Source organism: Sceloporus occidentalis, unplaced genomic scaffold (assembly GCF_023333645.1).
Source record: "Sceloporus occidentalis isolate IW3139 unplaced genomic scaffold, rSceOcc1.0.p SCAF_5, whole genome shotgun sequence".
Classification (NCBI taxonomy): domain Eukaryota; kingdom Metazoa; phylum Chordata; class Lepidosauria; order Squamata; family Phrynosomatidae; genus Sceloporus; species Sceloporus occidentalis.
The window spans coordinates 40,034,126-40,322,483 of NW_028316985.1; the positions used below are offsets into that span (position 1 = coordinate 40,034,126).

Sequence of the window (288,358 nt, forward strand, 5' to 3'; positions counted from 1 at the left end):
CTTGGAATCATAACCAACATGTTTAGGATTAGGGCGTCTCTCTCAAACACACATTTACTCTCCTTCATTAATACACAAAACACAGGCATACAATTTACTTTTCTCTTTTTAAAAAAGCCTTGCTTCTCATGCAATACATCATCATTCCATTTTATGACTCCTCGGCTTTCAAGACACCATATGGGCAGGAAATAATAGTGTGAGATTCAGCTTAGAACTATGCATACCATTTATCTTGAGGAAAATAATGGGAAACAGATATTTCAGTGGGAGGGGAAACTGGGAACATTAAAACAGAGAGACATATTGTAAAAGCAGATGTTAACTCCACGAGGTGCAGCGGTGTGATTGTTATGCAGCTACATTCATATTTAAAGCCCTATGCTTACTCCATTGTCCATCCTATTCTTTGATCAGAACAAACACTGGACATTTGTGAACAATCCAGTTCCTAGGTTGGTCAAACTACCAAAGTTTAACAGAGCCCATGAGGAAAGGGCCCAGGGCAACTGGACTGAGATGGAGACAACTAGATTCTTGAAATGGTGACAAAGATATAGAGATGTTTATTTGCCCTCATCTGCTGTGAATTGGGATCCCAGTCCTGCAGTGATGGTTGGTGATGTCCATGGCATTAGGGTGTTAAATCCACTCTGAATTTAGACTGAACTTGAAAGGAGACATCTAGGGTTCTGAATCCAAACAGGCTTAGCACCTTGAATATTTGCTTGAAAATTCAGGCATATACTCAGAACAGATTCATCACCCATGTGAGATGGAAGCCATTGGCCATTGCCACTGAAGAGAGATCTCCCTTAATTTCTCAATTTTTAGGTAATACAGAACTTGCAAGTTTCTAAGTTTCTACAGTTTGGCAAACTGGAAGCTCTCATTTTCACAAGGCATGCAATGGACATTTCTTATGATAGTTACAAGGCAGGAAGGACCGGTACAGACTGGTGCCATAGTACGTCATGAAGACGTGCTAGGGTTGCCTCGGGGCTTCTCTTACAGATGCCCCACAACCCTAGCACATCTTCCATATGTCAAAAAGGTGGTGCCCTGTACAGACAGGTGCTGCCATTTTGACACAACAGACGCCTAGCGTCCGCACGTCGTGGCGCCATAATGATGTCGCGAGTGTGCCATTGACACACTGCAGCATAATTATGGTGCCACGAAAAGAACCCGCTTTTCATGGGTTCTTTTTGCTCCCCGAGGAAGCCGCACGGTTTGTCCACTGCGGCTTCCTCGCAGAGCAAATCAGGGTGCAAGCAGACCACCCTTTTTGGGCAGTCTGTACCGAGCCAAAGTTAAGTTATAACATAGGGTAATCTCTCAACAGCTGCAGATTTTAATCTATTGATCAGTATGCCCCAGGGTTGGCCTTATGCTTAGAAGCTGGTATCTGTAATATCAGCAAAGTGGTGAATCCACTTTGGGTTTTAGTATGAACTTTAAAAGAAATATCCCAAGTGCTGAACGTGCTTGGGAAACAGGATCGGTGTCTTGGACAGCTTCTTTAAAGGTTAGTTTAAAAACCCAGAGCAAATTCAGCATCCCACTGTGTTCCATCCTCCACTGCCTTAGACAACGTGAAGCAGATGCTTCAGGTCGCAGATGCCCTATGAAATAGGGAACAAAGGGAGTTATGGAATCATAAAATTAGAATAGACCACAAGGGCCACCCAGTCCAACACCCTGCCATGCAGAGAAGTGCAGTAGGGTCTCACCATCTGTGGGCTTGCCATCCATGGATCTCAGCATCCACTGAAGGGAAGCCCTGATGTTTTCAATGGAAGCGTGTGCATGCGGCCACACTAGCAGCTGCACACATATCATGCTGCCATTGGAGACAATGTTTTTTTCTTATCCACCATCCAGCTTCAGTTTATAAACCTCCAAAGAAGGAGACTCCACCACTCATCAAAGCAGCATGTTCATGTCAAATAGTCATTACTGTCAGGATGTTCTTCCTAATGTTTAGGTGGAATATCTTTTTCTGTAATTTGAATCCATTGCTCCTAGTTTCTGGAGCTGGAGAAAACAAGCCTGTGCCATTCTCAATATGACATTCCTTCAAATATTTAAACATGGATATCATACCAGCTCTTAACTTTCTCTTCCCATGCTAAACATGCTCAGCAACCTAAGTCACTCCTCATAGGGCATGCTTTCCCGACCATTTTGATCATGCTCCTCTGGAGATGCTACCGCTTGTCAACATCCTTCTTGAACTGTGTTCCCAGAACTGAACACAACATACATGTACATATGTATACATATGAGGAAAGCCCATGTCCTTGATTTATTCAATCTACTGAATTTGAGGCAGGAGTTGTAAAGATTTCACATCTTTAACTGAACTCAATAGGAAAGGAAAATCAGGAAGAGAAAGGAAAACAGCTCAGTGGTGGAAAGAGGAAAGAATGTAGGAGGCCTAGAAAGAGGAGAGAGAGTTCAATAACCACAGAAGATGAGTGGATAAAGCAAGCAAAGTGGGATCAGAAGGGGGGAATTGATTGTGGGCCATGATAAGGTTGCTGGCAGTGCAGCTGTTCCTTTAAAAGTTGCACAGAATAGGGATTGCATCAGTTGTGGTTTGTATTGCCAGTGCTGAATTGTGACACTTCAAAAAAAAAAAAAAAAACCCTCAAAAGGGTGAAACGAATCCTAGAAGCAAGGTGATGGAGGGTGATTTGGTTGCCGTGGGTGGTGTCCATTTGTTGTTTTACTTAATAGGTTTGCCTTTGCTTGTGGCTTCCAGCTTTAAATACAGCAGGTAGTCCCTTAGCTAGATGACTAACTTTTCTGTTGACTGAAGTCTTATGGGACTTGAGACGACTAAGAGAGAAAGGCAGGGCAGGCCTAGATTGGGAACACCTAAGGTAGCTACATACTTGAGATACTTTTCCACTCCCCTTTGGGCCATAAACAATGGGGACTCCTCCTGACGTTTCAGGTAATACAACTCCTTCTACCACCCACCCCCTTGCCTTGATCATTCACAGCCATGCTATGAGGAAAGGAGGCTTCGTAGGAGTCATTCTCCTGAGAGTTTCTGCATGGGTATTCTAAGCACAGCCTTACAGCTCACCTTCCCCAACCCCAATTCTAAGTATGAAAACTCTGCAACCATATTTTGAAATGGAAATTAAATACATTATGGAAATCTGTCCTGCTTTAGTAATTTTATATACCTGTCTGTAGGATCAGATCCACACTCAGCCATGGAGACACCACAACAGGTCTGGGCAGACTCTTATTAAACCCTGAAGAAATGCAGTATAGAGTGAAAATAATGCTAAGTACAGAGCTTATTTAGGGACATAGGGGTTGTATAGCACACACACAGCCCAATCCTACCTGCATATACTCAAAATCAAGTTGTACTGTGTACAATTATGCATCTGGGTATTAAAATCCTATGTACAAGATTATGGGCTGGATCTAGAGCAGGGTGAGAATTCAGATGTTGATGGATTGCAAGTCCCAGCAGTCCTAGCCAGTACTGTCAATGATAAAGAATGCTGGGAGTTGCAGTTCAATGATATCTGTTTCCCCACCTTTGATTTAGATGTAGGTACATGTAACTGGGCTGGCAGAAGCAGACTTCACCATCCATTCCTCCCCAGAGCATCCTCTTCAACTTCCATGAAAATATTACTTGGGAGGCAGGGGGAGAGGAAACCTGCTAACTGTGCTAAATTGTGTTTTAGCTGGAAATTCCACCAAAAAAGTGTCTCAGGGATTAAAACTCCCAGAATCCCCTAATTAATATGGTCAGTGTCTTTTTAAAATGTTGAGATCTACAAATGAAATGAGTATTCACACAGTTTTAGGGGACCTCATCCCCCCCCCACACACACACTTTACACCAGAGCTGAGAATCATGCAGCTCTATGTTGTTCAACTGCAACTCCCAGCAGCCCTAACAAACATAACCAAGGGTGAGATACACTGGGAACTGCAGTCTATAATTTCAGGATACCACATGATTTCTATCCCTGCTCCACACTGAACTCAGTTGGGTTCCCCAATCTCCTACCATTTACAATTTGCAGGGAGTAAAATGTCTTGGCACAACCCTGAGGGTCAGTATAAGGCAACTTCATATAAACCCCTAAACATATTTTATTATTTCTGAGGGGGGAGGGAGGTTAGAAGAGGAAAAAGGAAAGAGATTATTGGCAGAAGTTCTATGCTTGGTTAACCACACTGAATGTTTTCAAAAGGGGGAGGAGAATGAATTTTCATTGCCCATATGTAAAAAATCAAGTACAAATCTGTAGTGGTATTTACTTATTCAATGGTGCCTCCATACTAGTAGATTCTTTACACAAACCTCTCGAGATGACTGTCAGTCCTTGAGATCTCTTTACCACAAGTTATGCATGGAGCTATATTAAAAGGGGGGAAAGTGTATGCAAAACACAGCTGTTGCTGCCAAACTCCATTTCAGCTGTATCCAGTGATGAACTTTTGTGTTTCTCCATCAGGCATCTCAGGAGAACTATCAGGATGTAAGATGGAATCAAAAGCCCTGATTATGGGGAGGCTGAACTTCCTGAAAGTGAAATCCCTTTCTTTTTATCCACTACTTGACAAGGGCCCATCCCAGGCTAAATTGCTTGAGGCTGGATTTCTGATAGCTGATGTGTAATTTAAAATACTACCATGCACACAGGGGGAATATTATTTTAAATACAGCTCACGCCCTGAATGGCTTCAAACAAGTGGTTCAGTTTTTCCCTTGGCTACTTGTTGCTAGTTCTCTGTGTCTTTGCCTCTCTGCCCATCCCCACCCTATTGGAGACTACTCCCCCCCCCCTCACTAGACACTTCTAGACAGGGCGTTCTTGGCTCCTTATCCATAAGCCTAGATCAGGAGCAGAAAATCTCCACATCTGGAGGTCATTTGCATCTGGAGCATCTCTTCTGGCATTCCTCCCTTTGAAATCTGGTCTACCGAACAGCCATGTAAATACAGTTTTTGACCACCGGGTGTGGCTAAAGATAATACTTCATGAAGGAGGTGTTGTTAAATATTGCCTGCCACAGAACTGAAAAAGGAAGAATGGAATCCAAATGTTGCACAAGCAGAAACAGAGGACAAAGCTTGGAAAAGCTACTTCTTGGAAAGAAAAAAAGCAGGCTTGTTGGTTGGGGAAATTCTGAGAGTCATAGTCCTGAAAAAGTAACTTCTGTACACTCAAGAGTGGGATTTCTGCAGGGAGATTTCCAATGAATTCGGTGTTCCTTGTTTTCATCAGTGAATCCTTTTATGTTTTTTTCAAAGAGCTAGCCATGTTAGTCTGTTTCAGCAAGAAAACCAAAGAGAGAGAAAGAGAGAGAGAGAGAGAGGAGAATCTGGCTGCACCTTTGAGACCAGCTTATTTATTTTAGTATAGTCTGCCCTCCACATTGATAGTGCTGACATTTGCAGATTTGTTTATTTGTGGGTTTAACAGTTTCTCTCTATTTATCACACTAGGGGGCAAACAGGATTTAAACAAGAGTTAAACTAGAAAAAAACAGGAAATACCATGTGATAAAAACCATGAATTTCCTGGTTTTCTCTAGTTTAACTCTTGTTTAAATCCTGTTTGCCCTCTAGTGTGATAAAGCAGCTAGGACTCTCTAGGTCATCCAGCATGACTCTTTGGGAAGTTGACCACAGAATCACTCTGGATGACCTAGGAGTTTATCAGACAAGGGAAATTGGAAGTATAATCCAATGGCACTCTGAACACAATCATGGGGCTTCACATTATTGCGTGATAAGCTACCACATGCAATTTCAGGCAATGGGAAGTCAGTCCGAATGCAATCATGGGTTTTCACATTATTGCGTGATAGACTATCACACGCAAATCCGGGCAATGGCATGCTATTTTCAGGCAATGGGAAGCCAGTTCGAATGCAATTCAAATTCATGTAAATTTGCTGAACTAGCAAATTCACATGAATGCATTCTGGCCCCACTTTCTTTTCATTCGAAATTAAGAGAAATTCCTCACGTGTGATAAACTCCCTAGAAATTCATAGGAAAAACACTTCTGACATCATGTGTAGGTCTTCCAACATGATTTTATGAACAACTTTTGATGGATGTTGACCACAGAATTGGTCTGGAGGGCCCAGTTATTCCTAGAGTTCTGTTCTCTCAGGTAAAAAAAAAATAGTTTTTTTATTTGTATTTTTCCACTTTCCCAGAGGTCCTGTGACCCTAATGCCAGTGAATGTAAAGGTCCCACTGTATAGGCTTTTGTGGCTATCTATCCACTTCTTCAGATGCATGTGCAAAGATTCTTCAGCCTCCCTCCCCTCTCTTTAATGTTATTGTGTCTCTGGAGGGCATTCTTTTGGATTTACGTGCTATGAGCTTTATGAAGCCACTCATGATCTTTAACATGGTTTTGGACATTGGGGAGGTAACCTTTCATAGTCTGATCCACAAATGACAATTTTATCATGAAGAAGGGAAGAAGCTGGAAAGTTATGGGTGGCCTGCAGCCACCTCCATGTTCCCTGGATTGGGGACACAGCAACCACACACTGTGGCCCCAATCTGGCCTTTCCAGGGCGCAAAAAGGAGCCACTTTTTGTGGCTCCTTTTTGCACCGTGGAAAAGGCATGATAGCCATGCCACCATGGCTTTAAGGTGCTCCTTTGGCACTGTATCATACGGATGCAGTGCCAGAGGAGCGCCATGACACTGCATGCCGTGTGGAGAGGCCATGATATCATGCCACTCTGGGGTCAGAGTCAAGGCGTGCATCACCCTGACTTCACCCTCAGGGCAGCCTTTGCAGTCGCTATGCACAGCCCCTTCATGACCCAAAGCACGATCCCTACCATTGCTCAGTTTTGGATGCCATCTGCATATCATAATATTCGTTCTTCTTCAAAGTAACTTTCTATGCTCTGAAAATAGGAAGCAACACTCAGTTCCACCAAGGGAAAAGAACACAAGAATCTTTGTTTCTTTCAAGGGAATTGATTAGTTGAAGAATATTTTTTCCTGCTACATGAGACACAACCATTTGCAACAAGATCACAAGAATGTAAAGGCGTGTTTTACATTCCTACGACATCCAAGTTGGCAAGAGGAGCAGCAGCCAGTGGGTGTGATTTTCAGCCAGGGTGGATAATCTTTTTCAGAGAGCGAGTGTTTGCCTTAAATGTGATATGAGACACAGCAACCATGAAGTGAATGCTTCTAAACAATACTAATGAAAATGCTTTCAAAATTCAGAGCTTGGAAAAGTTAATACTTTCAACCACAGCTCCTAAAATCCAGTGTCTTTGCTGGCTGGGAAATACAGGGAACTGTAGTCTAAAAAAGCAACTTTTACAAACTCTGACTTAGAGGAAGCAGGACAGCATGCATGGCACATACACTCAGTGGTGCTTCCCACTTTAGTGGGGCAGTGAGTTCTGAGTTTCAGTCTGAACTTCAAAGGAAGTCTCCAAAGAAGTTAACCTTTTTTGAAGACAGGGTTCTTGACACTTAGGAAAGCTCTTTAATGGTCAGTCTAATCTGGAGCAGATTCAGTGCCCCAGCTCAGTTGGTGTCAGCTCTTTTGCATCTGCTGCCTAAGGTAGTGGTTTTATTCTGCCTGATGAGAAGGCCACCTTGAATATTTTTAGTTTTTGTGAAAATTTATCAGTTTGTTGTTTTGTTTTGATTTTTGCATTAGTGTGAAAGGATGACACCACAGCCTTTTTGTTTGTTTGTTGTCTTTTTGTTCAGTGTGAGGACTATCATTGTAATTGCCATTTTCCCTTGGAAAACTTGATCAAGAAGAAAGATAGCCAGTCTGTGCTGTATGTCCTTTAGGGAAAAGATCACGTCAGTTCTGTGGCTTGTGTGGAAATAAGTATGACATGGATGCCAAAAGATACCCCCCATTTGTGGCTAATTTTCTTCTCCACTATAACTTTGCTAACCTGATGAAACACATGTCCACACCGTATGCAACCAGAAATAAAATCTGTGTCTTACATTGTTTTTCTGTTTGCCTTTGTTAGCATACCCTACATACACACCCCTGTGCTGGATATGGGGTTTTCATAATTAATACCTAGTGTTGGAAATGCTTTTGGGGAGGTCTTGAAGACCTGTGGAAACTAGATATGGGAGTCATGTTGACCTAAGGACATGCGGGAGACCTGGACAGTACTAAAATAAATGTTGAATCAGTTTGCTGATCAACTCCAGCCCACCTACCCCCAGCTATTCGCACTTCCTCTCACAATGGAGACTGAGTGAGTCCCATCGCAAAACACCTCACCCCATGCTGTGTTGCTATCCACCATTCCTGTCCAACTACCCAAGGGTTGTTTCAAATCTTGTAAATGTTTCGTCACTCCAGAGCTAAAGCCATTACTTATTCCAGAGTCCTTTTCTTTTGCCAATTTCATGGGGAAACAATCAAAGCTTGTTACATCATGAGAAAGCCTCAAGTACTCCTTGAGGCTATAAAATTGGTGGGGTACAGACCACCAGAAAGAAGTGGCTGGTGGCCGCCTCTCTTTTTTGCATAACCGCGCTACAGCATCCAAATTGCACAGCAGAGCTACGCAGAAACAAAAGGACCTCTAAAAGGTGGCTCCTTTTAGCGCTGCCGCAAACTGCCTGCAGTGGCGTGAGGACGTCGCTGCTGCACACGACCATCTGGAAGGCGCACGGCAATTACGTCACAGCTGTGCGCGCCGTGTATATGGCGCCGCACAGCTATGACATCCTGGCAACGTCCTAGGATTGTGGGGCGTCTGGAAACAGCGCCCCAAGGCAACCCTAGCACATCTCCAGGATGTGCTAAAGGGCCTGTATGTACAGGGCCATTGCCACCTTACTCACAGTTTGCTCACAGACCCCGTGTGCACAAAGGGTCCCTCTCAGTCACAATATCACCCTCAAATGCTGTTTGAGCCACCCTTCATCTTCCATGGACCCGTCACTTCAGGACTGGTGATTATCAACCCTTCTAATACCTGATTCGCACTATCCAACCTTTCACATTTTTCTTTCTGGTAGCCTTGCACTGGTTTTGTATGTTTGTGTGCACCTTTGCACATTTCTAAATAAAACTCTCTTATTCATTGGAACCTATGGCGGGTTACATACCGCCATTTGGGATGTCCTCAGGACGTCCCAGTTTAAAAAGGGGGCATCTCTTCTAGACGCCCCTACTCCTGTTACGGACTCTGTCCGTAACAAATGGCGGCGGCCGTTCCACACAGCCGCCGCCATCTTGATGTAACGGACGCTCTGCGTCCGCACGTTGCGCCCCGGAAATGACACCGCGAGTGCGCAACTAGCGCCTCACGGCGTCTCTTCCGTGGAGCAAGAAGGAGCGCAATTTTCGCGCTCCTTCTTGGAAGTGTCCGGGAACCGCGCCGTTTGGCTGCTGCGGTTCCTGGACGCTGCAACCGGCAGCGGCACGAGATGGCCCCTTCTGGGCCGTCTGTAACGCGCCTGAGTTTGTCTGCAGTTAGTACTGGTATACACAGATGAAAAGATTGCAGGCCTCCTTTTGAGTTAATGATTCTCCCAACATTCTAAGGAGATGCTGAAAGTACTGCTGGCCCTCCCATTTCCCCCCACGTTTTAGGGTAACACCTTCCTGAAAAGTGCAGGAAATCAACCAGATGGTGCACATTTTCCAATATACAGTGGCTAGTTGCAAAGTTTAGGAACATTACTTCTTTGGACTATAATATCCCTGATCCCCCAGCCAGTGTAGCCACCACCCATGCTGACTGGGGGATTCTAGAAGTTGTAGTCAAAAGATAATATCACCAAGCTCACTTGAAGGAGGGACAAGTTTTACCAGACAAATGTCTTAGAGCAGAAATTGGATATGTATGGCCCTTCTAATGCCATGGGACTGAAGCTCCCAGTGCTCCTCACCTTGTCTATGCTAGCTGTGGCTGCTGGGTGTTGCAATAAAACACCATTTGCGGGGTTGTACACAGCCCACCCTTATTTTAGAGATTCACACCTCACTATATGTATGTGACAAAGTCTTGCACAGATGACAGCAACTTTCTTACCGTGTGCTACATTTTTGGGGTAGCAGTAGGCAAGAGGAAGACAGATGCACCTTTTGAAATAAATCATATCAAATAAAACAAACAGAGAACTTGGGTCAGCTGAAACGTTACCCAGCCTTCTTGCAATTATTTTCACCTGCCACATTTACATGTATGATGAATGAAAGACAAGAGACATATGATAGGTTTGCAAGCAGGCTGGGACAGAAACTTACCTCCAGCACTCTGCTTCTTTCCTGAACCATATGTCTTTGAGCTTTCAGACCTGCCATTGGGAATTATACTTTTTGAATCATCCTCCTCCATCACATGCCTGTTTTGAGGAATGCAGGACTATGACACCACTTTCTGCATGTAAGTTATTTACTTGCCATTAAAAAACATTTATCCCAAACCAAAATCTTGATAATGAACATTAAATGACAACTTGTGAAACTTACAGTTTAGGGCTAATCTACACTAGAGGCAAAAGTCTGGATGGATTTCTGCCCCTTCAGCTGCCCCAGAACCATCCCACCTATCTTTTTCTCAATAGGGACATTGTGTACACTATCTGAATGACCCTGTGGAGTTTTCTGGGTTCACCGCCACTGCTCCCACCACTGCCTTTCAAGGCTAGGAAAGATCCTGGCAGGTACCACCATTTAAGGTCTGGGTCAATTTCTGGCCTAAATGTTGACTTTTTTTCCCCTTCTCCTCCCTCACCTGTGCAGCTTCCACTGGCATGCTTGTCAGCTCTCTGAGGCAAACAAGGCACCCAGCATATGATCTGGGCACCTTGAATGACCTTAAAAGCAAGTAAGAGTGAATCACACACCCTCATCCCCAGAAAACCCAGCAATAGGGTTGCCTTAGAGTCACCCTAAGTCAGAAATGACTTCAAGGCACACAACAACAACATTTCTGCCGGCCCAGTAGTCCCTTTCACACTAGAGAGAAACACTAATTCCATAGGGGAACCACAATAAACAATGCTTGGAAAATTTGCACTTTTTCTGCTTTTAAACATTTCTGCCCTGCCCATTGGGCTGCACAGTTCTCTCCTCCACCCCAGTTTTCAATGGCTTTTTTAAATAGCCGGTGTAGAGCAGGTAAGAGGCATTTCAGATCACACACTGTAAAAAGAAAGCTGTGTGTTCCTCAGAGGATTAAATGCATCATTTGCCACTGTTGCTGTTAATCCACTCTGGTATTCCTCATTTGCTCCAGGGGTCACCAGGGTGTGCTTCTGTTGGTACTAGTGAAGAGGGAAAGAAGGGTGTGGTGCAGGCAAATACCTAGGCTTCTTGCACAACCGAAGAATGTATTTCAGCAACAGTAACCCTCTCCGGATCAACCTGCCTAGGTAATAATCATACTGACAGAGCAAATAGTCAAAGGTGCTCTCACAGATAAGAGCTGGTACAATAAATCCCCAGGCTTTCCATGCTTGATTTGAACTTCCAAGACTCCTTGCTAGCTGGCACAACATACCTCTTGAGCTTGATGATTTGCCAACGGGAAGAAATCCTTTAACAAGTAGGCACAGCCAGTGGTTTTCAAAGAAAAAGGTGCTGGAATTGGGGGGAAATCACCAATGGAATATTAGGCTAAAAATTAAGGGAAGATGCATCATTATGAACTGGTGTCAATCTGCCACTTTGGGAAACAAGAGTCCAGATAAATTTTCCACTGATTTTTCCACTAATGTACACATGAGAGAAAGAGAACAAGAGAGAGAGAGAGAGAGATCACACTCTGTGCTAAAGTAATAGAGGGGCCATTTCAACATTTCACTTCACATGTGCAAAAATGTCATCCCAAACTAAAATGGGCATCCTTTGAAAAATTTTACAGCCCCATTGTAAGGCAGGATGAAGAAGCTGCCTTGGGCAGCTGTTCTTATCTGTCATGAAAGGACACAAAATAGTTTAATGAATTACTATTTTGTTTTTATAGCCTATGGCGGGTTACAAACCACCATTTTGTACGTATTCACTATGCATTAGAGTTAGGAAGGGGCGGTGCTTCCGCACCCCCCTAAACCTAGTACGTAGTGAATACGTACAATATGGCGGCAGCCGTTCGATACGGCTGCCGCCATATTGACGTAGTGGACGCTGTGCATCCACACGTCGCATGGCGCTTATGATGTTGCGAGTGCGCCATTGGCGCCTTGCAGCGTCATAACTGCACCGCAGGAAGAAGCTCCATTTTGGAGCTTCTTTTTTGCTCCGCATGGGAGTCACGCAGTTTGGCTGCTGTGGCTCCCTCGTGGAGCAAACAGCAGCACCGGCAGACCGCCGCAAAGCGGCGGTCTGTAACACACCAATGTGTTTGTTGGGTTTTATTGGGCAAAATATCTTGGGCTGGCACTATGCCTTTTACAAAGGGATTCTGCACAGCCCTTACATCTTCCATTTAGGTTCTGTATGCAACCTTTCCAGGTGTACAGTTTTGGTACACATTTATTCATAGTCTCTCTCTTACACTTGGTGCTCAAACAAAGATCCTTCAACCACAATAAACTCTGATCTCTGAATAAAATATGGAATATCATGTTTTACCTCAGTCTTTCTCAAGCTTTCTTCTATGTGCCAGGGATCAGTATTCCATATACATTCATTGTTTAAAGATGAGCAGTGAGATAAATTTTAACAGTACTGTTTGTCTTATTCTGGGCTTGGCAAGGCTCATAGTATCTGGGAGGAAACTGAACCCTTTTATGCCTGGAGGTTTACTCACTGTTCTCAAACTCTGTTCCTTCTTTCAGAAGTGAACGTCAATAAAGGGACAGGCCTGTGATTCTAAAACCTAATGTGACTCCTCCTCTTCTCTGTAGAGACCAGGCAGAGGCTACTGCTTCTAATGGATGTTCTCAGCACCAAAAGCTACCTTGGGAAGCTTTTCTCCTTTAAGTCAGCATCCAACAGCTTTTAGTAGATTTGTTTAAGAAAGATAGGCCCAGAATAGACCACCACTTTGCAGTGGCCTGGGGCCAAAATTAGGGTTCAGGAGAATGGAGCAGCCGCATGCTCCCGAATCCTAGTGTGCAGCGGCAGCCCCATCATGGCAGCCTCCCATCTACACAGGGCCGCCATGATGATGCAAGCATGGCACAGCATCCACACATCATGGCACCATGCTTGCGTCATCAATGTGCCACAATGCACCAATGGCGCACTCATGATGTCTGCCACACGTGCCAAAAAGAACCCACTTTTAGCAGGTTCTTTTTGGTGCAGAGGAACACCGTATGGTTTGGCTGCTACAGCATCCCTCAGCAGCAAAAACGGGCACCTCCAGCCTTCCCATTCAGGGTGGTCTGTCGAGCCTCATAAATATCCAATGCAATGCATCAGACATTTGCTGTTTGCTCTTCCATGCTTTGTGTGTGTACTTGTCAGGGGGTAAAGTCTCTTTCTTTGGAGGTTTTTAAACAGAGGCTGGATGGCCATCTGTGCTTTGATTATGAGTTTCTGCATGGCAGAGGGTTGGACTAAATGGCCCTTGTGGTCTCTTCCAACTCTATCACTCTGGCGCGTTACAGACCGCCCCTTTGGGGCTGCCTGTAGGTGCTCCTTTCCCCGCCAGATCAGGGCCTCAGCTGCCAGAACGGCAGTCTTTGGGGCCCCGATCTGCCGCTTTCCAGGTTGCGTGGAAGCGGCAAAAGGACGCTTCCCCGTGGCCTGGAAAGGGGTGTCCTTGGGGCTTGAAGCCCCAAGGACACCCAACGGCGGCGGAGAGGAGGAAGGGGCCGCTCGGCCCCTTTCTCCCTTGCGTCGCTGGCGCAGCCATCTAAAGGCTGCGCCAGGAATGCAAATCGTGGAAGGAGCTCCATTTCAGAGCTCCTTCTAGCACCATGGAAAGGGTGCTCTATGCGCCCTCGCGCAGTGCAAAGACATCACGTCCACACCGCCCCGTTTGGAGGCAGCGCAAGTTTGACATCATAATGGCAGCCCCCGTGTGGAACGGGCGCTGCCATTTTGTACGTCCTGGGGACATATTAAGGTTAGGTGCATGCGTGAGGCACGCACTTTCCCTAACCCTAGTACATCCCCAGGACGTACTTTATGCCCGTCTGTAATGGGCCTCTATATGATTCTTTGATTCTATGACAGCAGGAACTAACATGCATCTCTAGTGCTCCCATGTTCTTGTATAAATAAATGTTGTCACTCTGTCCTGGAACTCCTCTGTTTGGAGAAGCAGGAAGTCTAATAGTCAAATATATTGTTATAAGGTAACAATTGTTAGAGTTCTGCCAGTTAGCACCTTTGTTATGGAAGCTGCAAAGTAGTGATAGTGAGGACTCCAGAGACTACAATAGGACCAGGAGGACTAAGCAATGGCAAGAGATGTGAAAACCAACATGATGTAGTAGTTTGAGCATTGGACTGTGATTCTGGAGACCAGGGTTTGAATCCCAGCTCAGCCATAGAAACCCACTGGGTGACCTTGGGCAAATCACACTCTCTCAGTCTTGGATGGCAATGGCAAACCCCCTCTGAAGAAACCCCATAATAGGTTCACCTTATGGTCACTGTATGTCCAAAATAACTTGAAGGCACACAACAGCCAAAGAGATGTGAGGAGAGAGCCATTGTATGCATGTATTATAATAAAAATACTTAGGTCATTCCCTACACCAAGAAATCTCAGGACAGCATGGATGCAATAAAAGCAATTTAACCAATTTAAAATTGTTTAAAAGAATAAGAAAAATAATCTAAATAGATTAAAAGCATATTTTTAAAAAATTAGAAAGGTAAAATGAGGCAATAACATTTATGACAAGTTGACAAATTCAAACAGTTTAAGATAATTTAAAACCATTCCCATGTGCAGCTTTGGGTGAAATCAATTAGGCCCCAAAAGCTTTAATGAAAAGGTGTGACTTTCCTTAGGAGATTATCACACCAGGGCCAATTCAGCAATAATTGCAGTAATAAAAACAAAAAGGAATAGTAGCGTTATACTCCTCAATAGTTTCACACACTCTTGCTTTTGCGCAATTCAGAAACTTAAAAGCCAAAGAATAGCATGATTGCTTTTTGCACATACTTGTGAATGAATCATTAGTATATTGGCATTGATCATTTTGTGTATGCATCCTTACCTCCTGCAGTCCCTTTAAACCTGGGTTGCTTCCTGCAGTCCCTTTGAAGTTTAAAGATCCCAGGTTGCTTGTTTATTACAATTCTTTTTTAAATGTGCTAAACATGTTGTAAACATGCTGCATCTCAAAAATGAGCTTCACAAAAATTGTCTTTTTCTTTTGCTTTAACAAACCTCCACCTCCATTTCCCTCCCCCTCATCTTTATTTCCCCCTCCCCAGCCAAATGGAAAGGAAGTCAAGGCAGTGGCAGAAAATATAGGAGGAAAGACTATAACTAAAAGAGACATTGTAACAAATTGTAATGTTGCAACAATAAAGGCATTTAAAAGTGAAAGTGAACAGTCCCTAAAGATCTCAGCTTGCTTCCTGTGCTCCCTTTAAATTTTAAAGATGCCAGGTTGCTTCCTGCAGCCCATTTAAATTTTAAAGATGATGATGATGATGATGATGATGATGATGATGATGATGATGATGATGATGATGATGATTTATATCCTGCCTTTCTCCCAGTACAGGGACTGAAGGTGGCTTACAAATCTAAAACAGTCCACATTAAAACACAATAAAACATGCAAAATAGAAGTTTAAAAAACAATTAAACAATTCAAACAATTAAAAACATTACATTATTAAAATTTAAAGTTTAAATTTTTTAAAAACAAAAACAAAACAGCATCCCGGGCATGCGAAAGCCTGGTGGCATGGAAACGTCTTTACCAGCCGCCAAAAGGATAGCAGGGATAGAGCCATCCTGGCCTCCCTAGATCTCACATTGCTTTTTCAGTAACATGAATGAAACATGATTAGCTTTCACACATTGCCAACCGTGCTTCAATGACACTAATCAGAAGCCATTCATAGGAATTCCCCATGAACGGTTTGTTGCTTGAGCATTGCTGGTTATTCCTGGGAGAAGTCTCAATTGAGCTCAACATCATCTGAAAATCTTCCATGCAATCGTGCTATTATCCCAGCATTTTGATTGTTCCTTCCCCCCTTTCTCCCCATGAGATAATCTCCTTAGCACTGGAATTGCACTGGTGCTAATCAGGCTTCTAAGCGGAGGGGATTACACTACTGTGGGGCCACAGCATAGAAGTCCCTCTCCCACATGTTCCCACATCTTCTATTACCTTCACTGGTGGGACATAGAGAAGGGAGTCTCCAGCAGACCTCAGTCCTTGGGCAGGTGTACATAGGAAGAGATGCACTTTGAGAGAAAAATCCATGTCTCCCCTCATCCCACCTCCTTTAACTAGGGATGATGTCCTCAGGCTTTGTATGTAAAAAAGACAGGATGGAGAAAGAGAGAAACAGATGGTCAGTGGGCTTTCTTCGGGAAGCAGAGCTGGGAAATTTTACTTTTTTGGCTCACTTCCAGCTCACTAGCTATCTTTGTTGCAGCAAAACTGGCAAAGAAGTCTTCTGAGTCCAAAGGGTTGAATGATTATATGCAGAAACAAAAACAATAAAACAATAGAAACAATTGCCTGCCATCATTCCTTTAATCACCTTTCTGTCAGCCTTGATGCTTCTCATTTGTAACATTCCCTTCTATGGAGTTTTGATTCTGGAGGCCCCCACAGATGAGGGAAAATGCAGGAGCTCAAGTCCATATTAGTCAATGTCTGGTGATGTGCACATACCCATATCAGTGTGCCCATGAGTATGCACCAACATTGGGTAATAAGGGGTGGAGTGATCTGCAAAAGCTCCAATAACTAGTCTGCCAACATAGTGGGCCCACTGTAATTGCCTTTGCTCCAATTTTTGTGTCCCTTTGGTGTTCATTTATAAAGTTGATTTACAGTTTATCTGCAGTAATTCCAATGTGGATTAGTTCATGACCCAACTCTTGTTTGTTGTTATGTGCTTCCAGGTTGTCTCTACTTTGTGACAACCTTCTCAGAGGCCTTTCTTGCCAAACATTTCTTCACAGAGGGTTTGCCACTGCTTTTCTCTAGGGCTAAGAGAATGTGACATGCCCACAGTCACTCCGTGGTTTTCCACTGCTGAACAGAGATTCAAACCCAGGTCTCCCAAAGTCCTAGCCCAACACTCAAACCACCAAACCATGCTGGCTATGACTGCTCTGGAGTTGATGTGTTACAGCAGACCAGAGGTGGAGAAAATTTGACTATCCAGATATTTTGGACTTCAGCTCCCAGAATCCCAAGCTGGCATGGCCAGTGGTAAGAGATTCTGGGAGTGGTAGTCCAAAATATCTGTAGAGCCAAATGTCCTCCCCCTTCTGCATTAGACAATTGGTTCTGCTCCCTTAACCAATCTTGTGCATCTAGTGGCCCTATCTATCCTATTCTCTACTCTGCCACTGATTTGCACCCAGTTCTGGTTGCTGGACTTTAGGGGTACAGTAAAAACCAACCAACCAAACAAACAAACAAAAAACCACAAGCAGAGCCTACAGGCTTTGTGCCTGCTATACATAAAATGAAGGGATGTAAACAGAAAAGCTTGATATATATCTTAGTTCTTGTAGCTTCGTGTCCAGAAACCAAGAAATAATATTTTGTGGGGACAGCAGTTACAGTCTACCCTTACCGGAGTGGGGGGGGGGCATTTCCAGCTCATAAACCTCCAGCTTCTCCCATCCATCTTGTCCTTTGTTGTATTTTAGATACAAGTCATAAAAATGCAGTATCTGTTCCTGGAGAGTACAGTATGGAAACTTCTGGGAATTAAAGCTGCAACTGCTATCTCCATGGAAGAAATTGAAGCAAGCAACCATTTCATGACATGAGAATGGCTGCTTCACATGTGAGTCCATTATCTTAGTGCTGAATATGGCAGAAACCAGTTGGGTGTGATGACAATCCTTTGCTGAGCAAATGGGAACAATAAACAAAGATTATCAGAAGTCTTCATTTACTTTTTCCCAGGCTCTTAACACTAAGGGAATTTGGAAGAGACTGGGACTGGAACAGCATGGGAAGAAGGAATTTCCCTTTGGAAAAAATTGCTTGTGACAAAGGGGGGAAAAGATGATTACATCAGGAATGCTGCATTATGGACTGGCAAGGCTTGAGCCAGAAAGAGACACAAGGGTGGAAGGGAAGTTTTATTAATATGTGGAGAGAGACAAAGGCACATGGGATCTCTTCAAATGAATAGGTTAGTTCAAGGTAAGAGGCGAAGAGAGTCCTTGAGCTGAAGTGGGCAATTATCACATGGTGTGGCAAAGAAACATCAGCAAGCATCTCTTACAGATTGCATCTAAAATCACTGGTTGCACTTCCTGAGTTTGAAAATCAGGCCTGAGCCCTGGTTTGTTCTGACAAATGAACTCATGAAATCTGATGAATACAATATTTGCTACAAATATTCATTTTCAGTGTCTTTGAGAGCTGTTAACAGGAGTCACAGGCTTTGTGCACAAGATGGCTCTCAGCCACAGCTTGGAAATGTTACTTTTGGTACTCCAGTGCTCAGAATCTTTCACCCACTAGCCAAGATGGCCTGGGAGATTCTGGGAATTGTAGTCCAAGGAGCAAACTTTCCATAGCTCTGGGATTTCCAAAAACAAACACTCTCCAAGGGTCCAATAATCTGTATCTGTGGCTGAAAATAGAAGCCCTAAGAGACCCATCTTCTCAAAAGCCTGACAGCCCACACCCTAATAAGAATTATGGAGTCCATTATGGAAGTGACAAAAATGATTTTCTGAAGTGCAGTTTTAAAACCATGTTGAGCTTCCAAACATGACGAAAGAGCTGGCTAGATCCAGGATAAAAATGAAATAATTTTCTCTAGATACAAATTTAAAGCATTCACCAGCAGCAAAGTATTTGACCAGCTGCCTGAGAGGAAATAGCATGCTCCAATTATCCCCAAGTGCACTATGTAGCTTATGAAATGGGAACCTGATTGTCTAAATAACATGTCAATACTGCTGCTAATGCTAATGAAAATAATAACAATAATTTCTGTAGCACTCTTTAAAAGTCTTCAAATTTGTGGTTTTTCTCAGCAACCTTGTGTGATAGGCCACTGCATTCCCCACTCAGTGATGTGGCTCTAGGACAGTTCTTTAATGTCTACAAAGAAATGGCAACAGAACTGCCTTAAGTAACCGCAGGCCACATTAGACCTGACAGAAAATGTATTTTAATTCTTAATTCTTTTCTCCTCTGGAGTGATCCTGAGAAAAAATCCCTTCCCTAAATCTGTTTATTTGGGTTTTTTGTTGGACAGGTAATGCATACCTGCTTTGCAAGAGGATAGACTGAAGTGGGCAAGTTAGATACTCATGTGTGAAGCTGAAGGCTTTCATGGCTGGCATCCATAGTTTTTTGTGGCTTTTTCAGGCCATGTGGCCATGTTCTAGAAGAGTTTCTTCCTGATGTTTTGTCAGCATCTGTGGCTGGCATCTTCAGAGAATGCTTGCCTGGAAAAAGTTGGGTATATATATATACTGTATGAGCCTTGGAATGCAGGAGTGATTTGCATGTGTATTGTTCTGTTGCTGATGGCAGGCCTCAGGCTGGGAGTCTAATGCAAAAGAGGATTAGTGTCTGCTAACTGGTGATCATTATCTGCTGGGAAAGCCCCTGACTCTGAGTGGTTTCCCATTTGCATTTGCTGAGTTCTCATTTTGCTATTCTTCAGGACTGGTAGCCAATTAGCAGACACGAATCCTCTTTTGCATTAGCCTTCCAGCCTGAGGCCTGCCATCAGCAACACACAAACAAGGACAAGCTGCAACGGTTTGCTTTTGCCTGAGCCTATTGGGAAGGGCAAGATTCTGCCCCCTCTTTTTCTCTCCCTGCTGCTGTTCAGACTACTTTTGCATTTTGAATGCAGTATGTTCAGAGGAGGTTTGCCATTGCCTTCCCCTGAGGCTGAAAACATGTGATTTGTATCCCCCAGTGGGCCATAGACTTAGAGAATCTGTCTCCCTAAGAAATGAATTAGGTAATCAAGACAGTTCTTTAATCAAAAACATGGAACTCTGACTAAGGTGTATTCTAACACTATAATTAATAGTGTGCCATGCTCAAAATGGATTAGATGTATATTCAGACTTAAAATACAGAAATTAAAAGGTCTACTCATAATTGTATTAGGGTGCAAAGGACAGATTACATTACAACCAAAGACCTCTTTTTGCTTGGCCAAGAATCCTTATGAAACTTTAATAGGAAGAACCACATACATAACTGAATACACTGCTGGTGCTTCTCTCAGTTTAAACCCTCTAGTACCGATCTCTGAACAATAATATTCTTCTGAAATTATCATGTACAGTGGACCCTTGTTATACGTTGGGGTTTGGTTCCAAGATCCCCCATGTATAACAAAATCTGTGTATGCTCCAGTCCCATTAAATATAATGACATAGCAAAATTGTCTCCCTTTACAGAAAATGGAAAATCAAGGTTTGCTATTTGAAATTCATACTTTTGTTGAACATTTTAAAACTGTGTATGCTTGAATCCGTGTATAAAAAATCCATCTATAAGAAGGGCCAACTGTATTTGCCTGAAATCGTGTCATATTTATAAGCATTGCCTTTTTTTAAAAAGACTTGGCTTTGAACAAGAAAATATTTCAAATATTTGCATAACTGAAATGAAAGCTCTTCTCTGAAGCTCAGAAAGCCCGCCCAGCCTGTCCTTCATATTTACATTGCATCTCAGCATGTCAGCGTTTGTTATGACTGAGTGATGTCTTTATTTCTTGTCACAACTATAACATTCCTAAATACATTGCATTTCTCCTGCTGATTATCAAGCAAGTCACAGACCTATTAAACAGCCACTTATAATGAAATCTTCCATGCAGATGTATGTAGCATTTCAACCAACCTTTCCAGTTTTGTTCAATACAATAACTGACTGCACAACATCACAGTTCTCTATAATGTTTCCTTCTGCCCAGCCACACCCTCCTGCTTTTCAGATTTCTGTTCATTCTTCTGAGGCCTTTTTCCCCTCCCTTTTTCTTTATGCCATTGCTAGTTCTTGAAAACATGCCTCAAGAATAAGATCCAACCTGGTTGGTTCATGTAATTCTTCTTTCCAGAGAAATAGTTTTGTTGGAATAGATTTACTAAGCAGCACTGCAGAGGACAACAGAGACACTCGACTACTGTTAAGCAAAGATGCTTTCTCCTTTATGCATTTGCTTTCGGTCCCTTTTGGACTCCACAATTATAGCACTATGATTCCACTTTAACTGCCATGGCAACATCCTGTGGAATTTAGATGCTTAGCCATACAGATTTCTACAGCCTCATATAACTCAAGTTCTAGGGAGTTTATCACACTAGGGCTAACTTCAGCATTAAAGAGAGAATAAAGTGCATTTAAAGCATCCCACAAATAAAGTGAAAATGGTGAGTACAATGTGCCTGCATCATACATGGGCGTGCTTTACATGGCTTTCAGCATATGATGAAAGCCACGTGGGGAGGAAGGGATGGTGCATCCCATAGAGAGTAATGGGGCATGCGTGCACCCATGGCATGCGCGCACTGCCACACTGCCGTGCCACCGTGCTGCCGCATGCACAAGCCCCATTCATTTAAATGGGGCTCGAGCATGCATGGAATTTGCTTTCTCTGGGGGAGTCCAGAACGGATCCCCTGCATAAAGCAAGGGCGCACTGTAATTGTGTGAATGATTATCACATGCAATTGCACAAATAAAGTGATATCGGAAATGCATTGTTGCTGAAATCCTGAAAGAAAAAAGATGCACGTTAATGCTTCTTTGGCCTGAGACAGATGGGCAAGAAGTACCATCCTCGGGCCAAAATTAGGGTTTGCGAGTGCACAGCAACCGCACGCTCCCAAACCCTAATACAGAGCGGTGGCATGGGGGGCCACCATGATGATGCAAGCGTTGTGCCACATCAATATGTCAGGGCACCGTGCTTGCATCATTGACGCAATGCAGTGCACTGATGGTGCACTGATGGTGGCACCCATGCATACCCAAAAGAACCTGCAGGTCTTTTTGGAGTGGAGGGAGCCAACGCAGTTTGGCTGCTGCGGGCTCCCTCTGGAGAAAAAACGGGTAGCTCCAGACCGCCCTTTTGGGGCAGTCTGTCGAGCCCCTTCATGACCACTTTAATGGCAGGTTTTGTGCCACATCATGTGAAATGGTCTCGTGTAATTATGTGATTTTTCTGTGATATTCATGGGATAAACTCCCGATCTTCTTCATGTGATACATCTGTAGGATTCCACAGTATGCAGGCATGCCAGTTAAAGAGCAATCATTTGTTACAGTTAAGTACTGTGCTAGTACCTTTCTCCATGCACACAAAGATGTGCAGAGAAAGCAGTCTGGCAGGCAAGGATTGGTTTCTTCCTTACCTGATTCTCACCTTCTTTCAGGTAAATATTGGTGCTGATTGCCAGTGAAGTAGGCACTTTCCATCAGTCACCTACAGCCAAAGAACATAACACTTGCAAAATGCCTTCTAAGTTCTCCCTCTCATTGACCAGTATGAGACTATTGTTGATATAGGTCTAGCTACTCTGTTAACTTTCCCAGTGTAATTTAAGACAAGCCAGTATGGCTGGTTTAGAATTTATTCACAATAGTGTCTAATCTTTTATTACGAATTTAATTAAAACAACCCCTACTATTGGAGTTATTGAAGTTGTTGCCTCAGATGGCAGTTAGTTGCTGAGAGGTAGCAAAAAGATGTTGAAGAGACTCATGGTCCAGAATCAAACTGTTTTTTTGTTTTGTTCTGTGCATTGAATGGGAGGAGTGCCATCTTTCTTCATCTCAGACAGCAAAATGTGACCTCAGTATGCTTTCTAAATTGGACGATTGGGCTGAATTGCTTGCCTGCTTATACATCAGGGCTTGTTATTTCTACATTGTTTAGACCTCTTGGAAGTTGCATTTGCCAAGTGAATTAAGAAATGAAAGATTGACCAGGCACTGGAGACTAGGACTTAGCTGCCTAGCTAACTATCCCAAAGAATGAACCATGGCAGCCAGACAAAACTTGCTGAGCTAAAGGGTGGTAAAGACAGAGAGCAGGTAATGGCAACGAGAAAAGGGGGAGGGAGAGGAATGAAAAGATCAATATTGTATGCCAAGCCTGATGGGCTGACAGTGGACATGGCAATCACCACAATCATGACAAAGGCCATCATTCCAATATTGCTTGATAGTGACAATAGGGTTTTTACTTATTTTCTCCTCCACCCCCCTCCTAACATCACTGTTCTCATCATTATTTTGATTTATACCCTACCCTTCTCCCAGCATTGGACCAGGACTCAAGATGGCTAGGAAAGTCAAGTACAGCTGCATGGTATGCAGAATATGTTTTTCCTTACCAGTTTATCTTGTGTTTAGCATACTTTGTTTTATGGTTGGTCATTAAAAGGTAAAATAGGCTTGATTTGCAAGTCTACTTGCTATAGTGGGTAACACTGAAGAAATCCTCTTGTGGGAGGGAAAGCAGATTAATGAATACACATTTTCCTCAATGTTTGATTTGACTAGAACATGGCCACATAGCCTGAAAAACCCACAAAAAACTATGGATGCCAGCCATGAAAGCCTTCGACTTCACCTTTGATTTGACTATTTGTCAAATACTGCCTTCTTTTGTATGCCTCTAAGATCCTAATATTCATCTAACAAGTTGCCTATTCTCTGTTATCTACTCCAGCATTCTTTTTCTCCACTCTCACTCCTTCTCCCCCCTCCTAATTCAATATGTGCATTTTCACAAGAAACTGAAAGCTACAACTGCAAGTTTCAGTCCTGCAACACCCACTAGCATGCTTCTCTCTGATGGGAAGTGTTTAACTGGTAGAATTTGTAGCCACAATTACTAGACATCCTCCATTAATAGTTGAAGGATGTCTAGTAATGGTGGCTACTTTAATTTTGGTCTTAATTTCCTTCTTTTACCAGTATTCTAGAAACAAAGGGGCTACAAGGGAATGTCTCAGTTACATTCCATAATGGCTAGACTTCTAAAGCTGCTGTTTTTGGAAGACTACTGACAAAAGGGGCATGCTTTTGCTCAGACTGGAAGCAGTCAGGGTGTTTTGGCTTATGGATGCAATTAAGGGCCAAGCTAACTTCCTGTAACACTTTTATTTTATTTTATTTATCTTTCTCCTTTCTCCAAGCATAGGGCCCAAGCCAGCTCACAAAACAGCTAAAACAAGATCAACTACAGCTATCAACTTTTGAACAATTTGGGGTGATCATAACAAGTCACATCTGTCAGCTTGTCAAGGTGTATATGGGCTCTCTATAGGCATTTGAATGGCTGTTGTGCGGAATTGGATCCAGAACTAAACAGGACTTTCACCTGATCCAGCAGAACTGTTTTCATGCCTATTTGAATATAAAGATTTTTGCCTGCTGACCATGCTGTGAAAGCCTTTTTCTGCTGATTTCTGCATATAAGATTTCTATTGAAGCAGAGATGGACATTGTCCAGTTGTTCTAGCATTTCATCCCATTAGCTATACTGGCTAGGGCTGCTGGGATTGGCAGTCCAACAACATCTATATGGAGTGCCAACTCCCTCCCTCATGTTAAAGGGTAACTAGGAGGCCTAGGTGAAATTTTTTCCCAGTTGAAAACACTGAACATATTGTATGTCAAGGGTGGGGTAGGCTGCTAAGATCCTTCCCATACAGCACACACCCTACATACTGTCACCTTACAGATATGTTCTTCTAAAGGGCACCACCTGGAATTAACATATTGCAAATCAGAACTTTACCTGTAATGTGTGTTAGTTTGGGGTAGGTACAACAAGGACATAAGAATGCTATTTTTGTGAAATAATATAACAATCTATAACATCATTACATTTTAGTGTAACTAATATTTACTCTGGGAGGATAATCATTACATTACATTACATTACATTACTTTTACACTCCTTTACATTACTTTTAACATGTTGGAAGTTATTGGGACACACCTATATGTATACACACCTATACTCACTAAGTGCTAATATGCATGCAACTCTATAGAATTAAGGTTCCTGGCATCCATTTAGTGAGTTATGATGGCATAAATTCAACCTATGACATACATTATGAGGACATAAGACCATATTTTTGGTTGTTTTGGAGGTCACAATTCTGTTCTGACTGTACAGTGACCAAAAGCCACTGTTTCATTATGGTTGTTGTCCAGCGTTTGCCTTGCCAATATCATTATTATGCTTGAGATATCTTCAACTCTTATATTTCCCAACATATTTTCTTGTATGGTGTTTGAAAGAAAGGGGGGGGGGGGGACAGACAAGCAAAAAAGTAATGTTTATTATTTATTTTTAAAGTAACAACAGTATCATGTTATTAACAAAAATAACTTTCCAAACTGTGCTAAAGGGCTCACGGTGTTCCTCTTTATAGCAGAACTGAATTTGCAGTCCCATCCCATGTACACACAAACAAGACGGGATGCCACCTGGACAGAAATACAAGCAAAACATAAAACATTGGCTGGTTGCAAGTCTCTCCTTTTCTCCTGTCTCCTTTTGTTGCAACCTATTCCAACTTCTTTCTCAGCTTAATATTTCCCAGAAAATCTGCACAATAGTTGTGATATAAACCACACCTGGAACAAATCAGGTATTGCCCTCTCTTGGTGTAGGATATGATTGTTTGCATAAGCAACAGAATAGCAAAGTAGCTGCTGCAGGATGTTCACCTAAAGATAGCTCTCCCAAATCTCAGGTTTGTTCACCTTGGCAGGGTCCCAGAGAGCCTGCTAGCCACTCCACTTTGTTTACTTTATGAAACACATAATAACTGTCCAACTTTGTTTATCCAAAGTGATTGCTACAATGCTCAGTGCAGTTATCACCCACATTTTCACATGCTCTCTCATGCACAGCCCAGCTTCTTGTAGAATCTGGTGCCTTGAGAAGAACCAGGGAGCCTGTTCTGAGGGCTTAGAGTAAAATCTATGGCTGTGGCTTTGCTCTTCTCAAACACAACATGGGTTCAAAACACAGTGCAGAAATAATCCAGTTTGAGACCACTTTAACTGTCCTGACTCAATGCTAGGGAATCCTGAAAGTTGTAGCTTATTGTGGCCCCAGAGCTCTCTGACAGAAAAGGCTAAATGTCTCACAAAACTACAGTTCCTAGAATTCCCTAGCAATGAACCAGGGCAGTTAAAGCAGTCTCAAACTGGATTATTTCTGCACTGTGTTTTGGACCAATACTGGGGAGACATAGTGAATGTTTTCTCTTTTTTATTAATTTTTATTAAGGCTTTTCAACATACAATGAAATCTCACATAAAAGTAATAACTAAGAAAGAAAAGAAAAAAATGGAAGAGAATAGACTAGTAAAGCAAAGACAGAAAATAGAAAGAAGATAGGGAAATTTACAGTGACTTCAACTTTCTTTTCAACAGCTGAAATCTATAATCTATGATGTAATGTAATACTGTCCCACTATATTGCACATTCTTCAGCTCACCCTAACCCTAACCCTAACCTTATACCATATTAGTTTTCAAAACCAATAATTATCAAATCTTTTTTTTGTTTGTTTCTTCAAATAGTCTACAAAAGCTCCCCAATGTTTTTTAAAAGCCTGTACTGATTTTTCTCTAATCAAAGTTGATCATAAATTTCTGCTAGTTCATTGAGTTTTAATAGCCATTCTTCCACCAAGGGCGTTGATGATTTTTTTTCCAAATCTGACCATACAACTATCTTGCCACAATAAGCATGTACTGCAGAAGTCTTCCCTGGCTCCTCTGCAAATGTTGCTCCATAAATCGCAAAAGAAACAATTCTTGTTTTAGCTGTACGTTAGACTTTAATATCCTCTGAATCAAAGTATCTATTTGGACCTAACTTTTTTTTTCTTTTTTCTTTTTGGCCTTCTCACAAGTCCACTACATGTGATAAAATCTTGCTATTGGTATTTGAAGCTCCTTTATACATTCTAGACAACTTTCCTGCTGTCATGTACCAATGATACATCATTTTATAAAAGTTATCTTTAAGACTGTAATGCAATGTAAATTGTAGCCCCTTGAATCACATCATTTCCCAATCATTCATTTGAATATTATAGCCTAAATGTCTAGCCCATTTTATTATACAATAAATTTTACACAGTTTATACATTTTACCAATCACATTTTCATCACCTGTACTATAGTTTAAATTTTGATTTATTTTTTTCAAAATCAAAATTCTTTTTAGCCATCTTAAAACTTTCATACAACTGAAAATATGAAAACCATTGAAAGCCATACCACTCCACCATCAGAGTCTCCTTCATCTTCATTATACATTCTTCTTGGTAATAACGTATCTTGGCAGTTAACCATTTTTTTTCCATCTAATGTTTCTCTTTGATAAAAGGCCTCTTGTGTTGGCATTTTTGGGCACACTGTTGGCTTGTATCTATTCCATATTATCAGTAAGGCATATCACAAATAGTGATTATTAAAATCTACATTTACTTTTACTTTATTGTACCACAACATTCATGCCACTCAAACCTCAGTTTGTGCCTTTCCAAATCTAGTAATCATTTATTTCTCAACACCATCCATTCCTTCAATCATACCAAACAGCAGGCAGCAAAATACAATTTCAAATTCAGGTCCACCTCTTTGCTTTACATCTTGCATCTTGAGAAATTCTAAGTTTAACTCTTTTTTTCCATATAAACTTACATATGTCCCTCTGTTATTGCTTAAATGACACATTTGTTGTCAAAACCAGTATTGTCTTCCTGTTGAATGTTTTCTGTACAATTACTGAAGCCACACAAGTCCTGCTTTAAAAAAATAAAATGGTCATGTTCCTGTTCAAATCTCTGTAACATTTAGAGCAGGAGGATACAGTTAATGCTTTTTCCAATTGGAGCTGCAACTAATAGGTGATCCAGCAATAATCATTTAGCAATTGAATAGTTGAAGTAACCAAGTCTGGTACCTTCCTTTTTGCTAACCCCAGCCCCTCTCATTTTATGTAATGACTTCTGTCTTTTAAGATTTGATTTTGTGATTCATACCAAATCTCCTAATGACTAACAACAAAGTCATTCCTGAATTATAAATGCTGCTGTCCCATGCATGTTTATGGAGAGTGAGAAGAAAGACCCTCAGTTTTATTTTCATTGCAAGTCACAGAATACCACCAATATTTTTGTTCCAAGTTCTGCATTGCAATCAAGATTATTCTGTTTTTTTGCCTAGACAAAAATTCATGTGCAGCTGGGCAGAACTTGCCCTAATATATGATTTTGGGTAGACTTGTCCTAATATATGCAGTGTTCACACATTTTAAAAAATGTATTCCCCCCCTCCGCCCACAGTGTGCACATTAATGCATTTACTTGTGTATACCATGGGTCCTTGGTATCCGCTGGGGTTTGGTTCAAGAACCCCCCCCTCCATGGATACCAAAATCTGTGGATGCTCAAATCCCATCAAACATAGTGGCATAGTAAAATAGTGTCTCTTATATAAAATGGCAAAATCAAGGTTTGCTTTTTGGAATATAGTGTCTTGATCAAGGGGAGTATCTAGACACTCTATTCTGCTCTAGTCAGGCCCCACCTGGAATGTTGTGTCCAGTTCTGGGCACCACAATTTAAAAAGGATGTTGAGAAACTGGAGGGTGTCCAAAGGAGGATGACCAAAATGGTGATGGGTCTGGAAACCATGTCCTATGAGGAACGACTTAGGGAGCTAGGGATATTTAGTCTGGAGTAGAGAAGGTTAAGAGGTGATATGATAGCTCTGTTTAAATACTTGAAGGGATGTCTTATTGAGGAGGGAACAAGCTTGTTTTCTGCTACTCCAGAGACTAGGATCATAGAGCAGTGGAATGAAACTACAGGAAAAGAGAGTCCACCTCATCTTTGGAGGAACTTTCTGACAGTAAGGGGTTTTCAACAGCGGAACACTCTTCCTCAGAGTGTAGTGGAGTCTCCTTCCTCAGAGGTCTTTAAACAGAGGCTGGATGGCCATCTGTCAGGGATGCTTTGACTGAGAGTTCCTGCATGGCAGGGGGTTGGACTGGATGGCCCTTGTGGACTCTTCCAACTCTATGTTTCTATGATTTACAATCCAATGGATCTGTGGATAAAAATCTGTGGATATGGAGGGCTGACTGTAATTTGGAGAGAAAGAAAGAAATAAAGAAAGAATCACTTCCTTTTTGTTGTTGTTGAAGTTTAAAAAAAAACAGATGGATTCAATTAGACTGTTAGACAGAAAACCTCCTTTTAAAAAGATACCTTAGTTAACACATAAATAAACAAGCAAATAAACCATCTCTGCCCCCAAATAATTATGCATAAGACTGCCTGCATCTTAAACTGATGGCTGCTTGACTGCTTTCAACAATTTCTTTGGAGTCTGACTCCCACCTAATGGCTGAACTGGGAGAATCTACTTTGCTAACCTTGTAAAGGCCTTGGCATGCAACGAGAGAACAGTGCTACAAATGAGTATATATTCCAGTCACCATACCTGACGCTTTTTTAAAAAAAAAGGGTAAGACATATTTGGGAAGCTAAGAAGCATGTGCATAAAACAAGTGGCAGGAATTCACTATCACAGTGATAGATGCATATCCTAGAGTTACACATCCATAACTGATTCATATTCGTGGTCCCTATGTATTCATGATCTTGGCATTATTGCCATAAGTGTACGTTTCATCCAAATGCTGCTTTATTGGACAGGAGTTGCTGTGAGTGGTAGAGATCTGTTCTCCTGTTGATCAGGGTGCAGCATAGTGACATTCATCCTCCCACCAGCTCTCTCCACTGTGAGGGGGAATTGTGACAAGGATTCTGATTGTTGCACTGGAGAGTACTAAAGGGAGGGAGAGGGAAATGTCAGGATGCTGTACCCTGATCAACAGGAGAACATATCTCCATCCTCACAGCAGCTGCTGCCTGGTAAAGCAGGATTTGGGCAGGCCTTGTGTCACAGATTAACCACAGTCCAAAATACAGTGCAGAAATAATTCAATCTGAAACCACTTTGACTGTCCTGGCTCAATGCTAGGGAATTCTGGGAACTGTAGTTTTGTGAGACATTTAGTCGTCTTTGTCAGAGAGCTCTGGTGCCACAACAAACTACAATTCCCAGGATTTCCCTAGCACTGAGCCAGGGCAATTAAAGTGGTCTCAAACTGGATTATTTCTGTAGTGTGCTTTGGACCTAAGTAGCTGATCTAGCATCTCAGCCAATAGTTTGCCAACATATACAACTACAGGAAAAATAGCATTAAATTTTTTCAGATCATAGGCCCGTTACAGACAGGCTCTTGAGGCGCCCCCATCACGTGCTAGGGGTTGGCCGGGGACCTAGCGTCCACACCGGCCTCACTCCAGCACATGATGGGGGTGTAATAATGGCGGTGCCCTATACACACAGGCACCGCCATTATTACGTGTCGTACGCATAGCGTCCGCACGTCGCGCAGTGCTTATGACAGTGCAAGTGTGCCATTGGCGCCTTGCGGTGTCATAACCACGCCACGGGAAGAAGCGCCATTTGGGGGCTTCTTTTTTGCTCTGCGTGGGAGCCGCGCAGTTTGACTGCTACAGCTCCCTCGCGGAGCAACAAGCAGCACCGGCAGACCGCCGCTTTTAGGAGGTCTGTAACGCGCCATAGTCATAGTGGAATGGCAAACCTTTTTTTTTCTTGTCAACTGGCAATGTCAACCAAAATTTCCATCTAATTCCTGGTTTTAGGTTTTTCTTGTTCCATCTAGGAATCCATTTCATTGGTGATATAGTTGACATGACTGAGATCAGAAGAAACTATGGCGCGTTACAGACCGCCCAGAAGGAGCAGTCTCACGCTGCTGCTGGTTGCTGCGTCCGGGAACCACAGCATCCAAACCACGCGGTTCCCGGACGCAGCAAAGAAGAAGTGCCGAAATGGTGCTTCTTCCTCCATCCCGGATGAGATGCCACGAGGCGCTACTCGCGCACTCGCGGCATCACATCCGGTGCACGATGTGCGGATGCTATGCATCTAGCATGTAAAGATGGTGGCGCCCGTGTGTATAGGGCACCGCCATCTTTACGCCGTCGTCACATGCTAGGGGTGAGGCCGGTGTGGACGCTAGGTCCTCGGCCAACCCCTAGCACGTGACGGGGGTGCCGGAAGAGCCCGCCTGTAATGGGCCTATATTTCTTAGATGAATGAGATTTTAAGTATTTGGGTACCTAGTGCTGTTGATGATGATGATGCTGTTGTTTCAATGAAAAACAGTTAGAGGAAACCTTTTTCTAAGGGTCTTTGAAGTCAGTTGATATCTTACCTTTGTTGAACAGGCCACATTAATCAAAAAGTTCTGCATACCTTTAAGATAGAATTTATTTAAGCTCAACATGAGTTTGTACACTGCCTACACATTTGGACATTGGCACAGGTTCACTGAACTCTCCTTCATCTGACCTTTATCCTATGGGAAGGCATTAGCACAAGCATTTTATTTTGATACAAACACTCAGGTCAGGAAATGAATGTTCTGGGGCAGCACCCTGCCCCACACATTGGTAGCAAAATACCTCCATTGTTCACTGCAGAGAAACTGCTTCAAAGTAGGAAAAAGTTTGAGTGTTTGCATAAACTTTAGTAATCTTGAATAATAGGTTGAAGCCTCACAACAATCTTAGAGACAAACACATGCTCCCTTGCCCATGGCAAGCGGTGGATCAATTACATCAGGGGTAGGCAACCCTTTTGAGCCGGGGGCCGGGTTGCTGTCCCTCAGACAACTGGGGGGCCGGAGCCAAAAAATAAATAATTCAATAATTTTTTAAAAATTAAATAAATAAATAAACCGGGACAAATGTAGGACAAAATTTTCAAATGGAGGGCACTTTTAAAATGAAAAATGGAGGACACGCGAAAAAATTTGCTGATTTTTTTAAAAAGTTAAGATAAATGCATGTTTCTGAGGCTTCTATAGACAATTGCCCCACCGTGCCCCTCGCACGAGACGCCAAAGGCCCCGGCGGCAATCGGTGGCAGAACCAGGCTGGGGCCGGTCCCAAGGCCTCGCTGGGCCGCATCCGGCCCGCGGGCCGCAGGTTGCCTACCCCTGAATTACATAATGAAACACATTACTGTAGTAACCTCCATCCCACTCACTAGCACAGTGTGATAAACTATGGGCTGGATAGTCCTCTTGGGCACATACATGAAAACAGCAATAGCAGTAACACAGCAAAGCTGTCTATCTCATTTTCACAGCTCTGCAACAGTGCTTCTACACTTTCCCTTTACAGGTCCTCTTGGCTCATATCTTTCTGTTCTAATGACATGTGGTGTGAGAAGTATTTCCACCTAGAGTTTAATTTGTGCTCATTCACCCCAAAGTATCCCTTGAGCATTTACAGAGAGCACATACTTCATATATAAAGTTGCCAGGTCAGGGCTATCCCAGGTCCTGAGATTTCATGGTCAATAACTGAGACCTAGAGATGATCTCCTGTAATGTCATACAGAGTGGACCCTGATGATCTTAAAGGTTGGCTGTACAAGAAGCGATTCCTGATAATCTTGTGAGCCACCTTGAGTCCCTTTCTGGGAGAAATATAGTATGGAAATGAAATAAATTAATAACTAATGACATAAAGCATCAGCTTCATAGTTGCACACGGTATGTCATTCAACTAAAAACATTAATATGTGAGGAAGATACACGCACTTTTCAAGAAAATGGCCTCATCCTGAGATTCTTTCTCCTCACCAAAGGAGAGGACAGGTTGAGATGTGAAAACCTTATGAAGTACCCACTCGTATTCCTACAATCACTGATACATCTCATGCAGAACAAATTTTGTTACCAGCTAAATGTTTTTCATTTTTCAGGTGCATTATACATTTCTAGAAAGGCTGATGACACTTTGATCATACCAGCTGCAGGAAATGGCCAGAGGGAAATGTGTACTGCTTAATATTTGCTATTTTGGAACTGGACAAAGGATTGGAAGCATGATGTTCTGGGCCCATTCACTCTTGCTTGCAACACAGTTTCCAAAACAAGAGCTGTGTGGTAATAGTGTTACCCCAGCAACAGAAATGCCGGCTGTAAAGAAGCAAGCTCTCGATAAATTAAAATGAAAAGGGAGTGGGTGAGAGAAACTTTCGTCATCCTTACCACATCTTTTAAATCAGAGTCCCTCCTTTCCTGTGGAATTTCTAGAATGCCCTAGGTTTGGCTGTCTTCTCTTCACATGTTCCCTGTGTATTCCATACTTCGGGACAAGATGTGCCAATGCAGGCCCTGAGTCACATTTCCTCTGTGGAAAATGGATGGGAGGCTGTGGCTGCTGATCAGGAGGCACACTGGTGCTTCTTACAATGTGTCTGTGATGGAGGAACAAAGGCAGAGTTTGTGCATGTTCCTTTTGGATGACAGTGCTCTGCAAACTGTAATCCAGAAAGAGCATTTTAAATTTCTGGACTAAGGCAGTTAGCCATGTCCACTTTCATGCCCCTAATGTAAGTAAACCTAAAGGTTTTCCCTTAACAATAATGTCTAGTTGTGATCAACTGTAGGAGGCAGTGCTCATCTCTGTTACTAAGCCAAAAAAGCCAGCATCATCAGAGATGACTCTGTGGTCATGTGGGCAGCATACCTTCCCACCAAAGTTGTACCTAATTATTAGGTATTATTATTATGAGAATTGTAGGATAGGTGACTCTTCTACAACCCCAACTGTGGACGCCATGACCAGAGAATAGCTCTCACACATAGACTAAGAAGGTGGGAATTGTTGATTCTGGACATTCTGGAGGAGGTTTGGAGACCCACAATGCATTGTTGCCATATGGTAAACAAAGCACCAGCAATCTTGCACACTAATCTCACCCCTCAGTGTTACCATCCTGGAAAACCATTTCAGAGTAACTACCAACATTTCAAAGTGATTTCAAACCAATTTCAAAGAAACTTCAAAACCATTTGGTCTTTTCAACCCCTTGGAATCTGCTCCCAAGGCATAATTTTGGTATAAATATTGGGTCCTTTTCAGCAAGTCCCCAGCTCAGTCCAGCAGCAGGCAGAAACACACACCATTCCCATTTGCCATGTGAGCAATCGAGTCCTCTTTCTTTTCCCAGACATGCATCGATTGGAATAAAGATCTGCATAGGTAATTACTGCTGTTAGCAAAGCCTCATTACTATTCGAACCTCCCACCCTTGATTTCTTTAGTCCTTGTATGCATGCGTGGTCATTTGCTTCAGTGCATGTTTATTCCCTTTTTAAATTAAACTCATTTTCATTGGAAATCTACCTCTGGAATTCTGTGTATTTCAGGACCCTGTAAAAGTTCGGATAGGTCCCTAAGACTGAGTTACCCCAGTCATTCTATAACTCTCTATTTGATCTATGTTTAAATTCCCCTAAATACAGATTGATCCTAGAGTGTCCTCTCCGGACACATCTGCATTGAGAGTAACATATTTATCTACTTGTACTTTTACATGCTTTCAGACTGCTAGGTTGGCAGAAACTGGACTAGTGATGGGAGCTCACTCCATCATGTGGCACTTGGGTCTTAAACTGCTGACCTGCCAACCTTGCAATCATCGGAGTCAGCTTCTTAACTGCTGAGCCACCACATCCCTGTACTCCTAAAGTACCTACTAATATTTCCTCATTTAGGTCCATGTCCTGTTGTCAGTAGTGTATATTTGAGTGAAAGAGGGAGTAATGGAAAATAGAATCTCTGGTGTTTATCACACGGAGGTTTTTGCAGCTCAGATCCGGGGGTGACTCCTGGTTCAGCTATGACAATTCACATTATAACGCACATGTTTTATCACACCTGGTTGCCCTTCCGTTGCCCTTCCGAATCGAATCCAAGGCAAGTCACATGATGCGGATTCACACAAAGGGGAGTGAATGCACATTGTATTACCACATCAGTGCATACCACGCGGATTCAACTATTCGAATTGGGACCCTTGCACATGCTCAGTGTGCATCCTGAACCTTTTCACTTCCGGGGTGAACAAAGGAGCCTGGTTCCACTTTCACATGAATGCTAGCCTCACGTGAATGACTGCTTCATGTTTCTTCCTCCCTTCTATTTTCCCATCCCTGGCAGCCAAATTCAAATGGGGTCCTCCGTGTCACAGCCCCCATCCATTTCAGCCACATGTACCTCTATTCTCCTGTCATTCTCCTCATCCATTTCAGCCACATCTATATCTATCCTCTGTGTCAGAGCCCTCATTCATTTATTTTTATTATTAAGGAATTATTGTTGTTGTTATTATTATTATTCACTGCAAAATAATCAATGTCGAAGCTGCGGGTTTACTTGGAAGTAAATCCTTTGGATCTGAAGGAGACCCATTTTGGAGGATTGAAGAAATGATCCGGTTTCCCTTCTTCCCCATGCTCCCTAAAATACCACCTCCCTGAATCCAATACACTCTCCTTCCCTTTGTAACAGTTGCCTTCTCTTAGGTTGCATCCGCACTGGGGAGATAATCTGGTTTAACTCCACTTTAACTGTCCTGGCTCAGTGCTATGGAATTCTGGGAACTGTAGTGTCATGAGACATTGAGCCTTCTCTGCCAGAGAGCTCTTGTGCCTCACCAAACTAATTTATTATTATTATTATTATTATTATTATTATTATTATTATTATTTATTAATATTAATATTTTAAAAACATTTTTGATTTTTTAAAATTATAATTATTCTCCATGCTCCCTAATGTACCACCTCCCTGAATCCAATACACTCTCCTTCCCTTTGTAACAGTTGCCTTCTCTTAGGTTGCATCCGCACTTGGGAAATAATCCGGTTTGACTCCACTTTCACTGTCCTGGCTCAGTGCTATGGAATTCTGGGAACTGGAGTTTGTTGCTCCCCCCAGCCTCTGATGGCCCCATCCGTTGCTCCCATCTCTCCCCCCAGCCTCTTGTTTCATTCCCTCCATCCCTGTCATCTACCCTTCCGAGCAACGGAAGCAATTGGGGCAAAATTGCAGCACAGCATCATGGGAAATTTTGCCTCTTTGGAGGTTTGGGGGAAGTTGCATTCCACACCAAACCAATTTGGAGTGAAATTGAAGTGAGCTTGAATGTGAATTCTGTGAATTCACTTTTTACCGAATTCACCAAAATGAGGAGTCACTTTGGATTCACTGCGGAAGCACCACGGAAGGAGCTCCCATAGAAAGGAATCACATGTGATAATACATCACGTTATCACGTGAATTCACATCGTTGGACCTGCATTCACGTCAAATCTGAGCTGCAAAAAGCAGCAAAAACCTCAGTGTGATAAACATCTCTGTTCCTCCAGACCAAGGGGTATCCAGTGCCTCTCACAACAGAAGTACTTATGGGACTGGATAGGAATATGCAAAAGCTACAGACTCTCCAATAATTCACTGAATAAAAATAGAGATTCATTTGCATGCCAGCTACCCCCCTGTTCTCATGCCAACCAGAAATCACTGTCTGAGCACTCCCACTTATCTTGTCTTCACTGCCAACACTCTTGGAGAAGGATGGGAGGGAACAGGGCCTTGTGAGTGAGAAGGAGGACAAGATAATATTTTAACTGTGTCTACATTACATGTTTATATTATTTTATACCAACTTATGATCATTGTGTCTTCCCAAAATTCATTGCATTTGAAATTCAGTTGAAGGTAAATATTGTCTGTCAAAGCTCCAGGGATGGGCCAAAGACATTTTGCTGCCTGAAGCAAAGCAGTAAGTGGCAGTTCCTATTCATCCATATAAACCAGACAAGTTGCTTTGACATCATCATCATCATCACTACCACCACCACCACCATCACCACCACTACTATCATCTTCCTCAAGCAACTCTCTCCATCCCTGGCAGTAAAAATGAAACAGATACCTATCAGTTACCAGTTGGCTGCCCTTTCATGACACCTTATATCAGAAGCCATATCGTTCTATGTAATAAAAGGTCTGACCCTTGAAAGATCAGAACACAAACCCCTCAAAGAGCTGAACATCTTAGATTGCACCTGTGGGGGAATGACTATTAAGGCAATGTAAACCCAATGTGTACCTTGAAATTTAGGTTAATATTGACCAGTGATTAGCTTCTTTGCATGAGAACTGGAAACCATAAATATACTATCCCAAAGCAGCTAACAGGAGAACTGATAATGATTTGATCTCCGTCCTGTTTACTGTGACCAGTGATGTAGTAGAGACAAAACTTGCAGAATCAAAACCCCAGGACCTTTTGATTAGCAGGAATTATTATATCAGAGCCAACATAGTGTATTGGTTTGAGTATTGGACTACGAATATGGAGACCAGGGTTCAAATCCCAGCTTGGCCAGGTAAACCCACTGGGTGACCTTGGACAAGCCACACTCTCTTAGCTACAAAGGATGGCAATGGCAACCCACCCCAAAGAAACTTGCCAAGAAACCCCTATGATAGGGTCACCACAAGTCAGGAACAACTTGAACACAAAACAACACAACAGTGATATCATACCCCCACATCCCTTTAGATTTTCCTCTGAGTTCAGCAGCAGACCATAAAGCAACAGAAGTGAACCCCCCCCAACCCAGGCATTGCTACTAGCTATCTGTGTTGCAATCCAAAATATTTGGGGTTGGCTTCACCAGAATCTGGCAAGATCCATCAGCTTTGCAAAAAAAGACACCAAAAAAACCCTCTCTTCCCAGTGGAGACTGACACTGCTGGAAAGTGTTTTAACACAATACAGCTGCCTACAGTTTTTTAATTCTCCTTGGGCCTACAGACATTGTCTAAGTGAGAGTTGCAACATCAGATCTCACTGACTGTGACATAAGGCAACATGGACCTATTCTAAACTGCCCTCCATAGAAACAGCTGTCTCCATTAGTACAATAATAAGTAACTTTGACATAGACTATCTGGATGGAAGAAATATTCCATAATTATTCATTCCCAAGTTTAAAGGGGGGGGGGGTCTCTGTTGGGAAGAAAAATATACCAGTGAAGATTTTGCAGATTTTTTCTTCATAGATAGTGTCCTGAAGTATTGCAGAGGAATTATTCTGTGGCGAAAAATTAGAATTTGTTGCACATAAAACTGTGCAAGAAATGGGTTCATATGCAGGAAACCTTTTTCTGCACAAAAAAGTTCATGTACTACCCCTCTTTCCACTCTTTATTTTAAAAAACAGAATAATTGCTCCTCAACACTTCAGGGTGTTTAAGTACAGGGAGAATGCTATAGAAGAATATTCATTTTCTCGTGCAGAGTACTTTTGTGTGCATATTGAAAAAAAATGGCAATTCCTGCTGCTGGTGGGTGGGATGGAAAGAGGAGAGCATGGAGGGGAATGGCTAAATGAGTGGCGGGGGTGAAAGAAATAAAAATAATAAGGAAAAATATAAGAGTATAAGATATAATTCCCATATTGTCAAGCTGGCTGGATTTTACTTGAATCTTAGCTAAGCTGTCTGGTACATGTTTATGCCATTAGCTAGCATATAGATGATATTTTTTAAAAAGTGTTTGTGAGAGATGAGTATACATTTGCACCATACACACACTATATACAAGAGATGCACTAAAAATTTAGATCAGGTCCGTGCCACTTTCATTAGTATATCAGCATCCTAAGGCATAATGTGATTTGTAGTTTGATAAGATACCTAGAGGGTACAACTGTCAAAGGAGAGTATTACTGAACTAAAACAGTTTAATTGTATAGTGAAAGTAGCACTCAGCAGATCTTGTGAACTGTAGTTCAGGAGATTAGACTAGTCACAGATGTTTTGGGCTTCAGTTCTTCAAATCTTTGGCCATTAATCTAGTTGGCTGGGTATCCTGGGGTTTGAAGTGCAAAACATCTGTAGGACTAGCATTTGAGAATGAATGGAGTAAAGTCCTCCAGAGAAATATTGTACCTCACCAAGTACAGATCTCATGATTCTTCAGAACAGGTCCATGACAATTCAAGTGAACTGAAAATTTTAACTATGAAAACAGATAAGCTTTATGTCTCTCTTCTTTGTAGAAGGCAAGATATGAAGGATAACCGTTGCCCCTGTCATTCTGCAAGAAACAAACCAGATGCTTCCCCCAAAAGTAATTAATATTATTCCCACCATCCATGGAAAAAGCTCCCAACTTCCCTGTGTTATTTCCAGCTCTCCCTTGACAGTTTTCTTTTACCTGGAAAAAATTCAATGTATTTTGCCATGCTAGGTCAGCCTCATTTGGGTCATCAATGCAATTTGACCCAAATAAAAAAAACCCACTATTTATCAAAAAGATAAGATCTTGATGTTATCAAAAGGCCTGACTCCTACTAGCTATATCAAATTAAGTGGCATATTGCTTTTTCAAAGTTTCTTTTCTCAGCAGAATCCCAGCTTTAGAGCATTTGGTGTTTTATTTTGTGTTTCCTCTGATATCTGAATGCCACTTTCCAGCTGAAAAAGCAGCTTATGGTAAAATACTATCAACAGAATCTTGTGGAATGCAAGATACTTATTTTAAAAAGGGGGAAATAGCTTCAGAACTCAACTGAATGTTTTATGCTACCATTAATTCTCTTTAAGTTGCAGAACTAAAGCTATCAAGAGTTTATATTAGAAGTGCTTTTAAACTGAGACACATCACATTTTACAAAAGTGAAAATCCTGCCGCTTCTGTGACATCATTTGGAATGAATGAACCATGTTGGAAAGAACGAACCTATGGAGGAAGCTAAAAGTTGAGATTTTGAGTCTGTGAAATGCTTTATAAGGGAGAGCAGAGGATAACTGTTCTCACTTTTTACTTTCAAACTTGCACTTTTATATGACACTTAAAAAGATATGAGGCCAAAAGCTGCATAATTATGTAACTGCCATTTTTAAGCATTGGAGTACCTTTCTCAAAATGTTCAGCATTTAGGGTTTCAAAGTTGGCCAGCCTCCTTGCCTGTCTGCCTTCCTTGACCTGTGTGATATCTTTTTCAAATAACAAAGCAGACATCTCTCTGTTATGGAACTCACTATAGGTTATTCATGGCACAGTTCAACATAACTGTCTCTTGCCTACTGCAATACATGTAGTAGTCATACAAGGCTTTTGCAATAAATTGTGCCTTTGGCTAATAAGTTCTGAGGCTTTCTAGTACCCATTAAAGTCATTTCCTATCTCAAAATCTCTGAAGCGGTTTGATATCTTTCATCCTATCAAATCTGTAAAACCCTAAAGCATTTCCCAATAAAATGTAGTTACAAGCTAGTAATGCACATGTTTTCTGCCAAGGAAGAGCTAAAGAGCTAAATAAAGGTTACAATCTGAGCGGAATTACTTAGAGCTCAAGCAAACAAAAAGCAAAACAAAATCTGTCATTTGCAGCCTGTCACTGGCTTTGAGAGGTCTGGCGCTCTTGATCTTCATTGCACTAGAAGGATTCCTTCTTGCAGAAGCCAATGAGTCAAAGGGCCATTTGAGGAATATTTTTACTCCAACAGGCAAGAAAAGAAGCTGTAGGCTGCAGGCAACAGGTATTGCATCAGATGAGCTGAGGAAACAGTACCTGGATAGGATTGCAAGTCTGTTTGAGTTTCTCAGCTACTTTGTGACTTTTCCTGTTTGAACTTGGTATTTCTGTGGTTACGAAATATTCATTTACCCTTTTCCTGAGAATGCTGAAGAATCATTATCAAACCACTGGTGTTCATCTTACATCCAGAGTCACAACTTGCCTAGGGTAGGAAATATGAGAAAATAATACTCCAAATAGAAAAGATTCAATTGCAGGTTCAGCACCTTTCATCAGAGCATGGAAAAGTTCCCTTTTTGGACTAAAACTCACTGAATGCCCCAGTCAGCATGGCTAGCAGCCATGCTAGCGGGAGAATTCTGCAAATTGTAGTGGGGTTTTCCCCCATGTTCTGTATCTGAGATCTCCAGTATTCATCAGAAGGAGGATCTCTGTCTGCCACATAAGCCATTAATTGAGATGACTGTCAAAATAATAGAGACTCTTCTGCAGAAGGGTTCTAGCTTCAGGAATGGGGAAAATTAGGGCATTGCCCCAACATATAAGAATTCTGACCCCCCAAATTTCTAGAATTTCAAAGACTGAGATCCTGAAAACCATTCACACCTAGAACTCTTGTATTCACTTTATCTGCATTTCTATGGTTAGTTTATCTGTCCCTTTTCATTTCATGCCTAAACTGGATTTCTAAATGCTCAAGTGAAGTTTTAAGCTACTGCAATGCTAAACATTTGGAGACTGAAGGAAAATTTCACTTTGGGGGCAGAACTCTTATGTGGGAGACAATGCTCTCATTTTCTTCACCCCATAGCTAGCTTGCCACCCTGTGTCTGCACAGCAGCTGTCTAACTACAGAAGAATAGTCTAAGGTAAAACACATCATATCACAGAGAAAAAATGACAGGGATATGGAAGAAATTTCTTTGATTCACATTGCCATGCCAATTATATAACCTTTTCCTTTTGGGGTCATGTGTGTACTGCATATGTGGTTTCAATTCACAAAATAAAAAAGTTAAAAAGTGATCAGACTTTGAAAATATTAATTTGGTTAAAAATGAACCATAAAAAACACAACAGCACAATAAATAACAAATAGTTAATCCAGCACATTGCTGTTTATCACATTGGAGGAATTTCTCTTAATTTCGAATGAAAAGAAAGTGGGGCCAGAATGCATTCACGTAAAGTTGCTAGTTTAGCAAAATTGCATGACTGCTCATTGCATTCAAACTGGCTCCCCATTGCCTCAAAATAGCATGCCATTGCCCGAATTTGCATGTGGCAGTCTATCACGCAATAACGTGAAACCCCATGATTGCGCTCGGACTGACTTCCCATTGCCCGAATTTGTGTGTAGAGGTCTATCACGCAATAACGTTAAACTCCATGATTGCGTTCAGATTGCCATTGGATTATACTTCCAATTTCCCTTTTCAGATAAACTCCATTGTGCAAGTCTCATGTCACCTAACAATCAATCCTCAAAGGTCTGTTTACAAGAGAGTAGGAAGGATGCCAGTCTGTGTGTAAGGCGTTCCAGAGCCTGGGGGCAGCCACTGAAAAGGTACCCTCCAAATATCTTTGAGAGTGGTGTAACAGAAAGAAAGGCCTCCTCGTCAGATCTCAAAACGCAAGTAAATGCATAAGGGAGTATAAAATCCTTCAAGCAAACCTGGACATGAGCTGTCAATAGGACTGGTTTCTGAGTAGGCATAAGTAGGATTGCACTGTCAGTGGTGCAAAGAGTTTATGTTAAACTTTATTTCATAATTATTTTCTTTCATGGAGTTGACTTTCCAGTACAAACAGTTATCCAGTCTTTTATTTAGTATGTAAATGAAGTAAGTCCACATGTTATAAATACAGTTGGCCCGCTGTATTTCTGCATCCATGGAGTGGATTCTGCATCCATGGAGTGAACCATCCATGCCTTGAAAAAAAACATTTTAAAAAAAAATCCAAGAGGGAAAACTTGATTTTTCTATTTTATATAAGGGATACCATTTTACTATGATCTTGTATATAATGAGATTTGAACATCTATGGAGTCTGGTATCCATGCGGAATCCTGGAATCAAACCCAGTGGATATCAAGGCCCCACTGTAAATGGTTATGCCCAATAGATACTTGAAGCCATTTTCAATCCCATGTTGGGGGGGGGGGGGGGCGGCACAGGATATAAATCAAATGAAATAAATAAATAAATACTAAGATTTAGTGTTGTAGTTGCCTGTTTTTCCTCCAATATACCAAAGACTTTATCAAAACAAATTACACACATACATACACATGAAAATGAATAAACAGTCTATTGATTTCCTGTTGAAATAAAGATTTTCATTAAGCCAGGGTTTTTTCTTAGGAAGCAAAAGTAGCATTAAGCTTTGAAGCAATGGACTACTAGAAGGAGCTGGAGTATATAAGATGTACACACAATAAACACTGAGGCTTTTTCTCCCCAAGAAAAGTGGAGAAATCTAATTCTGTGGAGACTCTAAAAGTGGTTGAACAGAGCAAAAACAGGAAACAGTGTGCAAATATTTGCTGAGATGATCAGATGAGGAAGAGGAGCTTTTCTAGGTAATTAGTTTGGTGTTGCATTATTGTAGGTTGAAATTCTGGGGTGACTTATGACAGCTCTGCAACAGGGTGGAAAAAAGAGACCAAATTTGTTCAAGGAAGAAAATGATGGCAATATATTTGGGTTTTGTTTGTTTAAAAAATTAAAATACATGGAGGAGGTATTTGCTTTATCAGAGGAAGATTTCCTAAAATAGGAGCAAGTCAATACCCATACTGCACCCTCAAAAATGGTTTTGAGGAAAGGTTGCCACCTCCTGTTGTGATAAATAACTGCTATCGTTCAAGTTTGTTTTGCTTCTTTTTTAAAAAAAAAATACTGATTTAGAAGTCTTGACAATGACTTCCTTTGCTGCTGTTTTGAAAAAGGTAGTTAGAATGAATGGTAGATATATATGGTTAGGGGTGATGTTAAAGTATGTTGTGGAGGGTGAGAGTATGTAGAAAATAAATATGAGAATGTGGGGGAAGGGTCTGAAGAGATGGGGGATATGAAGTAGAAGTGAGGGTAAGAAAAGAAGAAAACATAGGAACATAATAAAATGAGTTTGGATAAGAAAGAGTGAAGGAAATAAGACGTTACAGGGGAATAGAAGGAAGGAGGTATGAAGATTGAAGACTAAAGATGGATTGCAAGTTGAGGTTCACTGGAAGATTATTTAGTAAGTAATGTTAGAATAGAGTTAAAGTAGCAGGGAATAATTATTGTATGTTTATCAAACGCTTATGGAATGTTTATAGAAATGTTGATTATATTTGTGATAATGTGTGATTGATAATATTTTAAATGTTCAATAAAAAATTAAAATACAAAAAAAAGGTAGAGAGGGGGCATTATATAAATAATAAAGGGATTAGTAGTTGGGAATTCTGGATTACACCTGAGTCTTGAGATTCAAAACCTAATCTTTGAGCATCATGTTGCTGTTGTTATGAGCCTTCAAGTTGGCTCATTTATGATGACACCATCATAGGGTTTTCTTGGAAAATTTATTTAGAGAAGATTTGCCATTGTTTCCCAATGATGCTGAGAGAGTGTGGCTCGTCAAGGTCATCCAGTGGTTTTCCATGGCTCAGCAGAGACCAGCCTTGTTCTTATTGTTAACTGACTTTGAGTTGGCTTCGACTTATCATGACCTCAAGAATGAGACATCTCCAAGACACCCTAGCCTCAGTCATTCTGCTCAGGTCCTTCAGGCTCAGGGCCATGATCTCCTTGATTGAGTCTATCCATCTAGTATGCACTCTTCCTCTCTTTCTATTGCCTTCCACCTTTCCTAACATTATTGTCTTTGCTAGTGAGTCATGTCTTCTTATGATGTGGCTGAAGCATGACAGCCTCAGTTTAATCATCTTGGCTTCCAGGGAGAGCTCAGACTTGATCAGTTCCACAACTCATTTGTTTGTCTTTTTTGCTCTCCATTGTATCCTCAGCCCTCTTCTCCAGCACCACATTTCAATGTTCTTTTTTCACTGTCCAGCTCTCGCAGCTTACATTCTAATGGGAAATACTATGGCTGAAATGATCATAAATTCAGTGAAATGTCTTTGTACCTCAGGATCTTGTCTAGTTCTTTTATAGCTACCATCCCCAATCCCAGTTTTCTTTAAACTTCGTTACTGCAATCTCTCTTCTGATAAATTATTTATCCAAGTTATGGGAAATCTTTAACTAGTTCAGTTCCTCATCATCTAGGTTGAATTAATGTAAATCTTGCATGGTCATTATTTTTGTTTTCCTAATATTAAACAGTGGGCCTGCCTTGTCAGTTTCTTATTTGGCTTTCTCCCAGTTATGCATTGAAGTATTTTACTCCAAGTCTCAAGTCAAGTCTCAAGACTCTATATTGAACTTTCAAGTAGAGTCTCAAGTCCTTGCAAGAGCCTTTCAAGTCAAGTTTCAAGCTGAGTCAGAAGTCTGGGATCCACCTTTAACACACACAATAAAGAGGTGGTGGGGGTGGGGGGGCATGGAGTTTTGATAACTAGAAAATTAAGAAGACATTCCCAAAGGTAGGTAAAATAAATTATTGGACCCATCCAGCAATATATTATGCAATGGACTAGAGGTGGAAGGATCTGATTTTGAAAAGATTTAGAAGGCTCATCCAATGTGAAGCAAGGATAGGCTGCTATATCTCAACCCCTGTGTTTAATTTGTTTGCTATTTATGGATAAAGTTAAACCAGTAAGTCAGTCACTAAAAATATACAAGACTTGGGTTGAGTCAAGTCAGTGCATCATTTATTGCTGTGTTGAGTCCAAGTGGAGTCATTGAAGTGGCCTGTGTCTGATTTGAGTCTGAGTCAATCAACTCAAGTCTACATCACTGCTTTCTCTAGCAGTCATTCCAAGCCTCTGTCATTTTCTACTAGTATTACGGTGTCATCTGCATATCTTAATTTGTTGATATTCTTTCCATATGATGTTTCTGCATACAAATTGAACAGATAGGGTGACAGAATGAAGCCTTGTCTGACCCCCTTTCTGATTGGGATCAATACTGTTTCTCTGTATTCTGTTCTAACTGCTAAGCCTTTCCCGATTTGAATTAGATAATATAATTTTAATCTATGGATGTAGGGAATAGAAGGCTAAAGTCTTTATGGGGGGTTGATTTCTTTCATTTGTACCTATTTTGTATTTTCATTTGCAACTTTGAAGTTGCTTACAATAACTGCTAAGGATCAAGATTTCTGCAATCAAATCTTGCAGTGGTGCTTTGAAGAGAATATAAAATTTCAGGGGTATATATGAGGTACAGTATAAAATATGCACTATTGTTGCTGGTTTTATGGTTTAAAGAAAAGTTTATAGAAATCTGTAAATCATTTAAACATTTGCAACTCAGTTTGTGATATTCATTTCTAAGTGGTCACATAGGACCCAATGAAGTGATACACTAAGATTTTTTTGTTTGTTTTGTTTTTGTTAACATGGATGTCTCCAACTGTACAGGAGCTCACAAACAAGTCTAGTTAGACTTTAGCACTTTTAAGTCCCATTGATTTCAGTAATTATGTTTAGATTTTATCCATAAACAAGAAATATTGACCCATGTGAACGTCATGGGGCCACAGAAGGTGAGCCCCCATCCTCCCATCTGTTGAACCTGTCCTTACTGTTTCAGACCTTCCCACACTGACAAGAAGGGAGCTTCTATTCATATTGGCTTGAACATTCTGACAGAAAATCCATGCCAGATTCCCAGATGCCTAGACCTGGGTCTCAAGATCTGGCTTCTCTTCTCAGTTCCCCCATCTCATATTAAGAGCACTGCTATGAAACTTACATATACATTACATTGTGAAATCTTGCCCCATCACCACATCTGTCATTGCTCCCTCGGGCTGCTTTAGAGTAGCTACTGTAGATTATTTTCTTTCCAAAGCAAAGCTTGGAAAACTTTATTTGGCAGAACTACAAGTCCCATGTGTTCTGAAAAGCATTGTTTGTAAAGGTATTAAAAGGTTTGCTTTTTCTGTTCAGTGGAGAACCTGGAAAACTTTATTTCTAATCCAAGATTATTATTTTTATTTGTTAGAGTTTATTTTAACTATTTGAATTACATGCTCTGGGCAACTGTGTTTACATTACATCATATAATGTTATCATGATTAATGACACTACCAATCATTGCCCCTTTCTCACCTGACATCAACAAAAAGTGTCCCTAGGTGTAAGGGACACCTGGAATGCTCCTGACCTGGAACCTCTAAACCCGCAACATTTGGCTGCCTGATGCAAAGGACAAGATGGATCCTTGGTTTCTCTCCTTCCACCAACACCCATACTTAGACGCCAATTGGACTAGCCATTGAATCTTAGTTTATGATTGACAGTTGGACAGTGTCTTCCACCTCACATGAGACAGCAGGCTAGTTTAGAGAGTCAAGGAAAATTTGTATGGCCTAGGCAGGTTTGTCGTTTAACAGAAAGAGCAGTCAGGAGACTTAGGAAGAAATCTAGAAAGTTTCTACTGCTCACATCCATCACTTGAATCCTGAGATGATTGCCTCTTTTTGCCTAATGGCAGGACCAGCCCTGCTAACAAAGCTGGATTCCTGATTATATAGAACTTAGGCCTGAGACAGATAGGTCAAAAGGGGCATGGTGGTGGCGATACTAGGGTTCAGGAGCCCGCAGTAACTACATGCTCCCGAACTGTAGCATGTGTGGGTGCCACTATGATTGCATGGCCCCGCCTACACGGCGCATTGCACAGGACATGTCACCACGCTGCTGGAGGGCACTTATCACGCCCTACCAATGGCGCAAAAAGGAGCTCTGTTTCGGAGCTCCTTTTGGGCGTGTGCATCGTTGGCACAGCAACCAAACAGCTGCACCAGTGATACAGAAGAGAAAGGAGCTGCCCCTTTCTCCTCTTTAGCGCCAGGGTGTCCGGGGGCATGAAGCCCCACGGCCACCCCTTTGCCGCTTCTCCATGGCCCGGTAAAACGCCGGATTGGGGCCACAGGGCTGCCGGTGAGGCTGCCCTGGCCCCAATCCAGTGCGAAAAGGGGTGGGTGCAGGCTGCTCCTTTACAGAGAGAAAGACAGACAGGCACAGAAACAAAGATAAAGATGGAGTAGAAGTATTTCAAGGAAAGCAGTAAGCTGCTCTGATACTATGAAAGCCCAGTAAATTAATCCATCCTTGAGTGAGCAAATTACAAAAACACTCCCTATTGCAGTTAGGCTGTTATGCAACTTATGAAGTGTACCTTAAGGACATTTTGATCCTGTGTAATCTAACATGAAACAGGCTCTCCAATCAACAATTTGCAAAGTTTCTGTATTTTCTGGTCCCTGATTTAAGAACTGTCTTCCATTTCCATATTAGGTTTTTTTAAAAAAAAAATTAAGGAAATACTGTCAGGAATTTTAGGATGATGGCATCCGGAAATCCCAAATCCTCACAGTACATGTGGTGTAGCTTCTCTTGCTCTAAATGAAACAGTGGATACTTCCCAGGGAAGAACTAGCACTACCAACCCAAAGGCACTGTGCAATAGTTCTGTCATCCTTAATGGCTTTCTTTTCTGGCAATAAATAAAAAGAAAGCAACTTAAGGAAAAGACTGGAAGGTCAGAAAATGACAGAACCCCTTCCTCTGGCTCATATTTTATATTAGGAGCAATAGAAACAGCTGAAATGTTAGGTTGGCTGGTAAATGTGACAGGGCAGCAATGGAGACCAGGGTTTGAAGCATCACTCAGCCATGGAAATCCACTGTGTGACCTTAGGCAAGTCATATTCTCTCGGCCTCAGAGGAAGACAAAGGCAAACCCCCTCTGAACAAATCTTACCAAGAAAATGTCATGATAGATTTGCCTTAGGGTTGCCATAAGTCAGAAACATCTTGAAGGCACACAACAATTGTGAAACTCCCTTCCTTTTGGGTAATCAAAACTGTCAGGCCTTTGGCTTTTAAAACTGTTTTTCCATCTTCTTCTTTTTAAAAGAATGCTTATTTTCTTTTTGTTTTCTAAATTATTATTTTATTGCACATTGCCTGGGGGGGGGGGGGCTGGTGAACAGAAAAATAATATTTAAATGCTGCTGTTAGTTGTAACTGCCATTGTTTTTACACTGTTTGCCCTTTCCATAAGGATTGAGACCAACAGCTTGTTCCGAACCTTTTGCCAGCTGAATTGCCACTGCACATGAATGACTGAAGTCTCCTCCTCTTGTTTTCCCTGAAACATCCCCCCACCCAGTGAATGGAGGTCACTTCTTATCCTTAATCCCAGCCTGCAACGCCAATCTTTCCCTCTTTAATCTGCTGGAACAGCTGTGCTGTGATTGCATTGTGGATTATGAAATGCCCATTTCCCACAAAAACAGCTGCTTACTGGATGGACGGCATTTAATAATCACAGAGGAGCTTGAAAGAAGTGGGGTGGGGGTCAAGGTAGGAAGAGACTCGGAGAAGACAAAGAGAGAAGTAGAAGGGGAGACAGAATGAGTTTACTTATCAGGAACCATAGCTGGAAGATGGGGGAAAGCGAAGGCTATGTCAGAGTCATACTTCCAATGCAGACTGAAGATTAAACAGCAGCAACTGTAGAAACCTCCAGAAAGGTAATTTGTACAATTGGTGCTATTTTGGAAGATGACTATAATTCTGTAGGGTATTTGTGCCCTATTGTAGTGGGAAGAAGGAAGGAAGGAAGGAAGGAAGGAAGGAAGGAAGGAAGGAAGGAAGGAAAACAGACAGACAGACAGACAAAAGCAGGGGTATGGTATATAGAGAGTATGAGAGCAATGCCTCATCCCAAATTAGATTTCTGCTCCCCAGGTAAAAAAAATTCTTCAGCCCCCAAATTTCTAACATTGCAGTAACTTAACTTCAGATGATCATATAGACACACAGTTTAGACACCCAAAGAAGGCACAAGGGGTATGAGAAGACAAAAAATTAAGAATTCTATATTTGAAAGGTTTCAAATCTAGATTTTCACCATTGCAGTGCTAGAAATTTGCAGACTGAAGGAACATTTCATTGGGGGCAAAATTCTTATTTGGGGCAGTACCTTCATTTTGCCTTCTCTCCATAGCTGCATCCTATGGGAAGAAATGGGATCTCTTTCATATCTCCCCATCTGTTCTTTCTGTCTTTCATTGTGAAGTCCAGCAACTTGTTCTGATTCTGAAATAACGTTCTTGCACAGGATGTCTGAAGAAAAAATTGTGAAAAGCACTGGAGTGGAATGCAAAACCTTGTGGCTCTTGCAATAAAGATTGAATAGAATGTAGTATCATATTCTGCTCCAGTTACATTTTTTTTGGCAGAATTTCTGCCTTGGGTCAAAATTTAAATTAATATAATGAACCTCATGGAAGGAAAATTTCCTATCCTATTCTCCCCATAGCATCCCCCAATGCTGCAACAGTATTCAAGAAGACCACAGTCCTCAGGAGAGACTTTCTGGAAGTTCTAGGTTACTGTAAGGAAAAACAAACATTTTCTTCACACAACGATCACTGTTTCTATTTCTGCATTTCATTTCCCTCTAATCTGTTTCCCATTTCCTGCCCCATCCCAACCATATGTATGGCTGAATGTAACTCAGAATAAAACTTGTTGCATCTGATGAAGCTCTCACCATGATAAATTTGCTAGTCATTAAGGTGCAGGCAGGACTCTGTTGCTTTCACTGCCACAAAATAAGATGGTCTTGAGATTGCTTAAATACATCTCTCTTTAGATCCAAACCACTGTGGGTTTTTTGTTTTGCCAGTTTACAAAGTGTATATGGGTATGGCTAATAAAAAGGCATGTGTATATATTCAAAGTTGCCCTGTCTCTTTTCTCTTTGTCCCCTTCATTTTTTGGTGGAATGGAAGGTAGGGTGAAATCTTCTTTTTTGTTACAATGAATTAAAAAGATCTTGAGTCTATGTGCTGGAAACTGTTGCTCTTTTCTAAAGGCACCCTCCTCCCCAAATCTCTTGCCACAGGCATAATTTCTCATCCGTGGATGCTTAACTCCATGGATAAAGAATCAATGGGTATGAAGGGCTGACTGTACATTCAAATAGTGGTTGTATCTTCTGCTTGGAGGGGAAAATGCCTCTTTAAAAAGTATTAGTGTTAGTGTATCAACTATATACACAGTCATCCATGTATTTGGGGTTTGACAAGACATTGGCCTCAAGGAGTTTCCAATTTCACTTAAGATGGCAGAGGAATCATGAAGAAAGACAGAATAAAGTCAGGCTGGGGTCACATAATGGCAACACAGTGCCATATGAGCCTATTTCTAGCCAATTTTGCATTAGCAACAGGAAGTGGCAGATGGATAATACAGGATTTTTGTTGTTTGTTGTTATCCACTCTCAAATCGATCTTGACCCATTGTGACCCTGTAGATGAGACATATCCAAAACTCCCTGTCCTCCACTACTCTGCTTAGTTCCTGCGAGGTCATGCCCATAACCTCTTTTATAGAGCTCATCCATCTAGCATGCAGTCTTCCTCTTTTTCTGCTTCCCTCCACCTTTCCTAGCATTATCATTTTTTCCAATGAGTCGTGCCTTCTCATGATGTGGCCAAAGTACGACACCCTTTCTCTTGGCTTGCAGAGAGATTTCTGGTTTGAAGTGTTCTAGGGCCCGTTTGTTTGATTTCTTGGCTGTCTATGATATCCTCAACACTCTCCTCCAACACCACATTTCAAATAAACTGATTTTCTTCCTTTCCACTTTCTTAACTGTCCAGCTCTCTCATTCATACATAGTAACAGGGAATACAATGGCTTGTATGATTCTAACTTTCATGCTCATTTCTATATCTTTACATCTTAGAATCTTTTCTAGTTCTTTCATAGTTGCCCTCCCCATTCTTAGTCTTCTTGTGGTTTCTTGACTGTAGTCCCCACTCCGATCAGTGTTTGATCCTAGGTATGAAAACTCGTTTACTGTTTCTATTTTGTCATTGTCTAGTTTGAATATGTGTAAATTCTCCGTGGTCATTATCTTTGTTTTCTTTACGTTCAACAATAAGCCTGCCTTTGCACTTTCTTCCTTGATCTTTCTTAATAGGTGCTCTAGGCCTAGAAGCTGTCACTCTCTTACCAGAAAGAGAGGCAGGTGTTTTTTCAAGGGAGAGATGCATAACACAGGCACAAGCATCCAGTCCTCTGAAACCTTTTTCTTTACCATGGAACGTTGTCTTTCAAGACCCACCTGACAACCTCTTTTCCACCTTTGGGTGGTTCCTGTGGCATTATGAAACATTCTATGATTGCAAATTCTGCCTTGAGGCTACACACCTGTTTTATTGTTTCCACCATCATCCATGCTCTCTGTGTTTATCCTACTAGTCGAGGCATATTTAAAAAGAAAGCTTTTGTATAAGATTTTCTTTCTCTATCTTTCTCTCTCTCTCTCTCTCTCTCTCTGTGTGTGTGAGAGAGAGAGAGAATGGAGCCAGAAGTACTACTGGAAGAGAGATCTCATTGAATGAACCTGGAAAAATAGCTCAGTATCACTTTTCTTTGTTTGCTTGCTTAATATTACTGGCTATGTGTGTCTATGGCCATATTATTTACAAGGGCCTGGTAGAGCTAGTGCACAACTTTCTTCTCATGACAACTTCAGTGACTACCAATCTCTTTCTGGGAATAATTCAAAGTGCTGGTTATTATGTATTGGATTTTACAAGCTTGTGCACAAGTTATGTAAAGAACCAGCTGTCCTGGGTTTGAGATACACAGGGCAGGTTTTGTTTTTAGTCCCACTACCTTCACTGGAATATCTGCTTGGAACACAAGACAAGACCCTCTCAGTGGTTGCTCTTGGGCTTTGGAATTCCCTTTCAAGTGCAGCTAGGATGTCCCCTGCCATGATTAGCTCCTGATAAAGGGCTTTGAATAGATGGTTGGTATATTTTTTGGTAAATGAAATGATTTTTAAAATTGCTTTTAATTCAGTTGTGCCTTAATATTATAATTAGTCTATTTTTAAAATATTTCAATGTAATTGCTTTTATTTGTACTTTTACCCATATTGTAAGCCACATTAATTCTCTGTTCTGGCAGAATATAAATACATCCTAATGAGGCACATAACAAAACACACTCTCAGTTAAGAAAAAGGTGAGTATATATGGGGGCGGGGGAATAGACTGTAACATGGGAGCTAGAGGAAAAGTCAAAGCGATGGTATCAGTAAGTTTTGATGTTGCTGTTTCTCTCATGGGTGGAGCAATGAACACTGGCTCTCTGTTGGAGGCTTCTAGTGATGTCCATCCACCTCTTTGTAGCTTATACCTTTGCTAATAAATTCAAGCTTTCCAGGATGTCATGAGATGCGAATAGCCACCTTCCAGAGAAAGTCAAACTTGCACCCTACAACTTCTCACTCTTTGGAATATTCCAAAATTTCAAAGTATTTTCAGAGCAACTGAGAGCCAGTGCAAGAATACAGGGTAGCAGGGGCATCATGGCAGAGGGTGCAAGTGTACAAGCTGTCCCTGGTGTCACCCTAAGTGGGGTGACACCATGACCCTAGTGATGCCACTGCATTATGATAGAGAAATGGAGGTGCAAGCTTCTGCGATGCCACCACCACTGCCTCTTCAGACCAAAAGCTGCCAGCTCCAGCAGCTCCGTCTGTGCCTTCTGGCGGGGGCAGTACACTCCAAACAGGCCAGTTGGATGAAGGTGGAAGGTGCCACTCCTTTTCTCCCTGCTGACCCTCTGACATCCCCATCATTCCCACCACTGGCTCACTGGCCCTCCTCCTATCTCTCTGCCATATTGGTTGCAAGCAAACCTACTAAGTAGAGAAAGAGTGCCACCACCACTGTCATTCATGTCTCCCCACCATGGCAAGAAGAGTGGCTGAGACTGGGTGGAAAATGAGGCACCAGGGAAGGAGGGAATTGCTGGCACCTAGGTTCTATCTGAGAGATGGGTAAGACAAATCTCTGTGTTAAAAGCTTTTAATGGGCACCTCACACTTTTCCATAGTGAACCCAGAAGTTCCTTTATTAGCCAGTGAGCAACTAACAAGGGGAGAGGAGAGCAGGTGGAACATGCTGCTGCTTCAATCTGGGACCATGGGCAAGAAGCACAAGGGGGACAAGTATCCATATGAAGGGTACCTCCCTCCTCTCTTGCCACATAAGGCTTACCAACAGGGATGTGAGCAGATGTGTCTGAGTCTGAGACTAAGACTGACATAGAGACTGAGACAGTGGAAGGTGGTGGTCACTCTCTGTCCCTTTAGTAAGTGGACAAGACAGTGAGAAGGTAGGAGGTCTCTCATTCCTTAGACTAAGGTTTGTTTTTTGGTGGAAAGGAGTTCTGAAGGAAAGGAGGGAGAGGAGAGGTGGTTTGACCCAACATTCTCCACCACTCACACATGCACACACACACACACACAGAGAGAGAGAGAGAGAGAGAGAGAGAGAGCAAGGAAGGATGCTGGGGGGGAAAATTCCCCAAGCCCACCTAGGCTAGTCTAAAACTCTCCAGCATCTCACAGAGGAAAACAGGGGCATGCGGGGCCAAACAATATCATCAAGTGGTCAAGACGAGAAAAGTTATTAATGAGAAATAACATTCAAGCTAGGAGAGGCTGTGGAAGTTTGCTTTTGCCTGAACCCATTAGAAAGGGCAAAATTCAGCCCCTTGGACAGGTTCTTTAAATATTCACCACCAATATTCAGAGTATATCCACCACCCCACTAACACTGGTGCCACTAGGTGAGAACCAAAGAACTGCTGCCGGTCAGAGGAGACAATCCAGGGTCCCTTCCACATTAAACCATTATAGCACAATGATTCCACTTTACTGTCATGGCTGCATCGTGTGACTTAACTGAGTGCAAATTAAATTTGCACTTTGAATTCAGTTGGAGAAAGTGAAAGGAAGAGAAGAGAAACTTCTCATCATCATCCCACTTTTTAACTGCTTTAAAAATGTCATAGGACCTTATTGGACACATTTTTCTTCGTTATGGGCATGGGAAAGGGATGATCGAGGTCATGCGAGGCATTTTACTGCACACCAAAGTGTCCTCAAAATGACCCCATTCCATCACCTGGTGCCAAGCTATTCCCATTCAGGACTGAGGCACGTCCTTTGCCTCGGTCAGAAGTCTTCCGTTCAAGCCAAAAGATATGTCTCAGCACTGAATGGGAACAGCTTCACTCTGGGTGACAGAATGGGGCCATTTTAAGGACAATTTGGTGTGTGGTAAAATGTGTTTTCTCCCAGCCTTGCCCGGCTCCGAGCAGCCCCTTTCTGTACCCATAACGGGGGCAAAATGTGTCCAATAAGGTCCTATGACATTTTAAAAGCAATTAAAAAGTGGGATAATGATTAATCGGAACTGTCCCTGCCAAATTGGGGCTGTCACAAGTTGCATCTCTCCTATACTAGGTCCAGGCTGTGGCTTGGGTTCCAACTCAGAGTCCTCTTCTGTGTCCTTAGCCAGGCTAGGCATGACAGAATCATAGAGTTGGAAGAGACCCCAAGGGCCATCCATCCAACCCCCTGCCATGCAAGAATATACAATCAAAGCACCCCTGGCAGATGGCCATCCAGCCTCTATTCAAAGACCTCCAAAGAAGAAGACTCTATCACTCTCCAAGGGAGTGTGTTCCACTGTTGAACAGCTCTTACAGTCAAGACATTCTTGCCAATGTTTTGCTGGAATCTCCTTTCCTGTAGTTTGAATCCCTTGCTCTGTGTCCAAGGACTTTATCGGACAAATTTTCCCCCGTTATGGGCAGGGAAAGGGGACGCTTGAAAAAATATATTTTACTGTATCCCAAAGTGTCCTCAAAATGGTCCCAATCTGTCGCCTGGCACCAAGCTGTTCCCATTTAGGGTAGAGCTTGCCTCAGCCCTGAATGGGAACAGCTTGGCGCTGGGTGATGGAATGGGGCCATTTTGAGGATACTTTGGGGTGGGCTAAAATGCATTTTTTCTTGGCCTTGCATGGCCCCATCGTCCCCTTCCCATGCCCATAATGGGGGGGAAATGTCCTGTAAGGTCCCTAGTCTCTGAAGCTGCAGAAAACAAGCTTGTTCCATCCTCAACATGACATCCCTTCAAATATTTAAACAGGACTATCAAATCTCCTCTTGATCTTATCTTCTTCAGGCTAAATATACCCAGCTCTCTAAGTCAATCTTCATAGGGAATGCTTTCCAGACCTTTCCCCATTTTGGTTGCCCTTCTCTGGACATGCTCCCACTTGTCAATAACTTTTTTGAATTGTGTTGCCCCAAACTGGACACAGTATTTCAGGTGAGGCCTGATGAAAGCAGAATAGAGTGGTATTATTACTTCCGTCAATCTAGACACTGCCTGTTTCTTTCTTGCAGATGGAGCTTCAGAAGTTCCTTCCCTGGCGCCGTGCTCTTTTGGCTGTGTTTCTGAACCTGCTGGCCCTTGGCCTTTCTACCACATCCTTACTGGGCAGTTATTGGTGCGTTGGGACCCAGAAAGTTCCCAAGCCTTTATGTGAGAAGACAAAGAGCACCAACTGCATCGGTGTCCCCATGCCTCCTGAAGGTTTCATTGGCAATTCATCATTTCTGGCTCAAGATGTGGTGCACTATAGCTGGGAGACAGGAGATGATCGTTTTACTTTCCAGTACTTTCACACAGGGATGTGGCTTTCCTGCGAGGAGAACATAGAAGGCCCAGGTAATAGCTCCAGATGAGCAAAGCCAAGAGCCTTTCGGTCTTTTTGTTCATTTTTGCTGTTGAAATTTCATGTCACAATTTTATCAATAACATCCACTTTATTCATAGGTTCCTCTTAGCGATGCGAAGGCTAAGAAAAAAATCACGGGTGTGGACCTATAAATTTGTATTAATATACATTTCTGTTCCCTCCACCCAAAGCTAATTGCCTAATAGGGAGACTTTTATATAAGAAAAAGTACAGTACTGGATCACTGCAATTCCTAGTCTTGGTATCCTTTTCTCATGTCTTATTATGGGAGTGAATGCCTTTTATTTGCTTCTATGGAACACTAGAACAGACAAAAATAATTTTCCCTATTTTAATCATGTTGATGGTTTCTCTTTCTTTCTTTTTTTAAAATAGTTTTTGCCTGCTCCCTTTAAAGGCAAAACCAAAGGGATTCCTTACAGCTCTGGACCTTGTAGCTCAATTTGTTACAAAAAAAATTAAAAAGGAAAAAGGAAATTCAGTCTGTAGTTATTATCTGACTGAACTGTACTTTTAATATACCAGACATGATGATTTTACTTCAAACAAAATTCTATATTATGGATATAATTCAGTCTGCAGACTTAAAGTAACAAAATGATACTCAATCTGTAATGGATACTAATATCATTTCTCTCTCTCTCTCTCTCCTTTCTTTTTTTAAAATTCCAAAACTCCCAATGGCTTCAAAACTTTCTGGAAATTTTACACCTTTAATTCCTCTGACCTTTTCCTCTGTTTGGTAGTTGGCTGTTTGAGGAATCTGTTCTTTTGTGTTCATGAACTTTGATGGTTATGCACTTTTAGCTCCTTAGGATGGGTTTGGTGCCAATCCAATGATAAATCTGGTGGAATAAGCTTCCTACTGAAGGTTTTCTTTACCATGCAAAACTACCCTGTCCTATGGATGGAAATCAGTCTGGAAAACCAGTATAGCTGCCATGTTGCTACAGCAGAATAAGTCTACATAAGAACACATTTCATATCCCAGTTTGGAACCTTTTTATTTTATTTTATTCTGCTTTATTCTACAGGATTTCTGTATCATCTCTCAGCCCACAAGGGCCCCTGAGGCAGTGAACAAATAAAAACGAATTACTGTAAAACAATTGATTTAAAAAAAAAATTAAAATACTCTTTAAAAACTCCTAAAAACATTCTAAAAACAATCTTAGAACCTAGTTTGGAAATTGTTAAAACAATTTCAGACCTTGAATGCTATGTGGAACAGCATTGTTTTGGCTGCCTGCCTGAAGCTTAAAAGAAATAGGGGCAGCCTAACTTTTACATCAGGCAGAGAAAAGAAAGCTCCCAGCCTTAAACATATTGCCATAGGGAAATATGGTATATAACAAAGACAGTAGGGTCTGAGCTGATTCTAAGGAAAGAATAGTTAATAATATATGAAAAATGATTGAAAAGTGTGTTTCTTTTGTGTCAGGGAATCTTGCCACGGAGAATCATTGACTGATGAGAATCTTTGCATTTCCTTTCCAGGAAATATCATTTCCTGCACAGAACATAATAGAATACTTAGGCCAAAACTAACAAAATGAATTCCAACAGAGATAAATGTGAAGTACTTCATTTAGGCAAGAAAAATGAAATGTACATATACTGTATAGAATGGGTGACACTTGGCTTGAAAGGAGTACATCCAAAAAGGATCCTGGGGTCTTAGTAGACAACAAGCTAAACATGCAATTCTTGGCTGCATCAACAAGAGTGTAGTGTCTATGGCGGGTTACAGACCGCCCATTTGGGGCGGCATGCACCCACCCCTTTCCCCGCTGTATTGGGGCCTCAGCTGCCAGACCGGCAGCCTCCAAGGCTCCGATCTGCCGCTTTCCAGGCTGCGGGGAAGCTGCAAAAGGCCGCTTCCCTGCGGCCTGGAAAGGGGTGTCCTTGGGGCTTCAAGCCCCAAGGACACCCGGCAATGGCAGGGAGGAGGAGAAAGGGGCCACTTGGCCCCTTTCTCCTCTGCATCGCTGGCGCAGCCGTCTGAAGGCTGCGCCCAGCGACACAAACCCAGAAGGAGCTCCAAAACAGAGCTCCTTCCGGGGTCGCGGAAAGGGCACCCTAGGTGCCCTGTCGTGGCCCAAATACATCACAACCGTGCCGCCTCGTTTGGAGGTGGCATGGTCGTGACGTAGTGATGGCGATGGCCGTGTGGAACGGCCGCCACCATTTTCTACACGCAGAGCACATACTAGGGTTAGGGGGGTGCAGAAGCTCGTCACGTACTTTAAGGCCCGTTTGTAACGGGCCAAAGTGCATGTTTGCAGATTTATGAGCAATTTTGCACAAATCTATGTGCAAATTTTCTGCAGAATAAGTCTTACACAGATTTTAAAAAAAAACACTGCAGCAAGAAAATAGCTAAATTTACTCAGTGCTTCCTTTAAGAATGAAATTAGCAAAGAACTGCATCCTTAGCTGGTGCTGTTATTTTCTGCACATTGTGCAGATGCTCAGCTGATTGTAAGAATTAAAGTGTATGTGTTGGAATTCAGTCTCATGAAGGTAATGAGACTGGTAGAAATACCCTTTTGGAAGTTACTGAACTAGCAACTTATGCCCTGATCTGAGGCCAAGATCTGAGCTTGGAAATGTACGATTCTGGGAGTTGTAGTCCAGGGAAAGAACTTTTCCAAGCTCTGCTTAAGAGATGCCATTCTGTTTTTCACTAATGAAAAGGGATGATTTCATGCAATTTTTCTCAATTCAGTGTTTTGTTTTGTTTTGTTTTGTTACACAGTGTAACATGGGAACCAAAGGTCTGACTATAGAACATTCTATAGTCTCTGACATCCATAGCAAAATATCTATAATATATCTAGAAAAGATCAGCCTATGAAACCCTAATGTGAAGTAATAATACTCTGGAAGCATTTCCACTAAAAGCAACACAGTTCCCTAACAGGCATAAGATCAAAATATGAGTCAGCAGAGTCAGTTTTATCCAATCTCCCATGAAGTGGTACATAGGACTGTGCAGTTGTGGCTGAATGGGGAGGAATTCTGGATACCAAAGACCTAAATAGAATGATACAAAGGGATTCAGAGAGATTAGTGTTGCAGGGAAAGTAAAGAAACACAACATTGTATTGGGCTAGAGAGGACAAAGTAACTTTAAAAAGCAAACCTTTATAATCTGTAGAGTCAAAGGCCTGAAGAGCAATGTAGTTAAGGAGGATTTTGCAACAGAGGATATGCAGGGCAGAAACATCTTTATCAGCTGAGAGAAAATCATAAGTAGACTCGGCAATCATCTGCACTGCATATACTGGACTGTATACCCTCCAACACTTCATATATAAAAACCTGGACACATGTGGTTGAACAACATCAGAATTTGATCAAGATGGGGAAAATTATTAATGAAGAAGCACCCACAAATTACAAGATGCTGCAGCATTGCTTTCTAGAAAGCTATGGCACTACTTGCCCTTTGCATGGAGAGGGCAGTGAAAACAAGAGAGGAAGGCAGTGGAGGTATATGTCACCATTGCCTTTCAGAGCTTGAAAATTCTTTGGATTTGCACAGAGATTCATAGAATCTCCAAGCCAGTGTGGCCACTGATTATACCAGCTGGGGGATTCTGGAAGCTGTAGTATAAAAGAATAACTTGGGCCCCACTGTCTTGCATGTAGAGCTTTTCATTTATGGTCCAGATGAGCCAAGAGCCTAGAAGAATTTCAGCAATACTAGATTCAAACATTTATGTTTCAACTTCACGCCATCTTTTTTCCCCCCTTTCAGATGAGACATGCCGCAGCTTCATTGAACTTTGCCCTCCAGTAGAAAGAGGTAAGAGTGAGAGTTTATGTTGGACTACCATGGGCCAATGCAAGCTTTAAGAATGGGCACAACTCTGCAGCAAAAACCACATTGTGAATTAGTTGGACTTTTGCTGTTACAAAATGTTATAGTCTGCATATGGAGGTGTCCCATTCCATGTCCAGATGCTAAATGAACTGGAAGTTGAATCTTTCTTCAAAACTGGTGATAGGATAGTATTTCCACCATGCCTGAAGGAAGTGCAGGATTAAGAGGGACCGTATAGGCAACTTGGCAGAGAGTGTGTGCCTCCCAATGCATGCCACTAGGGCAATTACCTCACTCTGCCTGATGATGATGAACTGTTTCATGATACACTTTTTTGATTGATTGATTGATTGACTGATTGATTGATTGATTTCACCTGAAAAAAAGATTCAAACTTCCTTCCCTATGCTAACCACCATTCCAATGGAAGTAAGTATTTTTCTTAATGACAAACTGAGGCTGTTAAAATTCCCAGAGTAGTTTCCAAGGCCAGGCAAATACTAAGGTATCCCTACTCAGCAGGGCACAAGTTCATCTCTTATGAGAAGCTGATGAAAACCTCTGGGCCATTAGGATGCCGAAAGGTCATCTAACCTGAATTTGAAAGCTTCTCCCTATCAGTCACCTTTCATTGCTCAGGGGAATGTGAGACTATTCGCTATGAACAAGAACAGTCCTGCTCTGTTTCATACCATTCAACATTTCACAGATGAGAAGCAAGACACATGTGGCCAAGTGGGACAACAGGGGATTAATTGGGACTATCCCTGCCAAATTGACATAGTTGGAAGGTCTGCAATTTGTGTGTCAGGAGGCAAATACAACATATCATCCATGTGTAGCAGACAACCTGGGGCCTTAGTACTGAACATCCAGGCTTTGCTGCCTGCTGGACTGTCAGATCAGGAAAGCATCTGTCAGGCAGCTGTGTGCAAATTCAGCAGGTCTACTAATTTAATCTTTCACCTTTTATTCAGTGAGGACAGGAAGAAGAGAAGAGATTTCTGTGCTGTGTGGTTGTAATCCTGGCTGACTTGTGTGTTCTGCTTGCACACAACAGGCATCCTCTGGTTGTCCCTTGGCTCAGAGATAGTGTACATATGCTTACTGGTGATTAGCTTCATCCTCCTCCTGCTGGACATGTTGTACACAGGAAATCCAGTATGTGGCCTGAAACTCAATGCCTTTGCTGCCGTCTCCTCTGTATTGTCAGGTGAGAGCTTTCAATGGAGCATAGAGTGACCATTGGTCCTATTTCACTTAATAGACCTTTACTTCATTGGCTGTCCAAGGATAATCCTATGTTTGAAGGTTTCCTTTACTTGAAGAGATTTCCAGACCAAATAAAAGAATCATAGGAAGGGAGAGAGAGAAGCCTTGAAGGTACATGTTTATAGGTCACTTTGTGACAGTTTTCTTCAGTATTGATAGATATATTGTAGATTTCATTTCTGGTAATTAATTTCCAGGTCCTAAGTAGATCCTATCTGATCTTAGATGCTAAGCAGGGTCATCCCTGGTTGGTACTTGGATGAGAGATCACCAACAAATACCAAATGCTGTAGGCTATATTTCAAAGGAAGGAACTGGCGAAACCACCTCTTGAGTATTCCTTGCCTACAAAAACTGTCTGAAATTCATGGGGTCACCATAAGGTGACAGGCAACTTAAAGGCACATAGCCACACAATTAATTTCTACCTTTGCAATGTTACATTGTGTGTGCAAATTTTATGCAAATAAGTGTTCTCTCGGGGTGATATGCAAGTGCGTTCGCCCAAATGTTGTGTGGATGAGGAAGGTGTTTTATGATGGAAACTGGAAGCAATCATTAAAGATAGCAAAGGCAGGCAGAGTCATATTTTCCAGAATAACAGCTGAAAATCAGAAGGCAATAGAAGTATGCAACTGTGATAGGTGAAATATAATGAAATAAAAAGAGAGGAAATGGGAAAGATGCCAGAAGATTAAAAGGGAAACAAGAATGACTTAGCGAGCTTCAAGTCATAGAAGCATTTCCTAAATCTTCAAATCTGGAAAAGACCTTCATTATGAATGGGGAGGGAGGGAGAGGCAATGTGTCTCTCCCATCTTAACTGTGACTTGAGGTGGGTTAATTTTTTTCCCTTTGCTTTCACTGTAGGCCTCCTTGGAATGGTGGCTCATATGATGTACAGTCAAGTTTTCCAAGCAACTGTTAGCCTGGGACCAGAAGACTGGAGACCTCACAACTGGGACTATGGTTGGGCTTTCTAGTATGTACAATCTTTCTTATTTAAAATATGTCTATACTACTGCTCTTCAAATATTGCCGTAGAGCTTGGGAAATATTACGTTTTTGGAATACATCTTCCCAAATCCCTGGCCTTTGCTGGCTGGGTAATTGTGTGCATTTTGATCCAAAAAGTAACTTTTTACTCTAATTTTCTGTTCTGATTTTGTGCTTTTTCTGCTCTAATTATAGCCTCTTATCTGTTGGTCTGCCTGTGGTTTACCACTGCAGATGGTCTTCCAACATCTTGGATCTAGGCCCTGTACCTGAGCCATCCTCTACCTGGAGAAGGCAGGTGCATAATAGACCAAAGTCAATTGATTTTATGAAGCAAATAAAAGGACGGTGCCTTTTCCTTTTCCATGCACAAATACTGATTAGACTGGCAGCTGAGTCTTAATTCATCACTGACACTCTGTTGCCTGAGACAACAGCCTCACTGTGCCTAATGTTAAGGCTCACCTTGACAAGGATAGAACATGGGACCTTGTGCATATAATCTATTACCCTTAATTATGATTTTTTGTCAAAACTGGTCTCGGGTAGTAGACCAGTCAAACCACTTCTTTACAACATCCCCATGTTGTAAACTGTTTTGCAAAACAAAGTACCAACACTTGGGAAGGGGAATCTTTTTTAACTGCGGCTCCTAGAACCCCCCACATAGTGATGATCAGGGGAGAGGCAGTGTGGCATAGTGGTTTCAGTGTTGGACTATGACTTTGAGGACCAGAGTTCGATTGCCTGTTCAGACATGAAACCCACTGTGTGACCTTGGGCAAGTCACATGCTCCCAGCCTCAAACTTTCTCTGAACAAATCTAGCCAAGAAAACCCTCTGATAAGTTTATCTTAGGGTCCTGAAAAACTACTTGAAGGCACACAACAACAAGGAACGACAGAAACTACCAAAAATAATTCTTCTAAATTCTACAAATTCTTGCATACTGAAGTTGGTTCATAGCCAGGGGCAATATTTGTGCTTGTAAACCTCCCTTTGGTCACCTATATTCAAGGGACATAATCTACAACAGCTGTTGTATGACTTCAATCCCCTCTAGAAAATTCTATTTTGCTTACAAGTCTTCCATTCCAAGATGTTGGTTTTCCTGCAGTGTTTCTGTCCATTGTCATTCCATTGATGACTCATCCCTTGTCTGTTAATATGCTGTTAGGGACAAAGACCCTGAGGCTTTGCATTGGTTCTGTTTCTGTGCACTTCAGGGCTAGCAGCCAGGGCTGGCAATTTGCTTAATGTCTTGGGGCCATGGTTAATTTGTGGATTTACTTGCATGATTTGTTTCCCATTATTTTCACAAACCTGGAAGATGGCAAAATAGGAGATGAAAATGAGGGATGTGCAAAACTCTACACAGAGGTAGAATTTGTTACAGTGGTTACATGTTAGACATATTTCCTTGGAAAATGTTTAATTCTTTGGGTTTCTACTGATTTCAATGTGCCACCACCTCCTCCTTTACATCACCTTTCTCCCAGCTTTTGACATTATTCAAGCCCCACACTTCTTATGTATGCACACATGTACATATGTAAATATTTAAAGTATTTTAAAGTCCAGGTGTGGCTTGCATATCATTAATGAAAGATGATCCCCGCTTGTCAATTTACAGTCTGAAAAAATATGGCACAAAAGGAAAAAGCAATGATGAGGAAGGAGGGGGGGAAAGCAAGCCTTTTTTAAAAAAGCAGGGATAGTGGAATGTTTTTGCTTGAATGTTTCTCCCTTGTGCTTCAGGCTGTTAGAATGATGTCGATGGTAACAGGTAAGGCAGTAACGCAATGAAGTGTATCATCTATGCTTTGCTCACAGGCTTTGCTCTCTATATTTACTGAACTCATTACACTTGCCTCCCATTTTTCACCTAAGATATTGAAAGCTGCATAGTGGTTCTCCCACACACTGCTTTATCCCCCACACAAAAGCCCTTTCTGGAAGGCTGGGTTAAGGGGTGGCGACTGGCCCAAAATCACCCAGTGAACTTCACAGTTGACTAGGGATTTGAACCTACAGGTCAACAGGCATTGGGTTCAGGTGCCAGTTTCTACACTGGGACTAGAGATGGGAAGGCCCAAAATAAAACTGGAAAAATTAGGGGGGAAATGTTTTTTTCTGTTGGTTTTTTTCCCCTGAAGCCTCCCCCCCCCTGCAAAAAAAAATTGGAAAAATTGAAAAAATGAAGAAAACTTATTATGGAATGTTTCATTTTAGCATAATACCTTTAAGACAATGCGTTTGTATATTCTGCAAATCATTTCTAAAACTAACTACAGTATCAGATTATTCTAATTTCTGTGCACTGAATGAGGACAAGCAAATCCTAGGTTACAAACTGAACTCTCCAATGCAAGAGCAAGATGCATTTCTCCTTTTTGGGGGCACTGAAAGAATCTGGTCTATGTTTGGAAACACACTAAATCAAGAAATGAACTGATGTGTGAAAGGGTAGAGAAGCTTCTTTTAATCTGGGTACACCTTCTGTTTTTAGACATCCATTATAACTGTGATGATGACAAACATAACAAAGCAGAAGCAGAGACTGAAACTGATACTGATAACCAGGACTACATTCACACTGCAGAAATAATGCAGTTTGACACCACTTTAACTGCCATTGCTCAGTGCTATGGAATTCTGGGATTTGTAGTTTTATGAGACATTTAGCCTTCTGTGTCAGAGAGTTCTGGTGCCACATCAAACTACAATTCCCAGGATTTCCTAGCACTGAGCCATGACAGATAAAGTGGTGTCAAACTGGAATATTTCTGCAGTGCAGATGCAGCCCAGAGCTCAAAAAATAATCTGATTAAATTCCATGTCTATTAATTGAGTCTTAGACCCTCCTCCATTTCAAACACTCCCCCCCCCCCATTCTTTTTAAGGGAATGGGTGCTTTATGTCTATTTGATACTGTGGCGATGAAATATAAATAATTTTTTCATTACTAATGTTTATTATTTCTTCTGTGGTTTAAGGTTTTTACTTTTATTTTTTTATTTTTTGCCTGCTCCACATAAACTAGCAAAACCAAAGTTCAGGAGATTATTACTCCATTTGTTACATATAATTGTTTAAAAAAATAAAAGTAAATTCTGTTTGTAATAATTGCTAGAAGACACATTATTTTAATATACCAATTGTAGTAATTTTATGACAAATCAATTTGTACATAGTAATATTTTATATTCCTAAAGTAACAGAGTGACTTGCAATTTGTATAAGTGCTAATGTTGCATTTTTTTCAATTTTTCCCAGAAAAAAAACATGTATTTTTTCATGGCTTCAAATTTTCCAGAAATTTTACATCTCTAACTGGGATCCTCCCTGAACTGCATTGATTGCCAAAAAGAGAAACAGAAAAAACTAAAAATGGGACATTTGCCAAAAAAAAAAAATGTTAAAGAGTGTGAAATGGATCTAAAAGGTGAATTTCCTCTCCTCCAGGATTCTTGGAGGGGTAAAGCACCTTTATTTTTGGCCGTGAAAAGGGCAGCCCAGCAATGATGGAGGGGGCTGAGGCCACAAAAACATCTGGGAAAGGGGCTGCACTTTGCCTGCCCATGCTCCAACCCTTATGCAACACTGCCTGTCCCATCCTGCCAAAATGGCCAAGCAGTAAGAATCTCCATCTTCATTGCTACATCCCCATAATGTATCAATGTGAATAGTCACCTCTCCATCTCTCATTCTCTATGCTTCTCTTTTTCAGTATGGCCTGGGCTTCATTTACTTGTTGCATGGCTTCTGCAGTCACAACTCTGAACACATACACCAAGACAGTGCTGGCATTCAAGCGCAACCATGAACTAGCCTGTGATGGGAGCTTCACAATAGACCAGGCCCAACACTGCCAATACTTCTTGCCACCTCAGTACCATCATCACCACAGAGAACAAACCAGTGGCTTCTACCCGCATCGAGAAAAACCTCTCCACTCTATCTCTGAGGGTGTTGATTTTTACTCTGAGCTGCAGCAGAAGGTGCTACAGAGGGAGCCTGACCTGGAACTGAATGAGGTCTTGGGAAAGTCAGTTGGAGAAGATCCATGCTAGGGCTGACAGAAATGTTTAGCAGGGCAGTCAAAACGAAAATGACCTCTAAACAAAAATGTTAGCCATATGTGAGCATCTGGCTTCTATTCACTCAGCCAGGGAACTGGAACTGGTGGCAAGTAGTCACTGTCGTTGATGTACCTGGCCATAAGAACATAGGAAGCTGCCTTATACTTTGCAAATAACAAGAAGCCAGGATTCCCAACTTATCTTAATCTACTGTAAGAATGAGGCAACTAGCTTCATTCTTTGCTTCATTCAAATGGGCAAAACAAACAAATGAAATGAAACTGAGCTTCAGCAGACATCCAAACTTGGCCTTCTGGTTTATTGTTCCCAGGGAAGCCAGGATTTCTAAGCTAACAAAAAGTTGAAATTTGTTCCTGGTTTATGAACCTGACATGTTTGGGGACAACAAACCAAGACCCCAGCTGTAACTATCACACAAATCTTTCTATACAGTTTGTTTAGTCAGCTTGTCTGAAGTAGGAATGAACAAGCTGTGTGCACCAGTAAACCAAGACAAGTCAATCATTCTGGTTTATTGTTATCTGCAAATGCAGCCACCAAGTCATATTACTGGTCTGTCTAGTTCAATATTATCCACATAGACTGGTAGCATCTCTCCAAAGGGAGCTTTCCTGCCATTATGAACAGCAGGTGGGATACACCCAATTTAGTTTGGTACTGTAACAAGAGCAAATATGCCTCCCCTCCCATATGTCATGGTCCCAATCCTATCTATCCCCATCCAGTGTTGGCTATTCAATTTTAATATATATCAGACAACAAGGGCTAAAGGTGTTTGGTTTGACCCTGCAATATAGCTCCAACCCATACCTACTGCATAGAAGAAACTGGTAGATAGGAAAACAGGGAAGTCACCCCAAGCAGATGCAAAGAAGACTATAATATGCACAGGAAATGAATGAATCAGAGTTGCACTTCATTTTCCTTCTTTAGAGAAATATACTGGATGGGAGAGGGGAAGGGAGATTACATCTGGATGCCAAAGAGGAATTCAAATGGGCATTTCTGCCTTAGATTTGGAAAGGTCCACTCTGACTAGTTTGATTTGTTCAGACATCACTGAGTTCAGAATAAATCATGCATGTTTAATAAAAGACTGAGCCTTTGAATGAGTTTGTACACTCTGCTGAATGATTCTTGGTTTATTTCACAGTTTCTAACCATAAAAGGTTTTGTGAGATTTACATCAGAGTTTGGCAAGGAGAGGAAAATGAAAAGCAAATGTATACCATAAACTTATCACAGGGCCCTTTCCAACTGTGCAATTATATCACTATGATTCAACTGACATGGCAATATGCTATGGAATTCTGGGATTTTAGGGCAAAGTATTTTACAATTTTCAACCAGAATGCTGTAGTGCCTCACAAAACTACAAACCCTAGGATTCTATAGGATGCAGTTATTATAATGGAATCATAAAGCTATAATTGTGCAATGTGAAAAGGCCCTTAGTTGGCATCAATCTAAAACATTCACGTAAACCCTCTGGTAAAGCAGGGCAGCTCCTAACTGAACAAAAGGAAGTGAGGAGGTCTCACCTGTGTAATTCTCCTACATTTTTCTTTAATCCAGTCTCATTGCAAAGGCAGCCAGGCTCTTATCTCAACTCCCTTCCTCAAATTACTTCAATATCATTCAGTCCAGGTGTGCCTTTAAAAGGAAATAGGGCTACCACACTGCCTGCCGTGTCACCAATCACCTTAAACTGAGTTTAAGTCTGGAGGTTAAGCCCTCTGCAAATCAAGTCATGCAGAGCTCCACGCTTTCTACCCTACATAGTTTATAGCCATAGAACTCTGCATGAGGTATCAAACTTGCTCTCCTTTTCCAAAGACCCTTTCAATTTGCTTGGAGGAGCTAGGAAAAATGAGACACACACCAGAGATATGCTATATACATAATATTTATTTGCACCATTATGGTTCACATTCAAACAATATACAGACAAGCTCTTAATTCAAACAATATACAGACAAGCTCTTAATTTAAAGTGCATACAGGATGTGGGGAAAGGATTCACATTATGGAGGGCTCACTGTCACCAAACAATGTAAGTCAAGTATATCAGTTAAAGGAAGAAACTCTGCGCACATCTAGGGCTGTGTAACATCAGAGTGTTTCCCTTCTGCGGAAACCTGAACAAATTAGTATTCCTTTACCTATTTTATTTTATTGTTTTATAAATGCAGACCAGGTCTACAACACATTGGGGGAAGACAAGTGCTGTTTGTTTTGCTAGTAGTTTATAGAGCTATTTACCCAAGCTTCTCTCTCAGCTATACGAACTCTCCAAAGGTCCAAGAATAAAACTGGGGTGGTCCTGATTTGAGGACTGGTTAGAGGATCAGTGTATGATGAAATGATATTTACAAGGGACAAAAATGTATGGAGATAAATATTTCAATAGACTAGCATTCCCCTTAACATGGCCCTGATCCCATCGGAGTAAATGGAAAGGAATTAATAAACAGTCTTCATAGTGGAGACTTATGAAAAGTGGAATAACCTAAGTATTTGGCACTGAAAATAGATTTATTCATAAATGTTCTATAATTAGGGATGAGCAGTATGACAACCAAGTTTGTAGGCAACATCAAAATATTCAGAAGAATTTGAAAAAGCTTACAATGAACTCCCACAGGATTTCGCGCAAATATGCATGTCAGCATTAAATTGGCAAACGTACCTCAATGTAAACTTGACAATATAAAGCATAATGTATGTACAAATTATAATGTGAGGAAGTGCAAAGTGATCTGCAGGGAGACAAAAAGTCCTAACTGCACCTACGATGGGGTCTAAGATACAAAATGGGATCTTAGGTTTGTATACCAATGGGGAAGTGGACCCAGAATGTAGCAGGCATGGAAAAGTTGAAACTCCATATTAGGGAGGCTTAGGAAAGGGAGCATAAATACACTTCCAAGGTTGGAATGTTTTTATATAAATCTATGGTGCAACTATACCTCCAAAGGGTACCAGAAAGCTGCAGAAAGTACAAGGAGGAAAGCAATCAAAATGATGAAAGAATCAGAGCCTATAAGAAAGCGTTACTTTTGGGACTTTATAAAAAAAAAAAAGCTAGGAGACATGATAGGAGCATATAAAGTTATACATGGACAGAAATTTTAATCCTACTGTTATAGTACCTAGGGTCATCCAATGGTGAGAAGCTAAGCACAAACAAAAGGAGGACTTCAACAGAGCACACAGTGATACTATGAAACTAACTACCTTGAGGTGTGCTGATGGGTTCCAGTTTCAATGACATGGCAGTATGGCTTTAAGTACAAGTTGGGAAGAACTACTTTAATAAATGAAAAATTTGCAATGGTGAGGAGCTGAGTTTTCCCAGTACCACAACTGACCTTATTTCACATAAAACAAATGGGACATGGTTCTCCCATGAGATGCGATGAACCTCACATCTGAAACTGCATATTGGGAAAGGTGTCAAATCCCACACCCGCCAAAAAGATTGCCTACTCCCACTCAAATGCTCAAAATCTCAGTAACTACTGTTCATTTGTGGCAAAAGCTGCAGCTAGGTTATGGCCAGCACAACCCTCTGGAATAGCTGCTATGGCTGAGTATTCATCCTTCTAGAGGACCCACAAATACCTCACTCTGAAGAGATGAGCTGGCTACTTCCCCACTACTGCAAATACCACAGCAGGCAAAAGACTGGTGCATTTGTTTACTTAGGCCCACAGCTCCCAGATGCCTTGCTTTGAGAGGCCCTTCCTCAGAGCACAGCACTGGATTTTACCTGTGATACAGAAGCCACTCCTCCTACAATACCCCTTTCTGAGCAAAGATCCCTCAGAAGAAGGCAATAGGGTGAAGAACAGTGACAGTGGCAAGAGGGAAATGGTAAGTGAGGAGGTGAGAGCTGTAGGGTGTTGTGACAGAAGACGGGCAACACTTTTCTTTCTGGTTTGCTGCCTCTTTCAGTCAATCATTGTGCTGTCTCTAACACAGCCTGGAACTGTGCTAAAATCTGGAAATGAGATGTGCTCCATATCCTTAGAGAATGAATGGACACAATTCAGTCAACACAGTAAAGTAAAAAAAAGTGTCTGAATTCATTTGACAGGTGTAGAATGCAAATACCACAAAATCTCTGTTGTATCTAAGAAAATGTCTTATTCTGGCTCAGAAGGGTAGGAGTTCTAATCAACATACCTGGGAGCCACCAGTTTGGAGAAGATGGCCCTATATAGTCCAGCCAAGAACTGCAATTAGAAATCATCCCCAGAATAAATGCCCCAGTACTCCGATTTCCATCTATTACTTCCTTTTGCCAGAGGCAGAATTAGATGCTAGTTATGCATCTTTGTGATAATAACAGAGGTCTTCTTGCAAAGTCAGCACTACCCCCCAGTTGTGTTGCACCAAAATATGGCAAGACATTTTTCAGACACACACTAGCAATACACAAAAGCATTGCAATGAATGTTTTGTTATATGTTGACTATTCAAAAGTATAGCAAACCACTGGGCATCTGGTTCCAGCATAATCAGGAGGGAGCAGATTTGAGAGAATGCAAGAGTATCAAATCCATCTAGATGGAGAGCATATGCAACACATTCAGTGTTACAACATACTGCATAATCCCATTTGGCCTTGATCAAACATTGGGAAAAAATGGGTGGGGGAGAACTGAATGGAACACAATGGTGACCCTAAAACAAAGAAAGTCAAAGAGATGAAGGAACCCAAAAGGTAAGAGTACAATAGGAAGAGATGCAAAATGCACAGAAATGTTCTAAGATACAAATAGGAGCTTCCTGAATAATTTCATAACTTAAAAATACAATATATATACATATACACATGTCATTATCTCTGCATTAATTTACATCTTCAGCCTACCTGGAAGGAATCACACAGGCAGGGAGTAGCAACAAAAGGGTCAAGCTGCATTCCTTCCAAGTCAATATGCCTGAGGAACACTGGTACAGCCACTCCAGCATTACTCAGCTATTGGTAGCTGCGTTTTCAGTCCCCGCTATTCATTGACTGAATGTGTCAGGAAGCCTGCCTGAGCAGCTTGCCTTGCTGATATCAAGAACCACATTTTTGTCCCATTGCTCCAAAAACCTGAGGAGTTCCATGGCTAGAACTTGGGGTGAGGGGAAAAAGAGAAAGAAAGAGAGAGAAAGTCAGGCACACTAAAGCTGACAAAAGGCTTTTGCAGGACTCAGGCGGGATACATACCACCATTTAGTACGTATAGAATACGTACTAGGGTTAGGAAGGGGCGGTGCTTCCGCACCCCCCTAACCCTAGTACGTATCCTATACGTACAAGATGGCGGCGCCCCTTCCACATGGGCGCCACCATCTTGACGTATTGGACGCTGAGCGTCCGTACGTGTCGCGGGCGTTGTGACGTAGCGAGTGCGCCCCTGGCGCCTCGCTACGTCGCAAACGCGACACAAGAAGAAGCTCCATTTTGGAGCTTCTTTTTCGCTCCGCGCGGGAGTCGCACCATATGGAGGCTCCGGCTCCCCCGCGGACTAACCAGCGGCAGCAGCAGACCGCCGCAAAGCGGCGGTTTGTATCCCGCCTCAGTCAAGAAAAACAGACACTCTAACTTCATGCACGGCTCACCCAAGTCAGTGATAACATCAACAGTGTGTCAGGAATGAGGATGGGTTGGGCATGCTCTCACTTTGTGCCAGGCCCAACTCACATTAGCAAACAGAACCACGTAAGGTTAATCAGAAATAATGCATATAGATTCTCAACTGGATGGGTCCTTGTAAAGCAAGTGGCGCCTTCCTCTCTTCCTACTGCCCCTAGCTTTCCAAGCATTATCGTCTTGTTTATTGAGCAATACCTTCTCATGATGTGGCCAAAGTACACAGCCTCAATTTAGTCATCTTGGCTTCTAAGGAGAGTTCAGGCTTGTTATAAGACCCATTTGTCTGACTTTTTTAGCTAGCAGAACTCTTCTCCAGCACCACATCTCAAATGAGTTAGTTTTCTTTCTTACCATCCAGCTCTCACACCCTTACATAGTGATAGGAAATGTGAAGGTATGGATAATCCTTAGGGTTTAGTTGTATAACTTTGTACTTCGGATCTTGTCTAGTTCTTTCATAGCTGCCCTTCCCAGTCCTTGTTTTCTTATTTCAGATTTCAAGCTCCATTCTGATCGAAGGTATGGGAAATCTTTATTTCAATTTCCTCATCATCTACACTTCAGTTATGTAAAAAAAAAAAAAAACCTGTGGACTTCATTTTTGTTTTCTTAATGTTCGATAGCAACCCTGCCTTAACATTTTCTTCTTTGGCTTTCCTTAGTAATTGTTCCAAGTCTTTGTTATTTTCTGCTAGTAACATGGTGTAATCTGCATATTTTAGATTGCATATATTCCCTACAATCTTTACTTCTCCTTCTTCCAAGTCTAAACCTATTCTGCATATGATATTTTCTTTTCAACAAGTTGAACAAACAGAGTGATAGAATGAAGCCAAGCCTGGCCTGGCCCTCTTTCTGATTGGGAACCATTCTGTTTTTTCATATTCTGTTTTAATGGTAGTCTCATGTCTTGAGTACAGGTTACACATTAGATAAATCAAATGTAGTGGCACACTGAATTCTTTAAGAGTGATCCATAATTTTTCACAATCTATGCAGTCACAGGCTTTGCTATAGTCTATAAAGCCCATGCAATTTTTCTCTGGAATTCTCTGCTGTGCTCCATTCTCCAAGGTATGTTTGCAATGCGATCCCTAATGCCTCTTCCTTTCCTGAACCCAGCTTGCACCTCTGGAATTTTACACTCCATATATGGTAGGAGTGGATATGCTGTAGAATTTTACACATTACTTTCTTTGTGTGAGAAATTAATGCAATGGTCCTATAGTTAATTTATATTAATTAAAGGAAAGAAGAAATATCTTCATTTGGTACAGGTGATCTGTACACTGCCTCTCTTTCAAGGAATGTAGGATCTTAATACATGATCTATGGCAAAAGGGTGAATTACTATGTGCTTCCTTGACAGACCACTAAATTGTGTCTCTTTGGAATTAGGTCAGCACTGCATGGCATAACTTGTTCACAAAAACCCACATAATCAATCATGGAAAGGGAATCAATTGAGGGAGTTATCTTGTACAGTACTGTATCTACAAAAAGGCACATGCCAACTAGCTCTAGGCTGCAGTGGCTTGAATGAGGCCTATTTTAATGTCTGCCTAGATTGCAAATAAACCACAGTTTAGGCAGGACTATCTAACCACCCACCTATCCAAGGGATCAGTTTAGGACTCTCAACTCTATTGCTCCCACACTTCTCTCAGTCCTTTACTTCTGTAATTTACTTGACATTCAAAACCAGTAATTCCTTTCTCTCCACAAAGAGGTCAGCCCTGTCACTTCTCCTTTGTCTTTTGTGAACACCTACCACTGTTGTAAAAGACATCTCACCTTGTGAGCAAAATCAGTGAATTTGATCCTAGAAAGAAAGCGCCTCAATTCCCCACGGCTGATTTTGGGATCTGTTTCCTTGAGGGGCACTTCTTGGCTCTGACTCATCAAGGCCCATCTCAGGCGGAGTTTGCTGACTGACAGAAAGCCCGGCTGGTGTTCAGAGGTGATGCTTGTTGTCACGGTGATATAAAATGCATCTTTTTGAAGATCATTGATTCCAACTAGCAGGCACAAAGAGTAGGGGGAAAATATGAGTGAGCATTAAGTAATTTGCCACATTCAGACTTGGCAGTCAGGCTAACTCCATTGGCTGTTTCTAACTGTGCAAGGGCTTGGCTTCTAGTTACAGATAAAATCTAGGCACAGTGCTCAGTGGCCTGGAACTCTGCAATGAATACAAATGCCTGTGCAGATCTGCAGTCACAGCCGGCTTTTCAAACTTTGGCAAATGAAGCTAAAAACAAGGAAAAAACCAATACTACGACAAAGAACTTGTGGTTCGGAAATTTTGGCATGCTTCACAACAATAACCCAATGAGTTATAAATAGGATTTACATATAAAGCATTAAATGTGCGCACAAAAAAAGAAAGAAAGAGATTTCCTAAGACTCATACAAGCTGCCTAGAAAAACACAACTTGAACACCCTGAGAGTCTTCACAGCCTGTGTTATAAGGCATGACTGGAAATGTGCAAACAGAAAGTTCAGCAGCAGCTGGACGAGCAGCCGCTCCCAACTGGCTGGTTTTAATCCTGGCAGATTCAATCCATTTTCACTAGGACTTGCTATTTGACAGCAAACCTGGGAAAAGTTAGTTTTGGACAACTTCCAGAATCCCTCATCCAACATAGCCAGAGACCAGGAGATTCTGGGAACTGTAGTCTAAAACCTAGGTCCGTGATGGCGAACCCATGGCACGTGTGCCAGAGATGGCACACGAAGCAATTTCCCCCAGCATGCGGAGGTTGGGGAAGAGGAGGAAGAGGTGTATGCCTGTTCCTCCTTCTTTCCAGCCATCCCAAGCCTTCAGCTGCCTCTCCAGAGGCAGGGGACAGCTAAAGGCTGGGGACAGTGCTGGGGCAGGAGGAGGAACAGGTGAGCACCTGATCCTCTTCCTCCCCCCTTGCCCCCCCCCCCCCCGGGCCTTCAGCTGTCTCTAGAGAGGCATTTGAAGACCGGAGAGGGCGAGGGGAAGAAGTCCCATGCAGAAGTCCCACCCCCAGAGGGTGGAGGTCCTTCCCCCAGAGGGCAGGAGTCCCGTCCCCAGCACCAGGTAACACCTGGTGCCAGAAGGTCTTTTAGCTTGGGCGTTTGGTCCCTAAAAGATTCACCATCACTGACCTATGTCCAGCTGCTAGTTCCCATTCATTAGACTCACTAAATCAATGGGATTGACAGAAGTGATGACATTGTTTAACAACTCAATGAGTCTGTTCTAAGTTGATCTGAAGAAGAAAAAGAAGAGGAGGAGGAGGGGGAGGAGGAGGACAATGACTAGGCCCAACTATATGGTCAAAACATCTTTTGTGCTGGGTTCAAACAAGGAGCACTTTGGCAGGCACAACATCCATAGCATCCTCAGTCTCCATGCCTATAGCTCTTACTCAAGAAATACAACTGTGGACAGTTCAAACTGGGCACTAGTAAAGGACTATGGACAGAAACTTTTCTGTTTCAGAGTCAGATTATCATAAAAAGGTAGTTCTGAGCCACTGTCTGTGATTTAGATCCAAGATTGTTTAGATCCCTTTGACTGGAAACTCTCAGAGGAAGATTAGCAGCCAATTCCCAGATCCTCCCAGTTGTTGCTCTGTCTTCCTGCCTATTGTTTTACATTCTCCAGGTCTTGCCACCTCCTCAGCCGAGAATCAAGGGTGGCTTTTTATCAACATGTGCCATGAGGCACCCCACACTGAAGAACCTACACTGTACATGCCTCCATCATACAATGTATGCTCAGTGCCAGGTGCCTTTTGCCATGGGTTGGTAAAGTTCACTCCTGCTTCTGTGCCTCTCACCATTAGAACTGTATTACTGCCTTTGCACTATATAGTAACCACAGCACGAACAGAACTGCTGGCATAGACGTGTTCTCAGTTCTAGGACAACAGCATAAACTGTTGCACCACACTTGCAGGGTAGATTGCTATCCATGTCTTTAGTGTGCTCACTACATAATCCTCTATCCTGCTTTGAAGGAAGTGAAAAACTCTGTAACCCATCTTTCACTGTGGACTCTCTTATATCTGTCATATCTTATATCTGTCTTATATCTGTTATATCAGTCCTAGCTATACTGGCAGAAGCTTCTGGGAATTAGCCCAAAACATCAGAAGAGCCACAGACTGAGAACTACTGTTTATTTGACCATCAACCATGTAACAGTTATAAGAAACACAAAGGGTTAATTAAAAGGGATAAGAACCACGAACAACCTAGAAAGCATCCCAGCACCAATCCAACACTGCCCAGTATGTATTAGGTTTTTTTTTAAATTGAAAATTTATTACAATACATATACAACAAACAAAAAAAAACCATAGATCACAGCAATATTAAAACTCATCAACCTAAATCTTCCAATTACTTGTGTAATTGGAGGTTTTCAGCATATCTTTGGACTTCTTGGGGTTTTATTTTATTTTTTCCCCTCCACACCACTTCATACTCACTGGAAGAGGCTGTCACTGTGCCTGTTGTATTACTGAGGTCCAAGAGGAGTGTGGGGAAAGTGGGATGGAGAAGATAAAGATGGTGGACTCTTGGGCTGGGCTCCTACATCAATGAGAAAAAAGAATGATTTATCCATTTCCTCCACAAATTTCTAATATTTACAAAAGATTTGGATCCAATCTACATTACTTACAGCCCCACTGAAATTACTGATCTCATGATAGTCATCCAAGAGCTTGCAAAAGTTGCTTTTTGGACAACTATTCCTTAAAGTTTCCCTGTCAGCATCTAACTAATCTAATTTCCCAAACCTAAATCTAACCTGATTTCATTAAGAGTAAAATGTCACCAAATTTATCTGAATCCAACCCTATATAAATCCTGGGGGGATCACATAATGGTAAAATGTTAACTTTTAATAAAATGAGTTTATTATGTTATTAACACTCATGGTATTTAATCAAATTACTTTTAACTATTGGATAGGCAGCTGTGTCAGTCTGTTGTAGCAAAAACAAAAACAAAAACAAAGCAAACAAAACAAAACAAAACAAAACAAGCCCAACTATGTCTTGTGGCATCTTCCAGCTTTGTCATGGGGTAAACTTTTTGGATTACAGTCCTAGTCATCAGAGGCATGAATTGTCAGCTTTAGTCTCACCCTCATCATAACCATGCACTTTAGAAGTTCAATTTGTATAGCTGACTACACTGAATTCCACAGGTTCTTTGCTGAAAACCTGTAGTGTCAGCTGGATGTGCCCTGATCACTGAAGTTGAAAGCAAAGATTAGTTAACATCCACTGTTGGGATAGGATACTTTTTAGAGGCACCAGTTCTATTCAGTCGTTCCTCGACATTTGTGGCTTTGACACTCACGGTTTTGATTATTTGCAAGGTCAAGGTCACTGTGCACACACTCCTCCTCTTCATCCCTCCCGGGCTTTTCCCCTGGGGAGGGAAAAAGTCCAGGGAGAAGCTGGGAAGGGTGTGCCCGCCAATCCTGCCCCTTTCCAGGATGGAGAGCTGCCTCTTTCCCCAAGCAGCTCTCATGCCTTGGGAAGTGGTTTGGGGAAAATAATCCCCCACCCTTTTCCAAGACAGGAAGCTACCTGGGGAGATAGCTCTCTTGCCTTGGAAAGCGCTTTGGGGAAAGTGACCGTGCCCTCCTTCCTGCCCTTCCAAGGCTTCAGAGAGCTCCCCAGAGCTCCCTGAAGCCTTGGAAGGGAAGGAGGGAGCCACAAACACATGCTTCCCTGCCCTTCTGACACCTCAGAACTTGCTAGAGCTATTTAAGACTTCAGAAGGAAGATGGGGGCACACACACACACGCACTACTCTTGCAGGGTTTTTTACCTTTGCAGGGGGTCTTATGCCCCTAAGCCCCATGAATGTCAAGGGTTGCCTGTACTTGATATGTTGGCAGATAGTTATCACACCCAACAGAATGTGAATTTTCAAGCTAGAAACTAAACACAAAAACCAAAGTCTCTCCTGCTTACAGCATTCCCTTTCATCTTTGGTCTTCTCCTGTGTTCTCCCAACAGGCACTGCAGCTATCAAGTGCTACAAGTAACAGGCAAAACTCAGCCAGGATTAAAAATAAACTGGTAGGCTCACAAAATAGGGCATTCTGTGTAACAGCCCCATGCTTATCAAAGATATGTACAGCCCTTCCTCTACTAGCATTCCAGTGAATCTTGAAACTTTTTCATTATTTTGGAGTGGTATTTTAAACATGTAATTGGGTGTATTATGCATTTTATTATCATAATATTTTAATGTTTTCATGTTGAAATTGTGGTTTTATTGATATCTGATGTTTCACAAACTGCTCAGGGTTCAAATCCCATCTTGCCAATGGAAACCACTTGGTGTCCTTAGGCAAGTCATGCTCTCTCAGCCTCAGAGGAAGGCATAGGCAAACCTCCTCTGAACAAACCTTGCCAAGAAAAATCTGTCATAGAGTCAGAAATTACTTGAAGGCACACACTTACAACATTTTTGCTGTAAGGGAATTGAGAGATTTTTGCCCTGAAAGTAGCATAGGATTTTTATAATAAATAAAGAACATCTCATTTATTAAATGGATTTTTTGAGCTGAAACCAACACTTCAGTTTCACCCACAGCATTAGGGAAAATGGCTTCCAGGAAAAACATCATGGCATCTTGTGAAGCTCGAGCCACTCTCCTTTGCCTTCTTGAAGTGTAATGGCACACCCAATTTCCTTCTTATCTGGAGAGCCACACTCTCACTCACCAAGCTTTTCAAGATGGACTGCTTCTCGTTTGCCCAGAAGAGAAAGACAGATTTCTTGTCCAAAGTCATCACTGAGAGGGCATCTGATTTTTTCATGTGACAGGGTAGCTCATAGTTCCAGACAGGGAGACCTGATTTACCATCCACCACTAGCAGCTAAAAGCAGAGAAACTCAGACTGAGAATAACACTGAGGTATTATGAATAAAGGTGTGGGGAGGAGCAAAGGAAGCACAGAACTTAAACTAGCACAGTTAAAATAGCATTACATTCCAAGACAGTAAGACCTTGGAAAAGTTGCATTTTGGGACTAAAATGCTCAGAATCTCCTAGGCAGCATAGGTGGTAGAGGGATATATACTCATCTGTAAGTCGACCTCAAGCATAAGTCAAGGGTAAGTTTTGGGGGCAACATTGTGGATTTTGATATGGCCCGTGGATAAGTCAAAGGTCCTCTCTGTTCCTTGACTCAGTAGCTGTTTAAAGATCTCTGGCTATGAGGTAAGAGGAGCATGTGTGGGGACTCAGACTGGGAGGCAAGCATTCTTTCTCTCTCCCTCTCTCCCTTTCTCTCTCTGCCCTTGCCTCAGTAGCTGTTTAAAGATCACTGGCTACGAAGAAGGATGGGCATTTCTTTTAGGAGCTTTATAAGCAGTATTACCATATATTGCCCTATATATAAGTCAACCCAGAATTTTGGAGTCCCAAAAAGTAACTTTTCCAAAGGGGCATTATAGCTTTGATTAGCAGACACTGGTGGTTGGGCAAACTCTAAGCAATAGTTACCCTTTTCACTCCCTAATTATGACCTTTCTCAGAGAGATATACCTCTTTTCACTTTATAATCCATCCTGCACATTACACAGAATAAGGTGATTAAATGCTGAACTGTACTGCTCCAGACTTTAGGTAGAAGGACATATTTTTAATGCTTCTACATATGCTCCCTGTATGAGATGAACCAGCTTTGGGTGGGCTACACTGAGTCCCTCTCTGTCTCCCTATCTCCCATACCTGTAGTCAAAAGTGGCGCGGTCTGAAATTTTGCAACCTCAGTACTGAGGACCAAAGTGGATGCGACGTTAAATGTAAAAAATGTCTGTAAACATGCACATTGTTTAAAAATGAAAACTGCAGCTACAAGGTTGGGGTGAGGTGCAACCATTCTGCTGTCCCAAGGAAAATCTCTTCTCTGAATAGGATGAGTGGAAATCTCTCGTTGGTGTCAATGTGAAGTTTCCTCAATGCAAACAGCAGGTTCAAGGGACTAAATTCAATCAGCCAGTGTGGGAAGAAAGGGTTAAATCCTCCCCCTCCTCCGCTGCCACCGCCACCACTGTATGATCCTAATAATTATCAGCCCCTGCCCCTCTACACCTATGGCTTATTTGCATTTTTGAAATGTGGACAAAAGTAGATGAATTTAACATCATATTCTGCTTCTGGCCCTCAATCTTCATAATGTAGAAGAAACCTTCTAGTCAACTCCCCCAAGTCATGGCTTGAGTACAGATAGAAATAGTTGCTATTACTGACATTGGAGCCACTGGATAAAATGTGATTTCCACCATTACATCACAGGGTGGGGAAATCAATGGCCCTCTAAAAGTTTAGAATTACAGCTCCCACAATCCTCAACTCTTGGTCATGCTGGATGGGGCTTATGGGAGATGCAAACCAACACACTGGAGGAAACATAAGATTCCCACCATGCTATACATATTCTCCTGGAAAAAAGACCCATTGTATCTAGGTGAAATTGTTTTTAAAATGATACATGGATTATTGTGTCCACAAACTAATGAATATACCTTTTTGGTAATGTTGCCTGCACTCTGTGCCTGAAGCATAAAGTCCAGGATTTGATCATTGCTGAAGTACCCTGGGGAAGGTTGGCTGCAAAAAAGAAAAGAAAAGAAAGAAAGAAAGAAAGGAGGGGGATGCATAAAGCAACTATGAGAATGCAGGAGAAACAAGGAAGGCATCTTAAATGAACATATCCACACCCTCAGCAGTAACCTTCCTTCACCGGAGCTCATCTGCATTCCTGCAAGGCTAGTCTTTGCCAAAAGAGATCAGGCTGCTCATCCATCAAGTCTGCTATCCTGGCATGGGCAAAGATCATTTGTTGATGTAGGCAAGGAGAAAGAGAAAATGGAGCACAGACCTCCAAAACCAATTATTCCACAGCCCTGTACAATGAGAGGAAACTGTGTGGATGTAACTGGTTCCTTGTCATAAAGCATGACATTTTATTGCTGTCATTCTTAGCATAATTCTGCTTTATTAGCAATCATGACATTAGCCACATGTTTAAAAATGCACCAGTACTCCCTGATGATCCAAAATAAATTTCATATAAGCATGTGAGCAGTGCACATACAAACTGTTAGTTGCCAAACATATATCTTTGATCCTCTTCCTGGCTTTATCCTCACAACAAGCTTAGGAAGCAAGTTTGGCTGAGGGAAATAAGTGGCCCAAGGCCACACTGTGAGCAACTTGGCTGAATGAGACTTTGACCCTGGGTCCTCTGCTCCGCAGTCCTAGCCCAACAATTCTTGCTGTGACATGCTGTTCATCAGGAGAGAAAGAACTGATTCACCTGTAACTGCACTTCAGTGAACTGCCTTCCACTGGAAAGGTGATGCCCCCTGGTCCTGTCAGGGTCTCCCTTTTTGTGGATGAATGCTATAGATGCCCAGCACTATGTGAACAGAGTCCCTTCACACTCTTGGAAAATATGTACAGTCAGCCCTCCATATCGACATTTTTTTATCCATGGATTCAAGCATCCACAGCATGACAATATTTTAAAAATATATAAATTCCAAAAAGCAAGCCTTGATTTTGCCATTTTATATAAGGGACACCATTTTACTATGCCATTGTATTTAATGGGACTTGAGCATCCATAGACTTTGGTATCCACAGGGGACCAAACTCCAATGGATACTGAGGGCACACTGTATATGTTAGGGAACAGCTGTGTGGCTGATATGTATCAGCACAGAGGGCAGAGCTAGCTTGTGTGGCAGATGGATCTGAGGCAACATTAACATGTTTGTTCACTCTGTGTGGTGCAGTGGTTAAATGCCTGCATTGCAGCCACTTACTCACAAAACAGAAAGTTGTGAATTCAATACCAGCCAGGGGCTCAGGGTTGACTTAGCCTAGCATCCTTCCAAGATCACTAAAATGAGTATCCAGCTTGTTGGGGGCAATTAGCTTACACATTGTAAACCACTTAGGAAGTGCTTACGTGTATTGATAAGTGGTATAGAAATGTACTTTCTATTGCTATTGCTATTGTTATGTGTGTTGGGGAGCTCCTCCAGAATGGATTTCGGATATGCTAAGTGTAGAGGATCTAAGCCAGTTAAACCTAAAGGACACACCTAGTGTTCAGGCTATGGTTATTTATACAAACATTTATGGCTTCATGATTCAAAAGGCTTGAAACAGAGTACATATGAAAGAGAACTTTCATTTCACCTCCAGCACAAGTGGATTTTTTTAATCTTTTGTATGCTCAGAGAGACTCTTCACAGAAGCCATAGACTGCTGGGGAATGCCCCTGACATGTATTAGATATAGAGATGGGGCTGTCTCAGACAATCCCCTTCTTTCAATCCCTTCCCCTTTGTTTTATGTGCACTGGAACCATAGCAGAAAAACGTCTGGCTCTCCCTTGCTGGCTAGGGGATTCTGGAAGTCTTAGGGCCTGTACAGACAGGCCCAAATAAAGCTGCTTCGGTTCTCTTTGGAGGTATGTTGTTTAAATGATGTATGCGTCTTAAGAGGCCAGAAGCTGTGCCAAAGCTGCGCTCCAGTCCTTAGAACTTAATCCCCACAAAAGTCTCTCCAAGCTCTGACTGGATTTGTCAAGTTATATCAAACAGCACTGTTTCCTAGAATGGAATAGTTTCTGCTAGTTTCCCTCCCTCCCTCCCACAAGCCACCATTCTTCTATCTACTCTAAAGGTTGCGGGAGATTCTCTAGAGCAGACACAGCTTAAGCACTGGGGGTCTGACCTAGTGAAAATTGAGAGACTTCTCCAAATTCTGACAGTACAGTGAATCCTGCTACCAGACTTGTAGGCCACAACAAATTCAGCAACCAATTCTCTAAGAGAGTTTACAGCAATTATATATTTATACATAGACAATGTATAATAGATTCATAATAATACCAAGTGATTTAAAAAATTGCTTGGAAATATATGAACATCTTCACTCATCACCCGAAGGCCAACAAATCAGGCTTCCAAAAGATAGACATTCCCTAGCCCAAATACAACTATCAAGAAGGTTGCACATAGGAGGTGTGTATGTGTGTGTGTGTGTATGTATATATAGGAAGGTATAAGTAAAGCAAGATCAGTATGGTACAAAGTTCTAGTACATCTTTCTTGTCCACGATGACCATGTGTCTTTTCTCTGTGTTTTTTGTTTTAAATACCTCTATTCAGCTCTCCTTGATATGGTTTCATTTAGCTTATTTTAACCTCAAAAAAGCTAAATTAAATCATATGAAGGAGAGCAGAATAGAGGTATTTAAACTTAACTTAAAAGACTCAACTTAAAAGAGGTGGCAATGGCAAATATAATTGTTGAACAATAATCTTAAAAAAAAACAACTGGGCCATCAAATGTCTGCCCACCTAAGAATGTTCTAAGTTGCTCTATGATGAGCTGCTGCTGGCTTTAGTAATGAGTTAACAATTTGATATCTTCCAGATTTCTTCAATTACATCTCCCACCTGTCCTAGCCACAGCTTATACTATTAGTTTTTTGAAGTAATATGTTGGCTTTAGTTGATGCTTTAAACAGAAGGATGGCAAGTAATTACTTGTTACTAAATATTTTTAGTTTTATTTCATTTTTGGTTCTTGCTTTTTGCAAAATTATTTTAATAATAGAAAATGACCAAATATTCCCCCAACTGATCTGTCTCCCAAACAATATTTTACAAGTGACACCTAAACTTTTTCATTACACCTAAGAAAAAAGTAATGAAGTGACAGGACACTATATTACTTCAGCTGGGAATCACACTGCCCTCCAGATACAGATGAACTGCAAGCCCTAGCAGCCTTAGTCAATACAGCCAATAATGAAAAGTGCTGGAAGCCATGCAACTTGGAGGGTTGCATGGTTCCCCATCCCAATATCATAATGCTCTCATTACCCTCAAATGTAATGCTTTAGCAGTAACATGGTTACTTTTAAGATGTACTTCAAAGCTCTGTTCCCAGCCAGCATGGGCAATTGTAAATAATTCTGTTGTTGAAGCTTCTACAGGACAATCAGGCTGACTAGCCCTGATTTACTGGGAATTATTGTAGGCCAGTTCTATTGGCACCAGACAGAATGTGGCAAAGAGGGAGAAAGAGAACCTCCTTGATTGTATTTCTCAAGCATATGTGAGCATACAGAAAACAAAGCCAGAAACAAAAACAAGAACTCATCACCTGTCAATGTCCGGCTGTTTCAGAGTCCAGCGAGGCTCCAAGTCCTGTCCTCTCAGTAATGTCAAACCATGATCAGTAGTGATGAGGAGGTCACTGCAGTTGCCCTCTGGAGATTTTACTGCCTGTAGGAACTCAACACCACCACTGGAGGAGGCAGGGAACAATGGTTAGGGAACAATATTTGTTCCAATTCTTCTCAACTTGGAAAAGTTGCTTTTGGGGAGTATAACTCCCAAGACCCCCAGGCAGCAATTTTTCCAAGCTTTGTAATAATCTCAATTTAGGAGGCTTCCTAAACCAGATGAAGCAAGTGCCACATACAACTTTCCATGAGGTTTCCCATTGCACATTCTTACATGAAACTTTATTTAATTTATTAAAATATTAATATCCCACATTTTATCCAAAGATCTTAGAGTGACTGACTAAACAGGATTCACATCAACCTCAGCTAAAGAAAATGACACACTGGATACAGTATTTTGTTTGGATAAATAACCTCGAGGAATAGAGCTGCGATCAAAATGTGCCTTAAGCAAAAGTCAAGCACATTTGAGCATGTGAGTCCTCATCTGAACATTTGAAAAGTCAAAATAATTGCAATGAGACTGGCACTGTTTCTCAGAGGATATTTCAAACATTCTTCTTGAGAAGGAATTCTTGATGTCTGTCTTCATACTCCCCTGCCTTGGGGAACTCTAGAAAATTTATCTGTCTGCTAGATTTCAGATGATTCTATTGTCTGGCAAGGCTGTTATAGTCAAGTTGTCAGTGCATCACAGACTTTCTGAGACTGTATGCACAGGTCAGTATGCAGGAACTTTCATGTTTAGAAAAAGAAAACAATTAATTGTGAACAAAATAAGCTTGAGTAATAGTAACTGTTATTTATGTAGTATACAAGCAAATCAGTGCTTTGTCAGGTATCTAAACCAAACAATGCAGACCTCAGTAAGTTTGCCTGCAGTACTGGAATATAATAAAACAATAGTAGAACCAAAAAGCAAACCAGTCCCATTTTAGAAAGGACCTGCCAAGGAATTAAACAAAAGAGAGGTCTGAAAAGTCCTACTATCAGTTGATTTGCACTGCATTATAGAAATGGACAAGTTCAAGGGGTTGTGAGGTAACACAAGAAGAAACTTCTTAACTTTGAACAAGTACAACCATTAGAAAAGCTACAGCTGTAGATAATCAAACTCAACCCCTTAATCTTTGGACAAGATATTATATATCTATGGAAAACACTTCTGACAGGTATATGGCCATGCCATCCTCTCCACATTACATATATTTCATTGACCATTGAGCTAAAACACAGAAAATCAATATACTTTACTATGGAAGGGAGACAATATCCCACCTATAAATGTCAATAAGCTCTGACAAATTGACTGAGCGGCGCTTTTCCCATTCAGGCTCTTCTCGCTGCAGCACTGGTGGGAAGCTGTCACGGTTTCTAGCCTGAGCAAAGATATCACGCAGGGCAACTGCTTGGACATTACCTAGGTGACAGGAAAGAGCAAAGACCAACAATATCTTGCATATCTACAAAATAGGAAAAGAGTGAGCAACAACAGAAGCACAAGCACTACTGTAGGTTCATCCCAGCTACTATCTACCAGGGCCTCTCTGTCTAAGTAAGTGAAGATGTGCTCTCGCCCTTTTCCCACTGTTCTTTTAAAATCCTGCAGGCTTTTTTTCAGTGAATTCCACAGCGTCCCTGGCCATAAACCCCTGTCCCATGGGTCTCCAAAGGAAATTGCAAAAGCCGAACAAGCACTCAGCACAACATATATACTCTTCCTCCACTAAAGTCAAAGCATAAACCACATGCATTCCAGCCCTTTCAAAATGATACTGCAAGTCCCTTTTAGGTTACAGGAATGTTATACACTATCCTCATTTAAGTGGTTAAGTAGTCTTGTGGAGGGAGGGGAGACATTACCTTTTTGTGAAAGGTTTATCTGAGTTGGTGCTTTCGCCTTTAAAAAAAACCCAAGCCTAGCAACATATGTACTCCTATAGAGCCAGCATGGTATAGTGGTTTGAGTATTACACTATGACTCTGGAGAGACCAGGGTTCGAATCACCACATGGTCATGGAAACCCACTGGGTGAATTTGGGCAAGACACACTCTCTCAGAGCTAAATAAATGTTTTATTTATTTAGTGCTACTCTTGCAGGGGGAAAAAACAAGAAATATGACTGGAAAAGTATCTTATATTGGATAAGTACTGCTTTTAAAGAAAAGGAGATGGGGGAGAGAAAAGGAATAAAAACTCTCCCTCTAAACAGGATCATGAAGTGCTACAGAGAAGAATGTCACTAATCAGATTACACAAAAATCAGTCAGTGTGACCAACCTCATGTTGCAGACACATCAAGCATAAGAATAATGGATAGGAAATATGAACTATTGCCTTTTGAGCTTGGGGCGGGGGGGCATGAATTTTGCACAAAAACAGGTTGTGAAATAATGTCCCAAGACAGACACTGTGGAGTAAACTGTGCTGAGCATCTTTTCAAGTGCCCTCTATGTGAGTTTTATAACAGCCTTCTAGCATAGCTTAAGTTCTTTAGATCACAATTTTTGCAATAAATCAGGACCTCCAACTTGCAATTTGCACCACCTCATTTCATTGTCTATTGTTCTCTTTGCCTTCTTTTCTTTCAATATTTAGGCATATGTTTTCTGTCTCTTCCTTGAACCAGTTTCACACCAGCTATTCATATGACTCACTAGCTACCAACTCAGTCTTTCAATCTTCACCAGCCCCAAGTTACTGGATCTCCAAACTATTTTCCATTGAGATTGGAAAGGGTACTATGTGACAAACTCAGCTCTTTTTCTAGTATAGAGGCAACTCTAAGATATCAATTTGAAATGACAGAACATCTTACCAAAGCCAAAGAGGATGTAGACTGCTCCATGGCTGGTGATGTGAGCCTGAGGGCCAATCAATTTTCCATTTCCATTGATACTGTACTTCACTGGCCCTCCCACAGGGTTTCCAGTTTTACCAGACACCAAGATGAAGCATAAGTCTGGCTACATAAGAGACAGAAAGTATATTGGATTGTGGTGATGGGTTTGTGTATTCATGCATTATCTTTGCCCCACAACAACAACAACAACAACAACAAAACTACTACTAGTAGTAGTAGTAGTATCCTGGTCTTTTTCCAGAACTGAGACGCAGAGTGGCTTCACAATATTAAAAAAAATTAAAAACATAGAAAAGAGGTGCACTGAAAAGAAATTAAATTATTACGATGTTAAAATAGATAGCTATTAAAAGAATACAGTGCGCTCTTCTTTTATGCAAGGGATCCATTCCAGAAACACCCCCCCCCCCCGGGTAAAAGAAATAGCGCATATGCTCGAGTCCCATTACAAGTACAGCGGACCCTTGTTATACGCTGGGGTTTGGTTCCAAGATCCCCCGTGGATAACAAAATCTGTGGATGCTCAAGTCCCATTAAATACAATGGCATAGCAAAATGGTGTCCCTTATATAAAATGGAAAAAGCAAGGTATGATACTTGAAATTTATACTTTTTTTCATATTTTCAAACCGTGGATGCTTGAATCCGTGTATAAAAAATCCGTGTATAAGAAGGGCTGACTGTAATGGGGCTCGTGCTCATGGCGGTGTGGAGTGGTGGTGGCGCATGTGCTCCATGGGCACATGTGCCATTGTTTCTTCCATCGTGCGGCGCTGTTTCTTCCAGTGCTGCTTTCAGCATATAATGCACCCTCGTATGACGTGGGCGCACTGTACAATACATTTTAAAAAGATAAAACTGTATAAAACACTTTAAAATGAAACAACATCCCAAGCTGGTCCTTTACAAGTATTCCATTTTAAAAGCTTGTCTGCTGGCATAAAACAAACAAGAAGGGAGTCATTCTGGTCTCCCTGGAAAGGAAGTTCCAGAGTCTAGGGGCAGCCGCTGAGAAGGCCCCTTCTCGCGTCCCCACCAACTGATGGTAATGGGATGGATAGAAGGGCCTCTCCAGAGGATCTCAGGGCCCAGCCCAGTTCATACAGGGAGATACAGTCTCCCAAATAGCATGGACCTGAGCCATATAGGGCTTTATAGGGCATAACTAGCACTTTGAATTGTGCCCGGAAACAAACTGGCAGCCAATGGAGCTGTTTCAACAGGGGTGTTCTGTGGTCTCTGTAACCTGCCCCAGTTACCAGTCTGGCTGCAGCTCTTTGGACCAGCTGATTCTAACACAATCCTAACACCAAAGACTATTCTTTCATTACACAAAATAAGCACAAACTGGGGAGCACTCAATGGAATCTGCAGAGGAGAAAAGCGACAAGTCTGAAAAAATGCTTAAAGTGTGTTTGTTTTATTATGTGTTTTGGTCTGTGTATACTCTTAATACCTTCATTAGGGAGCTATTTAGAATCAAGCATCAGACATTTCAGAACCTGTTTTCACTTATCTAGCAAATGGTTTTGAAAATCTTGCTGAATTCCTGAAGTCTGAGAAAGAAGGCTGACAGGGAAAGGTGCACATGGGGAAGACAGTTAGCTATGCATCCATTATACCAGGTTGAGTAAGGCCTCTGTGCTCAGATCAGATTCTCCTTGCCATTCCACATATGGGATTAAGAGTCATACATACCTGCGTTTCTCCAATAGCCAGGACCACCAAATCACTGACCCTGTCTCCATCAATGTCAGGTACAGTAACAGCTGGAGCTGCCAAGGTTCCACTGGGCAGGTGGAATGAGTCAAGGGTCCAAACTGGTTTTCCTACAAAGATGGCATAAAATGACATCAACGTAAGCAGAAACAGTGAGATTACAAAGCAGGTTAATGAGTGTGTGGTTGGTGCCAGAGGGAGGAGAGAAAAAAGTCACTGTGTGTCTTGAACTTCAGTAAAGACCAGGTCAGACATATCAGACTCAGACACAATGCAGAAAGGATGCTCATCACTCAATAAATGCCTTGGGGTTTTGTTTTGCTATTAACCTGGGTCTCCAACATACTACTCAATCATCCTCTGATCCTAGTGCTTCCTCACCTTATCTGCTGCTGTTGCTGTCATCTCTCTTCCTCCTCCAGCTGGGAAACAGAACATAGTACAAACAACTGCCTGAAATGGAAGTGGGACTGCCTGTCATTTCAGGCACTCAGCTGTGGAATGCTTTGCTGCATGATATATCAGAGCTGAACCTACTGATATGCTAGAGATAGACAGTAAGCTACAGGGCTAGATCTAATTGCTGGTCTAAAACAAAATATATCCATTGAATAAGTGTTGATTTATAATTCAGTAATTGATTCAATGAGTTTGCTCTCACTGGGACTAGCAACTGGATTTAGGTTAGAAAAAATGATTATACGTTCATAGCAATGAAAGCTCCTTTTTAATTTTACATATGTTCTTGAGATACAAATAAGCTTTCCTGACTTTTTTGTTTTTTGATTTTCGTTTGGGGCATTTTAGAGTTCCTTCTAATATTTTCACTGTTCAGAATAACCTTCCTCAACTGGATCCTTCTGCATATGTGCTAGAATGCACTATATCTCAGCATCTCACCACCCCCAGCCCAGCATAGTTAAATTTATTTTATTTATTTCATATATTTGCCACCTTTCTCCCAGAGTGGGAACCAAGGCAGTTGCCAGACAGGGTCAATTAAAAAACCTGCACAATACAACCATTAAAATCATCTCATAAAACAATATAAAATCATTTAAAAAGATAAATAAAACATCTCAATTTAGAAGCTCCCCTGATTACACAATAAAAGCCTGCTTAAACAAAAAGGTATTTATAGCAGAAAGGAAAGCAGGGAGGGGACCAGCCTAGTCTCTTGTGGAAGGGAGGTCCAGAAGATGAGAGCAGCCACTAAGAAGGATCTCTCTCATGTCACCCAGAATGCCACCAAGAATGAGGGACCTGCTATCCAACACATCTGGCAGGTACTGGGCTAGTGAAAGCTGGGTTAGAGTCATGACTCTCTGTGTCACGACTATTTAGAGAATCTGAACCACTTCCAACATATTGTTAAAAGGATAGTGCTGTGAGTATCTACACAGAAGTCAATCCTACTGAATTCAATGGGTCTTTTCCCACATAAATATGTAAATATCCTAGATTAGTCCCTCTTTTCTTTCTTTTTTGGACTGCAACACCTAGACCTCCCCAAGCCTGCATGGCAATGGCTGAGACAGGGGATTCTGAGAGCTGCAGTCCAAAAAAGGGAAACTTTTCCAAGATCTGGGCATATATAGTAGGGATAGACAACTGCAGCAGGTTCAGGGGCCTCTATGTAAGCCCTCTAAGGTTTCATGGATTTCCAAGAAGGCCAAAACAACAACAAGAAGGATAGTGACCAGAAGTCTACTTCTGCTTTGAAAAGTAAGCAATTTTTCAGTTGCAAGGGACTGCAATCAATTTAAAGTGCAAATTTCCACTCATAGATCCTCCCAGGAGAGGCATTTCATCCTTATTTTTGGCCAAAAAAGAAAAATCCAGTGAGTCTGGAAAGGCTGAGGATCAAATAATAATAATAATAATAATAATAATAATAATAATACCCAACTTTGGAAATCACCAGACTATGCTTTGTCCACCTCGGTTTATAGAAATGCAACCTAATGAATATGAAGCCAAGAAGGAATCATTATCCACCTACTCTGACCAAGTATTGTGGTTTGGACAGCTTTGTTGACCAACCTATTCCCCAGCTAATTATTTACCCACATTTATTGTGTACTCACCTGAGGAGGCACTCAAAAGGCTGAGAAATTTTGAGGTCCCAGTAATGAGGCAGACAGGCTCTGTTGAGGACATAAGATTCAAACCTTTACACTGCACACTTCGAATCTCCTCTTTAACGTGACTGGACCACAGGATGGTGCCATTCATACCCGAAAGGGCCATCACTGTTACCCATGGCTGAGAGACACCTGAGGACACACAAACACATGTACACGCACAAGATAGTCAAATCTCTTTGAAGTGTGACACAAATGTACCACTGAATTTTGCTACTATTTTCATATTTTGATAGGGTTACCAAATAATCTCAAATGTACACCATGGCATGAATTCATTCTCCTTGGCATCCATAAATCACGTTCCTATGGAAGCTTCCTCAAAATTAGTTTCCACTTCTAGCAAGATTCACTATCTCAAGTATGTGTGCTGAGGATTACAACCTTCAACTACAAAATTACAGCCTTAAACTACAAAATTTAATACATTAATATCATCACCACCATCTATTTATACAGCACCCTCACTTTACGCCTTCTTCTGTACTGTCCATCCCGCACACTAAGGTCCTCGGGGAAGAATTTACTTCAGTCTAAAAGATCTAGACTAACTTCAGTCATCCAGAGGGTCTTTTCTATTGCTGCTCTGAAGCTATGGAATAACCTACTGGAGGAAATCCACCACATTTCTACTCTTACAGCCTTTAAGAAAGCTCTTAAGATGGATCTCTTCCAGCAGGCCTTCCCAACCTAGCTTCTCTCCCTGTATACTGTGATTTACGTCACTCTGTACACTAATTTTTTTCTTAATTTTAACACTAGCCTGTTACAGACAGCCAAAATAAAGCTGCTTCGAGTCACAGTGGAGCTATGCTGTTTCAACGATGCATGCGTCCTAAGAGTCCAGAAGCCACACCAAAGCCACGCTCCAGTCCTTACGGCTGGAGCGTGGCTTTGGTGGGACTTCTGGACTCTTAGGACGCATGCATCGTTGAAACAGCATAGCTCCACTGTGACTCGAAGCAGCTTTATTTTGGCTGTCTGTAACAGGCCACTATTGTCTTTTATAGTTTTTAAATGCTGATTATTTAATTGTAATTTTAGTACAGGGATGGGGGGTTGGGAAAGGACTAATTTTTAACTTTATTGTATTTTCTATATATTTTTATTGTTTTAACCCGCCCGGATTCCTTGTGATTGGGTGGGCTATAAATAAATTACTATTATTATTATTATTATTATTATTATTACTACAAGAAAAGGAATAAGAAAAAATAGAATCATAGAGTTGGAAGAGACCACAAAGGCCATCCAGTCCAGCCCCCTGCCATGCAGGAGCTCTCTGCCCTCAGGTTTATAATCTAAAGACAGGACACATGAGGAAAGAAGATAGCAGTGGGGGAGAGGATTAAGTCCAGCAGAAAATGCCTCTTCTCTCCTTCCAAATGCAGGGATGTGGCAGTTGGGATGGAGGAAGGCCCTTTCATCTGTTTCTGGGCCTAGGCATGATGCATACCATGTCACCAGCCACATTCATTCAGTCAGTCAGTCAGTCATTCTATTTATCTCTCAGCAAATGGGACTTGACGCAGCATAAAATTAAATACGACAAATACAACTGAAACAAAAATGAATAAGAGTATATAACACACTGATAAAGAAAAGACAGAACGAACACACCCTAACCATTTTAAGTTCCTTCTGGAGCAAGTGAGGTGAGGTGCCAAAGGCTTGCCTGAATTTTTTTAAAGTGTTTCCACTCTGAACAAAAAGACAACAGGGGGGTAGACAGCCAACCTCCCTCAGTGAGGATTTACAATGCCTAGCAGTGGCCATCAAGAAAGCCTGATATGAAACTCAGTGAGACTGTATGTCTTAAATAACATGGTCAGGGTCTCACTGACTGTGAAAGGATGGCAGCAGTGCAAGAAGGAAAGAATAGATGTCAAACACTGTTAAACATTTCCAGATCTTTCAATGTACAACTAGTTACAAGCTTCAGCTATGTTTTCTCCACAACTTGTAACTACTGTGTCAATGAATGGATAATTAAGAAAACAAGCTTATTCATCCTCAGGCTGGCAGCAAAGGCTCAAGGGAACAGGCCCTCCTGAAAATCTCTTTCACCATATCAGTCTTTCCCCTCTGCTGCTTCTCTGAGTTTTCTTTAGCTGAACAGTATGGTTTATGAATGTTTAAATATTTATTATATGGAATAATCACATAAATAAAATAGAGTTTAACAATCTTTGAAAGTGGTTGAGGTTTTCCTACCAAAGAGGGCATGACAATTTCTAAAGGCAGGCATAAATGCCTTCTCCAGAGCAAAGGAAAGTTACTTTTATGGACCATAACTCCCAGAATACTCCAGCCAGCAGAGCTAAGGGCCCTGAATGGGTGTTCTGGATATTCCCTGGGCTAAAACTTCACCTCATCCACCCAAATTCAATCTAGTGGTTCAGTTTTTTTTTGTGAAAGAACTACAAAAGGTCCTAAAGAGTAAAGGTAAACAAATGAACACTAAGGTTAGAATCATCCAAGACGCTGTATTCCCCATCACCATGTACAGATGTAAAGCTGGACAGTCAAAAAAGCCAGTAAGAAGAATATCAACTCATTTGAGAAGAGTACTGAAGATACTGTGAACAGCCAAAAAGACAAACAAATGGATCCTTGAACAGATCAAGGCTGAAATATCCTCGGAAGCCAGAATGATCAAACTGAAGCTGTCATATTTTGATCACATCATGAGAAGGCACAACCCACTAGAAAAGCAATCATGCTAGGAAAGGTAAAGGATAGAAAGGGAGGAAGACTGTATGACAGATTTATAGACTCAGTCATATCTGAATTTGCAGGACTTACGCAGAGCAATGGAGGATAGGGGTCTTGGAGATTTTAATCCACAGAGTCACTATGAGACAGGGTCGACGAAATGCACAAATAGCAATCTCTTCTGTTCAGATATGGTGGTGCATTGCACCAACCTTTTCCAATGTGACATGCTGCTTATGTCTTGGGACACAATTCACATCATTCTTTACCCCATAACCAACAGCTAGACTGTCTGGGGATTATGAAATCTTTAAATTTAACATCTGAAAACCACCAGATGGGGAGAGACTGCTTTCCAGTTTGTCTTCTTTTAGTATTTTCTAATACAGCTCTCTTCTTTTGACCTCCAGACATTGAGCATAAAGTCAGAAGTGAACATGTGTGAATATGTAGCTTTATAGTATACAGTGTATAGGCTTTTTTTCATACCATATGTGAGGTGAAGTCAGTGGGAAAGGTAACATTGTGGGAAGAGTTAGTAAGCACAGCCCTGTTTCTCCATCTATGTGTTTTCTGAACATGTAAAGCAAATGTCCAAAATGGGCTTCTATAACCATCCAAAACTTCTATCACATTTGATCCAATCTTTAGTTTGCACATGTCAACAATCCACAGCCCACACAAAAATGACTGCTGAATTATAACGTACTGTTTCTAAACTACTATATGGTCGCATCATGAGAAGGCACAACTCACAATAAGAGGGCTGTCCACTTTGTCAGAATTGCCTACTCCTCAAACTCCACTACAAGTGTGCTTCGCGCACACAGAATCAGGTTTGAGTGAGCATCCAGAACCACAAATTTGAGGAGAGAGCAGAAAGAGAGCCAAGTCATGGGGGAGAGTAAGTGTGCAAAGCACTCACTGAGAATAAGAATATTCATGCCCTATGGTCTTGCGATGCATTTCTGGTCTCACACTAGGAAGCTTGGCTTTAGGAGCGGGAAGCAATGGGGCATAGTGTTTACTAAGTTCCAAACAGTTTAATACACACACACACACACACACACACACAAACACACACTGAAAGTATTGTAAAAAGTAACAGAATGTGATACAGCAGGGAGAGATTCTCCCCCTCCATTACAATGTCACAAATTTCTCCCACATCCCACTACTACAAAGATGGAGAGCAAGAAAGAAAGAGAGGAGGAGAGATGTTTGTACATGTTACAGATATATTATTCACACACCCACTATGTATTGATTACTCAAATATAAACAGAGCATTTATACAGCCTGAAAATATTTATATAGCACAACAGTAGGGAATACACAGGCCTTAAAAGGTAGTTGGTTTTCAGTTTTTTATGATATCTCACCATTGGCTATGCTGGCTACAGCTCATAGGAGATGCAACCAAAAGACATCTGAAGAACCATACGTTTCCCCCACCCCTCCCTGATATGAATGAAACAAAAACATTGCCTAGACAGTACCCATGAGGACTGTGTTATTCAGATTGTATTTATTTCTTTTCCCATTTTTAAACAATTGGTTGTGTGGAAAGGAATTAAGAGAAGGCTCAAAATCAGAATAACTGTTATCATTTAAAAATGGAGCAATAGTATGTATCCAGATGATGGCAAATCTCCTCTGAATAAATCCTGCCATGAAAACTCCATAATTGATTCGTCTTAGGGTCACCATAAGTCAGAAATGATTTGAAAGCACTCAACATCAACAAATATTCAGGCTGCCAAATATCTGTCTATGACCACTGTAAGCCAACAGAAGTGCCTATTGTGGCATGATAGTATATAACTGTATATAGAAAAAATGTGTCACTGTATACAGAGAAAGAGAGTCAGCATGACATTATGGTTTCAGTGTTGGACTAAAGCTGGAGAAAACCAGAGTTCAAATTTTTATTCAGCCATAGAAAACCACTGGAGACCTTAGGCAGGTCACAATTTCTCAGGCAAAGAGAAAAGCAATGACAAAATTCCTCTGAATAAATCATGTTAACAAAATCTTGTGATCAGATCACCATTAGTCAGAGTCAACTTGAAAGTACAAAATAACAAGACAAAGAAATGTCATACCATTAGTTTGAGGATTAGATCTAAGGGTCTGCATGCTTACCTTGCACACTGGCATTTTTCAGAGCTGTAAAGGACAGCAGGATGTCAGGAAGGCCATCACCATTTACATCAAAAAGTTCTGGTGAAAACAGCACTCCACCTGAAAAATAAAGTGAGGATGGTTATTCCAGAAATTATTTCCCATCTATCCAAAATGACTTTCAAACATTCTCAAGATCTGAGAAGAGAAACATTATTCTGTTGGGCTACAATTCCCAGAATCCCTCGGTGAGCATAGCTAGTACCCAAGGTTGCTGGGGAATTCTCAAAATTGTAACTCACAACCATGCTTCAAAGCTTTGTTAGCCATCATCAATATTGTATACAGTACTGGTTATATTATTTTTCAATACTGCTCTCCAGGTTTGACCCAAGACATTTTTCTGCCTGAGGTAAAGGATTAGGCAGCATCCCACATTCTATACACAGAAGCTAACTAGACTAGTAGCTAGATCTTACCTGATCATGGGACAGCATCTTCTACTGTACCTGAGAACACCAAATCAGCATAGTGGAGAAAAGGTACGTTCATGGAACACACAACTATATCCTTCCAGCACCTTGTCACTACGGTGGTGCCCTGCATCTCCCACCTAAGGCTGGAGTGTTTTCTTGCTGTTTGTGATTATTATGTCCACTCAGATATAATTCTTTCTGAACTCCTGATCAAGTGATCTGAGGAGACCCTATATAGACACACTACCAAGAGGGATTTAATGATCTGAAAATCAAATGTCCACTTAGCACAACAAAAAATAGTCGACTTCATTCAGCTAATTAGCCGTTTCTCCAATATAAATTCAACAAAAATGTTTCGATTTTCATTACACCCAATATATTTCTACATGAGGGTGAAAAGAAGCTATGATCAGCCCTGCATATTTGTGGCTTTGACTTTTGCAGCTTTGATTATTCACAGGTTTGATTAATGTGTTCTCTCTAGGAATCTCTAGGTCCTTCAGTGAGACTCTGTGGTCCACATCCACCAGAGGTCACACTGGAGGACCTAGAGATGTCTAGACAGAACACTTCTCTAGGCATTTGTAGGTCCATCAGTGCAATTCTATGGTCAACTTCTGGCAGATGTTGACAATAGAGATTCTTAGGTAAAATGTTCTCTCTTAGAGGTTAAAAAAAATATTTTTTTTAATTTGTAGTTTTCCCACTTTCACAGAGGTCCTGAGCCCCTAACCCCAGCAAATGTGGAGGGCCCAATGTAGTGGAACACATGATATCCTAGCTGAACCAAAATATCTTAAAACAGCAGCCTACTGGAAAACAAGTGTAATTAAGTCACTGAATCAAAGACATTTCAAAATATCCTTGATTTCATTCCTTCACTATCAGTTCTAAAACAATACCACTTTATACAACTTTTGTTGCTTAGGCACCAGTTTTATACTTCATCTAAGTATCTTATACTTGGTTGAACAGACCCAGTATTGTTGACACTGACTGGCAGAAGCTTTCCCAGGCTCTTTACCAGCCCTACCTGGAGATACTGGGGACTGAACTTCTGTCTGCAAAGCTGACTTCCCTTAAACATGAAATAAGGAAAGGAAAAGAAAGTCAGTTTTGCCATTTTGATGTGATTCTAAAAGGGGAGAATGAGGGGCTTCAGAAACAAACATGATATCATTGTTATGAAAAAAAGCAATGTATCAAAATGGTATCCCTAGCTACAGAGGAACAAGTGAAACCAGCTTTTTCTTTTGGTAGTGAAAGAATGTAAGACTTAAAGCTGGATAACGGTTTAATCTCCTTGTAGGGTGGATTGACTTAAAGAAACTTAAATCAGCAGTTTAACTAATCAACTGGCATTTCTCTATTCAAATCATCAGATTTAATCAAAGTTTCCATGTGTGCATCCTTTCCATGTGTGGGTCAAGCACTTTCATAAGATAAGTAGATTCTCATTAGTTACCTAACTATTAAAATACGTTGATGTCCATCTGAATAGAAACTTTTAACCCTGGGATGTACTCCATGCTTTTATTATTCAGCATAGCACACCCCATCTTATTCAAAACCTCATCAAATGCAGAAAACTGTGCATAATATTTCAACTTGCATATATATATTTCAAATTAAAATTCTGAATATGGTGTTTGTAGGACTTGGACTTTAGCAGAACATGCTCTATTCATACTAAACTGAGGTGCTGTTGTTAAATAGATACAGTTAATATTGTAGAAAGAAAATAATTTGAAATGTTTTTAAATTAGAAGCAGGAGCGATTAGGGAATGAGGCTGTGTGAAAAGAAGGTAGAGCAAACTGGGGAAATAATTACTTAAGCTTCAAATCTTAAAACCTGGTACAGTTGTACCTTATTTAACTACATCTGGGTTTCAAAATGCAGCACCTATAGGTGCCCAAGCACCCTTAATCATCTCTCTTGGAAAAACTGCTGATATATGAGGAGAAGTGTGTTGCCATATTCAATTTTATACTTTAATGGGTGTTGTCACAGATGTTCTTGTGTGGTTGCTGTCTGTTGGGAGGGTTACTATCTGTGATGTTAAAAGGAGTTGGGGGGAGCTTGCTGGACTGTAATTGTGTATGTGTGGTTCTGGTTAGTGTTGGCTTGTGTCTTGAGAGTATGTTTTGCCCAAACATGTTCTGGACATGGAACTGTCTGGAGTTTTGTGTTTTTGGGGGGAATACAGTCTGGATTGGGAGAGGCGGTAGCTTTAAGCATTTCCCTCTGGAAATATTTTGTTGAAGCACATGTTATTAAATCTGTGATCAGTGTACCCTCTGCTTTACACTCAATTTTTTGTCTTTCAGGATTAGTCAGGGCCCAACAGTCATTATGTGATTAACCATGACCCCTATGGAAGCATTTTGTGATCAGAACCACAACAATTTATCCGATTTCAAAGTATACTCATATAACGAAATGTATACTGTTTAAGGCACTCTCCATCATTTGAATGTAATATAAACCCGTAGGGATTAGCCTACTTATATGGATGGTGATCAATAATTAACTGACAGCTATCCTTATTCCAGGATGGGAAAAGTGACTTTTTGGCATATAACTCCCAGAATTCCCCATCCAGCATGGTTAGCAGCCATAGTCACTATGAGATACTGGGAGTTGTAGACCAAAGAGTAAATTCCCCTTTTCTGTTTTTTATTTTCTTCTGTCAAATTCCTCTCATTCTTTAATTTTGGGACACCCATGTTATGAGCTAACTTTGCCCTGTCAGGTACTTCTTACCTGCCTCCTGACCCAAGTTGCGAATCCAAGTGTTATGCAAGTCTCTGGCAGGACAGGGAATGAGGAAAGCACACACCAGCACAAGGATCATGGAAACCACCACCGTGAGCAAAAAGATGGCTGTGCGGAAGTAAGGCATTAAGGAGTTAGTTGTCTTCTGCTCCAGGATATTGGTAGCCTCATTAGAATATTCCTCTACCACCCCCTCCGACAGGTGCTGCTTTGTCATCCCAACTTCCACATCTGAGTCCACATGTTGCATTTCCCCCAGGGAACTCTTTCCATTTTTGACTCCACCATTCTTCTGCAAGTTGAGGACCAAATCATCTTCACTTTCATCACTGTCAGCCTGGGTGAGAGGATCATATTCCCCAAGATCTGGGCTCTTTTTGCCTGAGAAGGAAGGGGAGAAATAACCAGCTGTTACTGATGTGATGGGGTGAGCTAAAGAACACTTTGCAGTCTCAGGGCCCCTAAAAATGATCTGAATAAAAGGATCCATCATCCCTTTTAGGTGATCATAACAAAGCAAAACAAAGTGGTGGCGGGAGCACTGTGATCCTAAAGATTCAGTGCAGGAGGAGGAACAGGAAGAGCTCAACCCATATTGTTATACAATTGAAGCCAATTCCCATCAATCATTCTAGTCATTACAGTCCAACGCCTTCAAAATTTATAATTAGAAGGGCTCTCTGAGAAGCTACTGAACAGTTGCTTCATGCTGAAACCTAGGTGTGCCAAGGTTCTGTCCACCTTGGCCCTTAACTGACAACTGACAACTGTCCTAACAATACATGCCAGATGGCCACACAGATAGTGTGAAGGACAGTATGCAAAGGGATCTTGTAGCACTGTTGAGACTAACTGTGCAAAGGAAGTTGCAGAATAAGCTTTCCTAGACTTGGTCTGCTTCCTCATATGCATGGAGTGAACTGGAGTCCATGCATCTGAGGAAGTAGATTAAGGGCCCAAACAGACAGGCCAAATAAAGCAGCTTCAGGCCACTTTGGAGTTGTGTTGTTTAAATGACACACACATCCTAAGAGACCAGAAGCCACACCAAAGCCGCACTTTGGTCTTAAGATAGGTTCAGCATGGCTTCTGGCCTCTTAGGATGAGTGCATCATTTAAACAGCACATTTCCAAAGTGGCATGAAGTTGCTTTATTTGGCCTGTCTGTTCAGGCCCAAAGTCTACAAAAGCTTATGCTACTACAGTGCACCCGTGTTATGGGCAAGCATGATTTACACAGACTTGAGCATGCACACTCAAGCCACAGGGAGCGCACACGCGCAAGGGGCGGCGCGTCCCATTCAAATGAATGGGGTGCGCACCTGTGACACCCCGCGCACTCCCTCACCACTGTGCATGAGCCACTCCAGCATAGGCGGAATTCACCTTACGCGGGGGGGGGGGGCCGGAACGGACCTCTTTTGCATTAGCCTCCCAGCCTGAGGCCAGCCATCGGCACAAAACAATACACATGCAAATCACTCCTGCATTCCCAGGCTCACACAGTATATATACACCAAACTTTTTCCTGGCAAAGCATTCTCTGAAGATGCCAGCCACAGATGCTGGTGAAACGGTCAGGAAGAAAATTTTCTAGAACATGGCCACATAGCCCAAAAACACCCACAAAAAACCATGAACGCCGGCCATGAAAGCCTTCAACTTCACAAACCCCAGCTGATAGCAAGGGCCCACTGTACTTTAATTCAGAGCCTGGAAATTTTACTTTTTTGAATGGCAAGTCCCAGAATCCACCTACCTCCAGCTCAGGATGATTCTAAGAAGTGTTTTCTGAAAAACCAGTATTCCCAAGCTCCAGTCTGACTGCAAGCCAACATAGTGTAGTGGTTTGAGCATAGGACTTGGACTCTGGAGGATGGAGTTCGATTGCCCGCTTGGCCATAGAAACCATCTAGGTAACCTTGGACGGGTAATACACACTCAGCTCCAGAGAACACTTTGATAGGTTCACCTCAGGGTTGGAACTGATTTGAAGGCACACAACAACAAAAACTAACTACATTCTCTTCATGTCTTCCTCATACAAATTATAGTCATGCTTGGTTTAAATGGTCTTTCGCTGGCTTGGTCTTACATATGCAACAGTGGAAGTGACGTGACAAAATTCTGAGTAGAAGCATTGGGTTGCTTCACAAGTTGAGGAAAGCATTTTTAGATTCTCCTGCACTTCTTTTTTAAAAAATGCCTTTCCTGCAAGTAGAACAATTCTAAACACAGTACATCAGGGAAAGGTTCTGTGGGAGGACAAGCATGATCCAGTCCACTCCCTGTTGTAGTTTCCTACTCCCAGAAAAGTTTTCACAAAGGGATATTTTAAAAAATAATAATAATGTAATCATGTGTTTGAAACACTACAAACTATTCTACAATTTTGAAAACGTTTCAGTCTCATCCTGCTGCATGCATTGACCACACCATAGTAATTAATTTCCATAAAATAGGGAATGGATCCCCTTGCCATACTCACTTACAAAGCAATTTTCCCATGAAGAAGAATAATGTTCAAAAGACTGAAGTAATTAAAGATATCCCCCCCCCCCCCCAATAGCTGGGACTGCTGTTGGTTTAAAAGGAGGGGGGAAAGTGTTTGGTTGCATGCAAGTAGATGTGTGCATTTTAGTCTGTGTATAAAGGAAACCCATTTGGCTGGAGTCCATTTGGCTGGAAATTTGCTCTCATTATTTGAAAAGGAAGATGGGAGCATAGGAAGAATTTAAAGAGGGAAGAAGAGGGCAAATGGGAGGAAATGGTAAACTACAGAGTCTATAGGATAAAGAAGTTTCCAGAAAGGGGCTGTTTTATTCTGTTGTAAAAAAACAAAGTAAGTTTCTTGATCCAACCTAACACCTTTATTATGGCCTAAACCTGTGTTTGCAATCCATTTCATCAAATGATCAGTGTGTGGAGGTTATTAAATGGACTGGATCAGCCTCTCTGTTGGAATAACCACTAACAATTGCAGTTTTCAGCATTCTTGTGAATACTTGCTAACTACTCTAAGAAGACAAGGACTTAAGGATATGGGGAAAAATAAAGGAGCAAGGTGTTGAAGCAAAATGTCCCCTATATCTGATAGATGGTCATACTTCTTCTGCTTATTAAGCACTTCCATAAGAGGAAACAAATCTTCTCTTTGCTTTTTATTTTTATTTGTTTGAAAGCCATGCCAGATTCCAAATTAAATCCAACTGTCCAATCTAACTCAAGCTGTTGTTGTGTGCCTTCAAATAATTTCCAACTAATGATGACTGTAAGGCAGGCCGATCACATAGGTTTCTTGCCAAGATTTGTTCAGAAGGAGTTTGACTTTGCCTTCCTCTGAGGCTGAGAGAATGTGACTTGGCCAAGGTCACCCACTGTGTTTCCATGGCTAAGCAGGGATCTGACCCCTGGCCTCCAGGGTCATAGTCCAATGCTCAAACCACTAAACCATGCTGGCTCTCACCCAACTAGAGTAAATGCACTGAATCCATGGAAACTTGGTAACTCAACACTTATATGTTGATTCAGTAGGATACATCTACACTGTAGAAATAATGCAGTTTGATACCACTTTAAGTGCTGTAGCTCCATCCTGTGAAGACCTGGGATTTATAGTTTTACAAAGTCTTTAGCCTTTTCTGTCAAAGAATCCTGGTGCCTCACAAAACTACAGATCCCAGGATTGTGTAGGATGGAACTATGGCAGTTAAAGTGGTGTCAAACTGCACTATTTCTAGAGTGCAGATGCACCCTAGGAACTAGATCTAGAAAATTATCTAAAAAGTGTATCAAGCAAGTAACTAGCAATTATATGATCATATACAGAAAGTAAGTGTTTTGCAAAACTGACTTTACTGACAGATTGACCGAATTGCTAAAGTGCTAAATAGAAGTCCATGAAAAGAATTGTCTCTATCACACCAACATTTGCAAAACACTGTCTGTTACATTCTGCATATGATTATATAATTGTTAGTTACATTCTTGATATTTTTTGGTTTGTATAAGTTTAGCTCATTATATTTTTAGTAGTTATTCTCTGTATGATCTTTAGTTACTTTTTCATTCATTTTTATATATACTTGGTATCCTGTTTTTTATATACTTGATATCCCCAAGTTGGTTTAAACACTATTTTTATACTTACTACACTGCTTTCCAGTTCGTTTTTGGTTTATCTCAGAGCTCTGAAAAATTGCATTTTTGTAAGACAACTCCCACAATCCCTCCACTTGAATTGTATTAAACAAAGTAACTGTTCCAAAGTAACTGTTCAGCACAGAAAGACCTTATCCTTCCAATAGATACTGTCTCACCTGGAGTTAGATATAAGGAAAAAAGAACACTTTGTTCCTTAAACCAAAGGGGGAGGGAGTCACATTACTGTTTCTCTAGTAAGGCTGCATGGTGGATGACAGAACAACTGTCTTGAGCAGCATTTTATAGCTTCTACAAATCAATGGAATAATGTCAAATTGCCCTTCTCTTGTGTGCGCCTCTGTAACGAACCTGAAGCTGGTGCCAGTCAAAGATGAAGTAGGAAGGGCAGGACTTGATGCCAACAGAGTTATTAGCCCAGTTGCAACGCAAGCAAATAACAGAGCTTTCTCCTTCTTGCTTAATTTTGTCACATGTACTACCTTCTCTTGTAAACTCAGATTTTCTCCTTGTCTTACAGCTGGCTCATCCCAGAAATCATTTGTTGCCCCCAGATTATGGAGTGACCTGCCGGAAGAGATACGACCGCTGGAAACGCTGACGGCATATTAAACAACAATAAAGACACATCTCTTCCAGAAGGCCTACTCAGTCAATTTTAAAACATGATTTTTTAATCTGTATATTTTAGGGAATGTACCCATATGAGTGTACTTCAACAGTTTTATAGTACTGTGTTTTAACTATTGATTTTATGTGTTTTCTATTTCATTATTTTAATATGCTGCACCTCGCCTTGAGCCTTGAGGCGAGACAGGAAAGAAAGAAACATTTTTATTTATTTATTTCCAACCATCACCCATTTAAGATCTAAAGGTTCACAAAAAAGACAAACACAAAGAATGTCTAGCCCTTAAATGCAACTTCATTTTATCAGCATATAATAACTACCTGCCTGTTTCGCTCGTTGTCTTTTTTTTCCTTGTGGGTGTGACAAGAATCTCGATCAAGCTGCACTCGCAAATCCAACTGCTCAGTTTGATGTTCCTGTGCTTTTGCAATACTTGCTTCTTCAAAAGCCACTATAAGTGACTGTAATTCACTATATGTAGCAGAAACCAGATCTATTTCTTACATGGAAACAGTTTATCTTGCACTGACTGTGTGGAAGGCACTGTAAACTAGAGTAGCAGGTGAAAATATATAGATATGGTTGATTTTAAAAATATCTCTGTATAAATATGTATATGTAAACCTGAGGCACATGCAAGTTCTTTGCTAAAACCTACAAGGCTTAGATGACAAATGATACTGTGTTTCTCGAACACTGTAAGAGTTCCTTGCTTTTCCTTTACATGAAAAAGAGACCACAAACTCACCATTCAATTAACTTCATATCATTGTCTCTATATCAGTATGCCGGGTTGCAGCCTTTACACCAATTAAAATGCAAAAGATGACAAACAGGTTAAGTGGTGTGACTAGAGCAGCAGAAAAATACTGGGCAACATATGCCAGGGTGTAAGAAGGAATGTATTATTAATTAACCTTGCCACCTAGCATGACAAGCTATTTGGCTCAACCGTGAAAGGCTCAAAATAACAATTACTTAATTACAGGGAAAGCTCCTGGAGTTTCAGAAGAGGAGGAGGAAGAAAACTCATGACACAACCACAGCCACAACCCATCCAAGACTGTTACTGACACTAGAGGGTTGAGGTCGAATTATTTGGGTACCCTTTGGCAGCAATCAGTTCCCCTAGGTGGATGTAATGTCTCATACACTGAATGTCAACGATGGCACAAATAAAGGTTGGACAGTGGTACTTTGATGCAAGATTAAGGTCTGTCCCAATCTTGACCCAGAAGGACAAAGATTACGCACACGCCACACCCAGATGCTGCTCTTTTCCAGATCCACTTTCTCCCCTCTCCCTGTGAGCAGCAAGGCAGTATAACCATTTAGAATCACAGAATCATACTTTCAAAAGACCACAAGGGCCATCCAGTCCAACCCCGCCATACAGGAACTCACAATCAGAACATCCATAACAGATGGCCATCCAACCTCTCTTTAAAGACCTCCAAAGAAGACTTCAGCACAGTCAGAGGGAGTGTGTTTCACTGTCAAACAGCTCTTACTGTCAAGAAGTTCCTACTAATGTTGAGGTGGAATCTCTTTTCCTACAATTTGCATCCATTGCTCTGTGTCCTATTATTCTCTGCAGCAGCAGAAAACAAGCTTGCTCCATCCTCAGTATGACACCCCTTCAAATGTTTAAACAGGGCTATATCTTTTCATTTCTTAAGCTTATCTTCTCTAGGCTAAACATACCCAACTTCCTAAGTCAGTCCTCCCAGGGCATGGGTTCCAGACCCTTCACCATTTTAGTCGCCCTCCTTTGGACATGCTCCAGCTTGTCAACATACTTTTTGGTGCGCAGAACTAGATATAGTATTCCAGGTGAGGCCTGACCAAAGCAGAATAGAATGGCACTATTACTTCACTTGAGCTAGACACTATGGCCTGTTACAGACTGCCAAAATAAAGCTGCTTCGGGTCTCTTTGGAGGTATGCTGTTTAAATGATGCATGCATCCTAAGAATCCGGAAGCTGCACCAAACCTGCACCCCAGCGCTTAGGAATGGAGTGTGGCTTTGGCACGACCTCTGGACTCTTAGGACCCATGCTTCATTTAAATAGCATACCTCCAAAGAGACCCGAAGCAGTTTTATTTTGGCAGTCTGTAACAGGCCTATACTTTCATGCAACCTAGAATTTGCAACTCAGCCTCCAAGATCCTCCCAACCATTTCCCTCAGGCCCATTCCTTCTCCTCTCCTTGCAGGCAGGGGCATCACTAAGAGAGAAGGGGAAGCAGACTGGAACAGGTGACACCCTGAAGGGGGGGAGTGACACCACTGCTCCCCAAATATCTGCCTTTTTGCAGATATTGGCTGTGGTTTTCCTCTGTCTCCCTTTAAAATGCTGGAGCTCAGTGAAAGAGATGGGGTGAGGCTCAGGAGAGGAAAGGAGAGGCCACATGTTTTCTTGAAATTTTAAATTGGAAAAAAATTAAAATTTTCTTTTAAATTTTTCTTTCAAAACATCATATCTCACCAAATTTTCACTTTGACTGCACAAAGCTAGGTACATGTAAATAATATTTAGGTGGTGCATATGATATTGTAATGTACATAAAGGTATTATTTCAACTTTGCTAGTTGTTCACATTACAAGTATTGCCATTACATTCAGTGGTACTGTATACAGAATTTGGTTGTTGGACTACAACTACGGAGACCATGGTTCAATTCCCAGCTGGGCCATGAAACCTACTGGGTGACCTTGGGCAAGTCACACTCTCTCAGCCTCAGGGGAAGACAATGCAAACTCCTCTGAACAGCTCTTACCAAGAAAACCCCATGGGTCACCCTAAGTCAAACAGGACCTGGAGGCACACAACAATAACAACAACAAACAGGAATTACAATTTATGAGTTAACATGACTATAAAAACCATTACTAAGGATTCTGAACCATGTGGTGTAGCGGTTTGAGCACTGGGCTATGATCCTAGAAACCAAGGTCCGAGTCTCTCTGCTCGGCCATGAAAACCCACTGTGGGACCGTCATGTTCTTTCAGCCTCAGAGTGGGGCATGGGCAAAACCACTTCTAAACCAGCCTTGCCAAGAAAACTCTGGGACAGGCTTACATTAGGGTTGCCATAAGTCAGAAATGGCTTGAAGGCTTTTGTTGTTGTTGTTGTGCTGCCTTCAAGTTGTTCCTGACTTACAGCAACCATAAAGCAAACCTATCATGGGGTTTTCTTGGCAGGGTTTCTTCAGAGGAGGTTTACCATTGCCCTTCCCCAAGGCTGAGAAAGTGTGACTTGCCTAAGGTCACCTAGCATATTTCCATGGCTGAGCTGGGAAATGAGCCCTGGTCTCCAGAGTCATAGTCCAACACTCAAACCCTGTGCATCTGAGGAAGTAAACACAAGTAGGAAAGCTCATGCTGCCAACTTCTTTCTTTCAGTTAGCCTCAAAGGTGCCACAAGATCTATCTACATACTGATACCACAGATTAACACGGCTACACCTGTTTGCCACTGAATGTAATGGCATATATGCGTCCCTCCACATTTGTGCCTTTGACTTTTGGAGATTTGACTATCCATGGATATGATTAATATGTTCTCTCTAGGAATAGCTAGGTCCTTCAGCACAACTCTATGGTCAACTTTAACCAAAAGTCGCACTGACGGACTTAGAGATTCCTAGAGAGAACACTCCAGGAGGCATTTGTAGCTCCTCCAGTGCAATTCTATGGTCAAAGCCTGGCAGGTGTTGACCATAGAATTGCACTGGAAGACCTAGATTCCTAGAGAAGTGTTTTGTCAGGTATATCTTGAACTCAAACCCTGTGTACCAGTATAGTTAATGTTAACTATACATAGTTTAATGTATAGTTTTAATTGTTATTTGTTTAACTGATGTTTTAAGGGGAGAGAGGGAATAATTGGGTTACTATGTATGTATCATATGGATTTTCAACCGTAAGCCACTTCGATTGTCCTTGACAGAGAAGCGGGGTATAAATAAAGCTTCTAAACCTGGAGGGACAAGTGTAGTTGTGAGTAAAACAAGTAGTGAGACTGAAATGGCGCCATGGGTTTCCGTGGGGGAGCGGGGGATTTGAACCCAGCTCTCCAGATTCGCCGTCTAACACTCAGACCATTATACCACACAATAACAACAACAAAATGGTGTGGTAGGGAAGGAGAAGGTGTTCTAAGGCGGGTGCAGGGGGTGACACCATGAGCTACTACAGCACAGGGTGGCGCCAACCCTATTGACTCCATTGGCTTGCAAGGGCAGGCTTCCTACCCTCCCAACAACAGGCCCTGGAGCAAACCTCTGTCGCCATGGCAACCCCATATTCACCCCACCCCACCCGCCCCTCATTTGCATCCCCCTCATTTGCATCCCTGGCGCCAGAGATGACGAGGAGGGCACCTGCCAGGACCAGGGCTGGCGGAGGGAGGGGAGGCACAGAGGGCTGTTCCAGGTTGGGACCCGGATGTTTCAACGTTCTCCCCCACAGAGGAGAAGAAGAAAAGAAGCCGGAGGCTGCTGCTCTTCTTTTTAGCTCCTCTCTCCCCCCTCCGCGCCTGGGGCGCCCCAGAGCCTTCCTTACCTGGCAGTTTCAGCGCCCGCGACAGGACCGTAGCCATGCTGGAGGTGCTCACTGCGCCTGCGCCAGCCCCTCCTGCCTCCTGGGAAGTGTAGTTCTGCGCTGCTGACCTATATAGAGAGAGAGAGATGGAGGGAGGGAGAGCACCAACATGGTTTGAGCCTTTTGGACTATACCACTCTGGGAACCCAGGCTTCAAGTCCAGGTGGGTCATAAAACCCACCTTAGGGAGAGTCACACTCTCTCAGCCTCAAGGGATGGCCATGGCAAACCTTCTCTGAAGGAGCCTCGCCAGAAGTCGGAAAGGACTTGGAGGCAGACAACAACAACAACAACAACAAAAGACCTCATATGTGTGTGTGTGTGATTTATACATATATATATATATATATATATATAATGTGGGTATATGTGGGTATTATATAATTTATAATATAATATATACTGTATGTGTGTGTTATATATCATATATTTTATATATAATATGTGTGTGTGTGTATTATGTATATGTGTGTGTGCCTATATATATATATATATAAATAAAATATATGTGTCTTATAATATATGTGTGTGTGTGTGTATACAGATAATGTGTGTATTATATATATTGTATATTTTATATGTGTGTGTGTGTGTGCATATATATATATATATATAATATGTGTGTATATATGTATGTGTGTATTATATATGTGTGTGTTTGTGTATTATATACAATATATATGTGTGTATAAATGTATTATATATATTATATATTGTGTATATATATATGTGTATATATGTATGTGTGTATAATGTACAGTATATATAATGTATACGTGTGTGTGTGTGTACACATATATGCAGTAAACACTCAGACATCAACACTCAGTCATGCTCAAAATGGAGGAGATTGGAGAAAAATGGAGGGCCTGACCAAGTAAAAGCTGAAAGGAAACCACCCATAGAAATCTAAATCCATGCTTCTTAGTCATAGCTGAAACAGAGGGCATTTAAGAAAAATGTAGGACACGACCAAATATAAAAGCCAGCTCTCATAGAAATCTAAACCCATACTTCTTAATCATGCTCAAAATGGAGGACATTGAAGAAAAATGAAGTGCATGACCAAAATAACAGCTACAAAGATTCGTAAACCGCTTAGGGAGTGCTTAAGTGCACTGATAAGCGTTATAGAAATGTACTTGCTATTGCTATTGCTCTATATATGTAAATTCATGCTTCCCAATCAGACTCAAGATGGAGGACATTTTGGAGTTCCTCCTGGACAGAGGGTTGGAAAATGGAAGACATGTCCTGGAAACAGAGGATGCCTGGTCACCCTTCCTGTCTTCCTTTTAATCACTCCAGGGAGCCAGAAGAACCTCTGGAAAGGAAGGCACATCCCCTGAATTTTCCCAACTCCTCTCTTTTCTAAAAGGAAAGGGTTGGAAACAGTGGGAAGCAGATGATAAAGTAAGGAGTGGATCTGGAGGGAATGGCTCCCAGGAAGAGAGATGGGACAGGACTCTTTATTTTTGTTATCCTCGGCTGCATCCACACTGTAGAGATAATCCGGTTTGACACTGCTTTAACTGCCATGACTCCATGATATGGAGTTCTGAGAATTGTAGTTTGGCACCAGAACTGACAGAGAAGGCTAAATAGCTCAGAAAACCACAGTTCCCAAAATTCCATAGAACTGAGGCATTGTCTCACAACAAACTACACATCCCAGAATTCCATAGCATGGAGCAATGGCAGTTAAAGTGATGTCAAACTGGATTATTACTGTAGTGCAGATTACTATTATTATTACCTTTTAGTTATATAATGCTGTAAATTTACACAATGCTGTACATACAATCAATTAAAATAGATAAAATAAACCTGCCTATGGCACACATTCTACAAAATAATTAAATATAATACCTATTAGTACATGTTAATATTCAATAAAATACGACAGACAACAAATTAAAATAACATTAGATAACAAAGCCCCTGCTTTGTTGTTTCTGATTTATGGCAGTCCTAAAGCAGACCTATTGTGGGGTTTTCCTGGCAAGATTTGTTCAGAGGAGGTTTGCATTTGCCTTCCCTGGCGGCTGTGAGAGTATGACTTGCGTAAGGTCACCCAGGTCCATGGCTGAGCCAGGAATCGAAACCTGGTTCTCAGAGTCGTAGCTCAACTCTCAAATCATTATGCCATGCTGGCCTTCTTTGGCAACCCTGGGGTTTTCTTGGCAAGTTTCTTCAGAGGGGGTTTGCCATTGCCATCCTCTGAGGCTGAGAGAGTGTGACTTGCCCAAGGGGAAAGCTCTCTGCTACTGGAGTACTTTCCCAGAGTGACACAAGTACATATTTCCCTCCCATCAAGGCTCAGGATGTTTTGCTTTTACCTCTTGAGCCTTGTTGCTTCCTTCTTTCCTGTGCAGAGCAGCAGTTCCCCTCTTCTTGGCAACTGCACCTTCACCCTCCTCATCTTCTGTTTCTTTCTTTTTTTGTGCTGCAAATATTAACATCAGTATTTGTTGTCCCAGGCGTGTAAACATTAATCCCTCACTATTGGACACAATTTTGACATGCAGCCAAAGGCTGACTTGGCTACAGCTCCCCGGAGTCTTGCAGTTTGCAGAACAAAGCTAGCCTGACCTGAAGCAGCCTGTTTGAACATGTGTATGGCAGCAGGCCTTTGGCCTAAACCAGAAGTGGCTCTTCAAAAAGAATAGCATCACTCATGCCAGAATAAAAAGAAAAGATAATGTGATGTGTATTGGATTGTTTGAGTTCTGTGTGTTTGGAGCTCACTGGAAGTTACTGGCTGACCTAGGTCCAAAACACACTTCAGAAATCATTCAGTTTGAGACCGCTTTAACTGCCCTGGCTCAGTGCTAGGGAATCCTGGAAATTGTATTTTATTGTGGCGCCGGTGGTCTCTGACAGAGAAGGCTAAATGTCTCATTGAGCCAGAGCAGTTAAAGTGGTCACAAACTGGATTATTTTTGCAGTGTGTTTTGGACCCTTGACAAATTCTTGTTCACACTCCATCCATCTGAAGAAGGGAGACTAGTGTTTATAAAAACTAAACAAGTGATGGGGTGTCTATAAACGTATATGTTTGTTAGGGTTGTTGATGCCTCTTGCCTTTTTTGTTTGTTTGTGGCCTATGATATAGGTCACTATTTTCACTTCTCCAGGGGCCATTTCATGTTTTTGTTGTGTTCCTTCAAGTCATTTCCGACTTACGGCAACCCTAAGACAAACCTATCGTGGTTTTCTTGGCAATATTTGTTCAGAGGAGGTTTCGCATTGCCTTCCTCTGAGTCTGAGAGAGTGTGACTTGACTAAGGCCACTCAGTGGGTTTCATGGCCAAGCAGGGAATCAAACTCTGGTCTCTGGAGTCATAGTCCAGCACTCAAAACATCTATGCCAAGCTGGCTCTCCATTTCATACAGCACCGTTATACCTAAAGGACACACAAATATCTTTCCCTGTCTCTCACATTAAACGTACAATACCGTTAATACAATACTAACAACAGAAGGACACTACTAAAGAATACAATGACATTTATTTATATATTTACTTACTTATTTTATATGCTGACTTTTTTCCAGGCTGGGACCCAAAACAGCTTCCATAAGACATTAAAAACATTTACAAAAAGTTTAAAATGAATTTTAAAAATACTACATTAAAGCACTATAAAACTGATTAAAATCATACAAAAGTTAACATAAAAAAGCATTATTGTAGACACTGTAAAATATTACTAATAAGACATTATAGTGTTGTACACTATATGCATCCTAATGGCAGGGCTGAACCCTGTGGCAGCTGATGGACCTATTTTGGTGAAGCAGTAAATCCAAATTTTTATTCCAAACTTTTAAAAAGCTCTCGAAGGCACTAGACCTGTTTTGAAGATAGAGTTCAGCACCTTGGACAGCTGCTTGGAAGTTCAGTCTAAAATCTGGAGTGCATTCATCTCTCCCACTGAAATTGGAGTCACCAGTCTTTACTGACTGGTCCTGGAGCCCTTGCCTACAATGCAATCATAGCATTATAATTCCATTTTAAATGTCATGCAGAATTCCTAAGCAATCCTGGGATTTCTAGAGATATTGGTGCTCTCTGTCTGTGAATTCGAAGAACCACCATAAACAGTAAATCCCGGGATTCCATAGGATGTTAACATGGCAGTTAAAATGGAATCCTAATGCTATCATTGTGAAAAGACCCCTAATGAATCAAGGGGTCTGAACAGAAATTTGCTAATGGATACATGGAACACTTTCCCAAAGGCCAGGATCTTCCAAGGGCCTCATAGAGGACATACATACCCTTACTGTGATATGATTCCCACCCTGCTATAAAAATGTCATGGGAGAAATTTGGGATATAATTCAATAAATGAAATATTGTGTTAAGGTCTGCTGAAAAGTGATCATATTTCCAAGTGAACATGAGTTCACATTTCATAGTGTTTGTCTAGGAACATATTATCATAGAAGTGTTGATTCCACTGCTTTCTGACAAGCTTCCCAGAGCCCTTTATAGGTCACAATGCAGCAATTTTCACTGTTTGTCGTTGTTATTTTCTAGCTTATTTGCCTCAATGTCAGAAGAATCAACCCCCCTCCAAAATGTAATCTTGTTTAACCTGTGTCAAATGAATTAATAAAAGGGACATGCCATCAGTGGAATTTCCACATTTTTGGTGTATTGAATAATAAATGTGTCATTGTCACTTAATTCTTTCAAGACATCTAACAGCTGGCCAGTGCATCTGGGTTCAAAACAACTTTCTTCACAACTGTGATGATTTCTGGGAAAAGTTTTCCTCTAGCTAATATGTTTATTGCTATGACACATACCGGTTTGAATACTATTGATAGTCTCAATTACAGTAGATCCATTGAATCAATTGTTGAATAGTAAATTGATATTTATGTAAATCTTATTAATTTAAATGGGTCTACTCGAGTTGGAAGTACCATGGCAATTTAGGCCACTAGATGAGAATATGATTGTATGAAGGTCACAAGCATCACTTGGCTAGTACCCATGAAATCTTTGTTGATTAATACACATCCTTTTCCCACACTTTCCTCATTCCTAGCCCTGCCCCATCCTGTAGTAATACCTTGTTTTCCATAAATCTTTGCTTATTCCCAGAACCACCTTTACAACATTAATAACAGAGAGAGAGATCCAACACCATATTTTCTTGCATAAGAACCATTTCAAGTGGATATTGCCACAACTTTACCTCTGCTAGCCATGAAAGACCACTATTAAGCTCACTTCTGAGGGATAACATGCGGACTGTAGATTTCCCAATTCATATTCCTTGTAGATGCCATGTTTCTTTACTTCTCAGTAAAATAAAACACTGCATCTGTATCAAAGGTGGAATCATGCAGCCCTTAAAATATTATTGGACTAAAACTCCCAAAATTCCTCACCATTGGCTATGTTGACTATGATTTCTGGAACATCTGGAGGGCCACATGATTTCTACCACTGGTTTAACTGGACTCAGTGAGACTTTCCTCTTAGTAGATATGCATAAAATTGCACAGTTGGTGTTGATCGTAGTAATCAAAGGATTAAAAATCCAGAGATACTGTAGTTGATGTGATACAAACACAGAAATAGGAAAACAGAAACCTGGAGTCAGAGTTCCTGCAGGTTTTGTTTACTTTTATCAAGAAACACAGAATCACACTGATCTAGCAAAGTCGCTCCAAATGTCCTCCCTACCAGAGCTCTAGAGGTTGGATCCAGCCATATGTTGGTCATGCTTCAGTCCTATTGAAATGAATGCAACACATTAGGGATTACTGGTTTTGGGGCCACTGATCACAGTGAAAAATAAAAGCATGGTCAACTTAGTCTGAATCCAGTCAACACAAGAATTTCAGATGTGAGTATAATTTCAGATGTTGGATCTACATTCAGAGGAGTGCACACAATAGACTGAGACAGGTATACTCAACTACTTTCTGCCACCTTTATTGGAAACTTTTTTCATGCCATCTTTCTTTCAATATATCAAGTTTCAGGGCCATGTACAGCATAAAATAATGCTCATTCAAGTCAATAAAATGTGTTAAAATTCTTTGGTGAATGCTTTGGTGTACTTTTGCTTGGTGATTAAGAAGCTTGTTTATGCTAGGCAAACATCTTGCAGAAAGGGTGTCATTGCTGAGACAGATCTCCTTCTCCTTTTAATGGTTATTTGTACCTCTGAAGGAACAGGTACATGGAGAAGCGCCTCATTAGGTCATTCTAAAAAACAGGAAGGTTGGTATAGAAGAAGGCGAATCTTCACGTTACATTGCAAGGTACTAGAAAAAAAGTCACTGAATATTTTAAAAGGCATTTTTTTCCTTTTCTGTTTAATTGCTGTCCTGTATCCTGAAAAGATTTTCTGTGTAAGCTCCCCCCTTACATGGATGTGGGTTAGGTGACTATCTTACTTAGCATAAGAAGGAGGAATTCATCAGGTGTCTCTACAACAGAGTTTTATTGTGAAGAGCTTATATTTACAGAATGTTACAAAATGCCCAGACATTGCTTTCTTGCTTTGCTAACCCTCAAATGATTTTGTACTCCTGTTCCTGTCATGTGCTATTTGTTGTTGTTGTTTGCTTTCAAGTCTTCTTCAACTTAGATCAACCCTAAGGCAGTTCTATCATGAGCTTTTCTTGGCAAGATTTCTTCAGCAGAGGTTTACCTTCCTATGTGACTTAGATGGTATGGATTGCCCAAGGGTCACCCAACAGCTGAGCAGAGATTTGAATACTGGTTCCCAGAATCTTAGTCCAACATGCTGGCTCTCAAGATATATCACATTTTAAAAAATGAATAATTCTGTATAGGCAAGAGAGATATAGAATAGCTGCATCATGTCATTTGATTGGCCCCTAGTCCTCACAGCTGACTGTCTAGATTCTAGGCTCTAGTAATTGTAGTCACAGTTCATGTATTTAGACACCATATTTCCTTTAATTACATTGAGTTTTAAGTAGTTCATAGAGCAGACATTTTAAATACAACATTTTCAGTACCTACAGTTGTAGTCACAGTTCATAAATTCTGACACCACATTTCCTTTAAGTACATTGAGTTTTAGGTAGTTCATAGAGCAGGCATTTTAAATACAACATTTTACATACAATCCTCTGGAGCAGTGGCAGTGTAAGAGTTTTGCACTAATGAAATCAATGAGAGGTTTGCCAGCAAATTAATGATATGGGGATTATCTTCTGACAGTCCATCCTCATGTTGTTTAATTTGTGGTGAGCTGTGTGCATTTAGCACAGCGGCCATGACATATTAGCCAACATCAGAACAACCACTTTAATATTGCAAGTGCTGTAAGTGTAACCACATTCGTTCACTGAGATATACACTCTGCAAAGGGTAATGGAACACTATCCTTAATACTACTGCTACATTACCAGATGATTATTTGGGCAAGTTCTTAGCACGTACTTAGTTATGTATCTTCAAAATTCACATTTTCTGGTATCACAGAGCTGAGTCTTAAATGCATAGGAGTTGTTGATCAGAGCTTTGCATCACTGCTGTTTCATTAAGTGCCTTCATCCTGTTTTCTCAAGTTGGATGCTTCTAAGAATTTATGTCTTCTTCTTTCCGCTGAATGATGATTAAGGCAACTGCACTGTGTTTGCTCCTTTGAAATGAAAACAGCTGTGAGAAATCCGTTTGATCCAGATTATTTGGGTTTCCTTTAAAATTATTTGTTTGTTTCTCGTCAGTCTTTCCCTTGGCAACCTGAATTGCTAACGTATCCAGGGACAGGAGGAATGCATCTTAATAATAATAGCGTTTGAAACTGCTTTGATGTGATTTTGATCCTATGCTTTATTTTTTTACTCTACATGATTCTGCCTTATGCTACAGAGAATATATGCCTAGGTTTTATTAAAATATACTATGCTATATTCTTCAGTAATGCTGTTGCAGATGAAAAATAATGGTAGGGATCCTAAGGATGCCAAGGAGGAACTAAAAGTACCTAGCCAAATGCAAGTAGCAGAGTCAGAGAAAAATAAAAGAAATTACTTCTCTTCTATTTAGGCAGAGGGGATGCAGAAACTTTAATCTAGTCACTTTGCTTCTAGCCAACAGGTGAATACAGGGCAGAGCAGAGGGTGAGCCCTGGCATTACAAGAACTGGGAATGAAGGAGGAAGCTAACTAAGGCAGTATAAGACCAGCCCAAAAGCCAGGCCTGTGGGCAGAGTCAGGGTGCAGCATCCTGATGATTCACACCCTGACTCCGCCCCTAGGGTACCATGATGCCGCACGCTGCTCCAGATGATGCACAGCATCATGACACACCTCCAGTGCTGCGTCCAGATGACGCAGCACTGAAGGAGTGTCATACAGCTTCGCCGCAGCGGCTACGGTGCCCTTTGGAGGGCACAAAAAGGAGCCGCTTTTTGCGTCCTCCAAAGGCTGGAATGGGGCTGCAGCGTGAGGTTGCCATGGGCCTGATCCGGCCAAGAAAGGAGCGGCTTCCTGCTGCCCCTTAGGGGTAGTCTGTATAGCCCCTAAGTAAATACACATACCTCCCCCCTTCCCTCCCCCGAGTCTTTGCAAGCTGCTGCTTTACTAGCTAAGCTGGAGATTTACACACAACTCATGCCTGGAGCTGAGCTCACCAGAAACTGGAGAATTGGTCTTTTTGTCTTCCATCTGGCAATGACCCATGAAAACTGGAGATTCAGGGCCAGGCCCTGAGTTCTGGCAACCCTAGTCGTCTCTCATGTTCTCTCACAGTGGTCCAAAACACACTGCAGAAATAATCCTGTTTGAGGCCACTTTAACTGCCCTGGCTCCATGCTAGGAAATTCTGGGAACTGTAGTTTTCTGAGACATATTTAGTCTTCTCTGTCAGAGAGCACTGGGGCCTCAATAAACTACAGTTCCCAACATTCCCTAGCACTAGTATCTAGAACAAAAGTGTTAATTTAAAACAATTTAAACAACATTTAAAACAAGGTGGTGGGGGTGGTGGGGGTGATGATGGAGGAGCAGAGTCACCACTGCCATCCAGCTGCCACTGAATCTGGGGTAAAGAACTTCACAGATTTGGATCATTACAATGGTTTTTGCTACATCTTGTGTTTCTTTGGAAATCTCTTAGGCAACAGTTTTATACAATCCTGTGGAACTCAATGGGACTTACTTGTGAGAAAGCATACACAGAGCTATGTGAGGTTATGCAACTACTGATAAAGTCTGCTTGTGTTTAATTTGGCAGTTCAGGAACTTGGAAAGAAGGAGAAAGCATGGGCTCAAATCTTCATACTCCTTGTTTATTGCAACAGAAATAGTTTTGGCATAATGTATCTGAGATGAAGTAATCAACAGAGAATTAATTGGCAATCAGTTTGAAGCAATGTGGGGAACAAATCTATGGCAAGCAAGTTGCTGATTCTGTCTTCCACAAAGGAAAAACTGTATAGTGGAAATTGAAGGAAAGTAAGAGAGGGGCTCTATCAAATGATGACTGTAACTGCCAAAGAACTGTGAGGACAGACAGGCAAGGAGCCATGGACCAGAAGGTGCTGCTGAACAGGAGAATCAACTTTAAGCAAGCACTATGGGGTCAGTGACTGACATTTGCAGTTCCATACGGTTCCCATGTGTTGTTGAGAGTGTGCAAGTGTTGGGGGAGAGATGTTCAGCTTGGGAGGGTGAGAGAGGAACAGCTGGAAGAGCAAGCAAAGTATGGAGAAACATATGGCATAGGGCGAAGAAGTGAGAAAAACATCATTCATGACAAGCTGAGGTCCAGACTGGTGGCCATGTGAGAAGAGGAGAGGCAACAGAGACTTGCTGGGAGCCTCACCTCAGAAGAATTGACCTTTGGAATCCAGGTACTGTTTGAATACAAGCGTCATGCCCTTCCTTGGCAAAGGATAATTTGTGTCTTCCATAGGTGATGAGCATTACATGATACATTTAAGCTTCTTAGAAATTCTGCTGGGTGGCTTATGGAAAATAAACAAGCAAGAAAAATCTAGATGGAGAAAGTATCTGAAAGAATCATTTGAACTTGAATATATGTGTTGTTCTTCATAAGTGTGGGGGGGGGGGGATGCTAAGAGAAAAAAACTCTGTATCAGATGTTCTGACTATGAAAGTACAATTCCCAAAAAGATATAGATTGCATATCTGTGTTTTGAGGTAACTATGCCTCTGAGGAGGCATGTCCACCGGAAAAAGGCCACAATATTTTTCTCACTGCATCAACACTTGTATTCCTTCTCAGATGACTAATTGCACTGAGTGTGGAGTAGACTCTATTTTAGTATAGACAATAAGCTTCACCAGTTCTAGAGAACAATCTGTCTATTGCTGCTTCTATTTCCAGGACACCCTAACATAACAATACAATACAACGGCGGGATACAAACGGGCAGGGGAAGATGTCTTGGAGGTGTATTCTGCTGAATACGGAGCCTCCAGACCGCCCGTCCCGGGGGCGTGGCTCAGGAGATGGGGCTTCCACATGGGGGGTAGTGAAGACGCCTCACCTGGGGCCGTTTCAGACCCGGAGTTTCCAAACCGCCGCCTCGGAGGACACTGCAAAGAGAGAGGCAGCTTCCTCACGGGTGGCCAAAAACGGGGCTTTTGCCTCCTCTCCTTTGGTCCCCGCGCTCCTGCTGAATCTGCAATGCACAGCCACAGCTGTCGCCGCTGCCACCGCTGTCCCCCTGCCATCCCCCATCACCTCCCTTGTACTTATGTAAATATTTACAGTTTTAGCGGTTTTTATTGTTAGGTGAAAATGGCACAGGAATGTGTGTAGGGGCTCACTTTAAAGTCCAAACTTTCCAAGCAGCGCATGCGTACATGTTGCTCTAGGGTTAGGGTTAGGGTTAGGGTTAGGGTTAGGGTTAGGGTTACGAGTCTTAAAATGCGCTGCAGCTGTGCTGCAGCTTCCACACCTGCATGGCAGCTGACGCTGCAATTAAAGCCTGACTGCAAACTGCGCATGTTCCAGGACCCCGACTCATTATGCGACGCAGCAGACATGGAGCTTTTAAATGGGCAACTTAAATTAGCGGCGTAGCAATTCTGACGTACCGGTGCAGCAACTTACAGACAGAGCTGCGCAGCTGCGCATCAAACGGAAAAAAAGCGGAGAAAAGCAGCACCTTTTTAATGCCGCCTCTTCCCGCTTGGGGCGTGCGGGGGGCGTGTTCATGGCGGCATTCAGGTAAGGCCCGTCTGAAGGCTCTACCTTCATGTCATGAATACACCCCTTTTTGCCCGTCTGTATCCCGCCAACATAACCCATTTTCCAAGTGCAAAATAATCTTTGATCATTAGTCCTGTGGGTAACTTCTAAGAAATTAGTCTCATTTTCCTCATCAGTTGTATATTGACCTTTAAAAAGTAAGTCCCATAGAATTCAGCAATCTTATGCATGTCTTCTAAGAAGAAAGCCTCCTGGAATTCAGAAGCACTTATGGTTGGGTATGTTAGAACTGTAGTCTACAAAGTAGTAAGCTAGTGGGGAGCCTGAAATGATCTCATGATCATTGAACTGTAACCTAATTATATGCATTGCTATGTAATCAGAGAACAGGAGCCCAGTATATAATTTTATTGCATCAAGTTCTATGGACGAAATTGTGGAAATGTTTTAAAGGTTGAAAGATACAAAGACTTGCCTCCAGCTTTGTTGAAAAGCCCGAAAGCTGCAATTTCCCAAGCAAACTGTGTACACATTTAATTTCATATTTTGAGTACAAACTCATACGCCCTCATTAAATCTAGCAACTGAGCTAATTCTGATGCATTTGCCATCAGATCTCAATTACCTTCATGCAGCATTGTAGAGCAAGCTACATGACAAGAATGCATTTTCCTTTTCACTCTTCAGATAGATGTGTACTTAAAGGACTTGCATAGGGGCTGTTAGTTAACCTCAACCATTTTAATTATTACATTTCTCAACTTCTCAGGAGTTAAAGCTGGGTGGATGGTTCATGAAGTTTAAAACCATAAGATATAGAAATATGATAGCACCTGAAGGTTCAAATATCAACAGAATAATAATAATAAAAAACAACCAAGGGCACTTTCAAACCATACAATTATAGCTCTCTAATTCCACTTTAATGGCCAGGGTTGCAGCCTATGGAATCCTGGGGTTTATAGTTTGGGTAGACATTAGGACTCTCTGGCTGATAATTCTAAGTGTTCTTCCCTAAACTGCAAGTCCCAGGACTCATTAGGATGTTGCCATGGTAGTTAAAGTGGAATCATAGTACTATAATTGTAGAATATGAAAGGGCCCAAGAAAACTCACAGCCAAAAACTAGAAAGCCTTTTTAAAAAGCAAACCCAATTTTCTGCCAAGGTAAATCTGAGTCAGGTGACCCAGGACAGAAGTGAGGGAAGAGAGCCATGTACCACTGGGTCCTCTCTCACACACAACAACAGGGGAATTATTTAGACCAGCTGTGGTAAAGTCACAGAACAGAGTTGTGAGATTTTGGATACTGCATAGACTCCTTGCTCTGTCATTCCATATTTCTAATCTGACTTGGAACCGCAGGGTGTATCTACACTGCACAGTTACGTCAGTTTGATACCACTTCAATGGGACAGATCCCCATCCCGTGAAATCCTGGGATGTGTAGTTTGTACAGATATTTAAGATTATTTAATGTGCTCCCTTGAACTTTACTATTATATCTCTTTGGAGCCAGCGTGGCATAGTGGTTTGAATGTTGGACTATGGAGTTTATCAGACAAAGGAAATTGGAAATATAATCTAATGGCAATCTGAACGCAATCATGGGGTTTAACGTTATTGCATGATAGACCACCACATGCAATTTCAGGTAATGGGAAGTCAGTCCAAATGCAATCATGAGGTTTCACGTTATTGCATGATAGACTACCACACACAATTTCGAACAGTGGCAAGCTATTTTCAGGCAATGGGAACTAGCGAATTCACATGAATGCATTCTGACCCCACTATTAAGAGAAATTTCTCCCATGTGATAAACTCCTATGACTCTGGAGACTATGGTTCAATTCCCAGCTCAGCCATAAAATCTACTGGGTCATTTTTGGGCAAATCACATTCTCTCAGCCTCTGGGGAAGGCAATGGAAAACCTCCTCTGAAAAAATCCTGCCAAGAAAATGCATAATAGGGTCCCCATAAATTGGAGATGACTTGAAGGCACACAACAACAATAACTAGAAGTCTATGTACCTCATGAAACTACAGTTCCCAAGGATCAGTGGGATACAGCCCTGGCAGTTAAAGTGGTATTGAAGCATTATAATTGTGTAGAGTGGATACATCCTGGATTTGAAGGTGTGAAGGTCGCAGACAGATCTACAAGGGCAGCAAGGGGGATTGGATCTTCCTCTCCCAGGGAGAATATGGCTGCAACCTGAATGACTAAATAGCCTGAGAAGCTATTTCAACAAGATTAATCAACTAAGCCGAAGACTCCTTATCAAGCATGTAGATTTTCAGGATGATGCATTCCAAATGTTTGATCCAATGGAGTCTACTGACACTGTGAAGCAATGTGAGCCCAATATGACACAAGTAGTGACTCCATCATACATGTTTCTATAGCCATATTTATGATCAAGGTATTGTTAACCTAAATCAGAGTAGATTATTCCAGAGCACTACATATAGCCCAACATATCTGAGGGGGGGGGGTAATTTTCCTGCAGAAATCAGAATCAGTTCTTGGTTGCACTGCATTTTATGTATTTGTTCAGGAGAACAGCCTTAAACTATCATGTTGTAGCAAATACGGGAGAGGTGAAAATGGCTAGTATTTGAATATCAGAAACACCTGCAAATGCTGCCTGGCATTCCTGGAATTCTGAACACAATGCTCTTAATTCCAACCCTTTCTGATGCTGCATCTACACTGAAGAGTTAATGCAGTTTGACATCGCTTTAATTGCCATGGCTCAGTTCTGGAATTTGTAATTTTGTGGGAAATTTAGCATTCTCTGACAGAGCATTCTGGTGCCACAACAATCTACAAACCCCAGGATTCCATAGGATGGAGCCATGCCAGTTAAAGCAATGTCAAACTGCATTAACTCTGCAGTATGCCAGCAGCCCTGGAAAGACCTTATACTGAGTTATAGTGTAACAGAACAGGAAGCTCTTCTATTTAGTTCATAAATTGTAGTCATAGAAATCTGAATGAGACAAGAGTTGGTTAAAGAACTATAGCTCTCTTTAGCAACACTAGAGTTTGGAAGTAATTAATGGCAAATAATTAGTTACCTTTGGATAAATTATAACATGGAGGGACAATGCTGTGCATGACAGAAATGTGTGCTTTGTGGCAGTGGCTTGTACAATTCAGATGGGGTTTTGGAAAGTAAAGTAGAGTAACTAGTTACTTTTGAAAAAAAGTAGAGTTATTTTGAGGGGGGAAATGTGACTATAGCATTAACCTAATACCTTCAAGTCTTGTAACTTTCACCACTGCTAATTGCTTTTGCAAAGTAATTTCCTATGCTCTATAGCAGTATTTCCCCTTTCCTGACAAACAGTCAAAAGCAAATAAAAATGGAACTTACTTCCTCATATTCTTGTATTAAGTACAGCATGTTCTCATTAGGCTGCAGAAGGTAGAACTCTCTTGGAAAGGAAGGCCATATTTGGCAACAGGACAGAATAACCTTGCAGCTGTATTAGGAAAATCAAAGTGTTCTGTTGTACTGTAAGTACAGAAATGGAGGGGGTGAACATTTCCCCATTGCCTGCGCAGAGGCACGTCAAATCTTGCTAGCTGTGCCTTTGCTTATCTGCCTTATGTAAAATTAAAAGTGATTGAAAAAAGCATACCTTGGGGAGAAAATGATGAACCAAACAGGAAAACGTGAACCTTGGGAAGAATGGAAGCTCTTGGCACACTCCTTTGTATGTCTCTTGGCATCCTTTTTTGCTGCAGAGTCTTGAATCTTGATGATCTGTTAGCACCACATAAAGCTAGGAAAGTCTAGGCACAGTTGCCATTTTAGCCTGTGGGAGAAAGAAGAGCTGAAGTGCTTGAGCAATGGGGTTAAAAATGAAGGATTATGACCAGAATAATTTCTGATTTCCCAGGAATCTTTTAGGGAGCTCACAGTTACTGGAAGTTTGCTGGAAAAGATGAGCATTAAGTCATGGTGGTCATGCCACATCCAACTTCATGTGGGGAGGGATGTTTATGAAGGTTGTATTCAAATTTCTTGCTCACATAGTTCAAAAGACATAACATGATAGTCTACTTTAACACCTTTGAGACTTTCTGGGAAACGGGAATTCCTAACATAAGGTTTCATGGACTCAATTCCACTTCATCAGATGCTGCATCCATTACTCACAGATTGGTAGACATGTGTGAGTGTAGATTTCTTTTTGCTTGCTTGCTTGTTTGTTTGTTTCTAAACCAGAACTTATTTAAAACATTTATATCTAATCTTTCCATCAGATCAGCCTTTCCAAGCTCTCTCCAAAAAGGATAGACTATATCCACCATAAACTCCAGTCAACATCACCAGGGGTGATGGGGGTCATTCCACAGAAAATGTGTGGGTTACCCAGGGTGCATCTACAAATAACCTAATTTGACACCACTTTCACGGCCATGGCTCCATCCTACAGAATCCTGGGATTTGTAGTTTTGTGAGGCACCAGCTCTTTGGCAGAGAAGGCTAAAGGCCTTATTATTGGTGGGATACAGACCACCGAAAAGGATGGTCTCTCACTGCCCTGGTTTGCTATGCAGCAAAAACTGGCAAGTTATTTTTGCGGCACGGTTGTGACGCCGCAAGGCGCCAATGGCACACTTGCGGCATCACAAGGGCACCAAGACATGCGGACGCTAGGCGTCCATCACGTCAAAATGGCAGCGCCCGTATGTATAAGGCGCCGCCATTTTGATGACCTCGTCACATGCGAGGGGCGAGGGGCATCTGAAAGCACTGCCCCTCACACGTCACGGTGGCACCCCATAGGGCCCGTCTAGCGAGCGCCCTAATTATGTTTATTTAAATCCAGCCTTCCTCCCAGTAAGGTACTCAAGGCAGCAAACAAATCTAAAACAGTCCAAGTTAAAACACTATAAAACATGCAAAATACAAGTTTTAAAAACAATTCAACAATTCAAATAACTCAAAGCATTACATTATTAAAGTTTAAAGTTTAAAACTCTTTAAAACAAAAAAAGAGCATCCATGTCATGCGAAAACCTGGCAGCATAAAAACATCTTTATCTGCCACTGGAAGGACAACAGGGATGGAGCCATCCTGGCCTCCCTAGAGAGGGAGTTCCAAAGTTTGGGAGCAAGCACTGAAAAGGCCTTTTCTCTTGTTCCCACCAAACGCACCTGAGAGGGTAGTGAGACAGAGAGAAGGGCCTCTCTCAATGACCTAAATATTCTTGGGACTCGTACAGGGAGATACAGTCCTTCAAAGAGCCTTGTAAAAATACAAATCTCAGGATTCCATAGGCTGGAGCTACAGTATTTAAAGTGGTGTTAAACTGCATTATTGCTACAGATCCACCCTTTGTTGGGTGAGGTTGTATCAGATCTACAGTCAGTTAGAACTACAATCCGGGCAAAGTTGGGGGAATAGGAACAATACAGCCAACAAGAAAACATAAAAAATAGTCTACAGTTCAACAGAAGTAGATACGTTTACTCCAGCCCCAAATCATTCTTTAAAAACCCATGTGCAGCTGCCTGGCAAAACATAAGCAGCAAAGCTGTCAAGAAAGGCCTCTAGGGAGGGTTTTCAAAACTGTTTGTGCTGCAGTTGAGAAAAGCCTATCCTGTGTTTTCCATCCTTCATATTTCAAACAAGACAAGAAAGCTTCAGTAGGAAGTAGGCAGTCCTTAAAATATTCTGGTCTCAAAGTCTTAAATCCAGTTGTTAGACCCCACTGGAGTACACCAATTGAATCAATTGCTGAATAGTAAATCAACACATATGTACAGCCCATTGATTCAATAGGTCTACTCTAAATGGTTAAAAACCTTACAACTTTAAATCATGATGTTACATTGGAACCAGAAACAAACAGAAAGGCTGTGAAAGTATAATTATTCTAGAGTAATATGGTCCAGATCTCATACTCAAAACTAGTGTGATTGCACCATTCTAAACTGACTGAAATTGAACATAAGTTCCAAACCCAACACCAATGAATGGTTTAATCTGCAAGTGTTTACATGGGACATAAATGACCATTCTTAGGTTGGAATTCTCCTGGAATGAAAAGAGACAGCACACAGTGCTCACAATGGCCTCTGTGAACCTCAGGCAAACATACACTTATGTGTAGTGCATTGTGACTGTCTGTTTTAAATGGGAAGTGATTCTTTTTCTCTTCATTTTGGCCCATATCTGACTATTATTATTAACTTTTATTTATAAAGTGCTGTAAATTTACACAGCGCTTTACATACAATCTTTTTAAATGGACTACTGGTTTTCAAATTCTACATCCAAATGCCCTGGTTTTTTTCTCCCATACCTTGTCTGATTTCCTGACCTCTCAGCAATACTAGAAGATTGGCCAGTGACAGTGTAAACATTAAGGAATTTATGAGCATTGATAAGCTCTGACTCCTAGTTTCTTGTTCCAAAAACCAGGTTTGCCAGCTTCTTATTTAAATAATACCAGCCTCAGGAAAGAGTGAAGGCAGGTGGAACAAGAAGGGTAGAGAATGGGTGAGAAGGGCAGTATCAAATACAGCATAAGTTAGCCCTGACAGAAAATGCCAGGCATTTGGAGGATTAAGGGCAAACAGATGCAACCTGTGAAGGAAAAAGCCTAAGGAAATCTGCTGGATCACAGATGGAGCTTGATGATGCCAGAGGTGGATTTTTTAAAAAGCTTTTATTAAGGTTACAAGTTGCAAATGCAATATAAAGACGAACTGTAAAAGCGAACAAGAAAAACACACCATTACAAACAAAATAATATAAAACATTTGTTTTATTAGTTTTTCAGCACTGGTTACTCAGCACTAGTTACTCATAATCCTCAAAATTTCACAGATGAAAACTGGAACACAAGCAACATCAGTGTGTGGTCAGAATGGTAAAGGTTATTAATGAGGAAGAATGCACAAATTAAGAGAAACTGCAGGGGTTTGCTTTTGCCTGAGTCTACTGGGAAGAGCAAGGTTCTGCCTCTCCTGTCTTCTCCAGTTATCTGAGCTCATTGAATACAAACTACTTTTGCATTTCAAATTCAGTTTGCTGAAGTAAACTGAAGTAAACTGAGGGGGGGGGGGGAATGGGAGGAGGAGAGGAAAAACAGACATTTTAAAAGCAGCTGAAAAAATGAGACAACATGGGATTAATCCAGACTACCCCAGCCAAATCAGGATATGGTTACATACCCATTTCATCAACTGCACCAGTAGACATTCTTATTTGCTAAGACCCAAAAGCTATTGACAAAATCCAATCATTAGTCCCAACCAGAGTAGAACCATTGAATCTACAGAACTCCCATAAATCTTGAATTTCCATTTATAGAATGAGTCTACTCAGTCTAGTTTAGTTTTATGAACTAGGTTTGTGCCATTGACAGTAATCTCTAGAGAGAGTTCAGGCTTGAATTGCTCTAGGATCCTTTTTTTAGCAGTCCACACGTTCCACAGACCTCTCCTCCAGTAAATTTCAAACGAGTTGATTTTCTTCCTATCAGCTTTCTTCACTGTCCAGCTTTCATAATCATAAATATAAATTTTCTTCAGATGCCTAAATTTTATTTCTAAATGTCCATACTGAAGCTCTAAATTATTGTGATGCTAAAAATTTGGGGGCTGGATTAAAATTTAATTTGGGGGTGAAAAATTCTTATTTGGAGTGACAATGCCCTAATTTTGGTCCCTTCCCATAGCTACACTCTGAGTGGCACCTACACTGTGGAAAACTCTTCTTTCTCTTTATTATACAAGTTACAAGAATTCTTATTTATAGGCACTTGTTGAAGATTGACCTATTTCTGAAGCTTTCCCAGTGTGGTCCATTATATATTTTATGGATAGTGTAAATATTGTATATTGATTTTATGCATTGTTTTGTATTGCATGTTTTATGGTAGTTTTACACAGCTTTGAAATATTTAAATGTCTGACTTATTAATATTCATTAACACATAAATGCATAAATCAGCAAGGTATCTGAAGGGCAAACACAAATGAAACAATTGTTTATCCCAGTATTAAATTGTGAGTGGTTACACACAGGGGAATAGCATTTTTAATAAATAATACTACTGTATTACTTAACCAGAATACATAAAACTCAACAGGAATTTAAAATATCATCGTATAGAGAAATGAGACAACTGGGGATTGGTCTCAAAGGGCCTTGAAAATACAGCATCTGGGATTTGCGTTTGAATTTTTTGCAGTTTTATTTTTTATAGAGCCTGCGATCAAGAAGGTCAGATTTCTGAGCCCCAGATGTGAGAGAATTTATTGCTGCCTTTTATACCATGAATGAAGAAAGATCAAAGTCACCTATTCTCATAGGACTAGGACTGCAATGAAGTAAGGATCTGTCTGGCATCCTCTTCTTCGGTATATTTGACCGAAGAGATTTGCTCTGCAGTTTTTGTCTTTTGATATTACAGACTTTGGTCTCTTCTCTGCTGGGAATGGCCAATCAGACGTTTTCATGACAGAATTAATTTTAAAAGGAAGAGCTGTTTATTTGGAAAGGAAAATGATCAATTATTAATAAGAATTGATAGAGGAAGTCACTGAGGATATTATTACTCATGAAATATGGTACGACTGATACTTCAAAAAAATCTTTACCAACTTGTAGAGAGCAAAAGTGTGAGTATGTGTGTGAGAGAGGGAGGGAGAGAGGGAGGGAGGGAGGGAGGGAGAGAGAGAGAGAGAGAGATGGCAAGCACAGATGAGTAAAATAGTATCAGAGAGCTAGAAAAAAATTGCTCTACGAATGTGTACTTCCAGATTTATAATGGAATTATATGCATGATTATGCAGGGGGGAAAACCTTACCATGGGGCTTACTTCATCAATATATTTAGGACAGCAGAATGTATTTTTTTTTTTTTTGTCTCATGCAGCAACCCCATGCTCCTGAACCCTAATACAGAGCGGCGCCACCATCATGGCAGCCTCTGGTCCACATGGAGGCCAACATGATGACACAAGCACAATGGCATATCTGCACATCGAGTCACCGCACTTGCGTCATTGACATGACACAGTGCACCAATGGTGCACTGATGGCAGCATCTGCATGCACCCAAAAGAACCTGCTTTTAGCGGGTTCTGTTTGGAGCGGAAGGAGCCTGCACGGTTTGGTTGCTGCAGGCTCCCTCTGGAGGGAAAATGGCTGGCTCCAGACTGCCCCTTTGGGGTGGTCTGTCGAGCCCCCTTAGTTACATCATTGGTTCTTGAATAGATTCAAGTTTGCATACCTCGTAAATACAGGTCAATCAACTTTATGAATTAGAAAATTGTCTCATTTTGCTTTTCTCTTTCTCCTCCCCACACCCATCTGAGTTACTGTCCATATCAGATGGAGATATATATTATAGAGAAGGGTTTGGAAACCATCTGACTAACCAGCTTTTTCCTCTGTACTTTGCCATTCTCTCCCAATAGAGGATATTCTTTGATCATCAGTCAGCAGCAAATTGGAAACATGGATTGAGTTTCCCTTATCTGGAATTCCAAAATATGAAATAACCTGAAAACCAACACTTCTTTGCATGGGTGGCTGAGATAGTGACACCTTTGTGTTCTGATGGTTCAGTATACACTAGCTTTGTTTCATGCTCAGAGTTATTATAAAGATTGTATAAAATTACCTTCAGACTATGTGTATAATGGGGTGAGCTCCCATCACTAGTCCCAGCTTTTGCCAACCTAGCAGTTTGAAAGCATGCAAATGCAAGTAGATAAATAGGTACCATTTTGGTCGGAAGCTAACAGCGTTCAGTGCAGTCATCCTGGCCACAAGACCATCTGAGCAGTCCTCGGACAACACTGGCTCTTTGGCTTAGTAATGGAGATAATGACCACCCCCTCTGGTCAGCTATGACTAGACATTCATATCAAGGTACTATCTTTACCTTTACCTTTTATGTGTATAAGGTGTAAATGAAACAAATCAATTATGTATTTAAACATGGGCCCCATTTCCGAGATATTTCATTTTATGGACATATATGCAAATACGTGTACTCCAAAATGAAAAAAAAATCAAAACACTTCTCATCCCAGGTGTTTCAGATAAGGCAAACTGAACATGTAGTTGATTTTCAATGTGGAATTTCCATGGAGATTTTCCCTGTTCCCTTCCATATGCTTTTAAGCATAAAACATTAACTTGGTACCAATTGTAGCACATGGGTCGTTCAGAGGGAATTCAATATTGGGTGGAAAATGTTCCATCTTCCTCTCTCCAGTGGTGCAAGAGATACTTTAAAAACACTGGTGTGGTAGGGATAGTTTTGTTCATTTGAAAATGGGTGTTGTAAACAATTCAGATGTGAGAAATCCATTGATTACAACTGCACTTCTCCTCAAATCAAACTGTTTGTCTTTTAATATTAGTAGTATTAACCTGACCACTATGAATGAATATAATGCAAGAAGGAGGTAACTATATTTTCTATAATGTTGAAATGTTCTCACCTTCATCTATATGTGAGCCAACTCCCCATAAATCTTTAAGGGTGCAAAGTGTCTGGCTTGGACCTGTTCCCAGGCTATTAGGAGATGAAGGTCATACGTCATTAAAAATTTAATTTAGTTTTTTTCAAGGTTTACCGGAAGGCCAAGCAGTTGACACATGAATTCTGACTGCGTAACCATTTGGAATTCTTACTTTCTCATTGTCTCAATGAGAAACCCTGCAATTCTGATAAATAATGATATAAATCTTATGAACTCTTGCCAGTAATCCTGCTTCATTAATAGTTAGTCTTCTTAAGGCAAGAATACATTCTTCCACAATTTAGAAAAAAAAGCAAAATTTATTCAGTTCCTGACCACCTCTAGAAGCTCTTGCTTTTGTTTTAGTCAGATGGCCATTTGCAATGCAAAATGAGACACATAATAGTGAATCAATCCCAAGCAGACCCTGGAAAGTTTCCCTTTGGGACTACAGCTTTCAGAATCCCCCAGCCTGCAGGGCCATTGACTAAGGTCTGGGAGCTGTAGTCAAAAAAAGGAATGGTTCCAAGCTCTGGTCACCAGCTTTTTATGGAAATTTATACATGCCCCTCCCCGCCCCCGCCCCCCGCCCCCGATGGACATTGATTTGCATCAAATTTCTTATGCAAATACGGGGTGATGTTTATTAAAGTACAGTTTACCTGAGTGGAGGGAAATCTGTGACCAATTTACTTGTGTGCCTCCTAAGTCTGCTGTCTAGTTGCTAACTGTGAAATGACATTTTCAAGGTTCCTAATCTCTCTCCCCATGGATCTGTAGCTGTAAATCAGATTTCAGCATTCCATCTTCCAGTATTCCTTTAAATAGCCAACTATTCTGTACAAAAGAGAACACACTCATCCAGCTTGTTAAAGAATAACTTCAGCCTCAGCTCATATAACCTTCATTCATTACACCCTTTTACCCAGTTCATGTGAGTCAGACCTGATGTGTGTATTTGTACACCACTAAACACAGTACCAAAGTCTTAGAAGCCTAAGAAGTCATCAGGTTTATTGACAGGACTCCCCTGCTCAGTACAAGTTCTGTGATTCAGGATGTAGCTAAAGCATGGGCATCACTAAGAGGTGCAAGGGGGCACAGAAGGCACCAGGTGACACTTCAGAGGGGGGTAACACCAGGTGGGGTAGCTGCTCCTGTCCATTCCAAGATGCCCCCCTTCCCACTTTCCCACTGAATGAAATTTCTATAGAGAAGATTACGATAATGTAATTACAAACAGTGACATTCTTTGGAACATTTGGAATAGAATTTGCTGTTAAAATTCTGTTTTGCTAGCCTCATATGATAAAGTCCTTCATCTCACTATAGTGCAATAGGAAATTAGAATAGCTGGCAGATTAGGAAACAGAAAGATAAGTAGATAACTAAACAGACAGGCAAAAAGGGAAGTGACAGAAGTAGGTTAGTGCTTTGCCTTCTTATCCAGTTATTAGAGTTAGCAACCCTTGCATCTTCACATTCACACTTAATTTATATGTTTGGTGACTTCCTGTTTGGTTTTCCATGCTGTTCTCTGCCTGTATCATTCTAACCTACAGCCCTTATCATCATCATCATCATCATCCTTCTTCTCCATCTCCATCCTCCATCAGTAAGTAAGTGGAAGGAATCAGAAAGAGAGGTAGACCACATGTTAAATGGATGGATTCAATTAAGGAGGTCATGGGGTATGAATCTGAAGAAACTGGGAAGAGTAGTGGAGAGCAGGGGCTCTTGGAGATGTCTCATCCACAGGGTCACTATGAGTCGAAATCTACTTGAGGGGGCAGTTAACAACAACAGCAGCAGCAATAAAATGCTAAAATAGCAATTAAATTGAAATTCACACCTTGTGGAAGTCTTTCCCATTTTTTACATGGGGGGGGGGGATTTGCACCAGGGGCCACACCAATGGCCCTTATGGGTCGTACGGTTCTCACTGCTGTTTGACTTACTGGTTTTTGATGGAAAGAATTGCCCATAATGGTTGCACTTTGAAGACCTCCTTTATTTTTCATTTATATATAACACCGGCAGTTAAAGCAAATGGGTAGAGTACAGGTTTTTTTTCTTCGCCAACAGACACAGATTGATTGATCCAATATATAAGATTCGAGTGAACAGATAAATAGTTCCCCCATGACAGATTAATTAAAAAGAAAACACTCAATATATCAATAAAACATGACTTTCTACTTGACAGTTAGGGTTTAAATTGTTCCAAGATAAAATTAATTGTGTCTTCCCTTTTTAAAAAGTCAAACATTCTCCCCTCTTCCTACATTTATTAAAATAAAATCAGTGCATGCATTCATATTGTAAACAACTATGTATTTAGTTAAGCTGGATTTAAAGGTGAACCCATCTGACTCCAATTTTCCACCATTACTCCAGCCAAAGTACCCCTTTGCAGAATGGTATTTTTTCCCAGAGTCAGGGAGCAAAATAAATGTTCAGTATTATATTAACTGTACTGTTCTAATGACCTTGACCTAGTAAGATCTAATTTCACCAAAACTGTCCAAACTAGGGTCAACCTGAGTGTTATGTTAATACCACCCCAGTTTTTTCTTAAATATGCAGCAACTTAAACAAATGTTGGGGGGAAGTGCAATCTTTCATTCTCTGCAGTGATCCTAACAAAACAAATTGGCTCTCTGAAAGTGATCTTCATGTGAATAGATGTTTCCTTTGAAATGCAAATATATACAGGAAGGGAGGGAAATAGTTTAAATCTCTCTCCCTCTCCCTCCCTCCCTCCCTCCCTCCCTCCCTCTCTCTCTCTCTCTCTCTTTCTCTCTCACACACACACATGGGGAGGGTTTTTCACATCACACCATACAATTAGAGCTCCATGTTTCCCCCTTAACTGCCAAGAACAGAATCCTGGAATTTTCAGTTTAGAGAGGGGTAGAGTTTACTGCTACAGAGTTTTAACTACAATCCCCAGGATTCCATAGGATTCTGCCATGGCAATTAAATGAAATCATGGTTCTCTATAGTGTGAAAGGGCCCAAAGAGAGTGTACACAAGAAAAAGAGATAACGTCCAAGGTCCTGAAACTGCTCTGGCTATTTTATTTCACACTCACACACACACTATCCATTGAAGTTCCTGCAGAATTTCAAAGTTAATTTTGCAAAGGAAATGTCACAGTATGCAAAGACTCCAGTTAGGTTTATGCTACAAGAAATACAGTTGTCCCTCCATATTCACTAGGGTTGGACTGTAAATGAACAGATATAGGATGGGTGACACCTGGCTGAATGAAACTACATGTGAAAGGGATCTAGGAGTCCTGGTAGACCACAAGTTGAACATGATTCAACAGTGTGATGTGGCAGCTAAAAAGGCCAATGAGAATTTAAGCTGCATCAATAGAAGTATAGTGTCTAGATCAAGGGAAGTAATAGTGGTACTCTATTCTGCTTTGGTCAGGCCTCACTTGGAATACTGTGTCCAGTTCTGGGCACCACAATTCAAAAAAGATGTTGAGAAACTGGAGCGTGTCCAGAGGAGGGCAACCAAAAATGCTGTTTCCTGTGCAAAACAACTGCATGCAATTTTTTTGGACAGAATAAATCTTGATCTGCACTGCAAATAGCCATCAAAAACTGTAGTTTTCAAAGAAAATGGCTAAAGTTACTCACTGATTCCTTTGAAAAGAAAATTAGTGAATAACTACGTTCCTAAGCAATTCCTCACTATCCATATAACACTGTATGGGCTGTAGCACATGTTATTTTGGCAACTTTGAACTGGATCTGAAATTATCAAAATTCAGAGGTGTTTTTTTTTTAATTTCTTGCAGCAGCAAGGAGAAGATGAAAGTTCTGATGATAGTTATCACAGGTGCTCTCCCATTTCTCTTCTGCTATCTGCTACCTGTCACCAGTGGTCAGAAGGACTTTCTGAATCAGATTGAGGAGTGGAACTACAGAGAAGGAGGTGAGAGGTGCCAGTAATTGAAGCAGAGGCAGAATTTGGAAAGTCATGGGTATAGCTATGGGGGTGGGTAGAAAAATTAAGGAATCTCCCCCACAAAATAAGAATCCTTCCTCCAGTTCACATTCCCCTAGTAACTTTGCCAGTTCCTTTTCTTTGGATGCCTAAATAGTACTTCTAAATATTCCGCTGATGTTTTATGAGAAGTTAGGGGAACGGAAGGAGAATTTTATTGGTGGGAGAATTCTTATGGAAAGCAATGCCATCATTCCCACACCCACGGCATAGCTATGCCCCTGGGGGCAAGAGACTTGTGTACAATTGCTTTTGCAGCACTGTAAGGCCACCACACATGGCACTTATGATTCCAAATAAGAATGTTTTTGCTAAAGCTTTGAACGAATCCCGTACCTCTGAATTCTACAGTACAGGAAAGTAAATTATGAAGTCTATTTTAGACTCAAAGCACTTTTGAAAATCTGAGGGATGCTCTGGACCCTTTCGCTGGGGGTGGAGAATGATTATAAATATAATTTTAGAAAGAAAGAAAGTCTGCTTTTTTCCTCCAGTTCATGGACTTCCTGGACCATGGATTAAGAACCCCTGATATAGACAAATATAGAAGAAGAAAAAAACATTGTTAATTTGACTATTTGATTACTGACCATGAGTGAATTGTTATGAAAAGATTAAGAATTAGGAGAGAGAGAGAGAGAGAGTGTGTGTGTGTGTGTGTGTGTGTGTGTGTGTAGATATATAGATATAACCTCCATGTTTCCTGGGTGGGCAATTCATTTACAAGGATGGAGGTCAAATTTTAGTGCTCTACAAATGTTATTAGGGAGAAATGGCAGTATTTAACATTTGAATAAGAAAGACAATGGAGATAGGATGAGAGCTTTAAACTAGAAATGGGCAACACAGTGCAGTGGTTTTAGACCAGAACTCCCATAATTTACCCATGCAGACAGGATTTAATAGAAGTTGTGCTTCAGACACTGAGGAGTTTATCACACGGGAGGAATTTCTCTTAATTTCAAATGAAAAGAAAGTGGGGCCAGAACGCGTTCACATGAATTCACTAGTTCCACGAATGTACATGAATTCGAATTGTGTTCAAACTGACATCCCATTGCCCAAAATTGCATGTGGTAGTCTATCACACAATAACGTTAAACCCCATGATTGCGTTCGGATTGCCATTGGATTATACTTCCAATTTCCCTTGTCTGATAAACTCCTGAGAGTGCCCCATTTGCCTGTTGTTGTTGTTGTTGTTGTTGTGTGCCTTCAAGTCATTTCTGACTTATGGCACCCTAAAGTGACCCTATCATGGGGGTTTTCTTAGCAAGATTTGGTCGTGTGGGTTTGCCTTTGCCAAGAGACAGTGACTTGTCCAAGGTCACCCAGCAGTGGTTTATTCATGGCTGAGTGAGGATTCTAACCATGATCTGCAGAGTCCAGAACTCAAACCACTATACCATGCTGGCCTACTATTGCTCTAAATTTAATTGGCACAGAGATTGGGCCTGGTGGGGTTCATGATGAACATTTTTCTCAAGTAATCTAATTGAAAGGCTAGCAGATTTGCATCCTGCTGCAGGCACATATCCTTGTTCCACTGCTGAGCCAAAAGATTTCAGCCAGACCCTGGATAAGTTTCTTTTCTGGACTATAAGTCTCAGAACCCCCAGACAGCATGGTCAAAAAGCAATTTTTAAAATCTCCATCCTTGACACGGGAGGCCATTTCTGCACACTTCCTAACGTGGCTCATGAGATTTGCTGGCAGGAAGAGTGCTGTGAGGAGAAGCACCTCACCATTAAAAACTGTGACAGCTGTCCTTCATTTTCCTTTTCCTCACACACACTTTTTTTCTTTGCCATGGGTAGCAGCTGCAGCAATGGCTAAGCTGTCCTTATGGTGATCCAGCTACCATTTTGTTTGTTCTGTAAAAATCCAGATTGCCCCATCTTCTGGGGCAAGGTGGGAGGAACAAATGCAGCCAGGAATAATTGTCCCAAACCCCAAAACAAATTGGCAGAGCTACCTCCATTATTAAGCATTATTAGAAAAACAAAATCTCTTTATAACATTGTGGGCGGGGCTTGCGCACCCTGCGACATCTTGGACTCACGTGGCCACTCAACTCCAGGCATGGGTTACAAACTTGCAGAATTGAGAGCAGCTTGGATGCTCTCAAACTTTACTGAACTTTTCAAAATAACACCCAAACCCCAAACATAAGCACAGTCTCAAAATAACTTTCCATTTCTTCACGGTGACTCTTCTCCCAGCTCCACTCTCAGCCCAAAGAACTTCTCCAACACCTCCAGCTCCGACTTGTCTCGTTCCATAGGCAATGGGACCTGTTCCCAAAGTTCTCCCTTTGGGTCCCACCACTCCCCTTCCAGAATTCCTCCTTCCTTCTTCCTCCACTCCCCTTCCTGGGGATATCTAAAGTCCCCCTCTTCTTTGGGGTTCCTTAACTTTACCTCCATGTGTGGGCCAACCCTCAGCAGCCTATGCCTTCCTTGGAGAGTCACAGGACACTCTTCTCTCTGGGGGCTTCTCATTACTTTCTCTAGCCCTGCTCCGACTGCCTCTCCGCATCCTGTTCTTCTGCATCATGCACTCACATCTCCCGTACCTTTTATACCTCTCCCCAAGGGTTTCACCTCCTCTATTGCCTCTTCCCCTGGGTCCTCCTTTCCCTCTGATTGTGTCTCTGCCCAACCAACCCTCACCTCACCTCCCCCTCCCTCACGACAAACATCTCTTTCATACTACACAAATATAGCATTTCAATGCCTCTTTAACTTGATTGTATGGAATGTTGGGATTTGCCTGTTTCATGAGGTATTTAGAACCTTCTTCCAAAAAACTCCACTATCAGACACAACTGCAAATCCCAGAATTCTACAGATGCAAGCATGGCAGCTAAAGTGGGATCAAAGTGCGATAAATCTGTAGTAAGAAAGAGACAAAAGTGAAACAAAGAGTTCACTGGCATCATATAACTCCAGTGTACACTCATTCAAACAAAATAAAATTCTGTATTGCAACTTCTGTGACTTCTAAGTAGGAGAGACAACAATAAACATGTATACACTTATTTTTCTAAGATGATATATAAATGCTACATAAATTGATATATGTATTTGTTCTGTGCAATTATTCTGCTTTCAGAATCCAGATTTCCAAAGAACGAGCACATTTCTGGCAAAGAAATATCATAAATGCAAAGTTAATTATTGTTCATAGGACAACGTCCCCTAAGCTAGCACCCTCCAGATGTGCTAGACTGCAGCTTCCATTATCCTCCTCTGAGGGGTCACATCTGGAGGGCACCAATGAAAAAAGCTGTTCTGTGTGCAGGTCTGAATATTTGTCCTCAATATTTGTCCTTCTTCCAGAAGGGATGTCAGTCATGCCCAGCATGCCTAATATTGCCTTTGAACAAACACAATTATTTTCCCAGATGGCCTACTTATTTCTTAGTGGAACATGATTGTGCCAATCAGTTTTTTCCCCTTTTTAATTTTTTTTCTGGCTACAGTCCTATGCCTACTTAACAGAGAATAAACCCCACTGAACTCAGCGGGGCTTACTATTGTTGGAGAGCAACTCCCAGCATTCCTCACCCTGTGGGCTCATAACATCTGGGGAGGCTGCATGCCACCCATCCTCATCTTGGGCCTTCAAGCCTTGAATGCTCAGGTAGTATTTTTAATAGGTGGCAAACAGCATTCTGTCTTTCATTCCACCACCACCACTCCACACACATATACACATTCTAGCCTGTAAAGGATGTGTACTCCCATCTCCAGAAATAAAGCACAAACATTTCCACTGCATTTTTAAAGAGAGCACTAAACCCATAACAGCTGTCACCCAGTGAAGCAAGCATATCTCACTAAAGCAGCTCTTCTTCACGCCTGTTATGTGAGGATGAGATAGTGGCTAGTGTCAGAAAATGCGCTGTAGTACTAAAGATAACATCCTGGTGTTTGGCTTTTTTAAATTGTCTGGGGAAACTTAAAAAATACTTGCTTCTCTTCATGTCACCCCACCTCCCTCTACTCATGCTGTATTTATTATAAATATTTATATTCCACCTTGCTATGAATTGTGCCTAAGGCAGCTAACAACAATAGCAAGTGCAAAAACATCACAACAGTAGATACAAAAATGTCAATAAAAAGTCAAAACTCAGGTGAAGAGGGGATCAAATGCAAAGGTAAGAATCAGTGAACAACAACTGGGTCTGAAAGATAGCAAACCACATAAGCATTAGCAGGACGATATAAACAGCAGAAGAAGCAATATTTGGGAAAGAATAATTTTAAAATTCTTTGCAAAGGTTTGTCTAATTGCAAGAAGGTTTTCAAGCAAATGCTATTGCTGGCAGTCAGGCAGGTATGCTAGCTTCTTTAGGCAGAGAAATTCTTATTCCGGGTACAACTAGCAAAAGCAAATTCCTTCTTTCTTATTCCCACTAATTATTGCTCAGAAATTGGTGACGCGAGATGTCCAACAGAGCCTGTATAAGTATATCTACACCGCATAGTTATAGCAGTTTGATGCCACTTTATCCATGGCTCCATTCTATGAAATTGTGGGGTTTGTAGTGTAACAGAAATTTCAGGAAACTTAAATTTCTAGGATTGGCAGATCAATAGATTGGCAAGAGGACCTAGTAATTGAAAATCCATAAGTTTATTTCCAATTGTCGACAAAGGAAAACAATGAACTCAGTGGAATTCAAGTTCCAAAAGCTGAGAACCCGAACAAGACAAAATGGCTCTTTTTATATTATTCAAGACAAAGAAGCTTCTTCAATACACCTGATTGGCTAATTACAATTTAAACATACAGAATTCTTACAATCAGAACAGAAATACATGCATACATTAAAACTGCATCATCACTCCTTACCCCCTCCTGTAGGAATTCAGTGGCTTTCCTCCTAACCTTGCTTCTGAATGTCAACTATGTGTCCTTATCTCAGTAGTTTATGTTATGTCTTTTTACTGATGCCAGCTTCCATCCAGGTCAAGATGCACTCCTTATTCCTTTGCTCTAGTTTCACTAAACTCCAAGCCTTTATTTCAAAAACCATCTCTCTGGCTGACAAAGGTGACTCCATCTTTCTATAGCTTTTTATTTCAACAAGGAATATTTCCACCACAGTAGTATGGTGAAGTACTTAGAATTCTCTAGTACTTCCCTGTGATGTACAGCATTAGAGGTCTTAGACAGAAAATTTTAAGGTTTTCATGAAAGTACAAATCCAAGGATTCCCCAAATTAGGGCCAGAGCAATTAAAATGATATCAAAGTACTGTAATTGTCTAATGTGGACATATTCTATATTTCCATAAGAGCTGAAAACCTGATCCTTTAAAAAATGAAGAGGACAGAGCTATTGTTTTTGGGATATTAAATGTATCAAGTTTTGTGCACCTGATAGCAATATCCATTTTTTACGATAAACCTTTGGAAACATTCTTTTTGGACTAGAAATCCAGGATCCTCCAGGCAGCCTAGTTACACTGACTGGGGGATTTGGAGAGTAGTAGTCCAAAAAGTAATTTTTCCAAGCTCTGCTCCAGATTACCCACAAGCATGGTTATAAATACAGCGTGCTTTAATCTATAAAAGCAAAGTGTATTGGTAAAATGGGTTAAGTTATTTGTTGCTTTTGAAAGTTTCTCCCTCACCTTTATGGTCATGACATTTCTGGTATTACAGCTGATAAGGTCAATATTCAAGGTATAAAGAGTATCACCCGCATCCTGGAGAACTGGGGGAACAGCATCTTTTGGCAACTGAAACATACTTTGTTGAGTCACCCCAATGCCCTACTGCCAGAACTTTCCAGGTAAGAGTATAAATAACATTAATTATCTTTCCTCTTTTTTTTCATGAGATACGTTTTCTCCACTTATCACCTAACCAGAAAGGAAAGGCTGATGGGGCTCCTCTATTTCATGATCAGCACAAGGGCACCCAAAGGCTATGAACAGCCTGTAGGCCCCAGATCACCAATTCTTGCTCTAAGGAGAAAGTAAAATTGGTAGCTAGATGTCTAGTTTTAAGACTGTGAATCTAGGATTAATGGTGGAACTTTCTAGAATGGAAAGAGGTGTATCTGATCTGCTTCAGCTTCCCTTACCTCACTAGCTAGCTAGCAGATAGTTCACCAAGAAATTGGCAAGGCCCAAGCTTTGGCAAGTCTTAGGACCTGTGACAAGAAAAAGTTCCTTGCTCTTTCATCATGATCAAGCAACTCCTGTAAGGATATTTTGTTCTACAATATTATTTTAGTAAACTAGTGCTATGAGCTTCTGTACCACTGCTCTTAAGAGTAACTACTCTGAATGCTCATAGTTATATAAATGGAGGAAAAAAACTTTAGTTTATTGTTTTAGAAAATCCATTCAAAAATTGTGCAGAATTTCTAAACTTGGTTACAGAAACCCCTAAAGCCACTTTTCATGTGTGCAAGTCTGTTCAGGCAGTTGTTGTAGACATTTCATGTGCTGCTTGCCTGTTTCTAGCTAGAAGAGGTAAACTCAGAAAGTCATCTCAGAGACATCAGGAAAGAGGGAATGCCTAACAAGAGTAATCTGCACATGGAATTGGAAAAGACAAATGTCAAAACATGAAGAGCTGTTTATCTCACCCTTGCCCCCTGCCCCTGCCCTCCACACACTGCTTGTGTTTACTCACTATAACATTGTTGCTTTAATTTCCAACAAGTTCACAGTAGAAACACTTACCACTTGTTGACTGAACTATTCTCTATACTGAACCTGCTCTTAATAAACTTCCATACATGATTATTTTTAATAAAAAAATATTAAATGCCCATTTGATCAAGAATTGAAGCATTGTAAATAGGAGTTCAATTCCAATTTAAGTTCACTACAAGGTTTTTTTTTAAATGTTGATTTGGTTCAAAGTCACAGAGGCAAATTGTTAAAAATATTTCTGTCAGCTATCAGTTCAGCTATACTATAGCCATTTTGAACTGGCACAGACACATTTCATACACAATGATGTCATAAACTTTTATAATTGCAGCATCAATCCTCTAAAATGAATAGAAAGATTAAATACTGAATTTGAGAAGAAAAGTGATGTCTTTAATATGCTATTTGCATGAGCTAGAATTGCATCCTCTTCGTGATAAGAAGAGTCCTGCTGGATCAGATCGAAGGCCTGCTTTGACCTACATTCTGTTCCCCCAGTGATCAACCAGATGCCTGTGGGAAACAGTGCAATAGTGTTGTCCCATTTATGTTCCTCAGCAACAGGTATAGGCATAGTACATCTGACTCTGAAGGTATATGTGTGTCTTTAAGTCACTTGTTCAAGGTTTTCCTAGACAAGATAACTTAGAGGTGGGTTTGCCAGTTTTTTCCTCTGAAAAATAGTCTACAGTATCTGGTATTCATTGGCAGTCCCCTATCCAAGTGCTAACCAGGCCTAACTCTGCTTAGCTTCCAGGATCAGATGATGATCCAATGCCTTTGTGGTATTCTTATTGCCATGAGATAGAAAGTGAGGAAAACTGATAGAAAGAAAATAATCTAATCTGAGATGTAGTGCTGGAGAAGAGTTCTGTGGATACTATGGGCTGCTAAAAAGACAAATCAATTGTTCCTAGAGTAAAGCAAGCCTGAACTTTGTCTAGAAGCCAACATGGCTAAACTGAAGCCACAATGACTAAATTGAAACTGTTGTATTTTGGATACATCATTTGATAGCTAAAAAAGACATTCATGCTAGGTAAGGTAAAAGGTAAACATGAGAGTGCCAACACATCTGATAGTCCTGAAGAGAAATCTGTACTTAGGACAAGAGGCTACAATCAGAACAGAACATAGAGAAACAGAATGGTTCCCATTGACAAAGGAGTCAGACAAGGCTGCATCCTTTCACCCTATCTGTTCAACTTGTATGCATAACATATTATACGAAGAGCAGGCTTGGACACAGAAGGAGGAGGAGTGAAAATAGGAGAAAGGAATATCAACAATCAAGCAACTACTAAGGCAAATCAAGGAAAGAAAGGCTTATTGTTGAACATAAAGAATTTACACAAATTCAAACCTAGACAATGAGGAAATAGAAATAGTAAAAGAGTTCTCATATCTGGGATCAAACATTGATAGGAATGGGGACTTGAGAAAGAAAATCAGAAGAACATTAAGAATGGAGAAGGCAGCTCTGAAAGAACTAGAAAAGATCCTAAAATGCAAAGATATACAACTGAGCACAAAAGTTAGAATCAAACAAGCCATCGTATTTCTTAATACCATGAATGAATGCAAGAGGTGGACAGTTAAGAAAATGGATAGGAAGAAAATAAATTCATTTGAGATGAGTTGCTGGAAAAGAGTGCTAAGGATTCTGTGGACTGCCAAAAAGACACACAAATGGGTCCTAGAACAGATCAAGACAGAAATTTTCTTTAAAGCTAAGATGACTAAGCTGAGGCTGTCATACTTTTGGTCACATCATGAAAAGACACAACTCATTGGAAAAAACAATAATGCTAGGAAAAGTGGAGGAAAGTAGAAAGAGAGGAAGGCTGCAAGCTAGATGGATGGACTCTATCGAAGAGGCCATGGGTATTTTTTTCTGCCTAGTCTCGTACCTTACATTTCCCCATGAAATTCATGGGCATGTCACAGAGGACCTAGGGCAAGTCACACTCTCTCAGCCTCTGAGGATGGCAATGGCAAGCCCATGCTGATTAAACCTTCCAAGAAAACTGTATATAGGCTTTCCTTAGGGTCACTATAAGTCAGAAATGTCTTGAAGGCATATAACACATACACACACACAGTTCATACAACCAAGTGGTGACACGGTGCAGCACTTTTAAATGGATGGTCATCTGTGAATCACATCTTGCAATGCATTCTCTGATAATAATAAATAATAATAAAACTTTATTTATATCCCGCTTCTCTGTTACAAAACAACCAAAGCGGCTAATTAGGTATAGTGTGAAGAATTATTTCTTTCCCTCTGTCCTGATTCCCTACTGCTGCTTCAAGTGGATGACCATGGGTTGTATTACTATAAGAGACAGAGATTCCCATAGAGCAGGGTGGAAATAATTGCATTTCCCAGCAGTTTTGCTGTTGGTTATGCGGGGTAGGGGTCCTGGGTTTTCTATCTGGAGGGCTGCATGAATCCTGTCTTAAGAGTATGAAATTATCATGCATAATTCAGATCCCTCTTCCCCAAAAGAAGTGGCTGCCAAAAAATGCTGGGAAAAGTAGAAACAAAGCTGCTTTGGTGGACTGGGGGGTGGGTAAGGGAGAAAGGCAAAAACGATTTAAGAAATCCTTCCTGTTTCCAGTAGTTTCTTGAAATTAACCCACATTTTGTGGAAGTGATCAAGTGAAGATTTGAATGCATAAAGCTATCAAAATGTTTCCTGTTTGTTTGCTTATATTTTGAAACATTTATAGTACTAGCTGTGAACAGGAAATACTCCCATGTGAAAAATAGGCTCTTAAAGTGAATGCAAAACTGAGCGTTAGTGCTAGTTAAGCGTACAAGAGTCTCTAATGGGCTGTTTACATAGGAGGAAATATCATGCTAAATATATAATGAATGCCCACACTAATATGTCTCCTGAAGATTACAAAGGATATGTTTGTTTCTTTCAGATGAGAAATGTTGTCAGAAACTGTTACTGTTTGCATATGTTTTTAAGCACACAGGAATAAATTTCATTGAAATTGTTGGGGCTTGCGTCTGTGTAAATATGGCTAAGATGGTACTGAAATAGTGCCGTGTGCCAGAGATAATTTGGGTCAAATTTCTCCCATCTTAACAAAACAATGTTTATGGTCTTCGCAGTCTACTTTATACAATGGCCCAAGCTACATGGCTGTCTGAGTCAAAGCATCAAATGCACACACACACTGAATAAATTAAAGTTACCTAGCACCCAAAGCAAGCCAAACTATTTTGGTTTATGAAGCTGAAAGACTTGCATGCACCTCTCCCCTTCCCTTACATTGCAAATTTGTTGTTTCTTGTTGTTGCATGCCTTCAAGTCATTTCCTAGTGGCACTTCTAAGGCACCTCTAAGGCCACGCCATGGGATTTTCTTGGAAAGTTTCTTCAGAGGGGGTTTGCCATTGCCATCCTTTGAGGCTGGGAGAGTATGACTTGGCCAAGGTCACCCAGAAGGTTTACATGACTAATCTGGGATTCAAATCCTGGTCTCCAGAGTCCTAGTCCAGTGCTCAAACCACTACACCATGATGGCTCTGCAACATTAAAAATACAACACTAAAACATATACAAGTACAATTAAATAAATAACTGAATAATTTGTTCCCCTTCATGAGAAGCAAAATGTATTGCAAAGCTGGCTGCAGAGGTGGCTGATGACTCCAATGTCAGTGGAGCAGTGAATTGACTCTAGGTTTAATTCCAAACTTTAAAAGAGCAATCTAAGGCATGGAACCGGTTTTGAAGATAGAGTTCAGCACCATGGATAGCAACCTTACATTCAGTCTATAATTTGGAGTGCACTCACCACCACCACTGGCATTGCACCCACCAGTCACCACTGGCTGGCCCTGTGGCCCTTGCACACAACACAGTTATAGCACTGTGATAAGAACTGAAACTAGCATGGCTGCAGCTTATGGAATCCTGGCTTTTGCAGTTTGGGGAAGCCCTTTAGTTCTCTGGCTGAGAATTTTCTCATGATTCCATGGGAGCTCTTTTACACCACACAATTATAGTGCTATGATTCCACTTTAGGCAATCTTGGGATTTACAGTTTAGAGAAAGGGTTTTAGAATTTTCCACCAAAAAGCTCTAGTGCCTCACTGAACTGCAAACCATCAGGATTTTACAGGATACAGCTGTGACTGTTAAAGTGGAGTCCTCATGCTATAAAGGTGCAGTGTGAAAGGGCCTAGGATGTTGCCATGGCAGTTAAAGTGGGAGCACAGCACCATAACTGTGTAATGTGAAAGTGCCCCTGCATTCTTTCACACCCCATTCACACAGATGTGCAAACACAAAGGGAAAACTTGTTCAGGTTTTCATAAGGGGAAAACTCTTTTCTCAGTTCAACTGCTGATTAGAGATAAGAGTGTTTCCTTGCCTGGGTAGAGAAAGGTCGAGTTTAAGGTAAGTTGTCTGCAGCAAAAGCTGTCTAGCTAGATGGGCAGCCCCCTTCAGTTGCATCTGGTCAAAGGACATGGGGTTCTCCATGCTTATTGTAAGGGTTGTCAAACTAGATCAGTGGTTCCCAATCTTTCCTATGCCCCACATCCCTAGTAAATGTTTTATTAATGTCCGCACCCCCTACAAAAGTAATATCACGTTTGAAGACAAAGAAGTCTTATTTCTAATTTTTGAATCACAAATTGTACCACATACAATACTGCGGGTGAACAAGCTGAACTTTTTTTAAAAAGCTTTTAATTCAGTGCATAAAATGCAAATCTAAATAAAGCAATTAGATTCTATATTTTTCAGAAAAAAATGAGTGAGGACTCATGACTCTTCAGGCAAGGATACAGGCCATTCTTTACACAACCACCTGAATCTCCATCTTGCACCCACTGGGAGTGTAGGTGCTCCAGGCTGGGAACCCCTAACATAAGTGGAGGGCATTAACACTCAGGCACCGCCATGTGAATTGTTAGTGTGCTAGCATGCTTAATTGTAATTGGCTCAACTAATATATTTTTTTGCCATAATGACTCATAATAAATTGCACTGGCATATCTGCCTACCATACCATTGCAATGTGATGATTTTCTACCCATCCTTTCTTGCACAAAAAGTACCTCTTTTCAAAGTGCCCCCATGTGGTCAGACCTGTGTTTTGCCAAGCCAGTTGCTTTTTTCCCCAAACATATTGTAGGAATGAGTGTTGCTGCAGTTTTAAACTTTATTGTGTGAGGTTACTTGACCTGTTAAAAGAATGATTATTTCACTCTGAAAGCTGTAGTAAATACCATACTTCACTGGATGAGTGCATTACTGGAAGAAATGTTTTCTATAATAAAAGTGAGAATAAAGTCATGTTATAGTAACCTTAGAACATTAATACAGTATGTTACTGAATTCAAATTTTGATTATTGGAAAGGGAGGGAAGGAGGGAGGGAGGGGGGACTCTTCAAGTGTCACTGGGAACATGTACATGTATATGTGTGTAAACACACAATATGTATATTGTGTGTGTGTGTGTGTGTGTGTGTATAATATTTCTATCTTGACTTTTAGGATAACTGCCTACCCAAGAACCCCCATGTCCATAAACTTCATTTATTTTCTTATTACATTTATATTCCATCTTTCTGTAAATATATATATATTTACAGATACTCTGAAGATGCCAGCCACAGATGCTGGCGAAATGTCAGGAAGAAACTCTTCTAGAACAGGGCCACATAGCCTGAAAAACCCACAAGAAACTATATTCAAAGTGCTCATAACATAACAGTCAAATAATATCAAATACAGCTGAGGTCTAAAAACAAGCACATGTAAAAACACATCATTTTTTTATTTATTTATTTTACAAAAAGCAGGTCCTTTCATCAATAAAGCAGCTTAAAGGTCAATGGACTGACTAAATGACAGCCCAGAAATAGCATCAAGAAAGCTCTATCTTGTTCATCCCTGCCCAAACATGCTCCTCAAGAGCTCTGATCATGACATAATGAAAGGGAACCATTCACAGCATTAACAAAAAAATATTATTTCACTAGCATCTGCAACTGATTGCTCTTTGTCAACTGTATGAAGCACAGCAAAACCTTGTGTGATGCCACTGTTTTCCTCATGCCAGGTATTTCACAGCCATTGTGAGCTCCCATAGCTAACTTTGGTTTAAAACAAGACAATTCCTGGCCTGCTCCCCAGGGCCAGCCTTGTCAAGATATCAGGAAGACATTTCAGGCAGAGAATTAAAGTGGAAGGGGCCCATTTCTCCACCACTGTGTTTCTTCTTTTTCTTTTTAAGTGCAGAAAGTGTCAGGGGAGACAAGTTGCAAGTAGCAGAAATCCACCTGAGACTGAACCACTGCAAGGCTAATGGCAAATGCAAAAGTATGCTCCTGTTTGTTTCATATGGGAATAAAAAAATTCTCTGTCTGTGGCTAAGAGTAGGGAGAAATTCTTTCATAGGGACTTCCCCAATATCAAATTATTTGTAAGAGTAATAAAACAAACAAACAAAACCCACCAAAAACATTTAAGGCTGAGTTTAAATCTAGGATGGGGGTGTTGTAACTGTGGTCCTCAAAAAGTTGCTGAATCTCATCATCCCTCATATTTGGCTACATTGGGATTCATATTGGGACTATGGTGAGTTGCAATCCTATACTATCTGGAGGTTCAGTAATCACCCAGGCATGGTAGAAGGTAATTCTTGATTGCTGGGGAGTTTTATGAGTTATAGACCAAAAAGAAACTTTTTTTCCCCCAAAGCCTACTTCTAGCTGAGGCTAATCCCTTCCACTTGAAATAATAACATGTTCTTTCTTTGTTTTATCTTGCATTCGCCTCTCCTTTGCTGTTTCTGCTGTCCTGAGTTCTGGATAGTAAGTTCATTGTCCCTTTTTACTCTGTAAAGCATCCTGCATACTGAAGGAGCTATAATTATTATTGTCATTAATTTTGAATTTTCATCTTCTATCAGTTAACATCAATCATATTTCAGTGTTGAATGTTCTTCTAAGCAAGTATAAGGCTTGCATTTTGGCATTAAATGTTTATGCGTGTCACATTTTCAAAGTCCATATTACAGCTCAGGGCATTTAATGTGAGATATATCAAGTGGGTGATGCTGTTTCTTCTTGTATTATTTTTTTAAGGCCAACACAGATCAAAGGAATCAGGTGGGAGTGAGATTTGATGGGTCACTGGGGAGGAATCAGTGCTAACTAAGAGTCTCATAAATGGCCTGGAGCATCTTTCCATCAGCAACCTCTAACCACACAGATTGTTTATCTTCTTCAGAGCTGTGGCACGCAGTCGCTCCTTTTGCACTGACTGAGACATGTTGTCAGCCAATAGTTACCTGAAAATATAACTCTTCAGAGCTTAAAACCAGGGAGAATCCTGGTGAGCACTCACTTCCATGATCATATTGCACTCTGTCCTGTAAGAGCTGCGGTGTTTATTAATTTGTTTCTTAGAACCATTCAAAATGATTTTGGTGGTGAGCTTTAAAGCAGTCAGTGGTTTAAACCCAAGATACCAATAGCACAACTTCCTCCCTGCCCTGCCCTGCCCTGCCCTGAGATGGATAACCACTTACTGGCTGCAGTTGTAGCCTGGAGACCATAGTCTAGTTTAGTTTTCTATTGATAACCACTGTGGGACACATCAAGCTCAGAAACACCTTTAAAATTTCCAAAAGATTAAAACCCTACGTGGCCAAAACTCTATCTTAATTTTTTAAAAAATTAGGTATCACAGGTAGAGGAACTGCATCCTCTTTAGAAACAAAGCTTCTACTCCTGGACACCTCTAGGAGTAGAAAAATGTAATTGGGGACAATCAGAAATGTTCAGGGGATACACAGGCCCAAACTTTCCAACTTCAGGGGCCGCATGTGGTTGTGGGCTACACGTTACATGCTAAGATCCGAGATAAGGGTCTTCTTTGTGTCTGAATAGGAACACAATTGATCCCCAAGACAGGGCCAGCTCTGCCACTACAACTATTGAAAAGAGAAAGTGCTGGGGGGCAGTACAAGCTGTTCTTCATCCCTCCATCTCCTGTGTCCCTTAAACTAGCATACCCTTCACAGTTGCATCAAAGTACCCTACCCCATTGCCAGTAGTATGTGGAACTGAGGGGAGTGGTACCGTCTTGTCCTTTGCCAGGGTGACCGGATGTCCTCCTTTTCCTGGACATGCCCTACACTTCAACCTTTTGTCCAGGAAGAATTCCAAAATGTCCTCCAATCTGAACATGACTAAGAACCCTATTGAATAACATCACATTTGCTGTTCTCCTTCAAGAAATGCATCACCTTGGCAGCTTATCCTCACTGCAAATAGGGGATAGGATGGATCCTTCTACAGTTCTGTAGGAGAAGCAGCAGACAACACTTGCACCTAGAGCTCAGGGCACATTTGTTTTTTGGAGGGGAAAAGGACAGCAAATGTGTTGGGCAATGGGCTGCTTGAGGACATAATGGAAACGCTGAAAGGGCATTTTCCTTAAATTCAGCACAAAGGACAAATGAAAGGAATAATTTAAATGATTCAGTCAAGGTTTGTTGCTAGTCTAGTACAATTTTAAACATTTATCGTGATCAGAGTTCTATAGGTATACTGCAAGCCAAGAAGGCATTTTAATGAAGATAAGTTCATCAGAAAAATACGGTTGAGCATATAATAAAATACAGTACGTGTAATATAGATGTAAATAAACCATATGAAATGGATTTATATTTCTGATAATGTTTTTAGCTTTTATTTTGTAATGTCCCACATTTTTCTTGAATGTCCCACATTTTATGGTGCCTCATCCTCCTCTGCGGTTATGACATCTGGTCACCCTGCCTTTGTCACAACTTGGGAAATGACATAAGGGTTTTTTCTTTAAAATAAAGACCAGCCCCTCAACATTATACATTCCCCAATACTGACCTCTTTTTATCCACAGCCTCCGCCCTGTGTCTGAAGCAATTGACAACCTCCTGAAGCAAGTACATTCAATAAAGAAGAGGCTGGCAGAGCTGAATGAACGCCTTAACGTCATGAGCAAGATCCTTTTCCCCATCCGATACAAAGCCTTGAGGAGTCAGAGGCTCAGCAACATCCACCTGAGGAGACAACCAGTGAAGCGAAATAGGATGTACATACGGAGGCGAGCACAGATGAATTAACTTCTTTTCTGCAAAAAAAGAAATGCTGCATTTTCTCTATTGCCATGACTCTTAAAGTACAATAAAAAGCTGACTAAAAGAAAATGTGTAGCATATTATTTCTGAAGATGTCTCTTCCTCATGATTAACACAGGACTATATCTCTTCGTGATTTTGCACAGAGCGGGCCAAAGACATTTTGTGCCTGAGGTGGAATAGCAAATGGCACGCGCGCACACACACACACACACACACACACATATCCAAGACAAGGTGCATAGTAACCAAAGAGATGAGATATTCTGGCACCTGTGACAACAACAAAAACAAAAAAACATATCTGCCCCTCTCTGGGAGGAGAGAAGTAGGTACTGGCTTGTAACCATTTTTATGCCTCCCAGACCAGCCATCTGAAGCAGCTGCCTTGCATTGCTATTGATGACAGCAACAATTCTGCTTATTGGGAATACTATATGGAAACTGACATTTCCAGATTTCTCTTTCTGTCATGCAGGGGGTTACACTGGTCCAACCTGAATAGATCAGACATGCACATGCTTAGAAAGCTTTAGAAGTTGACTTTAAAATCTGCAGTTATCACACAGGGCTGCACAATTGGTGATCCATGCCTTCTCTTTTCTAAGGATTAGATGGTTCTTGGGGAATGTGTATGCCTTTTAATATCAGAAATAAGGTTTCATTTCAGAATATTTTTGCCCCATAGAAACGATACTCCTACCTTAATAAAGTTCCACAAAACAACCATTTTGGCTCTTATGAATGCTCAGTTTGCCTGGCACAGTAGTGAAAAGCAGCTGTGATGAACACAGAGACCAGCTCTCCTTCCTGGCAGCCCATAGTGTAAAGTTGAAGTCTAGATTACATTTCCAGTATTTTGGAAGTGGGATGATTTTTTAAAATTTGTTTGTTTGGGTGGGTGATGATGTTATGTCCCTTCAGGTCAACTCCCATTTATGGAGCCCCTATCACAGGGTTGTCTTGGCAAGAGTTGTTCAGAGGGGGCTTGCCATTGCTTTCCTCTTAGGCTAAGGCTGGACATTGATCATATCATGCATTTCGCTGTAGCTGGACACCAGATACAGATGTGTAGCAAAATTTCTATCTGTGTACTTGTCACATATGATGTACCCTAACACACAGTTGACTTCATGCCTATTCCTTCACAGGATCTCATTGGAGCCTTAGAAGGAAACTCCAACTCCCAGAATCCCCCAGCCAGCAATGTCAGCAGTCATGTTAGTTTTCTGCAAATGGTCATCTAAACAACAACAAACAACAAACAACAACAAACCATTATGTAGAGAGATCTTGTAGCACCTTTAAAACTAACTGAAAGAAAGAGGTTGGCAGCATGAGCTTTCGTAGACTTCAGTCTACTTCTTCAGAAAGCATCTGAGGAAGTAGACTTAAATCTATGAAAGCTCATGCTGCCAACTTCTTTCTTTCATTTAGTCTCAAAGGTGCTACAAGATCTCTCTACATACTGATTCTACAGACTAACATGGCTATATCTTTGAACAAGAAACCATGTTATTTGCTATTTTGTAACATCTGAAGTCACTTCTATTGAAAACCTGCCACTTCTAAGTTTGTTTGTGTGTTTAAAGGAGGATCCATTCCTACGCAGGGTGACCAGATGTCGTCCTTTTCCAGGACATGTCCTACATTTCACCCTTCTGTTCCAGGAAGAGCATGGCAAAGAAGCCCATTGAGCAGCACCACTTTTCCTTTGAGAAATGTGTCTACTTGGCAGGCTGTCCTCACTGCAAATAGGGGAAACAGGATGGATCCTTCTGAAGTTCTTTTTTATCCTAGAAGCAGCAGCAGACAAGACTCGCACCCAGAGCTCAAGGCATGTTTGTTTGTCGGAAGGGGAAAGGGCAGCAAACATGTTGGCAATGGGCTGCTTGAGACCACAATGGAAATGTTGAAAGGACGTTTTCCTCCCTTTCAGCACAATGGACAAATGAAAGGAATAATTTAAATAATCCAGTCAAGATGGTTTTGTGGCTAGTGAAGTATAATTGTAAGAATTTGTCTTGCTCAGAGTTATATAAGGAGTTTATCACACTGGGGCTAACTTCAGCATTACAGAGAGATTAAAGCGCATTTAAAACATCCCACAAATAAAGCGAAAATGGCAAGTAATTGTGTGAATGATTATCACAGGCAATTGTGAAAATACAGCCAAATTGAAAATGCATTGTCACCAAAATCCCAAAAGTTAAAAGATGTGCGTTAATGCTTCTGTGTGACCACTTGAATGGCGGGTTTTGTGCGACATTGTGCGAAATCGTTTCATGCAATGACACAATTTTCCCGGGATATTCATGGGATAAACTCCTGCTTTCCTTCGTGTGATAAAACTTTAGTAAGTTATACTTGAGAGCCAGAGTGGCATAGAGGACTAGGCCTCTGGAGATCAGGGTCCAATCCCCACTTGAGCACAGAGAACCCCCTGGGTGGCCTTGGACAAGTCACACTCTCTCAGCCTCAGAGGATGGCCATGGCAAACCCCACTCTGGAGGAATACTTGCCAAGGAAAGCCTATGATAGCTCTGGTGCAATAACTTAGGGCCAGAATTGCATCGCCTGGAGCCCTGGCAGTTAACACAGTATCAAACCGAATGTTTTCTGCAGTGCGGATGCATCTGGTTCCTCTCCCTCCTTCCCTGCTTTTTCTGCTGGGCCTGCAGCAGCTGCCTAACCTCTGGGCGATCTCTCTCTCTCTCTCTCTCTCTCTCTCTCTCTCTCTCTCTCTCTCTCTCTCTCTCTCTCGGAGGCGGAGTTGCCTCGCTTCCCTTTTCTCTTGGAGCTGAAGGGCTGCGCAGCGGAGCCACTGGAACCCAGCCATCCTGAACCTATTATGTTTGGCATGATCAAAAATGCCCTCTTGGGCTCGGCGGAGGTCTGGCCCTGCCTAGTCCTCAGCAAGGGGGAGAAGGTAGGAGGGGGTCGCCCAGGACTGCGTCCACACAGCAGCCACAATCCGGTTTGATCCCTCCTGAGCTGCCAGGGCTCCATGATATAGAATTCTGGAAAGAGTCCCTTGTGGTTTGTTTTGCAATAGTCACTTTTCCAGGCGTGGGCTTACAAGAAAGAGGAGAAAGAAAGAAAAGAAAAAAGAAAAGAAAAGAAAAGAAAGCAGGCAGGATCTCCACGGATCCCTACCCAGGACCCAATCCTCTGTTGGTGGGAAAGTGACAAACAACCATTCCCAGAATACCATAGCATGGATCCCTGGCAGCTAAAGTGGGATCAAACTGGATTGTTGCTGCAGTGTGGACGCAGCCTCAGCCTCCAGGAATGAGGGAGCCCGTTCTTCAGTTTCCCACCAACAGAGGATCGGGTCCTGGGTAGGGATCCTGCCTCCCTTCCTTCCTTTCTCCCTTCCTTTTTTCCCTTCCTTCCTTCCTTCCTTCCTTCCTTCTTTCCATCCCTCCTTCCCTCCCTTCCTCCTTTCTTTTTCCTTCCTTCCTTCCTTTTTCTCTTCCTTCCTTTCTTGTAAGCCCACACCTGGAAAAGTGACCATTGCAAAGTGACTATTGCAAGGTGGTGTGTGTGTGTGTGTGTGTATGGAATGCCACCACTCAGGTTGAAAAGAATGTAGTCTTGGGAACACTGTGGCCCTCCAAAGGTGGACAAACTAGAATAATAATAATAATAATAATAATAATAATAATAAATGATTTATTTATAGCCCACCCAATCACAAGGAATGGGTTACAACAATAAAAATACATAGAAAATACAATAAAGTTAAAAATTAGTCCCTTCCCAGCCCCCCAGCCCTGTACTAAAATTACAATTAAATAATCAGCATTTAAAAACTATAAAATACAATAGTGTTAAAATTAAGAAAAAATTAGTGTACAGATAGTGTAAATCACAGCATACGGGGAGAGGAGCTCCTTGGAAGCCAGCAACACCATCAAGTTTGTGGAATCCTGGGACTTGCACTCCAACCCCAAATAGAGGGACTTTACATACTGGTTTTCCAGACTTCACAGGGCTGTGCCTTTTGAATTCAACCACTAAGGAAGTATGCAAAGAGGGGTCTTGTAGTAGCACCTTTCAGACTTAACTGTGGGAAAGATGTTGCTGCACACACTTTCATAGCCTTGGGGGGCATCTGCAGCTGGATACCACTTTAAGTGCTGTAGGTTGGACTGGGGTCTCTTCCAATGGTGATTCTATGATTCTAGATACCTCCTATGGAGTCCTGGGATCTACAGCTTTAAAAGGTTTTTAGCCTTCTCAGCCATAGCATGTTGGTGCCGGTCAAAACTACAGATCCCAGGATTCTGTAGGGAACTGGGGTCAAACGGCATTATTTCTACAATGTAGGTGCACCCTTGGTCTATTCCACGGTTCACTGTACATCTGAGGAAGTAGACCAAGGAGATTACCACACTATATTCTTATAATGCTGCTATTCCATTTAAACTGCTCGGGCTGCCTCCTGTGGCATTCTGGGATTTCTAGTTTAGGGAGTGGCATTTAGAATTCTCAGCCAGAAAGCTCTTAGGCCTCACTGAACTACAGACCACAGAATATCCCAGGAGGCAGCTAGCACAGGGAAAGCAGAATAGCAGCACTGTAAGTGTGTCGTGGGGTAATCTATTTAGTCTAAACTTAGGCTACAACTTCTTTCACAGAATTAGTTTCAAAGGTGCTACAAGATCCCTTTGCATACTGATATCCCAGACTAACATGGCAATGTCTCTCAGTTCTACCCACATATAGAAGGCCACACTATTCTCATACTGTTGTGTGTATAAAAAATTGATTTTGACTCATGGCAACCCAATTCTAGAATTTTCCTGGCAAGGTTTGTTCGGAGGAGGTGAGTCTTTTTCTTAGGCAGAGCGAGCCAAAGAATTCCAGAAAAAAATTAGCATCTGCTTTATAGACTATAGCAAGGCCTTTGACTGCATAGATCACAGAAAGCTATGGAATGTTCTTAAAGAAATGGGAGTGCCACTACATCTGATAGTCCTGAAGAGGAATCTGTACTTAGGACAAGAGACAACTGTAAGAACAGAATTCAGAGGAACATAATGGTTCCCGATTGGCAAAAGGGTCAGGCAAGGCTGCATTCTTTCGCCTTGTCTGTTCAACTTGTATGCGGAAAATATCATACAAAGAGCTGGCTTGGACACAGAAGAAGGAATGAAGATAGGAGGAAGGAATATCAACAACCTAAGATATGCAGATAACACCCTACAACTAGCAAAAATCATCACAGATTTTGGGCAATCTCTTTAGTGATTGTCCCAAGTCTGTGATGTTTTCTGCTAGTAGTAGCGTGTCATCTGCGTATCTTAGGTTGTCGACATTCTTCAGTAAGAATCTGACTTTCTTTAGTAAGAAGGAAGTGCAAAGGCAGGTATAATGTTAAACTTAAAGAAAACAAAAATAATGACCACAGAGGATTTACATAAATTCAACCTAGGTAATGAGGAAATAGAAATAGTTAAAGATTTCCCATATCTTGGATCAAACACTGATCAGAACAGAGACTGCAGTCAAGAAACCAGAAGAAGATTAGGAATGGGAAAGGCAGCTGTGAAAAAACTAGACAAGATCCTAGCCATTGCCTTCCTATTACAGTGGACCCTTGTTATCCGCTGGGGTTTGGTTCCAAGATTCCCCATGGATAACAAAATCCGTGGATGCTCAGGTCCCATTAAATATAATGACATAGCAAAATGGTGTCCCTTACAAAAAAATGGGAAATCAAGGTTTGATATTTGAAATTTATACTTTTTTTGAACATTTTCAAACCGTGGATGCTTGAATCTGTGTATAAGAAATCCGTGTATAAGAAGGGCCAACTGTACCATATACGGCTGTGAGAGCTAAACAGTGAAGAAAGCAGATAGGAAGAAAATTAATTCATTTGATATCTGGTGCTGAAGAAGAGTGCTGAAGATACCATGGATAGCTAAAAAGACAGATAAGTGGGTCCTAGTACAGATCAAGCCAGAACTCTCCCTGGAAGCCAAGATGACTAAATTGAGGCTGTCATACTTTGGCCACATAATGAGACTGCACAACTCATTAGAAAAGACAATGATGCTGGGGAAGATGGAGGGCAGTAGATAGACAGGAAGACCATATGCCAGATAGATAGATTTGATCAGGGACACCATGGGCCTGGCCCTGAGCCTGCTGGACCTGCTCAGGAAGGTAGAGGATAGCGGGGCTTGGAGATGTCTCATTCACAGAGTTGCCATGAGTTGTGATCGACTCAAAAGCAGCTAACAACAACAGACAACAAGAGAGAATATAATTTGCCCATAGTCATCCCACTGGATTTCCATCTCTGACTGTAGATGTGTAAACTAGGCTGTATCCATACAGTAGAAGTAATGCAGTTTGACACAACTTTAACTGCCATAGCTCACTGCTATGGGATTTGTAGTTTTGTGAGATACGTAGCTTTCTCTATCTGTAGATGTGTAAACTAGGCTGTATCCACACCGCAGAAGTAATACAGTTTGACATAACTGACTGCCATAGCTATGCTATGGGGTTTGTAGCTTTATGAGATATGTAGCTTTCTCTGTCAGATCTCTGTTGCTATGTCAAACTACAAATCCCAGGATTCCATAGGATGGACCAATGGCAGTTAGAGCAGTGTCAAACTGCATTATTTCTGCCGTGCAGATGCAGTCCTTGTCTTCTAGAGCCCTACTGCAACACCACTGGTTCTCTTAGGGGTTGTTCCCACTTTATTTGAAACGATTTAAAATACAACGTTTTTAATAAAACCGATTCAAAATAACCCTGGTGTTATCTCGCGTTCCAAAACGCATTATTCTTCGTTCCCATCTGGTTATTTAAATCGAAGTTTTTACCTGCAAGCATTCCTACTTGGCATGAAATCGGTGTTTAAATAAATCGATTCTTCTCCTCCATGCCTTATTTGGGGCTGTCAATCAATAGTACGTCAGAATGACGTAACGTTAATCCGGAATATTTGGAAGCGATTTAACTTTTGGCATCGTTTCCATTTCATTTCCCAAGACAGCCAGGGAGAATCCCTTCAGAGAGCCCAGAGATCAATGGGAGAGGCTTCTGGCAAAGCGAATTTGAGGAGCCCAAGCTGTTTCCAGAGAAACTATGGGGATAGGTTTTGCAGGACAGCATCCCCTCTTGATGTCTCCCAAGACAGCCAGGGAGAATCCCTTCAGAGAACCCAGAGATCAATGGGAGAGGCTTCTGGCAAAGCGAATTTGGGGAACCCAAGCTGTTTCCAGAGGAACTATGGAATGGGTTTTGCAGGACAAGCATCCCCTCTTGATGTCTCCCAAGACAGCCAGGGAGAATCCCTTCAGAGAGCCCAGAGATCAATGGGAGAGGCTTCTGGCAAAGCGAATTTGAGGAGCCTAAGCTGTTTCCAGAGAAACTATGGGGATAGGTATTGCAGGACAGTATCCCCTCTTGATGTCTCCCAAGACAGCCAGGGAGAATCCCTTCAGAGAGCCCAGAGATCAATGGGAGAGGCTTCTGGCAAAGCGAATTTGGCGAGCCCAAGCTGTTTCCAGAGAAACTATGGGGATGGGTTTTGCAGGGCAGCATCCCCTCTTGATGTCTCCCAAGACAGCCAGGGAGAATCCCTTCAGAGAGCACAGAGATCAATGAAGGAGGCTGCTGGAAAAGCAGGGAGGGAGCACTCTTCCCAAAGATTCTCTTTCCAGGGTTGGAGGAGAAGGCAGATTCCGTTTGAGAAAGAGAGGGAGAAAGGCTCTATTCCCCCCCCCCCAATTGATCAGAGCCCTTCCCTGCCTGGGCGAGATCAGATGCCTCCTCGCGAGGAGCCTTCCCTTCCCTGCCTGGGCGAGATCAGAGCCCAAGCGGGCAGGGAATGCCTCTTCGAGAGGAGGCTTGCCTTCCTGCCTCTCCTCCGTTAGAAATGAGCTCTCCCCACACAGAGGGGAGGTTGCAATCCACCGGGGGAATCCACCGGGGGAAGCCTTGCAGATGCAGGCGCTTGAGCAGCCGGGACTTCAGGCGCTTAAAGCGCTGAAGAGATTAAGCGCCTGTAAACCATTAAAATAAAAAATAAAAATAATCCTTATCTCTTTTTGAAAGACCACAGCGGACAAAGGGGTGAGGGAAGCAAAAATGGCGACAGCCATGACGGATGGGGACAGAAAGGGCAACTCGCCCAAGGCCAGCCCCATCGCACTCCGCTCCTCCCATCCATCTAACCCGATTTCAAAGGCTGTTGTTCCTATCTAAATGCTCCGATTCCTAACTCGAATCAAGGGAAAAACGAAGGTCAGACCCTACATCTTTTTTAACGCGCGTTAAATGACAAAAACTCGATTCAAAATTTTATTCCGCTCTACGATTCGATTTGTAGTGGGGACGATTGCGGGTTGCTCTAGAACCATTCTAGGTTTAAATCGGATCCTAATAGGAACGCCACTCCTTGGATTCGATTCAGAACGCGGGGTTTCACCTAGTGGGAACAACCCCTTAGACACACATAAGGCAGCTACATTGTGGAAGCTAAACAGGTCTAGGTCTGGTTAGATCTTGGATAGCAAACTTCTCAGTCAATAATATTCAAAGGGTGCTATGTAGATGGCATTTGGCTGCTTTAGCACAGGCTCCAGAGGTGGCTTTTAAAAAGAAAATCCATAATTAAGGTTATTGTTGAGCAATAAATGCTCCAAATGGCCTCTCCCAATGTACTACGTGCTGCCATGGCCCAGGGTTGCATAATGTCTGGGGCCACTTTTCTTCAAAAGGAACAAACTTTCTTTCCGATAAAAGTCAATGTTCCCCACTTTCAGAGATAGACCAAAGTCCAGATGTGCCTTTTACTACATTGAGGCACCCAGACAGTTTTCTTCATTCACACAGCCTTTGTTTAGACTGCCCAGGTTCTCTGGGTGGCTCACAAGTTTTTTAAATATAATATAAAGCCACAAATGCCCCTTTAATCATGCATTAATTTATAGCCTTAAAATACTCCATATCAGAGAGAAATAAAAGTGGTTTTAGTGGCAGCCAAATACCAAAAACAAAATGCAATGGATCCTGTCTCACAATTTTTAAAGGCCTAGGAAAATAAGAAATGTTTTCCTCAACTGGTAGTGAAATGGCCATCAAGAAAGTGCCAGATGAACCTCTGAGAAGGTCATTATTACTGTGCCTCACTTTCATCTGCAGCCACTGGTCTGGATGGGGATGCATACCTCATCCTGCCATTGTAGGATGATACTCTGTTCAATCTGGACTGGGCCACCAGAATTTGCTTTATTTGGGAGGGTGCCCAGAGGAGATCCTCAGAAAAACATCTCCAGAATTGGATAAGTACATGAGGGAGAAGCTGATCCTTTCTTCCTCCCCACCATTTACTGCACAATCCAGTCTCACAGTACAGTCAGTCCTCCATATCCACGGATTTTTTTATCCATGGACTCAAGCATCCACAGCTTGAAAATATTCAAAAGATATATACATATCAAAAACCAAAGCTTTATTTTGCCATCTTGTATAAGGGACACCATTTTACTATGCCACTGTATTTAATAGGGCTTGAGCATCCATGGATTTTAGTATCCATGAGGGATCCTGGAACCAAATCCCACTGTAATTTGGTATTAGGTCTGCTGTCATTTTTATGACAGGCCACCAACTCTCAGCTGCAGCTGCTGAATCTGGCCTTGTTGGTCATATAGGAAAGTACAAAACATCCTCAGGAAACACACAGGACAGCATGCCCAGTTATATTTGTGGTAGAGATAATGATTCACAATTATCTGCAGAGGAACCATGTAGCTTGTCCATAGCATTTTACTCATCAGGATGGGTAGTGAAAGGCATCTCATAAATCCCCTATAGCTTCTTTGTGTAATCTTGTGGATCTGCAGCCATCCAATACAAATAAAATGGTATGTTTGATAATGTGTTCATTTTCTCTTCCCTGTATGAAACTAATTTCAGACTGAAGAGAGTAATGTGTGAAGAACTAAGTGCTAGGGCCAAGTGGCGTATGATATTAGATCCAGCAGCGTTATTATGGCCACCAAAAATCATAACTCTTCTTTCCACAGAGGGAGGAATGCAAATTACTTGCTGTTTCACAGCTAGATATGTCCCCTTTCCTACTCTGATCAGTACTAATATACATGTTTTTCTCTTCCACTTCTCATAATCATATCCCCCCACCTTCCTGGGAGTTGAAAGTGATGCTTTAAACCTAACAGCAGCCCTAGGTGAGGCACAAAGCTTGATTCAATATTCAATTATAGTTATTGGAACAGGAGTGGGAAAATTGTATCTCAGGTGTTGAATGTGGCTCCAAACCTGTTTTTGAAGCTCCTAATCCCCTCATTTGTTCCTCAGACCACCATTCACGTTACATACATTGCAGTGCTATGATTCCCACTTTAACTACCATGACTCCATCCTATGGAATCATGAGATTTGCAGTTTAGGGAAGAGCATTTGGAATTGCTGTCTCACCAAAATGCAAATCCATACGGTTTACATAGGATGTTGCCATGACAATTAAAGTGGAATCATAGCACTATAATTATGTAATGTGAAAGCCTCCCTCCTTTAAAAAAAAGTTGATGAATTGCTTTTCCTGGACGTCTCAAGGAACAATATTATCAAGGTTGCAGGAGCCCTCTTGTACTGTTTAACATTCTGAAAGAAATTGTTTAAAGAAATCTTTAAAATGAGCACCGTATTTCCTGTCCATTTTGGATTCCCTCCCTGATTTTTTGCATTTTTCGTAGTCTGTACAGCCTGTGCACAGAAGACTTGGCCTCAGACTGGCCAAAGGTGCCCACTCCCACATGTATATTGTTAAAGGAGGATGTAGTAAAAGGAAAGTAGAGCTTTCCCTCATATGTGGTCTGCAGTGCCCTTCTTCAAGTGTTTTCTTCTCAATGTGAACCTGGCTGTGAGAAAACCCTCTGAAGAGAAGGGCTGTAGAACAGTAAGACACAAAACAGGAGAGAGCATTGGGTTTCTGTGTAGTTTGCTTTTACAGATGGAGACTTCCTGCATCATTTTGGCACTTCTGGACAAAACAGATGTGATGTTACCTTTTAAAAAAAAACTTTCAAAATTAGAGCCACAAGGTTGTTTGTTTGTTTGTTTGTTTGTTTGTTTGTTGTTTTTGGACTGCAGCTCCCAGAATTCCCAGTGAGTGTGGTCACTGGTCATGCTGGTGTGAGCTAGGAGAACTGTAGTGATGTAATGGGTGAGCCAGAGTGGCATAGTATTGAGTGTTGGACTATGACTCTAGAGACAAGGATTTGATTCCCCGCTAAGCCATGAAACCTACTGGCAGATTTCGGGTAAGACACATGCTCTCATCCTCAGGGGAAGGCAAAGATAAGTCTCCTTTGAACAAATCTTGCCGATAAAACCCCATGATGTGTATGGGTAGATGGAAATGAGGTAGAGGTTAAGCCTTTCTGCTCATGATGTGGTCCCAATGAATATTTGCAGCCTTGGAACTCCTGCTAGCTTCTAGGATGAAGGTTTGAGAAACAGACAGAATCTTCTTCCCTTCTGCCTTTGATTTTTATTGGGCAATTGCTGGAAAGGAAAGGGCTAATCCCATCTCCCTGCATACTGCTGTCTGAACCAAATAGGTGTGACCTTGTGTCTGTTATATGGAAGATTTTTTAAAAGACACATTAAACCGCTGACTCTGCTTTGCAGTGGCTACGTTCCTACCTCTCGCACAGATTCCAGATGGTGATGCTGGGGGACAGCTGCTCCTCTATGAGAGAGCTGACATCTGGTGTCCCTCAGGGCGCCATTCTGTCCCCCATGCTGTTTAACATTTACATGAAACCGCTGGGTGAGATCCGGAGACATGGGGCTGGGTGTTATCAGTACACTGATGACACCCAAATTTATTTCTCTATGTCTTGGACAGTTTCAGTGACCAAGGAGGGCATATCCCCCCTGAATGACTGCCTGAAGTCGGTAATGGATTGGATGAGGGAAAACAGATTTAAGATGAATCCAAGTAAAATGGAGGTACTCGTGATAGGTAACCCCAATCCGGGTATGGAGATAAGTTTGCCAGTTCTAGATGGGGTCACACTTCCCATGAAAGACTTTTCCGCAGCTTGGAAGTGCTCCTGGATTCATCGCTTCAACTGTCTTCTCAGATTGATGTGACAGCCAGGAGTGCCTGTTATTAGCTTTGGCTGATACGCCAGTTGCGCCCCTACCTGGAGCAGTGGGACCTAGAAATGGTCATACATGCTCTAGTAACCTCTCGTCTTGATTTCTGCAATGCGCTCTACATGGGGCAATCTTTGTGCCACATCTGGAAGCTCCAATTGATACAAAACATGGCAGCCAGACTGGTCGCCAGAAAATCCAAGTTCGACCATATTACACCCATTTTAAAATCATTACATTGGCTGCCTATTAGCTTCCAGGCACAGTACAAGGTATTGGTTATCACCTATAAAGCCCTACATGGCCTGGGTCCAGTCTACTTGAAGGAATGCCTCCTCCCATACAGTCCTTCCCGTACACTCCAATCCTCCGGGGAAAAACTCTTACAATCTAGAAAGACTAGACTGGAAGTGACCTCCCGGATGTCCTTCTCTGTCACTGCTCCAAAAACTTGGAATAACCTGCCAGAAGAAATTCGCCAATTATCCTCGCTCAAGGCTTTCAAAAAAGCAACAAAAACCTTTGTCTTCCGGCAGGCCTTCCCCAATTGATAATGTCCAGAACCAATTGAATCCCCCTCCTTTTATTATTTTTCTTATTCATGGTTTGTTTATTAATTTTGACGTATTGTTATGTACTTTTTAACCATGTTTTATTGTTTAAATTTATACTTGGGAGGGAGGGTTGGGCTGGGGTCTTGTGGGGCTTGTTTTTTTTTGTTGTTGTTGTATATTGTATGCTGTTACCCACCTCGATCCCCAAAACGGAAGAGTTGAGATATAAATAAACATTTTATTATTATTTTATTATTATTATTATTAAGTGTATTTTACAGCTCATCTCTTTTGGTCCAGTGCTTAAACTAGGAGTGAGAGGTGCTCCAGATGTTTTTGGACAGCTGCTTCCATCAGGCGTAGCCACACAGCCAGTGGTGAAGAATGGAGCAGTTGAAGTCTAACAACATCTATGGGTAGAATTCAAAGATATAGCCATGTTAGTCTGTAGAATCGGTATGTAGAGAGATTTTGTAGCACCTTTGAGACTAAGGAGTTTATCATTCACCTTTCTGAACCAGCTCCAACCTCCCAGGCTGGAGCTGGGATACGGGATGGAGGCAGGAATTATCACACACTAAATCGCTGCCAAACTACCAGCCACCATCAGCCTGGGTTCGAGCCGGGTCCCAGCTGTGCTCCATCAGCACTTTTTAGAAGTTGGAAGCTTTCAAACTAATAATAATAATAATAATAATAATAATAATAATAATTTTATCCCACCTCTTCTGACAGGATTGAGGCAGCTGACAATAAAAGTGAAAATACAATAGTACAAGATAAAACCCACCATCCCTCCCACCAACACAAAAGTGCTGGCAGAGCATGGCTGGGACCTGGGCTGATGGTGGCCAGTGGTTCAGCAGCAATTTAGTGAGTGATAATCCCCACCTCCATCCCGCATCCCATCTCCAGCCCGGGAGGCTGGAGCTAGTTTTAAAAGGTGAGCAATAAGCTTCTAACTGAAATAAAGAAGTTGGCAGCATGAGCTTTCATAGACTTCACTCTACTTCCTCAGCAGCATGATTCCCACCCGTTTTCAACATACACAGTTGGTGTCATTATGCCCAGAACTGCTCTCTCCTTTTTGGCCCAGAACTAATGTACCTGGGATCTGTCTACAAACTCACCTCCAGATTCAGAGGCCAAGTGACTCTGAATAGGTGTTGCTGGAGAATAATAGCAAGAGGGGGCAGTTCTCTTCTTGCCTGCCATGGGCTTCTCAGAAACATCTGATGGCCTGCTGGTAAGAGCAAGATGCTGAATTAGATAGACCTTGGCCTGATATCCAGCAGGACTCTTCTGATCTTATGTTACATGTGGTGCTGCCTTATGAAGTTCAACTTCAGTGGCATTCCAGTCTATAAAATGAAGCATCACAGCTAGAACACCACACCGACATTCTGTTTTGAATCTCTCTTTGTATATTACACTGGACAGCCCTTTTTAAAAGAAGTCTTCAGCCCTGATATACTGTCCTGCCCAAATAATGAACAAAAGCCTATTTGTTGACTTTGCATTTTCTGTTTTTCCAGAATAACCAGCAGCCTCATAGCAGCTGCACATCATGCGCTAAGATTATATGGTCTGTGCCAATCCTTCTTCCTTGCCTTTCCCTTCTCAGTAGCTTGTCAAATCCACAGTTTTCCCCAGGTGCACTCGCACACCTCTCCTGAGGCCCAGCTAAAAGAACCTGTTTATCAAGTGCTCCTCCCTTAGCCTTGTTCTATTGGAAAAATAACAAGGAGTGCTTAGAGACAAACCGGTGGCAGGTCAATCAATATTTGATTGCCTTACACATTAGCATGTAAATAATGAAAGCAAATACAAACTTACAACCAGCAAACATTCTTGGCATGTTTTTAAAAGCAACTGATTTATACAACCTGCAATTTATACAACAGCTTTAAAACCTTTGTCTGGCTTGCTGTAGCATCTACGACTTGCCTAAGACTGACATTGTGGTTTAAGGACACAATGAAAACATTGGCTCAATGTGCAGCAGCTGTGAAAAGGATAAAAATCAATGCAAGGGGCTATTAGAAAAGGGACAGAATATACAATTGCAGTATTGGGAAACATATGAAAAGCAAAATGTCTATGCACCCTCCAGATGTGTTGGACTACATCTTCTACCATCTTCTGCCAGAGTGGGCATTGTGGTCTCAAATATCTGGAGGGCACTAGCTTTAGGGAGGCTGTGACAGAGATTTGCAGAATGACCCATGGTATGAAGAATGTGGATATAGATAGGTTTTTCCCTCCCTCACACAGCATTAACTTTGGGGTCATCTCATAAAAATAATTTGCTAGTATATTCAGGAAAGATAAAAGAAAATGTGCATAATAGGTACAAGGAATTAACTGCAACAAGATACAATGATGGGCTGAAAGTGAACTTTCTTTTTTGTGGGCCTTATTGATTGGAAACTGTGGGAAAGAAAATGGTAGACTAGGTGAGCTTTTGGACCTCCAGCCAGTCTAGTCTCTTCTTCAAATCCAGCTACCTCCAACCTGGTGTCCCTCTGATATATTGGATTACAACACCCATTTTTTCCAGCAACATCTCCAGCGCAAAGAGAGAAAAAAGTGGGAGATGAAGTGTCTCCTTACCTTTCTAGAAGCATTTCTCTTCAGGGTACTAGCCAGCCATGCCCTTCTTTAAAATTTGCATCCCATTCTCAGCTGGTTTTCTGATTCAACTGACATTCAGGATTCTATTACTAATAAGCATACTCATTCCTCACTGACCTGCTGCAGGAAATGCCCCTTAGATTTTGTTTTTAAACATTTTTGCTCCTTTTACAAACCTTCTACAAACCATTTGTCTTAACCATGCTGAACCCCCTCCCATGCTTCTCAGAGTTTTTCCTTCTTTTTTTTTTTACAATGTTACTCGATATTTACTCAATACATTGACCTTGATGTGGTCATTTTCTGCTTTGCCTCATTATTGATTATCTTCCTTGTACATATAATATTCCATACAGATTTCAAATCTAACAAAAACGAAGGGCTCTTCTCCTTTTGTCTACTTCTCAATCTAATATGATGACTAAAATTATGAAATGGATATATAGGATATACTTTCTATGAGATAAAATAAATTCATAATGTCATACTTCTTTTGTGTTTGTTTCCTAAATAATCTTAAATCAATATATCTTTTTGAATCCCAAAAATATCTTCCCAGTATTGTAATACTGGAAGCCAATCTTCTGTCAATTTGTCCTTTGATTTATTGTTAATCATAAATGTTAATCTATCAATTTCTTTTAATTCTTGCAGTTTTAATAACCATTCTTCCCAGATTGGAGGATCTTCATTTTTCCAGGCTGACCTAAAGAAGCATGAGTTCTTATGATGTAATTCCTTGGAATTTGCCAGTTGTTATTGCTTCCTTCTCCTCTCAGTCCATTCCTTTGGAGGGCTGTTTGTAGTGGGGCAGTATAAATTTTTTTAAAAAAAGAACTACAACAACAAACACCATAACCTGTCAACAAGTTTGCTCCGTCTGAAGCAGCCCTTGGTTATCTATAAAATTATCAACACCAGCCGTGTTTAATATTACAGATAATGATCAAGTTTGATTTTCTCTGATGCTTGACTGGTATGTGTACATGTTCATTTCATTTCCCCTGAGTGATACATAACTGTAAGGAAATGTGTAATGTCTAAAACAATTATATCACTGACCGGTGTGTTTTTCTCTCCAAAACTATACATTGAATATGGCAACCACATTTGTATGATCTTCCTTGCAGGGGTCTTTGAACTGCAGGGATTCCTGTATAGTGCTTGTTGTGGAGATTGACTTATTTTTCTTCCAAGAGACATTAGGGTTGTGTCTGTCTGGGAATTTATTTTACTGTATTTTACTAGGACGAAGTGGCCTTTGAGGAAAGGACATATGAAGGTGGAAAGTTTGCTACAGTAGAGCTTACTGGAAAACCGTTTGATGAGGCCATCAATGAAGCTGTACTGAAACTCCTCAAATATGTTGGAGGGAGCAATGACCAGGGTAAGAAGCTTTCAGTGAGAGATCAGAGATTCTCCACTGCCCACATCTCCAACATGCACACAGATAAGCTTTATTTAGATTCCTGTAGGATATGGTATTACAATACTTTAGTCAGGAGGGAGGGCTTGGGGGAAGTGCCAGAGCTTCTTCCAAAAATTCAGTTGACCCAATTCAGTTCATGGGCCAGAGATTCCCCTCTCCTACTTTGCATGCTTTCTTGATTTCCTTCATTCCTCAGCCATTTAATTGTATATTTGCAAGGCCTGGGGGGAAACTCCACTACCTCCACCACAAGCCCTTTCTACATGCAGAATTGGAGCAATTCAATACCACTTTAACAGCCATTGTGCCATGATAAGTGGATTTTGGGGTTTGTAGGTTGGTAAGAATTCTCTGCTACATTGCTGTAGCCCAGTCCCATAGACTACAGTACTATATCTCTGTAGCAGAGAATTCTAAATCCCTCACCAGACTACAAGTCCTCAGGACTCTGTGGTATTGAGCTGTGACAATTGAAGTGATAGCAAACTGTTTCAACTGTATCATGCAGATACTCCCAGAATCTGTGATTAGTGTTTTTCTTCTAGGAGCTGGGATGGGGATGATGGCACCAGTCTGTACCACTGTGTTTCCTGAAGATGATGGATCCTTGAAGCATAAGGTGAAAGTCTTGTTACGGATCCCAAGCCAGTTCCAGGCAAATCCTCCTACACCTACTGATGAGAGCATTCGAATTGAAGAAAGAGAGGAAATAACTGTTTGCTCCACGTAGGTATCCTAAGCGAGTTCTGAGAGAAGAACTTGGCATAGTCATCCACTATTTTATATTTATGAGGATCTCTAGACTTATTCATAGGCTGTGATTATAAATATATTGGAGGTGGGAGAGTGCACTAGCTCCTCTCTCTTCATCAAACCTTCTACTGCCCCATATGTGTGGAAGGCACCTTCATGAAATGAAGTCTCCGCTCTCTGTGGAGGATATCCACATGATCCCAAATACTGGTTTTCAGTTGTTCCAGATCGTGAGACAAGACTGTATAGATAGAAAAGGTTTTCTCCCCTTCCTCACAGGTTTACAATTCCCAAATCAGCAGTGCATGAACAGAATTTCTGATCATTTGACCAAACTACAGCTGTAGCTACAGTTTTCTGTGGAGATGAGTTCTGAATTACCAATTCACAGAGGAAGGGTGTTGCCTTTTACTTTTGTAGGACAAGAAGTAGGATTGGTTTACATTTCACAGAAATGTTCACATCCTTGAAAAGATCAGTGTGTGCACTTCTGGAAACATGGCCTAATTCTGGCAACATGGCTTTATGGCCATCATGGTTCCATTGTTGAAATGCAAACTGGAAATTCTCTATGACAAAACATTGCATTGTTGACTTACATGACACTGTAAAATGTCACACACTCTGAAAGCACAAGTTAATAAGTCTTCATTTGTTTCTTCTCAGAGCATGCAGCCAAGATTAATTAAATAGATCCCTGTCCTGTAGCCAGGATTCAGACCTCCATTGTGAAAGTCATAATGGAATGCTTTTGCATGTTTGTAGTGTACCCATTTCTTTAGAATATGCTAAGAATCCATATCCTGAGCAAAAAGTACCGTGTATACTCGACTATAAGTCAACTTCACGTATAAATTGAGGGCAAGTTTTGGGGCCGAAATTATGGATTCTAACATAACCCGTGGATAGGTCAAGGGTAAAACTTTGAGGCTCCTTCAGTGTGTGCAAGCAAGCATCAAGAGAAAAGCAGCAATCAATATGAGGCTTCAGTGTTTCAGCCTTAACTCCCAAGAGAGCAAAGTGCTCGGGTGGGAGAGGGACTATTTAACAAAGAGCAGTCAATCAGTCACCAAGGACTCTATCAGCTTGGCTCAGGAGAGAAAGAAACTACATGGTGAAATCTGAAAGAGCTGCTATCACATTACCATACTGACTCGTAAATAAGTCAACCTAGGATTTTGAGGTCAGTTTTTGGGCATAAAGTTTTAGACTTATAGATGAGTATACTGTATATGGTAGTTCAAAGAGCAGAGCTTGGCTTGATCGAATAAGTACATATTATGTACGGTGCACCCCAGGTGTGTGTGTATCACCCGTATCTATTTTCCACTATACCTGTTAGTGTGTGATTTGGGTTACACACTACACAATTATAGTGCTATATTCCACTTTAGCTGCCATGGCAGCATCCTATGGAACACTGGGGTTTGCAGTTTAGAGAGGTATTTAGCATTCTCAGCCAGAGCATTTGAATGCCTTAACTACAAATCCCATCATGCTATAGAATGTTGCCATGGCAGTTAAAATGGGATATAGCACTATATTTCTGTAGTGTGTACATGCCCTTGGTTAGCTATTCAGTCCTAAATGTTTATCTCTGCCCAGTGGAGGATCTATGCACTTTTTGAGCATTAATTTTGAACAACCTTGTCTGGACATTGAAAGAGGGATGCATCTGCACTTTCCTACTTGTCCAAGTTAAAATATGCACACAGATGTTGGATTTGTTGATTTAAAGTCAGTTCTTATTTTTGCAATCCCTTCCACAACCTAGTACCTTGTCATCCTATGGCCACCCTGTCTGTGGCTTATGGGAGTTGTAGTCCAAAGTATAGGAGGGTACCAGGGTGTAGAAAGTACAACTTTACAACTTCTCTTATGCCCCAGGGGGAGATCTCTGTTGATCTGTGGGAATCTGTCATAATTACCATTTTTGAAGAGAAAATATCCTAGTATTAAAATGCTAATGATGCAAGGCTAAGGAGCAGAAGTGAGTTAGTTGAGCTATAGTTTTGAACCACTAGGGCAGTTCCTCCACTCTTTTGCAACAGTGTTCTATCAAAGCCTAGAGTGCCAAACCTATGTGTAACACAAACAACTGTATGGAGAATAAATAGACTTGTCAGTTTCGATGTGGCAGCTCTTTTGAGCAAAGCAAGAGGAATGTGCAATAGCTTCCAGTGGGGGAGCAGGTTTGTGCACATGGAGGGAAATGCCATTCTAGATCATCCAAACAGAAGTGGCCTTTCAGTGTCACTCTCATGTCATGAGAGAACTAAACTTTATTGTGATTATTGTGACAGTGTCTGCTATCATGGATCATCTTTCAAAATGGATCTCTCCCCCCCACTCCATCCAAGAGAGGGCTGGGGATCAACTGTAATTATATGGACACAGTGAATGGAATATGAAGCCGTGGTTTCCTCATTCTGTCTGACTTCTGACATGGAATGTCATGTTAGGCTTCTCCAGCAAATGTTCCCTTCAGATCAGTTGCTTTAACTGTAGCAACACTTCATGCCTTTATGGTAGATGATTCTCTTGAATGACATCTCAGGAAATTGCCACTAAATACACATGTCGATTCTGGCCATGACTGACACTTGGTCAAATAGAAGATGATCCTCTTTTTTTCCTCCCTTGCCTCCATTTTGTTTTTAAAACCAAAGTCCCTCAAATCTCTTTTCATGGACTCTTTCCCCATACCTGGGAATGGGTTAGATTTGTCATTTGACTTAATCGGATGAAGTTTGTGTTTGTGAAAAATGATGAGTTAAAAGGTGGGTTAAATGAGACATGTTTTGCTTCTTGAAGCACATTATCAATTTTATATGCTGTACAGTGTAAGCCACCATCAACATTTCTTTGATGTGCTAACAGCCTTTTAAGGTGTCAGCTATGTCATTAGAAAGTCAAAAGAAACCCTATGTCAGCCTTTTCAGTCTGCTGCTAAGTGTGTAACTAGACATAATGTCAGAAGAGCGTATGTCCTGCTGTATGTTGTTTAATAGCAGCAGTTGCTCCTCTCCTCTGCAAAAATGTGCCTGGTACTTTGTAGACAGCCAGCATGGTGCAGTGGTTGGAGCACTGGACTACAGCTCTGGAGACCAGGATTCGAATTCCTGCTCAGCCATGGAAACCCACTCAGTGACCTTGGGCATGTCATACTCTCTCAGTCTCACAGGTAGACAAAGGCAACCTGCCCCCCTGAACAAATATTGTCAAGAAAACCCTGTGATAGGTTTGCTTCAGGGTTTCCATAAGCCAGAAATGACTTAAACATAGACAGCAACAACAACACTGGGAGACAAGTGTCATTCACTGGTTGAACCACTGCAGCTGCAGAGGAGTGGGTCCTTTAGGAAAGTTTGAGTGTTGGACTATGACACTGGTGAACAGGGTTCAAATCCTTGCTTGGCCTTTGGACAGGGCCTTTATTTCCTTAGATGCAGTTTCTCTTTTGGATCTGTCCAATAATCCTCCAGTATTATTTTTCTCTTTGTTCATAGGCAATTTGGAGGCTATGCCAAAGAAGCAGATTATGTGATTTATGCAGCCAAGCTGACTTCTGCCTTGGGAGACAAGGACACTTACCATAAAGACTTTTATTTTTGCAATGGCTACGATCCTCCTATGAAACCTTATGGGAGACGCAATGAGGTTTGGTTCTTGAAAAAGTGAGCAATCCAAGAAGCCTTAAGGTGGCAGAGGATAGGAGGAAGGCATCCTCGTGCTTGATAGGATGTGTTTGCTTTTGGAAGTTGACTCAGTTTTGGGTTGTTGCTTTATATCAGAAGAAAGGTGATTTGCTTTTTCTTTCATATTTCTTTCATAAAATATGAATGCAATTTCATTGACTGCTTACTGTCCAAAACAGTCACATGCCAAGGCATCTTGCTCAATACAGTTTAAATGAACTTCATAAATGAGAATTCCCTAGCACCAGAGCAAAGAACCAATTTGATTTTCTCTTGTTGAAGAACAAAGTACCCATTCATACTAACCTATCCTTTTCTGCATTCCACCAGTTCTCTTACTCAAAAATTGAAATACAAATGACACCAGTTTTCTGAAAAGGCCCTGCTCTTTGACTGAATATGTTTACATTTCCCTTTGACATGTAGTCTCACAGTGTTAAACATTGCTTTCTCCAAAGCTGCCCAGAGAGATCATACGCCAGCTGTACAATTTGCAATTCAGCAATGTTGGCATCTGGTAGCAGATGGGTATTTCCTGAAGGCATTATCAACCTGTGGCAGTCACCTGAACTGGGAGAGAATTTCTGTCCATAGTCCAAATCATCCCCAAGAGGCAGTTTTGAAATATGGTGCTAAAATAGCTAATGGACAATGTTATACCAAGGATGCAATTCATTAAGTGCCTAAACTGGGTGTCCTTAAATTTAAGCCAGTTTTTGTAGCCTATTCCTTACAGTAGCAACACTGGCTGCATTAAAAATGAATAAGAACAGAACTTTGGCAACAGCCTCCACCATCACCTACTGCCATGCAGCATTGTTACACCATTGGAGAAGACTTGCATGGAATCCCAGAGGCACTTTCAGATGGAGCCCTTTGTCCATGGAATATAGCTTCTCTTTTTAAAGACTTTAGCAGAGCTAGCCACAAGGAACAGTGTCTTCATCTCTGGGGAAGAGAGGCTTGAGATACATTTCTAAAAAGTATGCAGGGTTTGGTTTAAGTGCTGAAAGACATTACACAGAGACTATGGCAAAAAGAAAAAAGGATGAAAGGAGAGGTTGAAAATTAGCTGTTCAAAAATAGCATAGTGAGTGACTTGTGATACAACAGATAGTGATGCTGCAGGCATCCACCCTTTTCTCTGCTTTGTAATTTGTTTTCTTCTGCTTTCATGCTTTTCATACTTTGCTCTCTTCTGCTCACTCATCCTCATTCCTCCTATCTATGTTCTATCCAGTTTCTCCATCTTATATCCTCTCTCTCACCTTTATGTTTTCATTCTCCTTTGCCCATTTCTACTAAGCCAAGGATAGGCAACTCATGGCCCTCCAGATGTGATTGGGCAGCAACTCTCACCAGCCCTCACTCTTGGCTCTCCTGCCCAAGGCTAATAGAAGCTGCAGTTCAACAACCACTGGAGGGCCACACATTCAAGAATCTTGCAGTAAGTCCTCACCACTACACCCCATCTCTCCTTTTCCTTTTTGTCTGAAAAGCAGTTTTGTAGGGTAAATGGAGTTCTCTTGTCTCAAAAACATAGCAACAGAAAGTTTGGTGTTAAATATAAGCTAAGAGCTAGTCCCATATTTCAGGCTGAGTTTTAAGGCTGACTCCAAGGAAAGAAATGACATCTTTCAAAATAGCACAATGAACCATTCTTGTAGGCCACCTTGGGATCCATGCTGATACAAAAGTAGATATAAATTAAGTAGATAAATATTGTAAGGATTTGGGATGGAACACAGCATATTGATGGATGGGTGCCTTCAGAATGCTAATAGCACTTTTATTTTGAATCTATTTCATAGTTTCAGTGGTTGCATATAGTCTTTGGATTGTGGTTTGCTTAATGAAATCCCAGTTCTTAAAAAAAAAAAGATTGTGTTGTCTTCACTGTTGTTTGCAATCAAGGCAACTTTGACTTATTAGGACCCTATCAATGAGAGATCACCAGGTCACCTGGTTATCAACAGCTCTGCTCATTTCTTACAAACTCAGGGCTGTGACTTCCTTGGTTGAATCAACTGACTTGGATGCTGTGGTTAATACAGGCCCAGCGGATGTAATCTTAACTCCCACTTATCCTGTGTTATTGGTGCAGACTGCTGTATTGGTACAGACTGCCGAAAAATGGTGGCCTGCCAGTGCCTGTTTTTCCTCTGGAGGGAAACTGCAGCTGCCAAACTGCACAGCTTCCCTCTAGCGGAAAAAGAACCCGCAAAAAGCAGGTTCTTTTCAAGCTTCAGGGGCAGCGTTACGAGTGCGCCACTGGTGCACTCATTACATAAGTACCGCGCGGCAGCATGCAGACACTGCACGGCACTTACGTAATAATGGAAGCACCTGTGTATACAGGGCGCCACCATTATTACACCACCGCCACATAATAGGGCTGCAGGGCGTGCGGTCGCTCCGCCCCCACGCAACCCTAGTACATGGCCAGGCCGGCCGGCGCAAAGTGCTGGTGTGGACCACGCCATTGGAATTCCTTTGTACAGCCTGAGGATGTGGACAAGATCCTTGGAAAGATAAGAGCCACCACATGTGAACTAGGTCCATACACTTCCGGGCTTATAAAAGTAGCCAGAGAATGAGTAAGAAGAGTGATGATTGCCTCACTGCAGCAAGTCAGAGTGCTATCTTGTCTAAAAGAGGCCTTTATTGGGGGGGACTCCCCCTGAACTCAACTCCACTAAATCATTACCAACTAGTCTCCCAAAATCCCTTTTTGGGCAAGGTTCTAGAACATGTGTGGGTCTGTCAGCTCCAGGTTTTCTACACAAAATGGATTATCTAGATCTATTTCAATATGGCATTAGGCCAGGCTATAATGTTACAGGCCAGGTTTATTTGGTTGCCACCATGAAGCCTGGGAATATGCCTATGAAATACAGAAAGTAACCTGTAGAGTATAGCATACAGGGTATAATATATAATGTAGAAGGCTAGATGTATTAGAATGCATGTGTATGCATTATTGGAAACCTAGCAGCAGCCTAAATCTGGGCAAAGCATATATTCAAACATAAATAAGGGAAGAAATGAGAATATCTGCATTTCTAATAACATTGAGATGTGAACAGATGTAACCAATAATAACTTCCTAGCAGGTGTAATGGCTGATGCAGTTAGGATGGCAGCCAGCCAAAGACCCCAAGTGCCATCATATATTTTAAAAATATTTGTTTTGACTAGCTATCATAAATGATATCTAGCACTTTTCTTTTGAATTATTTTGATTAGACACTGATAACCTGAGCAAGGCTAGAGAGAGAATGAAAGGACCAAGATAGAGCTTGCAATTAGACTGCTTTTGGCAGTCTGCAACACATGCAGAAGGCTGTTCATAACAGCTGATAACTTTTAAACTACCCAGACATGCTGAAAGACATACTGAGAGATAGTAGTAGTAAGAAAACATCTAAGCTATGCAAAAATAGATATATGTTCCATTATGATAGTAAAGGATGCCCATTAAGATGCTTATGGATGTTTAAGCTTTAACAATGCTTAAGGAGATTAACCCATGCATGCCTGTATATTCACAGATGCCTGTGTAGAGATGTATTGTTTCTCAAAATAAGATATGGTATTCTTAGTGGATAAATTAGATTGTTTAAATTGATAGTAGTCTTCTATGGCTTCATCTGCACTGCAGAATTAATGCTTTTTGTCACCACTTTAACTGGCATGGCTCCATACCAGAGCTGTCTGACAGAGAAGGCTGATTATCTCACAAAAACTGCAAACCCCAGAATTCCATAGCATTGAGATGTGGCAATTAAAGCGGTTGTTTAACTGCATTAATTCTGAAATGCAGATGAGGTCTTAGTGATCTATACAGAGACACCTGTTAAAGAGATGAGGAGAGATAAAAGGTTCAGTCCTTATGAAAGTGTAATATCCTAATGGCTCTATGATGTGATGTAATACAGTATAATACCTAACATTCAAGGTAATGTAACATGATGAAAGAAAGCACCCAAACATTGATATGGCTGTGTTTTTCCATAAGGGGAATGTATAAGTTTGTATATTTATGATTGCATATAATGAATTGCCTAAAAAAATTACCGAAGAGCTGCTCATTATCCCTTACAAATATCCTGAGATCCTGATACATAAAAATGCTTAAGTAGAATGCTGGTGTTAACTCTGCCTGTTTGGTTTTAACCACCATCATGAACTGGTCTCCTAGATGGCTAGAAGATGTTAATGGGGCCCCAGACAGAATCCAGATTATCTAACAAGTGGCAAGGGCCTTCACCCCTTCATTCTAAAGAGATAGCGATGGGGAACCACGCCTGTTTCAATGGGACTGAGACAGCTTTGGATGGCTTGGTGGATGAATTAAACAGGGAATTGGACAGGGGGTGTGTGCCCCTGTTGATTTTACTGGGTCTCTCAGCAGCTTTTGATACCAACAATCATGGTATCCCTCTAGGATGCTTCTGTGGGATGGTACCTGAGGGCATACAAAGAAATCGAGAGTATAGGGCAGGAATGTGTGACTGTTCTACTGTAGTTTCAGTCCTTTTTGGAGAACTTGGAAGGTAATGCTGGAGGATCCATGCTCTACCCCTGGACGCTGGCCTGTGAAGTTCCTCAGGTCTCAAGTTTTGTCCTTCATGCTATACGTTAAGCGTGACTAGTAAACTGATGACATCCAACTCTATCATTTCTTATCTTCTTAAATACTTGCTGAGATATATTTGTAAGAATACCTCAAGAAATGCTTGAATTTCAACCAAATGGAGAAAACACCCAGCATCTTTTCCAGAAGCCTGACAGCTTATGAATTACTAAGTGGTTTTCTATCTAAATGTGATGGGCTATTATTAAGCACCCATTTTTTTTAAAGAAAGCAATGCTTCCTAAATTTGTATGGGTGTAACTGCTTCTATCATAAGTGTAACTTTGTGGAACAAGCTCATAGCTTAGCTGTCGAAAATTATTGCCAAAGAGACAACTTGAAAAACTGAGGTGGCACACACATGCGTTCTATTGAAATGGGTGTTTACTGCTGGTAATTTAATTTTTATTTTATTTTATATTTTTCCTTTAATAATGTACTAAAAGGGAGTAGAAATATCAGTCAGATAGGCAAATGCATGCATTCCCTATTCAAGGAACAGTCATGCATTTCAACCCAGAAGAAATGCAAAAGATCCCTTTTGAGATTATTTCAAGATGCAGGAAGACTGAACACACTCTGGTGTCTGCTGTTGTGTGTTAACTGCCTTCAGGTCAGCATGAATTATGGCCACCCTATAAATGAGACATCTCCAAGACTCCCTGTCCTCAATAGCCCTGTTCAGGTCTAGCCAACCTGATGGAGTTTCTTAGCCTTAATGTCATCTTCCTTTTTTTCTGATGCCTTCTACCTTATCTAGTATTATTGTCTTTTCTATAAACCCTTCTCATGATATGTACAATGGACTCAATTTATTCATTTTGGCTTCTATGGAGAGTTCAGACTTGATTTGTTCTAGGACCCATTTATTTGTCTTTTTAACAGTCCATGGTATCCACAGAACTCTTCTCTAGCAGCACATCTAAGATGAACTGATTTTCTTCCTGTCAGCTTTCTTCAATATCAGCTCTCACATCCACGCATAGTGATGAGAAATACAATAGCATGTACAATCGTACCTTTAATATTCATTGAAATATCTTTGCAGTTCAAGATCTTGTCTAGTTATTTCATAGCTGCCCTTCCAAGTCCTAGTCTTCTTCTGATTTCTTGACTGCAAAATATGGGGAAAAAATTAACTATTATAATGTCCTTATCATCTGCATTAAATTTAGGTATATCATCCATGGTTATTATTTTTGTTTTCTTCGTGTTCAGACTATAGGCCATAGTTTTGTTTTTTTCATATTTACTGACAGATTTTAGTCAGACCTAGAGTGGATCCTATTTACTGCATCATCTTCTAGCTCAACAATCCTGCCCATCATCACCACCACTCTCCAGAGTAAATCTAACCCATGACTTCTATGTCACATTATCAGAATTATCTTCTACTTATCTTCACTCTACTGCTGCACTTATGTTCAACAGTAGTCCTATATTAGCTTTCCCCAGTCTGGTGCCTCCAGATATGCTGGGTTGCAGTTCCCATCATCCCCAGCCAGTAGCCATTGATGCTGACTGGGGATGATTGGGAATTGTAATTCAGTCCATGTAGTGAATGCCAATTTGGGAGTGACCATGGTCCAAAACACACTGCAGAACTCACATCCACATCACATTCATTATGCTCCCGATCGCCAGTGAGGCAGGACAAGACATTCATTCTCAAATATGTTGTTAAACCGTGATGGAATTGGGGGAGGGGGGTCATTAACAGATTATTTCAAGTGGGGAAAGAATTGATTTACAAATGACCCAATGTACAGCATGGTACAGCGTACGGGAAGTTATGAAATCATGTGATAAACTCAGGCAAAGATACATTAATGCAGTGGAATTGCAGTGTAACAGTGTTGTGTGATAAGTTCCATTGTGCTGGAGGGGAGTTCTGTGGATATCATAAATTACTGAAAAGACAAATGAATGTATCTGAAACAAATTAAGACCAATTTAGCCAAATTAGCTAAACTGAGGTGATTGTACTTTGGAACTATCATGAGACAACATGATCCACAGGAAAAGATGATAACACTTTAGTAAAGTTGAAGGCAGTAGATAAAGAATAAAGCTACACTACAGTTGGGTTGACTCAGTAAAGGGAGCCATGACCCTGAGTTTGCAATGCCTGAGCAGGGGCAATGATGACCAGGGTTTATGGAGTTCTCCCATTTGTAGAGTCACCATAAGTCAAAGCTGAATTCACAATATACTGTATAACAGCAACAATAATGCTCTGATCCAGAGTATAGGAGAGCCAGTGTGATGTAATGGTTTGAGCACTGGACTGTGATTCTGGAGACTAGGGGTCAAATCCCCGCTTAGCCATGGAAACTTACAGGATGACCTTGGGCAAATCACACTCACTTAAATTCAGAAGAAGACAAGAGCAAATCCCCCCTTTGAAGAAAGATTGCCAAGAAAACCCTGTGATAGGTTCACCTTAGGGGGTCCATAAGTCGGCGAAGGCACCCAGCAATGCACAGCCTATCAGTGCAGCACAAACATGCTGAATGTTACTGGAACACATTTTAGTCTGAATCTTATTAGGTGTCTCAACTAGAGTAGATCTCTTCAATCAGTAGGACTGTCCATTAAGTACCATTCAGTAATTAAGTCAGTGAGTCTACTCTTGTTTTGTTCTCCATATCCTAGTGGTGTGTTACAATGCCAGACTGAAAATGCAGAAAACTTTAAGGTCAGTGATCTCTTCAAAGATCATCTTGTGTGAGAGAAAGAAAAGCACTGCTGCACAGCATGGTTACCTCAGCATCATCTTGACTTTCATCCATGCTTGTTAACATGTATTGATTCCCCATACCCACACAAATATTAAAGGGCATGAGTTACCTGTGTACCACCTGTCCGTGGCTTGACGGAATAATTTGTACTCTCTTGTTTGAAGACAAAAGATGGCAATTTAATTGCAAAATAACATTGGCATTCTGTAGAGCGATTTGGCCTACTTAATTAGCACCTTTGTTCATTTTCTTAGCAAAAGAATAAATCTCTCCATTGTTCACACACCTGTTGTAAACAGATATGTGCTTCAGGCAAATAGCCCAAAACAAAGAATTTATACTATGTACCACTAATTTACTAGATATACTGTAGATTAAAGAAAAAGCCAGTCAGCCTTGCACAGTAGCTATTGCCTTTTATTTAAAATTACATCCTATCTTTCTCTCTGGTGAGCTCAAAGCAGCCTGTGCCAAGTGGAGTGCCACAGATTTCTGTCCTGGGTCAGCATCATTCACAACGTGGATGAACAAGTGGAGAGGATACTCAGCCAGTTCACATATGACAACAAGCCAGAAAAGGTAGCTAATATTTCAGAAGACAGAAACAGGATTCAAAATTACCTCTCTTCCAGACTGACTGAAAGAAGTAAAAAAATTCTTGTGATATAGCTTCTAGAGGTTTGCCAGGTTGTGTCGGTTGTCACTGACCTCGCATCTACTTTTGGGGAGCTGTTTGTAGCAATTCAGTGGGTCTGGACTAGAAATCTTCCAAATGTTTCTAAAAAGATAGGGGCATGGTTTCCTGAAGTGATCCTACTGTTTGAAGGGCAAATTTGCTCATGAGTTACAATGTTACTAATATATTAAAGCAATTCAATGCTAAGAAGGGGGGAGGGACATCAAATACCAGAACTTCCCAATACATTTGCTCCATCCGAGGCAAATCAGAGGTTGGATGGCTATCTGTCAGGGTTGCTTTGACTGTGTATTTCCTTCATTGGGAGTCACAGCAGATGACCCTTGAAGCACCTTGCAGCTCTAAAATTCTCCCCACCATCACCACAAAAAAAAACCTCTCCCCAAATTTGATGAGCAGCATCACAGTAGCAAGTTCACTGTATAGAACTATATAGATAGCATGTCTCAGTGAGGCAAAAGACCAAGCAAAACCGCATCTTCACATAAATGATAAAGGGATTTGAAGTGGTGGTAACTATCCTGGAAAGAGATGATGATGATGTATTTATATTCCACTTAATCACTCGGAATCCAAGCAGATTACAAGAATAAAACAAGATACAGTTAAAAATTCAAAAAAAAACTATCCTTCCCCCCACCCCACCCCCAGTATAAAAACATAGTAATACTAATAGGAGATTAAACCAGAAGGACATTAAAACAATAGTATAAAATAACAGTTAAACTAGGTAGGAGATTTGTAGGAAGTTTATAACGGGGTCCTGATAGGATGGAAATGAGGATGGAGAAAAGAGGAGAAAAAGTGGAGGGGGGGGGGAAGGCAGGTAAATTGAGGTGGTAAAGGGAGATCTTGGCACTGTGGTGCTCAAGGAAAACATCAATGGACAGTTATGATGGTAGTTGTGGAAAATGTAAATTCCAAGCCAAGGATGATTACTAAATAGGTATAATAACTGAAGCACTGTAACACCTTTACACAAATCTATGATATAGCAACATTTAGAATTTTGTGGACAATTGTGATCAAAATAGTTTTGAACAAACAAAAACAGATCCATCTCAGAAAGGATAGTGGAGAACTGGAGAGGTTTTGGAAAAGTGTAACCATTGAGCACTTTCTCTCTCTGGAAAATGAATGCCTTTGAAAAGGTTTATGGGGAAAGGCAACTAAAAAAGGACAAAAGAGGAGCTTCTAAAATTGTGCATGGAAAGAGAAATTGTGCTCCCCTCTCATAACAAAAAATAGAGGTTACCACCTATCTAGATTTATTGGTAGAAAGGTCAGAACAAAGAAAAGGATGTGTTTCTTCTAACAATATACAGTTAACCTATGAAATTTATTGCCACAAGGTATGGTGATAGGCAGCACCTTAGACAACTATAAAAGGAAACAGTCCAATTCCTGGAGTATATAGGACAGCCAATGACATAACATTAGCTATGATAGCTTAGTGACACTTTGGTAAATTCTCTCAAAACCAATGCTACCAATTAAATCCTAATGTGCAGCTACCTTGTCTTTTCTTCCTTAGCAGAATTTTTGATGGAAAGAAGAAAGGAAAATGGAGTGATGGTGGAAAAATCCAAAGGATTGCCAAAATAAGATCATGATGACTGGGCATTCACACAGCTCAAACTGAGTGAATGAGTGAGGCAATTACATATTAAAAACTACATCTGGGAGCACTTATGGTTGCTTGCAGATAGGGTTTCTTTTTCAGTAAATTATCCAGGTGTATAAAATGCCCTCTCAGACACCCATCCATCTTCCACACAACAAAAGTCTGAATACAGAATGTGTTTGCTTTTTTCATACCATCTATCAATAGCAGTTTCTTCACTGAAGTCAATAGTTCTTATTTATAAGACACTAAGCATTTATTCATGAATCTGTCTTAGTTCAGTAACAAAGGTATCTATATTCCTGGTGGCTCATCAGACCTAGACTGCCCAAAACTGGTACCTCTCAAACGGAGTTTATTTCTCCCTAAATTAATGATAACTTTGGAATGCTTTTACAGCTTTTGCAAAGGTTACTTCATTCTTGTGCTGTTATAAATTTTCATTTCAGTCTCAAATTCATAACAGGTTTCCTTTTTTCCCTCTAACTGCACAACTATCAGCTTGCCATCTGTACAGTTTTTTGCAGCTGCAGATTTTGTACCCAACCTCACAGGAAAAAAATTGCAATAGCAAGTACATTTCTATACTGCTTATCAGTGCACTTAAGCACTCCCTAAGCAGTTTACAATGTGTAACCTAATTGCCCCCCACAAGCTGGGTACTCATTTTAGGACCTACAGAAGGATGCCAGGCTGAGTTGAGCTTGAGCTCTTGGCTGGGATTGATCTTGCAGCCTTGCGGTTTGAGTGAGTGGCTGCAGTACAGGCATTTAACCACTGCACCACCAGGGCTCTTTAAAAAGAATGGAAGGAGATTGCTGTCATCCTGCTCTGGTTGTGAACTTCCAGGAATCATCTGGTTTTCCACTGACAGAAAGAAGACGTTGGGATCAATGAAGCCTTAATCAGGTCCAGGAACTATTGCTTGATAATGTCCCTTTTTAAGTATATCTGCTAGAATCTGCCAACCAGGGCCAATAGTGGCCATGGGACTATTCAAGAAGGTAGTAGTTCCTATTTTCAAAGTCATGTGGTACCATTAATGATAATTTTTATTTAGCATGAACTTTTGCAGATTGAAATACAAGAAAGCTCATGCTAAAATAAACCTATAAAAGTTGCCATAAGATCTTTTGTTGCTTTTTTTGAACATACTAATATGGCCACCCTTTGAAAAATGGGTAAGGCAAAAAAGTAACTTTTCCAAGATCTATTAAGGCAGACTCTCTACTTAATTTCAATCTCCAGAAGGAATAATTTGTTTTATTTATATACCGCTATTCCAAAGATCATAGCGGTGAACAGCAAGTAAGCTAATTAGCAAGTAAGCTAATTTGCCCCCAACAGTCTGGGTACTCATTTTAGCGACCTCGGAAGGATGCAAGCCTGAGTCGAGCTTGGGCCCTTTTGCTGGTCTTGAACTCGCAACCTTGTGGTTTCGAGTGAATGGCTGCAGTACAGGCATTTAACCACTGCGCCACCAGGGCTCCTGAATTACCAAATTTAAGCTATGGCCTAGACATCATTCTAATGTGTGGTTAGATGCATTTAATGAATGTGGGAAAACTGTGCAGTAGGAAATTGCTCTGTGTGTGTGTGTGCGCGTGCAGTTGTCAATATGGGCTTTAATCAGGTATGATTACTTTTTCAAAGAAATAGATGAGAAAAATACAAAGAAACAAAACTAAAGAGAGTACTGTTCCCTCTTTTTAACCTTATATTAGTATATTATTGAGACTAACTAGGTAACAGTTCCATCTGTGACCATAAAGCATAAAACTATGTCCAACTGATTTGGATCTAACTGTTTTGCTGTAGGCATTGACACTCCTTTTACACTCCTTTTACACCATGGCTATAATGTTCACTGAGACCCAGAAGGTGTTGGTATTCATCTCTACATTTTGCAATGACTTTAACTGTTACATAAATTTTGTCAGTTCCTTTTGGTTCAATCAGCTTAAGCAGTTCCTCCTCATAAATGGACAAGGGGAGTATTTGGGGAGATGGAATTGAAAATAAGAGTACTATCCTTTAATTAATTAATTAATTAATTAATATCCTACCTTTCTCCTAGTACAGGATTCAAGGCAGCTTACAACACTTTAAAAAAAAAACTATTAATCCAAAAGGTAATACACAATTAAACTAAAGTTCTTATTTTAAAAAAAACATTTAAAACATAATAGACTAATGGTCTGATATGGTAAAAAGTACTTTCATATGAGTGAAGAATGGAAAGATCTGAAGTAAGCACAACTGGGTATCTACCCTTTTTGTCATGTGAGCAATTCTTAGGTTTTCCCCCACAGGTTGAAAAGGGGCAACAGCAGCTATATTTAGAGCCAGCTGTGTATAGAGCCAAGATTTACAGTAGTAAAGCTTTAGGGTTTTCCCCTGTACTTTAATACTTTAAAGAGGTGTCAGTATGTCCACCTATCAGAGAAGGAAGACATTTACATTCAGAGTTTAGAAGAACCCCAGTGTTCAAAAGAAGTCCATTGGTCTTGTTACTGAACAGACCAGCCAAATTGCCAGGATGTTCTATTCATTTTCATCCCCCATCAGTCATTGGGGTAAAGAGCAGCTGAGTAGATTTTGCGCCTGGACTGATCAATTTTCATGGTAACTTTGGAAGACTGCTGCAGGGGTTGCTGGACTGTAACCCAACTGTAGTTGTAAGTCACAGCAGTTCCTCCCCCCTGCCTTTTTTTGGCAATAGGATTATCAAGTGCAATTGCTTGCTCTTCAGAAAGAGCATTTCAAGTACATCTATCTAAAAAGCATCAGTTCCAGGCTGTAAGTAGCCAGAGATGTATAACACCTACTCTAAAGCTGTTCAAAACTCTAATTTATTGTATCAGGATCATTGGTAACAACAGCGTCCTTGACAGAAATAGATGGAATGCTGCTGGTCTAGGTGCTCCATCTTTGCCGGTTGTTCACCCCAGCCACAAACCATTTTTGGCAGCCCATTCATAACCTTTCTGCTTCTCTCCAAACAAAGTACATTGTGCTGAATGGGACTTGGTATTGCTGAATTCTTGTTTCCTAATCTTTAGCTGTAAGCACAGATCAGCCTGTGCAAAAAATCTATTTGATTTTCAGCAGCTTGTAAACATATTAATTTTTCTGTGTATGTATTATACTACTTAAAATTATCTATATTTAATTGCAGAGGCTGGAAACCTGTTGGTGATGTACACTGGTATAGTCTGAGGTTATGGCAGTAAATATAATTGTAGGGATATTGTAAAAGAAGCTGTCCCAGCACCATGACCATTTAGAGGACAGGCAAGTTGCTGGCTGCATTTCCACAAATAGGATAAGGGAACAGACATTGATTTCCCAGATTTCCATCTATGCTAGCTGCCTCACTGGAGAGTAGCATCTGTTCTTGTCTTGCAGGTGCAGAATTCCACTTGGACACTCACTTGCCCTTCCTGGAGGGAAAATGTTCCAGTGCTGGAAAGCTGCCTTCCCCTACAGGTAGAAGGAGGAGCCCAATGGAAGTGTGGAGTGGAATGTCATATCCTGCCTACATGATGTATAAACTTGGCGATTGTAATAAAGTATACTATTATGGTATATTATTCAGGAGTGGGGGAAATTACATTTTTGGACTATAGATCCTACAATTCCCCAGCCAACATGGCCACTGGATGGGAGATTTGTAGCCCCCCAAAAGTAACTTTTCCAAGTTCTGATTGCATTTATTTATTATTTATTTATCCTGTACAAGATTTGTGGGATTTGTAGCCCTCAAAAGTAATTTTTCCAAGTTCTGATTGCATGTATTTATTATTTATTTATCCTGTACATTATTTGCATTACAGTATTTGTTTATATTACATTGATCACATTGTAATATTTACCACCATATTCCCCCCCCCCCAAACTTACTTGCATTTGAGGTTTCCTTTAAAGATTTTCAAAAGATCATCTCCCTACTACCAATGTGAAGCTGTTCCTGATCTTTAGTAGGAAAAAGGAATTGAAGCATCCTTTTATTGCATTGCTTTCTTCCTAATAAAAATATGGAATAGTTTCAATGATAGTAGGGAGAATGCCATTTCCCTTCAAGAAATATTGGCAGGGATTAAGTAACTGTTGCATGCTCTTTGTAGTGAGCTTGTTAATGGAAGCTCTTTCTAAATCAACCTCTAATGGACAGCTGAAATCCTTTTCCAAAACATAATGTAATTTAACCAAAGTATAATTAAATGTTCAGTAAAGCCAACACAATTAGTCTAATGTGACATGATAGTGCAAATTTGTAATTTTAACAAAAATCAAACATGGATGTGAAAAGCAGCAAGAGCAATGGTTGTGGCAGTGATGCAGATTTATAATTCCTTTCTATTTCCTTTCATCTGAAATTAATACATTATTTATGTAACATAAAAGATGTAACTAAAGCACATGTTATCATGGCCAAGTCAGATGTCCCAAGGTATGGCCACAATTGGTTCACTAGTTTCAGTTGTGCAAATCCACTTGTTTACCCTCCATTCTGAAAATGTCCTGTTTGGACAATGTATGGCCCAAACCACAATTCTGGAGGGAACAGTGTGGATGATATCATGTTCAGCACATGAACTGGGATATTCTGACCCTTAACATGAATCTTAAAAACATACCTCTTACTCCAGATCTGTTGCTGCACCAGGGTGACTGTCTGCACAGGTGTCCCACTGAGCCACCCTTCACGTCTGCCATTGTCACCAATCATTCACTCAGAGGTCAAAATGAGAATCATAGTTATGTGATCATTGCTGAATGCCTTATTCTGACTTCAGAAGTGAGTGACCAGTGGCAGCAGTCAATGCACCAGGCAGTTCAATGGGAGACACATGCAGATAGCCATCGTGACACGGAAACAGTGAGTCAGGTAACATGGGAGCTTGGGGAAGCTCTGAGGCCAGAATGCTGGCTACCTCCAGAATATCCTGGCCAGTGTAGAAAAGGCTCTAGCCCACACTGAAACCTGAGCATCAAGGTTTAAAGCTAAGTCCAGCAGTACATCCAAACTGTGAACCTGTATTTTGAGATTAAGCACAACCCCATCCAGCACAGGTTCAGTCACTATTTTGATCTGCCTTGCAATTGACCAGAATCATGACCATTACTGTTGGCAGGCACCAGTTTAGAATCAAAACAACTTTCTTTGATTGAGATGGAAAAGAGAGATAGAGTTGGGTGTCATCAGCATAATGATGGCACTGGGCCCCAACACTCTGGACAGCCTCTATCAGCAGTTCCATGAATATGTTAAATAGCATGGGGAACAAAACACAACAAGGAGTCAAACAGGAATCCCTCAATAAAACCATATAGATTTTCCAGAACCATTGCAAAACTGTCCCTCACCTAGTCCCATTTCATCAATGGGGCCCAGAAGGATACCATGGTTAAAAACTGCCAAGAGATCCAGGAAAACCAACAGGGACACACTCCCCATGTTCAGTTACCAGAGAAGATCATTTATCATGATGACCAAAGCTGTTTCTGTACCATAACCAGATCTGACACCAGACTGAATGCATCTAGATAATCTATCACATCCAGTAGTCCCTCAAGCTGTGGGGACACTATATGCTCCAGTACCTCATCCACAAATTGAATATTAGAGACTGGCTGATAATTATCTGATACTCAAGCCATTGTGGAGGCTGTAGTACAAAAAAAGTATTTTTTGTCAAAGCACAGAGGTGTTTCAGCCTGGCTTCCAAGGGTGTCCAGACTTTCCCTCCTCTGAATGAGTTTCAGTTGTGAACCCCTGGGAAAGCAGACAAAATCTTGAATTCAATTAGCCCCACATAGAATAGACCCAGTGAATTGATGAGATTTGTGTTGGCTCAATCAACAGTTTATCTAGGGCTCTGCTCTAGTTGGGACTAACTAGATTCAGGCCTACATCACCACATATTGGCTTTATAACACTGATCCTTTGCTGAGCTTGGAAAATAACTTTTTAAAGGTAAGCTAATCATGTTACTTCCAGTGTTTAAAAAAAACCAATAGGATACTAGCCAAAACATTTGCATCTTTCTTTCTACATGCATAGACTACAAATGCTTATCTTGGCTGGTGCAGATCTGTCAAAGGAAGCTGTTACCATCTATTTTGATCATCATTAAATGTGTCACTGTAGAGAAAAATAATGGCTCTCAAGGGAAAATAACTGCTCTCAATGAGGATTAAGTGTATGTATGTGCTTCAAGTTGCTCATTGACTTACGGTGACCCCATAAATTTCATAGAATATTCTTAGGCAAAGAATACTCAGAGGTGGTTTTGCCAGTTCCCAGCTCTGAAATATAGCCTACAGCACTCAGTATTTGTTGGTGGTCTCCCATCCAGGTAGTAACCAGGGCTGACCCTGTTTAGCTTCCAAGATCAGATGGCAACTGATGCTTTTTAGGTATCAAAAGCAGGTTTTCTAAACTAGGGTTTCTTTGATATCCATGTTATAGGTAATGACACTCTTGGATCTTTGGCTCATAATCATGAGAGCTTCTAGTTCATTGGGATGAAACAAATACCCCTTTCAATCATGGTTGCAGCCAGCATTTAGGACACATTACACCATGGTAGACATCTTGTATCAGAAAGGCTTTTTCATCCTATGGGAATTCTTTGCAAATACACACTGTATTTATGGTGAACACCCCAATGTACATTCATGTTTTAAACATTAACATATAAATATACCTTGGGTGTTCACCATGAGTACAGCATGTGTTAAAATTTAAAGTGTGTGTTGTAGATAAATCATTTTTTAAAATCACAAAAATGAAAATGGTGAAAAATGTGCAATTAAAACTACATGACCAGAATATCAAGTAAAGGAATTTGTTTCTTCAAATGACCACATTGGCTGTGGTGGAACTAGAATAGGTGTGCCTTCTTTGATTTTTCAGCTACCTTGGGAGTGTGTTGGGTCCCCAGCAACTCAGAAGTAATACAACTCTAATAATAATGGTAGCATTTTTAGATTTGGTCCTTCTAAGAGCTGCTCAGGCAGGCTCATGACATTTGCAAGGACAGACAAGATCAAGGGCTGTTGGGACTTCTGTTTTCTTTCTTCCTGCTGGGCAGCTTTGTAAATTTCTGATTTTCCCATCAACAAAACCTCACTTTTCAACCAGATCACAACAAAGGTAAGCCAAAAATGTTAAGCCAGTGATCTTATTTCTTAAAATAGTGGAAGAGGGTTCAAGAAGGTTGCTTCCCTCCATGAATCATTTATATGGAAAATTCATATTTTCGAAACTCTGTCCACAATAATATGAAGAGAGAGTTTGCCTCTTTTAAGAACAAGTTTCTATCAACTCTACCTTCAGTTTCATAAATATGATTGTGGAGGGAAATGGACTTCTACAGAGAACAGAAGCAGCAAATGTGCTTTAAAAATCTGTGAATGCATGTCACAAATAAAATGCATAATATAATTTTTCTTATCTTCTGAAAACTGGTACTGTGATTTAAAGGGCTCTATTTAATAATAGTAGTAATTCATTTTATTTACCACATTGATATACTGTCTTTCCTTCAAGCAGCTCAGAGCAAGATAATCCCATGTTAGGTACATAACTAACAGTGTGAAGCTGCTTAGACTATAGAACAGTGATGTACCCAGAAAAATCTTGAGATTCACAGCACTTTAACTGGGTTTCAAAGCTAAGGAAAAACTGGAATCCAGATAGTCCTAATCCCATTACAACTACGATTTCTATCCTATTTAGGCTACATCAGCACTGCAGAAATAATCTAGTTTGACACCATTTTAACTGCTATGGTTCAATTTTATGGAATTCTGGGAACTGTAGTTGTGTGAGACATTTAGCCTTCTCTGTCAGTGACGTCTGGTGTTATAACAAATGACAAATTCCAGCATTCAATAGCATTGAGACATGGCAGTTAAAGTGGTATCAAACTGGATTATTTTGGATGTCTAGATGCAGCCTCAGGAATGGTGTTACCATGTATCCAGACATATTCAATTAGCATTACTAATAGCATGTGCTATTAAATGTTAAACAGGAGTCCAGTCGTACCATAGTTATTTAGCCCCCCAGAATCAACAAATGGATTGTTGTGATTGCATTGTTTTGATAGTGGAAATGGTGATTATTCAATTAATCCTTATTTTCTCTAGTTGCATTCATAGGACTTTATCACACGGGAGAAAGTGGGGGAAAGTGTTTTAAACCAACATTATCCCATGAAAATTGCTCAGTCAATGTCGCGATTAAAGAGGACTTATCCTGGGAATAACCAGGTAATAACCAGCAACAAATCATGAATGGGGAAATCCCATGAATGATTTGTTGCTGGTTATTACATGGTTATTGCCGGGATATATCCTTGCACGATTTGCATGGGATAATGTTAGTTTCAGCTCAAAACCACAAGGTTGCGAGTTCAAGACCAGCAAAAGGGCCCAAGCTCGACTCAGGCTTGCATCCTTCCGAGGTCGCTAAAATGAGTACCCAGACTGTTGGGGGCAAATTAGCTTACTTGCTGTTCACCGCTATGATCTTTGGAATAGCGGTATATAAATAAAACAAATTAATTAATTAATTAAGCCCCCAATTTCCCCCCATGTTATAAGGTCTATAGTTTGCCTTTCTTCCAAAGAGCTCTTCCAACTTTATCCTCACAGCAAACATGTGAGATCGGTCAGGCAGAAAGAATATAATTGGCCCAAGGTCACCAAGTGAGTTTCATAAACCTGGATCTCCCAAATCTCAGCCCAAAATTTTATTTTTCCCACTGCTGTTCCTGTCACATTGTGGGGACATCACATGGTGGTTTTTGTTCTTTGTTTGTTTGTTTTTTAGTTCCTCACAGTATAGGGTGATCAGATGTCCTTCTTTTCCAGGGCATGTCCTACTATTCAATGTTCTGTCCAGGAGGAATTCCAAAATGTCTTCCATTTTGAGCATGACTAAGAAGCATGATTTTACATTTCTATCAGCATTTTTAGCTTTTGTGTTGTACTGTCCTACATTTTTCTTGAAATGTTCTAGGTTTTGCAGGGCCTTGTCCTCCTTTGTGGTTATGACATCTGGTCACCCTGTCACAGGATAAAATGCTTTGGGCCATTCTTGATTGAAACAGTGACCCCAAACTGAGTGAGGAGCCAAACGCTCATTGCCTCAGAGATTTGTCTATAATAAAAGTAAGAGCAGAATACCTTAAAACTATTGGGCATCATTTTCCTTGGGAGAGAAAAAAACAACATTAAAGTATAGTTTTCTTTTGAAAGTCACCCCATGTCAATGCTAATTTTAACCTACCAGTAAAATTAAGATTCATTTACCTGCCTGATAGCAGCGTTACACATCAGTGTCAGTAATTGCACTCAGATTTGAGGATCACCGAATTCTATCACAATTTCTTTTTCTTTCCCAAAATTACTCCCCTCAATTAGGGCAGCTGCATCATTTGTCATGGCTACCACGATGGCACCTCCTCCCCCTGGTTGTGGCGACATTGACCCCGATTATTATTTCCTCTGTGACATCTGTGAAGCCTGGGGCATTGGACTGGAAACTGTGGCCACTGCAGGCATCCTGGTCTCTCTGGTACTCCTACTGCTATTCACCATACTTGCTTGCAGGGTCAAAGACAAAAACAAGAAAAACATGGTGCCCATTCAATTCTTCTTCATCCTGGGCACCTTGGGAATCTTCAGCCTCACCTTTGCATTCATCGTCCGACTCAATAAGGCAACTGGCCCTGTCCGCTTTAGCTTACATGGGGTCCTATTTGCCCTCTGTTTCTCCTGCCTTTTGACCCATGCCTTCAACCTCATCAGGCTGGTGAGAGGAAAGGTCCCTTATTCACAACTATCACTGTGTGTCCATGCTGTTGGCCTCACATTTGTTCAGATTATCATAGCTGTCAAATATGTTGTCATTACAGTAGAAAGAGATGGCATTGACTTGGCTAAAATGGGGAGAGAACAACGCAACAAGGACTTTGTCATGCTGGTCATCTATGTGGTTGTTCTAATGGTCCTTGCTTTTGTGATCTCCATGTTCACCTTCTGCGGACCATATAAAGGCTGGAAGAAGCATGGGATACACATCTTTCTCACTCTGTTCTTCTCCATAGCCATTTGGACTGCATGGATCAGCCTATTGCTTATGGGTAGCATGTCTGATGAGGGTGCTCAAAGCAAGTGGGATGACCCACTCATTAGTGTTGCTCTCGTAGTGAATGGATGGGTTTTCCTGATGATATATACAGTGCCAGAGATCTGCTTTCTTGCTTCCCCATGCAAGCCCAGGGACTACCCACCAAAGAAATCCACAACCAGACAACAGAGTGTTGAAGTAGGAAGTACTCAAGGTATGTAGTATTATGTACTCTGTAGCTATTCTGATGTGCAAAAATAGATGAGTAAAAATTATCATACTGACAGATATTTTTAAACAGGGAAATCGGAAGAACAGAGAGTACATTACCATTTTTGGCTTATGAACACTCAAGAGAAAAATTACTCTGGCTTAGATCCAAACTAAGTTAGTTAGGCCTTAGTCCCATCGAAAACAACAGTGTGCTAGTCATGTCCCACTCACTTTAGTGGAGCTAAAATGTGACTAAATCTGGATCCAGCCTTTTAAAAAGTAACAAAAACACCCTGTAAAATAACTATATTCATTTTAAAAATGAAGAGGACAAGAAGTGTGCACATTTGTTTTTTTAAAGAAAATATGTATAGGATAATTCATACATTCTCATTAGTTAAAACATATCTGTTGTTAATGTAAGAAAATCAAGAGAGTGGAAAAAATAAAGTGCTATTGTTTATTTATCTAAAATGGCTATTTAAGTTTCAATTATGTTTAGAATGCTACCCAAATGCCTTGGTAAAATACAGTCTCTGGGTGGGGCAAAATAAAGACTAGTCAGCTCTTGTCAGGTTGAGTACATCAACCTCATGCGGTTAAATGTGCATCATTCAGTGAATGAAAAGAATGAGTCAGAGAGCAGCCTCTTTGTTAAGTGTATCCTCTTAACCAAGGATATTGTTCGACTTTTTGATCAGGAGCTACAGGATTATTCAGCAAAAGCTAAAATGCAGAAGTATCATGTTTCAAAATGATTGTTGGCATAAATCCTTGGTCTGGGGCCTGCACATTGATGCCAGCTCTGACATGGAAAGGAAACAGTCTTGTACCATCTGAAAATACAAGAGAAAAATTACTTTGACTTAGATTCAGAAGGAACTAGTCTATAGTTCCCTAAAATCAAGGATATGTTAGTCTTCATCAAGACTAGAAAAACATCCCCCTGGGTTCAACCCAAAACTTGCTGTACTTTCCTATGTCAGTGCCCTACACCACTTCAATGACACTGCTTTGTCATCACTGCCAGTCAGAGGTGAGCAATTCTACAGCAACCACAACACTGCTGTTGGGAAATGTGAGAGACCGTAATGGATCTCTCAAGTGAGAAGCTGAAGAAGAACCTGTCCCACACCTAACTACCCATATGTACTAGTAGAGAAAGAAACAAGCTTAGCCTTATTTGTAAAACATAAATGTAGCTTTACTTATAAATTACTTGTAAATACATAATCTAATGGAGGGGAGAGGCGGAAAAAGAAAACAGCTACAGTGATTTAAGATGAGAGTAGGTATGGAAAAGCAAAACAAACAGGAAGTCAGCAAACATGTAAAGAAGCAATGAATTAGCAAAGTTTGCTAATTCTGAATACTGCAAAGTCAACACACACATAAAAATAGGCTGTGTCTTACTGTCTTGTCTGGGAATTTCAGGTACACATTATCTTCATTCTTCCAAGAAACACATTTGATTTGAGTCTAAATGAAGTTCTGTGGCCTGGCCACTGGTGTCAGTTCTCTCATGTATAATCCTCCTCTTATTTCTGCCCTATTTGTTAGCACCTGATAAAGAAGGTACTGAGGAAGATGTCTTGCTTTCCGCCAGTGAGAACTGTCTTCAGCCAAAGGTAAATCTCCTGCACTTCATAATAGACATGGGACAGATAAAATGATCTCATGATAGTGTCAGGTCAAGTATATTATATGAATAAAATATGTATGTTGAATCTTGAGGTGATTTTCAACCAAGGTTGATGGACTCGTTGCAAAAACTTGATTTAAGGTGGAGAAAAATCCACAAAAGCAGGTTGTTTGTCACACAACATTCAGGGTTTACCCAAACAGAAATTAGAAATAACCCACAAAGTGGGTAGTTTTTCAGATGACGTTTGTTTCAATTAGAAATAACTCAACATTAATCCGAATGCAAAGTCGGCAAAACCTATTCCTTTTTACTTTTGGGAATTTTCTGAAAGTAAAAAGGAGTATGTTTTGTCAACTTTGCATTCAGATTAATGTTGCATTATTTCTCATTAACACCAATGTGTCTGAAAAACAACCTGCAAAAGTGGATTTTAAAATCCATTTCTGCATGGGATTTAACCAATTTGCCTCCGTATGATCAAGTCCTATGTATACTTTGCCCTGTTTGTCCATGGATTTTTTATCTATGGATTCAATCATCCGTGGTTTGAATTTTTTTTTTAAATGTATGCATTCCAATAAGCAAACCTTTTGCCATTTCATATAAGTGACATCATTTTACTATGCCATTGAATGGGACTTGAGCATCTCCAGTTTTCGTATCCATGGGGGGGGGGGGGGGAGTGTCCTGGAAGCAAACACCAGTGGATACCAAGTGTCCACTGTTTTCTGAAGTCCATGAAGTACAGCTCTCTGTAATTCTATTTACGGCTGGACAGGATGGCCTTCACTTAAATTCTGAGGAGAAAGGGCATTGTGTTCTTTATGGTATGCATTTGAGATGAACCTTGAGAATCCAATAAACAGCCACCTGAAACCTCAGTGACCTCTCCAGTCCCTAAATCTCCTGGTACCTGTCAGCTCCTTCATTTCCCTATTTTAGGATCTTCAGGCAAGAAGTGAAGTCTGTAACAAGCCATATTTCTTTATTTTTATGTACACACATACTGTATGCAGCATGCAAAAGTACTATTCACCAGCAGCTATGAGATTTTGAGGTCCCTTATCTTCTGCAGAGACAGACCCTGGATCAAGAGTCTCTGATGTTAACTTGGAAAAGATATAAGCAAGGATGCCACCCATGTCCAATTGTTTTTGCTCAAATCCAGTAAGATAGTGCTTGTCAAAGTTTTGAACTCTGGAGCACAATTTTCTCTTCCTCCTCTTCCTCTCCACCACCATCCCCACCACTACCCCTATTTCAAATTATAGCCAAGCTTCAACCTTGTTTTACTCTCTATATCCTGTTCTTTGGCTGCATATAGGCATGCCTTCAAACAAGAATGGATGCAGATTTTCCTCCTGTAGGGCAAGCTCTTCTTTTCTTTGGGTCCTTTCACACTACCCAGTTAATGCACTCTGCTTCCATTTTAACTGCCATGGGAGCATCCTATGTAATCCAAGGTTTTCAGGTTAGAAAGGAGCATTTAGACTTCTCAGCAAGAGAGCTCTAGTGCAACACCAAACTGCAAATCCCAGGATTCCATAGGAATTCTGCCATGGTTGTTAAAGTGGAATCAGAGCACTGTAACTGTGTGTAGTATGAATGGTTCCTTTGTCTTCACTCTTGTCTCCCTGGTAAATGCAGCACTATATTCCCCATTTGTTTCCCATTATCTTTCAGATGGCTCTGCTTTTGGTGTGATTTCACGTTGGATATCCTGGGGTGGATATCTAGTGTTGTTTGTTAATGGCTTGCTCTTTAATTTCTTGGCCCATGACTTTGTTCATTTTTCACTTTCAATTAATGAAGTGAAATCCCACTTTCTTTCCAGAACCTAGAATGCAAAGCATGCTTCTCAATCCCTCGGGCAACCCTACGTCCAGCCTACATGAAGGATATGACAGTGTGCTCTGAAGCCAAGATGGCACCTATCAAAGACATACACTGATCAATACCTCAATACACATGAAGTCCAGAAGAAGGTGGTTGATGTTTTGTTCAATGATGACTATTCTTTTGTTGCCAGTTTCTGATTCTCACTGTGCGGACCTCTGCCCCAACTTAATCTCAGCCAAAGGCTTCTAAATGGAACATGAATTTATTCTAAACATATATCTGGTATCTTTCTTTGTTCCCTCTTTTTTAAAAAATGACTTGCCTTGTATTTCTGACAACTCTCAAAAATCTTTGAAGATTCCAGCTTGTCACTCTAGAGATCAAGCCAACAATTAGGAATGTTTTTAATAATATGTTTGGTAAGATTTTTAAATTTACTTTAATATTGTACAGTGACTGGAGGTGCTATGGGTCCCCTCACCCTGCTTTTCATGATATAACTTCCCATCCCTGACTATAGCTGCTTCAGCTCATAGTATTTCCCAAGCTTAAACAAGCCACATTGGAGAAATTGAGAGCCTATGTGGTGTAGTGGCTTGAGTGTTGGACTAGAAGGAACAGGGGTATATCCCTTATCACCCACAGAAACCTCACTGGTTGACCTTAGACACGTCACACTCCCTGATTTTAAGAGGAAAGCAATGGGAAACTCCCCCTGGATGAATCTTGCCCACAAATGCCCATGATAGGTTTTTCTTAGTCAGAAACAACTTGAAAGTATACAGCAGGAACAGCAGCAGCAACGGTGTGATAGTTACTTTATGATATCTTTTCCTAATCTTTAACTGAAGCATAGAAAGGTGGATAGGGTGCAGTTCATTATAAAAACAACTCTTTAATGAAAAACTGGACATCCCCAAACACTCCTAGGCCACCTTGCACCTAAGGTAGACACAAGAACCTGGCATTCCAAGCTTGAGTCAGGAAGAGGCATGAAGTAGATCCTGAACCATTTTGCCAATTACTTGCACCTATTCCACAAAGCATGCAGATCTGCATAGGAAAACTGAGTGGGAAGTGAAGGGCAAACAATGATGGCTCACCGGGGTAGTACAAGATGCTTCGCTGTGAATACCGTCATCAAATGTTATCTGGAAAAACCAACTGTGTACTCATTCATTTCCCTTAGTCTTTGCCTATCCCATTAGAAGTTTCAGGTGGAGTAAAGGTCTCAGTGCCCTAAAGCCACCAGGTCCCATCTGATCTTGGAAGCTAAGAAGAGACAGCCCTGCTTAGTAATTGGATGGGAGACTGCCAATGAATACCTAGTGTTGTCAACTATATTTCAGAGGAAGAAACTAGTAAAACCATCTCTTAGACATATCTTGTCTAAGAAAACCCTAATAAATTCATGTGGTCACTATAAGCTGACAGGTGATTTAAAGGCATATGCAGACATACAAAGCATGCTTATATTTGCTTATGCCACACTTACCACAGAGAGACTGGGAATTCTTGTGGATTTGTCAGAAAGGCCATTGGTCTAATAAAGCAGTTATTTGTTCCCTATGGAGGGCCACTGAGCACTGAAAAACTGTAATGCACCAAGGACTAGCTCTTATGTATCCAAGAGACAGATCCGAGAGACAGATTTGTCATACTTAACAAGCCAGTTAGCGGAGAGGTTGTTGACCGTTCATCCATGTGTGCTTAAGCAAGGAGAACATTTGGTTTCATAACTTGGCTGCTTCATTGATGTCACTGTCTTGCCTCTGCAGATGCTGCTTCATTTTCCACGTCCATTATATCTCTAATGATTAATATGTGAAAAGAGGGCTGAGACATTACCAAAATAAAATGAAATGAAATCTATGTCAAGAGCTGCACTGGTGCAGGTGAAGGGGGTGGTCATTAAAACAGAGGCCTGTGCATCTGGCACTGTCCATTCCCTATGCCCTCTCTTCTGGTTGCATGTTCTGTTATAACATGGTTTATAATGTCCTTGATTCCATGTGTATGTGCAAACACATGCACATACCTGCAATAGCTCAACAGCCTGCAAAGAGTTTTCTGGGCAATTTTTGCAAATAGGATGTATCATCAGAGCAAAAATAATCCACTTTGACATTGCTTTAACTGTCATGGCTCAATGCTTTGGAACTCTGGGAATTGTAGGAGGTGTGTGTGTGTGTGTGTGTGTGTGTGTGTGTGTGTGTGTGTGTATCCTTCACTATCAGAGAGCTCTAGTGCCACAACAAACTACAATTCCCAGAGCACAGGACTGGGACTCTGTTCTGGGTTTTATGCTTCACTTATCCACAGAAACCCACTGGGTGACCTTGGACAAATCACCTGCTGTCAGCCCCATAAGACCCCTTATGGCTTTCAGGTCACCATAAATTGGAAATTACTTGAAGGCACACAACAACAAATACACACAGAGAAAGAGAGAGAAAGCAGTGCTTCCACCCTGAGATTCCTTCCCCTCACCCTGAGACTGGAGAAAAGTGGCCAGGCAATGAGTCTCCCTGAAATATGGGAACTCTGTGCCACAGTTCTTAACAAACAAAACGTGCAGACGGCAGCTGTGCTGTAATGGGCACCAGGGTTAAAAGCCTATTTTAATTTCTTGCAAACCTCCAGACACAACAAGCATAATCCTGCATACTGAGAGAAATTAAGATGATGGGCTGCCCCCCAACTGAATCTGGGTAGCACCAGCACTACAATAAATGTCCAAGAGAGTGGCAGTTTGTGGCTTCCCTGTAAGTGAGCCAGCGAATCCACTCTGGGTTTTAGTTGGAAAGCGAAAGCAGCGAGATAAAATGCCAAAACTATTTTAAGGAGAAGGGTCAGCAATAGGTTCCAGTTTTGGACTGAAACACAAAACTGATTCAATGAACCAGTGGCATGGAAATTCCCAGCCACCACTGAACATGCCCAACAGTTGGCACCAGGCCTTGCCAAAAGCTTGTGTTTAGCACAATCTGCATTCCATACTGGTGTATTTCATAACACGCAAGAGCTAAGTGGCCACCCTCGTGCACCTCTTGGACCAATTTTCCCATCCAGAAGGTCTTTCTCCTTGTACAACTACCAAGCAATGGAGGTCTTGCTAATCTTGTTGATATTCCTGCTACTATTTCACCTTTTTGTTGTTGTTAACTGTCCTTGAGTTGATTTCAACCCATGGCAACCCTGTGGATGATCAACATGGATTTTTGAATTTTGTTTAATAGTCACTAGGGTTATCCCTGCATTTATGGGCTAAAACAGTCACACACACTGATACATTCAGTCACTTTTGTTGTTAGCTGCCTTCGAATTGATCCCGACTCATGGCGACCCTGTGAATGAGACGTCTTCATCTATCTTCTACCTCCCTGCTCAGATTCTGCAGGCTGAGGCCCATGGTCTCCCTGATTGAGTCTATCCATTTGGCGTGTGGTCTTCCTCTCTTTCTACTTCCCTCCACCTTCCCCGGCACCATTGTCTTTTCTAATGAGTTGTGTCTTCTCATGATGTGGCTGACATCCCACCTTTTCCCAGAACTGGGATTCAAAGTGGCTTACAAAAATTACAACAATTGTAGACACACGTTGGGTTTTTATTAGTCTTTCCCAACTTCCAGACACACAGCCCCATTGAGGCCAATGTGGATCTTGGTTTAACATTCAGTCTTAAACAAAAAAATAGCAGTTGCTTCAAATGCAAAATCGAAAGCAACCAGAATCCTTCATATGCCTGAATGTGCCAGTGGGTATGACTGTCTTAGCCCACAAATGCAGGAATAACCCTAGTGGCCATTAAACATAATTCAAAAAATTCATATAGATGATGATGATTAGCTTATATCCCACTTTTCTCCCAATATGGAGACTCAAGGTGGCTAACAGCAAATTTAAAACAGTACAATTTAAAAACAATACAAAGTATTAAAATATAAATATAAAGTTTAAAAAAGAATTAATTTAAAAAGTTAAAACAGTTACACATTAAAAATATTAAAATATATTTAAAATGATATAGAAACCTTGACATCTGAATTGCACAGCATTTAAAAGCTCAACCTTCATCAGTTTGAAAAAGCCTGACAGCACAAAAAACGTTTTACCTGCTGCAGAAAGGAGAACAGGGATGGGACCATCCTGGCCTCTCTAGGGAGGGAGTTCCAGACCCTGGGAGCAGCCACCAAGAAGGTACTCTCCTTTGTTCCTACCTAAAGTGCCTGAGAGAGTAGTGAGACAGAGAGAAGGCCCACCAGAAAGCACAAAAAACACTAACTTAACACTGGCCTCTTCAAAGAGATATTGCTGGAGTCACAGGTTATCTCAGGTGTTTTAGAAGAGAATGTTTAAAAGGAAGATCAGGTGGTGCCAAAAAGAGAGAGAAGGGGGGGGTCAGAAAAATGAGAGGAATATAGCAATAAACTGAGCCATCTGTTGCCACCATAAAGTTTCTCTTTCTTTGATAGCTGGTCTCTCTCTGTTTCATATATATCCCCAATCCCCTATGTTGGCAGGGTTGGCATTCCTTTCACCCAAGTCTTCCTCGTGGCTAAATATTTAAAAAAAAATTAAAATTCTTTCTATGGCAGGCAGTTGTGCAAAGTGGACATCAAACTATATTGTTTGATTCAAGGATTATAATGAATGATAAAGGCTGTGTAGATTAGTGTTTCTTAAACTATCTGATGTTTCAGACCAGCAGGTTTTATTCCCAGTGTCACAGAGACTGTTTGTGCCCTCTGATTGCAACTGTTGTCTTCTTCCTTGGAAACTTGCCATAGACCTGCAACCAATGGTTCATGGACTGATACAAGTTCATGGACCATGACTTGGAGTAGCACTGAAGTCACAATTTGGAAGTAACATGTTACACATAATATACCTACCTACAACAAATTATTCCACACTCCAGTAATGAATGGAGGCCAAGTTGCTTTATTGGTGTAATGAGTAACAGTTTCTAGTTAATTTCTCAAATTGCTTTTCAAGGACATTCATCAGCACTTTTAGAAACAAGAATTTTAGACAGGATTTTTTCCCCAGTTTTATGCCAATATCTAATGAAGACTAATAGGTTTTTTCCACAAAAGTTTTTTTTAAGTATTGAAAAATCAGTGACTAATGTAACAAGTAAAGCAACAAGTTACTTGTAATGATGATAGATTACCTTTAAACACTGTGTGTAAAATGATCAACTAAACTTTAAAATGTAATTTTCCAAACTCAGCAAAGAATCAGTCTTACAAGGCCAGAATGTGGTGATGTTGATCTGAAGCTAGATAGTCACAATCACAGCAGACTCTCTAAATCAAGAGTGGAATAGTGAGTCAACACATAGGTAAATCCAATTTATTCAATAGCTCTTCTCTACTTGGCACTCATGAGATTCAAGTCTTTTCCTATGAATGTTCTAAAATAGCTTTCCCCAATCTAGTGCTCTTAAATAAGGTTAAAATCCCATCATCCCCAACCAGCATAAGTGTTAAATTGTGCTGGCTGCAGATGTTGGAATTTGTAGCACAACAAATCTAGAGAGTATTTTTAATACGATGGTGACCCAACTTCTCAAATAAGCTATCAAACATTTGTCCACTACACAGCATGCTGGAACATGTCATTTTAGGCATTTGTACACACTGTCTCACAAAAACCAAATGAATATTGTGATTTCACCAATGCAGATGTCGGCTTCCAAAGAGTGATTTGATTAGTAGTAGCTGCTGGTTACTATGTGAGGCTCTGGGTTTTAGCCTGAACTTTGCAAGGGTCTGAACATATCTAGGATAGGGAAAGGACTCAACACCTCAAATAGCTTATTTAAAATTTGGGCTGCAACCCAGAGTAGATTCCATACCTGGTGCATACACAAATACATGGAAGCCTTCACAATTTCTTTTATTTGGCTAGCTCAGTTTTCAAACTGAATCTTTAAAGTGAATCTTAAAAAAAAAAACTAAAATGTAATCAAAAGTAATCTATGCTATAAACAACACACAAAATTGCCAGGCAAAGGCATAGCCATTTTTATTGCTGTGCATCTGCATAATTCATTTGGGACTCTGTCAAAGCAGATCTGTCCTAGATCTGTGGCAATAAAATATTTTGCAATGTACCACATGTCAAAGTCATTTGCTTTTCTTTATTTGCCTCATGAGAAAATTAACAAGGCTGCCTTAATCTCAGAAAGTCACCAGAATAAAAGAATAGTTTATAAGAATAAAAGAATTATTTTGAAATAAAGCCAAATGTCATATTTCTAAACATCATTGAAAAACAGATGAATGGATCAAAAGAGGCTAACTTGGGACATGCTTGTTTAGCCTAAACAATAGGAGGGTGAATCCTTACTGTTCTATTTCAACATTTTCATTTCCTGGAGTTGCAATAAGTATGTAATTTGTAATCATGTTCTCAATGCTTGCTTAATCACATATCTTTACCAATAGAAGCTGTTAAGTATTTTTGAATTGACAAAAATATAATTTGATTTGTATGTTTTTGTTCTATCACTACCAAGTCCTGAACCCAAACTTCTGGTAGCTATTCTGGGATTTTCCTTGCTTTTGATAAATCTGATTATGAATCGTAATTATATGAATTAGCACTCTTTTAAAAAAAAAATCTGTGCTGTTAATGATACACACTCTTTGCACTTAATCACATTTCGACCTCTTTATACCAAACCAACTTCATATTTATTTATTTTATTTGCAATCCAGTACTTTTTCATCAGTCCATTCTCATGGAAATCATATCTAAGAGAACAAGACAGCCTATTGTGTTTAGGACTACAATACCCATGATGTAATCACTACACTGTATTGTGATGACTGGACAAAACATACATGTGTAAATGCCTCCAGATTCCTCAGCTGAGCTGAGCAAATAGAACCAACCAATACTGTAAAAGGATGACTAATTTACTTTGAATAGTTGGTGCTTAGGGATAAGAAAATAGAACTGAAGATGGAATTGGGCTTGCAGGTTTCACATATGCCATGTATTCAACCTGATCTAATAAACATTTTAATGCATGCACAATGGAAGACATTTCTCTAAAATTTCATTGTTACATTTTTTTTTCAAATTAGTTGTAGTCATTCAAGCAATAGATGCAGACATGCCTCACTTATCAAAAGCCCTCTGAGAAAGAAGCTTCTTTTTACAGTCTTTTTATGCCCACTCAGCCCTGCTCCCTATTCCTCCTCATTCTCTGACTAGCTGGAATTTTTTTTACTAGCATTAGCAGTGGGAGGATGGTCTCCTCTAGATAAGTCTGACATTGGGGTTAACCTTCCATATTTCTAATCCAGGTTAGAAATGGAGCTGGTAACGTATGGTGTCTTCATTGCTGGACAGTACTCACAGGGCATTGCAAATGCTGTCATAACTTGCTAAATAGCCAAAGGCTTTCACGGTCAGCATGCATAGATTTTTGTGGTTTTCTCAGGCTATGTGGCTGTGTTCTAGAAGAATTTGTTCCTGACATTTTGCCTGTATCACTGGCTGGCATCTTCAGAGAAGTAATGCTTCTCTGAAGATCCCAGCCACAGATGCAGGTGAAACATCAGAAATAAATTGTTCTAGAACACAGCCACATAGTCCCAAAAACCCACAAAAACTTTGCTAAATGGCCTTTCAGACATATTGGCTTAAAACCCCTGAGAAGCTCTGAACTGAAGCCATTTAGTTCTTGACTTTTAGTCTGCAGCTTTGCTGGCTTACTTGAGTCATCACCTGGCTTCAGCTATCTGCTGGATAGGTACCCAGATGTGGCATGCACTTAATCTGCATTTGCTCTTTATTAATGGCAAACTGGGTTACTGATCTATGTGGAAATATGGGTGGGGACTTTGGCTGTTTTCTCGCCAGCTTCATGATTATGTGACACAAAGTGGCAGCTTGCATGAAAGGAGAACAAAATCACAGCTCTTCATTCAGATTTTTTTTTAATTATTCTGATGCTGTACAGCTTTCACTGCAAATTAATTAGCATATCCTCCCATGATTCTAGCAGATTGCAAATTGGATCCGGAAGAACAGTCCAATAATTCATCCCATATATGAGCAGCAACACTATGCCATTGTAAGGAAGGCTGGCAGTGGTAAGAATCAAAGGCAATTGTGCACCAATGCATACAGCTCCACAAATTTGACTTTTATACTAGCCAGATCCAGTTTAAGCACAGCCTGCGTGGCAAAACCAGTGAGGCTTCTTGGTGCAAGGCTGCCATCAAGTGGCCAGTTGTGAATGGGGCATGATGTGCTATGTCACAACCCAGTTTTCCTCTCATTCACTTGCACAGCTCGGCAATCAGTATTTATTCAGATATCACCTGTTCAATTAGCAGGAGCTGGCAGCTTTATTACAAACCACCTGTTTCCAAATATAAACACTTATCAGGGCAGTAAAAACATGCATGAAGACAATGACAATTCTTTACAAGCAAGTTCTCATTAGCAATATTATGAAGTGAAAGGTATTCCAGTATGCTGGTTGCCTTTCTGGGTGCAGAAAGCAGTTAATGATTAAATTAATACTTGACATGAACTTTCAATTTAACACATTCAGTATCCAGCTGAGAAGCCAATTTGGTGTGGTATCAAGACTGCTGTGCCATTTAAAGTTCACCATACAGAGGGATGCTTGGTATGTTCCTTTTGGGAATAGCAGTGTGTTCTTGATTCTTATGAACCCAGAGTCTTGTGGCACCTTAAAGTTGGCTTGGTTGTTTAAGCAGCATGAGCTGCCTGAGTCAAGGATAACCTACATCATGTTCACATGGTCCTTTCTATTGCTGAAAAGGACAGATAATCCAGAGAGAGAGGAGGAGAAAGGGAGCACAGGGAAGGCAGAGCACAACATATGCTTTGAGACCAGACCATGTTCTCCAACTGTCCTGGTTTGACAGGGATAGACCTGGTTACTCCTTTGCCATCCCACTTTCTCAGCTGCTTTTAAAATGTCCTGGTTTCTTTTCCTCCTTCCAGTTTCCACCTTCGTCCTTGGCTTACTCCAATTGCTGCAAACTGAGTTCAGAGTGCAAAAGTATTTTCATCCGGTTAATTCAACAGAAATCTCATCCTTCCAGTACATAAATTTCATGGTTTGTCTGCTTAAAATAGTAGGCTTGGGTGTTCTTCCTCTTTAATAACTTTTGCCATCTTGTTGCTTGGTCACATTCTTTTGACCAGACTCTGATGTGACTCAGGCACACATGCCTCAGTTTCCATCTGAAATGTTAGAGGATATGCAGATTAGAGGGTATGCCCAGTTTGTAGGACCCCGAGTCCCTATATTGGAAGAAAGGCAGGATATATATAAAAAATAAAATAAATAAGAAGATCGGGGGTGAGGGGAAGCAATCATGCGTCTTGCCCTGGGCCCAGTACCATTCTCACCTGTTTTGATTCCAAAACTTGGAAAGATTTTTTCCCCTACAACTCTAAATCCTCCATGCCATAATCTGTGAGTGGTATTCTCAAAAAGTAATTTTTCTGAACTCTTGAATCAGATGCAAAATGCAGGAGATATTCTTTGTTTATGGTAATGTAAATCAGGGTTTAGGGACTGTGCAGAGGAATGAAGCCATGACAAGTGAGACTGGAACAAAATCTGTCATACTAGCAGGCATCCACTAGCCCAGCGTTCGATTTAAGCTAGTATTTCCTGTACCAGTGTGGATCTCTTTCTTTCCTGCCACCTCCATGGCATTTCTCAGGAAGTTACTTGTGCATTCCTCCTGTTCAGGCCCACAGCAGACTTGGGGGGAGGGGGCATCAAATTGATTTGTGCCGCTTAATGTTGCTTGACCTTTTCTCTTCCGAGCACAGATACATCTTCTCTTTGCTTTGTTGTTTATTCTTTCCACAGTCTAAGGCAACCTGCAAGCCCACACTGGAAATTCAACAGAGACTATCCACTTAAACACAGACTGCCAGCTCCAAAATTCTCACTCCTCTGCCCACCATGCAATTTGGAGCCATTAGTGCCAGCTGAGGGTCAAACTATATGTGACATGAAATCCATCATTAGGAATCAGATTTGTTTCTGTTAATTGAATGTTGGGTGTATTTTGAAGCAGTTTTCACTGGAATCAGGGAAGATGGGAAGATGTTTAACCCTTCCCTCCCCAGCCATGATCTGTGGGGGATCACTCCCACCCACCCTCATCCATGGTGCAAGTACCTAAAAGAAATTGCTTACATTAGAGAAGCAAAAAGTGGAGTCATATTATGCCTTTTCTTCCTTTTTCTTCTTGCTATCCAAAAATAACAATTTAGCCTTAATTCTAACATGAATATTTATAACTACATTTATATTCATTCCTAGTTACACTCAGTTATCAAAAAGTAGTTCAATGTACCTTTTGACCTATGCAAAAGCATTTTGAGGCATTTTTTTCTTCCTTCCTGGAACACATTTGAACCTTTCTCCTGAATGAGCCCCCACTGGGTGAAAGGTGTTATGGAGTGCCATTAAGGGAGACTGAAAATCTGACAAAGTGGATTATAATCCACAAAAGGTCACACTAAAATAAATCTGCTGTCATAAAAGGTGACAGAAGACTCCTTTGTTATTATGTTGGAACTGCTCCTTGTCTGAAAATGGGACTTCTCCCCTCATACCATGAGATGTAAATGCCACACCTCTGTTGAAAAAGAAATTAACCACATGGAAATGCTGTGGAACAACACAGCACTGAACTTTCCAAATACGTTTTTGTGAAACACTAGAAGCAGGTTGTACTAAATGAATGTAGGTCATAGAAGAACAGAGAGGACTGGACAAAATGGAGAGAAGTCTCAAATGGTGTCTGCACAGACCAGAATACTCCAGAAACAGCCCAGAATATTCTGGCCCTGAAGCTGACCCAACTTCTCCGCCTTACTTGGACACTTTAGAGCAGGGATAGGCAATCTTTTTGAGCCGGGGGCCAGGTTGCTGTCCCTCAGACAACTGGGGGGCCAAAGCCGGGGGGTGGAGCTTTCACCCTCCTGGGGCGGGGCCGCATGCCGGGGGCAGAGCTTCCACCCTCCGGGGGCCAGGCCTCCTCCTCTTTGCCGGCCCCTGACGGGGCCCCAGGCCCTGTCAGAGGCCGGGAAAGAGCCGGCGGGGGCCACCAGCGCTGGAGGCCTCCCCCTCTTTGACGGCCCCTAACAGGGCCCCAGGGCCCGTCAGAGGCCGGCAAAAAAGCCAGTGGGGGCCGCCAGCGCTGGAGGCCTCCTCCTCTTTGCCAGCCCCTAACGGGGCCCCAGGCCCCGTCAGCAGCCGGCAAAAAAGTCGTAGAGGCCCGCTGCCGCCGCCGGAGCCCTGTTGGGGGGCCCCAGCGACGGCATCGGGGATCCCAGAGGCCCGCTGGAGCCGCCGGAGACCTGTTGGAGGGCCCCAGCGATGGCAACAGGCCTGTTGCAGGGCCCCGGCCACCGCAACAGGCCTCCCAGAGACTTCGCCTCTAGGGCGCCGCCATTTTGTTTCTCAAAATCGCGGCGAAGTCTCACGCGACCACAGGAAAGGTCGCGCGAGACTTCGCCGCGATTTTTAGAAACAAAATGGCGGTGCCCGGAGCAGCGAAAAGCCACAATCGGCAGCGGCAGGAGTGCGCAGGGGCCGGCTGAAAGGCCTCCGCGGGCCAGATCTGACCCACGGGCTGGAGGTTGCCGACCCCTGCTTTAGAGTGATGTTGGGTTTGGGGATTGGACATTGTGTTGTCCAGACTGATCATCATGAAGACAAGGGGAGGACACATTATTTGGTCTGTGCAGGCACAACCTCAGTTTCAGCTGCACTGGAACCACTCCTGATTTATCCCTCCAGCACTTGAAGTGAAGATTGTGAAAGGATTTTATTAGTTCTGCACTGGGGTGGGCAACCTGTTGCCTTCCAGATGTTGCTGGACTACAGCTCCCATCAAAGTGAGTCAGCACAGCTAATGATGATTAATCCAAGGAATTACAGTTCCTCCACATCTGTGATATCTGCTATACATTTTTGGGGGATACACATATCAGGTCTGTGTACACCCTAGGATTTGATGGTGAAATCACTAGCTGACAGATAATTATACTTATCAGAGAAGAAATATACTGCTGTGGGTTAGGGTGCTGGACTGAAATTTGAGAATATTGAGCCATTGAATTTACTGCATAACTTGGGCCACACACTCTCTCTTGACCTGATCTACCTCTTGGGATTGTTGAGGAGTTGAAGTGGGGGGAAGAGGACAGATATGTATACCACTTGGACCTCATAGAAAGAAAAGCAAAATATAGATGTATTATGTACATGATAGCTCTATTTACTGTGGAATTTAAGAAGTTATGTTCTTGTTTTATCAAAACTAACAGCCCTAATATCCAGAATTCCCTCCCTCCCTTCCTTAATGGCATTATGTTCAATGCTCTAAAGGCGATCCCTATATTTTATTTTGTGACTTTCAGTTATATACAATAAGAATGCAATTTCCTGTTCTTAATTCCCTAAGATTTGGAGCAGAAATCTTCCCCATCTCAGCTGCATGAGATCCCTTTAACTCAAAAGTGGGTAGCTTGAGCCATTCAGATGTTTGTGCTCTACAATGTAGATGAGCTCTGGCCGGCACAACCTATGAAGAAGTATTATGAGGATTGTACTCTTAAAAACTGCAGTTGTCCACTCCTGTCTCTATAGCACTGGGTGGAAACCAACGGAACCTGGAATCATATATACAGGGCTTTACGAAGGGTGGGGATAATAGGTGCACTGCCTCACTGGGAACACCGATCCACTCCACCTAACCATATTTCTCTCAAAACAAAACCAATAAGCTCTTAAAATCTTAGCCTGACAACTTCTATTTAAAGAATGAAAGCACACCCTGAAGGCCTCTGTAATTGCATACCAGAGCACATCCTTTCCTTTCAGTATTGTGATGAGTCATGTGTGCTGCAAAGCACCACCCAAGGCCTTGCTTTTGAAATATCCAATGGTTATGCTGTGTAAATGTTCCTGGAATTTTGTGGAGCTTAGTACTCATTTGGGGTCAAAGCGACCTCTTCCCATAGTGTTTTGCTGCATTTGAGGTGACATTTTGCCAACAACCGGGCACTCAAACACCTAAAGAGGGGATGACCAAGGGGAGTAGGCACAGCTGTCAAGAAATTTTATTAATTACAATTGACAAGATATAGATCTGGTTAAAATTTTCAATAATGGGTAAGAACAAGCTTATTATTATCATTATTATTATTATTATATTAAATCTATTTATTTTAGTATAAAATGTTGTTGTGTGTCTTCAAGTTGTTTCCAACTTATGAAAATTAAGGGGTTAAACAGACCGCCCCTTTGGAGCAGCCTGCCGCTGCCCCTTTCAGCGCTGGATTGGGGTCATGGCAATTACATGCTGCAGACCCAATCCAACCTTTCCCCAGTGCTAAAAGGAACAATAATATGCTGTTCCTTTTCACACAGGGCAAAATGCGCCTTTGCTGCCTCTGTAGCACTTTCTTGCGCTCCTTTTGACGCTGCGTCATCTGGATGCAATGCCAAAGGAGCACCGTGATGCTGCCTGCCATGCAGTCAGGTGCACTACATGACAGTGGCATCAGGGGAGTGTCAGGGCATGCCCTCATACTGCCCTGAGGTTAGTGTATAATGCTGGTCTAATAAGCCTCTAAGTTTCCATAAGTTGGAACTAAGTTCCAACTTATGGAAACTAAGGCGACCCTATCATAGAGTTTTCTTAGCAGGTTTTTTCAGAGAGGGTTTGCCACTGCCATCTTCTGATGGTGAGAGAGTGTGACATGCCCAAGGTCACCCAGTGAGTTTACCTGGCCAAGCCAAGATTTGAGCCCTGGTCTCCAGAATCATAGTCCAATACTCAAACCACTACACCATGCTGGCTGTCTATTAAATATTAAGAAATACAATGTCCCAACAACCACTAAGAATTACCTAATTGTTATTTAAGTACAATTATATATTACAATGCTTTAAAAATGCAAATTGGTATAGGACTGAGATTAATTTATAATGGAATGTTTTAAAGTCATTATAGAAGGATTTTCATTCATTATAGAATATTTTTATATTCTAAAACAATTTTGAAAATGATGAATGTTACATTAACTTACTGAGCTAAAGTAGCACAGACAGAAACAGTATGAGCAGAAGCGGCAATTACAGGTTTCCTGTTTCAATTGACTGAGGAAATGCTTTGAAATGTTTACAAAGCCATAGGTTTTACTTGTCTGGTAACTGAGAAAGTAATTTACTGTTGGTCAATTACATTGTATTAGGGTATTTAGCAGTTTGAATTTAGTTGGATAATTCTAATTGATCCTGCAAGTTAACTGCACTGTGTTACTGCACTTCACTGTGTGCTGCCAGTTTTCAGTATTCAAAGGGATCTTGTAGCAGTTTTGAGATGAAGAGGCTCTACAGATCACCCCTAAGGGGTAGTGGGCCACCGCCCTTTTCCTGTCCGGATCATGGGTGGTGCAACCTCATGCTGTGGCCCGGTCTGGCCTTTGGAGGGCACAAAAAGTGGCTCCTTTTCTGCACCCTTCAAAGGGTGCCATAGCCACAGCAGCATGGCTGTATGATGCCCCTTCAGCACTGTGTCATTTGGATGCAGCACCAGAGGAGAGCTGCGATGCCATGCTGTATGGAGCATCAAGCAGCATCATGGTGCCCTGGGGGCAGAGTCAGGGCATGTGTCATCAGGATGCTATGCCCGACTCTGCCCAAAGGCCAGCCTTTCGGGCCGGTCTGTATAGGGCCTAACTATGTGAACAAAAATGTTGTAGCATAAGCTTTCATAGACCTGGTCTACTTCCTCAGATGCATGGGAAGTAGACTCAGTCAACAAAAGCTTGTGCTACAACATATTTTGCACAGTTAGTCTCAAAGGTATACAAGATCCCTTTGCATACTGGTATTCCAGACTAAAAGTTATGTCTCTGATTTCTTACAATTTGCAGTGAAGGACTAGAGAGTTTTAAGTTAATTTTCTTCAGGTACTGGGGAAGTTTATGTGCAATATTTTTGAAGCCAGTTTGAGGCTTCATGTGGTTTTTGAGATGCATTCTGTCCACCTCTGGCCTAAGAGAAGCCAATAAGCTGGACATGAGTGAAAAAGTACATGCATCCTGCTCATATTCCCCTGCAAGGAAAGGCCTGGTGGTGCAGTGGTTAAATGCTTGTATTGCAGCCAGTCACAACCTTAAAGTTGTGAGTTCAATCCCAGCCAGGGGCTCCAAGGTCCACTCAGTCTTGCATCCTTCTGTAGGTCACTAAAATCAGTATCCAGCTCGTTGGGGGCAATTAGCTTACACATTGTAAACTGCTTAGAGAGTGCTTAACTGCACTAATAAATGGTATAGAAATGTACTTGCTATTGCTATTGCTATTGTCAGAGCCGCCTCTCATCTTATTTCCATCCACTCCTTATCTTTCTCTCTCTCAATCTGCAGATTCCTTCTGACACAGGCATGCTGTACCAGAGGCAATACACCATCAGTTTTGTCCCACCTCTCTCTATATATATCTATTCCATTCTTTGTTGTTCATTGTGTTTTGCACTGCTTGCACTACTGCTATTCGCCAGGGAGTGGAAAACTATAGTGAGCATGGCAAGGGAGGCATCAAAGAGAGTAGGAGAAAACAACATGCCAAATGAAAATGCCACTCTCCATATTCTTCCCTGGAAAATCCCCTCAAATTTACACTGAATTCCTCTGGTTTAACATTTTTAATATTTAAAAAAAGGATCATTATTGTTAAGCAACACATTCCATTCTGATATCTGGGCAGGAAAACTATGTGCTTTTACTCAAGTTCACTCAAGGCTAATAATATTCATAGAGTGATTGTACAGTATTAGTATCTTCCTTTCTCATCAAGCGAGCGATACCAATCATTTAGTTCAAGGTGTTCATAATTAATTTTCCACGAAGTTTGTCTTTCACATAGCCTGTATAAACTGACACAAAGTGTAGATTCATCTAAGGTGTTCATTTTGGGGAAAGTGAAAAGCTTCTGAAGTTAAAAACAGCTATACTGTATTCTCCTTCCACCTAAACATTGCTGACATGAAGAATTCATAGACACTGAATACATACTGATGTTGAGGGTTTTGTAAAAGAAATGGCTGTCAGCTGGGGGGAAATCACAACTCTGGTCCCCATTATTTTCTCTGAAGTCCCATCTAGGAATGCAGCTTTCTCAGGGACGATGGAAGCCCAAAAGTTTCTGCCACCTGAGGCAAAAGTTAATATGCTACAGCCACCATACATTTTGTTACCTTCTTCCTCTTCCCCCTGTTGCCTTTGCTTAATTTTCCTGACCTACTCCCCTTCCATAAACTTCTGCCTAGAAAAAAAAATACTAGCCATGGTCAGTACATGTTAGGGTATTTTCGCCTTGTCTTAAAGTCCATACCCTCCAACATTTCACAGATGAAAACCAGGGCACATGTAGCCAGACAACATCAGAATGTGGCCTGGATGGCAAAACTTTGTTAATCTGGAAGCTAGGAGAGACTACAGTCATTTGCTTCTAATTGAAATTACAGGAAAGGGCAAGAATCCACTTCTTTCTTGTCTTTTTCCTCTTGCTGTGTTAATTCATTTCAAACTACATTTGCTTTTGGAACTCAGTTTGCTCTAATGGAAGAAAATCAAAGACAAAGAGGGAAAGTGGGAGGATGAGAATGAAACCAGGACAGTTTAGAAAGCTGAAAAAGTGGGTCAACAGATTAAGTACTGTCTTTGCCAAAAAGAGACACTTGAAGGGTATTGAAATAATCTTACCAAACTATTGGGTTGACCATCACAGCCCTGCTTGTGCGTGCAAAACATGTACTCTGCCATTCAGCTGTCCATCGCTGAAACACTTCCACATTTATATATGAAAGAAATCACACCCATCTTCTCACTGTACATTTTGTGAGAAATGTACTCTGCTATGCAACAATTTGCTATATATAAACCTTTTAGAAGAGAATAGACTTTAGAAACGTGTACAAGAGCTCCTACAGCCCAAGTTTCAGTACCCTAGGAGGGTGCAGTGATGAAATCTTTTCATAGAGAGCCTACGTCTAAACTGTTTGAAAAGTCAATCCTTGAGACCTCTTGAGATATGATCCTGTGGTGACTGACATTGTTCCTTGCAGTTAGCCAGCTAATGCTGGATATTTTGAGTTGGGTAGAAAGGATTTTAAAAACAGCAACATCCCTATGCACCAGTTGCGCTCATGCACTCTAACATGGGAAGGGTGTATTCTTCATTACATAATGCATTACTGTGTGCAATCACCATAGTAAAAAGAAAAGCAAACACCAGTTTCCTTCGAAACTTTTGATCACTGCATAGCAACGTGTTGACTTTCAGGGTGGGGAGAGATGCAGGGTGACTTGAGAACACTGTTTATGGGAACAGAGGAAGGCACGTTGAAGACAAGTGGAAGCCTGCAAAGACAAGGGGAATGAAATGAGAAGCAAGAGAGGTCATGCGTAGGGCAAAGCAGTGGGGAATCCTTGGGGATTGGCCCCAAAAGGAAGAAAAATGAAGAAGTAAATAGGCAACAGAATATCTGCAAAGAAAAAGATCTAAGGCTTAGCCCTGAAAACTAACACTATGTCATTGCTGCTGCTGCACTTATAGTAGGATGTGCAAATAGATTAAGCATGTGTGATTCCAGCTTAGTTGGCTAGCCATATGTACTCAGAGGTAAGCCTTTCTATATTCAAAGGGTGTCTTTCACATTAAGAATATTTAGGATCAGTAGCTCAGTTCTTCTAATGTCATATTGACATAAATGGGACTAAGGATGCATCTACACTTTAGAAACAATGCACTTTGACACCACTTCACATGCTGTAGTTCCATCCTATGGAATCCTGGGATCCTTAGTGTTCCTTGCCAAAGTGTGCTTGTGCACCACAAAACTACAGGATTCTGTAGGATGGAGACATGGCAGTTAAAGTTGTGTCAAATTGCACTAATTTTGTAGTGTGCCCTTATACTGTTTCAGTGTAAGTGAGCCAATGTAGACTGTGTTTGTTTTGAGATATCATGGGATCTCCTTAAGAAAATACATTAACTGAAAGTCATATCCCTCAACATTTTATAGATGAAAACTGGGAAACATGTGGCCAAACAACATGGGAGTATGGTCGGGATGACAAACATTATTAATGAGGAAGAACAGACAACCTAAGAAAAACTGTGTAAGTTTGCTATTGTCAGAACCTACTGAGGAGGACAAGATTCTCCTTTTCTCTTTTCTCCTCTCCCCACTGCTGTATTAACTGAGTACACAATACTTTTGCACTTTGAACTCAGCTTGCAGCAAGTAAAACAAAAGGAAGACAAAGAGGAAAAGTGGGAGGAAGAGAGAGAAATGGAGACATTTTTAAAGCACTGAAAAAGCGAGACATTAATGGTGGGAGTGTCCCAGCCAAGCTGGGACAGTGAGTAGTATGGATGTGTGGAATTTATAACAGCAATTTGTCATTTCCCCCTTTCTTCAAATGATATGAAAGAACGGGACAAATTTGTAATTAGCTTTTCTTGTATGTGTGCCTTGCCCACACAACTAATATATGCTAAGGAAGATTTTCCAAGAGGTTTGTTGAATCAGAAAGAGGCAGGGACAACTATAAACCTTCTAGAAGCTGGCCCCAAGGATACAACTGTCTCACCCATATTCTGTGCAAGGGCATTTACAACACTGTAATTATAATGGTGTTGGAAACTGTACTTGAAGCAGAGCTTGGGAAATTTATATCTATGGACTACATTTGCCAGAATCTCCTAGCCACTGGCCATGCTGGTTGAGGGATTCTGTGGATTGTTGTCCCAAAATAAATTTTCTATGTTTTGAGGCATAACAATAACATGTTAGGCATAGTGAAAAGGTGAAGTGAAGATAATTTGCCTCCTTTTCCTACCACTAGCAGTACTGTTAGCAAGAGCTTCTGAGTGACTAAGTCCAAACAGAAGGCTTGTCAAAACAGAACTTTCCTCCTCTATGAAGACAGACAAAAACACACAGAGAAGAGAAAGAGAGCCCTATACAAGTCTGAAGGAACAGAATTCTTAACTCTTACATAGAAGGCAGAAGTTAGGGAGAAACATCTAGACTCAGTGTAGTTGTTAGGCAACATGTCCCAGCCACAATTCTGTCAGTGGCATGTGCAGATATAATATAACTTGCCTTTTTGTGGACATTGTGGATATAGAGTTAACCAGCATGTCTTTCCACAGTGAGCCCCCTGCCCCATATCTGCTCCTAACCCACCACCCACCAAAGCCATAGCTATTTAATGGCCAAGAGAAGAGAAGACCACTAGGTACTGGTCAGCTAGGTTCCAACAGTTGCCTAAAGGAAGAAAAAGGTTTCCCTCTGGATTTTCCATGAGTTCCCTAGATTTCCAGAAGAATTACACTGTCATGGAATGAGTTGTGCAAAAACAGATTTCCTGTCTACACAAACACACACACATATATATTTTCTGAACAGTAAAACAGGATTATTATTTTTCTGAGCAGAAAACAGGATTTTTGCTGGGGAGAAAAAACACATTTTTATCCACAGATTAATCCTTATGTAACACTATGGAATGTTCAAATGTAAGGAGATTACTGGAAAGGAGTACTGTATTCATTTTCTCCCTAAGTGGGGAGAATACCATCATAATTACTAATTCTTGCATGCTAGGATGAAGTAGTTGAGGATTTACATCCCTAAAGGACACTGAAACAATGTATGTGCCATTTTCTGGATATCTTCATGCAAGGTAGATGCAAGTCAAGTTGCTTCTAATGTTAAATTTGTAAAATCAGGTTTTAAATGCAGTGGGTGGGAATCAAATGCATCAGGCAAGGATCATCCTGAGCTGGGTTTGTCAAGGTGATATTCCCAGTGTACATGGCCAGTTCCCATCATTCTCAATCAAGAATGCAAAAAATGTATACTCGCACTACCATCTGAGGGGGGGGGGGATTTCAGTGCAAGATGCCAGCCAAGTAGATAGCACAAACTGAGGCAACATGGGTTAAAATACCCCACATATTATCACTGCATGTTTTGGAAATTTTCAAACAGTAAATCCACTTCATTAAATTAGGGGCCCAGTCTTGCAGTAGATAAAAGGGCCTAAATATCCAAAAGGCATCAGATCCCCTCTGATCTTGAAAACTAAGAAGGGCTAGCTTTGGTTGATACTTGAATGGGAGACCACAAACAAAGCTATATTTCAGAGAAAGGAACTTGCAAAATCACCTCTGAGTATTCTTTGCCAAAGAAAACCCTATAAAATTAATGGGGTCACCATAAGTTGACAAATGACTTGAAGGCACAATATTCACACAAACATACAGCTGGTCATCGAAGGACTGAAGTAGCAAGCTGAGAACAGAAGAGCGAGAAGGCACAGTTTAAAAAGTGCCATCACGTTCAGATTTATGCTAACCATGGGGCTCAACAGACCACCCCAAAAGGGTGTGGAGCTGCTCGTTTTTCCTCCAGAGGAAGCCTGCTGCAGCCAAAGCACACAGGCTCCCGCCGCTCTAGAAAGAACCAGCTAAAAGTGGGTTCTTTTGGGCATGCATGGGCACTGCCATCAGTGTGTCATTGGCACACCATGTTGTGTCAATGATACAAGCGCAGCACCCAACATGTGGATGTGGTGCCATGCTTGTGTCATCAGGGTGGCCCCCATGTGGACCGAAGGCTGCCATGATGGTGGTGCCACTCCATATTAAGGTTTGGGAGCATGCAGTTGCTGCACGCTCCCAAACCCTAATTTTGGCCCAAGGATGGCGCTCCTGCCCATTTGTCTCCGGCCTATGTTATTATTCAGTATCACAGATTGTAAACTGTTTAGAGACTGCATAGTTCAATATGAAGCGGAATAGAAATGTAAATGCTATTGCTATTGCTATAACTGTCAAGAGATATAGTTCTTTACTTCAGCTGATCACTATCACTGGGATAAACAAATTTTTCTTTGCCTCTTCTATCCCACTTTATCACTCTGCTGTTTTCATATCTTGGCTATGTTTGGTGGCGGTTTGTTTGTAGTGCCTCTTTTGACATATTTCCTCAACCTCTGTACCCAGTACACTATAATCACTCCCCATAATCTATGACTTTCTTAAGAACCACAAGTGCATACACACACACCAGAAACACAATAAGCGTTCAAGATGTGCTGGCAGTGTTACAATGATATACTTGTATTATATGTATATTGAGTGACACGGGAACAAAGAGGTCTGAAGAAACAACTAAAAGGTTCTGAGCAATGCAACAGTGTGTTAGCTATGGATGGCTTTGTCTGTATATATACAGTGCAAAACAATGAAATCTTATTATTTTTTCTGTATGAAGATATGGAGAGGAATTGTTGAGTATATTCATACAAAAGAATTAAGCAAAAAAATCCCCACAAATTATTGACACATTCTCTGTTATAATTATTTATTTAGTGTTAACTATTGTGTTCAGTATAGTATGTGAAATAAACAAATAAATATTATAGTTATAAGCACAAAAAGAAAACTTTAATACTCCTTTCTCATGTATTTAAGGAGAATCTCCCGCCCAAATTGCAATTGTGTTTCCAAGTAATTTCAGTGGGAGAAATATAAGCACAGGCCTTATTCTCCCATTAAAAAGAATGAGGTATAAATGAATTTAAACTTTGTTGGATCGTGTTTACTTTTCTTCAGCTAGCTATCAATATTATTCTTTTCTCTAAGATATGAACAAATTTTCTGGAAGCACTCGCAAAATGGGTAAGACTTTTGCTGCCCAGTGTTTTTACCAATGACAATTTATCCTGAAATAGATCTAAATGAATGCTGGGACTTTTTTACAGTGCAATATCACATGTGTCTACTCAGAAAAAGTCCCACTGAGTTCAATGGGGCTCACTCTCAGATAAATAAGCATAAGACTGATGTACCTGAGGTTTCCACTACCCCTATTTCTCCCAGCCATCCACCCAATCATGCACCCCAAATTTCTTTCTCTAACTGTACCTTATTGTTCCACTACACCATTTTGTTAATGATGACATTAACCGTTCTATGCCTCAGTAGAATTCCATGTCACAGATTACAAATTTCACTCCATTCATCTCATGTTTTCCTCCAACAAGCCATTGTTTCAACTGTTAAAATGTCACACTCATTCTTGAAGCTCTTAATATTTGTCTTTATGTATTACACAGACCCAGCAGTCTAGATATTCCATACAAAATGTTTACAAAGGGTTTACCAAGGGTCACTTCTGCTCCACAGGCATCAATGGCTGGTGAGAAGAAATCTGAGCTCTCTGTGTTCTTTTGGAAAAGAAATGCATGAATAAATACTGACTAGAGTAGTCAGTAATAGCAATGAGGGGCAGAAATCAGTGCTCAAGAGACCTGCGAGTAATCCCCCCCCCAGTAGATCCAGTTGTGTGTCCTCTGTAAAGGGTTGTTGCCATATTAGTACCAGAGCGCTCCATCAAGTATGTCCAAATCTTCTTCCAAAATCAACACGCAGTGCAGTGGCTGGCTTTTAAAAGGAAGGAACCACAAAGCATGGTTTCATTACAAGTATCAAGCAAGTATACAACTGAGACATACCAGAATCCTTCATGGCTCTTTGACCAGAGTTTATGGAGAAAGAGAGAACATGATGCTTAAATAAAAACTGGGCCAAAAGTACTCCAGATTCTAGTATGCTAGAATGGCCAGGAAAGCATGAAGTGGACCTAAAGACTACAGTTTACATTGAATATTCTTGCTGATTCCAATGCTTTGGAAGGCAAAGAGAGAGAGAAAACATACAAGTTAATGCAGTCAGTTCAGGTATTGTCCGGTCAAAGATGGATTAGTCATTTGGGGAGTAAAGCACCATAAGTGTGCTGAATGTCTTTTTCCTGCTTGTTACATATTGTAAAATAATCTTGGACAAAATGCTGAGGTGGATAAATGCAATAGAACTGAGAAAAGTCACAACCCTATTTGGGCAATCACCCATTATACAATTACGAACACATTCTCTAGTCTTCCTTGAAAGATGGCACCATCCTTCTCATTACCCACACATTGTTGGAGGGAAGTCTGAAATAGGTAACCTGCTTCACATATACAATCTCTACAAGTGATTTAGAATGCTGTACAATTGTGATTCCAAATCTCATAATGAGTCTATGTATGTAGAGCAGGGAACTCACTTTAGGCTTACCACCACAACTTGCAGGCATGAGAGGGGACTAATGTGGATGTGGCAAAAGAGAGCAGGGTAATTTTTGAGGGGAGAACATCTGAGAAGGTTTATAGAAGTTCATTAAATTAAGGAATCTGATGAATGAAGAAGCATAAAGTGCCATATGTGCAGAAACAATAAAAAGGTGAGCCGGAGAAGAAGAAGAAATCTTCCTTCATCCACCGTAGTGCTGAACTATGTCCCTGATTTCATAAAACTGAAGTACTGCCTTATGGCTCCTAGCACCTCAGTCAATTGAATATTGCTTTTCTTGTGTTTTTTGTGGAGTTGTTACTAGACACCTTTCCCTCCGGAGTACCCTTGGTAAGGGCTGGTCCGTGTTTTAGGCCTTGGAATGGAGAAATCTTGTTGGGACTCCAGATTCTGGGGAGGAAAAGAAGGAATTATCACATTTTATAATATACACTAAGCCAGACTTTTTCATTAATTGTGTATTTCAGTTGCATGCTTCTTCTTCTTTTTGCAGTAGAATTGCCTTTCCTGTATGGGGGTGGGGGGGTGGGAGGGGGGACTTTGAATAATCTGTGAACCTGCACAATTTAGGGTTGCCAGATTGGGTCTAAAATGGTTTTTGTAACTTTAATGCAAACAATTGTCTTTTTCTCTGCCTGTACAAAGAGACAACAAGTCTTTGATTTGCTACGATGAGGTAGGAATTATGCAGCCTTCCAGTTGTTACTAGGGTGCATGTCCCAGCAGTCCTAGCCAGCTAATGGTGAAGAATGCTGGGAGTTGTATTCCAACAATGTCTAGAGGACCATGATTCCCATGCTAAATCTAAGAGCATGCTTGTTACCACAAGGCATACACTCCAGCTGTCCGGCTTTGATAGGCACAGTCTCTATTAATCCTCTGATGTTCTACTTTTTCAGCTGCTTTTAAAATGTCCCAGTTTGTCTCTCCTTCTGCCACTTTTCCTCTTTGTCATCATCTGACTTCAATTGCTGCAAAGTGCATGAGTAGTTCATACTCAGTTGACTCAGCATCGGGGAAAGGAGAGGAAGCGGTGGAATCACACTCTTCCAAGTAGACTCAGGCAAAAGCAAACTGCAACTGCTGTAGCCTCTTGCAGCTTGCATATTCTTCCTCATTAACAACTTTTCCCAACTTGGCCACACTATGCTATTGCTTGGCCACATGTGCCCTGGTTTTCATTTATGGAAGTTGGAAGGTATGACATGGGAACATTGCTCTCGCTGGCCTCTTTTTGGTGCCCTTGGGTCACCAGTGACATTATGATGCATGCTACATACATTGAATACACTGGAGAACATGACATCAATAGATACAATAGGGAAGGAAACCATTATAAAATGCCTAACCCCCCCCCCTCAATGCAATCACATTCACAGATGAACACTCAGTATATCATAGTCCTAAACTCAGTCTGATGTTGAATTGTCTACTTTTCAACCACATTAAGCATTCTACAGCTCAGACTCTTCTATAGCCAGTTCAGCTGTTATGAACCTTTAAACTCTTCTTTTGCACATACAAAATATGTACACTCAGTTACACAGACCACATTTATCAAAAGCAACTTGTTAGTTGGGTTTCCTGCATCCAACACAGCCCCAAGCATTCTTTCATGAATTATCTGCTCGCTTTTCTTCCTCCCAAATGTCTAATTATCCAAGTGTTTTGAAATTCCCTTCTAGGCCTGTTGATTAAAGAGGCTGCATTGTAACAAATTATACCAGTACTAAAAATATAAGACCGTTTATTTACCTCCAGCTGGAAATGAGTGGTATAAGGAGCATACGGGCGATCTCTATTTTCAGCTGCAATGAGAAAAAGAAAATGCAGGTGGTTGGAGGGAGAGGCAGTGGATTGGTATCTTCAGAATTACTAAATTAAAAATGCAAGCTCAATTTGGTTCCAGGAAATTATCTGTAGTAAAAATGTCGATGATTCTCATACACTCTTTGGCTGGGACCCTTTGGTCAGTCCCAGCTAGAGTACATCCATTCAAACAGTTGCTGACTAGCCTCCAGTGAGTCAGCTGAACATAGAATGAATATCTTTATGTGGTTTCATCACCCATGCTAGGAGATAGTTGTGGCCAAATGTTCACCATAGATCCAATTACTCCACATTTTGGCATTGTAGTAAATAATGCTTATCTCTTCACATGACAAAACTTGTGAATTAGAGCTTACTCAAGCTCAATAGTTGGATGTACTTTCACAAAATAACTCCAGTTATAACCCTAAATACACTTTACATTTCTGGAAACTGAGTCCCATGAATAAAAAGGTATTTATTTCCAAATAGACATGCATAGGATTGAGCTACAGAACACATACTACAAATAGCTGGCTCTTCACATGGGTTGGTTATTTTATATAGATAGCAGTAATCTATGATGAATGCTTGCCATGAAAATTTTAGCCATTCCAGTACCTTTAATGAGAGTTATGGGATCCTTTAAAAGACTAGAATGAACATCTTGGCATCTTCTGCTATTAAATAGTTTCATATCTGCTCTGGCCTCTTTACCATATACTCACAGTACAGAGTTATTTTTTGTACACTATAAATGGACCTACTAAAATTGTATGATAGTGACATGATTTGATTAGTTATTTTAAAATCAATAAATTTTAATTTAGATTGACTGTGGCAAAGGGTTGCTTGATAAGAAAGGTTTTACAATAAAAACCTACTAAAAAGTAGATTATTCAGCCAAAGCCATAAATCAGTGAAGGGAGGTGTAATTAATCAATGAAGATAAACTTTATTTTTCAGAACTGCGAGGTAAAGGTATGTGTTTATTTATGTGTGCTACTTTTGTTTTTCTGTGTTGTAACAAGGAATAAAAAAGAAATCTTAAAGATGGCATTTCTTTCAGAAAAAAACTTGTAGCTTTGGGGTTGTTTTGAAAATGTAAATCAACAAGAGCAGTTCTTTTGACAGATCAAAAATCCATTGTTTGGGCCCTATGTAAAGGTACTTAATTAATTAATCCATTTATCTTTCCTACTACTTGGTTTTGGTTCCCATGATACTTTGACATCACCACATAGCTATGCCTGACTGGACATGTAGCATTGCCAGGCAAATGATGGATTTTAGAAAGAAGTAAATAAAAAATTGATAATTTTAAAGCATTTTCATGCCACTTTCATTGTGGCTAACAATGCAGCAGTTTAAGCAAAACCATTGTGAATCTGGCCACCTATCTATAGTTCAAGGGCATCTAATGTTTTTCTGTGTTTTATTTGTTCACACTCCACAACTCCAAACAGGAGCATGGAATCCTGCCATGTAGAAGTGGCTCCAGCTTCTTTTATTATGTTCTGTTCTTGAAAGAGTCCAATTATTTTTCCAGTTTACCAAAGCACCCTTTCTCTCACAGAGAAAACATTTGCCAGTCTATCAGCTCAGCTAAAGATGGTACAAATAACTGCTTTGTCATACCTTGTATGTTATCTTCTTGCGCATAGGCTCGGTTCTCTACTCCGTAGGCTTTTTTCATGACTTTAGGTTGGCAGAAATTATTTTCTGGTGGGTAGTCACCAGGCTTCTGTGGATCCGTGAGGAAACAGAGTTCAGGCACAGCATAGAATATCAGGAAAACCCACCCATTCGCAAGCAGAGCAATACTGATGACAGGATCATCCCATTCTGGCCGTTTTTTCAAATCTGGGTTGCCTCTCATAAGCATGCTGATCCATGCCACCCAGATGCCGATAGAGACCAAGATAGTGAGAAATATGTGCACACCATGCCTCTTCCATCTTTTGTATGACCCACAGAAAACAAACATGGAAACAACAAAGAGGAGAGCCATCAGGAAAAGAACATAGATGAGAAGTAAAATAAAATCTTCACGTCTTTTTTCATCCATGCTGTGGTTTTCCTCTAATTTCTTCAATGCTTCAATGTTGATGGCCACATACTGTATGGCTATAATAATTTGCACGATGGTCAAGCTGATAGTGATCACCAGCAACACCCATCCTGAAAATGGGCTTCTTCCTCGCACCAGCTTGATGAGGTCAAACGCATGGGCAAGGAGACAGGCAAAGCACAGGGCAAAAAGGACCCCAAAAAGGAAGAAGCGGGTGGGGGCTGTTCTTTCATTGAGCCTGATGATGAAGGCAAAAGTGAGACCAAAGATGCCTAGAGTGCCCAGAAGGTAGAGGAACTGGATGGGGACCAGGCTTCGCTTTGTATTGTCTTGGACTTTACAGATCAGAAAAAGAAGCACAAGCAAGAGGATGATTGTGATAACAATACCAGCTGTAGCCAAGGATTCTACAACAATCCCCCAATCAGCTTCAGTGTTGCAGAGGAAGTAATAGTCACTGCTTATGTTGCCACAGCCCCTAGGAGGTCCTGAGGTCGCCATGGAGCCCCAGGCTCTATAGCAGATGACTTGTCTTAAAACCTGTCGGAGTAAGAAGACAAGCATAAGATTAGAAGTGTGCACCAAATTCATGAAAACCAGATCAGGCCAATAAACTCCCAAATTTATTTCTTTGTTTATTTGCATTATTTATTATGTGACCTTTTCCTGAGTCAAACCACACCAGCTATTCCAGATTGTCTACTCAGCTGAGTACTATTGTAGAGATACAACAACGAGCTGGATCATGGCCAATGACGTGAGATTCACAGAGGTACTGTGAGTGGGTGGTCTCCTTTGTAGAGTGATATTCAGCCTCTTCTAAAAGATGTTGCATTCCCCAGTAAAGGATCAGACTCAGAGTTTGGGAGAGCCTGTGTGGTGTACTGGTTTGAGTATTAGACTATGATTTTGGAGACCACGGTTCACTTCCCAGCTCAGTCATGAAACCCATTGAGTGATCTTGGGCAAGTCACGTGTTCTCAGCCTCAGGGGAAGGCAACAGCAAACCTCCTCTGAACAAATATTGCCAGGAAAACCCCATGGCCTTAGGGTCGTCATAAATCAGAAACAACTTGAAGGCACACAGCAACAAACAACAGCAGCAGAATCTGTACATGCCCTTCCATCAGCCGTCCTCAAAGATCAATATAAGAAGATCCTATTTGTGGACAGATTGTGTCCCTGTGATTCTGGGCAAGTAGAAACAACAGAGCACATTCTACTATAGTGCTCATTCTATAGATATATCCAATCAAGACTTATCCTACCTTTATTGCACAAATACCAAGGACACACTGTTTTTTCTATACTTCCTTATTGCTCTCAGAATACCAACTTTAATATAACATGTAAAGTAGCCAGATTTTGTGCAACAATAGTTAAAATCCGGCAGACAATTATTACAGCTGCGGGATACTAATATCAAACTGGTCTAGATGTATTGAGGCCATGCAACCTGAAGGGTTTATTTTAAACATTTTTAGGTTACTTTACCTTTTATACTGTACCTTTTTATTTATTCACTCCTCTGAACAAATCTTGCCTCTGAATACCCCATGATAAGATCACCTTAGAGTTGCCATAAGTCAAAAAAGACTTGAAGATGCACAACAACAACTCAGAATTTGGAACTGCTCTCACATCCAGTGTTATCACTATAGACACAAGTAGCCTCTGTGGCAAAAACAGCAACCTAGCAGAGTCTTTTAGCTTCTTGGGAGGATACAGAATTTATGGCCCTATCTAGAAAGAAATAACTTTATTTTGTAGAATTTGGAGACATAGTTGTGATAGTCTGGAATATCAGTATGCAAAGGGATCTTGTACTACCTTTGAGACTAGCTTTGTAGAAGATGTTTTAGCACATGCTTTTGTAGACTTGTCTACTTCCCCATATGTAAATATAGTCTATGCTACACCTTATTCTAGACAGTTGAGGGTTAGTCTGTGCAAATAATCTCACTCGTGCATTCCAGTTTTGTTGTTCACACTATGTTTTTTAACAAAACTGCATCTATGTGCAGCTCTGTGAGTGCTGTTGTTCACGCATGTCAACACTGCAAATAAAGATGGAGTTGATGATGCAGATGTATTCAAAACATGTTCAAGGCATGCATAGTTTTATCCCGGTTTATCCCAGTCTATTCGCATTGGTTATTCACACAGATGACAATGCGAATCTTTTAGGAAAAGTCATGGAAGAAACCTGAGACCTTGTACATTGACTATTGGAAATCCTGCACAAAATCTCTTCTGCCCACCCAAATAGTGAACTCAAAATTAGATCAACTATTAGATGTATACTGGAGGTAGTATGATGTAATTGATCAGAGTGTTGAACAAAGAAGATGTGAATGAAAACCACCACAGGTTTCTTTGCCCTGCTCCTTGTTGCCTACTTGGATTAACAACAACGAAATGAATAAGCAATTCTATTTGTTAGAATGACTAAGAATCTGATAAAACATACTTTCATTATCAGGATGGATTCAAAGGACCATTTTAGTGGAAGAATGTGGATCAAATAAAGGTTCTGATATGATCATCCTGAGGCTGTTCTTCAATAAACTAACACATCACAATATCTTGCTGTATTTTTATGGCCAAGATAACAATTTCTTGAGCTCCATTCACTGAACCTTCTTTTTCAAATTACTTGTTCAAACATGGAATATGAGATGTAGGCTTATGGTGAATGGCTCTACTACTTTTAAAATATTATTCATTAAAGTGAAAGCCAAGAGATCAAAGAACTACATCAACAAACAGCTAAAAGAGCTAAAATCCTGGTTTGGATGCTCGAATCCTGCCTTGCTAAACCTTATTTTAACAATCAGAAAAACTGCAATAAAACTAGGACTCATGTTAGTTTGTAGAACTCATGTTAGTTTGTAGAAACAGACTGAAGTCTATGAAAGCGCATGCTGCCAATTAGTTTCTTTCAGTTAGTCTCAAAGGTGCTACAAGATCTCTCTATGTACTAGGTCAAGGACTATACATGGCCCTAGGGCTACTGCTTATCCATCATTTTTTTGTTATTGTGTGTCTTCAAGTCATTTCACAGTTATGGAGACTCTAAGGCAAATCTATCACAGGGTTGTCTTGGCAAGATTTGTGCAGAGGTGGTTTACCATTGCCTTCCCCTGAAACTGAGAGCATGTGACTTGCCCAAGGTCACCCAATGGATTTACATGGCCAGGTTGAGAATCAAATCCTGGTCTCCAGAGTCATAGTCCAATGTTCAAACTACTACACCACCATCATTGCATGTACATAATAAGAAAGAAATGTTTTGATCCACTGTTAACCTGTGACCCCACAAACTGTGGAACCAATGGGTTCATCTCAGATTTAGTCATACATCGATCAGACCCACTGAAAAGGTATGAAAGTCACATTGATCCCAATAACTCTACTCTAAATATGAATCCGGACCCAAACCACTGTAATTATCTGCAGCTGTCAACATTGCATCAAGTAGGAACAGATTTCTCCACCTACTATGCAGTGACAGATATGCCTTCAGGGCACTGAAACCAAAGAAATTAACATGGTCCTTGAATGCTAAATATACTGCTTTTCCAGTGAGAATTTTCCTATGAGGGCTGTTCTAGCATCTGCCTGGTCACTTAGATATTCATGAACAGCTATGAACTTCACCATTATTGAAGGAAAAAAGAAAGAAAATGCATTTTATACACAAAAGCTGCAGTTCTGAATTTATTGTTGCTGTTGCTGTTGCGGTTATTGCTGTTGTTGTTGTTGTTGTTGTTGTTGTTGTTGTTGTTGTGTGCCTTCAAGTCATTTCTGATTTATGGTGACCCTAAGGTGACCCTATCACAGGGTTTTCTTGACAGTGTTTGGCTATTGCCATCCTCTGAGACTGAGAGAGTGTGATTTACCCAAGATCACCCATTGCCTTTTATGGCTCAGCAAGGATTTGAATCCTGGTTTCCAGAGTTATAGTCCAATACACAAACAAATACACCATGCTGGCTCAGTTCTAAACTTACTTCCAAGTAAATTTTTGGAATTTGTGCCCTTAGTGTCGGGTGATGCTGCCTAACTTGCCCTCTCCAAACCCCCAAATCCTTCCACGTTTAAAATACTAAAAATTCACATTAAAATTTATATTTATACTTGTTAATAAAACTCTATGAAATTCATAAAATCACATTAAGTTTGAAAGCACCTACCAAACGCATTTGCTAAATAGCTGTTCTTCAGTTTCAGCAGAATAAGTCTCACTGAAGCCAATGAGACACATTTTTTTAAAAAAAAGGTCACTAAATCAGCATAAAGTCAAGAACTCTATTTCAAACTTTTCTGAGATGAAAACATCAAGTCATATGACTGTAAAGAAGACATCAAATGGAAAGTCCATCCAATTTTACCTTCTTCTTTTCTTTTTTTCTTTTTTTTTCATTCTGTCTTTTTGCTTTCTCTATCACTTCACCCAAGCTGCTTGGAGAAGTGTACCTGAAGTTATCTTATTTTACCTTCACAACAATACTTTGAAGTGGGTGAGTCTGAGATTAAGAGAATGTTTGGCTGAAGCTGGATTGAATCCTTGTCTCTCTATACCAGCTCTCTACCTACAACACATCATGGCATTCTGAGATGCTTCCCCAGAGGTTCGTAACCTGGGAAGGTCTTGGAAGCCGTTCAAGATATGCATTTAATACTCATATTTCATTCCTCTGGCATTACACCCAAAATCTAAACTAACTTGAAATCTGCAGCACTTCAGTATGTTCCTGGTTGAAAAAGATCTACACACCTTAACTCATTGGTCAAAAGCTAGTGCTCTAAAGGCAGCATACTGATAGCTTTGGTATCGATTTACCTTGATTCTGTTCTTCTTCAAAAGTAGGAGAGGAACTTTCTTCAGCAGCAGAGACTACAGCAAGGAAATACCTGGACTGCTCCAGTCAGCAAATAATCTCCACTCCTGTCGTTATTTTCTTGCCCTGGGAAGACAAGCAGCAAAATTGCTCTCATACACTCCTAAGGGGAGTTTTAAAAGCAAATGAAGAAAAAAAGAGGGGATGAAGGAGATGGGCACGCCTATTCCAGTTTCACTGCTACTGGTGCTGTTATAAATATAACGTCTCGGTGCCAGGAGATGAAGTAAAAATTTCTGACGTCAACTGGACAGTCACCCGAGCAGCTGGGTGGGGAAGGAACCTTTACATGTCTCAAGCCCACAACTGAATCCACTACCATTCATCAAGTCAGCTGTGAAATCATACCTCCCTGGACATGAAAAAACCAAGAGGGTGTGGGACCCTAGGGACCCCAGGCCAAAAATACTGGTCTTGTTTTCCTCCTCTCCATGATATCTTTATAAGCTTACTTAACACTGAGTTCAACCAATGGACTGAAGAATTATAAGAACCACAAAAAAAAAAAAAAAAAAAAACCATACACTTTTTCAATTCTTTAGAAGAAATTGTTCATGCGTCCACATCCTACTCAGAACAAATGTGATATTTTTCAGCTTTCATGTCTCCTAAAACAAAATAAACAATGGACATGTTCAAAGACAAACCCCATACTTCCTACTCAGCTATACTTTACCATGGCCAAAACTAGCACCATATCAACACGACATTCTGCGTTGCTTTGACAGTGCAGAAATCAAACAGACATGAGATAGGTGGTTAAATTATTCTATGTTACCTCTTCCTATGATGTGGACCCTACAAAACTGACCACCACCCCCCTTGATTAAACAGTTCTAGGTCATGGCCATAGGCATTATCTTATTTAGAGAAGCTAAATGGAATAGCACATATCCATTCCTATATCCACATATAGTCATTCTTGAAGGGAACACAGCTAGACTACTGATTTTGCAAAGCAGTTATCAATGAGTTGCTCTCTGTTTGATCCAGCTAAAACTGAAGGGGTTCTAGATTTCATTACAACCCTCCACTATTCAAGAATTCACCTCAGACCACATATTTGCATAGATGGTGTGATGGTCAGGCATTGGGTCAGCTTAAGGCATTTTACTACCTGGGGCAAAGGAAATGCATTTTCCACCATTCTGTTTACAGATGTTGTTGAAGATGACAAGGTAGAATTCATTGTCCACTGGAGATACTAGACAAATGCAGGGAGGGGATCTCAGATTTTCAAAATCATTTTTCTCATGCTGACCCAATCCTAGATATTCTTAGTATCTCCTCCTTCTCAAACCTAGCATCACCAGATCAGAACTGCTCTAAGCCCCAAGTATCAAAACCTGAGATTTAGGGATGATCCTTTGCAATATTATGGGGAGGGGGTTGTTTCTTGGTGATGGTACAACAGGGAGGACCCAGTTATATTAGTAAACATGATGCATTAAGCATCAACCACATTTGCACAGGGAATGTCATTCAATTTTAAAAAAACACCAGGGAGACACACACATACACACACACACACGGCAATGCTGTGGCCTTGAGATTCCTCTATCTCACTCTACAGACCAGAGAAGAACCCCCAGGTTCTGATATCTAGGAACACTACTCAAACATCTATCCTTGGAGATCAGGCATCTTCGCTTGTACCTGAGATGATGTGGCAAATTTATTTTGCAACTGTTTTTAAAGTGCCATGTACCTGGTTGACACTATATAAATAAACAACAACAATAACAACAGTTCAGAAGCTGTGAGGCATATACACAAGAATCAGAACAGAAGGGTGGCCTGTCTTGTCCCAGACCATTTTCTTGCCACAGCTGTTTCCCAGCATTTGTTTGCTGAAGCAGTTCCCTCATTCTGACTAATGGGAGAGGAGGCCTTGGAAGGGCAAATGGTCCAGTGAGCAACAAGGGCAAATCCCTGGCAATTAAACTAGACCAGCCTCTCACAGACAGAATTTCTGGAGAGCCATGGAGGTAGGAAAGGCAGCAAAGCAGTCAGTGATCCCAGCAGACTTGACTGCAGCATGGGGCTGCACACAGCCAAATAAATAGCTAAGCATGAGGAGGGCTTGCCAGTGCAATGAACCAAAGGATGAGTGGGAACATGGCTTCACCTAAACTATCCAAAAGCCTGAAGCTAGTCCTGAGGGTTAAGCAGCAACAGGTGCAACCACACCCTGGCCAATCCAGAGTACCCTATATTTGGGCAATGTGACAGAAACTTTGAGCAGCTTTTGCAGAACTGTGTTCAGATCATTTCAATATTTTTCTTAACCAACTTAAATATGATTAGACTGTCTAGAAATGTGGCTATTCAATTTATATGACATGGGAGGAGGAACATATTATTTATTTTGTATGTGGTCGATTGCTGATTAGTGTCTTGAACCCAAGGAAACATAGGCCCCATTCTCACTGGAGAAATAACCTGGTGTGGGAACCGGATTATTTCCCTGGAATGCCATGACTGAATCTCTCCATGGCATTTATTGCCAGGCTTGATTCTATCCGTGGCATTGATTTGCCAGGTGGCATTTTACCCCGGGATTTCTTTCACATTTGGCAATAGGGTAAAATGCCACGATCCTGGCAGAAGGGGGGGAGGAGGAAGGGGAGGAAGAGTGGAGGTAGCTGAGGGAGAGGAAGAGGAGGAAGGGGAAGGACGGAGGGGGTGAACACAGGCAAGATCAGGGTGATAGAAGAGGGAAGAAGCGGAAGAGGAGGAAGGAGAAGGATGGAGGGGACAAATGCAGGCAAGATCAGGGTGACAGAGGATGGAGGAAGAGGAAGAGGAGGAAGGAGAAGGACAGAGGGGACGAATGCAAGCAAGATCAGGGTGGTGAACAGAGGTGGCTGGAGGGAGGCAAGAACAGGGGTGGCTGAGGGAGAGGAGAAGGAAGGAAGGAATCAGATGAGAACAATTTTCAAGTTCCCATTGGCAGAAAACCAGTTCTTTTGAAAAGAACTGCAAGAAAATCCATGGCAAAAAGCCTCGGGTTAAGGGGGATTAACACTGCCCCCCGCAAAAATCGGGTAGAAAAACCCTGGCACAAGTATGAATGACCCCCCCCCCCCCGATTCGGGTCAGGAAACCCTGGCGCAAGTATGAATGAACCTCATTTAAATCAGATTGGCGCCCAGGTTAAAATGCAGTGTGAATGGGCCCATAGGATTTAATCCCATTTCCAAAAGGGTGGGCCATGACAAGAGTCCTCCTGTAGCACTTTAAAGAGACAGATTTACCATAGTATGGGTTTTCATGGACTGCTTCATCAGAAACACCAAGTCCTATTTGAAATTTCAGTTATATGTAAAAACTGAGCTTTCCTCCCAAGGGCACCAACTGTCCCACTTTAGCATGATGGACATAGTGCTTGCAGAAAGAACTTGGCAGGTTTTTAAAAGATGGTTTGGTTTGGTTGTGTGTTTTTTTAAATAGCTCTAGGCAAGCTGTGTGGCTCTTTTGAACCTAGTCAATAAAACTAAGTACAAGAAACAAATACTTTCAGTCCAGCTTTCCATGTTAAAGAAAAAATATATTATATATGATCTGCTATTATTGTTTCAATTTCACTTGCAGAGAGAGAAGGTTCTTAAAACTGGTAGTGTCTCTGGACACCCCTAGAAAAGGGGAGGTTGCAATATAGTTCTGAGGTGTTTAAAATTATTTGAACAACATTTCTGTTGTCCTAGATATTTACTGGTAATTCCTAGCAACAGCTGTAACATTTTATTCCATCCTTTGAGTGGCTTTTTTTAAATTCTGAAATAAATAAGAAGAAAATATGTATACTTCCTTTCTCTCTTTTTATTTTATTTTTTTAAAGTGCTATAGTGCATCAATGGAGTGGTACCTTTGCACAATAGCATTATAACTCTAAAGAATATTTTTTAAAAAAACAATTCAAAGAGGGGGAAATTGCCCTCCAAACCATCAGACGGTTCAGACCACACTTCAGTTTTACTAAATCTTTGGATTTTACCCCATTTGGAGTAGGTTTAAACCTCAGCTTTATCTGACACTCTTTTGATTGCTGTTCTTACTTCTTGGGGTTTTTTAATTCTTGTTTTGAGTCTTGCTCCTACTACCACTAATGTTATTCTTATAATTCTGTTTCTTTTATCTAGAGGTTAGTTTATAACTAAACTAATAAAGGGGCTTATTTTAAATAAAGAAAAAACAGTGGATACAGAGGTACTACTAGTAACTGAAGGGATATACTTTATTAAGAAATTGGTTCTATGAGTATTTCCTTGTTCCTGCATCACTGGTATATAAAAGATTGTAACTTGAAGGCAGACAGTTGTCTTACTCACATCCACTCTCTGTCCTGATTTAGATTAGTTTTTTCATAATAAACACCTAGCACTCTCTCTTAAAATAGGCACTACTCAGTGCCTTAACTAGGAGTTAGAGAATTGCTGCTTTGATTATTAAAAAGCAAACATAATTATGACACTAAGCTCAGTGACAAATATCCTTCTGTATACTCTGGGTTTGGCTATGGCTACAGGTAGAGATAATATTCCTAAAAGTAAATAGCCTCATTTGAGTAATAGGATATAGGGTGTTGGATCCAGACTTAGTCATACGGAGAGGAAACTCATTGAAATCAATAAGACAAGTGACCAAATATGTTAGCTAGTTATTATGTATGACTAAGTTTGGATTCTTCCTTGCGTATTTAAGTTCTTAACAGAATGCTGTTGACAGAAGGATTTGAAAAAACCTGTTTTCTGTTTTTAAACTAATATTTGTTAGTATTATTCATGTACATTTTTACTATTGTTGGTAATTTATTCAGCAAGTTTAAGTGCAAGAGTGTTTTTGTTTTTATCTTTTGCTTTCAGTACAATGCTGTGTGGAGCAGTTTTCCTTCAACAGACAAGAGATTTGATGTAGGGAGGGACATCTTTTGTTCAAGCACACTGCATTTAGTAGAAACTAAACAGAACAGGGTTGCGAATCATGTGGCTCTTCAAGAAGATGTCAGACTGCAACTGTCAGCATCCATCACCATTGGTTAGGCTAACTAGGGATGCTGGGACTTGCTGTCTAACAACATCTGAAGGGTTACATGTATCCCAGATAGAATTCTCTGGGTCTGGACCCTTTTCTCCAATCCTCAGCATGAAGAGGAAGAATTTCAGGGTAAGAGTGTTGCCTTGAAAAATGTGTGTCTTTTTCTCATTTGTTAGACTTGGTGTTTTTTTTAATTGAATGGTGTACTCCATCATATAATCATAGAGTTGGAAGAGACCATAAAATCCATCCAGTCCAACCCCCTGCCATGCAGGAATACATGATCAAAGCACACCTGACACATGGAGCCCTGGTGGCGCAGTGGTTAAATGCCTGTACTGCAGCCATTCACTCAAAACCACAAGGTTGCGAGTTCAAGACCAGCAAAAGGGCCCAAGCTCGACTCAGGCTTGCATCCTTCCGAGGTCACTAAAATGAGTACCCAGACTGTTGGGGGCAAATTAGCTTACTTGCTAATTAGCTTACTTGCTGTTCACCGCTATGATCTTTGGAATAGCGGTATATGAATAAAAAACAAACAAAAAAAATAGCCATCCAGACTCTGTTTAAAATCCTCCAAAGAAGGAGACTCCACCACACTCTGAGGCAGCGTGTTCTACTATCAAACCCTCAGGAAGTTCCTCCTAATGTTCCATGTCCTAATTTCTGGAGTAGCAGAAAGGCGTGCTCCAAGTTTGTTATCATTGATGCTTAATATATCATGTTTAATGATATTACCGGGACCCACCTCATAACATCACAAGGTGACATCCCTAAGATTCAGGTTTTGCCACAGAAATCTCAGAGCTTGAGACAGTGGCAACTTCATTTCCACCCCAGGCCTCAGGCATTCCTTGACACTAGACTCGGACTTTCCTTGACATCGTACAGAATTTCCATGTCCTGAAAATGCTGCTTCTACAGAAGGTATCCACCTAGTCTCCAGTTATTCTGCAATAAGAAGAAAACTTCACTTCAAACATTATGGTACAAAGCCTTTTTCCTCCCCACTTCCCCTTGTTAAGTAATTTGTGTCATTGGTCTCTTTCACACTATACAGTTATACAGTGATACTACTTTAGCTGCCATGCAGTTTCACTAAGTATTTCGAATTTTCTGCCACAAAGCTCCAGTGCTATTTCAAGCTACCAGTCCCAGGATTCCATAGGATAGGTCCATAGGAGTTAAAGTGCTATCAAATCAGTGTAACTGTGTTGCGTGGAACAGACCTTTGTCACAAATAGACAATGCAGCAGGAGTTCCATGGTCACATCTATAAGTTCTTTGAAAAAGCAGCCACAAGGGAGCCTAAACCAGATTGGCTTTGTGTGGCTTTTCAGCATAGAAGCACAGCAGTGAAAGGAGCAGCTTTCTCTATGAGTGGTTTCCAATGAAACATGACTTACATGGTAAGGTCATTCTGGAAACACACTCACTCAGTACACTCTGTGCAAGCAAACAGGTTAAGCCCAAGGTTAAGTTTGGTGAGAAACCATTTTGCAAGTTTCCTGTAAAAGCTGGTGGAGTATCACACTGAGTGGCTGGTGCCTATGGCATGACAAAAACACCTACCTTTTGCTGGGACCAGTTTCCAGAAGTGTTGTTGATGTTTTTTAAAAGTCAACAAATGAAATTTTAATTGCATAAATGTACAAACAGGATTTGGGTGGGGAAAGAGAAGTAGACAGCCTTCCTCAAACATGGGGGAAAGGCAAAACTAATAATAACCAAATGAGCATGTGAAATGCAAATAGGTACACCTGTCAGTATTTCTGCAAAATAAAAGGAAAGTAGTACTCACTGTCAAGGGGTGGGGGAACATTACTGAAGATGTCTACACAACTAAATTGCTGTCTTGCTCCACTCTCATTCCAGTTACCATCTCTTCTGCAGGGACTGTGTGGATGCACGCACACTTACAGATGCACAGTTATGCAGGCAACAGGCCAAAAAGATATATCCTTGGGGGAAGGCCTTCTTTCAGTCCAATCTATCGTGGTGAAGTTTTGGTCAAGACATGGGACAGGGTCCTCTTGCAGGCTGCTCCCAGGCTCTGAAATTCCCTCCTGCAAAAGATTAGGCTTGGCCCCTCTCTGCTTTCCTTCCTCTAGCAGGAAAACCTTTTTATTTTGACATACCATTATTGCTGCAGAAGAATTTTGTATGTGGCAGTACTGTACTGCTTTTTCCATCTGTTTTTTTTAAATATATATATTCAGTGTTGTTTTTATTATTGTGTATATTTTGGGGGCTTTTTGACCTGATTTTAATTGTAAACTATCATGGATCTTGCATTGGAGAAAAGGTGGGGTATCAATCAATCAATTAAAAAAAAGATTTATATCATTTACAAACCTCAAAACAAACACTCTTAGCCCTGATCAAAGCAACCCAGTCTGGTTAGTTGTTACATATAAGGTGTAATACGGGTGTTTTTGTTATTTTAGTATGACTCCTACATTTTTAGCCAGACCTAAAAGGTGAAGTTTTCAAAATTCATTGGCCACTATTTCTGGGTTTGTGTGATCATCATCACCTTTAGAAATAGATGCTAAAATTACATGTAATTATAAGATTTCTGCCACACCAAAAATGTGCTGCCAGATTTCATGAAGCAGTGACAAGGGAAATGATGATGAATGACATTTTCCAAAATTTAAGAGAAGTTATTAATAAGGAAATCAGCTACTGACAGACACAAAATTCACTGCTTCCAAATCCCTGATAATGAGACTGTAATTCCCAAGCCAAATAGCCACTGTGGCAGAGCTGAGAAAATTCTAGGACATTTTAAATTACCTATCCTCCTGAATTCCCCAGCCAGCGTGAGAAATAGCCAGGACAGCTGGGAGATTATAAGAACTGTAGCATTTCCAGAAGTTCTCTGCACTGTGTTGTTTGGATCACAATTCAAAAGGAAAAACTGCGGGGTGGCTTCCTTCACACTGTGATCCCAGTCCTGAATAGGACTTCCACAACTGATATTCTCATTTTTAAAATACAGCAACATTAACAGAACTTCATGTGACATGTTTAGCATCAAGTGTTGCTTGGGATAAACTCTAACCAAAATAAAACAAGCAAGAATGACGACTAAGGGCTGATACATACCGCCAATAAGGGGCATACCAGGGCCGATTCTAGAGTTAGGGATCATGCGGCAACCCCACGGTCCCTAACACTAGAACATATGGATGGCGTAACAATGGTGGCGCCCTGTGTACACAGGCACCGCCATTGTTACGTAAGTGCCATGTGGCGTCTGCACATTACTGCAGGTGCTTACATAATGAGTGCGCCAGTGGCGCACTTGTTACACCGCCCCTGCGGCTTTAAAATAACTGGCTTTTTGTGGGTTCTTTTTTCACCAGAGGGCAGCCACACGGTTTGGCAGCTGTGCCTTCCCTCCAGAGGAAAAACAGGCGCCAGCAGGCCACCATTTTTTGGCAGTCTGTACTGCATCTATTAAATTCCACATGATTCAAGACTGAGAGATCCTGACAAAAATAAGATGTAATCTATTTGCACAAAGATTTTAGTATTCATGGAGCTGCAGGGTGTGAAGAAAAGAGAAAAGGAGAAGACATAGGAGGTTAGTGCACAGTGTTTTCCTAATGGTCTGGGCATGGGATGTAACCTGAACAGAACAAATGTTATGGCACAGCCACGTTCTCATTCAGTTCTTATCCCGCACCCAGTCCAGCCTTCTCCCGTTCCTGGTCAAAAATGGGAAAATTCTATTCATAGCTGACATGATCACTTTCAGGCCATTCCAAATTATGTGTGTGCGATAATCCTACTGGTCTCAATCCGTCCTTGTGTTCTGATTGGTTGGGACTACCTCCTCTGCTGCAATCCTAGAACATCCCCAAACTCTACTCTACTTCTGGTGGTGACACAAGGAGGGTGATACAAGTAATTTTATTTGTGTTTTATTTATTTTTTTAATTTATAGCCATTATTGTGCTATGTTAATGAGAAAAAACAATGCATGCTCGCAAACAAAACATTTTATTGGCATTCCTTCAAATGCCAACATTGGAGGGGGGGTTGCAGAACTACAAACCTCACAGGAACAGTATGCATGCACAAAAAAAGGGGCATATTATGAATGACCTGAGCGCCATTACTGCTAGAACAGCAAAAGGTGTGTAATAGTATTTGTTGTCATCATGTTAATATCACGTGATTACGAGTCAAATGCAGTAACATCTGTCCCCACATTATTGGGTTTACAGAGTGTTTCTTGGATGCAATTGTAACATTATGGATGCTACTGTGATAATCTCCGTAGAGATCTATACCCTGCACTATCCTAGTTTGGAAGGGACAACCCTGTTTAATCCTTTGCTGTTCCACTTTCTGAGTTGCTTTTAAAATGGCCTGGCTTCTGTCATAGCAAAGCAAAACATACTTCATCAGATATAGGACAGCCAAGGCCTGGGGAGCAATATTATTTTAGGAAAATGGCTGCACAGCTTCCACTGCCAGCAGATTTGCTGGTGGATTCTGGGAGCTTCAGTGGGAAAAGTAAAATATTCGAGCTCTGGTCACCTATGACTGCCCAATGGGGACCAAAAGAGCCCCATCGTCACCCTCTCCTGTCTTTGTTTTGCCAAAAATTAGGGAGTGGTGACAGGTAGCGATGGCTGCTGGCCAAGATTAGACTTGGTGGGTCATAAATTGCACAATCGTTGTTTAAATATACATGGGGAGAGACAGAGTTACTCATACTTATGGAATGTCTCTGAATGTATTTTTTGGCCTATTGGCTGCCTACCTAATTTACCTACTTCATTCCGGCTGCCTGGCTACATGCAAAGCATGTTCAGTTTTGCTAGGATTCTTTCTTTTAAAAAAGAAAACAACATTGTGACAAATTTACACTGACTTTACTATTTTTTCTTTACATCTTCCAGTGGTTTTTTCATACCACATTTTCAAAGTGCTCCTTTCATCCCCCATGGCTCAAGGTGAGATCGCTGACTGTATAATTCCTTGGCCTTTCTCCTAGCTGCTTCTCTACCATAGGATTTACCCAAAAAAATCATACCTTAAAGCTAAAGCAAATGAGAACCAAATGAATCATTGTAATAAATAAGCAGAAGGACTGAGAAGAAAAGGTGAGGCCTCCATGCTCTACATTTCTTTCTGTTGCATATAATAATGTTCCATAGAATCACAGAGATACTTGTTATAAAAACAAAAGAAAAATAGTGTTGAGAGAAAGAGTGGGAGAGGCTCATCACAGACCAATCTATAATTATTATGATTGATTGATTGATTGATTGATTTCCCACCTTTCCCTTTCGAGCATCTAGGCGTTCTTTCTGCAGCCCTGACACTGGGGTTGTCACTGCCATGGACCTCCTCAAGAGAGGAAAACATCTCAGAAGAAAATATGAGGGGCAGCAGGAAAGACCCCCAAACAGCAGCCCCAACTGCTTCTGTATTGGTGGTTCCCTGGTCCCACTCCTGCACCTGCCCAAGCTGAAAGTGCAGAAGGGTGAAGAACACCCAATGGAAATCTGAGGGGCTGAGGACCACAGGCACCCCAAGCCCACTCAAAATCCTCAACTTATGAGCTTCAGGGCAACAACCTGGAGCTCTCCCCCCCCCCCCCCCCGGGAAAATGGAAGAAGGCAATACAGTTGAAGAAAGATGGCCGTGAGGGCAACTGGGAGGAAAACTGGAGTGACTTGAGGGAAGGGAGAGGGGGATCTGCATATATTAAAATAAAGGAGAAACTCCTGTCACTCCATGGAAAGGAGGAGCTAGAGGCAGAAGAAAGGCAGAATTCTTATTTGCAGGAAAAATGTCCTCATTTTGTCCCTCTCCTCTGTAGCTACACTTTGATTAGGACCAAAACATCTTTCATTTTGTTTCAGTTGGTTTTTAAGCTGGTTGCTATTATTCAAATGGGAGAGAAATGAACAGTTTCCCAAATCATGGGTCCTTCCTTCCTGCAACCTTGAAATTCACTATCTATTTCTCAACCCTCCCATTTTTAATTATTCCATCTTGTCCCAGACCCTTTCATTTCTTCTGTCAGAAACTTATGGTCCTCCAGATGCTGGACTCCAGTTCCCATCTTCCCTAATCATTGACTAGATTGCTAGGCCTGATGGGAGGTACAGGTTCCTCAGCCCTGCTGGAGGAGTAGCAATATACTCACAGCCCTTAACCACACACAACTAATGAGGATGTCAGAATAGTTCATCACACTTGGCCAATTGCCTAGCAATAACTATAAGATATGATGCTCCATTTAAAGCACCGAGCAACACAGCTCCACTGTTCACTGCTATAGGAACATAAGGAGTGCTTGGCTAAATGTGGGTCTAAATACCCTAAAGCAGTTGGTCCCAACCGTTCTAATGCTGTGACCCTTTAATACAGTTCCTCATGTTGTGGTAACCCAAACCCATGAAATTATTTTTGTTGCTACTTTATAACTGTAATAAAATAGGTGTTTTTCAATGGTCTTAGGCGACCCCCATGAAAGGGTCATTCAACCCTCAAAGGGGTCCTAACCCACAGGTTGGGGACCACTGCCCTAAAGGCACCAGATCCTGTATGATCTTGGAAGCTGGGCAGAGAAATGTTTAGTACTTGGAGGCAAGATCTCCAAGAAATACCAGATGCTGTAGGCTATATTACAGAGAAAGGAATTAGCAAAACTCCCTCGGAGTATTCCTTGCCTATGAAATTCATGGGATCACCATAACATTGACAGGAGATTTGAAAGCAAATATACAAACATGCCTTTAAAATTCAAGCTAAAAAAACCAGAGAGGATTCACCAACGCACAGAAGTGGAAGCTTGTTGCTAGCTGCCCTCAAGTCAGTTCCGACTCATGGCAACCCTATGGATGAGACATCTCCAAGAATTCCTATCCTCCACTGCCTTGCCCAGATCCTGCAAGCACTTGCCCATAATCCCCCTAATTGAGTCTGTCCATCTGGATTGTGGTCTTCCTCTCTTTCTTCTACCCTCCACCTTTCCTAGCATTATTGTTGTTTCTAGCGAACCATGCCGTCTCATTATGTGGCCAAAGTACAATAGTCTCAACTTGATTATCTTAGCTTCCAAGGAGAGCCCTGGGAATCACTGACTGGGTTCCTGGTGCTTCTTTGTTCTGCCACAGAGAATAACTTCTCATGCACCTGTTTCACTCCATTTTTCAGAGTCAGATGCTATAATGTCCACCAGTATAATTATATTATCTTTTGTTCATCACATTCTTGGCTGAAGCAACTGGGACAATGGCTTCAAAGATGTTAATGTTATTTCATGATTCAAGCAATGAGAAGCATCTGAGCTTCCACAGACTGAAGGCAGTAAAATAGCCATAGCAGAGATTGGCAGTTTTAACACCTATTATTAATGTATGTGTCATACGTGCAAAAACAAGAAGCCTTCCAGGAATCAAGCAGTAAGAAAGACTTGTTAAGAATGATTTCTATTAGCACAAGTAATCAAGCGTGTAAGCTTGCCTGCAGAGGACAAGTGTCAGAGACAAGAAGATATTTGGAATAAAGAAGACGTATAAGGGCTCTGTAATCATCCATCTCATAATCTAGAGATTTTTGTCAAGAGCATATTGTGATCAATTTGAAATGGAAGATTTTACTGCTTTCTGGGACAGCCTGTTCCACACTGAAGAGATGCCATGTTCTCTCATCTTCACCCTACATCTTCAGTTTTATTCCATTGGTCCTCTTGATGATGACCATTAATGCATGAACTGAGCACCTCCTTGTGCAGATTTATTACATGCTTCCTGGCACTCAGCTTGGGCTCTCACCACTGATGCCTGTGAAGAAATTAGGACAGAACAGAAGGTTGGGGAGTTTTGAAACTGTACATTTCTCTCCCCTTTGAATAATAGCAACCAGCTTAAAACCAATTGGAATGAAGGGAAAGATCCTAATCAGGGGTGTAGCTACAGAGGAGAGGGACAAAATGAGGACATTGTTCCCGCAAATGAGAATTCTGACCTCTCCCATGAATCTTCCCTTCAGTCCCCACATTTGTAACGTTGAAGTGATTTAAAACTTGAGTTGAGCATTTTAAAACACAGTTTAGAGAAAAGCGACAGCAAAGTTGCCAACAAAATGCAAACACAGCAAATGTAAGAATTCTAGAGGTGAATGGTTTTCTTTCCTCACTCTCTGCAATGCCAGAAATTTGGGGACTGTTGAAAAATTTCATGGGAGGGGCAAATTCTTATTAGGGAGCAGTGAGTTCATTGCCTACCCCTCATCTGTAGCTAAATTTCTGGTCCTAATGCACTCATTGCTGTTTGTTGTTGTGTTCCCTCAAATCATTTCTGACTTATGGAGACCTAAGGGGGAACCTATCACAGGTTTTCTTGGCAAGTTTCTTCAGTGGAGATTTGTCATTGCCATCCTCTGAGGCTGAAAGAGTGTGACTTACCCAGGCTCACCCAGTGGGTTTCATGGCTGAGTGGAAATCAAACCCTGGTCTCCAGTCATCGTCTAGCACACAAACCACTACACCACTTAAACACTACACTGCCTCAACTACAGGCAGATAAATTGGTTGAGAAAGAGATTAAGCCCCCTCCTAATCAATATTTTACCAATAAAACACACTATCCCCTGCTTTATATGGCAATGGGGACAACCTGAGAATGATGAATTTGCTCCGTCTAGTTTGGTTCTGAGAGAAGAACAGCATGGAAGTATCACAGTACCATCTTGCTGATATTTCTTCTTATATATAAATAGATGGGACTCAGCTTCTCCTGTTGCACAATAATGTAAGTGGACAAAACTTATATAGAATACAGACCTATAAATCAAGTCAGTCAGTCCTCACCAAGGTCAGCACTCAGTTTCCAGTAACACTTTAGAAGTATACTGGAGATAAGTATTGTTTGCTCTGTACATACTAGCTGCCACACAATGTGATCCCTGTGCACATTCAGGAAGCCTAGTAGCTTTCATATATTCAGGAAGAGCAGCTTAGCAAACAGGGCCAGCTACTTTAGTACATAAGTCAGAAATCCCACAAGTACCTCTCCCTATCCCTGGCAATAAAAGTACCGTAATAACTAAGAATTTGCTGTCCTTTTATGATGTCTAAAATGTGTTGCCCGATGCTTCACTCTACCTAACAGCTGATTCCCTATAAAAAGGAGAGGGGAATTATAATGAAAGCCAGCTTAAATGACATGTAATGAATGTTCCACCTTCATCACCAGAATTAAGCTCGCAATAGAATAGCCCAATGGATTGCTAACTGCCACCACCAATGGATTTCAGAGTTCGAGGGTTCAACAACAGCTTGGCTAAGAGGCCAAAAATAGAGATGTGGGATAGGAAGAGCTTGGAAAAGTTACTTTTTTGTACTGTAGCTCCCACAATCCATCAACAACTGAGTTGCTAGCTGGGGAATTTGGGGAACTGGAGTTCAAAAATAATTCTTCCATGCTTTGGTTTTATAGTAGCCTTCCCTAACTGGATGACCACTAAATGTGTTAGACTGCAATTCCCATTATCTCTCACCAGCATGGCTAATGGTTCCAGGATGATGGATGCTGTTCCATCTAGAATATGGAACAGACTGGAATATGGCAGCCAGACTGGTCACTGGATGTCCCAGGGCCAGTCATATAACACCTGTTTTGAAAGATCTCCATTGGCTGCCCATTCGCTTCCAAGCGCAATACAATGTGTTGGTTATAACCTATAAAGCCCTAAATGGCTTGGGCCCAGGGTACTTGGAGGACCACCTCTCCTCATACAATCCACCCCGCACTCTCAGGTCGGGTGGGAAACATCTCCTATGAATTCCAGATGCACGCTATAATGCAACTCGGAGGGCATTTTCCATCTTAGCCCCACAACTCTGGAACACCTTGCCCGACGAGCTCCGCACAGCCACCTCCCTTGAAGCTTTTAAGAGGACCTTGAAGACCTTCCTCTTCCGCCAGGCTTTTCCCCCATGACTTTTTTATTTTTATTTTTTTATTATTTCCCCCTTTTTACTGATGTTTTAGGCATTTTATCTTGTCACTTTTATTCTTATTGTACTGCCAGCTATTTGTATTGGGGGTTTTATGATGTTTTAAAAGTTTTATACTGTATAATTGGGAGGTTGGAGGGGCTTTGTTGTTTTACACTGTTTTTATATTTTCTGTACACCGCTATGATCTCCAAGAAATAGCGGTATAAAAATAAAATTAATAAAATAATAATGTAAATAAATAAATAAATAGAACATGGGTAGGGAACTAGCAATGCATGATTCCCTAAGCTCTAGGATGCTATCATATACACATCTGTTCAAAAGTAAATCTCATGGCATTCAATGGGGCTTACTGTCAGGTTGGTAAATATAGGACTTCAGCACTGGTAGGAGAATTGCCCCCTGCCCCTGGGAAGGAAAAATATCACTTTAAACTGTCAGCTGAAGGAGTATAAATCCAATAAAAATTTCTGACGTCTTGCACTACGTACCACTATCTGCCCTACTTGTTCCCCATGGAATGGAGAACAGGGATTCTAGGTAGCAAGAATCTTTTATTCTAAGGCTCCTTCTATTTTATCACACTTAGTCTTCAGCACGTGGCTATTATGGTTGTTATAAAAGGAATGTTCCATTTAAAAACAACAACACTGATGGGATGGAATGTAAAGGAAACTGCAAATCATGTGTCACCAATGTTTCCTAAATAAGCCCAGTTTATTGTAAATATATTTTAAAATATGAGTTAACCAGTTATCAGCTTAGACCCATACTGAAGAGATTGAGGGCAGAAAAGTAATTTGATAACTGGAATGCAAAAAAAGTAATAATAATTTAAAGCTGAATGCAAACTAGGAGTGCAAAGTTATCTGTTACATTTTTCTCCCACCTTTCCTCCCCTCAGAAACTCAGAATACATTGCCACCCTCATGTCTTTCAATGATTGCAAACCATGAACCATCCTGTCATGGGCTGGGAAGGAGGCTACTAGACAATAAATTTCATAGCCAAGTACGAATTTAAATCTGGGTCTTTCCATTTCTAGTTTTGACTCTGACCTCCCTGTTGAACTGAATACAACAGTGGACTTTTTCCCGGGGGGGAAATGACCATCAAAAGCTTATTTTTCAGCAGCAGAACTGAATTGGGGAACTGATAAATGTCATGCTTTAAAAACTCAATATCCAGATGCAAACTGTAACATATCTAAGTATAAGGACACACACACACACCTCAACAGTTTTCTCAAGGACTAATCAAGTGTGTGCACGCACATCATTTAAATCAGGATAGGTGAAGTGCAGTCCTGAGTCTATATGTAGACCCTCAGTCCATCCAGCCTCCCTGGACCACCACCACCCGCCTTATTTCACATTTTAAAATGCATATTTTTCATAAGTGGATTTCTAAGTATTTCTTGTTGTGTTCAGAAAGAGCATTTTTGACCATTTATGTGGTCCCCAGAGAATCCCAGGTAAAAAAAATCCTCACTGCCACTTGTCCCAGTTGTTCATCTCTGATTTATCTTTACCTAGTGGGCAAACTAGAGCTGTACAAGTGTGTGTGTGGGGGGGGGGGGCATGAAATGCAATTATAAAGAAAATTCGATGATGATTATGATGATGATGACAATAATAGTACATGTTAGTAATGAACAGTAATAATACCACCTTCTCTTTGTCATGTGTTGTGTGCCTTCAAGACATTTCCAACATATGGTGACGCTAAGGTGAATTTCTCACAATGTTTTCTTGGCAAGATGTGTTCAGAGGGGGTTTGCCTTTGCCCCGACTGAGGCTGAGAGAGTGTGACTTGCCCAAAGTCACCCAGTGGGTTTCTGAACAGGAATTTGAATCCTAGTCTCCAGAGTAGTAGCCAAACACTCAAACCACTATATCATACTAATGTGATTGGTTTTTACTCAATTTTCATTGGGATGCAGCACTGAACAAAAAGGGTCCACCTGTTTCCATGCTTCCAGTGTCAGCTGTTTGCAGAAATGTAAAGTGATATGAAATGCAGTCACTGACACCCATTGTTTCATCTAGTTTGGCCCTTAGTGATATGTTGTTTCAAGGGCTCTCATCTCACTGACCAATTGATCTGTGTATAAAAGAGGTGTAAATATAGTGCACAATTGTGTATACATTACAAAAAACCTACAGAACACTAAGGAATCAAATAACCATTTCCACACATTCAGGAACACCTTGACTTTTTGTTTCTTGCACCTTACATGTCTCTAAACACACACACACACACACACACAGAATCATAGAGTTGGAATAGACACAAATGCTCCAGAGCTTGGAAGTAACAAGTTACAAAATAATCTTGTTAGCTATAACTGGTTACTCTTTCTTTATATTAAGGGTATGACAAAGTTACATTCTGAAAGCAGCATGACAAGTATGAGCAAACATTGCAGAGGCAGCCAAGAAAGAAAAAAAAAGCATCCAAAACTCCATAATGTGGGGCAATACATTTGTTGGCGTAACCAAAAGTGCAATATACACCATACTCATTTTCAAAGCTTCATAGGCTTCTTCATCTTTTAGAGATGACAAAAAAGTCATACAGGGGAAAGAAAGTGATAGTATCTTGTCCCCAGTATCTGCCTTTTGCTTTGGACGTTATAGGAAGTATGTGTAGCGGTAAATGAAAGGTGAGCACCATGCCCACAGCTGTAAGCTTAGTGGGAAGAAAGCAAAAAAGAGACAATATAGTTTGGCTTCTCCGTTTGAAGTTACAAAGTACACACACCTTTTGTTAAAGCTTTGGAGGATGCTTTCATTTCCCCTGTATGCTCTTTTATTATCTCTGTCTGAGGAAGAAGCCTGAAGCTTTGTGAGCTAGAGTGATGTATCTTATGCCTTTTGGTCAGCTCAATAATAGTACTACCATAGAGCAGATGTACACCAGTAGTTACTGGAGTAGTGGAAAAAGTAACAGTTTGTACTTGTTTATGAAATTTACTTTTAAGGGCATTTTGAATTGTGAAACATCTCATTTCTCTTTCATCTCTTAGAGAATGGCAGTTCACCTGCTGGTTCTTTCCCTCTCACACAGACACACACACAAAATGCCATGTGGCAAATTGTTTTTAATATTGTGTGGTATCATTCCTAAGCAGATGTTACTTGCAAATGTTACATTTTTCAATTACAGCTCCTAGACTGAGCAAGAATTGACTGAGAGGTTTTAGATGAGGAAATTCTGAGAAGGTCCCCAAACTAACCTTTTCCTGGTTCTGTCCCCTGGCAATTTTTATTCTAATTTGTAGGAGGGTCTCCTGTTCTAAAATCCCTTGAGATGTGGCCAAGTTCTCATTGTCCTAGAATAGCTCTTTGGCTTCTGCCCACCAATGATGAAAATGGTGAGAATTAAAAGAAGAAAAGTTCTGCCTGCAGTGCAGAAGCAAAACTGAAAGGGCTGCCTAGCCTTATATGCAGCAGAAACATGAAAACCTCCACAGTATCAAAGACAAGCTAAAGCTGGCAGTGCTCATAAAAATGTTGTTTAAGGAAAACAAGGAACACAGTGTTAAGAAACAAAATGATAAAGATCTTCAAGGAGGTGTCACAGTTGTAGCCAGAGTGAAACCAGCAAGTTCATCGCCCTACGTGGAACACTTTACTTTTAAGAAGTGATTTTTTTAAGAAGAAGAAACACAATGGCATGCTGAAGCTATCTATAATAGAACAGTGGCACAATGATGCTTGAGGACCCACAACATCATTCCTCAGTTATGCATGGCTTCAGCACACCTTCAAAAGTAATGTTCCAAGCTCCAGATTTGACCCTCCTGAGAAGTCTTGGGAAAACAAGCTAATCTGTGATGTGGCTGTTTCCATTTAGGAACTAATGTGATGTAGAGGTTTGAGTGTTGGACTATGACTCTGGAAACCAGGGTTTGATTCCCCACACAGCCATGAAACCCAATTGGTGACCTTGGGCAAATCACAGTCTCTCAACCTCAGAGGGTGGCAATGGCAAACCTCCTCTGAACAAATCTTGCCTAGAAAACCTCATAATAGGTTTGCCTTAGGGTGACCATGAGCCTGAAACGACTTGTTCATAAACAACTTGAACAACACAACAACAACAACAGCAGAGATTCAATTTAAAGAAGAAGAACTTAGTTTTAAAATAAAAACACTCCTGGTCTTTTTTAAAAAGTAGTGCCACTGCCCCTGCTCAAAACAAGCAGCATTCCCAGCTTTACCACCCAATTCACTCAGGGCCTTATCATGCAAGGGGTTTTGCAGCTCAGATCCAGAGTCACTGAGGGTCCAGCCATGCGTATTCACGTTGTAATGTGATGTATTATCAGACATGATTGTTTTCTATAGGGGGTCGTTCCAAGGTGCATCCACAGTCAATTCAGAGTGACTCCTCATTTTTGTGAATTCAGTAACAAGCAAATTCACAAAAATTGATTCCAAGCTCACTTCGATTTCACTTCGAATTGGTCTGGTGTGGAAGATCACCCCGATCTTGCCCCCAGTGAACCCCTGTAACCTGTCTCATCATCCCCTGTCTTCTCCTTCACCCCGATCTCGCCCCCTCTGGCACCCTGCCACCTGTCCCATCATCCCCTGCCTGCTCCTTCACCCCGATCTTGCCCCAGTGATCCCCCTGCCAGCTGTTCCATCATCCCCTGTCTGCTCCTTCATCCCAATCTCGCCCCCAGTGACCCCCTGCCATCTGTCCCATCATCCCCTGCCTGCTCCTTCACCCCGATCTCACCCCCATTGACCCCCTGCCAGCTGTTCCATCATCCCCTGCCTGCTCCTTCACCCCAATCTCGCCTAGTGACCCCCTGCCACCTGTACCATCATCCCCTTCCTGCTCCTTCACCCCAATCTCCCCCCATGACCCCCTGCAACCTGTCCCATCATCCCCTGCCTGCTCCTTCACTCTGATCTTGCCTCCAGTGGCTCCCTGAGACCTGCCCCATCATCCCTTGCCTGCTTCTTCACCCCGATCTTGCCCCCAGTGACCCCCTGCCACCTGTCCCATTATCTCCTGCCTGCTCCTTCACCCCAGTCTTGCCTCCTCTGCCACCCTGCCACCTGTCCCATCATCACCTGCCTCCTCCTTCACCTCAATGAAGGATGACAGCTAAGGAGGGGGCAGGGAAGGATGACAGCATCCAGAGCCCCACTAAGCATGCCCAAGGGTGCCAATTTGAATCACTGAATCCCTCTGGTGTGATAATACAATGTGCACTTGCTCCGCTTTGCCCAAGTAGAGATCACAGTTTCGTTCCTCAGGTATGATAATATATCACGTGAATTGCCTTGGATCCGAAGTGACTCTGCTCTCCCCTTGCTTCGAATTGGAGCTCCTGTTTCACGTGTGATAAGGCCCTCAGATCTGTTCACCAAGGGTTCTCCATGAAACAGGAAAGATTTTTTCAAGATTACCCTCCCCTTTATAATGCTATAAGCGGGGGTCTCCAGATGCGTGGGGCAACACCCATGGGTTCTATAGGGCTAAAAGCTGGTTAGGAACAATGTTGCACAAGTGCAAGCACAAAACAAGAAGTGCTATGGTTAATGGTGGGCTTATAAGAATAGCACCAGAATAAAAGAAACATGTCCTTTTTACCAATTTGTTCTGCTTGATGCTTGAGACAGCGTTGCTAGAAATACTGCTAGGGTGTGTTATAAAGGAGTTGGCTAGGTGTTGCTGATGCTTTCATACCCATAGCAACCTTTGAGAGAGGGAGGCTGTATTGTGTACTCAAATGAAAGGAGCTCTTACATGTATTAGTTTCTGCCAGATTTCATACTTCTTGAGGATAAACAATGATGTGGGATGGAAAATATCCAGTGTATAATTTTTATGCAAAACTGTTTCATTTCTTAGAATCATAGAATCATAGCATTGGAAGAGACCTCAAGGGTCATCAAATCTAGCCCCTTGCCATCCTGGAATTCATAATCAAAGCACCCCCAACAGATAGCCATCCATCGGTTTAAAAATCTCCAAATATGGAGCCTCCACCACTCTTCAAGGCAACATGTTCCATGGTCAAACAGCTCTTACTGTCAGGAGGTTCTTCCTAATGTTGAGATGGACCCTCTTTTCCTGTAGTTTGCCTATTCTCTGGAGCTGCAGAAAACAAACCTGGTCTATCTTCAGTATGGCATCCCTTCAAATAGTTAAACAGGGCTATTGCGATTCCTTCCAGCTCTATTATCTGATGAGTTCTATTCTATCCCCCAACACCCAGGCCAGGGTGACTGGTTGGGGATGCTGAGAATTGTTATCTAACACAGATTGAGTTTGCCAGAGCATGGAAGGCATGCATTATCTTGAAAGATAGGAGGTGGGGTAGATATAAGAATGACAATGGCCAGATGCTTTTTTTTAAAGGCATTTTTGGTACTCTAGCTGTTTGGCTGATTATCTAAGGAACAGTGTTCATTCTAAGTATTAACAAAAATTCCCATGGTTAACATCTATACTAAGAGAAATCTTGGCTCTTTCTTTTTTGATCCTTTCAGGATTTAGATCACATTGGCAGGTTCCTTGCCCACTCTTTAGGAGGTGACAGCCTCCAGGGACATTCCTCCACTGCGCTGGTAAACAAACAGAAGCGAAATGTGTGGGTCAGAAGCCATGGCCCAGGGGAGGATTTAATGAATGTTTAACCAGCAATTGGCTGCCTGTGAGATGTGAAATGTAAACCCACCATCTCTGGCTAATTCAATACAAATAACAAACATGGTTGGACATGGATTCTTGGCAGGTGCAGCTTCAGGGGAAAAGAAAAAAAGGGGGGGGGGAAGAGAAAGGCACAGCCCTCTCTTGTAAATAGAGCTTCATGGCACATTTTGTCATGCTACAAAACTACAAGTGCAGAAACTGATACTGGGCAAAGCAATCAGTTTTCTTGGAACCCCACCTTTCTTTTTTTTTTTTTAAAAAAAAAAAAGTCATGTTTCTAGGCCTTATTTCTGGACACTGCATGTTTAATCTGCATCCTTTTCTGACACACAGTAATCAAAACCATGTGAAATAGTTAGGCTGCACTTGACTACTGCATGTGGTTTTCCTTGTGGGAAAGATGCTATTTAATTTCCGCATTATTTTGTACTATATACTGAGAAGAGTGGAGAATAGCCTCAATCAAAGAAGCCACAACCCTGAATCTTAAGGACTGTTGACAGGTTGTCTTGGCGATCTCTCCTTTATAGGGTTACCATAAGTCGAAACCAGTTTGACCCAAGCAAATAGCAACATCATTTTGAGAGTGAACTCACAAATATGGACAAAAATGGTACCATTCAGGTATAAGAGAAAGGTGCTGGCAGGCTTAATTCTAAGGTTTGTGGTTTTTAAAAATGCTGGGAATTGAAAGGCAACCTCTCACTCACAAAACTGTTCAGTCAGAATTAAACATACTGTATGTATTCATCTATAAGTCTAAAAAATTTAGTCAAAAATTGACCCCAAAAACTGAAGTTGACTTATCCATGGGTCAATGTTAGGACTGTACTTTAACTCTTATTTTTAAAAAGGAACGATGCTCTGATGAAAGGCAAAGTATAATTTCTCCTGGAAGCACTGACGTTCCTCTGTTCTCTCATTCATCCAGCTTTTAGGATGAGCACCAACAGTTATGCCTGCTGGAATTTTAAGTTCTTTGGCATTGTTTTCCTTTGCTTCATCTTTAGATTCTTTGTTATGAGGCCCTAAATTTTACCCTTGACGTACCCATGGGTCATATCAAAATACATAATTTTGGCCCCAAAACCTGCCCTTCACTTATACATGAGGTCGACGTATAGTCGAGTATATACAGTAATCACTAGGTAGCCACAGAATTTGGAGTGACAGTTAGAATGGGAAGAAAAAGCAGGGGACAGAAGAATAGAATAGCATATCTTGGAAAGGGCCTGGCTGGACTCCTGAAAATGAACATTCTATACAAGAGCCAGCATGGCACAGTTGTTTGAGCATTGGAATATGGGTTCAAATCCTAGCTTAGCCATATAAACCCACTGGGTGACCTTGAGCAAATCACACTCTTTCTGCCTTAGAGGAGGGCAATGACAAAGCCTTTCTGGAAGAACTTGTCGAGAAAACCCCATGATAGAGTCGCCATAAGTTGGAAATGACTTGAAGGTACACAGCAACAACAAACGTACTGCGACATTTTATCACAGATCATATATGTCCTCTTCTTAGTGTAGAAATCCTAACAGTCTGTTTGCTTTCTCTACAGATGCATGTTATTGTATTGAGTTCCTTAGCGATTCCAGAATCTTGTTAGCAGTTAATTCAGTATCCAAAGGTTAGGGAGTAGATATCATTTCACTTGTGTTCTGACAATGAGATTTCTCAGTTTCCTGACAATTAGGTCAACCTCTGTTTGTAATGATTAATATCACCCAGAGACTTGTTAAACAGTGGTTGCAAGAAATGAGAAATGACTGGGAGCAACTGATATACGATCTCTGTCATGGATCTTTCATCTCTAATTGCTATGTTTCTTTTGACAAGCGGCTCAGCTCAGAACTGGAAGCTCCAGAAGACAGGGAATGGAGTAAAAGGGTCAGAATGACAGACACATCAAGCGCATGAGAAGGTGAACACGTCTTCCTCTTGAAGCTGCTAAACCTGGTTCTGATCACGCATCAGCCAAACTGCCTCCCAGAAAATACAGTAAAACTGGTGCTTTTCTTGATGCATCAAACAGTACCAGTCATCCACTAACAGCTCAGCTGAAAACACAATAACTATTTGAACCTCCCCCTCCCCACCCCAAAAAACCTCAACAAAAATGTTGGGGGAGGCAATCTGTCATTTGAGGAAGTACATTTCAGTCCATGTCTTCTTTCTCCACAGCTGACTATCAGATCGTACTGCAGTTCAGGGCCAGCCCACAACAACCTAACGAAAAGGGCATGATGCACCTCTTCCAACTGGATAGAAGCCAGAATACCAGTGGAATCTTATCTCAAAACCTCTGATAAAGAATACTTGCAACAAGCTTGGGCAGCACACTAGCTGAAGGAATTCAGGATGGGCCATGGGATACACAAAACTTGGGCTGCATCTACATTGCAGAATTAATGCAGTTTGACACTGCTTTAACTGCCATAGCTCAGTGCTATGGAACTCTGGGAATTATAGTTTTTCAAGACATTTAGCCTTCTCTCTCTTAGAAAGCTCTGGTGCCACAACAAACTGAAAATCCCAAAATTTCATAAGATGGTGCCCATGACAGTTGAAACGGTGTCAAACTGCATTAATTCCACAGTCTGGCAGCAGTCTCTGTTTTCAAACCAGTGCACATACATTTTACTTTTTCAGACTTCAACACCCTGTCAGCATGATCACTGGGTGCTGTAGTCCAAAACAGAAACTCACCATCATCCTTTACCACCATCTACTTGCCACACTGGCCTGAGTCTATTTAATGATAGGGCCACCATTGCTGGCTTGATAAAAAAAAAAGTGTGCAGTTGTTTTCAAATTGTAAGTCTGAGGGCAAGGCCTTTGTCATTTCTAAATCTTTATACAGCCTCTGAGTTGTGAGTGCCTGGTAAAGAAAGAACATACTGTTTTGCTCATTATGTGAAATTAACATGGCTACAAACATCCTGGTCTAGCCATGAGGAACCTGCATTTTGTTGTTCAAAAGAACCTTTTAGCACGATGAATAAATATGCAAGCATCTGTCATCCAAGCATAGATGTGAGAAATAGGATTTTGTTTTGCAAAAGCTCAACCTGAGGAAGCAGAAGCATTGCTATGTGGAATATTTTTGTGGTAACTGTCTGTTTTCCCTCCATCTCTTCTCTGTTTTAAAAGATTTCATAAAACTTGAAAGGGCTGAATACTAGTGAGGTGTAACTGTTAGGAAAACAACAAAGTGTACGTCAGGCTCTGAACCTCAGCTATGAATTCCATTCCATTTCCGCTCTTCTCATTAATTTCACCTTGTTGACAGCACTGTTTTTTCTCCCTTTCCCCCTCCCACCTCAAATTGTTTCACCATCTTTCTAGGAGCTAAAAGAAAGCACTATCCCCTTGTTCTTGCAAAATGCAGTTGCATGCTTATAGGCTCTCTTTGTTTTGCTACACTGTGACTGCCATATTTGTTCTCAGTATTCAAGAGGGGAAAGAAAAAACAATAAACTAGAGACACTCTGATCTCTTTATTTGTGTCTCAAAGGTTCTGCATTGGAGGAGAGAACTACACAATGCTGGAATGCTCCCAACATGAGGGAAACACACACAGTGTTTTAGTGCCTGACGCAGAAAACCTACATCCTTCCGTCCTTATCTTGCTATCTAAGATAAGTAAAAATACAACAAAAGAATTGACAATTGGCTGACATTTCCTGGTATCCCAGAATTCACTGCTGAGGGCAGATTGTGTCTAACAGCAGAGCTGGCTCTGCCTGCAAGGTTTAGGATCATATACACTCCTCAATGAGGAGCTTGCGGTATCTGTTTTGCAATGCTCTCCAGAAACTGTGCATTTTCTGTCATCTCCCATCACAGTTAAGCCACAGTGTCTCCTATTGGCACTGTATGTAACTGCAGAAATCTTTGAACTGGAAAAAGGGTACAAATCAAGAAAAGAACATGAAGCAAAGGAAGCATAGAAACAACCAATAGAGAGCCAGAAATCTAAGTTGCCAAACTGGATTTCTTTGCCAATAGTCAGAACTAGAAGGATGAAAATCACACAGAGAAACACACACATTTTGTTATACTTGGGTGCCAGAGGATTATGCGGATACTCCCATAAAGATACCCAAGAAAGTTTTGCCAATCCTTAACGCAAAATTCATAATGCTCATTCTCGATTATCATTTGCAAATATCTGAACATTGTTCCCATTGCTGTTTGACCAGCAAATATGACATGTAACTTCATCACTTGGGTAATCAAACACAACTTTTTATTAATCATGGAAATGTTATCTGGAGACCAACGTCTTGATCAGTTGCAGGCACACTCAGTCAGAACTGGAAAATGGTACGAAGTGGAATGTATTAACAATATTTTCATAAAATGTGAGTAATCTTTATCAGAGCTGTAAAGAGCTATGTAGTGGGGTGTGGGGAGGACTGGCTATGATTCCCAGCAAAACATTACAAACAGCCACTCCCCATGGCTCACTATTGGGAAGTCTGAAATAACATGACAATTTTATGAGTTGAATATCTTTGATTTGCAGCATCAACCTTTGAAAATTGATTTGCAGCATCAACCTTTCATTCTGCCTCCTGGTGATATTTTGAAGGAAAAGAAAACAAGACAAGCATTGTATCTCTTCCTGCCTATACTTCATATACACACTTGTCTGGCAAGTTCTCTCTTTCCTAGAACCAAGACTAATTTCTTAAAAAGACAGCAGCTTAAAAATCCCAAGATGGCATTGCTTTTATCACCTTTGTTCAGGATCATAAAGTTTTCCAAGAAATATCAGGTCAAAATATGAAGCACGCCCATCCACTATGTCAAACTGGCAGAATACCTGGGAGAATCATCTGTTATTCGTAGGCTAATCCACAGAGTTGGCAAGGAAACCTGTCTAGCTTATTTTTGAAGCTTCTTGGGCCTCATGAAAATCCACGCGGAAAAGCTGTCCTGTTCATCAACTGGGCAGCCCACTCCTGTGATACGATGGGTAACCTGGAACTGGGAACACAGAAAGAGATTGTCTTTCAGACAAGATGTTCATCCATGAAATGTGCCAGCACTTATCAAACAAGTCGGAAACACTGTCTATAATCATATACAATATGGGAGTCTGAGAGCTAAACAACATGCTGTATTGAAGTTGCAGTATGCAGTTCAGCCCATCTGCAGTCTTGATTCAGACAATTATGCATAGGATAGAAGACATATTCTGATGGGGACAATAATCCAGGTAGAATCTGGGTTGAATCTTTATTGTTCACATGCATTTTGAACGCATCTGATTAAAGTTGGTTTGGGGGGGGGGGCTGCCAAAAAAACCCAATTAACCCAGGATAACCACTGTCAGGTTATTTTCTGAGTTTTAGGTTCTCGGCTGTGTAATTAACACATGCAAACAGACCCGAGATAAAACCCTGCATGCCTTGAGTGTGCTTCAAATACATTCACATCATCAACTCCATCTTTATTTGATTGCTGGCACATGTGAGCAAAAGAACATGCAGAGATACACATAGATAAGGTTCTATAGTGTGAACAAGAAACCCAGAATGCGTGAGTGAGATTATTCCCATAGTCTCACTAAAAAAAAAAAATCAGAATAACCCCTAAGATCATGAGTGGGAATCATATGACCAGCCATATGGCCCTAGGGACCACAAACGCCTCAAGGGCCCTATCCTCAAAAGCGAATTGGTTTAAAAACCACGTTTAGTGTACAAAATCTCTTTGAAAGGCTACCAAAGGCTTTTTGGAGGGCCTTTCCACCCTGAAACACTAAAAAAAAAACCCACAAAAAATTAAAAACCATCTGAGAGGTGATCATTACTTCTGTGACAGTCATTACTTCTGATCTCTCCAAGTGGGAGCCATAATAACATAGCTATTGGTGTCTGGAGCTTTGAAGGGGCTGAAAACTGGTGCAGGCCTCCAGACTCTGAAGCATGCTCACTACAATTCAGATTGTCATGCTGAAGCCATTCCAGGATGCACAGAGGTTTTAAAAAGAAGAAAATTCCCTTTGTGGAATAGTTGCTTTCAGTGGTGGGGGAACAGATGTTGCCCTGCGAGGGGATAAATTTGAGAAGCTGAGGAATGGATGAGGTGAAAGGTTTAAGCTTCCACTAGCCATTCAGTGGACCCAAATCAGACTGCTTATTTTGGAATAGGGAAGGAAATGAGGCACACAAGGCATTAATATGGTGTGTATGCAACCTTGACATTTGTGAATAGACTATCTGAATGATTATACAGGTTTTCATGTTGTGGGAATAAAAATAAGTAGTAATATTTTACATATCCTCACCAAAATATCCCAGAATGATTTTTCCCCCATAACCTGCTAAATAAATAAACCAAATGGGGTAGTCATCTTGAACACCTTGGATAAATTACTTTTTTTGTATTATGACTACTAGAAACCCATTTTCAGCATATCATGGTAATAATTTTTTAAAAATCCACATCTGACTTTGACAGATTAAATGAAATAATTATTTTATATCTCATAAATTGAATAAAATTATTAGCCATGATAAACAGCTTTCACTGGCAGCAGATTGAGGTGAAACCTAAGTGTGTAAAATACAATGAGACCTTGCTATCTGCTGGGGTTTGGTTCCAGGATCCCCCGTGAATAACAAAATTTGTGGATGCTCAAATCCCATTAAATATAATGGCATAGCATAATGGTGTCCCTTGTATCAAATGGCAAAATCAATGTTTGCTTTTTGGAATTTATACTTTTTTGGAATATTTTCTAGCCATGGATGCTTGAATTCATGGATAAAAAATCTGTGGATAAGGAGGGCCAACAACAATACATTTGAAACCAGCACATTCTTTGCTTCCAGAAGACAGCAGCGTCCCACATCCTCTACCTGATCACAGAGTCCAACTTTGCTATAATGGGTGTGTATGTGCCTCAAATCACTTGTCAACTTATGGCAACCCCATAAATTTCATAGGATTTTCTTAGGCAAGGAATACTCCAAGGTGGTTTTGCCGGCTCTTTTTAAATATTACAGGAAGGCAAAAGCATAATACCTACAATTACTTCAATGAAATTTGGGCACATGAAATCCTATTGAAGTTAAAGAACTTTACTGCCTGATAATAAGCCTATATTTACTCAAAAGAAAGTTCAGCCAGGCTTACTTTCCTGTTATTGTGCACAGAATGGAAGGCTTAAATGGCACAATTTAGTTCCACTTTAAATTCAGTTAGATCCTGTATGTCTGGCTCGCCTTGAATTGTCTCTATTTTGTCTTTGTCCAAGCTGTAGCACATAAAGCCCAATGAATGCAAAGATCCCCTGGGTTGTTTTGTCTCATTTATGGTCCTCTAACTGAGTCCAACATTTACTAAAGACTAAGGAAATGTAGATCGTTCCAGTGGCAAAATGTGCTCCTTAGAGAGCTTTCCTTTTTTTCCCTAAGCACATTGTAAAATGCCTTCGGTTGTTTGAATGTGCTCTAGCAGAAAGCACACTGAAATCAAAGCTGAATACTTTTTCATAAGAAATGCTTCAGTTCGTCTGATTCTTTTAGAGAACACATGCTGTTCCCCCTCTCCCTCTCTCACCACCAGAGACAATATTTCTTCAGCTAAAATCCAAATCAATTCTTCCTGGGTTTGCAAAACCCTATTAATTTATTAACATGTCCTGTCAGCCATTTGGGATGGCCATCTCTTTATTTCTACATAAATTCTTAAATTACTTTTTTCTCAGAATCTTGATCCCATCTCAACAAATATGTTTCACAGAACTCTTCCCATGAGCCCCTTCTGAGCCATCTATATTCCCCATCTAGCAGTCTAGTTAGAAAAATATTCTCTGTACCTCCCCCCACCTGGGCCTTTTTAAAAGTAAAATGATAGCCACACTGCAGAATTATAGCAGTTTGACAGTGCTTTAACTGTCATGGCTCCATTATAGAATCCTGGGATTTGTAGTTTGGTGAGGCTCCAAAGCTCCCTAACAGACCAAACTGAACACCTCACCAAACTACAGATCCCAAGATTCCACAACATAGAGTCATGGCAGTTAAAGTGGTGTCAAACAGCTTTATTTCTGTAGCATGGCTATACTAAGTTGATACTACCCTATTACATGTCTAACTTTCTATGAGGTAAGAAGAAAAGTGATAGATTCTGTAACATCAATTTTGTTTGCAGAAAAAAATCAGCCCCTCCTCTAACAAAATTGAATATGCATAACAAAACTGTGTTATTAGCAGGAAAATATAGGCATCTGAAGGCTTCATGGGATACTATATATATATATATATATATATATATATATATATATTAATACAAGAATTGTTGCTACTGCACACATAACAAAAAGAACGTTCTCAGAAAGAGGATTGAACCCAGGGAAACTGACTTTTGGTTAACAGATTTATTGCTTTCCCCCTTCAACACTGACCAACCACTATAAAGATCTGCCCGTATAGTTTCACCCAGTGCTTGAAAATTTAGGACAAAGGACATGATTTTCCTCTTTGTGGATCCTACTACATTCTACCTCATTTCCACAACTTTGTAAATATATACTTTATATCATGGATGTCATTCTATACTGCATCTGAAGAAGTGGGTTATATCCACAAAAGCTCATACTAAAATAAAAACCAGCTAGTCTCAAAAGAACTGCCAGATTTATTTTGCTTTTCTCTCTCTCTCCTCCTTCCTCCCTTTTATGCTACAAGAGACTGACATAGCTACTTCGCTGAGCATTTAATAATTTAGTAGTTCCAGTGTGTAATTGTTCAGTGTTCAATGTAATCATTTTTTTTAGAAAAGTGGCCAAAATCTCTGTACCAAGAAAAATAGAAGAACTTCCTGCCACCTTGGAAACTAGCAAATTTATTGTACCACAGTACCAACTCTATGGTTCTCTGATTCTATATACAGTCGGTCCTCTGTATCCATGGATTTTTTTATCCAGATTCATGCATCCACAGCTTGAAAATATTCAAAAAATATACAAATCCCCAAAAGCAAGCCTTGATTTTGTCATTTTTATAAGGGACATGATTTTACTATGTCATTGTATTGAATAGAACTTGAGCATCCACAAATTTTGCTATCTACAGGGAGTCCTAGAACCAAACCCCAGTGGATACCAAGGACCCACTGTACTGTAATTAATGTGTTGCCTTTAAACCTGTTACAAGGCTTGTTCAGAATGCTGCCAGGAGTTCAAGACATTTGGGACTGTTCTATTCCTAGTACTATTGTGATCTTGAAAAGTTCTATTCAAATTGTGGTTCATTACTTGGTGCCACTCCATGATCCACCAGCTTCTGCTCCCTAGAGAGCTTCCAGCAAAGAAAGCCCGAGTTCTGTGCAGAAGTGGAGTTCAAAAGGAGATTGTGGCCAGGTTGTGGACAACTACTTCCCATACCTGGATTGCTTGTCAGACAATTATTTCCCAGAAGTCCACAACCTTCAATCTTGCTTTTTAAAGAGTATCTTTTAAACTTTGATCTTCCATAAACATTGATGATTCATGAAGTTTGACTATTGCCGCTGTTCGTTTTCTTCTGTTAACTTAGGAACACCATTGAGGTCACCAACATCTATTTCTATCTTCTCCTAAAGACTTCCTGTTACCTGAAAGGTAGCAGTTCCTTGTAGCCTGGTTGGGGATCTCAGCCAGAAACTGATACATTTAATTCCACTTAAGTGGCTTCCGCTGTGTGGTGAAGCTATTTTTGCATATACCTATAAGACCCAAGGATTATGAGTGGTTCTACTGGAAAGTCTTGTATGCCATCTCATTCACCTCTGTTCTGTTTACATATGCATCATTCTTGGAGTCGTCATAATCAAATGTGGGAAATAGTTCTTGCCACTGAAACTCGGGGTAGGGAGGTGGTATTTTTAGCAGAAATGTGCATTACTTTTCCAGGTGGGGTCACTGTTAAGAATGTGGGTGTAACAACTACTTGGCTTTGCAGTGCCTTTAGAAAAAATGAGATACATGTCAAGTCAGTCTGGGAGGAGGACATTTCATCAAAAGATAAAACAGAAAAGAGGGTGGAAGGCTTATCAACCCAGCCCACTGGTTAAAATACACAGAGATGGTTTTTTTTCCACAGGCTTTGCTCATCCAATACAAAATGCTTATTAATATTTTAAAAAAAATTAATCACTTTTCAAAACTCACCCACTAGACCAGAATTCTTTCTCACAGGTATGTTAGTACTTGTGACAAGATCTGTACCTTTTGGGGCCAAATATGCTCAATGTTCTTCCAGTTCATTTATGTCCTATTTGTAGTTAGCCATGAGTATTGATGCCTTCCTCCTACCAGTAAATACCCATTGCATGTTGTTTCAAGAATGGTACTGTGAAATAAGAGAGTGAACTTGTAGCAGTTTGAGAGATGAACTATGACTATGGAGACCAAGATTCATTCCCCACTTACCCATGGAAACCCAATGGGAAGTCACATTTTTTTCAACCTCGGAGGAATGCAAAGACCAACCCCCTCTGAATAAATCTTGCCAAGAAAACCACTTGATAGATTCACCTTAGGGTCACTATAAATTGGAAACTACTTGAAGTCACACAACAACACTGTCAAATTGAGGTGGTTCTCTAATCCATTCAATCACCCACAACCAGCAATGCAAAGATGTCTTTTTCTGGCTTAATCAAGTTTCAGACTAGGACTGGCATGTGCAAACTGATTTTTTTAAAAAGAAATCATTAACCCAGAAGTTGCCACTGATTCTGACAGTTAAAAAGCAGAATAAAGCACTGAAAGACTGCTTAGGAATGTATCTTAAGGAGGCTGGCACTATAAAAAGGAGAGTGGGAAAGTCACCTTAGGTGGTCCACATAAGGGACAGGGGGTGACAGCAAATACCAATGTGTATGTTTGTGTGACAGACCTCCTACACTCCTCACATTGGTCTGCTGTTCTCAGGTGCAGTGTGGAATGCTACCCTGTTGCCAGTATTGAAGTAATAATCAATTGCCATCTAGCCAGCTCCATTAAAAGGAATGTGTTAATAATCTTCCTAACTTTAGGCAGCAAAATATCTTGGGTCAATGCTCACAAGGGAATAGAGATGTTTTCTAGCCTCTGTAGCATCCATGGATTATTTGGAAAATGATATAATAGGTGTCTATGCTTATGGTTGTTAGTAGTTTTGCAGTATTATTCCTGCCACAAACACTGAACTGAAAGCAAGTGTTTTCCATTCATCAAACACTAAAACATGAACACGAGATTTAAAAAGAAATAAGAAATACTTTGTACTGAATACTAGCCAGCATCACAACTACCTCAAGATCATTTTCTTGGTCAGTCATTGCCAGGTGAGAGCCCATCAGTGTATACCTGAAGTTAGAAATTTTTACTCCCAAGGTGTTTCGCCTTACTTGTCTCTCTAATAAATGAGAACTGCTATTCATTCCTATAAAGTGGTATTTAACAGGACACTGTATGCACCTGTACTAGTTCTTGCTATGCATAGGCCCTCCCTTTCCATTAATGATGACAGGAGGGACTGCACTAATGGCAAAGATAAAAGCAGGTCCTTTAGTTTAAGAGTGCTAGAATATATTTCTTCAAAATCAGTCACAGTTCAAAGACCCACACTAAATGGCTGGTGACACAGGTTTACCTTTCATAGCTTTTCTTTAAACCAATTATATTCAAAGCAGATACACCTTAAATACCCAGGTAATCATTCCACTGAATGGAGAGTAAATTTAGTGAAGCCAACTTAGCAATAGCAATAGCAACAGCATTTTGCATTTCTATACCACTTCATAAGGAACTAAGCACTCTCTAAGCAGTTTCCAACTTGTGAGCCAGTTACCTCCAACAAGCTGGGTACTCATTTTACTGAGCTACGAAAGGATGGAAGGTTGAGTCAACATGAAGCCCTCTGGGATTGAACTCACAATGTTGTGGCTGCAGTACTGGCATTTAACCAGTTCCACCAGGGCTCCTTAGCATTCAGGTACTTACTGTAAATGAATCAAAAAAGAAAGTAGCATCATAAATCAGTATGAGTGAGCAAGTGCTAGACTAGGACTTCAAGAGATGAGGATTACCCACTCCACTGTGCACACCAAATGAGTGGTTTGGGGCTTGCTACACTCTCTCAGCCTTAGAGAAAGACAATGGCAAGCCTCACTTAAATAAATCTTAACAAGAAAACCGTATGTGTCACCATCAATCAAAGTTGATTTGAAGGCCATAACATCAAAGTGAAAAAGAAGACACTATCACTCTTTCATCTAAACTCTGCCAGTGCAACAGGCATGTACCTAATTGTCCTAATACAGGTATTGGTCAATGCTGAATTTTGAAATTATTCTTATGAACCAGTACAGCCTATTTAGTTAGTGGAGAAACAAGTCAGCGGAAGACAATCAATTCTGACAAAGATCTTGTCCGAATAAACACTGCCTCTTAGTGTTTGTTCCCAGGCACTGCTGTCTCAGGACTGAGGTAATGAAAAAGGAAAAGCCATGTAAACATTACTCTAAACACAGAAGCAAGTATACAGCAAGTCCCCTCTCTCTGTTTTGTTTGGGGGTTTTTATATGTAAAAGGCTGTGTGAAGTTATTAGGTTATTTAAATGAATTGATAACAGGCTCATGCAACAAATAAATGACACAAAAATGGACAGACAAGTATAGCTTTAGTATAAACTTTTTAAATTTTTTGCCTCCTAGTTAAGAAGTACCCCCTTTTTAAAAAAGTCAATGAAGCCACTATCAAGTTCCTTACTAATGTTATCTTAGAATTAGCATGATGTGCTGCTTTTATTTTTGCCAGTTCTCGTTTTGCAAGAATTAAGGTTTGCAGAAATCTCTCTTCATCAAGTAGTGGAAGTAGGTTGAAAACGTTCAATCATTTCTTCAATTCCACTGCAAAAGATATGAAATTTGCTCTTCCCTGCTACCTTTTGGTAGGCAGCAAAACTGCATGCTGTAGAAGTAAGGAATTTGCAGCATTAGCAGAGAATGCTGGAATAGCAATAACATTGCTTTCTAGTTCACAATTAGGAGACTGGACTGTTGCATTTGCAAAGGTGCTGCTGGGGCAAGAAACATCTTCTTTGAGCAAGTACTAAAAGGTCAATCTGATATTGGCGATGAACTGATGACTCCCAGAATCTCAGTCACTTAAATAACATAGGCAGATAAAGTCTGGTGTAATTCATTTCTCAAGGTTTCCTTTTCTTCTTTTTCCCACCAGCAATTTTGTTCCTGACACCCATCGCTCCTTCTGCATCATCAGGTTCATTAGCCTCTTCTCGGGAACGCTTCTTCTTCTCCCCCTTTTGCTGTAACTCCTGCAAAGATATTGGGAGAATAATTTTGTGAGCTTTCTGAAAATATGCACATAAGTGAAAATATATACATTTTCAGCATGACAGGTGGATATTTGGTGGACTGAAGTATACCCAGTTCCAGAATTACCATTTGTGTAGGATTGATGCCACTCTCAAAAGCTGCTTTGATACTATTTTTCTTCAATATTTTCCCAGACAATAGCAATCCCAGTCAATCAGGGAACACAGGACACGGTCTTATACTGAATCAGACATTGGCCTATCTATCCCAGTATTAACAGCAGCTTTCTAAGTTTCTGACAGCACTCTTTCTTTTTTACAGCGCGCCCGCGCCATACGCGGCCTTGAGCATATGCGCTCAAGCCGCGGGGCGCACACAGGGCGGAAGGGGTGGCACGTCCCATTCAATTGAATGGGCGCACGCGCCCATTGCGCCCCGCGCCGCCGCGCACGAGCCCCATTGTTTCCAATGGGGCTCGAGCATAGGCGGAATTCGCCTTACGCGGAGGGATCCGGAACGGATCCCCCGCGTAAGGTGAGGACGGACTGTATTTATATTTTCCTGCCTCTCCTGACGGATTGAGGCGGGATTACAGTCGGTATCACTTCAACAGTACATAGTAAATTCTAATACAATTATTTAAAATCAACTTATAAAATCTTAACCCTAACTAGAGATCTCTGTTGGTCTCCCACCCAAATACTAACTAAGTCTGACACCACTAAGCAGATCTGCCACTGCTAACCCTAACTAGAGATCACTGTTGGTCTCCCACCCAAATACTAACTAAGTCTGACACCACTAAGCAGATCTGCCACTGCTAACCCTAACTAGAGATCACTGTTGGTCTCCCACACAAATATTGACCAGGTCTGACACATTTGAGATACAACTGAAGTGTCACCATACACATAGCTAGCATGATGCTGTATGCAATGCAAACAGATTTGCCTCTATTACAATCAAAATATATTAATTCCTGTACAAAGCCCTCAGCCACAAAGGATACTGTTTTCACAAAGAAAATAAAAGCCAGTTTTAAGCCTATTGCAATTCTAGCTCAGACATGTCTTAAGCATCCCTGTTTATAGTCAACAGTCCACATGCTTAAGACATGTCTGAGCCAGAATTGGAATGGGCTTAAAATTGGCTTTTGTATATGTGTGTGAAAACAGTATCCTTTGTGACTGAGGGCTTTGTACAGCTAAGGCTGATGGAAGTTGCACTCCAACACTTGGAGAGCAACCTGTCCTAAGAACAATGGCTTTGGCATGAAATTTGACTGCACTGATTCTGGGTAGGTGCTAATAAAGCAATCACATCCTTGGGCTATGAGGCTAAATCTGCCTGCTGCACACTGGCATGCATCCTGACCCACAAAAATAACAGCACACTTTACCATGCGAGCAAATCTCTGTGCTTCAGCCACACGTTCTGTCAGCATCATGACTTCTTCTTCTTGTGTGGGAAAAGCAGGCAGCTTCTTGCCAATCAGGTGCTCAATACGCTGGAAGAGCTCAACATCATACCTGGAGGAAATCAGTAGAAATATGTTATTTACAGTTCAGGTAGTTTCTCTGAACTATTGTCCCACAAATGCCTTAGCATCTTGTCCCCATCTGAGATTCCCTATAAAGTTCTCCCACTCCAGAACTTCCAAGAGGTTGCAGGGACATTGCTGAAAGCTCAGTGGAAATTTCAGAGCTCTACTTACTGTGTGACAAAAGTGATTGATTTGCCAGAGCGTCCAGCCCGAGCTGTTCGTCCCACCCGATGAATGTAATCCTGAAAGGAACCCAGAGCAAGTCACAAAACAGAGGCCAAAGCAAAGCATAATAAAACCAGCACCACTTGGGCAAAACAACACAATGCTTGTTCAAGGTTCCTCGTCCTGGATATTTGCTCATTATGTTTCAACTGTGCAGCCACACATTCCAAGGCACATAAACAACTGCCTCCCTCATAATATTCCAATGCCCACATGACACATTTTAAAAGAAAGAGCAGCATGGATTCCGTTATCTGAGTCCCTCCAAATATTTTTGAGAGGTTAGTGGCTGTTTAAATCATTTAGCTTTTCACAGATATAGGCTATGTACTGTGAAGACAACTCTTTCATTTTCAATCAACAATAAACAGTCACTTAAGGCAGATTTTCTTTCATCTTCTAGCTATTAGATCTTGACAGAGTGATCTGTTAAAATCAACAGTACAATACATGTTCTCATCCGTTCTTATATAAATAATGTGTGTGCATTTATACATGCATACATTTACAGCATTTAGTTTAAGAAAAGCATAGTTCTAGGCTTATGAATGAACAGAATGCACACTGTAGGATCTGCTACAAATTCAGAAAGCAAAAAACAATTCAAAATCCTTTAATTTATCCCAATATTTTAAATATTTTTATAATTTGAAATTATATATACATATATATCATAAGAATGCTTCCCAGCTTCCCAGATAGTAAACAAGATGTATTAAAGCCACCATACACTATACCCATTAAACAAATCTTATAAACTAACATCATGAAAGGAAAACATATTAAGACCAGTTACTGACCAGATTTAAAAACAATTAATCAATTAAGATAAAAATCTCAAGAACTGTCTCCACATTATTTTTGAAAGCAGGTAAAGGAAGGAGACACCAGCATAATGTAGTGGATTGACTCTTGGACTAGGACTCCAGGAGACCAGGGTTCAAATCCCTGCTCAGCCATGGAAAACTGCTGGGTGACCTTGGAGAAGTCACATTCTTTCAGTCTCACAGGAGGGAAATGTGAAACTGCCTCTGGATAAATCTTGCCAAGAAAACTGCTAGGATAGGATCACTATAAATCAGAGTCAACTTGAAGGTGTATAACAACAAAAGAAGGAGACAAATAGAACTCTCTGGACACAACATCCCACTAAGTGCACCTCAAGCACAACAAGCAAAAATAATATACACTGCGGCCCAACCTGAAAATCAAACAGAAAAGACAAATGCAGGAAGACTCCCAAACTGTAAGAGCTGAATACTCATCTAATCACTATCACTCCTGCTTTATCTGAATTAACTACTCCTGTAATTCTCACCTTTCCAGCCCAACTTCTTGATAACACATGCATTACCTTTCTCAGCTTTAAAGCATTTTGTGAGGGCTCACAGTGGGGGGGGGAACCCTAGTTCCCTCACCTGTAAGGAATTCTTGTACCTCTTGGTTCTATTTTTTTAAAATGGCTTCCATCCTTTCTTGTTAACTCCCAACATCTAAAACTATAGGCATCAAATTCTTAATTTATCAGCATGACTTCATAACTCACCTTAGAATGGGTAGGAATGTCAAAGTTTATCACAACATCCACATGGGGAATGTCTAGGCCTCTGCTAGCAACATCTGTTGCCAAGAGAATGGACCGTGCTTTGGCTTTGAACTTATTCAGTGACCCTAATCGCTTATTCTGGGAGGGAAAAAAAATACATGTTAACATACTGTTATGAATTGTTAACCTTACAAAGCGGAAATGTGTTAAAATTTTGTGATTTACTAATGGCTACATGTTAACGTTCTGCACACAATACAGTTTGTGGAAATGTTGCTCAAAGGAAAAGCAAATTGGATACAATATATAGTTGTAGTTAAATATGACCAGTGGTCATGGTGGCTGATGGATTCTGGGAGTTATAGTTCCAAAGGCAACTTTTCCAAGCTTGGGTATGGTATACCAGAAATTTCCTTGAATGTACCTGGCTCATCTGTCCATGGAGAGGGATGGCCGTGAAGCCCAGATTGCGAAGCAGTAGAGCCGTCCGCTGAGTATTGTTGCATGTGCTGCAGAATATCATGAAAGAGTTCCCAGCAAGTTCATTAAGGATATAGACAAGATAACTGTCCTAGGAATTAGAAAATGCATTTTAGCTCACAAACAATGTGAATGAAGGGGAACAAACTGACAAAGGACCCAAAAGAGTCAGAGGAAATCCGAGTGGAGTATGAAACAAGGTGAAGGAAATTATTTACCTTGAACTTGGAAGGGATAAAAATATAGTACTGCTGAAGCTTTTCAACTGTCTGGTATTTAGATGAAACTGCACATTTAACTGGGTCCTTGAGAGCAGCCCGCTGGAGTTTTTGCACCTGAGAACAGATCAAATTGAGATTTTCAGATGCTGATATTGCCCTGAGGTCAAAAGTAATTCTGCCAAGTCCCTTCTCTCTCTGAATTAATACAAAATTTCAACCACTCACACACCTTTTTAGTCATTGTAGCAGAAAAGAGAAATGTCTTCCTGTCTCTGGGAATCACTTTCAGGATCTTGTCTACCTGTGAAGAGAAATAGAAAGTGAAATACAAAATAACAGAAAGATCTGTACATAGGCATATACGTCAAACATCCCTTTAACTGTCCATCTTGAGAGCAGCAACAGCACATAAGCAGAAGGCCAAAAAGCTTCACATTAGACTTCCACTTCCAGAAGCCTCCTGCCATCATAGCCAAAGTCAAAACTCTAGTCCAAAAAGGAATGTTTCTAAGCTCTGAGCACAAGCAGTCTCTTTAAGTCAAGTTATTCCACTGCTATACCAGAAAGAGCAGTGGGATGGTTCAGAGAGTAGTTGTGTCAATATGGGGAGAAAGAACCCCAGTGACTTCAGATAAGAATCTTGCTACCTGTGCTACAGTAAACTTGACCCTGAAAGGCAAAAATACCCTATGTCAGTGCAAATCAAAAAGGCACTGAACAGATGCTGGCCCATGAGCCACTGGCTATTGGTCCCCAGCAAGTTTCAGGGAAAGAAAGACACAACTGCAGTCAATGAGTACAAATGTGTTGTGAGTTCCTGGCATACTCCAAAAAAATAATTTCTAATATGCCACATCAGAGAAGCAATACCACATATGGCCATGCTACATTAGTAAATATGAGAGAACCATACTGAGGAAAAGCACCATCTCCTTGGAATTCCAAATGCCTATTTTAAAATGGACAGGACTGGCAGACCTCACCTCTGTTTCAAAATCCATATTGAGAATCCGGTCAGCTTCATCCATCACCAGGTACTTCAGAGCTCTCAAATTAAAACCCTTTGTGTTCTCAAGGTGGTCAATAAGACGACCAGGAGTAGCTACCAATAGAAGAGGGTAGAGAAAAGAGAGTACAGTAGTCAATAACAGAGGTAACTTAAACCTTTGCCCAAAACAGCATATTAAAAAAAGATATTTCTGTGGCCCTCTAGATGTTGTTGGATTACAACTCACCTGGCCAGTATGACTAATGGTGAAGGGCTGTGTAAGCTGTGCATCAACTATGTCTGGAGGACCACTGATTGTCCATCCATGAGAACACTAAGTACAGCACACGAAGCAGTGGTGTCTTGCACCTTCCATTTACTCCAGTTAGCTAGATCTCATAATCCTGATGTAAGCCCACCAGGAGTTGCCCTAGCCCTTTGGCTTTAAATTTAAAAGACAACAACAATTATTTTGTGAAGAGATGAGTTTGACAAGCCTGAGTAAAGCTAGCTAATCAGAGCTTGTGGAATTCTGGGGAGGCCTATGGGGTAAAGAATATAAAAATGTCAGATAGGACCAGTTAAGATTTAGAAGTAAAGGCATGAATTATACCTTGAGAGGGACAATTAGAGATAGGGACAGTTAGAAATAATGAAATGGTTTGAGGAGGAATGAATAAGATTAAAGTAGAGACCTAATTCTGATGGGTACTTAAAATGTTGAAAGAGTTCAGAGGAAAATGTCACTGTTTCAATTAAAGTGTTATATTGCAGTGTGTGTGTGTGTGTGTGTGTGAGAGAGAGAGAGAGAGAGAGAGAGAGAGAGAGAGAGAGAGTGGTGCCAGAGTAAAGCTAGATCTTTAACTTATCTGTTATACAATAAGTAATTAATGTTTTATTTCCTTCATCTTTTGTCTGGATATATTTTTATTTAAGAATTAATGAGGGAAATTGGCCACACTTTACCAAATTTAACCCAACAATAAACACATCTATTTTTCCAGTACAGTGGTCATCTTGGGGCCTATGTATCAGATCCAGGGAGGGGTCTGAACAGTAAAAGGTCAAGGTGAGTGATAAGAGCCCAAGGGCTAGGACTGCAGTGTCAACCTGGAGAGGGAATCTGTCACAGCTGTTTTCTCATCAACAGCTTGGATTGGTTAAGGCCTCCATCTTTATTTTCATGAATACCTCTGGTCTGTACGTGTGGCTCAGATGCATTCTTGATAAACAAAGATGGCTGGTAGCTGCCGGCCCAGAGAAAGAAGAGAGGAAGCAAAAAGAACCCCTGCCATTTCTGCCATTGGGGAGTGGTGGGCAGGAAAAACAGAGAAACTAGGGAGAGCATTGAAGCAGCTAAGAGCAGCAGTAAATCAGTAAGGGAAGCAGAGAGGAACAAGAAGTTAAAAATGAGAATGTGATGACTTTGGGGGAGATGATCTTACACAGATCCCAAAAGACACTATGAACTTCCTGTGTGCTTGCAAACGGGAAGATTGTATGCATGGAAAAAGGAAATGCATGTAAAGGTGTCAGCATGGTGTAAAAACAAGAATTCCAGAGATAAGGGTCTAAATCCCTGCTCATCCATGGTAGCTCATTTGGTGACCTTGGGCAAATCATGCTCCCTTAGTCTAAGAAGGAAGCAATGGTAACCTCCTTGCAATATTATTAATTATATAAATAAAACAAATTATTATTATTGCAATAAAGCTTGCCAAGAAAACCCTATGGTAAGGTCACCCGTACTTACAGTTGACTTTAAGGTGTATAATAAGAACAATGCAATATCAATACATGACACACACACAGGACATAAGACAAAGAAAGGTATCAATGTGTGAAAGACTATGCGTGCAGTAGGAGGATGGCTCCAGTGCACAGCTTGTAAACATCACATTTGCTTTCTGTGATATAGGTTTCTGTTAATGGGAAAATGGATTCAAATGAATTTTGTGTATGTCGAGGTTTGAGATCCCACTTCATTCAATCCCCTGCATTCAAGTCTTTGGAGCACATTACATGTCCTTCGTGATACATGCCATCCACTGCAACCAAGTGGTGATGCCCAGGATAACCAGGATAAACTGCCAAATGGACCCAAGGACCCACAAGGACCAGGGACCCCAGAATGTTTAGCTAATTATCTATTTAGTCAATAATTTCTCCATGCATTCATTCTCCTTCATATAGATTCTTAAAGTCTTATTACAGTCATTTCAGTCCATCAGTCACTCTACTGCACTCATTTGGTTTCTTACCGATGATTACATGTGGCTTCTTAGCTAAGGCCAGAGACTGAGCCATCATGTCAATTCCTCCAACGATGACAGCTTAGGAAAGAAAAGAAGAATTAAATCAGATTCATTGAAATTCACTTTTATTAGCCACCAGACCTACCCTCAACAACTGCTTCAGCACAGCCCCCTGCAGCCAGTGGAAAGTAAAGGTTATTCCATTCATTGGTGCTCATTAATTCCATCCCAAGTCCAAGCCTACATGTAAGTATTCATATTTACTTTTTAAGCACCACACACAGGTGCAATCTAATATTTATCACTGTTTGGGAATTGTTTTATGACACCTAGATGTCAAGAAACATTTCATTAAATGAGCTGGTCCTGTGGTGAAAGCTTCAAACAAACATTATGGAAAACCAGAGCATGGAAATGTTATCTCTGGCCTAAAGCTGTCAGAATCCCCCAGCTAGCATGGCCAATGCCCAGGCTGGGGGTTGTGATTTGTAATCCCAAAAAGTAATTTCTCTAAACTTTGAAAAGAATTACCCAATGTTAACGTCAAACAGGTACTTTTAGTAGAACTTTGTGTATTAATCACATGGAGTGGCATGATATATTATTATTATTTATATCCCACCTTTCTCCTAGGACTGGGATTCAGGGCGGCTTGCAACATTAAAAAAACACCATACAGTTAAAAACATACAAAAATAGTACATTAAAATAGGATTAAATTACTGCAATAATGGAAACAAATTCAATACTAAAATATCAAATACTTTAAAAAAGATAAAAATGCTTAAAATACATTAAAACAATATAGTACCCCAGGCCATTCTTTAAGAGCATTATGTTTTGAATGCCTGTCTGAAGAGGAAGGTTTTCACCTGTCGGCGGAAGGCCATCAAAGAAGGGGCCATTCTGGTCTCCCTGGGCAGGGAGTTCCAGAATCTTGGAGCAGCCATGGAAAAGGCCTTCTCGCGTGTCCCCACTAACTGTGTGTGTGGTGGTGGTGGGATGGAGAGAAGGGCCTCTCCTGCAGATCTCACAGCCCGGGGCAGCTCATATAGGGAGACAAGGTCTGCCAAATAGCCTGGACCTGAGCCATATAGAGTGCCATCCAGAACCTCCCATTGCCATGAATCCTAAGGGAGGCTGAAAAACATTAAGAATTCACCCAAAATAAAAAATGAGTCTGATGTTTTAAAAAAAGTTTCCAAATAAATCAAACAGGAGGAAAATGATGCAAACTGTAAACATATAATTTGCAAGAAGAATGCAATTTATGCTATGGGGGTGGGCAGGGACGAATCTGGAGGGAGCAGCAGTTGTGAGAGTGAGTCTCATCTCCTTGAAATCTTTCTCTTCTTCTTTTTCTGTTTTTGAAGGAAATTATCCAATTTCCACTTTCACAAAGTGAGACTAACCTTGTTTTCAACAACATTCCAAGTAGTCCAAGATAAGCAGGAATTCAATGAAAGTAAGCAGGCAGATGGAAGACAGGACAGATAACTGTAACCCACTTGTACTAGCCCACCTGGCTTATATGCCAGTTGCAAAAAGCAATTTTTTTTCTGTGAAGAACACAGACATTAGATGGTAAGCCTTAGGACAGGGGTTGTCCTGCTACTTCTTTTTGTAAGCCATTCTGGAAGACTTTGGGACTAAGCAGCAGAGTGAAAATAAATGCTACAAATCAATCAGTTGATGGCATCTGCTTCAATGCTGACTGCAGGTAACAATGCTTCTTTGCAGCCAACATTAAAACCAAAGTTGATAGCATCAGCAGGATAGTAAAACTAAAAATGTTACATAGGCTAATAATGTCTGTGAGCTTACTGCCATACTTTGCACCTAGAGTACAAAGACATTTCATGAAGATAAAGATACACACACACACACACACACACACACAGAGTGGGGTTTTTGTATTTGTTGGGGTTTTGTTCCAAGACACCCCATGGATACTATGCTGTTGTATTTAATGCTCAAGTCTCATTAAATACAACAGCATAGTAAAATTATGTTCTTTATAAAAAAGGGCAATATCAAGGTTTGCTTTTTAGAATTTATATTTTTATAAATTACTTTCAAAGCATGGTTGGCTGAATCCATGGATATAGAATCTGTGGATATGAAGGGTCAACTGTATAATAAAAAACGTGCTATTGCTCCATCTCCTTTATGCCTCTTACAAAACTCAGTCTATTTCCCGCTCATCTGAAGCCTCATAGCAAGGCCACTCACCAGTCTGAACACCAATGGAAGATCCAAGAGCCTCAAACTGCTCTGAGATTTGGAAGGCTAACTCCCGGGTGGGTGTTAGTACCAAAGCAAAGAAGCGCTGAGGAGTCTCTAAGAGTGCCTGAAGGATTGGCAAAGCAAATGCCCCTGTTTTTCCAGATCCTGTCTCTGCTAAGCCAATGATGTCCCGGCCTACAAGAAAAGAACTGGGTTAACATTCAGAGTGAAAGGAAAACAGCACAAATACAATGATGCAGAACACTGAAAAAGAATTCTCAAAAGCACCTTCAGAGGATCTACACCACAATAAACAGATTCTGTAAATTCAAAAGCCAGTTTTAACCCACATTCAGGAGGACCCCCCATTGGCAGCACCAGACCAGACCTCCTGATGAAAATGGAAATGAACAGAAGTTGACTTCTAGCCACCCTAGGTCTGTGCACCTTTGTTTTGAAGATGATATTTCCTGGAGCTTACAGGAGCATAAGTAAGTTAAAGTTAATAATAATGTAATATTATTGACAGTTTAATACCATGTTAATGTTTTGGATCATTTGTATGTTTTAAATATATTAAATTTGTTTTAATTTTTAAGTCATCTTAAATCCCAGTTTGGGAGAAGAGGCAGGATAAAAACAGTCGTCCTCCTTCTTTCATGCTTTTAAAAACTGGTTATGGCAGAAAAAAAGGCTCCAAGGGCAGCAAAAATATGTTAGTTATCCCTGATTTAGAGTAAGAATACAAACAGAACACTATTTTCTCCAATACTTTCACTTCCTCTTAATGCTAGAAAAATAATGTCCTGTGCAGAATTTCAAAGCCCCACATAAGCAAAACAATGTGAAGGGAGAGTGGCCACAGGTTCACTGTCCCAGACCTTCCACCATATTTTTCACAGAGCCCTATACCACTTTCATGCACTAGAAGACAAAAGTTTGCAGTGGGGTCTACATGAGTTTAGCAGGATTTTTGTCCTCCACTGCATGGAGCCCAACAAGAGATATGGTGGAAAGGTAGGGAGTGATCATGTCACCCATTATCCTTTCCTCATATCACAGGAGAGTAGAACAACTGAACACAGAAGGCAGAAGAAGGGAATTCAGGCCAGGGAGGTCTCAGAAGTCCAGATCATCCTCTAGAATGGGTGCAATCAATGATATTTGTCTGGAGAATAAAGTGTGCCCTACTAGGAGTATAGGCAGGAAAAAGACTGACTTTTCGGAGTTTGCTCCATCCACACAGGGCCAGGAAGGTCTTTATTTTTTTTCCTGCATAAGGAGCAAAGAGGAGGAGCAACCCATTCTAGAGGATGTTCCAATCTTCTCTGTTGGGAAATTAATGTTTTCCATATAACAGGGAGAGCCTGAACTGAGCCCAAACCACTCCTGAGAGAAAGGCTGCCTTTTCTAATATATTAGTAAAACAAAAGCTTGCTTGTACAACTCTATGAAGTCACACCTTCCTTGTACAACTCTAAGAAGTCATACCTTCCTTTCTGAGCAAAATTCGTCCACTTAGTTCAAGATGAGGTGAAATATTTACTTACTCACTGAAAAGTTCTTGGAGCTGCAAAAGTCTGTAGAAAAAAGGACTGGAATACATGTTCTTTGTAACACACTGAAATATATCAGCCTCCTTTTCTGTGAACTGATCTCACCTTGGAGCGCAAGTGGAACTGCCTCCACTTGAATCTTTGTTGGCGTTTTCCATCCCAACTGATCACAGGCTTCACACAGCACATCTGTTACTCCCTGTGAATTCAAACAGAAAGCAAACACTTAGGAAGGTGTTTAAAGTATTAAAGTATAATTCAACGTGGCCTTTAATAATAGTTAGCCTGTATTGGAAAATTTAGTGACTTAAAACAATGATGCATTTTTAAATGCATTATCTGCTTCATTAGAAGCCAGAATAAGTAAAAGCTGCAAGTTTGTTTGTTTTTTGTTTTTTAAATATGCTGGCTATTTTCTGTAATATATTAAATGTAATGGTTTGGTTTAGTTTTTTAAAAGGGAGGACACTATGGGGCAGTGGATACACAATGTAACACGAAACTGGTTGGTGCAAGCTGACATCTCTATACACTCTTCCCTCCACATTTGCGGCTTTAACTTTTGTGTATTTGATTATTCATGAATTTTATTAATAAGTTCTCTCTAGGAATATCTAGGTCCTCCAGTGCAACTCTATGGTCAAAGTCGTACTGAAGGACCTAAGGATTCCTAGAGAGAACACTTCACTAGGCATTTGTAGCCCCTCCAGTGCAATTCTATGGTCAATGTCTGACAGATGTTGACCACAGAGTTGTACTGGAGGTCATAGAGTTTCCTAGAGAGGTGTTCTCTTATGTAAAAACACAGTATTTTTGTTATTTGCAGTTTTTCCACATTCATAGGATTCCTGTGCCCCAAAACCCAGCGAATGTAGAAGGACAAGTGTACATGTTATATGAATTCTCGGCTTTCAATAGATTCTACTGATTCAATATCTCTCTTTTCCCAGAATGGCCCCCTCCTTGTTCTCCTTCCTCTGGCAGGCTAAGACCTTTTTGTTCAGACAGGCTTTTAAAACAAAGTTTTTAAAGAATGCATCTGAAGAAGTAGACTTTGGTCTACAAAAACTCATGCTGCCAACTTCTTTCTTTCAGTCAGCCTCAAAGGTGCTGCAAGATCTCTCTACATACTGATTCTACAGACTAACACAGCTATATCTTTGAATCCTTCCATTTTAATCGTTACTTTTTTGGAAGTTTTTAATTGTACTGTGCTTTTAAACTGTAAGCCGCTTTCGGTCCCAATTTTTTTGTGGGGGTGGGAGAGGAAAGCAGGATAAAAAATAAATACAATAAACATGGTACTACTAATAACAAGTTTCTCGGCAAGTTTCTTCAGAGGGGGTTTGCCTTTGCCATCCCCTGAGCTGAGAGAGTGTGACTTTGAACATATATTTAATTTATAACTGTTTTAATTCTTAAAATTGTTTATATATATATATATATATATATATATATATCTTTTGAGTATTTATATCCCGCTCTTCAGCCACAAAGGCTCTCAGAGCGGCTTATAATTTATTTATTTTTAATTAGACAGTTCCCTGCCCTTACAATACTTTAACATTGCTGTACTGTTTTTAAATCGTATTTGTTTTGTTCTTGTTTTAAGGTAGGGAGGGGGTTAGGCACAGGGGATTATTTAATTTTTGGTTTTTATATGCACTATGTATTTTATTGACATTTGTCTGTTATTGTAACCTGCCTCAATCCGTAGGGAGAGGTGGAACATAAATAAACTACTACTACTGCTATTATTATTATTATTATATCTCACATTTTCTCTCAATACAGGGACTCAAGCCTTGAGTCCCTGTATTGAGAGAAAATGTGAGATATAATAATAATAATAATAATAATAATAATAGTTTATTTATGTTCCACCTCTCCCTGCGGATCAAGGCAGATTACAATAACAGACAAATGTCAATAAAATACATAGTGCTTATAAAAACCAAAAATTAAATAATCCCCTGTGCCTAACCCCCTCCCTACCTTAAAACAAGAACAAAACAAATCAACAACAATGTAAAAAAATGAGTTAAAAGTAGTTAAAATGGCAAGGCTATCAAAACTAGCAAACTAGAGGTGAGACAATAAAATATTATAAATATTTTATAAGAAAATAATAATAATGTCACCCAATGGGTTTTTATGCTCAAGATTCGAAACCTGGTCTCCAGAGTTGCAGTGCAGGCTCAAACCATTAATAATACTACTACTACTACTAATAATAATAATAATAATAGTTTTTTATAATTTATACCCCTCCTGTCCATTGAGACTGAGTCGGCTTACAACACTAAAATATAAATACAACACAATCAAACCTCCCACCCATTCATCCACCGTAAACCCAAAATTAATAACAGTAACGATATTATACTAAACAATAATAATAAATAACAAATAATAAATAAATAATACTAAACAATACAATTAAAATTGTTAAAACAAAGCAAACAGGGCAGTCAATGGGAGGCAACTGAGTCTTTAATCTGGGAAGGCCTGACTGCCCCACATTACACTCCCCCAAGAAAAGGGGAATCTTCCCCAAAGGCAACCTGTAATTAATGGAGCAGAGAGTGCACGTGTAGACTCAAAGACACGTGTCAGCCACACTCTGAAACCCTTTATATGAGAATAAAGTGGACAAATGGCGAAGAGGGGAGAAAAAACACCAACAGGAGCTAAAGGGCAGAAGCAGCAACTCTCTTACCAGCTCTTTAAAGGCTTTCACAGTCCCAGTGTCCGCTTCCTCCTGGTCCATGACCGCCGCCATCTTGTGCTTCACTAGAATTTCGCAAGGCACGCTGGGAGTCGTAGTTCCAGGCCTTCCCTCTGTCTCTTTCCCCTCATAATACACACAGAGCTAGAAAAGTCATATAGGCCGAAAACACACTGCAGAAACAATCCAGTTTGACACCTCTTTAACTGCCCTGGCTCAAACTGGATTATTTCTGTGTGTTTTGGACCAGAATTTTATTTTATTTTTATTTTATTTTTTGTTCTCCATATTCACTCCATAATGATTAATGAGTAATGAATAAGAGTCTGGTCCAAAACACACTGCAGATATAATCCAGTTTGAGACTGCTTTAGCTGTCCTGGCTCAGTGCTAGGGAATCCTGGGAATTGTAGTTTGTTGTGGTACCAGAACTCTCTCTGACAGAGAAGGCTAAATGTCTCACACCACACTTCCCCCAGGATTCCCTAGCACTGAACCAAGTCAGTTAAAGGGGTCTCAAATTGGATTATTTCTGTAGTGTGTTTTGGACCAGAATTTTAGATTTGTTTGTCCTATATAATATATTCACTCAATAATGAATAATGAATAATGAATAAGAGTCTGGTTCAAGACACACTGCAGAAATAATCCAGTTTGAGACCGCCTTAACTGCCCTGGCTCAATGCTAGGGAATCCTGGGAATTGTACTTTGTTGTGGTACCAGAGCTCTCTCTGACAGAGAAGGCTAAACGTCTCACAAAACTACACTTCCCCCAGGATTCCCTAGCATTGTGCCAAGGCAGTTAAAGCAGTCTCAAACTGGATTATTTTTGCAGTGTGTTTTGGACCATAACCCCCCTGAGCTCTCCTGCTCCTAGCAAAAAAGGAACTTTAGAAGTATCCATCCTATCCTCCTGTCTGCAGCAAAAGACAGGATAATAAAACATAAGCCAATAAAAATAATAAAAGGGTAATAAAATACCATGTATGTAATATAGCTGTAAATTTTCCATATGAAATGATTGTATATTTGTATCAGTTTAGCTTTTATTTCACAATGCCCTACATTTTTCTTGACTGTACTACATTTTACAGTGACTGGTCCTCCTTTGCACTTAGGACATGTGCTCACCCTGTTCTCACATACATGCAGTGGCATGGATGCCTTCCTCTAAAGGAAACCAGCAGTTCCTGCTGCACCAAACTCAAAAAGGTTGGGAAGGGCTCACATGGTTCATATAAATCAGTACTTCTCAAATAGTGGGGCGGGCCCCCCATGGGGGGCGCGAGGCTCCGTAAAGGTATGTTATGCAGAGGTGTACTTATAACAATTTTATGACAAATGATACTATTTACAGTCGCGCGGGGGGCGCGAAATGTTTTCTTCTTCCTAGGGGGGGCATGACAGAAAATAATTGAGAAGCACTGATATAAATAGAGGCTGAATTCCAAGACCTAGCTGTGTTAGCCTGGAAAATCATTATGCCAAGGGATCTTGTAGCAGCACCTTTGAGACTAACTGAAGGAAAGAAGCTGGGGGCATGAGCTTTCCTAGAAGTTTATCACACGAGAGGGATCCAATGTAAAAACAAGATTTAAAGTGGAGGAAAAACCCTGCAAAAGCGGATTTATTATCAGACGATGTCTGGATTAATCCAACATTAAGTAAAAAATATGCACAAATGCACAAGTGATTTTCAGACGTCACTGCTGAGGTGCGTTAACATGACATTAACCTGGCTAGAAAGTATGCAAAATGCTATCCTTTTTACCTCCAGAAAATCCCAAAAGTAAAAAGAATCACATTTTGTCTACTTTCTAGCAGATTTAATGTTGCATTAACCTCGATGTGTCTGAAAATAAATCGTGCTTTTGCGTGTTTTCTTAGGTTTTGGGGGAGGGTTAAATCCTGTTTTAACTCCCATTTTAAATCCCGTTTCTGCACAGGATGCCTTCCATGTGATAAACTACCTAGACTCGAGCCTACCTTCCTCACATGCATGAGGTGGAGTAGAGAGTCCTGAGACAGAAAAATTGCCTGCAAATCTTGTAAAGGCAACTACCTGATTGAAAGGTGGGGTATACACCCCATAATAATTCATACTAATTTCACACAAAGGCCATTCATATTTGTGTAGAGGCTCGTTGCTACAACTACAATTAATGTTTGTCGACAGTGTTTTTCAGAAAGCTTCAACATATTTCAAAGTATTGTGTTCCCATATTGAAGGGAACTCCCAATTTGTAGCCCAGCTGTGTTTGCTTTTTCTCAGTTTATTGGATGGGAAAACTAGCTAAGTGCATAAGCACTGGGGAAACTATGACGTACCTGAGCTATTACTTATTGTGTAACATCCTGTGCTTGATATAACAATAGGAAATGAGACAGGAAATCTAAATAAACTTTCAGGGGCCTGTTACAGACAGCCAAAATAAAGCTGCTTCGAGTCACTTTGGAGGTATGGTATTTCAATGATACATGCGTCCTAAGAGTCCAAAGGCCGCACCAAAGCCACGCTCCAGTCCTAAGGATTGGAGTGCAGCTTTGGTGAAGTTTCCAGACTCTTAGGACTCATGCATCATTGAAATACCATACCTCCAAAGTGACTCGAAGCAGCTTTATTTTGGCTGTCTGTAACAGGCCAAAGTGTATGAATGAAAACATTAGAAAGTCCAGACATCAGAGTTTTTACATAGTCATAACTATTATCCTCTTCACTATCCTTCATCTGGATCATCAAGAAGCATCACATAAGCACAGTTTTATAGCGGAGCTTGATAATGTTAATTTTGGACTATAACTCCTATAATTACCAGACAGCTTTGACAATCCAAAAGTGACTTTTCCAAGCTCTTCTTTATAGATATGAGGACCTTAAAACCCATTCCTACGTAGCTACCCCCATTTGCATAAAAAGCTGTGTAGATTTTTTCAATGCATAAGTATAAAGTCCGCACAAAATTCTCAGTGGATCATAGGAAAGGTATGGCAGTGAAATCAAGACTGTTTTTGCAACAGAGTTTGAAATATGACAAATACGGCCAGTGTCAGTTTGATAAGCACTTGTGATGAAATTCTGGTAGTGTGCTCTTTGCTTGCAGCTGATGCAAAGGAATGGAATTGCAGGGTGCAGGGAAATGGTTAAAACAAGCAACTGAAATATTTCTATTTAAGGAGACTATTATTATTTGCGTGTTTGTTTTCACATTCCACCTCTATACCTGCTCAGTTTTTAAAACACATGTATTATTACAAAGATGCCATAACACTCTGTGCTATATACACCATCTCTAAGATTTCTGTCCTTATTCCCATTGCTTGGAAAAGGTTCTCCATAATGATTTGGGTAAACAGTATACTGATACAAAACTCATAATCATTCTTTTAATCTGCATTTTTATTGCTTAACAGTTTGTAAAATGTAAAAAACAGTTTGTAAATTGGTTTTACAAATGGCCAAGATAGTCAGCTGATATTAAAAAAAAATTCCCAAAACAACAGGATGCCAGAGAGCAGTGTCAGGTATGCTGTGCAGTTTACAGCTCATACAGTCCCCAAACTCCTCAGGGTCTAATACATTTAAATCTATTTTCTTGAATTTTGAAGTTTTTAAATTCCTCCTTTCACATCATTCAAAGAAATAACAATAACCATGCAGGCTTTGGATTATGTAACATCATTGTGAATAGCTCCCAACCTAATATTGACTGTCTCAGTAAATATTAAACCTAACATGTATCTTTCAGTCCATCTTCGCACTGTGCCGTTAGTACCAGCATGCAGGTCAACTGTAGTCCAAAACACACTGCAGAAATCATCGAGTTTGAGATCGCTTTAACTGCCCTGGCTCAGTGCTAGGGAATCCAGGGAACTGTAGTTCAATGTGGCACCACCAAAGCTCTCTGACAGAGAAGGCTAACTGTCTCACAAAACTGCAGTTCCCACAATTCCCTAGCAGTGAGCCAGGGCAGTTAAAGCAGTCTCAAACTGGATTATTTCTGCAGTGTGTTTTGGACCTTGTCACAGCTCAGATAGAGTAGGTGACCTACACCATTTTTGCTTCCCTGCTACTTTCTTTAGTTCATCATTGCTGTTTTCTTAGGGATACTGTCCTTCAATGTATCCACACATGCACCTCAAAACACTCAGTTCTGGTCATATTAAAAGTCATCATGTGATACAAATACTGCTTATGGAGACACTTTCCATGGTGTGATACTACTAGGTATGTGATACTATGTATGTATGTAAGTGTTACATACATTCCAGTTGTCCCAATTTGGCAGGTTAAACTGTTTAACAGCTCTTATTAATAATCTGTTGTCCCACTTTCTCAGCTGCTTTTAAAATGTGCCCGTTTCTCTCTTCTCCCACATTCCCTCTTTGTCCTCAGATTACTTCAGTTGTTGCAAACTGAATTCAAAGTTCATTCAGCAAAGAAAGTGAGAATCTTGCTCTTCTCAGCAGAGTCAAGCAAAAGCAAACTGCAGCAGCCTCTCCTAGCTTGTGTGTCCTTCCTCTTTAATAATGTTTGCCAACTGAACTATACTCAGATATTGCTTGGCACCATGTATCCCAGCTTTCCTTTTCATCTGTGAAATGATGGAAGGTATGAAATTACTCCCTTTCATGTGTGCCTAAATGTGTACTTGGCATGGCACACATTAGGAAAGCTAGAATCCTTGCTCTTGTGAATCCACAACAAATCAATCCTAAATTATTGTTAGCTGCTATATTGTTATATGTGAAACTATCATGTCACCAGATCTGTAAACAAATGTTTCATTTTTGTTGTTGCAATTTAGCTTCCAGATGTACATAACTTTGGACCTCTCCTGTTACCCACTCTCCAACCATCAATGCAACATCCCTCAATGAACCTTGAACCCACTGTACTTTACCCTTTTTGCACCACTTGCTCTCTAGCCATTCTGAACCACTTGCCCTATTCAGAAGGAATTTGTTCCATGCTGTATGTATTTTTTCCTCTCAAACAGCAGCATAGGCTTCATCTACACTGCAAAATTAATGCAGCTTAACATCTCTTATCTGCCATGGCTCAATGTTATGGGATTCTGGGATTTGTAGTTTGTTGTAGTACCAGAGCTCCTTGAAAGGGAAGGCTAAATGTTTTACAAAACTACAGTTCCCAGAATTCCATAGCTTTTGGGCCATGGCAGTTAAAACGGTGTCAAACTGCATTAATTCTGCAGTGTGGCAGCAGAACCAGTCAGGTTTGGGAGACACAGAATTGATACCATGAATACTTTTCATGTTAACATATCTATTTGGCCTGCTTAATACACATTTGTATATTAAGTGTTTGGCCTGTTTAGTAGGCATCGTTAGTGCTCTCTTATAAAGCCATAAATTGCAGCATTTCTTAATTAACTCCATGTGCTTCTCTCTGGCATCCAATACTAGCAATAGCATTATCAGTGAGCTCAGCACTCTCTAAATGGTTTAAAATTTATAAGTCAATTGCCCCCAACAAGATACTAATTTTACCAACCTACGAAAGGATGGAAGGCTGAGTAGACCTTGGGGCCTTGGTATCAAACTCACAACCGTGTGGCTGTAGTATTGGCATTTAACCACTGCACCACCAGGGCTCTCTGTGAGATAATCCATGAGCCTGGAAAAGAAACCTTTTTGGATTGCACCATAAAAAATCCCACAGCCTCTGGCCATACTGACTGAGGATTACGGGAGCTGTAGTCCATTTAATTGCTTTTCCAGGCTCTGGCCTACATTTGTCATGATCTCTCTTGCAGCTGGTTGAAGCCCAATAGTGACCCATGGGAGACCAATGAAAGAAACACAACTGCTCACAAAAACTAAAACATTCATTTTAGAAAGTGCTGACCAATACAGAAAGTTCTATAAATGGACAAAAAAAATAAGACTTTGTCACCAGGCACAATGCTGTATCAGAAGTTCTTCCAACCAGTCAGATAATGGTTTTCTGTTAAGCAACATCAATCCACAAAAGGGACCTTAAAGAAAAATCAAATTTGCTTTGGTCTGTGTTAGTGGATGGCTGAGAAGAGGTAACCTGCTCAGGGCTTTTATGCCTCCTTTGGAACTTGCACTGGGCTTGTTAGTGCAACTAATAAATACTTGGCAGTTTGTGTAAAATTGGTGAATAAGTCTTCCTTCCTTCCTCCTTTCCTTCCTTCCTTCTTTTCCTTTTGCAGAACGAATAGAGTGGTAGGCCTACCAAAAGAAACTCAGGCCTGAGACAGACAGGCTGAAAGGGACATGGCGGCGGCAATACTAGGGTTCTGGACCACGCAGCAAACACATGGTCCAGAACCCTAACATGTAATGGCAGTGGCCTGAGGGTGGCATCCCATCCACACAGGTGCCGCCATCTTGATGTAAAAGATACACGGCATCTGCTTGTCACTGTGCATCCATTACATCATGAGTGCACCATTGGCACACTCGTGATGTCCGCCTGGCGACGGAAAAAGAACCAGTTTTTTCCAGGTTCTTTTTACTCCGGAAGGACGCCGCACAGTTTGGCAGCTGCAGCGTCCCTCCGAAGGGAAAAAGGCCGCCGCCAAGCCACCCTTTTGGGGCGGTCTGTCCCGGGCCTCAGTCTGCAAAAACTTTGTGAACCAACAGTTGAATAGCATTAATAACTCATTCCAGTAAGAGATTTGCAAGTATATTTTCCAGGAGGGATTGACTTGACTTGACTCTATCCCCTGGAAGAGTAAAGATGTAGAGCTGTTTCACTCATGGGTGAATTCTTGCTTTTCCATTTGTGTTGCCTTCTTTTGCTGGTATAAAGCGTGAAAAAGTTGGTAAGATAGATGACAGCAAGTAACTTAAAAGATGTGGCCCTTCCACACATATAATGAACTCTTCACCAAGAGTGATTCCATCTCACTCTAACAATATTATTATTTCTTTAAATATAAACTTTCTAAACATTTTAAATTATTCTTACACAAATAAATACAAAAATATATGGTGTCCCTGAGCCTGTGGCATAGAAAGGGGAAAGAATAAAGATAAATTACCACAAGGAAGAATTCAAAGAATTCAAAGAATTCAAATAGCTGTGTTAGTCTGGAAAATCAGTATGCAAAGGGATCTTTTTGTACCTTTGAGACTAATCGAAAGAAAGAAGCTCGTATCATGAACTTTCATAGATTTGAGCCTACATGAATCTGAGGAATGAGCTTCAAGTCTTCAAAAGCTTATGCTACCAGCTTCTTTCTTTCAGTTAGTCTCAAAGGTGCTACAAGATTGCTTTGCATTCACAGAGAAGAATTTATCAGGAAAAACAAAACAATACAAAACCCTGTGAAGGCAAGGACCAACACAAAGCAAAACTGATTAAACTCTTCTGGCTAGTAAAAAGTCCCATCTGCTTCTAAGAACATCACTGGGAAAATTCAGCCAGTCTGGCCTTTGACCCCTGATTATCTCCCTCATTGAACTGTGTAAACAATAGGTTCTGGAACCTCCAGCCATTTCCTTCCTAATTTGGCTACAGGTCCATCATGACCACATTTGTTATCTAGCTCAGCACTGTAAAAAATAAAACCAGAGCTTTGAAGAGTGTTCCCATTCATCTCTCCCAGTTGTTGTTGTGTGCCTCCAGTTCATTTTTTTTTTTACTTGTGGCAACCCTCAGGCAAACCTGTCATAGGGTTTTCTTGACATGTTTTTTCAAAAGGGGTTGTCATTGCCATCCTCTGGGACTTGCCCAAAGTTACCCATTGGGTTTCCATGGCCAAGTGGAGATGTGACTCCTGAGCTCCAGAGTCGTAGTGCAAGGCTCAAACCACTACACCACCCAATTGTGTTGTTGTTGTTGTTGTTGTTGTTGTTGTGTGCCTTCAAGTCATTTCTGACTTATGGTGACCTAAGGCAACCCTATCACAGAGTTTTCAGGGGCTGAAAGGGTGTGATTTGCACAAGGACACCCAACAGGTTTCCATGGCTGAGTGGTGACTCAAACCCCACTCTCCAGGGTCCTAGTCCTACACTCAAACCACTATGCCATACTGGTTCTCGTCCAATTGCCCTGAACATTTTTTCATGGTATGTGTGTTACAGAGTCATCTCTTGCATCCAGTAAGTTTGGAAGTCATCCCCATCATCTCAACAAATATGCTGTTAAACAGCCTTATGCTGACAACATACTATAGAATGTGATGATAGGACAGAGCGAGCTGGTGCAGCAATAAGAGCTCCCATTTGCTGTGCACATAGACAGGAAAGATTGAGCCCCAATAATGTATGTGAGCTACAAGTATTGGTGAATCCTTGGAGAAATTCCTGGTTAGACACACAGTCCAATAGTAACAATACACAACAACATAGCATAATTAGCTCTTTTAGTCCTAGACATTATTTTTCAAGGAAACCTTGAGTCTTTTGTCAGGAGACCCTTTGCTGCTACTCAGAATGACTTTGACCACAAAAACCCCAAGAAGCTTGTCTTCTGGCCATCAAGGGACATTCTTTTCTGCTCCCTAAAAGTTCACAGATCTCATCCATAGGTCTTGCACAGGCTTCTAGGTTTTCCGTCAACTTCTGGACTTTTGCCTTCAGCACAGCATGGCTCACTTTGGTTACTTCTTTTGTGTGCTCTGGGATCAGGAAGCCATGGGAGCCACAGAAGACCATGAAACAAATGGAATTATACAATGCAATAGAAGCATTTTTCTCAGATTGTAGTAATATGGGGTCTGATGGGCCCTGACTGTGGTGTAAGAAGTCCAGGCAATTCATTATTTCCCTCAGCTGACTGTGACAGGTCACTGCAATCTCCTTCACCCTTCTCACCTCTCTGGAATTAGAGAGCACCAAGGAGAGGTCAGAAGACACTGTGACAGCCCCTCCTGCAGCTGCAACCCCTAAACCCACACCAGAAGCCAAAAGAGAGGCCCCTAAGGTAGCGGGGCTTAAGGACAGTCCCACGATGGCTGTAATGGCTCCTGCTGCACTTAAGGAGCTCCCGGTGAGATTGGCAATCCAAGAACGTCTGTGCAATTTGCTAATTTTCCGGGAGATCTCATGGAGGTTCTTAATGTGGCCCCGTAACCTGGTTCTCTGGTCCAGCAGTATGACATGGAAGTGATGTGTAGGATCCAAACTGTGGGGAGAAATAATGTTCTCCATAACCTTGAAAGAAGTAGAAGAAAAGAAGGCCATTTAGAGAACAAATAGCATACTCTGGCAAACAAGACATCAACAGCACTTCTTCAGACAACATTCACATAACTGGATAAGATAAGCACCAGTCATTCTTTTATTCAGCACCATACGCCTTTCCTCTTCTTAATTTAAGGTTTAAAAAAATCAACTCTCATCCACAAGTTCCTAATGACACCCTCTTTTTTCCCTTCTACACTCAAGACTTCTTGCTTTTGTTGCAAGAATAACATGATATGGTCATGGTCCTTTCCACTTTATTTTAAATTGTGTTGTTGATAGAATTTTAATGTGAAGTTTTACTGTTACAAGATGGGAAGAGCTGGGGGTTGATATAAACTTTTATTGTCTCGTAAATTTCTGTTGTAATCCCACCTCGATCCGCAAGGAGAGGTGGGAAATATAAATTATTGTTATTATTATTATTATTATTATTATTATTATCATTGGTTAGGCAGGCATGTCTAGTGAAGACACATGGGAGGGCCTTCTTGGTAGGTGCTCCCAAGGTCTAAGACTCTCTCACATGAGAGGCTAATTTGGCCCCCTCTCTGCTCTCCTTACACCAGCATGCAAAGACTTTTAAATTTAGACTGGATTCTTTTTTCATTAATTAGTATGCAATTTACTCTCTAAATGGTAGAATGTTCTTTTCATGGGCATATGTGTGCATGCCGTACTTTTATTTTATGTTTTAAATGCTTTTAAACTATCTTAAGTTTCAACTGTACATTGTTCTAACTATGCTATGAGCTGCCTTAGGCCCCATATTCAGATAAAGAAACAGTGTCAATAAAAAGAAATGAATGGTCCCAAAGATTTCCTTCCAATGGAAAACTATACTGGTAGCTCCTGTGGTTTCCATCCATAGTGAAACTATTAGTATTAGTATTAGTATCCAGCTCTTTTCCCAGAACTGGGACTCATACTTATCAAAATTTTCATGCTCAGAATATCTCAAGATTTACCTCATTGGTCATGTTAGCAATGCTTATTAATATCCCCCACCATCCCCATTCCTCTGAGATATCCTCCTGAAAAAAGTCTGAGGCCACCAAGTGAAAGAAAGAACTCAGTTCAGGTTCAGTGTTATTGTTTTCACGAGCCATGGGAATATTTTGCCATGTAAACCTCTGTTATTGTCACTAGGAAAGGGGAAACCTTTCTGACTTAAGATCTTAAGTGATCAAGCATGATGACAGAGTGGCCCTCTATGAGGAAAGCTGACTTGACATCTTGAGAGGATAGATCTGAAGGTGCCATTTAGGGACATCAAGTAGAAAACTGGGAGATCTAGAGCACAGTGGCACAAAACATTGAATTCATATCTGTGAAGTTTGCAATGGAGAATTTTCTAGTAGATTGTGTCTCATGTTTGTTAGAAAGAGGGAGGGATTTGAATTTTATGAATTAGCCAAAATGACTTAGGCTAGACTGGGATAACAAAGTTCTTTGACAGTTATAATCTCTTCCCTCTCCCCCACAGATCACAGATCATCATAACTCCTGATCCCTTGATCTCTGTTAACTAGGGCAGGATACAGACGGGCAAAAAGGGGTGTATTCATGACGTCATGAAGGTAGAGCCTTCAGACGGGCCTTACCTGAATGCCGCCATGAACACGCCCCCCGCACGCCCCAAGCGGGAAGAGGCGGCATTAAAAAGGTGCTGCTTTTCTCCGCTTCTTTTCCGTTTGATGCGCAGCTGCGCAGCTCCGTCTGTAAGCTGCTGCACCGGTACGTCAGAATTGCTATGCCGCTTATTTAAGTTGCCCATTTAAAAGCTCCGAGTCAGCTGCGTCGCATAATGAGTCGGGGTCCTGGAACATGCGCAGTTTGCAGTCAGGCTTTAATTGCAGCGTCAGCTGCTATGCAGGTGTGGAAGCTGCAGCACAGCTGCAGCGCATTTTAAGACTCGTAACCCTAACCCTAACCCTAACCCTAACCCTAACCCTAGAGCAACATGTACGCATGCGCTTCTTGGAAAGTTTGGACTTTAAAGTGAACCCCTACACACATTCCTGTGCCATTTTCACCTAACAATAAAAACCGCTAAAACTGTAAATATTTACATATGTACAAGGGAGGTGATGGGGGATGGCAGGGGGACAGCGGTGGCAGCGGCGACAGCTGTGGCTGTGCATTGCAGATTCAGCAAGAGCGCGGGGACCAAAGGAGAGGAGGCATCCATGATGCTGGTGACACTGGCAAAGTGCAAGCGGACAAGGATGCCAACACCAGCTGATCACCAGCTGGCAGGAGACCACCATTGTTCTTGGGCAGAGCGGGGAAAAAAGTTTTAAAGGGGCTTGGGCACTTTAAATGTGCCCATAGGCTTTCTGCCACCACTGCTTAGCGCTGCAGCTGCGCATCCGCCAGCCGGCAAAGGAAAAAAAAAGGCCCGTTTTTGGCCGCCCGTGAGGAAGCTGCCTCTCTCTTTGCAGCGTCCTCCGAGGCGGCGGTTTGGAAACTGCAGGTCAGAAACGGCCCCAGGTGAGGCGTCTTCACTGCCCCCCGTGTGGAAGCCCCATCTCCTGAGCCACGCCCCCGGGGCAGGCGGTCTGGAGGCTCCGTATTCAGCAGAATACACCTCCAAGACGTCTTCCCCTGCCCGTTTGTATCCCGCCCAAGGCTGCAGTCCTTAGTTATACAATGAATCCATCAGAATTAGATTGCATTGTGCTGCCATTCACTGGAGTGCATGCCAAAGGCTGAACTTTCGAAGACTAAACTGCCCTATATCTTTCAGAAAGCTTTACCCAGATTGAACATCCAAGCATATTAAGAACTATTTAAGTATTTTTAGGCTTCTGAACTGTTTTCCTTTGCTGGTAGATTGTTTTGTTGAGTAGTGCAAATCAGTTTACTTACCTGATTTGGATTTACCTTTGCCATTTTATTGTGATTTTATATCTTGCTTGTAAACTGTCCTGAGAACTTGGGATATTAACCAGTCAAAAATAAATAAAACAAAATTCATGATTATTGGTGTATAGGTGTATGTATGTGGGTACACGAACCTCGGTGTATAGGTGTATGTGTATGTGTGCACTCCCCTCACACAAATTGTTCTACAGGTACTTCTTATTTTCTATATGAAAAGAACATTGTGAAAGTGTGCAGTTTGGGTCCTGCTGATTTTTTTCATTGTTTGTTAAATGTTTAATGAATTTTATGCTATGATTTAA

General features: G+C 41.0%; 8 protein-coding genes across 15 annotated transcripts in view; 4 read left to right on the top strand and 4 right to left on the bottom strand.

Annotated features, from left to right (window-relative positions):
- The first annotated feature begins 49,171 nt into the window (after nucleotides 1-49,171).
- LOC149312021 (germ cell-specific gene 1 protein-like) lies at nucleotides 49,172-67,738 on the top strand. The gene is made up of 6 exons (XM_089523794.1): nucleotides 49,172-49,326; nucleotides 56,087-56,411; nucleotides 60,206-60,253; nucleotides 61,332-61,484; nucleotides 62,414-62,525; nucleotides 66,270-67,738. Exons 2-6 carry the CDS (start codon nucleotides 56,087-56,089, stop codon nucleotides 66,610-66,612), a joined length of 981 nt encoding a protein of 326 aa, XP_089379920.1. The 5' UTR covers nucleotides 49,172-49,326; the 3' UTR covers nucleotides 66,613-67,738.
- Nucleotides 67,739-68,532: 794 nt separating this feature from the next.
- FAM234B (family with sequence similarity 234 member B) lies at nucleotides 68,533-111,255 on the bottom strand. 2 transcript variants are annotated; one of them, XM_089523795.1, is made up of 14 exons: nucleotides 111,149-111,255; nucleotides 108,771-108,877; nucleotides 99,398-99,790; nucleotides 96,175-96,273; nucleotides 91,258-91,446; nucleotides 89,150-89,280; nucleotides 87,407-87,554; nucleotides 85,865-86,006; nucleotides 84,502-84,645; nucleotides 80,838-80,922; nucleotides 79,028-79,183; nucleotides 76,766-76,868; nucleotides 74,090-74,313; nucleotides 68,533-71,771 (listed from the first exon to the last, which is right to left on the bottom strand). In XM_089523795.1, exons 1-14 carry the CDS (start codon nucleotides 111,229-111,231, stop codon nucleotides 71,766-71,768), a joined length of 2,010 nt encoding a protein of 669 aa, XP_089379921.1. In that variant the 5' UTR covers nucleotides 111,232-111,255; the 3' UTR covers nucleotides 68,533-71,765. The 2 variants fall into 2 exon arrangements, with proteins under 2 accessions (XP_089379921.1, XP_089379922.1); XM_089523796.1 differs by lacking the exons at nucleotides 108,771-108,877; nucleotides 111,149-111,255 and adding an exon at nucleotides 104,522-104,696.
- A 6,841-nt stretch (nucleotides 111,256-118,096) lies between these two features.
- LOC149312023 (uncharacterized) lies at nucleotides 118,097-150,431 on the top strand. 6 transcript variants are annotated; one of them, XM_089523799.1, is made up of 4 exons: nucleotides 118,097-118,669; nucleotides 134,324-134,460; nucleotides 140,211-140,340; nucleotides 150,142-150,431. In XM_089523799.1, the coding sequence occupies exons 2-4, from the start codon at nucleotides 134,337-134,339 to the stop codon at nucleotides 150,362-150,364; spliced, it is 477 nt and encodes a 158-aa protein (XP_089379925.1). In that variant the 5' UTR covers nucleotides 118,097-118,669; nucleotides 134,324-134,336; the 3' UTR covers nucleotides 150,365-150,431. The 6 variants fall into 6 exon arrangements, with proteins under 6 accessions (XP_089379925.1, XP_089379926.1, XP_089379923.1 ...); XM_089523800.1 differs by having other exon boundaries at nucleotides 134,327-134,460; XM_089523797.1 differs by having other exon boundaries at nucleotides 118,097-118,397.
- Nucleotides 150,432-153,178: 2,747 nt separating this feature from the next.
- HEBP1 (heme binding protein 1) lies at nucleotides 153,179-171,759 on the top strand. The gene is made up of 4 exons (XM_089523805.1): nucleotides 153,179-153,308; nucleotides 166,978-167,116; nucleotides 167,704-167,884; nucleotides 171,421-171,759. Exons 1-4 carry the CDS (start codon nucleotides 153,231-153,233, stop codon nucleotides 171,590-171,592), a joined length of 570 nt encoding a protein of 189 aa, XP_089379931.1. The 5' UTR covers nucleotides 153,179-153,230; the 3' UTR covers nucleotides 171,593-171,759.
- On the top strand, nucleotides 171,634-195,427 carry LOC149312025 (retinoic acid-induced protein 3-like). The gene is made up of 5 exons (XM_089523804.1): nucleotides 171,634-171,712; nucleotides 184,716-184,796; nucleotides 190,746-191,668; nucleotides 193,228-193,295; nucleotides 195,147-195,427. Exons 1-5 carry the CDS (start codon nucleotides 171,654-171,656, stop codon nucleotides 195,261-195,263), a joined length of 1,248 nt encoding a protein of 415 aa, XP_089379930.1. The 5' UTR covers nucleotides 171,634-171,653; the 3' UTR covers nucleotides 195,264-195,427.
- Nucleotides 195,428-216,620: 21,193 nt separating this feature from the next.
- Nucleotides 216,621-227,320, bottom strand: LOC149312026 (retinoic acid-induced protein 3-like). 2 transcript variants are annotated; one of them, XM_089523806.1, is made up of 4 exons: nucleotides 227,128-227,320; nucleotides 221,849-222,821; nucleotides 220,157-220,209; nucleotides 216,621-218,791 (listed from the first exon to the last, which is right to left on the bottom strand). In XM_089523806.1, exons 2-4 carry the CDS (start codon nucleotides 222,780-222,782, stop codon nucleotides 218,702-218,704), a joined length of 1,077 nt encoding a protein of 358 aa, XP_089379932.1. In that variant the 5' UTR covers nucleotides 222,783-222,821; nucleotides 227,128-227,320; the 3' UTR covers nucleotides 216,621-218,701. The 2 variants fall into 2 exon arrangements, with proteins under 2 accessions (XP_089379932.1, XP_089379933.1); XM_089523807.1 differs by lacking the exon at nucleotides 227,128-227,320 and adding an exon at nucleotides 226,676-227,089.
- A 34,245-nt stretch (nucleotides 227,321-261,565) lies between these two features.
- Nucleotides 261,566-276,199, bottom strand: DDX47 (DEAD-box helicase 47). Its single transcript, XM_089523808.1, has 12 exons — nucleotides 275,984-276,199; nucleotides 273,370-273,463; nucleotides 271,715-271,903; nucleotides 269,489-269,560; nucleotides 267,223-267,341; nucleotides 266,469-266,540; nucleotides 266,237-266,353; nucleotides 265,963-266,109; nucleotides 265,539-265,676; nucleotides 263,939-264,009; nucleotides 263,624-263,753; nucleotides 261,566-262,223 (listed from the first exon to the last, which is right to left on the bottom strand). Exons 1-12 carry the CDS (start codon nucleotides 276,044-276,046, stop codon nucleotides 262,095-262,097), a joined length of 1,341 nt encoding a protein of 446 aa, XP_089379934.1. The 5' UTR covers nucleotides 276,047-276,199; the 3' UTR covers nucleotides 261,566-262,094.
- Nucleotides 276,200-279,398: 3,199 nt separating this feature from the next.
- Nucleotides 279,399-288,358, bottom strand: part of LOC149312028 (apolipoprotein L domain-containing protein 1-like) — a 10,093-nt gene continuing 1,133 nt past the window's right edge. The window contains exon 2 of the mRNA XM_089523809.1: nucleotides 279,399-285,140. Within this exon, the coding sequence (XP_089379935.1) occupies nucleotides 284,412-285,140 (729 nt within the window). The 3' untranslated portion in view covers nucleotides 279,399-284,411. The remainder of the gene's footprint in view (nucleotides 285,141-288,358) is intronic.

What these genes read in the sequence shown, in the direction of transcription:
- LOC149312025 (XM_089523804.1), top strand. Translation starts at nt 171,654, where the DNA reads ATGTGTTTGCTTTTGGAAGTTGACTCAGTTTTGGGTTGTTGCTTTATA. An exon ending in AAAGCTGCCTTCCCCTACAG is followed by an intron (nt 184,797 to 190,745) that starts GTAGAAGGAGGA and finishes CCCCTCAATTAG; the next exon opens with GGCAGCTGCATCATTTGTCA. An exon ending in TGAAGTAGGAAGTACTCAAG is followed by an intron (nt 191,669 to 193,227) that starts GTATGTAGTATT and finishes CCTATTTGTTAG; the next exon opens with CACCTGATAAAGAAGGTACT.
- LOC149312021 (XM_089523794.1), top strand. Translation starts at nt 56,087, where the DNA reads ATGGAGCTTCAGAAGTTCCTTCCCTGGCGCCGTGCTCTTTTGGCTGTG. An exon ending in GGAGAACATAGAAGGCCCAG is followed by an intron (nt 56,412 to 60,205) that starts GTAATAGCTCCA and finishes CCCCCCTTTCAG; the next exon opens with ATGAGACATGCCGCAGCTTC. An exon ending in TTGCCCTCCAGTAGAAAGAG is followed by an intron (nt 60,254 to 61,331) that starts GTAAGAGTGAGA and finishes TGCACACAACAG; the next exon opens with GCATCCTCTGGTTGTCCCTT.
- FAM234B (XM_089523795.1), bottom strand. Translation starts at nt 111,231, where the DNA reads ATGAGGAGGGTGAAGGTGCAGTTGCCAAGAAGAGGGGAACTGCTGCTC. An exon ending in GAAAAATGCCAGTGTGCAAG is followed by an intron (nt 91,447 to 96,174) that starts GTAAGCATGCAG and finishes GTGTGTCCTCAG; the next exon opens with GTGTCTCTCAGCCATGGGTA. An exon ending in CAGGCAACATTACCAAAAAG is followed by an intron (nt 79,184 to 80,837) that starts GTATATTCATTA and finishes CTCTGCTTTTAG; the next exon opens with CTGCTAGTGGTGGATGGTAA.
- HEBP1 (XM_089523805.1), top strand. Translation starts at nt 153,231, where the DNA reads ATGTTTGGCATGATCAAAAATGCCCTCTTGGGCTCGGCGGAGGTCTGG. An exon ending in TCCTCAGCAAGGGGGAGAAG is followed by an intron (nt 153,309 to 166,977) that starts GTAGGAGGGGGT and finishes GTATTTTACTAG; the next exon opens with GACGAAGTGGCCTTTGAGGA. An exon ending in TGGAGGGAGCAATGACCAGG is followed by an intron (nt 167,117 to 167,703) that starts GTAAGAAGCTTT and finishes TTTTTCTTCTAG; the next exon opens with GAGCTGGGATGGGGATGATG.
- DDX47 (XM_089523808.1), bottom strand. Translation starts at nt 276,046, where the DNA reads ATGGCGGCGGTCATGGACCAGGAGGAAGCGGACACTGGGACTGTGAAA. An exon ending in CTGCTACAATGACTAAAAAG is followed by an intron (nt 266,354 to 266,468) that starts GTGTGTGAGTGG and finishes ATCTGTTCTCAG; the next exon opens with GTGCAAAAACTCCAGCGGGC. An exon ending in TCCATGGACAGATGAGCCAG is followed by an intron (nt 265,677 to 265,962) that starts GTACATTCAAGG and finishes TTTCCCTCCCAG; the next exon opens with AATAAGCGATTAGGGTCACT.
- LOC149312026 (XM_089523806.1), bottom strand. Translation starts at nt 222,782, where the DNA reads ATGGCGACCTCAGGACCTCCTAGGGGCTGTGGCAACATAAGCAGTGAC. An exon ending in GCAAGAAGATAACATACAAG is followed by an intron (nt 220,210 to 221,848) that starts GTATGACAAAGC and finishes TTCTCATTGCAG; the next exon opens with CTGAAAATAGAGATCGCCCG. An exon ending in CCACTCATTTCCAGCTGGAG is followed by an intron (nt 218,792 to 220,156) that starts GTAAATAAACGG and finishes TTTCCTCCCCAG; the next exon opens with AATCTGGAGTCCCAACAAGA.
- LOC149312023 (XM_089523797.1), top strand. An exon ending in GTGGAACTACAGAGAAGGAG is followed by an intron (nt 134,461 to 140,210) that starts GTGAGAGGTGCC and finishes CTGGTATTACAG; the next exon opens with CTGATAAGGTCAATATTCAA. An exon ending in CTACTGCCAGAACTTTCCAG is followed by an intron (nt 140,341 to 150,141) that starts GTAAGAGTATAA and finishes TTTTATCCACAG; the next exon opens with CCTCCGCCCTGTGTCTGAAG.